The 288,358-nt window shown below is 36.6% G+C and overlaps 2 pseudogenes; both read left to right on the top strand.

Annotated features, from left to right (window-relative positions):
- The first annotated feature begins 269,352 nt into the window (after window positions 1–269,352).
- LOC149150007 (uncharacterized) lies at window positions 269,353–270,305 on the top strand (annotated as a pseudogene).
- Window positions 270,306–283,519: 13,214 nt separating this feature from the next.
- On the top strand, window positions 283,520–284,419 carry LOC149150006 (protein TUNICAMYCIN INDUCED 1 pseudogene; annotated as a pseudogene).
- Window positions 284,420–288,358: the final 3,939 nt, after the last annotated feature.

Raw genomic sequence — 288,358 nt, 5'->3', positions numbered from 1 at the left:
CCTCAACCTAAGACATTGAAGAGCCTGAGAGGATTTTTGGGTCTCATAGGCTATTATCGCAAATTTGTCCACAATTATGGTTGCATTGCTAGGCCCCTTACTCAACTCCTCAAGAAAAATTCATTCCTCTGGAATGATGAAGCACAACAGGCCTTTACAGCTCTCAAACATGCCATGTGTTCCACTCTAGTCTTAGCACTACCTGACTTCACCAAATCTTTTGTGATTGAATGTGATGCTTCGGGTACAGGCATTGGGGTAGTCTTAATGCAGGAAGGTCGACCATTGGCCTTCAAAAGCCAATAACTAAGTGGGAAGAATCTGGGACAATCTACCTATGAGAAGGAGATGATTGCCATCTTACATGCAGTACATACCTGGCGACCATACTTATTGGGGTGATGTTTCCAAATCCGCGCCGACCATCAAAGCCTTAAATATTTTTTGGAGCAATGCCTATCCTCACCACAAGAAAATAAATGGCACGCCAAAATGGTGGCATATGATTATGAGATAATTAACAAGAAAGGGCGCGAAAATATTGTAGCAGATGCGTTGTCCCACCAATTTGAGGAGGAAAGTACCCTGCTCGCAATTTCCCTTCCCATTCTAGAATGGATTGAAGAGGCTTGCCAGGAATGATTTTCACATCCCTGGCTCTCCCAACTCATTAATCAATTGCAGGCGGATCCCAATTCCACAGTGGGATACTCGTGGCAGGATGAGATTCTTCGCTTCAAGGAAAGAGTCGTAATATCACCAACATCCACCCTCAAAAGCTGCATTTTGGCGGAGTTGCACTTATCTCTCACTGTAGGACATTCAGGCTTTCAGAAGACGTATGCTCGCACTCACAGATCTTTTTTTTGGATAGGCATGAAAAAGGACATTCTTACTATTGTAGCTGAATGCGACGTCTGTCAGTGCCACAAAGGAGAAATAGTCAAATCCCCAGGCACATTACAGCCATTACCCATTCCGGCCTCAATCTGGACGGAGATTTCTATGGATTTCATTACGGGTCTTCCAAAGTCAGGAAACAAGTCAGTCATCATGGTGGTCGTGGACAGACTTTCTAGGTATGCTCACTTTTGTGCCCTACCCCACCCTTTTACACCAACTTTGGTCGCTCAATCTTTCATGGATCAGATCTTCAAATTGCATGGCATGTCCATTTCCATTGTGTCTGATCGTGACCTGGTCTTCACCAGTAACTTTTGGCAGGAAATCTTCTGGCCAGAAGGTACCCAAATACAACTCAGTACTTCCTATCATCCACAAACTGATGGTCAAACAGAAGCAGTCAAAAAATGTCTGGAAACATACCTTTAGGTGTTTCACTTCAGAAAAGTAACATCTTTGGGTATAGTGGTTACCTCTACCTGAATGGTGGTATAACACCAACTATCATGCCACTACCAAAATGACTCCATATAAAGCAGTTTATGGTCAACTCCCTCCTTCCCCTACTTCTTATATCAAGGGATGCTTGAAGGTAAAAGCAGTGGATCATTTCCTACAGAACTGCACAACCATGTTGGCTCACCTTAGAGAGAATCTTCATCAAGCTCAAAACCACATGAAGCAACAGGTAGATCAACATCACTCAGAACACCAATTTCAAGAAGGGGATTAGGTATTTTTGAGGCTGCAACCATATAAGCAAACATCAATCAAATACAAGGGTTGTCAGAAACTATCTCCAAAATTCTACGGACCGTATCAAGTACTTTAGCACATTGGAGAAGTTACCTACAAGCTAGCTTTGCCACACACTACAAAAATCCATCCAGTTTTCCATGTCTCATGCCTCAAGAAAGTGATTGGGAACAATTGCATAATTCAAACCAATCTACCTGAATTGGATGAAGAAGGATCAATCTGGCTCCAACCTAAACAGGTTCTTAATACATGAGAAAGGCACCTGCGTGGTCGCATGATCAAGGAAGTCCTCGTCAAGTGGAAAGACACCTCTCTGAACGATGCAACCTGGGAACCAGCCATTATTCTTCAGCAGTTTCCACAGCTTCAGTCTTGAGGACAAGGCTGTTATTATGGGGGAGGGCATGTTAAGGTCCCACCCTAACACCCTTATTTATGTAATAGGATCAAGTCATAGTTATAGTTAAGTAAAGAGTCAATAAAGCCCATATTAATAATTGTAAGTGGTTAACCTGCATTTAATGAAGGGACCATAGTTAGTTGCAAATGGGCCATGGTATTAGATAGATGGTATTAATAAGAACCATGCTATTGCCCCATGGTATTGCATGTATGAATCCTATATAAAGGATAGAGGCTCCCCTCGAGGAGCATCGCGTCTTATTTTTTTATCGAGCTCTGCTCTATTGGAGGTTGCCCCCTCGAATAGGCAAGTGAACATTGCTTTCTGAATAATAAAATAATTGTTGTTATTTCTCACTGTTCTATGTTCTGGGTATATTTCTTCACATATTTGGTATTCTGGTATCGTCTTGCAGGTTAAGAGCATAACAAATTGGTTGTTAGTTAGTTTTTTGATTCGTTATTTATTTCTTGATTCATTCTTTTTCCTGTAGAAAAAGTCGTAATTTTATTCATATGAAAAAATTACATTTTGTAGATGCTTAAAGCATATGCAGATGGTTGTCCCTATAATGGCAGGAGAACAAAAGTTACAAATAAAAGAAAAAATAAATTCCAGCTAGCCTATACTTTTCTACCTTTCTTCTTCTCCACCCTTCGCCAACCTTCGGAGTTTGGAGTGGGTGCAGTTATGGCTAGCTGGTTTTCCATTATGTTCATTGGAAGTTCTTGTCAGATTTTGATCCTTCAAATCCATGAGTTCTTTTGATGCCGCTTACTTCCAGCTGAGGTTCTTGTTGTTGTTGCATATTGTCTGGCCCTAGATGAGTATCTGGGGTATTTTCTTCCTGAGTATATTTCTATCCCATTTGTATGTCAGGTACTGATTGGTTCCCTGTAGGTTCTGTCTACATGTCCTCTTCTTCCAACAGGTCGGTATGCTGCCACCCTTTGGGCTTTTTTTGTTGTTTCTTATTCCCTTTGGGGTCCTTTCTGGCCAATGGGTAGGTGTATTGGAGGTGCCTTGTTTGCATGCAGTTGCAGCATCTGAATGTTGTGTTTTCATAGTCAAGCGGTTGAGTCCTCAGTGTATTGTTGTAGTTCAATGTGATGTGATCAGGTAGCCCCTGACTCAGATCCACTTCTACGCATATTCTGGCAAATGTGAAGATTCTCCTCATAACTCTGTCTTCATCTATTTTTAGGAATTTCCCCAAGGAATTCCCAATGGCTATTAAAACTTTGTGATCCCAGAAGTGTAGAGGGAGGTTATGTAGCCTCACCCAAACAAGCATTGTTGAGACTTTCATAGTATTTGCATCAAAATGGGTGGTGAAGAGGCCAACATTGCCCCAAAACTAAGGCCCCTGATTGATAATACTATCTTGTTCTTGTTTTGTGTTGAATCTAACTATGAGAAAACCTTTTGAGCATAGGTGTATTTCACAGTTAGGTGACCATGTGGAGAAGATCCATTGATGCTGAGCGTTGGATTTTGGCCAAAACCCATTAAATCTACAAATGCCATCATTTTTTGATAGATCAGTGTGTAGATTAGTTACCTCTGATAAAGTTACTTGGAGCATTGGGGATTCCAGTTTTTGTTCCACAATGTAGGGACCTGGTAGCTCTAGTGCTGGTGTTGATTTGTGTTGCATTTTTTCCTTTCCTTTGACTGCGTCACGAAAGGAACCTATATTTTTTGAGCTAGCTCCATTGCATCTTCCATGCAGTCTCAGATTAAGAATGATGGATGAATCATTGATGACACCATATTCTTGTAGTGTATGGAAATCTCGTAGACTGCATCCTGTATATATTAGATTTTGATATTTGGTGGGGGTTCCAAGTTGGATCTGGATTTCCTTCTTTAACTCTTGAATATTCAGCCCCTTTCTGAGCCGCATGCAATGATGTCTTCCCCATATCAATTTTATGAATATTTGTATCATATATTCACCTATGCAGTTCCAAATAACCATTTTGGAGCCACGATCCATTGGATTGGGCATTTTCTCTGTAAACCCCGACGCACCACTCATTTTTGTATTCTGTCCAAGCCATGGTTCCTCCAGATCTGGTTTGTATGGGTCATTTTTTAAGTACCCAGCCACTGTGTCAAGTTTTATTGGGTCCGCTGTAGTCGGCCTCCATACATTTGCATAGGACCTCCCCTGTCCTGTTGAAAACCAGGACGCAGCTGGCCCCTCGGCCCCTATCCACTCTCGCACCATCTTGTGGGTGGCAGATCTGTTGCCAGGGTATATCTCTGGCTGGTCTGGTTGATGCAAGGCATCGGCGGCATTGCATGGCATGCTAGGAACCCTAGCCATCCCCTCGTTTTCCTGTTGCTGCAAGAGGGACCGTGGCTCACACCCGAGAAGGGATGACTGGTGGACATTGCCCTGACCATGTAGTCCTGGAGATTGCAGGTGAAATTGAGACAAGTGAAACCCTTTTTGCGAAAGTAAAAACCGTAAGGAACCCCTTTCCAGACTTGATTCCTTCTCTAGATGAGAGGGGATGCCTGCAAACCTGAGAACGCCTTCAACTGAACTGTTGCGAGCCTGGAAGAAAGTCCTCCCTGCAAGATGATAACGAGGGGTCGCCATTGAAGTTGCAGAGCTCCGTCATATCGTGTCAAGTTTCCTAGGGAATTCTATTTCTCGATTCGTTATTTAGTACAGTTCTTAGTTTATTCATCTATCCATCTTTATTGTTTTTTTATTTTATTTTAACTTAGCTATATTTAAACTAAGCATTAGGTATTAGATATGCATTGGATCAATATAAAAATTGATTTGCTTCTCATTTCATTTAACATAGCAATGATAAAAGTAACTTTACTACTCAACATATTAATCTACCTAGAATAATATATTAAAAAAATTGCTATAAATATAGACAATTTTTTACATGGTAGTAGTATTATTTTTATCCTAGTTACAATAAATTTTGTTATCAATTATTTTTTGCATAAGAAGCACATACTAAGTAGCAACATTGCATATTACACATGTTCTTCATGACAATGGTAATAACAATATTTTTAAAGAAGAAGAAAAAAAGAGATGAAAGATAATGTGATAGAAAAATTGTAAAAACTAAGTAAATGATAAGGGAAAAAAAAAGTAGATATAATAAAATATATTTTCTTTAATATTTTTTTCATTAGAATCTTTCCTTCCCATGGTAATAAAAATGATGTTAAAGGTTAAAAAAAAGAAAAGTTAGACCATGCAACAAAAAAAATAGTAAAAACTTAGTTCAAGAAATTATTGATAAAAATAATAAAAATAAGAATAAATAAAATTGAAAAATAATAATAGATATTTTCCTCCATTTTATTAAACTTTCCTATTAGATGATGGAATGAAATTTGAAAGTAAAGATATTTTAATTGATTTTTATGTTTAATTTCCTGGATGTATGAAATTATTGATGCTTATGTTTTCTTTCCATAGTGCAAAATTATGTAATGATGTTACTTTGTTAATTTTTAGTAAAATATATTAATTTTGATTGACACAATATATAGAGTAAAATAGTAAAGATGGTTTTAATAATATTATGATTAAAAAAATTGAATTAATGAATGTCGAACTAAAACATCCATTTATGAAACATATTAGATAGAAAAGGAATTTAATCCCTTAAAATAAATAGTCTTTCAAAATAATTTTACATGTACTATAGTTAAATTTATGTTTCAAATGAAATTAACATCCAAATTATATTTTTATTGAGATTGTAACCACCCCTCCCTTATTTACCCAATTTCACTTGCCTATCAAGGTAAACATTAGACAAAGAGTTACTATGACATGACCCGACCTCCTAGCTCTAGTTAAGGAAGTGGGGCCTACAACTAACCACCGATTGACAACTCAAAACATTCCACACGGCTACAGGGACACTCGGGACCAAAGAACCACCCCAGGGCACCAAACCCTGAGTTGGGGCTCCTTTTCACACACTTTAACCCCCAACTACATGCATGACAAGGCCTCCATGCAGTTATAGGCCTCCAACCACATGCACAAGCCTGCCTGGGTTCAGTTGTGACCCTAAGTGTCCAATTCAGAGGGTATGGTCCCAAGATATGAGCCTCAATTCTAGGTCAACCTCCAGACGACTACCCATAACTTCTTGAAACATCTCAGAATCATTAATGACATGAAAAGAAGGCTAAACATACAAACTTGAAGGCAGAACTTGACCTAGACTGCTTAGAACACAACAGACATTTCGTCAAACAAATGACAAACATGTAAGCTATAAAAGTCTAAGATTCATTTGAGAATCACTAAGAAGGCCCTATGCCCTCTCCACATCTCTGCAACAACACATTAGTCCATATTTTCATCAATTAATTAATAGCTAAACAATTCATGACAAGATCCATATGAGATACACATCATATGACCAGTGTATAACCAGAAAATAACTAGCATATAAACCATGGAAACTCAGTCATAATATTGCCAACATAATTGCTACATATATACATGATTCACAATAGAAGAATAACTCTTATTAACATATGAAAATACCAACCAAGTCAGGGACTTCCATGTACCATCCCACCATAAATTGGGTTGAATGATATCTCTCTTCCATCCAATCACCCTCGCACCATATTCCAAGCTTGAATGTGGGCACTCGTGGAATAAACCAATACAAACTAAACCAGGGCTTCCAAAGGCCAAACCACCTCAACCCTCAACTAGCGATTCCACCTCAGAGTCGGACATCACTAACACCAACTAGATCAGTCTCTACCTAAGTTGTTTAGGGCTCCAGGAACTAGTAACTCAACCCACAACCTTCCAAGGCTCCATAGCATTTGTCCAACCCAACTCCAGGGACTAGTAACTCAACCCAACAAGGGCTCCAGATCATTTGTCCCAACCTAGGCTCTAGGACTAGTAACTCAAACCAAGTTGTTCCAGGGCTTCTAGAGCGTTTGTTCCAACCCACAACCATAAGGAATTATGAGCACCAATTAGAAAAAAATCAAGTGGAAAAACCCACAACACCATGGTTATCCAAGAAATGGAAAGGTAAGGCTAAAACCATTGTCAATCCAGGTAATCCTCCACGCTAATGACAACACATAACTAGAAAATCACATGCATATACCATGCATTCATAAATCAACAAGGAAATCACACATGTAACATGTTACCTTCAAAGCAATCCAGGTGTAGTTGTTGATCCACCTACTTTCTTGCACTTCTCTGCTTTCCCTTGCCTTCTTCTCCAATCCAAGTAAAAACTAGAGTGCTCCAAGAATGCTCCAAGATTTCTCTAAGTGTGCAAGAGTATGAGAGAATGAGATAATAGAAGAAAGCTCTAAGTTAAAATTGACAAAAGGTTGTGAACTGATCCTTAGAAGCCTTTTTATTATTGAGGCCTCTATTTTCTTCATTTTCCTTCATTTTTCTTTCAATTTTCCTCACATGCAAATATGTGACCTTTCATCTCCCTTTTCTCCTATTTTCCTTTATTTTCATAAATAAAATACCAATTATTGTCACTTTTCCTTTGTCAATGTCTTTGCCAATTTCCATAGCCATTAATTAATCACCAGTGATACCCATCACTATGTTTTTCCCAACATTCAGCTTGGAATATGTGTCCCATGACCTTGGTCTTATTTTTATTTACATACAAAATCAACCAGGGGCTATTACAGAGATCCAAATATATCCATTATCTAACAAATCTAATGAAAAAAAAGTATGGAAATGAAAATTCTTTGCATTTCTCTTATTGCATATAGTTGAAATGTTACTAAAGATATTTTACTGAAGACTAAAAATGATTGATTACAAGCCCAAAAATCTTCCTTTCTCATATTCAAGGGAAACTTTTATCTCTTCCAAAGTAGTGATATTCTCCTTGTTTTGATTTGGGATTGTCACAATAAATATTCCATTTCCTCAAATGGAGTATGGCATGTCGATGTTACCTACAAGGCTTCTACGTTCACATATTTTTCATGATTTTAGTACTTCATGGGTGAGTTCTTTTAGGTTCTCATCTCCCTTTGGTATTTTTACAAATAAAAACCCCATACTTGTAGGTTCACTTTCTAGGACTACTTCTCTTGGTTTTTCTCCTTCAATTCTCTTTTGAAGCTCTTCTTCCTTTTGTTATTTTTCCATTAATGTAGTTTTCAAGGAAACTTTCCTCTCATGATTGGTAGTTTCCTTCTTAACTTTCATCTGGTTAGAGGTCTTAAGATGGATTATTTTGACTATACTTGAGAGACTTTGTTATTATTACAAAATCCAAGTCTTGTGTTGCTTGCAAATAGATGTTAGTTTTGCATTATAATATGGCAATGTCATTACTTCTCTAGCGAAATCTAATATTCTACACTAATTTCTCCTTCTTTCTATAAAGGAATGAAAAAACAAACAACAATAAACTCAAATTTCTAATTTGGTCTCCTTTTATTTTTTAAAATAAAATAAGTAGAAACACTTGTGGAGTTAAAGAAAGAGAAATGGAGATTTTTCTATAGTTCAATGAACAAACAACAAAATAGAAGGATTTTCTTCCTTCAAGGACATTGAAGAAACTGACAATATTTTCTTTAGAGAGACATTTAATAGTAATTCAACAATTAATTCCTTACTAAAAAAGTTATTTCAAACAACACATTGTTTTTTTTTTTTTTGTCATAATTTATAAAATTTCATGCTTAGCACATATTGTCATTAGTAATGTATCAAACAACCTACAAACAACATAGACAACATTGAAAGAGTTGGAAATCTATGTTATTTATCATATTAACTCAAACCACTTAAATGAAAATAACCTCTATTTTCCATCACTAAATAATTTAGTTAAAAGCTCATTCTTCACGATCAATGCAATAGTGTATAGGAAAAAATCTATTAGTTTTTCATGTTTCTCTTTTGATAATCCATAAATTGAATAACGTGTTTTAGTGTAATCTTTCACTCTAGCAAGTCCATAGCATGCTAGATAGTGGATTTAAACTTTCCATACATATTGGATTTACATATAACATTACCAAATGGTGTGATTAGAAACCTCATCACGTCATTTTGCAAAGGAGTCGATAGATGTTCTATAATGAACAAAGTCCAAGAGTTCAATAAAGTGGTGTTTCCCCTAGTTATGCAACATCATTGGCGTAGGCATTGGTTCTTTGGTCTTTTATTTGAAGGTTTTCTATAATAATTATCAAGATTGCATTCATTATAACAATAAATGCATTTTGTAGATCCTAACAAATGATAATGATAATTGAGCTTAGCATTGAAGCCATGTTAATACGACAAGACACGATAGTGAATTGTAAATGCCATCCCTATGAAACCAAGATTATAGCACCCATTGAGAAAACAACTAAACCTTTGTGTGTCATTTAAAAAAGTGTGTGAAGTGAACATCATCAATGTGCAAAATCAATGCTTTCTTATTGTGAAGGCGATAACACTAATTTATTTAACTAAAATCAAATATTAGTATATATCATATTTTACATTGGGATGCCAATGATTAAAGGGGATACAAGTTTATATATATATACTTGTAATACCAATAACAATACAATACTGTTATTCACAATTGTAAATAATTTAGCTAACAAACATAATCATCCTTTATACTGGTTTTGGCATATATATATATATATATATATATATATATATATATATATATATATATATATATATATATATATATATATATATATATATATATATATATATACCAAAGCCAATATAAGGGATGATATGTTTGTTGGATAAATTATTTGCAATTGTGTGGTATTGGTGCATTTATTGGGTCTTAAGTTAAGCTTATAGAGAATATCTAATGAAGCGGCCACATACATTCATGGAATTCATTTGTTCCATTGAAGAAGATGATAGTGGTTTTGTTTGTTATGGTTTACCACCTTTCTTCATTGTTAAGATTGAAAATTGGTCAAAATGTAGTAAAGAATGGTTCTTATTTCTATATATGCAAAGCAAACAAAAAACAAGAACCATGGCTCATCGTGAATTGATTTAATACATATTATTGATGATCTTCTATATTGATTCCTTATTCTTGTAGTTGTTGGTTTCCTTGGCACTCTCCCACTATTGAAAGCCAATGAGATAAAGGTGTTGTGGTGAGAAATTGAGAAGGGAGATGACATGCTTGTTATTATTGTTGTCATAATGCATGGGAATGGCCCCAAACATGGGAAGGAGGGATGCTAAATGTAATTAAATGAAAATGAAAATGAAAATGAGGACGATGATGATAAAAAATATCATTATTGGATTTGGCATTGACCATGGCAAAGTACATGAATGAATATCAATCAAAGCCTAAATATGAATATGATATAATTATTTTGGAAACTAGAATCCCTTTCACTCAATTCTCCCACACTTTAACCCTCTTTAGTCTATTTGATAATGTCTATTCTCTTGTTATTTTTCATATGCAAGTATATCCAAAATAACATGCACATGTGTCCATTGTCATTACCTATATTTTATTCTTGCAACCAATCTAAGACTCGCATTCCATGTTTACTAATCTTGTTTATCATATGTCGTATTCACCATGTTATTCTAAATCATCTTCAACATGTACACTAAAAGTTGCAAGTGCCACGTTTTATACTTTTCATGTTATAAATTAGCATATTTGGAAGTGGAAGAAGATGGAATTATGTGTCATGACATGTAAGTTCCATATAAAAAGTCTATTTTGTGTGCATGTGGAGCTATGATGAGACAAAAATTCCATGGTGGTTTCCTTGCAAACCCTAGGGGATGACCACGTACTTACATGAGGGTGGAGGAATTTCATAATAGTTACAAGAGCTTACATGGTGAAGAGTTTAACAAATCATTGTTGAAGAGGTAACATGTTTTTTATTCTAAAGGTTTAATTCCTTGATTTTTCCTTGTGCATTTGAGCTACAATATTTGATGATTTATTTGTTTTTATAGAAGCTTATTTTAAGTCTTCATTCTCAAGGGCATGGGAAGCCTTTTGAGGTTTTGAATAAATTACAAATAGTAGCTCCATTTTGTTACTATTTTGGATGGATTACTATTATGATTGTGCTATGTTCAATTTGATTTTACTATGCCCCAAAATTTCTCTTAGATGAGCCTGTTGGTATACCTCCCATTATAAATATTTGTGAGAATGGATACCATTCAACGTTTCTTCACCCCTTACCTATCAAAAGTAAATTTTGGAACACCATACATTTGTAAACATCAAAATATGTAGTTTTTGAATGCTCTTGTAGGTTTCTTTGACACCACTTGGAACCTTTAACCTCAACCCCTACCAAAACTAGCTATTGTAGTGGTTTCAATGGTGGTATCACACTTACTTATGGTGGAATCCTTGTCTCTAAGCAATTGCATTATAATTGCACGACTTTGATACTTTAATATTAATGAAGTTATGGCTTCATTATGCTTCTCATATTGCTTCCACTTTCCAAACTCAAAAAGATGCATGAAAGCATTATCATGATTACCTGCCCATGGAATTGCTCATTTGTTGGTAAGTTTCTAGAGAATAACTCATCCATGGATAATCTCTTAAGTGGGTAGAAAAGCAATGTATATAAGGAGATAAATTTATCCATTACCACGATAATAAACAATATGATTAAGGAGACAACCAAAACATTTTGTGAGAGAACAAACCCACTATGTGAGGAAAGAAAGTGATTTGACTTGTGAAATTTTGTTTGAAGTCAATGTATGAAGAAGAAGAAGATAATAGAACAATGTGTATTAGTGGAAGAAAGATCTATAGAACTTGTGGGTCGAAAAAATCCATCGTTATAGAAAAGATTATTTTTTTCCATAAGTCAAGTAGAATTAGCAAGTGAGTGTTGGTGAATGTGGTATTCAGTCACAGGTATTATTTATTATATTCAAACAACAACAATTTCTTTTGTGAGTTGTCAAATTAAGGGTGCTTATCAAGATGTGTTGTCCTAGAGAAAAGATGAGGAAGAAGAGGCACTGACTAAAAGGGAAAAGAGTTAGTGATTCTGCAAATCTAGAGGTGGTGATGGAGCAAACCAAAAGACAAGTGGTAGGGGTTTATGATAACCAACAACAAGAACATGTAGCCTTATCAGCGGATATAGATAGGTGATGGTGACATGGGTTTAGAAAAATTAACTTGGAAAAAAGGTTGTGGCCTTATCATTGGTCAAGGAAGGGTGGTGATATGTGGTGCCTTTCCATAGACCTTGGAAGATGATAAAAATTTGAGCATAGGTGCTCCACTAAAAAAATGAATTTGTAACTTTTCATGGCCCATATTTTTTTCTATATAGGCTTCAAATACAATTTCTTCATTTTTTCCCTTGCAAATAAATCGCAACACGTGAGAAATGAGGATATATGCACAAATATTGTCCTCTTTTATGCCCACTTCCTCTTCTATAGGGATTGCCATATATCTATTGTTTTTTTCCATATATCCAATGTTTTCCAGATTTTGTTATTGGATTGGAATAATTCCATAGTGACCATATATATATATATAATGAATGGAGAAGTCTCAACATTTTATGATTTGAACTTTTTCTACCAACTATCATTAGAATCTAGATATAAAAGAATTGCCGAAATTATAATTTTTAATTACTAAGTTTACATTTTTATTGCAAATTAAATCCAATGCTTCAAAAACCCTTATTACATTTATTACATTTAGATTTAGATTTAGATTGTGCAATTTTAATAATTGATATATAAAATTACAACGATTCTTTTAAATTTTTTAACCAATTTTTAAATAAAATAATTTAAAAAAAAATAATCCCACCAAAATCTAAATCATAATATATTTAAATTATTATTTTCACGTTAACTTATACCATAAAATTCTTCCCCAAAAAATATAAATATAAATTTGTTTCCCATCAATAAAGATGATGAGAATTATTATGGTCGCAAAACAATCTACACAAATGAAGTTAATAATAATTATAATTGTAAAAATAAACATAGGGTGCAGAGGCATGCAAATTTGGAATGGAGAATGAACTACCCAACACCAATTATCACTTCTACGCCCATTGTGAGTGCTTTCATATAATGCATTAGGTTGGCTTCCACTACCAAGCACAAATTTCATACCAATGCCAAAACACATACAATACATTCCATGTTGTTCTTTCATAGCACATGGAATAAAGTGTGTATTTTCCCTTATCAGAAATCAAGGTCAACAAAATACAATTCGCTATTTCTTAGAACTTCTTAAGAGATTATTAGAATTGATGTCACACCACACAAATGTTTGGTGGATTAGGCATACCACATTTTCACGATAAATATTAAGTATTAAATAGACTAGACTAGTGATAAATTGACTTGTTATAAATGTAAGGAGAGTTTTCGTGATTTATAAAGTTATGAAAAACAAAAATATTATATTAAAATTTTATGGTAGGTAATAAATATACTATAAATTTGTAAGTGTCATTGGGTACCATTATATTAAGAAGTTTTAAAAAGTCTTTAAACTTGTATAAATTTGTATTAGTGGTAATAAATATACTATAAATTTGTAAGTGTCATTGGGTACCATTATATTAAGAAGTTTTAAAAAGTCTTTAAACTTGTATAAATTTGTAAGTGTCATTGGGTACCATTATATTAAGAAGTTTTAAAAAGTCCTTAAATTTGTATAGAACTATGATAAGTCTTGAAGGCTCAATTTTGATCTTAAACCTCATCAAAATTTATTTTTGTTGACATGAACCTGCAACATAAGACTTCAGTAAATATGACCAAGCTATAGCATTGATTATAAAAAAAAAATCAAATCGAATCAATTTTCAATGTTTTTATATTAATTTTCCTGTAATGGTATGATACTTACTACAACTTAAAATGTAAATATATTTGTTACACAAATTTTGATTAAGGTTAATGTAACTTTTTTAAGTATATGTTTTTTAATGTATCCATTCATGTTGTTGTTTGTTATTTAGATTTATAAGAATATTATTTAAAAAAAAAATATTTAACTTTTTTTAATTAATTTTAATAATAATATAGGAAAAATAATATTATAAAAGTCCTTATTAATCAAACCTTTATCTAAAATATACATATGGTAATATATTGTTGATATTTTTATTTTTTTGAATTTAATTAGTACAATTATACAAATTAAATGGCTAGAAATATTAATAGATATCAATCTATGATATACATCAAAAAACTTACCTTATAACAATATTTGAAAAAAAAATATATAATTGTATTATCATCATCATTATTATCATCATCATTATTGTTGTTAAAATAAGTATTATATTATTTAAGCATATATACATCAAAAAATTGTGTAACAAAATTCTTAACCATAGAGTGCCCCAACTTTACAATGGAGATTCTTAACCTATAAATAAGTTTCCTTATAATACCATTGGTCAATACCATGGCTTACCAATACTACATGCCCAAAAAAACGTCATATATATATAACTTTTTTTAATTAATTGAAAATGCAAAAGGGCACAAACTACCTTTGAGATAAATCTCAAGCTTCTAACCTGACTACTACTAACAATATTATGTGGATATTGCATATAGATTAAATCCCTACCATTCATCTATTAACTAACACAACCACATTAATAAAGTAGTTGATATATATATCAATAGGTGTCATTCTCCACTTATAACGGTACCACTTGGCATATGAAAGTTGAAAAAATTATGTCGATCAGCGTACACCTTATTAATATAGTTGTGCTAGTTGATGATCGACGTGTGTGGGGTTGACTATGGTTGACTAATGGTTAAAAGTTGTTGATGAGGATTAACCATGGTTGAAAATGGTCCATGGTTACTAACGATTATTGATGGTTGACTATGGTTTAAGAGTGTTGACTAGATTGGCAATAGTTGACTATGGTTGACCTTCATTGACAAGGTTGACCTTGGTTGACCATTAATGTAATAATGTATTTTTGTTACATTAATGTTGAACATTATTACCTTAATGTTTGTCAACCATGGTTAACCATGTGTTGATGCTACATTGGTGCTAATGTTAATGTTACATTAATGTTTATATTAATATTACATTAATGGTTGAAGAGGGTTGACGAGATTCACCATGATTAACCATGTTCAATCATTAATGTAGCAATGCATTAAGTAATCTCCAAACTACCACCGATATTCCATTGGATAGTTCATCACAATAGATTTACTAAAAATATATTTGAAAATATGAAATATACACTATGAGGGTTAATATTTCCTTAGATTTATGGATTCCTTAATCATTGTGTTATGCTTAAGCATGTAATAGATAAAATATGGAAAATAGAGAACAACAAAATAAAGCTCAAAAATCATAATGAACATAAGATATGATCTGAGAAACCTTACTAGAGAAAACCTAGTCGGAAGGTGAGGCTGTGTTGCTCTCGCTTTCTCTGAATGGAAATGGATGAAAGTAGAAAAGAGTGAGACAAGTTCCCCATGGGTTACTATAGTGTACAAAACCTCTCTATTTGCTCTCTCTCTATCCACTCTCAGCGACTCTAATCATCTATAACAAAATGCACTCAAATAGAATGAAACCCCTTTTTCCCCTAGTGGCCTAATTATAAAACAACCCAATAGCCTACTAGTGGCCAAGTTTGACTCCTTCAACTCTTAACTAGAGTTAAACAATGTAATCTTCGAAACGGGAACTGATAATGTTACCCGTTTCGTAGAGATAGAAAAAAAGTGACCTAATTTTGAAAAGGAGTGATGCAGAACACACATGTTTTTTTAGAGCATAGATTTTGGCACTTTAATTTTTTTTATGTACATTATGTTTTAGAATGGTAGCGATTTTCATGATGATTTGAAAAAGTGGGCATTCTGCATCAAACCCTTTTTTAAAAGACCTATTTTTTTGCTTTAAACTTTCTAATGTATAAAATGTAAATAATTATTTTGTAACTTTGATAATTTTTGAAGTGGTCGTTTTCTTCATATTTTCTTGTTTTTTATTTTAATTTTAATTTTTTTTGTAGTGAGGTTTTTATTTTTTTGCGTTTTTAAATTAGAAGGTCGATATGTTGAATTTTCGATATTCTATATATTTATACATCCTTAATTAATTTTTCAATCCACATAAAATAATTGTTTCTAAAAAACAATATTTTTTAACATGGACATAAAAATAACCATTTTTAATATAAATATAACTAAAAAACTCCACGTTTTGATAATTTTTTGCTAGAATTGACATGTCAAAATCACAATTTTTATACGAAAATTTTAACTAAAAATGGTTAAATAATATTTTTTTTTATGAATTTCATGTCAAAAAAATAATAATGATCATTTTTTTTCAAAAAATAATGATTAACTTAAAAATCAATGCGAAAATCACATATTACAAATATTGAATGCATAACAACCTTAATTGACTGTTTATTCTTCTCATAAAATGTCAAAGTCATAACATTGCAAAGCTTGATTTCCAAGCATAACTTAAATTTAATCAACAATGTCAATCCAAACTCTTCGTTCTCTAGAGTTTCATCATTGTCATCTTCCACAATATTTTTTGCTTCCTTTTGCTCATTTTCCTCTCCTAATGGATCTTTGATGTTTGCAAATCTCCCAATGTATGTCTTTCCAAACATTCCATGTAATGGTGGTTGGGGTTCCTTTGCCTTTTTTGCAGCACGTGATTCACTAAAGTCCCCTTTCTTCAACCTAATTCCTTGCATTGCATATAGAATAAATTGAAGAGCATTAATTCTTTGCTAAGTGAAATTGCACTGTACTGGATATTTTTCAATTGCAATGTAATTTCTTCCTTTTTGAAGGCAACATGCTAGTGTTGTACCTAATTATCAAGCACAAAAGAAATAGTGAATTAAATTAGTACAATGACAAATTAATTAAAAAATAGCATATTAAAATTCAATTCCATATAATAAAACTTACCTGCGTCAGAAAATAAATCCAAAACCCAATCTCCTTCGTTTGAACACATGTTTATAAGATAGTTAATCAATAATTGTGGTTTTTGATAAATGTTAACTATCTCTCCTTTTGCTTCTTTGTCTTCATATGTCAGTTTTCTGACAACAACATCATAAGTCAGTATTTGGCTATGACTCTTTCCGTCTACACAATTAAAAATCATAGACATATGGCTATCATCTTTTGCCCAACTATCAATAGGAATGAACTCACAATCATTTACAAATTGTTGATCTTCATTGTTAAGAAGATTTGACTTTTGCCTGTAACATGAAATAGTAAAAGTTCAATTAACTTGTACATAAATGAATTTTTCAACATTAATCAAATACACATTTAAACGTCTTACCATGTAAGTTGCATCCTTGAATTTTTTTTCCCCTTGAAGTTTGATAATATCATTTCCAATTGTGTGTCTGAATGAAATGTCACAAATCTCCATAATGGTGATGACGTGACTTCTACAAATCCCGCAACCACTTTACTAAAAGCTTTATAAGTATAAGGGTCACTATCATAGTCAATGTTTGGAATATTAAAACCATGGGGAATATCTGCAATGACTAGGGCATAATCCCTTTTAGGTATGAGTTTAGCAATGTCTTCATAGTCACCTTGTATTACTTGATATTGAATAGTGTCTAGCCCATTCCAAATGAAATTATTAAGAGTTGGATCAAGTTCAACATTCTTAATATGTTGCTTCCTCAGTCTTTCGATCTTTATTTTTTTAATAAAGGTTTTGAAACTATCTAGCGCTCCATTATCATCCTTCCTCATCTTTTATAAAATAAACAAATATATGTGTAAGTTATAAATTAAAAATAGTACACAGAGGAATAAAAATGAATGGATAAATCAAGATACCTTTTTAAATGCAAGATAAAAAGCTTCTAATGTTGATGTAGAACTTGAATCTGGATAGTTGCGTACAACATCATCCGAACTATCTTCATTCAACAATCTAACCATTTGTTCTTGAATTTTCATGTGAACTTTGTGACTGCATAGATAAAGTAACAAAAAGTTAATATAATGATTTGTATAACAAATACTACCAAGAACAACATGTTTTATTTAAAAGATAAATATAATCTAGAAATAAATAAAAATAATTCAACAAACTTACTTTTGAAATTCTTCAAACATTTCTTCCAATGATAATTCCCCTGACTTCACACGAGATAATATTGTTTTGACAAGTTTTCCATCTTTCACTCCTTGCATCACCCTCCAAGGTGTGATAATCATATCGTCTGGAAGCTGCTTCATTTGAGGAGCTGATTTACTGTTGCTACATATCAATGGCTTAGAATTTTTGACCCTTTGGTTTTTAATGCCAATGTCTTCCCACATGCTAAAAATCTCATCAATCAACTTCCAAACATCTCCAGTTCTAAATGCCAATTTGAAAATGTTATCAACACCTCTAAATAAATCAGTATTTTTGTTTCCTTTTCCACCTTTTGAATTGGTTTTCTCTTCAATTTGATAGCCTATTTCCATACAACATTCCTTTTGGAAATCTGCAGTAACATTTATCCTATCCCCACCACATTTTTCTTGAAATTCACTATGAATAAATCTAACCCTTTGGATGAAAGTCATAGACATCCTATATTCATTATCTGAATTATGATCCCATGCCACTAACTTTGCTTCTGTATCTGATAAACTGGCATAAATGATACATTTCATTGTTTCAAAATGTGGGTTATTAGGATATTCCTCTGTCAATTATCTTTGAGCTTCTACAGAATGGTCCCCCCCAAGCACATAATAATTGTATTCAAAACATTTTGACTTATCAAATGCTTCTTTGTTAGGAACTTGAAGTGGATCAACAAGAAGCACATAACTAACCACATGAGCATATGGATTGTACCTCATCAATGTCTTCAAGTTGTGAACATGCAGATGATGTGGCTTTCTAACTTGATATTAACATTGTCCTTCACTTGCCTTATAGGTTTTTCTGACATTAAGCTGCAATGTATGACCACCATCAATTAAGTTTCTCTTTGTCAAATTCTGTTGAATGGAATTTTGTTTTGTTTTGATAATGCCATCCTCTAAATCAGCTCCTGGTGTAATGATTTCTCTACTTTCTTTTGAAGTTTCACTAGGTTCTTGACTGCTAGTAATGACTACTTCAAAATCTTCAACTTTACTTTTCTTCATCATAATATTCCCAATATATTTATTCTTGGGCATTGTTACTTTTGGTCTTTTACGCCTCTTCTTAGTTCCAATGTCATTTTCAGTAATGGCGACATATGCTTCACTGTCAGTTTCAACTTCATCGTCCTAAAAAGTAACTTGTTTACCCTTGCCAGATTTATCCACTAGAGGCATTTTCTTCTGATTCTTTGGATGTAGTTTTGTAGCATCATCAATTACTACATTTTTTTTGTTTTCCATATCTTCTTCTGACACTCAGTAAAAACTGCTGACAACATTCATGATATCATTATCTATGAAATGAATGCCTCCCAACATAATTAAACAACTTTCAACAAAATTCTGCCAAACAAAATATCATGTGTCAATAAAAACAAAGTTAAAAAAAAATAGCGAGACACTTTCAAGAACGCAAAATACAAATATAAATAACAATACTTACGATGTTTTCTATCATCTCATTTACGATTTGTTTACACAACTTTGTAGATACCTCTCTCGTGTTATATAATGAATATGATAGTCAGTATTTAATCCTTTCATGTGACATGGGAGCTTTTGTAAGTATGTAAACAACTTCAATGTCTGGTACCGAAAACATATCTATGACTCTTCCCATCACCTCAAAAATTCCATTATCATTCGGTACATCAATATATAGATATATATTGATATTTTTTCTTTCTTTTTCTTTCACATACCAGATTCTTGATGGAAATTTCACCTCTTTTGAATTCTTCCAGTCTGAAATCATCTTCTTATCACTTGAGGCACTTGAAAGATTTGTAGCCATGAGCTCAGGTGGAGTTCGTTCACCAATGTTTCTTGAAGATGCACCTTTAAGAGTCTTTGGTCTAGAAATATTCACAGAAATCTTCTTTGATGCCATTTTCCTGAAAAATAGAAGCACATAAATCAGTAAATAACAAAAAAATATTAACTTAAATTAACAACGAAAATATATCATTAACTTTTTATTTATGGGCGGGCGGGTGATAGCGGGCATGGGTGGGCGGGGCGGGCCAGGTGAGTGGGCAAGGGCGGGTGGGTGGGTGGGCCCTCACACCCTACCCCCGCCCCCTTACACGAACCCTCCCCAACTCCCCCCCCTCCCACACCCCCACCCACCCAACCCCCCTCACACCCCCACCCCCTCACACCATACCCCCCGTCCCTAACCCCGACCCCCTCACACGCACCCTCCCCACCCCCTCACACACTCACCCACCGAACCTCCCTCACACCCTACCCCTGCGCCCCCCTACCTCCCCTCCCCAACCGCCACCCCCTACCTACCCCCGCCCCCTCATAGGCACTCTCCCCACCCCCTCACACACTCACCCACCTGCCCACCCCTCACCCACTTCCTACCCCCACCCCCTCACACCGACTCGCCCACCCCCTCACACACTCACCCACTTGCTCACCCCTCACACGCTCTACACCCACCCCTCACACACTCACCCACCCACCCACCCACCCCTCACACACTCAACCCTCGCCCCCTCACATACTCATCCACCCGCCCACCCTCTCACACACTCACCCACCCAACCTCCCTCACACTCCCACCCCCTCACACCCCGCCCACCCTCACGCTACCCCCGCCCACCCTTCCACCCACCCCCTCTGCCCATGGCCTCCCCCTCACTCACCCCTCCCTTGCCCCCTCACTCGCTCCATGCCCATGCCCTCACCCTCCCCCTCATGTCGACGCCCTCCGCCCACCCCCTCAACCGCACGCCTCCCACTCACCCTCCCCCTCCCTCGCCCCCTCACCTGCCCCCTCCCTCACTCGCTCACGTCGTCCATGGCCACACCCTCACCCGCACACCCCACCCGCCCATGGCCTCACCCTCACCTGCCCCCTAACTTGCACTCCCTCCCCCCTGCCCACGGCCTCCCTCGCACCTGCACACCCTCCCACCTACCCACGGCCTCCCCCTCACCCGCCCCCTCCCTCACCCCCTCACCCACCCCACCCACTCCACGCCCTCGCCCTCACCTGCACGCCCTCCCCTACCCCGTCACCACCCTCCCTGCCCATGGCCTCCCCCCTCACCCGCCCCCTCACCTGCACACCCTCCCCCACCCTCTCACCTACCCCGCCCACTCCACACCCATGCCCTCACCTATCCGCTCACCCCGACACCCTCACCCACCCCCTCACCCACCCTTCTCGCCCACGGCCTACCCCTCACTCATCCGCCCTCTCACCCGCCCCACCCCCTCGCCCACGCCCTCACTCGCCCCCTCACCCACCCTCGCCCATGCCCACCCTACCCCCTCACCCATCCCCTCACCCGCCCTCACCCACGCCCAGGCCCGCCCCACCCCCTCACCCACCATCCCCACCCACGCCCACGCCCAGCTGCTCCACCCTGGCGGCTCGTGCGTTCCCTCGGCTAGTGGCAGGGCGATTCCCAAAATCGCCCAGCCACTAGTCGGGCGGGTGAGCAGGCCACCAAGGTGGTGCTAGCCCAGGCTGCGCCACCTCGACTGCCGCCTGCCTGCCCAACTAGTCACTAGGAGATTCCTGGAATCGTCCAACCACCAGCCGGGCGGGCGGGTGGGCTACCAAGGTAGCACCAGCCCAGGCTGCGCCACCCTAGCGACCCGCCCACCCTCCTGGTTGGTGGCTAGACAATTCGTAGTCGTGCCACTCTGGCGGCCCGCCTGCCCACCTGGCAAGTCGACCACCGGCATGGCGCAGCCTAGTTTGGCACCACCTTGGCAGCCCGCTCGTCTGCCCTGCTGGTGGCTGGGTGATTTCGGGAATCGCCCAGCCACCAGCCAAGCGGGTGAGCAGGTTTCCGGGGTGGCGCGGCCTGTGCTGGTGCCACCCTTGTGGCTCGCCGGCCTGCCCGGCTGGTGGCTGGGCAATTCTGGGAATTGCCCAGCCACCAGCCAGGAGGGCAGGCGAGCCGCCTGGGTGGTGCGGCCAGGCGTGGGCATAGGCGGGGAGGGCGGGTGAGGGGGTGGGGCTGGCGTGGGTGTGGGTGAGGGCAGGTGAGGGGGCAAGTGAGGGGGTAGGGCGGGTATTGGCGAGGACGGGTGAGGGGGTGGGGCGGATCAGGGCATGGGTGAGGGGGTGAGGTGGGTGAGAGGACGGGCAGGTGAGTGGGAGGTCGTGGGCGGGGAGGGCGGGTGAGGGGGCAGGGAAGCATGTGCAGGTGAGGGGGTGGGTGAGGGGGAGGCTGTGGGCAGGGAGGGCAATGAGGGGGTGGGAGAGGGCATGCTGGTGAGGGGGTGGGTGAGGGCGAGGGCGTGGAGGGGGTGGGGCGGGTTTGCGGGTGAGGGAGGGGGTGAGGGAGGGGGTGGGTGAGGGGGAGGCCGTGGGCAAGGGGGAGGGCGTGCAGGTGAGGGGGGCAGTGAGGGGGAGGCTATGTGCGGGGAGGGTGGGTGAGGGGAAGGCCGTGGGCAGGGGGGAGGGCGTGCAAGTGAGGGGGTGGGTGAGGGGGAGGCCATGGGCGGGGAGGGCGTGCGTGTGAGGGGGCTGGTGAGGCCGTGGGTGTGGAGCAGGTGAAAGGCTCGATGGAGGAGGTAGATGAGGGAGAGGTCGTGGGCAGAGGGGGCGGGGAGGGAAGTGAGGGGACAGGGGGAGGGTGTGCGGCTAAGGGGGCGGGGGGAGGGCATGGGCGTGAGGGGGCGGGTGAGGGCGTGGGCATGGAGTGGGTGAGTGTGCGAGGGAGGGGGCGGGTGAGGGGGAGGTCATCGGCAGAGGGGGCGGGGAGGGCGATGAGGGGGTGAGGGGAGGGCATGCGGGGGGAGGGCGTGGGCGTGAGGGTGTGGGCGTGGAGCAGGTGAGGGGGCGAGGGAGGGGCCAAGTGAGGGGGAGGCCGTGGGCAGAGGGGGCGGGTGGAAGGGTGGGCGGTGGCAGCGTTAGGGTGGGCGGGGTGTGAGGGGGCAAGGGTAGGGAGGGCGCAGGGGTAGGGTTTGAGGGGGCACGAGTGTGAGGGGGTTTGGGTGGGTGAGTGTGTGACGGGGTGGACGACTGGGTGAGTGTGTGAGGGGGTGGGGAGGGTGCGTGTGAGGGGCCAAGGTAGGGAGTGTGAGGGGGTGGATGGGTGGGTGAGTGTGTGAGGGGGTGGGGAGGGTGCATGTGAGGGGGCGAGGGTAGGGTGTGAGGGATCGAGAGAGTGAGGGGGGTTGGGTGCGTGACTGTATGAGGGGGTGGGCAGGTGTGTGTGGAGGGAAGGGGGGTTGGGGAGGGTGCGTGTGGGGGGAGGGGTTAGGATGTGAGGGGGGTTTGGGGGTTGGTTGGGGAGGGTGCATGTGAGGGGGCAAGGGGGGTTGGGGTGTGGGTTTAGGGGGTGAGGGTGTGGGGGATGGGGCAGTAAGGGGTGTCGTGGGGGTGGGGCTGCGGCGTCCACCCCAGCGGCCTGCCCGCCCACCGCGGGGGTTGGGAGATTCTTAGAATCACCCAACCTCGCAACGGGTGGGTGGGCCGCCGAGGTGGGTGCTACAGGCCCCCACCCCCCCGCACCATCACACCCCGCCCGCCTGCCCGCCCGCCCTCCCTGCCCACCCCGCAACACCATGGTGACTTGCCCACGGTTGTTGGGCAATTGAGTTTGGTCAGGCCCACCATGCTCGCGACGGACTTAATTGCTATTTTGGCTCAAGAAAATTATTAATTTAAAAAAAAAATTAAAATAAAATAAAAATAAAAAAGCTTCTTCATTAAAGTAATTTAATATGACAATTTTCAAGGAAAAAAATCAACTTACCTTTCAATTGCGATAATTCTTCATTGAATATGTTGTTGATAGAAATGTAGCTGCTCCACAAATTCACAAGTCTTGCAACGAACTTCAGAAAACATGGATGTGATGTGAGTAATAGTGATAATGAAATTTAATATATAAGTGAAATTATGGAGATGATTAACTGTACGGTTAATGTGGGATAATTTGTTTTAAAATACTATAAAGCGAATATTGTAGAATTGTTTTACAACGGGTAGTAAATATTATATACTTTAACTATTCAAATAATTAATGTAGAAGTTGTAGTTTAAAATTATAATTTTAATGATTTATTTCATAAAAAAAAGTTTTTCAATAAACTGCAAAATAAAATAATGAAGGTAAATAAGTCTAACAAACTTTTTGGAGGGAAATATTTTCGCGAAACTTTTTGAAGGAAAAATTTCATTCTGTAAGCTATATAATATCCATATGAAACTCTCCATTTGTATCATTCAACATCTTCTATTTGAAAGGGATGGATTGTTCTGATAGTGAAGTTTTGATTTATACACCATCAACATCTTCATCACGTAACAACTCTATTCATATTGATGAATATAGCAGGAATTCTTCCACTATGAATAGAAAGTCAATTCTTCCTCTTAGTCCTGATTCTAAGGACTATGAGAGCAGCACTGATCAAAGAGGGGATGGAGAATTTCAAATAAATAAAGAGTCACAGATTCCACTTAGTCCTAATTCTAAGGACTATGAAAGCAGCAGTGATGATGAGCTTGATGACAAATTTCAAAAGAATGGATTGTCACGGTGTCCACTTAGTCCTAATTCTAAGGACTATGAGAGCAACAGTGATGAAGAGAATGATGGTGAATTTCAAAAGAATGGAGTGTCATGATGTCCACTTAGTCCTAATTCTGAGGACTATGAGAGCAACAATTTTGAAGAGCATTCTGGTGAAGTTTAAAAGAATGGAGTGTCACGGTGTCCACTTAGTATTAATTATGAATACTATGAGAGCAGCAGTTTTGAAGAGCGTGATGGTGAATTTCAAAATAATGGAGTGTCATGGTGTCCACTTAGTCCTAATTCTAAGGAGTATGAGAGCAGTAGCGATGAAGAGCATGATGATGAATTTCAAAACTGTGGAGTGTCACAGTGTCTAGTTAGTCTTAATTCTAAGGACTATGAGAGCAGCAGTGATGAAGAGCGAGATGATGAATTTCAAAATATTGGAGTGTCATGGTGTCCACTTAGTCCTCATTCTAAGGACCATGAGAGCAAAAATTATGAAGAGCATGATGATGAATTTCAAAAGAATGGAGTGTCACAGTGTCCTCTTAGTCCTAATTCTAAGGACTATGAGAGCAGCGGTGATGAAGGACAGGATGATGCACTTAGTCCTAATTCTAATGAGTATAAAGGTAGCAGTGACAAAGGACAGGATGTAGCATCTTCAATAAGTAAATAGTCACATTTTCGACATAGTCCTAATTCTATGGACTATGAGAGTAGCGCTGACAATGCACATGAGGAAGAATATCCATTAAACATCGAGTCAAATTTTCCATTCGATACGAATTCTAAGGACTATGACAGTAGCACTGAAGAAGGGGAAGATGACGAATATCCTCCAAGTCAATATTTGAAAAGTAGAGCTGATCATAGTGTGGATAACATTCCTCTTAATGATGATGAAAATCCTTATACAAATGATGATCCAATGATAGAGATGTTGCCAAGAAATATTGTATCGAGGAGTAGGAACAGACCCTTTTGTATCAATGCAAGTTGTTCTAGTTATACAAGGGGTAGAGCAGAATATTTGATGAGAAGAAGTTCTATTAGCACTCTCATTTCAAGTGAATGTTGCCAAAAATATTGCTTGAAACATATGGATTTCAAATTTGAATTAGGGAGCAGGAAAGAGATATTTGTCGATGAATAAAAGCATGCAAAATTCATATTTAGTTGGGTGCATGCAATATACATTGTCAGGTTATGATTATCATATTAGGACTTTATTTATCTATAGAAAGGCTTTCAAAATGTTTCATTCCATTAGGAATTTTCGTCTCTCAAGAATTCAATAAAATTTGGAAAAGGATCCCACATTTTATTCAAAAGTACATCATAAAAGACAGTTTGGGCCATTATCAAATACTGCAATGTCATGGATGAAGAATTTATTTTCAAAGCATGGAGACTGTATGCCAAATAGAGAGACAATACATATTCCAGATAATTTTTCAAGACGAGAAATCTACAACTTATACAAAGAATATCTAGAAGGTGCTGAGGGACATGGCCAGTTTATTACATATCAATATTTTGTGAAAGTATGGAAGAAAGAATTCAACAATGTCTGTATTCCTAAGAAGACAAGGATGGGGATTTGCAGTACATGTGCTTCTCTTAAATCAAAAAGAGACAAATGTGAAGGGTCAGAAAGAGGTAATCATTCATAACTTTATCTTTTAAAATTCTTTAGTCATCAACTTTGAAAACATATTTCTTAATGAATTTCTTTTATGTTGTGTAGATTTAATTGTCAAAGAACTTCAGGAGCATCGCAAACAACAAACAAATGAAAGGAAGAAGTTGTACAAGCATCGAAAGAAGTGTTATGATAATCCAAATAAATATTTGGGTTTGACAATTGATGGTATGGACCAGAAGAAAACACTTTTACCACATTTTTTGCGCACACCCAAAAATTTACAGGAGGAAAATTTTATTCAATTTCACTTGGTCGGTTGTATGGTCTTCAATGTGAAAATTTTGCCAAGGGTGTACTTCACAGCTCCAAATGTTCATAATGATGCAAATCTGACCATAACCATAATTCATGATGTGATTTCTCATTGGTCTGGTAATCTTCCTGAAGTTTTGTATCTACAATTGGACAACACTTGCCGTGAAAACAAAAATCAGGTTGTTTTTGGATATCTAAACATGCTTTTTGAATTGAGAATTTTTCAAAACGTAAAGGTTGGTTTCCTTCTTGTTGGGCACACTCATGACCATATTGATTAGATGTTCAGTTGTTTTTCAGTCACATTGAGGAGGAAGGAAGTTGGGAGCTTGCCATCACTAATTGAATGTATTAAGAAATCATACATGCTAGAGCCTATTTTTGATGTGTTGGAAGAAATTGTTGACATGTGAAGGTTTATTCTGGGATCATATGGTGAGGGGAAATGCATTGAACAACTTAATGACATTAGCTTCCAACATCAATTTCGTATCAAAAAAATTGATGGGAAAACACTAATATGGGGCAAGAAGTATTCAACTACTGCAAAATGAGCACCATCATCAGGTTTGCAATTTTTGAAGTTCATTCCAGATCATCTAATATTTGCATCAAAAATATTGTTATTACAATCAGTTGGTGAAGTTCAGAATGAACGCAAACAAAATAGAGGTATAAATTATTTTGATTGCCTGGAAGAAATTAAAAAACGTATTAGATATACATACGAGTACTTTAACATTGCTGATTCAATTTGGTGGGGGTCATTCTTCAATAATCAAAGGGATATCATTTCAACAACAACAAATGAAGATATACCTTTGAAAAATCCATTTATTTGGCCACAAAATGTGTTGAATGAACATGAGGAAATAAACATTGTTGAACAACAACAATCTCAAGGTATTATTAATTCTTCACAGGTAGAGGAAAGAGATATGTATATTGGTTCTATAAGATCTCGTGCACAACGTGAAGCCATGGAATACCTTTACAGGGGTTCAGTACAGGATATTAAGGAGGGTTGCATGATTGTAGTGCTAACAGATGAAGATCCCAATGGCTATCCATTCTGGGTTGCTAAAGTTATAAAGGTCTTTACAAAAAATGAGGATGTTACAAGTGTTGAAGTACATTGGTATGCCACAAATACACACCCATTCAATGGTGTGTATAAGTCAGAGATGGTAGTTGACACAAAAAATGGCGGAAAGAGAAAAGGAAAGGGTACAAATATAAATCGCTGCCGCACAGACATATTAAAATTGGAGGATGTTGACATACTTGTTTATGACTTCAATTTAACAAAGAAAGGAACTCTGTGCTTCAAGACGATAGAGATTCTAAAAAGGTTGTTACTAGAAGGAACAGTGTTGAGATGGGAGTTTGCTGAAACCAGTCGTAGATCTAGAAGAATTTTGAAACCTGAAATGTTGGGCATGCAGGTGGACTCAGATGGGGAACTAGTTGATGAAAGAGAAGAATATGGAACATCTTCGTTAGCATCCAGTCACTCATATGAAGATGTGAATTTTGATGGTGTGCAAGAAAATATGAGTGATTTTGAATAATTGTTTAAGACAGTTTATCTAACTGATGTATGCATCGTATCTTGAAATAAAATTTTTGATTTCCATATGGTGTTAAATGAGAAGTTATGAGTCATTTTTATGTTGTTGGATTATATGTCTTCATTATGATAATTTTTATTGTTTAGAATATCTACAATGAAACATTAAATTAGAGATATAATGTATGTTTCATTCAATATACAAATAATGACTTTTGAATTCATTTAGTGATGTAATTCGTTCATAATGTCATGATTTTTTAATTTTCTAGTTGAAAAAATTTCAATTTCTTTTGTATCTAGCATGTTATGGTTGAAAACATGTTGAATTTATACTTAGGAAAGAAAAATGATTTTCTACCAAAAGCATTAATGTGTTTTTTTCCTCATCAACAACTTTGTTTGGCACATAAAAATTTGGTCTGACTAGCATTTTTTAAAAAGTTTGAAAATTGACGCTAAAAAAAAAAAAGAAACCATTGTTCCACTGTCATCACTTTCGTTTTGAAGCTATATTTTGCACGAAAATTTCATAGTAAATTTCATAGTCACTTCCATTTTTAAAAAATTTTCAAAATTAACCCCTAAAAAATAAAATCATCATTCTAGTATACACACTTTTCATTTTTAGCACTGTTTTTGATGTTTTTTCTAGGTTTTTTGGCCAGAGTTCCCGTTTCAAAGTTTACATTGTTGTTACAATATGGAATTTTATAGAGACTTATTCATCATGATCATGCGGCTATCCCCTTTTCCATGAATAATGATGGTTGACGTGGCATCCTCTAGAATTGTGGTGGTCAAAATAGTGGGGTCAACTTTTGGGTGGCATAAATTTTGCATGTGAAATATGATTGAGGTGATTCTTATGTTTTAGGAAAGGTATCTATGTATGGACTAGTGCTATGGGGTATGACACTTAAGTGGAAAAGTTGTATCTCCAAAAATGTCATTTAATGCCTCAAATTGCTTCAAAAAGGTTTCATGCCCCACTTCACCAAATAGGTACCTACTAGTAAAAATGGTTAGGTGACATGATTTCTCCATGTTTCCCACTGTGAAAGCATAAAGATGGATGAAAAATAATATAATGATGAAATCCAAATCATTATGCTACATTAATGTTGAGCATTGTTTCATTAATGTTTGTTAACCATGGTTGATGTTACATTAGTGTTAATGTTAATGTTACATTAATGGTTGAAGAGGTTTGATGAAATTAACCATGATTGTCCATGGTCAACCATTAATGTAACAATGCATTTATGTTACATTGTTGAACAAGATTGACCATGGTTAAGTTTGCTTAACAATGTTTAAACATGGTTGACTATGGTAAAGTTATGGTTGACCATGAACAAGGTAGTCAATGTTGTCCATGGTTTGACCATGTTGACTATGGCTAACCAGATTGTCCGTGGTTGATTATGGTTGAATTTTGATTGGGCATGGATGAACATGGTTGGCCATGGTTTAGCTTGTTTGAACATGATTGAACAAGGTTGACTATGGTCAAACATGGTGACTTGTTTGACCCATTGGGTCTCCACCTAGTCAATCTATGTCATACAACCTCCATTCATGGGATATTAAAGAATACCCTAATCTCACTATATATTGATAAAAACCTCCCATAATTCTTTTGTTTAACCTCGTCCAATATAACTTTCTAATAAAAGTAACCCTTATTTTTAATAGATTTACCCTATTTTTAATGAATACCCCTTTTTATACCACGTAATACTTATAATTTCCCCTACCCCACATCCCCCACCAATACCTACAATATATTGACTCTATTTTTCATAATTAAAAAAAAAAAACCTTTATGAATGAACATGGTAAGATATTATTCGACAAGGTGAATCTGTCATGGTTTGACCATGGTTGAGCTTTCTTAGCAATGTTTGTCCATGGTTGTGTTTATTCAACTATGGTTTACTATGGCTAAACATTGTAGACCAAGGTTGTCAGCATTTACCTATAGATGATTGTGGTTGAGAATGATTGACCATGATCCCCATGTTGACCATGGTTCAAAATCTTGACCATCGTTGACCATGATTAACATTGTTGATAGATAGAGGAAGATCCACAGATTTAAGTATTGTAGTCAACGTTTCAGAACCTCCAGTCGGGTCCATCTTCAAGACTATAGACCCATGACTAACATTGTCAACCATGTTGACCATTGTTGACTATAGTTTGGCTACATTTGACCTTGGTTGAATAGGTTTAGCCATCTTCATCATGTCGGGCATGGTTGACCTTGTTGTCTACATCGGCTATGTTCGACCAAATATGACCATGGTTTATTGTGTTTGACCTTGATCAACCAAGAGAAGATCATTATTGACATAGTTAAACATGATTTACCATGGTTGTCAATCGTTTTGTTTATCACAATACGACATCATTTATTTTATAGTTATAATGGCGTTTGATGTTCATTACATTGTCACGTCATTTGTTGTGTGTCATATTGCAATGACATCACATTGTGAAGTTTATTGTTCATCACATTCTAACGATGTGTATTTCTCATCAAATTATGGCCTCATTTGTTGTTTGGCACATTGCAATGTTATTTGTTATTCATCATATTGCAATTACATTTATTGTTCATCACATTGCAATGGCATTTATTTTTTGTGACATTGCAATGATATTTGTTGTTTGTCACATTATGATGTTTTTTATTATTCATTCTTAACCACATAATGGTTGACTTAGTTAAACATGGTTAACCATGACTCTCAATGGTTTTGTTTGTTGCATTGCAACATCATTGTTTTTTGTCTAATTGTAATGATGTTTGATGTTCATCACATTATGATGTCATTTGTTGTTTGTGACATTTCCATGAAGTTTATTGTTCATCACATTGTGACGTTTATTATTTGTCACATTGAAACGACATTTATTGTTTATGAGAGTAGTATTCAGTGAAAATCACATCATATTTTATTTGTCGACGCATTTCAAACCCACGAGTGTGGTTCATCGTGAGGATGAGTTGAAGAATCAGATCATAGTTGCATGTTAAATAGAGAGAGCAGGACCTCAAACAGTTAATTTGACTGGGAAATGGCTATAATTAACTGGACAACTAGATTGTACTAATGGCTACTACGAAAGGCTAAGTTTGACTGGGCACCAAGACCAAGAAATTGGGAGAGGAAAAATATTAATTATTATTATTTTATTTTTTTTAGAGTATGAAATAATAATCTATTAATATGTCTTTTAATTAAATAGAATAATAGTTAGTAAGTTAATATAAGGGATATTATATAATATTTAATTGAAAATAATAAGAAATATCTTTAATTAGATAACCTATTAATTTTGTTAAATAAAGACCCCAAACTAACTAAATGGAATTTCACTAATTGGTCCATTAATAATTTATAACTACTTAATAATAAATATATTCTATATATATATATATATCTATATATATATATATATATATATATATATATATATATATATATATATATATATATATATATATATATATATATATATATAAGTTAATAAAAATTATTACTTAGTGGGTAGAAAAAATGTTACGTTGGTTTGTTAAAATTGCTATGTTAAGGTAGAGCAACAATCTATTAATAGGCTTTATAGTTAAAACTAGGTATGTAAATAGTTCGTTAATTTATTTTTGTGGGTTAATATGTTATATATATTACAGTAAAAATTTGAGTTTAATTAATAAGAACCAAAATCTTATTACTAAATACTATTCTAGTAATAAATTTTTATGAAATAAAAAATTTTAGATAACCTAAAAAATAGTCAAATAATTACCTCAAAGTAACTATAATTTGTTTTTATCTTGGTAAAATTAATATGTTAATTCAATTAGAAAGAATATATAACTTACCATAGGTTAGTTAATTTATTTATTTTATTTATATCTAAAGGGTTGGAAAGAAAAACCATACTATTGGAATTCTTCCATCCATGAGAAGGAACGGACAATGCAAACCTATATTTTAGTGACCTGGTAAGGTATTGAAGCAAGCATTGTCTGTTCTTTCTCATGGATGGAAGAATTCCAATACTACGGTTTTTCTTTCCAACCCTTTATATATAAATAAAATAAATTAATTAACTAACCTATAGTATGTTATATATTCTTTCTAATTGAATTGATATATTAATTTTTTCGAGATAAAATCAAAATATAGTTAGTTTGAGGTAATTATTTGACTATTTTTTAGGTTATCTAAAAAATTTTATTTCATAAAAATTTATTACTAGAATAGTATTTAGTAATAAGATTTAGGTTCTTATTAATTATACTCAAACTTTTACTCTAATGTATATAACATACTAACCCACATAAATAAATTAACGAACTATTTACATACCTAGTTTTAACGATAAAGCCTATATTAATAGATTGTGGCTCTATCATAACATAGCAATTTTAACAAACCAACCTAACATTTTTCTACCCACTAAGATATATATATATATAATATATATATATATATATATATATATATATATATATATATATATATATATATATATATATTATAGAATATATTTATTATTAACTAGTTATAAATTATTAGTGGACCAATTAGTGGAATTCCATTTAGTTAGTTTGGGGTCTTTATTTAATAAAATTAATAGGTTATCTAATAAAATTTATTTCCTATTATTTTCAATTAAATATTATATAATATCCCTTATATTAACTTACTAACTATTATTCTATTTAATTAAAAGACCTATTAATAGATTATTATTTCATACTCTAAAAATAAAAAATAAAAATAAAAATAATTAATATTTTTCCTCTCCCTATTTCTTGGTCTTGGTGCCCAATCAAACTTAGCCTTTCGTAGTGGCCGTTAGTACAATCTAGTTGTCCAGTCAATTATAGTTGTTTCCTAGTCAAATTTAACCATTTGAGGTCTTGCTCTCTCTATTTAACATGCAACTATGATCTGATTCTTCAACTCGTCCTGACGATGAACCACACTCGTGGGTTCGAAACACGTCGACAAATAAAATATGATGTGATTTTCGCTAAAGACTACTCTCATAAACCTGATATGGATCATAGAAGCCTCAATTCAATGACATTTATTGTGTTGGAAATATTGAGAGGGGGGTGAATCGATATTTCACTTCAATCAATTACTTTTAACTTCACGGGGCATTGATTATCATTAGCATTAGATTAAAAACATAATTTAGCATAACATCACATGAACAAATAACAACACCATTCAACAATGCACAACGTCCAAGACAGTAAACAAGAGATTTTTAGGTGGAAACCTTTTTGGGAGAAAAACTATTGAACACTACTTAATATAGGTCTTCAAAATTTTGCGTCGATTAGGAAGCTCTAACTTCCAATATTTTTAGTGCCAACTGAAGGAGGATCCAACCCCATGGTTTATAGGCTCCAATGGGAAGGATGCTCCAACACCCTGATTTAGCAGCTCTAACTAGAAGGAGGCTCCAACGCCCTGGTTTTATCAGCTTCGGCTGAAAGGATGCTCCAACACCCTACACAGGATCCAACCTGCCCTAGCACCATTATGTCACCCTGAAGTATTCTCAAGCTCCAACCTGAAGGAGACTCCAATCTCTTGCCTACACCACCCTGCTCAGCAAGCTTCCATTTGCCCTGAAGGCTCTAACCATCAATTCATCACAATGGACCATGTTTCACAATTTTCAGATTGGATCCATGATCAACATATATCATTGAATGAGAAATATTATAATTTGTAATCTGTTGCACAAAGGATTACTTTCATTGACATAAGTAGCTCTTCTCAAGATATATATGCCTCTCTGCTTCCAATCCTCTGTTGTTTCAATACACTTAGCAGTACATCAAACCACTAACTATGTTCAAGACAATAACATACTCTGACATCAACAATAATAACTCTGCTCAAAACTATAACCCTATTAAGTCCACTGCATAACATTTATCATCAAGTTACATCAACATGTCAACTCACATTAGCAGCAAGACCTCTGCTCCAATGTATCAAACTTTGACAATACAAAACATGAAACCCTAGCTCATCAATTCAATATCAACATAACGTTTTCATTGGAAGAAAACATGCAATCAATGGCTCTAACCAACAGTATACCAAACAACACTCTCTACTCACCCATGAGATCAAACCCTAGCAACATAGCCATAGCAATGCCCTGACTCAACAAATCATTCTATTCTCACTCATACATCAGCTTCTAACTCAGCAACTTAGCACACTTTCAACATAGACCATGTTCAAGACAATGCAAGGTTCATCAAATAGTTTTTCCCAATACATTAAATCCCTCACACTCTATTCATACAATGACAAAACCCTGATGACAGAACATCAATTCATCAACCTAATAACACCATCAAATACAACAACAGTGTCATGTATGGTAACTGGACATAAGCAACTCTCTATCATCATAGTACCAAAGTAAAATCTACAACAATGGAGGTTGAAACTCTTCCATACAACATTATATAATCTATAAACAACACTCTACTGTAAGAACACTTATCTATCATTTGCAACAACAATGTATCTAGGCTCATCATATCAATGTTATAGCCATGGCATCACACAACAATAAACATAGGTAGTAACATCACCATTGTTGGCATGTAGGCTTAGACAAGGCCTACCACCTATGTCATCAAAGTCACTATTATATCTCAAATTGTGTCATATAAAACAATCTATCATTGACATAGGGAGAGAGAGAGTCTCAGTATAATACCACCAAAGAAGCTTCCCAACCAAATTCCATAGTTTGCTTCAAATTAGGGCTATGATTAAGGACCAAATTATACAAGGTATTTTATTGAAACCACTTCAAAATATGACTTTGGTACTGCTACTATGTGCTTAATTTCCTTTGTGAAATTTCATAAATGTAAACCATAGAGGTCAAATCCTAAAAAGAATTCTACAGATTGTCCATAATATGCCACAAAAGTAACAAATAGAACAATAATTAGGGCTTTAGAGCAAGACCTTGTTCACAGTGTTTGTCTTTACAAAATAGTCCAAAAAGGGATGCAATTCACATGTCAAGGTATGCTTCAGATATTTTCCATACATCCAATCTAATCAAGGTCCAAACCTTACATAGGTAGCCAAGAAAAATGCCACAATATACCACTAATTGTGCCCTAAATTAGAACGTCCACAAGGCTAGATCAAAGCCTGAATTGTACAAATGAATGTGAATATTAACCTCACATGCATGCCTTCAAATGTTACCACACAAATCCAAGAGAAACTCAAGTTTGTCTTGAAAGGTTTATCTCTATTAAGGCTTGATTTCAACTCAGAAAGGTTACAAGCATTAATGAATGTAGATATGCAAAAATCATTGTGCATTTATCCTACAAGTTATAATTGCTGAGGGTTGAAATAGATTCTATGCATGTGCATAATTTAGGACTTGAGTTTAACCATAAGTAATCATAGAATAAGCCATAAGAGAGATTAAATTAGGGCCTCAAAAGGACTGTGGGGCTAAGCTCTTATTTGTGCTTCAAATAAACCTTTGATTTGCCTCAAATCATGCCATGAAATAAATATAGAAGTATCCTACCATGAATTAATCTTGATCTGTTCTCAAACTTATCTCATATTAGGAAGAGCCACATGACCTCAGTCTTAATCTTGTCTCAGAAATATGACGTTGAAACCAAAGTGCCAACAACAATGCCTCAAGCAATTAACCCATCAAATTCCCTCATACTAGATTGTGATGGAGGTTGAATGCCCTCAAAATGAAACCAATAGCCTAATGAATAGCCAGAACCAAAGTGAAAGAAATTAAACCAGAGTGATTTGCCTCAAACCTCCCTCTTCTTCAGATGTAACATTACTCCACAAAGGCCGCATATATGCTCTTCCTTATGCACACTTTTTAATTGATCTTTGGAGTGCTAAAGTGCCCTATTTATACTTAGACAAGGATCCCTTTAGGAGGGAGGCTGACCTAGATTTTGGAGGGAAGATAATTTCAAATTTTCATATTGGAGCCAAAATCCCCAACAATATTAGGGTCGACATATACTTCAATTTGGTGCCCTTTATAAAATTCTCTTTTGCAACAAGATTGGCCTTAAACATATTTGATCAAATTCTTTAATAGAAAATTTTCTTGGCCCCATGAATTGAACAATTATTTTGCCTATTATTGAGTCGTCGCGTCATTTGATTTTGGGGACTTTGACCACAAGATGGGGCTACTAACTTTGAATGAGAAAATATCCTCAAATGTGAGGAGTTATGAGGCATGCCACCTATCATTAGAATCAGCATGACGAGGGCTACACAATGGAGATGGTTACATGAGAAAATTCATTGTTTTTCATCCTAAAATTCTTCAACAAACACAGGGTATCATGACCACACTGCAGGGACTTGGTTTCTTCTGGGGTTGTTTGTCCATTGGAGAATCCAACTAATGTAATCCATGAATGTATATTAAGAGCATTCATAGACCAATGTTGGCATTAATGACAACATCATTCAACATTTGTTCATCACATTGATGTCATTTGTTGTTTGGTACATTGTGATGTCATTTGTTGTTTGTCATATTGTGATTATGTTTATTTTTTGTCACATTGCGACATTTTTCATCACATTGCGATGTTGTTTGTTGTTCCTCACATTGTGATGACATTTATTATTTCTCATGTTGCAACAATGTTTGTTGTTCATCACATTGTCTGACATTGTTTATTGTTTGTCACACTATGATGATGTTTATTGTTCATCACATTGCGACAACTTTGGTTGGTTGTCACATTGCGATGACGTTTATTGTTCATCACATTACGACGACATTTGTTGTCCATCACATTGTGACATCATTTGTTGTTCAACGCATTGTAATAATGTAGACATTGCGAACAATGTTAGTTACTAAAGTTATATTGTGAACAATATAAAATATAATATTAAAGTTATATTACTAAATTATAATACAATTAGAAAAGTTGTATTAAAAAATAAATATTGAAACACTTACAATAACATTAACTTCAAAATTATATTAAGTATTATATGAAGTTATTCAAATTAAAGTTATTAACTTTAATGATTATTATAACGTTTGTTCCTATGTTGATTGTGGCCATGATGCTTATAGCTGACCATGGTTGAACATGATGTCCATGTTGACTATAGTTAACTATGGTGGACTATGTTCTTGCATTTTTGGATTTCTCTCATCGAAGTTTTTGTGGTCTACGTTATGAGCCATCAAGTGTGGCTCACAAAGATATGAAATATGATCAAGTGTTGAAAGATAAATATGTGAGAAATGCGAGGAAAATAGATGTTAGGATAGTTGAACGTTAGGCCAAGACTGATGTTAATCAAGTGAGAAGATGGCTATGGATGCCATCATGCCCCCAAGAATGAGATATTTCCCACCAACATATGATGATGGAAGGGACTTATTAGGTATGCAAAATTGGGAATGATGCCCCTAGCTGGATGAATTTATGGAGCACCATTATGTTCCAAGTGCTCAAATAAGGGATTTGAGCATTCGACCCTATTAGCACAAGAGTCTCTAGAAGATGATGAGTAGTTGTAGGGGCATAGGTTCCCCCATTTATGTATGGATGTAGCATGCTATGAACATACCATACGTATTTAGAGTAGTGGACTCCAAATGCTATATAATGGATAATTGGTACATAATGTGGTTATGCAATATGTGGTGTCATCGCCATTTGTTGTTTATGGTTGTCTTCTTATGGGAAGAATGGATAAAGGATGTAGTGAGGGAAAGAGAACAATGGATTATCAATCTCGTTTGGTACTACATATAGGAGTCAAATGGACTAAATTTATGGGTTCACATACATGGTGTCACCATACCAAAGAGTGGCTTCAGATATAATGAACTGATGCTCACCTAGGCGACACTGGGGTTGTATAATAACAATGTCTAAGGGACTGGGTTGTTGATGTAAGATGGAGGAATGATTAAGTGGATCATTCCAAGGGTGATCTAGAGTAATATGGGACTGTATCATTTCTTCAAGGTGGGGAAGAATAATGACACTAGAGTCAACACTACTATATGTACTAAGAGGGTTTGGGAGAATTGCTTCTCTTGGACTCTCAAAAGTGGATTCCCCCTTACCCAAACATTGTGAGGCAATGTAATGGACACAAGATAGATTTAGTTTGACTTCATGGGTTCGAAGTAAGGGGTGGTGGAACCAATCATCATCATGGGAGACAAGGTTCACATACTCAACGTCTATGGTGGGAGATTGATGACTAATGGATGTGACATCCACCAATGTTGAGACCGAAGTGTCCTTCGAAGAAGGTTCGAAAGAAGAACAATAGGAAAATCCTAAAGAGTCTTAATATATTGATCCCATGGATGATGACAGGTATAGAATAGGGGTAAAACTATCCACCATCTCAACATCAGGAGGAGGAATCACAATGGTGGGTTGAGAAACCTCATGTCCTAGCGATATGTTGGGGCCAATACCCATAGATAGAGGGGGAGTGGAATCACTACGAGCAACATCTAACTTGTGAAGAACTTGAAGTGTATAGAAAAAATCTTTGAGACGGGGAAAATGATGGGAATAATTTCCATACTTATCACACAAAGCACAAGGGTGATTCGTGCGTAAGGTTTTGTTCTTTTTGGCAGACTCAAGTAAGGTAACATGGACCAAATGAATGTTAGGGTAAAAGTATTAGAGACCACATTCTTAATATTAGGGAGTTCATGACAATTATTGGTGGCATGCCCAACAACATCACATAAAGCACATGAAGCGGAAGGATTTGGTGGTTTAGGAGGAGTGGAAGTTGCTTGGGGTGCCTTGTCTTTGTTTCCCTTTTTCTGGGCTTTTCCCCCTCACTAGATGCTTTCACAATAGGAGTGGCTTCCTGTTGAGGTTGTTGTAGAAATGAAACAAAGGAAGGAGAGGGAACAATGGGTTGAATCGAAATCAAAGTTGTATAAGGTTTGAGTTGGTCAGGAGGAGTGTTTGTGGGAGGATAAATGTACCAGAAGAGGATCCCCAAGGTGATGTTAGGAATAATCAACATATCCATTACAAGGGTAGAAAATAGTCCTAGTGGCTGGAATAAGAAGGGTATCTGACCTGAGGGGTAATGACCAGGACGAACTGCTCCTAGAGGAAATACCTGGAGGAACTGTTCCTGGTTGAAAAGGACCGGGAGAGATACTAGCAGGAGGAAACTGGCCTGGAGGAATTATACCTAAAGGACGAGTTGAGTCTTCAGCAAGAGGTTACAAAGGAGCTGGCTATTGAGAGGGTGTACCATATAGCTTGCTTGCAGCCCTTAGCACTTGAAGCATGCAAACATTAGAAGAGCTAGGCTCAGAAGGAGTAAGCGATGGGCCATAGTAAGCCCTGAGCAATGTCAAATATTTATAGACTCCAATGGAAACATAGGTAAAGGGGGAAGTGGTATGATTGCATGTCATTGATGAAATAATGGTCTGAGGAGAGGTTTGAGACTGAGGGTCATAGTAAGTCAATTGATTGATAATGATGATATTTCCATTATGAGGGAAGCACATCTTGCGAAAGGCAAAGGATGTGACAACTGACTTGACATATGTGTAACTTTGACCCAACATGATGTTACAATATAAAGGGGCATCGATGACTTCGATATCAATCAAGACTGTCTTGCCAGCAATAGTGATGGGGCAGTTGCAATATAAACTGAGGGGTTGTAGTGGTGATCATCCCAAGCATGAAGAGTGATAATGGATGGTGATCGGTAAGGGGAACCAAGTTGCTTCCAAACACTAGAGACCATCACACAGGTGGAGGCACATTCATCTATTATACACCGTTGGACAATGAATTTTTTTATGGAGACTAGTATTTGAAAAACAAAAGATAAAGGAAGGGAAAGATGTTCCACTTCATCAACATCAAAGACAATCAAACAATCATCAGAAGGATACACAACACCCAAATAAGATAGTATAGATTTTCATTGGGATGGGCATGTCTAGAGGACTTCTAGTGTTGACATGGCAACAAGAGATTGTGCCAAGTCATTGTGACTGTATTATATGTATGTGCAGCTTTAGAAGAAGCATTATTTTGATGAAACATACCTTTACTGATATTAGGATGAACCTCCACCTTAGGCTGAGGGATATGTAAGGTACCATTTGGTGACGACAAGGGCTCAGTGGAACTTTTGGGTTGGGAGTCAGTCACTACCTTATTATTAGGATTGTCATATTGGCACGACCAAGTCTGGAGGTTGGCGCGATCGAGGGGTTTCAATAATCTATGTGGGTTGGGAAACCACATAGCCCTTATGAGGAAAAGGATTAGTAAGCACTATCATTTGTGATGAAGCAGGAGGCGGAGGAAGTGGAGCAATGCGCTGAGATCCTCTAGAGGCAGCTACTTGAGCTTCCCATACCCGATGCATCTGAGGTAAAAGGGGACATTCATGAGTATAATGGCTAAAAAATCTACAACAGGCACGAGGTTTATTGGTTCTAAGAACATTTTTCTGCTTGGGTTGTCCACCATGTTGTTGGGTTGCAGTATTAGGTTGGTCACCCTTAGGGGTATTAGGTTGTCGACCTTGATTTCCTTGGTTACCTTGAGGTCGCTGATTCAGGTTACCCTTCCCCTTATTCCTTCTCCTAGGGTTAGGGGGATTGGTAGTACTCTGCTGAGCATACACTTGATTTTATGGATATGGTTGTTGTTGTGGCAGAGGAGGTGGAGGTATGGGAGGTTGAGGCGCTGGTATTAGTGGGGTTGTAGCGCTAGGTGGTGCATAAGGATAGTAAGGATTCATGACAACATTTTGATAACCATGTTGTAAAACAACTGGCCCTGACATCAACTTATGAAGATGGGGATATGAATATGACATGCTTATACCTTGGTAAGAGTTGACACGCAAAGGATTGGGAGGGGGATAGGTGTAAGCGAAAGTAGTCCCCCCTTGGGTTTGACCATAACTCATAGGAGTCGGTTGAGGATATGGTGATGGTTGAGGGTGGGAAAGATATCCAACAATACTGTTAGTGGCATGAGATGCCCCCGGTGCATTAGCAGCACTAGGTCGAGGCAGATCGGGGAGGAAAGTATAAACATAATCTAACTGGGTATATATTAGATCATATTTTAAGGTTATATGGAGAGCTTCTTCCTAAGTCTGAGGGAAGTGAGAGGCGACATATTTACCTATGGGGGCCAAAATAGTTCTTAAAAACCAATCCATACAGACGTGGCCTTCAAACTTAGGGGCTCTACACATGCTCCTCCTTTTGCGCCATTCTTGTACATGGTCAGAAAGACAAGTGGAAAAAGTTTGATGAAAAAAGGTTAATATTTCGCTACCTGTATCATATCAGAGAGGTAACTGGAAATATTAAAGAAAATATTTTGCGAGAGTCGCCAAGGTAGAATGAGAGGCATGTGGTTGGTCCACATACCATTTGGCAGTAGCTCCAGTTAGGGTGCATTGGAAGAGACAAAGATGAATGGAGTCTTCGGTAATGAAATTTGATGAACACCACATGTGAAAAGAGCTAACATGACTGGTGGGGTCTTCTCCAAGATTACCTTCAAACATGGGAATGTCAGAAGGAAGCTTGATGGGCATGGGAGGCCAATTCAGGTTATGAAGAAAAGGATTGTTGATAAGATGGCTAAAATCATGGAGGGTCAAACCATCCATATAGGGGATCAAGGGTGGATTAGTGGCCATACCTGAAGAGGTTTCATCGATGGGGTTACATTAGTTAAGACCTTGGTTACCACCTGGGTTTACAACACCCACATTAGTGTCTAACATGGTGGTGGTGCGGGGTTGGGAAGATGAGAAATCAGAGGAATAACTAGAAGAATAAGAAGAACTAGAGTTAGTATGGGGACTCGATGGAGGACTAGGACAATGGGTCTGAACTCAACGAGCAAGAGTAAGATTTCATAAAGGAAACTAGGGGTGAAGGCCATGAAGTCTTCGTGAAAAGCACCTAGGGGTCGCAATGGTGTCAAGAAAAATATGACTCAATAAACTAAAGGGTGATGATAAGAGAAATAGTAACAAACAATAATCAAACACCTAGTACAATGGTGCCAAGTGTAAACTAACTATAATGATATGATACTCTAATTTAGGCAAACACATCATATCAAAGAAAAAACGACCACTAGACTAAAGGTAATCTAAATCCTCATACAAGTATGAATTCTACTATTTCATATGGCCTTCCAAGAGACTTCTTACTTCATGAAATCTGATCCCCGCAAGAAGAGTTGTCTAGAGAAAGGTGTGGTAGAGGACCAACTGCTTTCCCATAACTAGTCATATAGGGTGTTTTCCTAAGATTGTCCACTAAGGTTACCTTCATCCCATAGGGGCAGTTGAGTCTTGAGCTTCTTGGTGATCAACCATGACACACAATTCCCTACCACGAGTTTGGTAGCCTCGAGGAGAATCAATCACACCCTGATCTAGCCCACATCTAGCCTAACCCCCTCTAAATCAGCTTTCTGACGCGCTTCGACTTTGGACCATGGGATGGTGAAGGATTTTAAGCTACCTAATATTTCAACTTTCTATGTCTCAATGTAAGCTATCAGTGGGTGTTAGTGGAATCCTATCCCACTGATCCTGCACCTAACTACAAATATTATTTTGACCCTGATGCCAAAATGGGCTTAATCTATGTGACGTAAGTTATTAAGGTGGATTGTTTCAAGTCTTGTCTTGGCGGTGATAACCAAGCTCATGTTCGCTTAGGGTGTGCATGTGTGACAAATGTGCCAAGTGGATGAATTATTTAAGCATGTTTTGATGATGCCAATGTTGCTAAAAATAAAGTTCATAAACTATAAATAATATTGAAAATGGACAGTAAATAAACAACAAACTCAAGCACACAACCCCCCACCCAAGAAGGCTATCAAGCAGGAAAAAAATATGAAGGAAAACAAGCAACTCAAAGACACACAAAATGGCCAAAAGATCTAATGTCTAAGGGACTAGGATCTAAGGAAAAATTCTGTTGAAAATGGAGTTGAAAACCAACAAAAAACATAGGTAAAAATGTTGGAAAAAGACAGGCAAGAAGCTGCTAAAGCAAGGATACACAAGGGGTCTTGAGGGGGAAATTAAAAACAAGACTCTAAAGGGGATAAATTATTTTAAAAACCTATGTAAACTGAGTGCAAAACAGTGGAAAAAACATTGAAAAACAACGGTTGAAAATGTTGCACACTAGACTCCTCAACTCAATAATTCTCTTCCTAAATGATGGAGGTGTACTCTAAACCCTAGGGGGTTTTTTACTTCCTCAATGAGAAACTACTAAGTGGATATAGGACTAGAGTTGACTCAAGAAATAACAAAAACCCTTCCTGGCACACACACAATAGTCTTGACAAAAACTGGAAAAATCTGAAAATTTTTCTAAAAAATTGCAAAGTGCAAAAATTGACCTGAAAAGTGTGTTGGGCATAGTTTCTGGGATGAAAAGTGCATTAGGCGCAATTAAGGGGCCAAAAAGTGTGCTTTTTACCCGCTTCTCTTGCTCAACAGATCCGACCCAGACTGTGTTGTCTCCTAGTCGGTTGGTACCTGTGACCTGCGAAAAGATGCAAAATCCCAACAAAAATGATTTCTTTTTCCAAAGAATAGAAGAGATCTAAAAATAGAAATTGAGAGGAGTAAAATTTCTAAAGAAACACTGAAAATAGCTGAAAAACAGTAACCAAGGTTCTGAATTACTACACTAGTGGAGTCGCGATTTCTTGACAACGAAGTAGTTAAAGACACAGTGGAGTCACCATTTGTTAGTATGAAAATTCTTAGTATGTGTACCAAAAATGCTTCACTTAAACTGTTGGTGACATATAACCCTAACAACAAAATATGGTTGTCTATGCTTCATATTTTCAATAAAAAATGAAGAAAAACGTTGCAACACAACAAATCTTGCAGACAAAAACATATAACAACAAGAAATTAAAGTGCAATAACCCAATGAAGGACTTAATCAAATGATAATTTTTAATAAAACACCTGGTAAGGAGAAATTACAACATGGGTCTGTAGTTCCCCCTTCGTGGGATGGATCCTTTTCTTGTCCTTGTGCTTTAGTTGCATGCTTCTCTCTCAACTTGCAATGGGCAGAAAACCAAAAAATGGCTTGATCTCAAGTGGGAGATCACATGTAATGAGACGATAGTGGTGACAATGAAAATGGTCATGGTGAAGAATGAATAGAAAACCCTCTATTTATAATAAAGTATTGAGCCAATTAGGAACTAGAAAATAATAAAATACTATTGACTAAATCAAAATCTAGCCATTAAGAATATTTCATTATATTTTTTGAGAGGGAAAAGATATTCAAAATGGTCAAATATCCTTATTTAGAATGTGGTTGAAGTAATTAACAAATAAAAATGATTTATTAATCACTTTGTGAGAATTAAGGAAAATATGAATTTGAAATAATTGTTAAATAATGGTTTAACAATTATCTCAAAAAATAAATATGAAATAAATAAGGAATAATAGATAAACAATGATTTAGTCCGCATGGGGTAGCTCAAGTGGCAATGGCCATGGAAATGAAGTCTCACCGAACCGGAGATCTTGGGTTTGATTCTTGTGCTACCCTCCCTGGAAATGGGGTGAATAACGGACATGTAAAAACTCGAAAATGAGAAGGTCCCACCTAAGCTTACAAAAAATAAATAAATAAACAGTGATTTATTTAATTATTCCAAGGTGATTATGTCAAAAGTGATAAGAAATAATTATCAAATACTTATTTAATAATCGCTTGTAGAGAATATTAAATAAATAATGATTTATTTAATTATTTTCATAGGGTTTTTTGGATTTTAAATGAGAAATAATTTAGGAAAAAAGGTTTACTAAATTATTTCCTATGGTGAAAGTGGGTTTTACTATGGTAAAATTAATCCTACATGGTGTATTTCGATAAACCTAGTAAAAATTGACTAGGTGATAATTTTTTGGATGATAACAACCTTCAAACGATTGTGCGTTGACTCTATGGCCTACGACCTTGGAGCTCCTACGATTGGTCCCTCAAAAACATGAACTCAACCCCTCAAATAAAATCAGATACATTGGGTGTCTTAGTCATTGTTCTGAATGATATTTCACAACCTCTCTGCAGATCGACAACCATGTCTTCAACAATTAAATATGATGCAAAATGGTTTTGATTTTGCTACCCAATCGAATGACCCTTGGTCGTCCTCTTTAGTGTGATCGCTCATAGTCTTGGACTGGAAATTATTGGATCGACCCACTGTTAGGCCCCTATACTACTAGTGTAACCCCTTATTTTTATTAGTACAACCCACTTATTATATTGATGTACCCATGTAGTGCCCATATTGTTACTATTGTGCCACATAGAAGCCCACTATTGTTATTATTGTGCCCTTACATTATTATTGTTATGTCGGCTCTGATTATGTTATGACCCCTTAGACTCCTATATATACAAAGGAGGTCTTTTCATTTGTATCATCCAAGAATTGTTCATTTATGTAATGTGAAAGAGGTTGCCCCCTCGAAGAGGCTGAATTCTAAGGCTTTGATCTATCTTTTCTATCTTTTCTTGAGTTGGTTTCATAACGCCCACAAACTGATGCATGTCACTCCAGCCAACACACTCAATGTGTCTATCTACCTTGTGACCAACCTCCCATGTAAGACCGGTCCCTTAGCAAAGCTAACGACCCCCTCTCCAACGCACTATAGATCAGTTCTTCCTCCAATATGGTGCTCCTCGTAAAGTATGGTGGATAAACTCTTGATCCTAATGCTTAAACCAATCCCCCCACTGGCCATATTGCTCAAACAATATAAATTACTCAGTGTACCTTGCAAAAAATCCACATATTGTTGCTCTTCATCTTTCTCTCGTGGTCACGCTAACCTTCAACTTACTCAAACTTGTAGATCAACATTTTATGAGCGCTTCAATAATTTATGCCATTCTCAGATGCCACCCAACTGCACTTGCACTCTAATCATATCTTACAGGATCAGTGGAACACAATTTAATTGATTAATCACTCATTAATGCCAAACACGTATATAGCTAATCAATCCAAAACAAATTGTAATGCATATAAAATTTTGATCATGCCCAACTTGTTCAATTTTGTGGTCAACTCAACGTTGTTCAAAGGCATGTACACCATAATCCAATGTATACTTAACGGTGGTGATGGATAGATAAATTAAGTTGCATAAGCATCTCAGTGTTATGGTGGCAATTGACCACAATTATCAAAACTCTTCCCAGAAAATGATAGTTTTCAAAATTGGAAATCGATCTCCATGCTAACCTAATTTTGCCTCAAATTTATAGTAGATTCAACCTCCTCTCTAAAAAAAAATAACATTTGGTTCCACAATGATAGTCTCCTTAGCCTATGAAAAGAGGGGGTTTTTACCCCAATAATAACTGCCTTTGATCTACCAAGGAAGTAATCCAACCTTAATACAAGAGAGGAATTTGGATCTCTTAACTTCTAAAGGTTTCAGAAATTAGATCTCTAACAAAGGTTGAATTCAGCTTCACTCTGTAACAAAAAGATGATGCACTCCTCCGCAAGGTTTCACAACCTCTCTGTATGGGTCTCTCATGACCTCTCTGTACGACTCCCTCATACCTATGTGTTAGTGAATTGGTCCAATGTTTGATGGACCATTGCTAGATGTGACCTCATGGCCTAGCAATATAATTAGAAATGGACCTCAGATCTGATAAGGGTTCGATCTCGAGCTTGTAGACATGAATTGACAGATCAGACCTAGATCCAATCTATTAAAAACAAAACCTTTAATAAATAATTTGGAAAAGGTAATGTTTTCCTTTTCTTCTGCAATGAAATAATAACCCTCAAAGCAATGTAGAAAAATTCCTTTTTAATCAATTGAAAAACAAAACTAACTAGGGTGATACAAAATACCACTGAAGATGGAAATGATGACTAGGTGTTGTAGCGGCTACAACCACCCTCCAAAATTTTGTCTTCGCTTCATTTTGGAGCCTCCCTCCTCGAAATAATAGCAATTATCCTGCATTGATCAAGCACTTGTGTTTATTTGATTTTATCTATCACTTAACAGCTTGTGTTCACTCACTTGTTCCGTCGACCAACCACAAGTTGACCCAACACTTGGTTCACATCTAATTAATGGGTTGTCGAGAAAAACTGCACAATCCTCGAGGGAAGTCTGTCTTCCCCTCAGGAATTACGCAGAGAAAACCAACAACTGCCCTGCTCTCAAAATTACGTAGAGCAAGCAAGCTAGCATTTCTCTCCAGAAATGTGCAGCGTAGGCCAGCCGACATTGCTCTCCAAAAATGCGCAGAGCAGGCCAACCGACATTGCTCTCCAGAAATGCACAGAGAAGGCCAGCTAACACTGCTCTCCAAAAATGCGTAGAGCTACCCAGCTAACACTGCTCTCCAGAAATGCGTAGAGGAAGCCAGCAAACACTTCTCTCCAGAAATGCGTAGAGCAAGCCAGCCAACAATGCTCTCCAGAAATGCGTGGAGTAGGCCAGCAACACTGCTCTGGAAAATTGCGCAGAGTTGGCCATCTATCCAAGGCCACTCAGCCCAGAAACAATGCAGAAGTTTTCCCTAAGTGATTGTCAGTTGCATGTGCCGGTAGGTTGCCTGGTTCCCTCCAGAACTACGCAATCCTTCCTTGCATGTCAGGCAAATTTTCCCAAAAAACAAAAAGTGAAAAAACATCACTAGATTTTAGGGATCTATTTTTACCAGCGAGAGTTACATAACAATGTAAACTTTGAAACGGGAACTGATACTGTTACCCGTTTCATTAGAGATAGCAAAAAAGTGACCCAATTTTGAAAAGGGGTGATACAGAACACACATATTTTTTTTAAAGCATAGTTTTTGGAACTTTAATTTTTTTTATGTACATTATATTTTAGAATGTTAGTGATTTGTGTGTTCATTTAAAAAAGTGGTGATTCTGCATGAAACCATTTTTTTAAAAGACCTATTTTTTGACTTTAAATTTTCTAATGTATGAAATGTAAATAATTATTTTCTAAATTTAACAATTTTTGACACTTTAAATTTTTAATGTATTAAGTGTGGATATTGTTTTTAAAAGTTACATTTAAAAAAAATTTGTCAATTTTTTTTTTACATAAATATATGTGTGTGTGTGTGTGTGTGTGAAAGACAAAAAAAAACATAAAAAATGTAAAAAATAATAATAATAATTATTATCTTGTAAACCATAAAAAAAAAAAAAAAAAAAAAAAAAAAAAAAAAAAAAAAAAACTATAAAATTAAGTAACTAAACATAGAAAAAATTTAAAAATCATTAACAAAAAAAAATAAAAATAAAAAAACCAATAAAAAACTAAAAAGATATTAAAATCAAGATTAAAAACATAAAAAAAAAACCTAAAAAACCAAAATATAATAATTAAAAAAAAAAAAAAACAATTAAAATTATATAAATATGATGATGGTGGTGATGATGATGATGATGGTTAACGTCCGCTGAGACCAAACATTGGTTTATCGAACCTAAAGAAACAAATTATTTATTTTGATTTAAGATTTTATTCCTATGCTCAAAAAGCTTGGAGAGAAGCCTCCCGAGCTCACTATAATTTTGACATTTTAAAAGGATAGGAAGGTCAGCATTGTAACAAAGATTCTGAAACCGAGATCTAATGTGGTTGTACGTAGGGCACTCTAAGAGGAAGTGGTTATCATCCTCGATGTTCCTATTCTCACATATATGGCAAATCCTTTCCATCCATGGTGTTTTAGGAACTTCCCAATGACCTGTTTCACTATGGAGCTCATGAGAATTCGTTCTAATCTTTGCTATATTAATTTTCTTCTTTGAGCTAGTTAAAATAGAGAGATACTTTTGATTTCTAGGGTCGGGTTGATGACCTTCTTATAATAACTTAATTTTCTTTTAGCCGCTAAATCTTTCTCACATCACATTTTTTCTTTGAACTTGGAAGTAACTATCTTTAATGTTATTAATATTTTACAATGCATCATTCTTGTTGATCTCCCAATAGTTTAACAAGGCCCTTGTGTCTTTATTCCACCACCGATTGAGCCTTAGGTGGTTTTGGCTGGAATTTAAAGCTAGCTTAGGAAGTCTATGATCGTCTATGTTATTGAGTTTGTGCTTGTACAACAGAAACCTAATCATAGCTAGGCTCTCAATAGGGGAAAGACTTGCTTCTATAAGGAAAATAGGATAGGGTGTATTACTTTTCATTTTCAAGTTATAAGTTATAAAACGCTTCTGGATTTTCTCAATCTTCCTCCATGATTATCTAGAGATGTTGCAACCCCAAACCTCACAACCATATAAGATAACAGGAGTCACTAAAGTTTCAAAGAGGAACTTCTTTTTATCCCACATTACAAGGTTTGTTGTTTTACAATTATTTTCAAGATCAAAATAAGCTTTCCACCCCCCATTAATCCTTTTCTAAATGTTATGGTTCTAGTTGAGCTTATGATGAATATCAATTCCTAGGTACTTGTAAGAATACACTTCCTCCAAGTTATTATTTTCATACATAACATTAGCGTAAGTTTCCTTCTTGGATTTGATAATCATAACTTCTGTTTTGTCAGTGTTAACAGTCATACCCATGGTAGAGCAGAAATCCTTAAGAAGACTGAGTTGCTTATCAAGATCAGATGGGCACCTTGCAAAAAGAAAAATATCATCAACATAGAGAAGAAGGATGACAACTATCCCGGCTAAGATCATGCCATCACATCCTGCTTCCTCTAAACAACCTTCGAGCTTATCGATGTAAATGCCAAATAGGGTAGGGGAGAGGGGGAAACCTTGTTTAACTTTGACGTTACACTTAATATCTTTCGACCACCCCTCATTGCTCTTTAGCTTGGTAATTACATTCTCGTATAACCTTATAGCGGCAGCTCTCAACTCGAGAGGAACCTTTAGCTCTTATAATATATTCCAAAGGTTGTATCTTGGAACTGTATCGAAAGCCTTTCTAAAGTCCACAAAGCAACAAAATAAATTGGATTTATCATTACAAAATTCGTTCGCAATGATCCTAAGAGTAACGAGGTGGTTTGTTGTTGAGTGATGCCTTCTGAAACCTACTTGGCGTTTAGCCCGCTTACCTTCACTTTCAAGCCATATGCTTAAATCCTTTTCCAAAATACTACCATATAACTTGACTAAGAGAGGGCTGATCATAATTGTCCAATAATTAGAGGGGTTATTTATATCCCCACTTTTAAAAATAGGGATAATGAGGCTCTCAGTCTAAGGTTTAGGTAACCCTTGCTTGACTGCTTGATTGAAAAGCTTGTTGATGTGGGGGATGAGGACAAGACCTCCAATTTTTAAGATTTCCGCCTGGTAACCTTCAATGTCCTTAACTTTCGCATTAGCGAGGCGATTAACCCCAAACTTAATGTATTCTAAAGAGAAAACTTCTTTCGTTGTGAGTAGGGTTTCCAAATTATCCAAGATATTTGGAGATTCTTAGAGCTTTTTAAGATAGGAATTCCAATCGTGAGGAGAAATTTTATTATTATCTTTAGTCTTCCTAGTCAGAATCCGCCTCTAAAATTTCTTACGAGCTACCTTAGAGAGGTGTAAGAGATTCTCCTGTCTTTGACAAATGTACTGCCTCTTTTTCCTTTTAGTTAGGGCTTTGTATATTTTTATCTTGTCCATTTTAAGAGATTCATCAAAACTTCCTTAATTTCTCTCCTCGCACTTTTACAATCTTTGTCATACCATGGATTAGTTTTCCTATTTATTTTATTATTTGAAACTTCAATTGAGAACTTGTTAATAAAATATGAGAGGGTTGTAGTAAAATTATGATAGAGATCTTCTATGTTGTCTATACTAGATAAAGGAAGCAAATTAGCTTTTAATTCATTCAGAAAGATATCGTTTTTATTTTTATCAAATATTAAGTTCTTTTGGCTGTAAGTATTATTTTCTGTGGGAACTCTATGCATGACAAAATTGAGAGTTATAAGTAAAGGCCTATGATTAGAGTCAGGTTCGTGGTTGTTTAAGATGTCAAAATTTATTATTTCACTGTAAAATGGGAGATCAGAAATAACGTAGTCTACCACGCTGCCACCAAGTCCATGGATGCATGTCGTCTTGCTAGAATTGGGCCATTTCTTTAGACCATTGCAAATTATGAGATCCTGAGCACTACAGAGCTTGACTAGCTCCGACCCAAACAAATTTTCCCCGAGGTCTTCAGAGCTCCTTTTGTACCTACTAGCCAGAGTAGGGCCTTCATCTAACCAAAGAGGATTAAGGTTGGAATGATTGCTTAGAATAATAGCTTGGTTGTTTGAAGTTCGAGCATTAAAGTCACCTATTAAAAGGATATTAATGTCATTCCTTAGGCTAGAAATATCATTCTCTAAACCATTGTAAGGGTTAGTTTTATCTAGATTCTTCTTCTTATAGAAGTTAGAATTGATGGGGGGAAATAACATATTGCTATGTAGGACTTTTTATTATTAATGTCACTAATCTCTATCCAACTATATTGGTTGTGAGGGTCGTTTTTATAAATCCTAGCATGGGGAGAGATGTTCTTCTTAATGTAACAAGATATTCCCCCAATGCCTCTACAGGAGGATCGCTTGTTCTAGGTAGACCATAGCGTAAAGCCATCTATGTTAGGGACCTTAGATTCTCTGTGCTCCCAAGTTTCAACAAGAAAAATAATATCAACATCATTTGAAATCCAACTTAGCTTGGGGCCTTTGTTCCATGGGAAGCCCCGACAGTTCCAAGAAAGGATCCAGAGAATGTTTAATTGCTATTGATTACTATCTTTTTGGTTTCTATCTCAAATATAGGCTTTTCTATTTCTGATTATTACCCATTTTCCATCCTTACTAGCTTCTTTTACCTTTTGAACCTCCTTTCCTAATTCTACTTGATATTCTGGAATGAGATCTTGATTTATGAATATTCTCGTTCCTTTTAGACTTGAGGTTTTACTAAGTATGTCGTACTTATGATCAGTGGTGCTCACCTTTATGCGGATTATTCTTCCTTTATTCTTGGTTAATTTCCCCAACCTTGTTGCTTCTGTGAGACACATTGTTTCAATTTGTAATCTAATATTTAATTATGTTTGGGCTAAGGCTAAAGTATCCTCATCTACTTCCTCTTTTAAACTAAAGAGTATAAGGTTCAAGGCCCTTTTGTTACGTTCGTGGTCTAATTCTATTAATTTTTTCATTTCATCTTTAATTGGTTTGATATCTAACTTATCTACCACATTATTCAGGGTGACGCGGCCATTAACTTTTTCTTCTAGTTCTTTAATCATGTCTTTCATTTTAAGACTCTCTAAAGTATCAACATCTCCTTGCTGGGATGGTTGGTTAGTATCTTGGTTTTCTTTTTCTATAACCTGCAATCTAGTCTCCATTGCCTCCATTTTATTCTCCAGTAGTTCTATTTTATTTTCTATTTGTTTTTGGATCGTGTCTTCAAGAGATGCAAATTTATTTTCCAGCATGGCTTCTAACTCTTTTTGTAGCTTGGCTTCTCTTTCTTCTCTACATTTCTCTAAAGACTCTATATACTCATAAAGGCCTTGTAGAGTAACTGTGCTAGGTCTGCCCTTGGTAATCTTTGGTAACTATGGTGAAATATTCATACTTGAAATTATATGAGCAAATATGTATTAGAAAAAGAAAAAGATAAGGAATGTGTGCACCTGATATCAGCAAACCTGACTGCAGATCGCTCGTGCCCACCACAGCTCGCAGACCGGAGATGTGGGCCTCAGAATCAGGTTTAAATGCCAAAGAATATATGCGAGCCTTTGTCTTATATGCGAGCCTCTGCCTTGGTCATATAGCGAGCCTCAAAACTAATCACCGAAGATGTGAGCCTTATGGTCTTATATCATAGAGGAAGTGTATATATAAAGTACATGTTTAACTCTTTCACCGAGCCTCAGAACTCTTTCATCGAAGAATATATGCGAAGAATGCGAGAAAGTATATATATAAAGTATGTGTTGAACTCTTTCACCGAGGCTCAGAACTCTTTCACCGAAGAGTATATGTGAAGAATGCGAGGAAGTGTATATATAAAGTATGTTTTTAACTCTTTCACCGAGCCTCAAAACTCTTTCACTAAAAAATATATGCAAAGAATGTGAGGAAGTGTATATATAAAGTACATGTTTAACTCTTTCACCAAGCCTCAGAATTCTTTCAACGAAGAATATATGCAAAGAATGTGAGGACGTGTACACATATACGTGTTTAATTCTTTCACCGAGCCTCAGAACTCTTTCACCGAAGAATATGTGTGAAGAATGTGAGGAGGTATATATATAAAGTACGTGTAACTCTTTCACTGAGCCTCAGAACTCTTTCACCAAAGAATATATGCGAAGAATTCAAGGAAGTGTATATATAAAATACGTGTTTAACTCTTTCACTGAGCCTCAAAACTCTTTCACTGAAGAATATATGCAAAGAATGTGAGGAAGTGTATATATAAAGTACGTGTTTAACTCTTTCACCGAGCCTCAGAACTCTTTCACCAAAGAATATATGCGAATAAGCCTAAAAACGTTTTAAATTTTAAAAAATATATATATTTTGGATTAAAAAAAAAAACCATTTAAAAAAAAAACATATATTTCCAATTTTTAAAAAATAAAAAACATTTAAAACTTTAAAAAACATATATTTACAATTTAAAAAAAAAACATTTAAAAATTTAAAACGTACATTTTTAATAAATAAAAAACATTTAAAAAAAACCATATATCTTTTCATTAAAAATAAATAAATAAATAAATAAAAACTTTTCAAATTAAAATAAACAAAATATAGTTTTGATTAAAGATAAAACATTTCAAATATTTTAAAATCTAAAAAGTAAATAAATAAATAAATATAAATATATAAATATATATATATATATATATATATATATATAAAATTTAAAAAATATATATTTTTTACAAATATATATAAAATAAAATAAAATAAAATAAAAACATTTTAAATTTAAATTAAAAAAATACAATTAACATATTTATCGAAATTTATTTTTTATTTAAAAAAAAAAAGTATCGGCCACCGTCCGTTGGGGCATGGCCTTAGGCAGCGAAGCTGAGTGCAGCTCCGCCGCCAGGGTTGCACCCCCACAGGCATTCGGGCAGTGGCCGATAAATTATTATTTTTTTAATAAAAAATAAATTTCGATAAATATGTTAATTGTATTTTTATTTTCTTAAATAAATTTCATATATATATATATATATATATATATATATATATATATATATATATATATATATATATATATATATATATATATATATATATATATATATATATATTTAAAATTTTAAATGTTATTTCTGTATTCAAGCTTCTGTGATCCATAATGAATTAAACAAGCTCTTTCGGTAGAAATCACATGAGAGAATTTTTTTGGCCAACGCGTTTCGAACCAACAAGTGTGGTTCGTCATCAGGGCCAGATGGAGAGGCAGACCATGGCAAAGGCTTAAATAGACAGCAATGTAGAGACATAGTTTAAAGTAACAACTATATTTGAACAATAATGTTTAAATTATAATATTAATTTATTAATATATTAAAAACAAATATTATGTATGGTATCCATGGTGCATGTATTGAGAAAAGACGTCATTAAAAAAAATCAGTTGAAATATTTTACATATTGAGCCATATGTGATCAATATATAATGGGCATATCATATATGAAGTGCACAACAGAAGTATTTTTTCTATCAGCAGAAGTATTTTTTTAGCAGCAGAATTTTTTTTTTCTCCACACAAGCACATTTTTGCCAGCATAAGTATTTTTACCGCACACAGATTTTACAATGCATTCAATCATATCCATTGTGGGAATAGTTCTCACTGGCAAGGAGAACTATCCTGAGTGGTCCCAGATGATAAAACACACCCTCATTTTCAATGAGTTGTGGAAAGGAGTGTGTATTAGAGATGGAGACAAAGAGCCAGAACAACCTACCTCAGACAAAGAGTTCGCCATTTGGGAAAATAAGAACAGCAAATCCTATGCATTAATTGCAGCATCTGTAAATGAAGACGCGAGTCACCATATTTTGTCAGTTTCAACTGCTTTCAAAGCCTTACAAAAGTTGAAGGAACTCTATGACTCACATTCTGCACTTGAAGTTGTTCAATTTATGATTAAACTCTTCACTCTTGAATTACAAAATAATGATCCTCTTGCTCTTGCATCCGAAGTAAAATTTATAATGCATGATATCAAAGCCACTAAGGTTGAACTGGATATTACTCTTATCGCATTTCTCAGGGCAATTTATCCTACTTACTCCAATTTTCTTGAGTCATTGCAAGTAAATGGAAATCTCAAAGATATTACGTTTGACTCTCTTGTAAAGAAATTTGTTGAAAAAGAGAAAGCTTTTGGAAAGAAGATAGCCCCTGAATCTTCTGAAGAGGCTATGTTGCTTTCTCATAAAGAAAATAATCTTGCTCAAGATTCTTCCAAAGGAAGAGGTGGTCGAAGAGGAACAGGAAGAGGAAGATATTTTAGAGGCAGGGGGGGCAGACACTCTCAAGGAGAAAAGTTAGATTTGCACTGAATACGCTGCAAAAGAAATGGATCATAGGATGCCTCTACATGCAAGTTACCTTGGGACAAAATTGAGCAGCAAAGAAACCAACCCAAAGGTAAAACTAATGACACAGACAAAGGTAAAGCACCTGAATCCGCTCATTATGTTGTGGCACAATGTAATATCGGAGTAAATGAAGACTTATTTAATGCTTCACTTGCTTCTTGGAAAAATGATTGGTTGCTTGATTCAGGAGCAACTTTCCACATGACTCATAGAAAAGATTTTTTTGAAGAATTTACTGACAATGTTGGTGGAGCAGATACTTTGCAGATCAATCAAAAATCAAGCCATTAGGGCTTGGCAAAATCAAGCTTAAATTGCCTTTCCTTCCAGACTTTCTTCTGCATCATGTTATATATCTCCCACAACTGAAGAGAAACTTGTTGTCCTTGGTCCACATCCGCCAGCAAGGTCACTCCATTCATATGTTTGATGGCAAGCTTGAGGTGAGAAAAGCATCTGACCACTCACTTGTCATGAGAGGGATAGAAGAAGAAAGGCTTCTGAAGCTGCAAGGTACCTCTGCTCGTGCACAAAATTTCTCATACAACTCTCATTATGAAGAAGGTACACTTCCATCAAGTTTATTATGGAATGCCAGATTTGGACATTTGAACTATGAAAACCATCACTTATTGAAGAAAAATGGTGTTGTTGATTTGCCTACAATTCCTAGGAAACTTAAGCAATGTGATGCTTATATTCTATGAAAGCATAGCAAACAGTCTTTTCATGATTCACATTCAAGAGCACGTAGAAAACTTGAACTCATTCATTCAGATTTATGTGGTCCAATGCTTGTTCCTTCTGCAAATGGAAATAAATATATGATGACATTTATTGATGACTAAACCAAAATGTGTTGGGTTTATTTATTGAAGAGAAAATATGATGCTTTTCAAACATTCAAGAACTTTCAAACATGGATTGAAAATGATGCACGATCTCATATTGGCTATATTTTCACTGATAATGGAAAAGAATATACTTCAAATGAATTTGAAAACTATCTTCGCCAACATGGGATCAAACATCAAACAACTATACCTTATACTCCCCAATAGAACAGTGTAGTTGAAAGAATGAATAGGACAATCTTAGATAAGGTGCGCTCCATGATTTTTTTCAAAAATGTAAAATTGATATTTTGGATTGATGCAGTTCTATGTGTTGTATATATAAAGAATATATGTCCATCTAATTCTATCAGAAACAAGACTCCCTATGAAATGTGGTATGGCCACGTTCGTTCGGTAAAGCATCTCAGGGTCTTTGCTTCCACCTATTATGCCTTAATACCAAAGGCAGGGAAAATTTTAAGAACCACCCTAAACTTATATGTATAATAAATGGGCTAATCCCCATGATACATAGGAAAAATGGGAGGTGATTTTATCAATAATATAATATGTATATATAATTTTTTTGGCGAATCTCTCAACAGATTATATTATCTTGTACGTGATGGAGAATCTTTCACTGAACTATAAAATCTTGTAAGATCTTGGCAAATCTTTTACTGAATAAGAAAACATTGTGAAGTCTTGGCGAATTTTTTCTTAAAGTATGAAACCATATATGATAATAAGAAAACATATTTATTAAACTCTAATATACTAACATACATGTTTGGAAAAAAGAAACATAATTTTCTCTTCCTACAAACAATGTTCCAAGTTTTAGTGGTCATGTTTTTCAAGGTTCTTACAATACACTCTTTCATATCCTTCTATTAGTTTTGATAATATTCCACAACAAAGTTCTTGTAGGTGTTGATATTGACCAAGAGTTTTGTCAAGGTAGGAGAGATTAATCTTTTCTCTATAACTTTTGTCAAGCTACCACTTTTTTCAAGTTATCAAATTTCTTTCTTATTCCATAGACTCCAACTGTGAGATAAAAAAAACACATCAAGTTTGTTTACCCCAACAAGCCAAGTAGCAAGCCCCAACTATATTATATAAGAAAGTATTAGGTATTCCAAAGGCTTGAAGGGGATATAATTGAAAGAAGTGACCATTGTGAGAAGCCTTCCAATCGATATATGAATATATAAATGTAGATTTATTATTATTTTAATTGGAAATCTTCAATTAAATAATAAAATTTAGTTACGTCTCTCCCAATCTAAATTTCTTATTAGCATAATTCACTACCCTCATACGTCTCGCATTTTTTAACAACATTGTAACATGTAGATTAATTTTCTTTTTAGTACACAATCTGCACCTTTTAGGAAAACATGGTGCAATGGCTCCAATCCCTACAGATCATTAGGACAAGCTAAGAATAACATAGAAGATGAAAGGTTGTACAAATCACCTTATTTTTCAAAAAACTAATCCAACGTCAATACCTAAACTTTTTCATGAAGATATCATATTGAGAATGTTTGAAAAATGGTGAGAAATATTTTGCGAAAAGAGTTCACCTTATTTTTCAAAAAACTAATCCAACGTCAATACCTAAACTTTTTCATGAAGATATCATATTGAGAATGTTTGAAAAATGGTGAGAAATATTTTGCGAAAAGAGTGATAATGTTTCACTATTTTGAATTTTTTTGTTAAATCAGAAAAACCAATATTAATGGAGATATTGGTATTTTTTACTAAATTTTGTGAAGTGACTAAATGTAGCTTTAACCATTCACCTTAAGATGTTTTTACAATATAATTTCCTAAGTCTATTTACTATCTTCATTATCATAAAAACTAACCTATATCCATCTTAACTCCACATCTACTTATCCCTCTGAGACTTGGTAGACCTAAATTAAGATGGATCTAAGATGATAGAATTTCTCTTTTAAATAACCAATACCATGGGTTATCATATACCTGGAGCTTAAAAATTACTAATTTATAAAAATTAATAAAATTAATAATTGATTTTTATTTTATTTTTTTATTTTAACCAAGTTAAAATGTTTAACATACATTAAATTACAACATCCATTTTTACTCTTGATCCACCAAGCCCCGAGAGGGATCAAATATTTTTTCACTCTATGCTAGTTTACATATCACAATATTTGATCCCTCTCGGGGCTTAGTAGATCCAAAGTAAAGATGGATCTATGTTTGTTTAATTCCCCCCTTTAAATAGGCCATATTCCACATTAATACCATGGGTCAATACCATGTGCCATTTTTATCTTTATTAATACTAATATTAGGGTTAATAATGTTTTTTTGCATGGTATTAATAATATTCTAGCCCATGGTATTTGGCCCATAGAATTTTTCCAATAGGTTTCACCTAAATATAACGCATTTTTTGAGTGTTAGTAAATATAAGGTGACTTATGGAGTAAATATAAATAGATGTTTTATTTATTTACCATACCTCTCATTTATTTATATTTTTATTAATATACCATACCTCTTTTACAAATATTGTATTTGGCCCATAGGATTCACTTAAATAAAACCTCTTTTTTGAGCCTTCATAAATAGAAAGAGGGTTATGGACAAAATATAAAAAGAGGTTTTATTTATTTACCATACCTCTAGTTTATTTATATTTTTATTTCTTTACCGTACCTTTTGAGTAAGTATAAAAAAAGGTTTTATTTATTTACCATACCTCCACTTTATTTATATTTTAATTTATATTTTTATTTGTTTACACCCTTGGTAACGTATGGAGTAAATATAAAAAATGTTTTATTTATTTACCATACCTCTCATTTATCTATATTTTTATTAATTTACCATACCTCTTTTATAAATATGGTATTTGGCCCATAGGATTCACTTAAATAAAATCTATTCTTGAAAATCAGGGTGAATGGAAGGTTGTAACTCCTAATTTCAAGGGCTAAATTTACCTTTTTTACGTTCTCCCTTAAAATAAGGTGAGCTAACCTCCATACCTAATTTTTCTATAAAATAAATTTGAGGTGATTTGTAAAAATGTACTATGATACAAAATATTTGCCCACTAAAAATTTAAAACCCCTTAATTTCGCCTAAGGGCGAAAATTCGCCCCTAAAATTTTCCATGACCAAAGGTACATAGAAATAAACTTGGTGCAAGAAGTCATAAGTGTATCTTCCTATGGTATCCAAACACCTCCAGAGCATACTGTCTCTATGATGAAGTCAATAAAAATTTTGTTGTATCTAGAGATGTAATCTTTCTTGAATCATCCAAAACTGACAACGTTGTTGAGTCACAAATGCAAAATCATTTCAAGAATTTGATAATCAGATTCCACATCTTGAAGGGGGTATACCTATACTAGATCAACATGTGGAATCTTCTTCTGAAGTACTCTCTCCCCCGCATGAAACTCCAACAACGGATGATACTTTAAGTGATGTGATTGATAGAATTGGGAGACTCAATCTTGATTCAGTCCTAACTCAATCAACGGAGCAGCCTAGACCATCTGAGAAAGGTCCCCCAAAGTGGATGATAAAAACACTTTAAAATGTTCATCATGATGAGGTTGGAAAGACAGGAACTAGAAATTCAAACTGGAAAAATGGAGGTGATGTAGATGACTCTGATTCACCTGTTGATATGGATGTTTCCTATGATTTTGAATTGAATTTGTCTATAGATTTCGAACCAACTTCCTTCAAAGAATATGCTTCTCATGAGGAATGGAAAGAAGAGATGCAAAAGGAGTATGATGCCCTGATAAAGAATGGCACTTGGAAGCTGGTTGATCCTCCATTAGGAACCAAACCAATTGGTTGCAAGTGGTTCTACAAGAACAAGTATAAAGTAGATGGCTCGCTTAACAAGCACAAAGCCAAGCTTGTGGCAAAAGGTTTTGCACAGAAGGAAGGGGTCAATTATGAGGAGACTTTTGCCCCCACAACAAAATGGGCTACCATCCAGATACTCTTTGCCCTAGCAGCCATGGAAAATTTTAGGGGCTAATGTTCGCCCAGTGGGCTAATTTTCCATGATTTTTCCACAAAAAAGATTCGCCAATTTCCAATTTTATAAAAGACGATTCGCCCAAATTTTAGAATATAAAATTATTTTACCTTAAAAATCGCCAACATTATAGAGAGACTATATATAAAATAATTATAAATTTGATTAATTTTACAAATATATCAATAAACATTTATAATTTGCATATTAGGGATTAGTGAGATTCGCCAATGTTTTAAACTTCAAGAAAATTTTCCATCCTTAAAATTTTCCTTGCTAGCAGCTGAGAACGGCTGGAAAGTCCATCAAATGGATGGTAAAACTGCTTTCTTGAATGGAGATCTAAAAGAGAATGTTTTTATGTCCCAACCTAAAGGATTTTCTGTGAAAGGACATGAACATAAAGTATACAAACTTCTGAAATCCTTGTATGGCCTCAAACAAGCACCGTGAGCCTAGTATGAAAAAATAACTGAGCATCTTCTGAAACTCAATTTCAAACATTATGATCTTAATGATGCAACTTTATTTGTCAAGAAAGTTGAAAAAATAGTTGTATATATTGTGGTATATGTAGATGATCTTTTGATGACAGGGAAGAATGAAAGCTACATTGCATCTATAAAGAAGGAATTTAAGAAATGATTTGAAATGATTGATTTGGGCTATGTTCATTACTATCTTGGTATTGAAGTAACTCAACATCCAAAATCCATATTCCTTTCTCAAAAGAAGTACATTGGAGATCTATTGAATATGTTTGGCGTGACATAATGCAATCCTCTTACTACTCTAATGGAACAAAACTTAAAGCTCACATCCATTGGTGGAAAAGAATTTGAGGATGCAACAAAGCATAGATAGCTTGTAGGAAGTCTCAAATACCTAACTACTACCAAACCAGACATTTTGTTTGTTGTTGGAATCCTCTCCAGATTTATGCAAAAGCCATGTGAGGGACATTGGTCTATTGCAAAATGAGTTCTATGTTACTTGAAGGGAACTCAAGATTTTGGAATCAAGTATACATAGGTGGACAACTTCAGCTTGATTGGATACTCTGATTTACACTTCGATGGAGACAAAGAAAATGGGGTATCTACTTCAGGTTATGCTATGAGTCTTGGATCAAGCATTGTCTCCTGGAGATCACGCAAACAATCAATTCCAGCAGATTCCACAACAGAGATAGAATATGTGGCAGCAGTTGAGGAAACAAAAGAAATTGTGTGGCTCAAGAAAATTCTTGAAGATTTGCAGGTAAAACAAGTACAATCAACTCCACTCATGATTGACAATACCTCAGCAATAAAATTGTCCAAGAACCCAAAGTTCCATGATCGAATGAAGCACATCAATACTAAATATCATTTGATTTGACATCATGTTGAGGCCAAAAAAATCCATCTCCGCTATTGTTCCACTAATGAGAAAATTGTAGACATCTTCACCAAAGTGCTTGGAAGAGAAAAGCTTGAAAGATTTAGAATGATGCTTGGACTTGCCAACATCCCTTCAGATTAGGGGCAGGAATGTTGACACCTAATCATCAGGATTGGGTGAATAACTGAAATTGATGTAAATAAATAATAAAGAATATGAATATTCACTGGGAGATTAAATGAACAGTCTCTACCTCATGTATATAATAAATACCAACCTGAATGAAAATGAATGAATTGTTTTTTAGGGGTTACTACCCGATCTAATAGAAATCCTACGACACCAACATTATATAGCATAAGGTTCCCTTAAAACAAGACCACAAGCCTTTTAAGCAAAAATTAAGGAGAATCAACCCAATGCTTATGCCTCTAATTGAAAAAGAGGTCAAAAGGATGTATGGTTCCAAGATCATAGTGCCATTAAGATATTCTAAATGGGTGTCTAATTTAGTTCCAACTAGGAAAAAGACTAGAGAATTTTGACTTTGTATTGATTTCTGAAATCTTAATAAAGCCTCTTTGAAAGATAATTACCCTTTGCCTAAGATGGATCACATTTTGCAGAAGGTGGTTGGATCTAATAGAATTTCTATTTTAGATGGATTTTTTGGTTACAATCAAGTCCTAGTACATCCCGAAGACCAAGAAAAGACAACATTTACTTCACCTTGGGGCACTTTCATGTATGTGAAGATGCCTTTTGGTCTAATGAATGTTGGTGCCACTTTCCAAAGAGCCATGGACTTTACCTTTGTAGATGAAATGGGTCAATTTATAGTCATATATCTTGATGAAATCACTATTTTTTTTTAAACAGATGAGGAACACTTACTTCACCTAAGGAGAGTCTTTGAAAAATATAGGAGATTTGGTATTTTTCTCAACCCAAAGAAAACATTGTTTGGTTTAAAAGAAGGAAAACTATTGGGACATATCATTTCAAAAGAAGGAATCAAAATACATCCTAGCAGAATTGAAGCTATATTAAAAATAAATCACCCTAGAAATGTAAAGGAAGTTCAATCTTTCATTGGCCGGATCAATTTTATCAGGAGATTCATTCCTAATCTAGCATAGCTTTTAAAGAATATAACAAATATGTTGACAAAAAATACGAAGGTAAAGTGGAACATTAAGGCTAAAAAATCATTTGATAAGGTAAAACAAGCCTTAACCCAAGCTCCTGTGTTGATTAGCCCAAATTTTACAAAATATTTTCTGATTTTTCATTTGCTTTTGAGCATACTATTGCTGCAGTTATCTTACAAAAAAATAATGAAGGACATGAACAGACTATTGCTTTCTTTAGTAAAGCCTTGACAGATGCTGCATTAAAATACGATATCATGGAAAAACAATAAAATAATTTAGAGTTTATATCCTCCATTCACATATAATTGCCTTTGTTCCAAATGTTGTGGTAAAATACATACTAACCCAAAATGATCCTGATGGGAAAAGAGGTAAATGGATTGCCATTATCTTAGAATATGACATAGAAATCAAACCTACCAAACTCATTAAAGGTCATGGGTTAGCTAAATTGATGGATGAATCTAATTTACATGCTTTGGATATAATTTTTCTAGCTATACTCAATGAACTAGAAGAGCTAGCGACTCCACAAGTAGCAGAGGATTTTTCTACCTCTCACTGGTATGCAAACCCTATTTTTGTTCTACATAATTTACAAGCTCCTCCTGGTCTAACTAAAACGAAAGCTAGATTTCTTAAACTCAAAGCTATGAAATTTTGTATTTTAGATAATAATCTGTATTGGAAAGATAATGGTGGAGTTTTACTAAATTTCTTGTTGAAAGATGAAGCAGATAAAGTGATGCAGGAATTTCATGAAGGAGACTGTGGTGGAAACATGTACTAGAAGACTACTTCCAACAAGATCCTAAGAGCAGGTTTTTATTGGCCAACCTTATTTTCTGATCTCCTGAAGAACGTCACCTCATGCCACAAATGCCAGATATTTGAAGGCAAAAGAAAACTACTGCCATTACCCTTAAAGCCCGTATCAGCTGAGACTCGTTTTCAATAATGCGGTATGGATTTTATAGGAGAAATTCACCCTTCTTCTTCTACCCAACATAAGTTGATCCTTACAGTCACTGATTATTTTACCAAATGGATTGAAGCCATACCTACTAGACAAGCCTCTGATGCAGTAATCATTAAATTCCTAAAAAATAATATTCTTTCAAGATTTGGATGCCCTAGGAAAATCATTATAGATAATGCTACAACATTCAGATCAAAGGGGATGGTGGAATTTTGCAACAAATATCAAATAACTTTGGGACATTCTACAACCTATTACCCTCAAGGAAATGGACTGGCAGAATCTTCCAATAAAAGTCTGGTTAATTATTATCAAAAAAAATTTGCAGCATAACAAGAAATCATGGCATAATAAGCTTGAAAATGCATTATGGGCAGATAGAATTACAACTAAGAAGTCAATTGGCATGTCTCCATACCAATTAGTTTATGGGATGGATGTTGTTTTTCCAACTTCATTGGGAATTACTGTTTTGAAAATGCTGCAAGAATTGGAGGTTGAACCAAATGATCTACAAAGAAGAATAAATCAAAAAATTCACCTGCAACAATCAAGAGAGGAAGTTCACAACAAAACTCAGTTGATCCAGGGAAGTATTAAGAAGATATATGACACAAGAACTAAGGCCGTGATTTTCAGATAGGTAACCATGTTTTGAAATCAGATTCCAGAAAAGAATAGAAAGGCAAGCATAGTAAGTTTGATAATTTGTGGATGGGACCTTACATAATCCATGCTTACAATGGAAATAATGCATTTTTTCTAAAGGACAATGATGAAACAGAGCTACCTAGAGGACCTGTCAATGGCAGGATGTTGAAACATTATGTTTCTCAGGAGTAAGTAGTTTTCATCACACTCATTGTAGATACCATTTCCTTTGTACTATTATGATTGGGGTAGCTTATGTCTGAAAGTTGAAGCCCATGGAGAAGGCCCTGAGATTTTAGTCATTTTGCCACCATAAATACAACAACTACAAAAAAATCAGATGCAGTAAAACACTGAAGACAAGGATTCAAGGCTACTAGTCTACTGTTCTTGACACCTCACAAGGATAGTGCCATCCCCAGCTGGAGCCACTGTTAGGGTCCTATGATTCATAGGATCAAATGATGATTGAATGATTCCTTTCATTATTTCTAATTGTAAATAATATTGCATATTGCAAATGATTTCCAAAAATATATATAAATAAAAATAAAAAATGAAAAGAGGGTATATATATAAAAAAATTAGAAAAAGAAATGATAAAAGAACCCCACAGAAAAGAAAAAATGTGAAAGTGATGCCAGTTGAAGTGCCACTGATAGTACAATAATTTTTGAAGAATAAATTCATGAAATTGTGTGTAGCTTGTCCAATATGTCACAATACTTTTTCTTCTTTGAAACATATTGTTTAATCATGTTCAAGCAATTTTCAATTTGTGTCAATTAGATTAGAATGAATAAATTAGCCAAACAGTAGAATCTTGGCTAAGATTAGATTAGGTAGATGAGGAGAATAAATTAATCCAACTGTGTAATCAAGATTAATGTAATTGTTAGATTAGTTTTGAATAGGTGTTTATTCCTTTAAATGGCAAAATAAATGAGGGTTTGCACTCCTAAATGCACCCTAGTTGCTGTTAGTTAGGTTAGCTTAGGGGAAAATTGAATTTATCTTAAAAGAGTGTTATATGTAATATTATATGGCAAAAGTTTGGACCTTATTGTAAAATATATATGCGTGATGGGACATTTTGTCGTTGGCGCTTAAATCATACACTTTTCCTCGCTCCTGATTGCGATCCACTTTCCATCGGATGGCTCCCAGGCCTTTTTGGCCCCCCCTACCATGTTTCCCTTTACCAATTTGGGGGTGGGGGGGCTGGGGTCCAAACAGGTAGTTTCCCTATCGGGCCCCACCGCTATGTGTCCCTCCCTCATCTTTTCGCACCCTCCCCTCACTTACAACAAACCACTCACACCCCCCTCTGAAAAGCACTTAGCTCTCTCTCCTTTTCTGGCCAATGGTCCCGCGCCTCCTTCTGCCTATCACTTGGTGCCACATCAATCCACTGTTACACCTTTCCATTGCCACTTCCTCCCATCGCAATTTCTCATTACTAAGTAAATGCTCCTCCCAAACAATCGTTTAGCCAAACGGTCCTACTCCACTACGAACCTATAAATCTTCACTCTCGCCCTCGATCACACTCTTTCCTCACTCCATACTCTCACAGTGCTATCAATTTGATCCCTATTTTCCCTTGTCACCCATCCATTGCTGACAAAATAAATTATCTGCAAGTTCTTTTTCCTATGAAATCAACACTATCATCCTCTCTGATTCCACCCTGTTATCACGATGGCCCCCAAAACCAAAACCGATGTCACTGTGATAAACATGATGCTTTCTCCCTTTGTGGATTTATACCACATTCCCTTAGCCGATAGAGACTATAAAATCGCCGAAACACAGTGTGAATTCGACCTCTTTGAATTACATTGTTGGTTTCGAGACACCTATCTAGACCAATCAAATGAAATTGGGCTCTCGCAATATACTACCCTTGTTTGTTTTTCCCCAATCCTCTTATTTCCCTGAATTCTTCCTGAAATGCCATGCTTCTTATCTCTCAAGCAAAAGAGCCATCATCTCCCCTAATGGTAAAATCCTTTTCACCATTACCCCTAAGAATATAAACCAGATGTTGCAGATCCCACATAGTGAATCCCTGACTCTCTTTTCAATTTATGCCCTTAAAGAAATTTACCAAAAGCTCACTTTCCCCTAGAGTGTTAAGATTTTTTAAGTCTTCCTACCAGAAGATTCTCAATTTCCTAAGAAAAACCCCCCTTATTCCTCTTCTATTTTCCCCCAAAGAACCAAACAGATCATCTATGTCTTGTCTTGCTTACTTGGGTACTTCTCAGACGAATGGGTAGATGGGCCTATTTTAGGATTTCTGTCCACCCTTTCCACAGAAGAAGGACTGTCATTCATTTTTTACTATGGTCACTTTCTTGCAGATGTAATGCATGAACAATTCCTTCAGTTTCTAACTAAAGGAATGTTCAGATATTCTTCCATTCTTATGCATATGTTTATTTTCTTCCAAACAGACATGTTTCCTTTTGCTGTTTAGAAACTCAATCAGCAAGGAGAACCTCAGTCCATAATCTTTTGGACCTCAATTATCATAAACAATCACAGGAGTACATGTTCACAAATATTATAGATCAATTCATATATCCAACAACTTGTTTGTTGAGTGGCCAACAAATTCCCAGGATCAATGAAGATATTCAAAAGGTGCTACATCTCAGTGAGTAGGTGAAGATAGGAGATTGGTATTTATACCAAAACTATACAGAGATCAGGGTTTATGGCTCTGAGCTGCCACCCTATAAACTGCCCAAATATCTTCCCATGAGGATATTTGCCTTGGAATACATTAGGCAAATAATCCAAGCAGATAACATTCATTTTGTGGTATCTAGAAGAAAAGTGTCAAGTTCTGGACATTGGTGTACAAAGGTTCTTCAACAAGCTAGAAGCCCTCTACAAAAAAGGACTTCCTAGTTTATTAGTGATAAATGACAAGCTCAGTACATGGTCAAATTATAGTAAGAAACTGCTAACCAAGGCTAAAGACGGTTCTAAATTTGTAGGAGTGAGAGTCAGCATGATAGGAAAAGCATTTTTAGAAGCATTGGCATATGATTTGGACATCCAGTATGAAATCAAGCATATCTTTATTTCCAAACCAACTTTTTCCAAATACACTGAAGTGGATGAGGTCTACAGGAAGTTACTCAAGACATCTATCCCCAGTGAACAACATTGGGATCAATTATGTGAGTTACTAGAGTAAGAAGATAACTCAATTATACAACTCAGCATCAACAACACAACAGGATTCGAAGGGCTAGATATTCAGTAGTTCCACAAATCTAGTGCCAGCACTTCAAACAATTTCAATTTTCCTAAATTATTGTAATAGTTAGATAGATTTGGTTTAGGAATTCCTAAAATACATCCTAGTCAGTTTTGATAGGATATTTTGTAAATACTTTATAAATACTTCTCTTTTTGAAGTATCAAGGGTTGATTTTTGCATTCCACAATGCTATTGTACTTTTTCATTTGATGGGTTGATCAGTAATAAAAAGGACATTCTTCATAGGATTCATGTGTTGGACTATTTGGTGAAGTGCTTCTCTCACTGTTTATGTGCTTATTTCTTTGTTTTCGTGCTTATGTTTTCTTCAGTATGAATAATTTTACAGAAAGTTGATGAACATAATTTTTTGAAAAATACACTTTGATTCTAGTTGTGGATAATTTAAATGTTTTCTTCTGATATCACGTTAAAGAAATTTTAACTACTCTTTAACTTCAATTGAACCTATATCTTTTCTTCTATTTCATTTCATTGAAATCTAAAAGATCCAGTTAGTTTAGCTACCTTGCCCTATGAAACTCCTTCAAAATCTGAGACAGATCCCTATTAAGTTGTAGACTCCATAAACCAATGGAAATTTTAGGCACTTAATCAACCAAATCAATTTTAAAATCAAACTCCAAACTCTCATAACTAGCCTAATATCTAAATACAACAAAGTTAAATCTGATAGAGAGATCCCTCTCTGAGTTTAGGAAGGTTAGATCCTAAGCTCCAAAGTGTTTTTGTGGTTACCTCCATGGTTCTCTTTCGCAACCTCGAAAAATTACAAAGTGCTAACACAAGGCAGTTGTCCATCTACATGGACATCAACAATGTTGCGCTGAGATATTGCGAACACTCACAAACATACATGTCAATGTTGATCATGTACAGACATGGACAATGAGATACAAGGGAGCCCCGCTGCACTTGCACAAGATGATGAAGCCGCATGTAGAGTTGGACAAAGCACACATCTGAAGTTTGATTTAGAACTATGAAGAATGTTCGCCACTCATCACCAATGTTGAGGCTTCATACACATGATTGTTCAGGAGTTTGGATGTTGTGGTGAGAAATTATGGCACCCCATCGATTGGTATGCTCACCGAGGCCAAAGAGAAGAACCAAGTCAAACTAGAGCTTGATGCGTACTTTGATCAATTGATGCTTATGGCCACCGGCGCAAACTTGCAAGTCAGTGCAGATAACATGCGGATGTACATTGTCGGTCTGGCCTTGATCAGTACTAATTTGCACATGTTACAGGACAAGTTGGACAAAGGTTCCAAATTGGTGTACCCAGAAGCAATGGAGGCAAGAGTTCATTTCCAGGAAGACATCATCAAAGAGTGTGCGGACACCATTGCACACTATCAAGCACGGCATCAGTTCGTCACCAAGGATCATGGAGAGGATGTTGATGAGTTGGTATTTCTACAACTGTTCGAGTCTTACTGTTGTGTTGTGTTGTCTGACTGACTCAATCCTATTTTTGTCCCACATGGGTATATGTGGAAAATGTATTATTATTGTAAACATGATGTAAAGTGAAATTCCAAGTGTCATTAGTGGAATGCAAACAATCATATGTAATGTAAAAGGTTATGTAATGAAGTTGAAGAGTCATGAGGGTAGTCCAAGAGTCACAAAGGGGAATGTCAAGGGTCACCCCACCCTTTTCTATAAATAGAACCTCATAACTCATAGAACAAGCTTTTGGGAGCCAAGATTTTGCTAGGCATTTCTTAAAGAGGGCTTGGAGAGTATTGTGACGAGTCGTGGCTTCTCCACAGTGCAGAGTGAATACATCTCTTTGGAGGAGTAGGCAGTGTTGACTGTAACGTCCCACTATTGGGGCTAGTGACTATCATGGTTGTATGTATGGATGGAACTTTCACTTTATATAATATAAAAAAGCCAACATGTCTTCATGCATATGTTGTTATTGTAGTTCGATTATTTTGGTTACTTTAGAAATGTATGTTGTTTAACTTATGCATTTGTGTATGAACTATTTCGTATGCGATTGTATGAATCTTGTTAAAGTCGTGTTGTTGGTTTAACCCATCACTTTGGATGGTTGACTATTCTGCTTTCCAGCTTGTGATGCCATTCAACTCGTGTGTTCCTTTCAGGCTGCGTACAGTTACAGGCTTCTAAGGGGCACACTTTATTTTCCCCCTTTGTGTGTCAGAACCTCCCCATGCATCTCTCCTGACTCACTGCAAGGTCACACACTTGCTTCCGACAAAGATATCCTACTTACCTCTACACGCTATGCAGTCAAGGCATTGCATCCAGTGGCTTACCACAGTGAGACACTTTCAGACACAGTCTGAAAGTACCCCACTTATGACAAAGAAATGTATTCCATTGCGTAAGCCTGCCATTAATGAAAGCATTACATTCTGGGGAAGGAAACGGTCATCCACACAGACCACCGATCTCTACAGTTCATATAGACATAAGGGAAGTTGCAGAATGATCGCCATCAGAAATGATCCACCTACCTGCAACAGTTCCATTTGAACATTAAGCATAAGAAGGGCAGCACCAATAATGTCGTTGATTTCCTCAGCCGACCACCGGTCATGGCGTTGATCACTATTCTCAACTCCTATGGGCACGAGACATCGAGGTGGCCACATCTTTACAAGAGCGATCCAGAATTCCACAGCACATACCAGACACTCCTAGAAGGGAAGAAAGTTCCAAATTTTCACCTCCAGGATGCACTTTTATGCCACCTGGGACACATCAATGTTCCTTCAAGTGAGTGTGTCAAGATGATTTGGGAGGCACACTACAGTTAGGTTGCTGGACATTTCAGAGTAGAGAAAACAATGGCATATTGGAGAAGTAATTTTTTGGCTGAAACTTCATCAGGATGTTGGGAAGTACATTAGATCCCACACTGCCTACGCCATTTCCAGACCAACCATCAAGAAGCAAGGCTTGTATACTCCTCTAATTACTCCTAGTCGGCCTTGGGAATCTGTCTCCATGGATTACATGTCGGGCCTTCCTTCTACTAAGCACGACAACGATTGCATTTTCATGGTCGTCGATAGATTCTCTAAGATGGCCATCATGGAAGCTTGCAAGAAGAGTATCACAACATAGGCAATTGCTAAGATCTCCTTTGGGCATGTATGGATACACTTTGGAATCCCACAATCCATTGTCTAAGATTGGGACAACAAATTCCTGAGAGCACTTTGGTCAAGTCTCTGGTCGATTATGGATACAAAACTTATTAAGTCCATGACTTTCCATCCCTAAACTGATGTCCGGATTGAGGTTGTCAACAGGATTATTGTACACATTCTATGCATGTACAACTCGAAGCATCCACGCACATGGGATGAAAGCCTCCCCTATGTCCAGCACAACTACAACAAAGATCTCCACAACTCAACGAGCCACAACCCCTTTTAGGCAGGGCTTGAATTTCAGCCTTTATGTCCCATTGATGTGGCCATACCATTTGCAACTACTCAGGCAGATTCGGCTCATGTCCAGTCCAAAGCTGACAGGGCTAACAACTTCATTGAGCATATTCAATACATCCGCTAGTAGGTCCATGATATATTGGACAGAGCCAATGCTAAGTACAAGCAGCGCCATGATCAGCATTGGGTGCCACATAATTTCCAGGTGGGCAACAAAGTTTGGCTACATGTACAGAAGGAGCACCTTGTTGGACCCCACTGCAAGCTGCACACACTCTGATATGGGTCATACACCATGACCAAAGTTATAGGGGACAATGCATTCGAGCTTAGCATTCCATGGTTCCTTGGTCTGCACCCAATGTACAATGTATACCGCCTTCGGCCATACTTTCCACCATTGCTGGACACATCCGACATTGCAAAACAACTCACACCAACAAAGCTAAATCCAGACTGCATGGAACATGCCACCACCAATCAGATCATGGACACACAAATCAATAACACTTTCCAGCAAAAGATCCAACTATATCGGGTTGGCAAAGCTGGCCAACTCCTTCACCAAGGCAAGTGGCTCATCAAGGACCAAGTTTAGTAGAAGTTTCCCCATCTCATGAAGGCACTCAACGCAATGGGGACCATTGCTTCCTAGGGGGGAGGAATGATCGAGGTGGATATTGGTGGCCACCCACCTATTCCACTTAAACCCCTAACACTGTCTCTTTCAGTTTTTCGGTTTCGTTTATTGTAGCACAATTTACTATTTTTGGTAGTTTTTCGGGTCCTAAACTTCCGGAGCCCTTTTGAGGCCCTAAACGGTGTTTCTACAGAAAACGGGGAGATCGAAACAACCCCAAATTGGCTTGCGAGTTTGTTTTTGACCTTCTCTTTGAGATCTTCAAAACAAGGTATTATGATAGCCAAACGAAGATAGTATTCCAAAGTTATGACCCTGGGAAGTTGATGTATCAATTTACCAAATGGGCCCCACAGTTTTGGCACTTCATCTCCTAGGGTTAGGTTTTTGGATGTTTACGATTTTTCATTGTTTTTCAATAATAAATAAGCCTTTGAGCCTCACTGTAAAATGGTTGAGAGGAATGTATCCGCCACATCTCTTCTCAGAAATAAGCTACCATCGCCCGAGCTATCTTATTTCCATTCTGATTGTAAGCATAGTTTAGTATTTTTCTATTAATGAAATGAAGTGTTTTTCTACTACATCTCTGTATTTATGATTACATGTGTAAGTTGTTGCGTCCTTGTTTAAGTTCAGATCACTCCTACTCCAAACAGTCTGAGGTCTAGTTGGGGCTTCTTACCAGGGAGATCCCCTGACATGTTGGTGGGTCCAACACCATCAACACTAGGGTGAAAATAAATCCCACCGAAGTTTCGTGCATGAAACCCTAAGGCTGGCAGGATGCACAACTCTGATACCATTGTAAGATCCCAATGTCAAAAAATTTAAACAGTTCTAACACACTTTAGTGTTATGATTAAAGTAAACTTTCAACAAGAACAAGAACACACAAGGGATTTGAAAAACGCAGCCACTTTATTTAATTAACAACTACAAATAATACATAGAAATCCTTGCCAATGGCATGCAAGGTTGCTCATCAACTGACTCGACCAACTGTACTCTGAAGCACAATTGTGGACCCTGAATGGATCCACCAAACAAAGGTCTTTGCAACATTTTCATTCTGGGATCAAATTAGAATTGACCTCGCCAAGTTCTCAACAAAGACAAAATAGATAGAGAACTCTAGATGCCCAAATGTCTAGCTCATATTCCCTTTTATAGGCTCGATGGACTCTCTAGAAACCTTTTTTTTGTTGTTATCCCTCAAAAAATGATGGCAAATACCATGGGCGGATTCCATCCATTTTGACCATATCAAGAAAAAAAAATATTACATATAAAGAAACCCTTTTAACCCCACTTGAGTTCAATGTCTCATGTTCACTGGTTGTTTTTTCTAATCCACCCTATGAGTATTCTCTATGAAAGCCAAATACCCACAAATTTGCATATTAACGCATGATATTTAAGTTTTTGTATCTTTTATCCCACTTTGTCTAGAATTATTTCATGCAATGGAGTTTTTTCTATTTGTGGGAGTCATGTGCTTGCATTCCCTAAGTTGCTTGCTTATTGATTTTCCTGCATTGTTTCATTTTTTCCTTCCTCTATTTTTGCTTTGGATGTTGAGTAGGTTGCACGTTATTCCTTCCAAATTTGGGATTGGGTCTTTAAGATGGATTCCTAGTAGCTCGTCCTGCCACTGTATTGCTAAAGGAGGGGAAGGATGTGATGCAAGGTTCGATTTATGGCCATTATTTCCTTTATATTCTAGATATTTATAGAACTTTCTTCCCTTTATTTTATATATATTTTAAATTATATTTATATAATGATAAATTAATTTATATTATTTAAATTCGTTATTTAAATTTGTTACTTTTTATTAAGGTATTGTTAATATTTCTATGTTTTGATTTTTTTTTGGAATTACACTATACAACTTGAGTGATATTGTAATTTTTCATTATTTAAAATGTCTTTTAAATACATAAATGAATTCAATACCCTCAAAAACTCCTAAAATACTTGGATTATACATACTACCTAGTTCAAATTTGTGGTTCTAACAATTCCAAAAAATTTAAAACAAGATTCACCGAAATAATATTCCTGAAAATTAACCAAAAACTAAAACTTTTATTAATATTCATTATTCTTTTAACCATTATATTTTACTTTTAACTTTTATATATATATATATATATATATATATATATATATATATATATATATTAAACTTATGTTCATATTAATATTGTTTTATTATTATTATATTTGAGTTTACATTTTTTTTAGCTTATATTCATATTAATATTTTTTTTCTTATTATTGAGGCGAGAGACTCATTCTACAACGCACTATGAGGGGATGTGTAAGTTTGTCCATCCATCCACCCTTTAAAATAAAAATAAAAATAAAATATTAAGTTATAAATAGAAAAATAATGTCAGCTATAATTTTCAAAATGAATATATTGTAAAGTAATTAAATATTAAAAAATGTGTGAATTAGATGTTTAAATACCATACTTTTAATGCCGATATCAATTTCATATATATAAAAATAATAATTTTTTATGATTAAATTTTTTATTTAATCTTATATATAATCTATTTAGCATTTAAATATATAATTTAGATAATAAAAATAATACATTATATTTTGCAGTCTAAAAAAATTTAGAAATAAAAAAAATTAATCTTTCTCAACTCATATTAAATTTATAAATAAATCTATACCAATTATCTTTAAATTCGCATCATACTCATAGTTTACATGAATTCCAAAAGATCTTTTAAATTAGTCTTGTGGCAATGAACATGCCTTTATAACTTTACGGCCACTAAAACTTGGAGACGAATACATTCTATAAGATCTATGAGAGAGCCACTTACGATTATGCTATACGAATTATTGGTTAATGTTTTTACATTTCATTTTCGGCGGAACCTAAGGACATGAATATTTTGAGCCACTAACGATTTTGTTCTGTAACAAGAATTTTTGGTTTATGTTTTTAAACTTCATTTTCGCCGTACCCTAAAGACATGAATATTATTAGTCTCTGCCTACGGCAGCCCAGGGATTAGAGCGTTCGCTACAGTGTTGACTTGCTATTAATTCTTCAGTTGACGGTAAATTTTCAGTCCTTAAACAAAGTCTATTGTCCGTAATTTGACTGCAAAAAAAAATTCAGCTAAACTTTAGAATTTACCCTCTTATTGCAATCTCTCTTGCCCTGATGTGATTTTAGCAAGAGTAAGTTATTTTATTTTAAGGTTTTCATAACAAAGACTGAGCAAGTGATTTTATCAAGTTATTAGTCCCTGCCTTCAGCGAGAGTAAGTTATTTTATCCTAAGGTTTTCATAACAAAGAAGGAGCAAGTGATTTTATGCATCGGGCAAGTTATTAGTCCCTGCCTTGAGCAGGGCTATAGCTATCGATTGATGGTTGACCCTTCATTAATTCATCTTTTGATCAATTTTTTTCCGCTTATTCACATTTTAACCAAAGTTTAACACTAGCAATGTCATTCACGGAAATTTTAACCAAAATTTTTCTTTCAAAAATATTCTTACTCTTATTACAGACTTCACAGGCCTGATACGGAAATATTCTCACAATTTTTTTATATATAAAGTTTTCCAGTACCCTGCATTTTAATTACAAAATTTGTTTATATCCAAAAAAAAATTATGTTGCACTTCATTTTATATCCAAAGTTTGGGCAGCAGTGATTTTTACATGCACTGCCACTTAGCTGTGTAGCCACGCAGAGATAGAGCTGTCAGGTGTAGCAGGTAGCCTCAACACCTAGCTCCTTGTCTCACCCCACTGCATTGAAGATTTCTTCCTCGCTAGTAATTTTTTTCCTGAATTTCTATTAATCTGTAAGGTGCTTCATGATAATTTGTGTTTGTGCAGGGTCATCTGTAAGGTGCTTCATGATAATTTTTGTTTGTGAGGGAGAGAATAAGTAGAGGAAGGATAAATCAATGGGTGAGAATAAGCGGAAGAAGGATAAATCAATGGGTGGTTTATTTTTTGCTTTTAGGAAAATAACTGGTGCTTGCTGAAAGCAAACCCATGATTCAATTTTGTGACAATAGTCTATCTACAAACATTAAGAAACAGAAGGTATGTTCATGATTTTTGTTTTCCTGGCCTTATCATGGTTTTAATTTTCCTAACTTTAATGGACATAAGTAACTGGAAGCCTATTCTCATGATTTTACTTTTCCTAGCTCGTTTATTTTTCCTAGCTCTTGTTTTTTATCATAGTTATTCTCATGATTTTACTTTTTCTAGCTCTTTATTTTTATCAGAGTTTTAGTTTAGTTTTTCAAGCTTTCTGTTATGTTGGACTCAAATGCCCAAACTACTATGGCCAGACACAAGCTGAGAAAGGAAAAAATGGGTGCAGACATATTAATCAGCTATATTAATCTAGGTGATGTAAAGCTTGGAACATTGTATATAGAAAATTCCTCAACTAAAATGCATAAAATCTTTACCTGCAAGCTTAGGGCACCGGTTCAACTTTCTAGCCCCAGATATGGCCGGTTCAACTCTCTAGCCCCAGATATGGCCGATTTGAAACTAGAACCAACTCTTGCAAGCTTAGGGCACCGGTTCAACTTTCTAGGCCATCCCAGATATGGCCGGTTTAACTTTCTAGCCCCAGATATGGCCGATTTGAAACCAGAACTAAATCTTGATTTTGTCCGGTTTAACTTTCTAGCCCCAGATATGGCCGATTTGAAACCAGAACTAACTCTTGATTTTGTCTCTTGGGTAATGTGGCCGATTTGAAACCAGAACCAATTCTTGATTTGGTTTCTTGGGTAATGCTTCCTTGTCATAGCTGAAACCCAATATTGCTTGGATTTGTGCATCTATAACATATAGAAAATTGTGTGACTTTGGGTATCAAAAAATAATTGAAATTCAGAATTATCCAGATGGAATTTGACCTTGGGTATCAAAAGAATCTAAATTCATAACTATCTGAATGGAATTTGGAAATATAACAATATTTTTATTAAAGTGTAATGCATTTTACCTTCAGCATTGAGTACATAAATCAGTAAATTAGTACAGGAATCAGAGTCACCTTGAACGTCTTGAACTCCTTGAATGCTGGAAGATTATAACAATTGCTCTTATTGGTTGAATCATTACTCTGCAACTTCATGTTGTCTTTGGTTAATCATGTGTTGTCTTTGGTTAATCAAGTTTCAAATTTATCATGTTTGATGCATGAGATAAACTGCTAAATTGAATCAAATTTTTCCAAATCTTGAAAATGCTCAAAAGGGGCATTTAGCCTTCACTGATTTCCACTGCAACAATGGCCTTCATGGACATGGACCATCATGGAAACTTTAGAAAAAGTGCCTTAAGCATCTGTGATAATGTTGGATATCCCCAGGACTCTTACCTCCATGAATTAAGTGCTCTTACCTCCATGAATCTGTTACAGGATGATGATATAGTAAGGTTGTGCAATGGTCATATGCTTTCCTTCAATGTTTTCGACTGCAATGATGACTCAGACCTTCATGGGATTGTCCCTTTCCAGAAGATGGAACCAAATGGCCAGAAACTCTACAACACAAAGATACTGGAATTGTGGATGAAAGCCGAGCAAAGAGAAAGCGAGAACTCCATCGAAATCATGGAAAAGGATCAACATCTTAATACGCTAAGAGATCAGCGTAATTGGGTACAAATCAAGCTAAAATTATAAAAATCCGTAGGGCTTAATTTTGCTCAGAACCATACATAGTCTTACCATAAATACAAGCTCAGTGGTAAAAAAATCCATGAACTTTATGTCAAACAAATCTTCACATGGGGTAAAGTAAGAAAGCACACCGTGGCAAGAGTGGGCATACCCTAGTCATGTACAATATATTCAATCTTTGACAGGAGTCTCTGGTAGCTCACTAAATGGACGCGTGGTTTGTTTTTATATTTTTCACTGAACGCCTGGTTTGTTTTTATATTTTTCACTGAACGCGTGGCTTATATTTTCAAAACAATTTGGACGTGGAAATTTGAATCATAGTTAAACACACTTTGAACGTTTTAAAATGCAGAGCATTCTGTATTAACATGCCCACGTTGATTAGAAACCAGGTATGGATTAACACGCAATCTGTATTCAGTTTGACTGGACTCTAGGGAATTCATTATTATTAGTCTAGGAATCATTAGTTGTATACAAGAAGTAAGGAGTTATCGTTGATTGTTTCTCCTCCCTATAAATTGAGCACATCCTCTACATTGCACTACATACAGAGAAGAATATACATATAATATATTCTCCTATAATCAAATAATATATACATATTCTTGATTTTGTATATTTCATTGAATGATGGAACAAATATATGCTAAGGGTGCTGAGATTGGAGCTTAAATAGCACAGGTTAGTAATGGTACATTTTAAATGATCAGACGGGCATAGATATGCGCTCCCAGTCATGATTGTTGTTCTTATTTGTTGTCTTCTGTGAATCATTGTTGTTGGTACCGTAGCATTTTTTCTTTGTTGCTGGGCATCATGCGTTCGTTAGTTTAACTTTCCTTTACCATTACCTGTTGTTCTTGCTTGTTTTGGTCTCTTATGCAGATTGCAGTGCAGCTTGTGAAAGAAGATGTGCAATTGTGTTCCTCCCTGTACATCTAGAAACGAGGATACATGCCCTTGCTATGCCACCACGACATATTAAAGTGCCCTTGTTAGATGAGAGTTAATAGTGCTATTGAACAATTGTTCACATGCCAAAACAAATCAATATTATCTTAATTGTATATTTATTATATTATTGTCCATTATGTTATTTGCAAATTGTTGTCCATTATGTTACTAACAGAATTGTTATTTGCTTTGTCCATTACTTACATTCAAGTGTGGATTTCTAGTAGAATTCATGATGTTACAGGAAGAATTGTTGTCATCATAACAATATATACTATGGAGTTTCCCACCATTAACACAAAACAATAAAAGAAAAATACTCCATATATACACACAAAACCATATTGGAAGATTATTGTCATCTTAACAATATACTGTGGAGTTTCCCACTATTCACACAGAACAATAAAAGAAAAATACTATATATACACACAAAACCATGTTGTTTCCCATATAAATTCGGCCTGCTCACTTCTTGACTAGTTTAACTTTGCAATTGGAACAAACTACCGGCAGTGACTACCCGCTGCATGCAGCCCATGCATTGCAATCTCTCTTGCCCGGATGTAATTTTAGCGAAAGTAAGTTATTTTACCCCAAGGTTTTCATAACAAAGACGGAGCAAGTGATTTTATGCATGGGGCAAGTTATTTTATGCATTGCAATCTCTCTTGCCCAGATGTGATTTTAGCGAGAGTAAGTTATTTTATCCTAAGGTTTTCATAACAAAGACGGAGCAAGTGATTTTACGCATCGGGCAAGTTATTTTATGTAAAGTTTTTCAAGCGTCTCTTGATTTTAGTGAGCGTAAGTTATTTTATCCAAAGGTTTTCAAAACAAAGGTGGAGCAAATGATTTTATGCATCGGGCAAGTTATTTTATGCAAAGATTTTCAAACTTATCCAACTTACACTTGTCACCGTTGGGTTTACAGTTGTCGCCATCTCTCTTCATTCCAGATCACTCCATTCCACCACCCTCCTTTCATATCACTTCATTCCACCGCCCTCCTGCCCCCTCTTCGCCCTCTTGCCCCTCTCCATTCTCCATTCTCCATTCCATTGGAGACAGATTGTTCATCCACTCTTCATTCCAAAAGAAGCTTGTGGAGACATTTTACTCTTCATTCCAAAATATTAAGGTGTTTCAGGAAGGACCACAGTTATTGCAGAAGCTTGTGGAGAAATTTTTGGGGTTTAAGTGGGGTAGTTCACTTGCAGGATGGAGAAATTATGGGTTCCACTTATGAGATAGCGGTTTTGGCGATTCTGGTGGGTAAAATCGACCATGTTATTGGGTATTGGAGCAACGAAGATTCTGGCGATTCTAGTGGGTAAAAGCTACCATGTTATTGGGTATTGGAGCAACGAAACTCAGCGTTCCGGACAACATCCAAAGATGATTAGAGAATTCCGTTTTGCTATCGATGTCTCTACTAAGGGAAAACTATCTTTGCTGCCACATAAACTTTTCAATTTGCCTTGAACATATTCATATAGTGAAATGCATTTGAGCCAGGTTCCAGAAGCTGTTCTGCTTGTGGCATCTCACAACCATCATCACAGAGGTCAGAAATTGTTCTTGTTCTCTTCAATGTAGTTTTCTGAGCACTGTAATGGCTGGCAATATTTGTAAATCAGCGCGTCTCTAAGATATCCATAAGAATGGGTTCATTTTCAATCGAACAAGTGGTTTTGAGGATTGTCGTTTGGCAATGAGTACCAATTAACATAATTAAATTCAGGAGAAATCCAATAGAAATCCTCCCCAGAAATTTCTCCAGGATTTCAGCCACTTAGCAGATTGTCTATTATTGGAAACTTTGCATGCTACTAATTTATGCCATTAGAGATGGGTAATTTTTTTGTATATGGTACTTAATCCTGTCAGGGTGGTCGATAATTAAATCGTAGATGAAATAACCAAATAACCTATCTAGTGGAGTGGTTGGGCATTTTGCTATACTAGGTGGCAGTAATTTGATATATGGTAATTATAGTTATTTGTTAATAGTACACCGAGTGAACCCCAACCTGGGTAGATCAAACCACATCTTACCTAGACGCATGTCTCCCTGGTTCTTCGTCGCCCTACCGCTTGGTGTACTAAATGAAAAAAAATAGTCAAACTATAGGTCCATGACTGACGTTAGTCGGTCAGGTCCATCAACCAGCTTCGGCGACCCTATGAGGGGAAGGTAAGGGGTAAGAGTTTCCAGTTAACTTTTTTGTTTAATCTGCCGAATAGTTTTCCAAATAGATGGTATTTTAAGTACTTCACTTTCAACCCTTTGTCTTGGAGAACCTTACATTAAGTTCTCAAAATAATTGAATCATAAATTTTTGTGGGCCTAAAAGACGTCAAATTTATCAGTCCTCTCCCTGCATGTGTGGATGAAATTCAATCCTATGGTATGAATTACAGATCTCGAAAGTCCACACAAGTAGAATATAACAGAGGCATTCTGGCATAAACCATAGATTCGCGGCTTCTCCTGAAATAAGAAGATAGAGTCACATATATATAGTTTTACGTTGTTGCACATCGTATGGTATTGGGGGCAACCTGTATTTGACAAAACCAGAAAACTAATCTTTCAAGTATATTCCCAGAGTGAACCCCAAAACTACTGCCACAACAATATGTCTGTTATCATCTCATTATGCAACACAATGACAATTATAGTAATATTAGTAAGAACATGGTCATATCAGAGGATATTACTAGAGGCTACTTTTGCGACTTCATATTTTCACTACTGTTTGTAATTTTTGAACAGGTTTTTCATGACGTCGTTGAGAGCATTGTCATCCAACTGTCATAATGCACAATACCAAAAAATTTGGAGATTCAAGTATCGTATTATGACTTTCATTTACAATGGAAATGTTTTCAATACAATGGCAAACCAAGATTATTTTTGTGGATTATCGTTGACATGTCTGGCCGAGGCTTTATAGATTTGCCTTATATGCACATTGGCAAGCAACAAAATTAAGTGCTCCCTTTGATTGGCCACATTGTCTTTCTGCAAAAGTAAAGTTAAAGTTAAGGCATTACCACCAACTCACTTAGCTCATATTTCACGGTTCCATCCAAGATTCCCATACATCAGTTCTTACTAGATGCAGTTTCCGGACAAACTCATTGGCTCCTCTCTTAGGGACTAATCATGTGGTTTGTAGTTGGCCTAGTCTCTCACATTATTGTCCAAGTGAACAGAAGATGTGAGAATAATGCAGAAATAGAATTAGTTGTGAATTGGTTGAACAGAATTAGTTGTGAGTGGTTAGGAATTGGTTGCCAGAATTAGTTGTGACTTTCCTATATAAGTGTGATGTAATTGAGCAAATTTTTAAAAATGAAGTTGTGTGAGCTTTGTCTCACATTTTGCTGGTGTTTCCTGTGTCTTTTTGTTGTAATTTGTAATTTGGTATCGGAGCATCCTTTTGTCTGCGCCTCTCTCCTCTTCACGGGCAGTGAATGACTCTGCCATTAGAGTGTGCGCAGTGACATTACCTGTATCGCCGAAGCTTGCACGCTGCGTCATCACCTCCTGTGACGTCGGAATCGGCAGAACTACTGTATCGTAAGCCCTGCATACTTTCTTGATCTTTACTTTCTTGATCTTAACAGCAAGAAGATACTTCTTGTTCTTGCTCTCGTATGTCCTCGGCTGAACTGAGTTTTGAAAACAGTTTTTTGTTTAACACGGTGGCAGCAGATTATCAGTTTTTTTAAAACAGTGGCAGCATATTATTCAAGGTGTTTTTGTGGTGCATTTTTAAGATCGTGTGCAGCGTTTTATGTATTAACCAGTTTTCGTGGAGCAAGGTTACAAGTTTTGTTTGAAGTTTTTTTTGAAATAGCGTGTGTAAGAAGCTTGCAATTTTTTGAATTTGGTCATTGGTGGAGAAATGGCTAATCCCCTTGCAGATTCATATTTAAATGAGTCTACAAAACTTGATGGAGAAAATTATGTCAATGGGAAATTTAAGATCATAACAGTACTGGAGGCATACAATGTCTGGCCGATTGTCAAAGGTGACGAGACCAAGCCTCAACCTCCTACTGCCACTCAAGATTGGGGCGTGAAATGAAAGCAAGGGTGCTACTATGCATGTCAGTGAAGGACAATATTATTCCTCACATTCGGGACTGTGAAACTTCAAAGGCGACATGGGACACTCTCAAAGGTTTGTATGAGACTACTAATGCAAACCGTATTTTATTTTTAAAAACAAAGCTGCTATCTATCAAAATGGATGCCAATGAAAGCATCAGTAACTTTCTTTCCCGAATTAAAGATTTCAGTGATAAGCTTGGTGATATTGGTGAAAAGGTTTCTAGTACAGACTTGGTAACTGTTGCTTTAAAGGGGTTAGTCCCAGACTATAAAGTCTTTATTTCAGCTCTCTCAGCTAGACCGACACCTCCTACATTTGAAGAATTGGCTGGAATTCTTCTTCAAGAAGAAGAGCGCATGAAAACTTTTGAACTGGAGTCAAATGGTTCTGATTTGGCTTTGACTGCGAGAGGCAAAAGACCATTCCGAGGGAGACCATGGGACAGGAACAGAGGCCGTTTTCAAGCAAAGCAAAAAGGTATGGCACCTCCTGATTCTTATGTTAAAAGGAACATTGAATGTGAATATTGTGGAAAACCTGGACATCTGGCTAAAGATTGCTATAGGAGAAAGAATAATGAATCAAATCACAGACATAGCAGGCATAATGGAAATTACATAAAAAGAGACACCTCAGTGAATGATGGATTTAAAAATCTTAAGTTATTTCTTTCTGATGCTGCCTTGTCTGCTGAAACTGATGATGAGAATGCTTGGTTTATAGATTCTGGTGCATCAGCACACATGACTTGTAATAAAGAATGGTATGATAAATATTATGAGAAATCTGATGGTACACACATTTACCTAGGAGATGACAGGTCACTTAGAGTTCACGGCTATGGCATAGTAAATGTGTACTTACCTAATGGACAAATGCGACAGATTCATAATGTAATGTATGTACCTGCTCTCAAAAAGATTTTGCTATCTGTTTCCACTATCACTGATAATCATTTAAAAGTAGAATTTGGTAAATTGGGGTGTATAGTGAAAGATGTTCACGACCACTACACGGTTGTTTCTACAGGTACCAGGGTTGGAGGATTATACAGATTGGATGTGACAGTGAAGCGCCATGTTGCATTGACATCCAACGAGACATCGACAGCAGAATTATGTCATCACAGGTATGGGCACTTAAATTACAATGATTTATCGTTGTTACAAAGGAAATCAATGGTTGAAGGTCTTCCTGTTATAACGTGTGAACATTTACCATGTGAAGCTTGTGCACTTGGTAAGCAGCATAGAGAAGAGTTTCCTGTTCATACTGAGAAACGAAAGTATGATATACTTGAATTAATTCACACTGATGTATGTGGCCCCATGCAAACTAGGTCTCTTGGTGGTGCTTCATACTTTGTTATTTTTATTGATGATAGATCTAGGTATACCTGGGTCTATTTCATTAGAAGGAAAAGTGACATATTTGAGTATTTTAAAGAGTTTCGAAATATGGCTGAAAAACAAACAGGAAAGTGCATTAAAATACTCAGATCTGATCAAGGGGGTGAATATAAATCAAAAGCATTTAACACCTATTGTAAATCTAATGGAATTCAACAACAGTTCACAGTGCCACATACCCCTCAGCAAAATGGTGTTGCTGAGCGATGGAATAGAACCTTGGTGGAATCTGCTCGTAGTATGCTGCAAGGTAAGAACGTCTCTAATGGTTTCTGGGCAGAAGCCATTAACACTGTTGTTTATCTGAAGAATCGATGTCCCACTAAGCAATGGTTCTTCATGGTTATAAACCTGATGTGAGTCATTTCAAAGTCTTTGGATGTACTGCTTTTGCTCATATTCCTAAGGCTAATAGAAGAAAACTTGATGCCAAGTCCATCAAGTGTGTTTTCATTGGATATTGTACGGATCAGAAAGCCTATAAATTGTTTGATCCAAGTTCCCATAAACTATTTGCAAGTCGTGATGTATTGTTTCATGAGCAGACTGATAAAAGTAATACAAAGAATGATACATGGCATATATCTAATGATGCACATATCAAGCTTGATACTTTGATTAAGCAGGAACAGGAACCGGTCCAGGTGCAGGTACAGGATCAGGATGATAGCAGCAGTACGAGCACATCTAGCAGCAGTGAGTCATCACAAGGGGGTGATTCACCTCAAAGCCGACGAATCATGGATGGAACACCCACAGGCATTGAAGCACCAAGAAGGTCGTCCCGACAGACTCGGCTTCCTGCAAGGTATAGAGACTATGCCTTAATGTCTAATATAATGAATGTTGAAGAACCAATTGATTATGAGCAAGCTAAACAACATGAACCATGGATTAATGCTATGAATGATGAGTATGCTTCTCTTATGAAAAATCAAACATGGGAATTAGTGGAACTTCCTAAAAATAAGGTTCCAATTGGAAGCAAATGGTTGTACAAATCAAAATTTAACGAGATGGTACCCTTGATAAATTTAAGGCAAGATTAGTAGCAAAAGGATATGCTCAAAAGGAGGGAATTGATTATGAAGACACTTTTGCACCAGTAGCTAAGTTGAATACAATTAGATTACTGATTGCCTTAGCCACAAAACATAATTGGAATATACATCAATTGGATGTCAAATCTGCTTTTCTAAATGGTGATTTAAAGGAAGAAGTTTATTTGGTTCAACCTGAAGGGTTTGTCAAACAGGGACAGGAGCATCTGGTTTGCAGGTTAAGAAAGGCATTGTATGGTTTGAAACAGGCACCAAGATCATGGTATGTAAAGATTGATACCTTCTTTCTTCAGAATGGATTTGTGAAAAGCAAAAATGATCCTAACTTGTATGTTAAGAAAGATGAAAAAGGAAATGTTGCTTTAATATCTTTGTATGTGGATGATCTCATTATAACAGGCAGTGCTCACAAGTTAATTGAAGAAATTAAAGTTCAGTTGTCACAGGAATTTGAAATGAAAGATTTGGGTGAAATGCATTACTGTTTAGGAATTGAGGTATGGAGAGAACCTGGTAAAACTTTGATCACTCAAAGCAAATATACAAAGGAGATTCTTAAAAAGTTCAATATGACAGATTGCAAAGCTATGTCAACTCCCTTAGAACAGAATGCAAAGTTGTACAAAGAAGATGGATCGAAAGAGGCAGATGGAACATTATATCGTCAGTTAGTGGGAAGTTTGAACTATCTCACCACTACCAGACCAGACATTGCATACTCAGTCAGTATCCTTGGTCAATTCATGGCTAAGCCTTCAGGAAATCATTGGAATGCTGCAAAGAAAGTTCTCTGATACTTAAAGGGAACAGTGAATCTTGGTATTATGTATACTGATGAATCTGATGTTGTACTGACAGGTTTTTCTGATTCAGATTGGGCAGGAAATCCAGATGACAGACGATCTACCTCTGGCTATGCATTTCATATTGGATCAGGGGTCATATCTTGGAGTAGTAAGAAACAGCCAACTGTTTCTTTATCATCAACAGAATCAGAGTACAAAGCTTTGACCAATGCCACCTGTGAAGCTATTTGGTTGCGGAGAATTCTTGCAGATCTTGAAGAAGCGCAAAGTGGTGCAACATGTATCAATTGTGATAATCAGAGTGCTATCAAATTAGCACATAATCCAGTTTACCATGCTAGAACAAAACACGTTGAGTTACAGTACCACTTTGTACGTGAGAAAATTGAGTCAAATGAAATTGGATTGATATTTTGTAACACCAAGGATAATGTGGCTGATATATTTACTAAGCCCCTTGGTAAAATCAAATTTGAAGTTTTTAGAAGTCAGTTAGGTATTGTAGAAAATCCATTTCTCCATTAAGGGAGGATGTGAGAATAATGCAGAAATAGAATTAGTTGTGAATTGGTTGAACAGAATTAGTTGTGAGTGGTTAGGAATTGGTTGCCAGAATTAGTTGTGAGTTTCCTATATAAGTGTGATGTAATTGAGCAAATTTTTAAAAATGAAGTTGTGTGAGCTTTGTCTCACATTTAGCTGGTGTTTCTGCCTGTGTCTTTTTGTTGTAATTTGTAATTGAAGAAGCAATTATTGTGGGATAATTTCTCTATGTTGAACAAGTTCCTTGGGTTAATTTCAGTCCATACTTGCAACTTTATCTTGAGGGAATTTTGCGAAAGCATTATTGTTGCATTCCTATTGACCAAAATTTGACTAAATTTCTATTTTGGAGTTGTCACTGGCAGCCTTACATGTTTAAGTATAATTCAACTCATACCAGGTTATTGGTATATCTCATATATTGTTTGTTTCCATTATCTGTATGTTCCATATTCAGTTACACAGGTGCATGGCTTTATAACCTGCATTCATTCCTGTTTTCTAAACTTTAATTTTGCTTCAATGGTTTTATATTTAGTTATTGTGGTTCATGTACTCATAACCTACCTGCAATCATATTTTTCCTGAATTTAATTTTTCCTTAAATTTTATTTCATTGATTTTATTGTGCATCTGTCTTACTGTTTACACATGGCTTGCACAGGTTCAAATATCCTCTTGGATTGTTGTTGAGCATTTGAAGAGTTATTGGGAATTAATTTGCTAATTAGAGTGATTTGGTCTTGTCTCCAGCGTGAACTGCGATGCTTGGGATGAATGGATCAGGGGTTCAGAGAAGCGGGCAGAGCGTATCATATAACGTAGATAAAGAAGGCATGTAGTTTAATTAGCTGAATAGAGAGACTTCGCTGCGAAAGTGAGGATTCTTTTTTATAATTACACCCGGTTCGTGATTGGAATAAAGTGTAAAGATGGGATTTCTTTTGTATGCTTTCTTGCATGTTTTATTTTCATTTCTTTATGTCATTTTTTTTCCCAGAGAAATGAGAAAAAAACAGCTTGAATTTTATTTATTTTTTTAACAAAAGAGGTTACATTTGCAGAAATCTAAAGTCCAAGAAAATCTGAATACTCCAGAGGAAAGATTCCAGACCAAAAAACTCTGAAATCTAAATATGCTAGACAATTGCAGTGCCAATACAGTCCAACAGAAAGCTGATTTACAAACTTCACTGATACGATTCCAGACCAAAATACTCTGAAATCTAAAATATGCTAGACAATTGCAGTGCCAATACAGTCCAACAGAAAGCTGATTTACAAACCTCACTGATACTTCTAAACCTGATGGAACTTTCTTTATGTCCTTTACATTCACTGTGATATCATTTGATATCTTTCCTCTTTTATATCTATTCAATATGCCTCCTATATTTCCATTAATGTTGATGACATTCCAACACCTGTTAGTATTTCATTATCCATCTCTTTTGAAATTTCTGGAAAAAAATATTCAATAAATTTTGAGTCTGGTCATCTCTTATGACATCCATTAGTTGTACAATTATAGCAATAGCAATATAGGCCTTATTATGACATATTTCCATATTAACTGATGCCACCTGAAGCTATAGCAATAGGCCTTTGGTTTATGGGAGAGAAGTAAAATCAGTCTATTGCTCTACCCAGACCCAGTTCAAACCCATTATAAATGGTTCATGCACATTTTTCTCTGTTTCTAGTGGAATGATAAAAACATGGTTCTAGGTCTGAAATAAAGCATTTCTACCCTGACTTGAATGTACTAGCTTGATCCACTATAACATCCTCCTCCATTGTGCTACTAATTTCACGGAATTCAATTCAATCCTCCTTTTGGCAGCTGGTCAGTGGTTCTTTGACTTGCAATAAGGATACAATTTAGATCCACTATAACATCCTCCTTCACTGTGTTACTAATTTCACGGAATTCAATTCAATCCTCCTTTTTGCAGCTAGTCAGTGGTTCTTTGACTTGCAATAAGGATACAATTTAGCTCCAGAAACTGCTAGTCATTTCTATTCACCTTTAAACTTATGAAACATTCCACTATTCGAGTATGCCATAAACAAACGATTGTTTTACATATATCAAAATATCCTAGTAATGACTATTATTCTTGGTTTTTCTTAGCCCCAAAGCCGGTTCTTGGTTTTTCTTAGACTCGGCAGGGACTACTTCTGCTACAGCCCTTGTTTATATTTTTTTTTTGGTTTTTTTGGTATGAAGTTATATTTTATTTCCAACTGCAATTCACTCCGTTCTACCTCGAAACTAATTTCTCTTCCATTTAAAGAAAAAGAAATTGTTTTATCATCCAAAAGATGGCTAGACTCTCTGGTTTCTTTCCAAATAACCTCACTTTTATTTTACTATATTTAGATTCCATATTTAGCAATGTTTGATTCTCTTTCGAATCCCATGCTACAATGGCACAAGAAAGCATTTAACATTGATGCCAACTCCCTAATGCATAGTGGATAATGAGTATCACTGTTGTGATATTAATGATATGATAACGAGGATTGGAGACGGTTGTCCATCACTATCAGTCACAACTAAACAACAAAGTAACGTACAATTAATGATATAGTGACGAGGATTGGAGACAGTTGTTCATCACTATCAGTCATAATCAAACAACAAAGCAACGTTCAATTCAAAGTAAAAAGGAGTTGCTTCCTCCATTAAAAATTATGAACTGGAAATTGGAGTTGGAGTTGACATGATCAAAATTTTACTCTGGTAATATTCTCCTTTAGTTTCTGTTAGGTACTTCTGTTGAAATGTTTTATGATATTAAATTTTTGATTCTCTGAAGTATTTCTGTTGAAATGTTTTATGATATTAATTTTTTAGATAATTATATAAGTCTTAACACATTTTGTGTTTTTCAGAATTTAATTAGGTGGAGTTGGTTTAAAATTCAAATTTAATATATTTTATGTTTTTTTTTTCAGAATTTAATTAGGTGGAGTTGGTTTAAAATTCAAATTTAATATATTTTATGTTTTTCAGAATTCAATTAGGTGGAGTTAGTTTAAAATTAAAATATATGTAACATCTTATTTGTTGTTATAATGCAGAATCTTATTTCTGGATTTAGGGTTCTAAATAGTGTAGCTGTTTGTGGAATTAGGATATCCATGAATTTTATTTCTAAATATATGTGCATTTTAATTTTAGATTCAAGGTCCCTAAATAATTACTTAATTGTTTGTGGAATTCGAAGATTTATTTTAACATGTTTGGATGTTTAAATTTCATGTAGGCATAAATTTCGTTTAAGATGTGATGCTACCACTTATTTGCTATGGCAAGAGGGTACAATACATTTTAGTCTGGTACATCTCTTCAGCCCCCACTGATCATTTATGAAATTTTTAGGATTTATGAAATTTTCAGGATGGTTAATTTTTTTATTTATAGAGTAGTATATCTTAATTTTTATGCTTTCTCAATGTTGATTTATAAGTGAAACTTTGATTTGAATTTTAATTGAAACCTGTAAGGTTTATTATAGATTTAATATTTAAAGAAGTTTAATTTGCTTTTCAACTTTTAAAATAAAATTTAATTTAGTTTTAAATTTTTAAAATATGAAATGTAATTTTTTTTAACTCAATGATTACCAAAGAGATGACATATTTGCAAATTTTTTAAATTATTTTTATCAAAAGAATGTATTGTTTTGGAAGTTCTTAAACTATTGAGATCATTTTATAAAAAATAACCATTTAAGTGTTTAAAAGAATAAATTTATTTACAAATCAAATAAAATTACATACAATTTATTTTTAATTAATTAATTAATTAATTAATTAATTATATATATATATATATATATATATATATATATATATATATATATAAAAGTTAAGTTGAAATTTGATCTCATTATATATATATATATATATATATATATATATATATTTAATGTTTTACCTGATAAGTAGATATAATATTTTGTGTTTCAAAAATAATCATAATTTTGAGATACATTTGAAATATAAAAATGTAAATGCAAATTTATATGTTTTTCTCTTTCTCAATACACTTCATAATTTTTAGTGAAATTGTTAGATTTATAATATTTAAAATAAATATTCTTGAAACACTTAAATTATGTATAATGCATATCTTATAACTTAAATTCGTAATTCTAACAAATCTTGTAAAATTTCAAAGAAATTTAATTTAAAATATATACCAAAAAAATTAAAACATGGAAAAATTAAATTACAATATTTTGAAAATTTTGTTTTATATTTTAAACCTACAAACTTATTAGCTATTCTATTAAGTACTTTACTTAAAAAGGCAACAAAACTTTTAATACAATGCCTAATATATTAAATCATTCTATTAAATATGATGTTCAATATCTTTCATGACAACTAAAAATACTTGATTTGGAATATTCAACTTAAATTATAATATAATCCAATTTCAAATTTAAATAAAATGCATATGCTAATGTAAGTTTGGTCACTTGATTGTATTTCCAAACCAAGAAAATTCTACTAAAATAGCCCACTCCATAATTCTTCAATCTTTTGAATGGTTACTTTAATGTACAATTAAAATAATCTTTTAGAATATTATTTTCATCTCAAATAGTTAATGATAACTTTTAGTTTCAACCTTTTAAAAAGAAGACAAAAATAATATATTAATTTTTTATTGAAGAAATTATTTTTAAAAATAATATTTTTTTAATATTAATAATATATTATAAATATAGTAATAAATAAAAATAAATAAATAAACAATAATTTATAAAATAGTAATAAAAATAATTATTATGATTATCTATTGAATGGTTACTCATTTATACACCCATGCCCTCAGAAATCTCATTTCCTATGTACAACCAACATAGCAACATTTATTTGTCTATTAGAATCATCATTCCCGGGGAAGGAAGTTTGAGTGCCATGTAGAAATTTCACCTATAGATCAACTGATATATGCAATGTACTAAAGCATAAAACTAGATCTACTTCTACTATAAACTTTGTGGAAGCTTAATCACATATGAGCAGTATCAAACAAGATCGCATATACCTGAGAATGAGAAGCAATCACACATAATAGAAATATAATCCAGGGAAAAAAACAGCCTAAAACTCCACTCTTTGTATTATCATACAAGTGGAAATTATCTCCGATTACACAAAGCATCATACAAGTGGAAATTATCTCCGATTACACAAAGCATCATACAAGTGGAAATTATCTCCGATTACACAAAGCCTTAGCTTTGAAAACCAACCAGATCTTAGTACAATCAAAGAATAGAACTCACAGACTGAATAGACAACACATGTGTCCATCCACAGCCCTCCAAGCCTCCTATTTCCTTCCACAATTTTTCTTAGGGACCAATGATGTCACATGTGTGAATTCTTTCTGCATGCAAGAGATATTCACAATAGAATATTCTTGCAACTGATAGTACATTGTCCCTCCATCTGATCTCAACTGGGTCTCTGACAAAACTAACATGCATGAGTTATTTATGAGAGAATATGCAGTTATGAAATGCAGTAGTTACATGCATGCAAGAATTAACTAACTGAACTCATAATCAGTTCATCCAATGGTTGGAACTAATCTAACTAGACCTAACTCAGTTAACTGAGCTAACTAATTACAACTCACTCTTATCTCTTTAACTAATGGATAAATCCCTTAATCAAAGGAATAACTGTTGCATGTCCTCACATAGACTTCATGTTTATTTTTCCTTAACTAATTAACTCAAGATGAATTAATTAATTAATTTACAAACAACTGCTAAGATCAAATTCGAATTTTACTTCACTATTTTAGTTCAAGGACTAACTAAAATAGGAAGGTATCCCGAAATGCTATTTATGGTAGTGCTATTTTTAGCACTTCTATATTTAGCATTTCTTGTTGCTATTTTAAACACTCCCTCTCAACAAGAAAGGGATTATCAGTCACCCCAATCCTGTCTCTGTGGAACTCGAACTTGCATTTTGACAATGCCTTAGTCAAAATATCTGCATCCTGCTCCTCGGTCGAAACATACAGCAACATCATGATCCTCTTCACCACACAGTCTCGAAGATGATGGTAACAGATATCTATGTGCTTGGACCTATCATGAAACACTGGATTCTCAAAGAGTTTTATGCAACTCTAATTATCGCAATATATCACTGTAGTATCCATCATCTAACCAAACAATCCCACTAGAATCTTCCGCATCCAAATGGCCTTGCATGCTGCCTGACTGGCAGCCATGTATTCAGCCTCTGCTGAGATAAATGCAACTGACCTTTGTTTCCTGCTGTACCAAGAAACTGCAGTTGAACCAAGGTTGAAGATTCCTCCATAAGTGCTCTTTCGGTCTGATGGACTCCCTGCCCAATTAGCATCCATGAAGCCTTGAAGCTTCACTCCTCAATTTGTCTGTACCACAATCTATACTGAGATATTCCTCTACGGTATCTCAACACATGCTTCGTTGCCTTCCAAAACAGCTTGGTTTGGTTGAACCATAGCTTGACTTAGTTGGTTCATCGCAAAGCACAAATCTAGTCGTGTGTTCACTAGATATATGAGTGAACCCACAAGCTGTCGATAAACACTAGCAGCTACCACCTCACCTGAAGTAGCATCCTCCTTGCTCCAGTTACTAGCTAGAGGAGTATGCATGGGCTTGCACTTCTCCATGTGGAAGCGCTTGAGTATCTCATTGGCATACTTTCCTTGAGACACAAATACTTCCCCATCCTTCTACCACACTTCCATGCCAAGAAAGTGGTGCATGAGGCCCATGTCCTTCATCTCAAACTCTCTTGCAAGGTCCTCCTTGCAAGACTTGATCAACTAATCATCGCCTGTCAAAATCAGATCATCGACATAAACTACAATAATCAATGGCTTAGCTTCTACCATGATGTGGTAAAGGTTCGCATCTGCTTCACTCTTCGTGAAGCCCAACCCGATGAAATAGCTGTTGATCCTAGTGTACCAAGCACGGGGTGCTTGCTTCAGCCCATACAATGCTCGCTTGAGTCGGCACAAATGCGACTCATGATCAAACTTCTCAAATCCTTCAGGCTGCTCAATGTACACCTCTTCCTCAATCTTCCCGTTAAGGAACACAGTCTTCACATCCATCTTATGGATCTTCCCACCCATCTGAGCAAATAGTGCCAACATCGATTTGATAGATGAGTACCTTGCTACAGGAGCAAAAATCTCATCGTATTCGATCCCCTCGACCTATGAGAAACCACAGGCAACAAACCTTGCCTTATGTTTCTCAACACTACCATCAACTGCGTGCTTTACCTTGTAAAGCCATCAGGAACTCACCACTGACTTGTCTGCTGGTCTTGGGACAACATCCCACACAATGTTCCATATGATAGAGTCATACTCTTCTACCATTACATCAACCTAGACTGGTTGCTACACAGCTTCTTCGAAAGAAGAAGGCTCGGTCGCTACACACTCCCCAACTAGGGCCATGTAACTAGTGTACCGCTTGGGAGATCTCTTTTGTCTGTGACGAGAGGATGGCCGCCCCACATTCTCTCACACATCTAGCATCAACTTGTCAGCTTCCTATGAGCATTTCCGCCCATCCCTGTAAGACTCTGCATGAGTGGATGTCTCCACTCCCAGATCCTCTACATGCGGCTGCTCTACATCATCTTGAGGCTCCTCCTCCTTTGGAACCAAAAGTTCCTCCTCTGCATGTAACTTGAGCTCCCTCTCAAGTGATAATCGCATGGCTTTCTGCTCGTCGAACTTCACATCTCTGCATACCACTATCCTCTGACTAGTAGGCAGGAACACCCAATAATTGTGGGGTGTATCTGTGTACCCCACAAGTATCCCCATCTCAGTTGTAGGATCTAGCTTCTTCTGAGCATCTTTGGTCACATGGCAGTAAACTGGTGATCCAAAGATTCAGAAGTAACTCACATTTGGTCGCTTCCCGGAAAATGCCACCATAGGCGTCTTCATCCCCAATATACGCTGAGGACTTCTATTCTACAAGTATACTACTGTATTGCATGCCTTAGCCCACAGATGAAGTGGTAGGCTTTGGTCATGCAACATCGGTTCTTCCTTTCGGCCACCCCATTCTGCTGTGGGTTATGGGGTGTTGTCAGCTCCCGTTTAATCCCTTTTGTTGCATAGAAGTCTTTAAATTGTTGGGAGACATACTCTCCACCATTGTCGCTATGCAAGGCTCTTATTTTATTTCCAGATTCTTTCTCTGTCGAGACTTTAAACTCACAAAAACTCAAGAAGGTCTAACTCTTCTTTTGCATAAAGTAGATCCAACAATACGAGAAAAATCATCAATAAAAATAACATAGTACCTTTGTTTAGCGGTGGAGGCTGTAGAGAATGGTCCACTTACATCTGAGTGAACTCGCTCCAGGATTTCTCCAGCTCTATTGTCTCAATCCTGAAAGGAAGCTTTCACATACTTACCCAAGGTACATCCTTTGCATGTATCCACTTGATCCAACTTTCCCTTGGGTAGTCCGGTAGAAATTAGTTGCATGATCTTCAAGGCCCCGTGATGCAAGTGGCCCAGTCTTCTATGCCATAGCTCGCCAACATCTTGGCTTTGCACCACCTCTGCTTTGGAACTTGGTGCAGAAAAGTCGTCTACCTCCAGCTTGTAGAGATTCTTTACTCGAATCCCAATTCACTTGGTCTGTCCAGTACCGATATGCCTCAGGAACACCTTTCCTTGACTAAAGACTACATCATAGCCTCTATCTTTTAGCATAGCAATGGACACAAGATTCTTCTTCAGACCTGATACATACTTTACATCAGTGAGGGTGAGAGGAGCTCCATGCTCCCTTTGAAACACAACCGTACCTTCACCTGAAACATGGTACTTTCCATCATCGCCCATCTCGATGCGCATCAGGAGATCCTTCTCCTCTAGGGTACTGAAAAGATTCTTGTCACGTGACATGTGGAATGAAGCTCCACTGTCCAGGTACCAAACACATCCCACCCTGGACGAAACTATGCATGCAATAACAGAGAAATCCAACTCAAACTGTGAAGCGAGTGCCTCACCATCGGATCCCTTCGAGGATCCTTTCTTGGATTTCTTCTGTGGACAATTTGTAACATAATGGCCCACTTCATGACAATGAAGGCATCGCACTTTCGATTTGTCAAACTTCTTCCCACCATGAGAAGATTTGGATTGGGATGCCTTCCCTTTCCCTTTCCTAGTTTTACTCGCTAAAGCTAGATTTTCTTCATCATCTTGTTTTGATGAAGATCCATTCCTAGTGCTTCTTCTTATCTCCTCTTGCATCAAATCCGACCAAAGTTGTTCCCAATCTGGGAGTTTCCCCTTCCATTAACCGAGTCTTGGTAGCTATGTCAGCTCTTAAGAAGATCGAGGAGTGCAAGACTCACCATGTCATCATCAGCAGTCATGATCCCTACACTTCCAAGCTCATCCCTGCAAGTGGTGAGCTTGTTCAGGAAGGTAGAGATCGTGTTGCCCTTTTCACACTTGATTTTCCAAAGCTTGTCCTTCAACGCCAGCTTCCCCTGATCGCTGCTATTCTGATACAGATCTTTCAATGTTTTCCACATTGAAAACAGAGTCTCCTTCTCATGGAGGCTCGAGACAATGTGGTATTCAACTCCCTCCAGGAGGATTCTCCTTGCTATAGCCACACGTTTCTTCCATTTTGCCAATTCTTGGGCACTAGTTGCTGCAGGCTTGGGGACTTCTTGATCAATGAATTCCTTCAGCCCGTTGTCCTCTAATACCGCTTCCATGCAATCCTTCCAGACTATATAATTTGAGCTGCCATCAAGGGCATACTCCAGTCTCAAATCGTTGACTGCCATTGATGAATTCTGAGATGTGATAAGAACTCGATATCTATATTAGGAACACTAAACTTCGTACTTCTCCCTTCTTTGTATACAGTTCTTCGCTTGATTCACCTTTGCTCCAATACCATGTAGAAATTTCAGCTGTAGATCAACAGATATATGTAATGTACTAAAGCATAAAACTAGATCTACTTCTAACATAAACTTTGTGGAAGCTTAATCACATATGAGCAGTATCAAACAAGATCACATATAACTAAGAATGAGAAGCAATCACACATTACACAGAAATATAATCTGGGGAAAACAACAGCCTAAAACCCCACTCTCTGTATTATCATACAAGTGGAAATTATCTCAGATTACACAAAGCCTTAGCTTGAAAACCAACCAGCTCTTAGTACAATCAAAGAATACAGCTCACAGAGTTAACAGACAACACATGTGTCCATCCATAGCCCTCCAAACCTCCTATTTCCTTGCGCAATTTTTCTTGGGGACTAATGATGTCACATGTGTGAATTGGCCTCATCACACTCACTAAACTGGAAGAAGTAACTGTGCAATCTCCAAGGAATAAATTCCTTCTGCATGCAAGAGATATTCACAATAGAATATTCTTGCAACTGATAGTACATTGTCCCTCCATCTGATCTCAACTCGGTCTCTGACAGAACTGACATGCATGAGTTATTTATGAGAAAATATCTAGCTATCTGAAGTGCAGTAGTTACATGCATGCAAGCATTAACTAACTGAACTCACAATCAGTTCGTCCAACTGTTGGAACTAATCTAACTGGACTTAACTCAGTGAACTGAGCTAACTAATTACAACTCACTCTTATTTCTTTAACTAATGGATAAATCCCTTAATCAAAGAAATAACTGTTGCATGTCCTCACATAGATTTCATGTTTATTTTTCTTTAAATAATTAACTCAAGATGAATTAATTAATTAATTTACAAACCGCTGCTAAAATCAAATTCAAGTTTTACTTCACTATTTTAGTTTAGGGACTAACTAAAATAGGAAGGTATCCCGAAATACTATTTATAGCAGTGTTATTTTTATCACTTCTATATTTAGCATTTCTTATTGCTATTTTCAACATGCCATATATTATATTAAACAGATAAATATATATTTTTATTAAAAAAAATAATACTATATACATATAAAGATATTTCAATATTTAAATAAATAATTACTATATAAAAATTAATTGTTTTAATATATATTTGATATATTAATTTATAATAATAAAAATAATTATTATCTATTTAGAATCGCTGAAACAATACTCATTTATACACCCATACCTTAGGAAACCTCATTTTCCATATGTAACCAACATCTATTTGTCTATTAAAATCATCATTCAGGGGCGGGGAAGGACGTTTGAATGGCATATATTATATTAAACTAGCAAATAAATATTTATATTAAAAAATAATATATATTCGATATATTAATTTATATTTAATTTTATAATAAATTTTGTTTTTATGTTATTTTAAATTTTTGTAATAAATTGATTAATTTTTATTATTTTAAATTTGTTAAGACAATTTAAAATCTCTTTTATTGTCGAATTTAAAATCTCTTTATTGTATAATTAATTTAATTTAATTTAATTTATAATATCAATATTAATATATTTGATTGATATTATTAAAAAAAAATAAACAAAAATAACATTCTATATTTTAATAATAATAAATAATTTAATAATAAAGTTTTAAAAATACAATAATATTATATTTAAAAATAAAAATAAATATTATATCTTTTTAAAGGGTAGCTTATTAATGGTTGATGGAAGTGATATGGAATTGTTTAAATTAAGAGATTCAAGGTTCAATCTCTTAAAAGTAATATGGTCTATGAGAGGAGGACAAGAAAGGCATAGTGGTAGGTTTATGAGAGTATTGTGGTAGTGGCGAGAATAGATTGTGTAGAGATTGACCACATAAAACTCTAACAATATAGACTTCCTCTCATAATAACATTTAAATTTAAATGAACTATTATTCAATTTCAATAGCCATATTCAATATTATGTTTAATTATCAAAATTTTCTACATCTGTAAGATGTTTTACCTATTAATTTTTATTTTTATTTTATTTTTAATTATTCTAAATTATATTTTAATAAATTTAATTCAATATTGTTGTGATGTGATATATCTATCTCAATAATGTTTATATCATTCTCTAATTGTTTTTTTCTTAAAAAAAATTGTTTCACACTTTACTTCATATATTTATTTTATTTATTCTAACTTTCTTAAATCTTTAATTACGTCTATTTTTAATATTAAAATAACTTTACTTAAACATTAACTTTATAGATAAAGGTAATTTATGATTTAACCTAGCAAGTTTTATAAACTTAATTACTAAACAACTCCCAATTCCTATAATGTCATTTTAACGGTAAAAATAACTTCGCTGATATAGAAGGGTAAACGAATTTGTTAATTATAAGTATCAGTGTTTCCTATAATGCCATTTTAACAATAAAAATAACTTCGCGGATATAGAAGTGTAAATGCATTTGTTAATTATATGTATGAGTGTGCGGACTTCTGTACAACTGCTACTAATCAAATTGTTACATATAATGAGCCAATTTAATAATAAAAATAACTTCGTAATGAGCCATTTTAATACAGATAGGTTGAGTATTTGCTGTAATAATGCCGAATCCTATTTCCGGATTCAAGGTTCGAAATCGTTAGCTATTTGCGGAATTGAGATATTATTATCCCTGCCAAGGACGGTATTATGCATTCGAAAATGCGTTGAATTTGAAATAATAATTTTCAGTTGAGCAAAAATTAAAAACAAATTTACAATGTGAAATTTATAAAACATTAATTTATTTTTTAGTTATATTAATTTGAATTTTTTTAATTTGTGATTGGTGAAAAAAGTTCGACAGAATCCCTAAAAGTTATTAGCATTTATCTGTCTAGTGATTCTATTTGTGAGAAGTTTAACTAGGCGGAAGAGTTGCCCGGAAAGTTATGGAAATTCTGGTCATATTTAAAAAAAATCTAGCAAAGATTTTTGTAAATACAAGTTATAGTTGTTAAACTTCAAAATTTTAGGTGTCCTAGAAGTTTTTGATGGTGCTTAATCCATTTCCATCATCATAAACACCATTTAAGCACTCTCTCTACAAGATTTTTTCGACCACTTTTAACAGTCCAAGCAATTCCTCGACCTTCAGCCCTTCTTCCAACTTCGACCCTAAAAATTTATACTTCTTCCAACTTCGGCCCTAAAAATGGATTTCATACCGTAAATGATTCAAACGGCACGGAAATTTATACATGTGAATTAAGTGCGTAAATTTCAACTTTACAGGATTGGTCGTAAGAGCGGGCAAAATTGATCGAAAAACGGCTCAAAATGTACATAAAAGAACGCGACTTTTTGAAAGCTTTTTCGGCAGGTTTTTCCGATCGAAATCCGGCAGGAATTTATTGGAATCGCAAGTTTGATAGCTAGTTTCTGCACAATGAAAGCGTCCCAGGGGTTTTCGAGGGTGCTGAATCCAAATATGCAGTTAAAATCATTTTAACTGCAACAAATCAAGATTTAACCTCAATTTCTTCCGCCGGATTCCGTCACCAGAATCTCCAAAAAGTCGCATTATAGACAACTCCTAAAAGAACGGCCGAGCTGATAGTAACAATTGCTCTGCACCAATGCAATTTCCTCACCATTATTTCGCCGCTCTTTGGTGCGCCGAGCTGCTTCTTCCCTCGCAATACCTGAAGCTTTTGTAGAGCTCGCTGGTCTGACATTTCAGACCTCAAATGAAATGAAATGCACGGAAATTCGTCCAATTTCAAAAATAAAAAAAATTATCAATTTTTTTTCCCAATAACTGCAACCCGAATCGGCTGAAAGGAAATTGCTACCAAAGGACTATCGGTCTGGGCAATTCCTATTTCGCACCTTATAGGAATTTTAATGCGGGCTGACATGGGGCAGGTATAAGGCGATACAACACGCCGCTAGGTGATGAGAGAGAAAAAAAAATAACGGCGTGTTGTATCGCCTTATACCTGCCCCATGTCAGGCCGCATTAAAATTCCTATAGGGTGCGAAATAGGAATTGCCATCGGTCTCCATCGAGTTGCGGCGAAATTGAAGTTCATCCAGTCAAGTTTGAACGTGATACCATCGGACCGAGATTTGTCACGAGGTTGAATAGCCTCCGGTTTTTGCCGACAATCTAAAATAGTTTTTAGTCGACCAAAAATCAAAAACAAATTTGTAATGTTAACTTTATAAAACAAATTAATTTATTTTTTTAATTATATTAATTTAATTTTTTCTAATTTGTGATTGATCAAATATTAAAAACAAATTTGTAATGTTAACTTAATAAAACAAATTAATTTATTTTTTAGTTATATTAATTCAATTTTTTTTAATTTGTGATGGGTGAAGAGAGCTTGGATTTTATTGGATAATGATGTTGCTGCAGCGTTTTGCAATACGAGATTCTGGGAGTGAAGTGTGCTTTAAATTAATGACAATAAGCACGACAGAATCTCTAAAAATTATTAGTATTTATTTGTTTTTAATAGATTATTAGTATCTATTTGTCTTCAAGTCTATTAGAGAGTGATAGGATTTGACTTTTTTATAATTAAATAAATCCTTATTCTTTATGAAAATGAATTTCTAGGTGATATCGCATTTTTATTTATGATTGTATGTGAGAAAATAGGCCAGCTCATAGTTTTTCTATTGTCCATGTTTATGAAGTAACCCAAAGCATGAAATTGTTTTTGTAAGAGTGGCCACTCGCCATGGATTTCTGTGTGATTTCACAGTTGTATTTATATTTTTACCATTTGATTTTGGAGAATTAGTCATAAATTTTTGTGTGATTTCATAATTTCATTTATATTTCCAGCAGAATCATTGTTCTACTAGTAATTTAAGGTTGCCCGTCAAACAATAAACTTTTATGCCAGTATACTTGACTTTTATGCTAGTTCACTCATACTAGATAATAAATTCTCGAGATTTTATTATTGAAACGAACTCCAAAATACATTAACATAACAAGAATTTTATTGTTTATTTATTGCAATGAACTCTAAAATATATTAATATAACAACATGGTTAATATTATTTTATTTTTTCTACTTTCTAAATGTTTAATCAAAACTTATTAGCACTAACCAATTTTTTTACCACTATTTATCATCCTTACCTCTGGAGGAGTTTATTGCTAATAATTAAGCCCTATGGAGTCTGGCCCTTATTGCTATGCATGGGACCTATGCACCAAATCCATGTACCAAATCCTTCCTAAAGCGATAATTGTTAATTGATATTGGTTAATCATAAGTTATTTTTTTTAATTTCAAGGGATATTTTTGTTTTTTTTTTCAAATTCATTAAAAATAATTAAAAAATTTGTGAAAGGCTTTGTTAAGATAAAAATCAAGAAGAGTTAAAATCCTTACAATAAAAATCAAGAAGAATTAAAATCCCTTTTGTTTCCTGAGTTTAGCATTAGTTCATAAATTTGATTATTTTAAATTTTAAAGTTTGCTTGATAATATGTTTAATCATTTGAAATTCAAAATATTTAACATTTTATATGTATATAATTTAGAAATATTTATGAATGAATTTTTTTAATTAATTAATTTAATTAACTAATAAATTAAATTAATTTTTGTAATATTTAGATAATAATATTGTATTTAAAAAATATGTATTAAAATTATGAAAATTTAGTTTTTTTTTTCCTTTTTCAAAATAGTATCAATGGAATAAATTAAATTGTATTTATATTTTAAGTGGTTTGTGACTATTCTAAATACGATATCATTCATTTTTATATTTAATTATCACATAGTCTATTTTCATTCACAAAGACGAGGTGTTTGGGTTTTACAAATCTATATTACAAAGTAAAAATTTGAATGTATGCGTATGCCTTTAATTTATGCTTATAAAAAATATGTTTTCATATTTACAAATTTTTATTTTAAGTAGTAATTTAATTAAATTTGTAGACAAAAAAAAATTATGTGTAGTGGATAATAATCATTCATTTTAGCGACACACATAAAAATATAATATTAGTTAATTGAGTTTATCTCCTATGGCTCCAAAGAATGATTGAGAACCCCAATCATTCTACTTGTTATTTGATACATATACCTTAGTGGCCACTCTCTTCTTTACTTGCACAAATTTTATATTTGATTTGAAACATACTTTGATAATAATTATATATGCTTTTAACATTATAAAAAATTTAATATAAATTATTTAATATTTTTTTTTTATTAAAGAGGAATCCGCAACTGGAGCGTCTCGCAACTGGAATAACATGGGGTCAGACATAACATGGGGTAACATGGGGCGACGGCTACCACTATAACCCCTGGGAACTGCGCCCGCCCCTCTCCATAGCTCCGAGCTAGTCTGGGGGATTTGAATTCGTGACCTTCAATACAGAGCCCGCCTTTCTAAGGAACTTCACCACATTGTGATTACCAACTCGCCTACCCCCGTGGGGCTTAAATTATTTAATATTCATCAAAAAGATAAAATAGATATAAAACATTAGGCAAAGTAAAATAAATATTAAATATCATTAGATTCATGTAATTTTAATGAAAAACTCAATTATTTTAATGAACATAACTATCCATCAAATTTAACCTCATTCCTATAAACAATATTTAATAATGAAAAAATTAGAGTTCTAAGCCTATGTTATTGTGTATATCAAATATGTGGAGAACCATTCCTAGTGAGTCAAAGAAAGTGTACAATAAATTATAATCACAAAAACTTAAAGTTTATGAAAAAAACCATCTACAAATATAATTCTTATTATAATGCAACAATGAATTCTCTTTGTTATTTTAGTTGTAATGTTTATTAATATACAGTTGTATTTCATTAATAGTTTTTAACACAATTTAATTATAATTAAACTAAGCCATAGGGAACGCTAGCTATACGGCCTTGTTTTAACATGTTTTGATGTTTGTGTATCAAGAAATAACTACCGTGTAAACATGTGCTGCTATGGATATAAAGAGCATGTAAACATGTGATGCTATGGATATGAAGAGCATGTTGTTGTTGCAGGGGATACATGAACTTTTTAGTCGGGTACATGCCTTCACGCCTCAACTTTCACTGTTATTTGTTTAATTTTTAGGATGGGTAAGTTTTTTAGCCAGTAATACATAACAGTCTTTTTAGCTTCTTTATTGATGATTTATAAGGTCTATATTCTAATATAAACTTATAAGATACACAATAAATTTATTGTTAATTTGCTTTTCATTTTTAAAATATGAAATTGAAAATGTGATAGAATCATCTATTATGAAGAGATGGATTATTTAAGAAATTTCCAAATCAATGATACCATCCCATAAACCAGTTCATTCAAATGGACAATTAGAAGCAGCTATTTTAGAAAATAACTAATAAATTTATTTTTTTAATTAATATGATATATGAATTAGTTATGCTGAAATTTTATATTTTTATTTGAATACATTTCATTAAATTTATGTAAAAAATTAATTAATATAAGTAGGCTAATATATATATATATAATTTTTAAATTAATATTATATATTAGTTAAATTGATATTAGATGGTATTCATATATATATATATATACACACATTTTAGTGTTTTCACATCATGAGTAGATATAATTTTGTAATTAGTACATAATGTAATTAGAAAAATGTACATTGACTTTGTGAGTCTTTCTTTTTCTGTGCACTTTATAATCTTGGGTGAAATTGTAGTTTATTTGTTATTTAAAATGTGTATTTTTGGGTATAGTAGAGAGTTCTGGGGTGATTAAAAATTTCTTGGGCAAAAATCCAGGGATGTTTGTGTGGTGTAGCCCAAGGTGGGTTTTATCCCCAGATGATTTTAAAGGATTAGATGCCCCTGCATCCAAGCTACTCAAGCCACAAGTTAGGTGTGAAAATTGTGCAAATCTTCTTAGGACTCACATTGCATAACAAACAAACAAAAAATGTATCTTTGAAATATATAGATTATGCAGATTTTGATGATTTCAACAAAAATAATATAAAATCTTAGACAAATTTAATTGAAAATATGTCTATGTGGTTTGGCCCAATGCGGGTGTTTAGAGACTTAGATGCCTTTAGGTCCAAGCTACTCAAGCCACAAGTTAAGTGTGGAAATCCTCTCAAGACTCAGATTGTCTAACAAACCAAAAAAAAATACCTTTGAAATATTTAAATTATACAAATTTTAGTGATTTCAACAAAATAAAATAAAACCTTCCCCAAATTTAAATTTAATTAAAAAAAATTGGAAAAATTTCACTCTAATTTTTAGAAATTTTATTTTTTATTTTAAACCTACAAACTTATTAATTATTCCTTTAACTAAAATAAAGAAGACAAGTAGTCTCTAGTATAATGTCGAACATTAAATCAATTCTATTAAATATAATGCCCATTACTTTTCATCAACTACAACCTGAAATACTTGGTATCCAATTGCTATCATAATCTTTAGGGAGTTAAGCCTATCCCTCAACCTTGAGGAAAGAATCCCTCCATCTAGACAGACCAATAAAATTTCATATTAATCCTCGCCTATCCATCAACCTGGAGGAAAAAATCCCTCCTTCTGGACAAACCAATAAAAATTCATATTAAGCCTCTATCCTAACCTTTAGGGAGTAAAGGCTATTAAATCCCTCCATATAGATAGTCTAATAAAAATTCATATTAAGCCTCTATCATAAACTTTAACCTTTAAGGAGTAAAGTCTATCTCTCAACCTTGAGGAAAAAATACTTCCATCTAGACAGACCAATAAAAATTCATATTAAGTCTCTAAGGAGTAAAGCCTATTCCTCAAGGGAAAAAACCCTCTATCTATATAGAACAATACTCTCAGATGGAAAAATACTTTTTTTTTACAATGAAATAAATCGCACTTGAAGCAGCTCTCCACTTTATCCAAATGTATATGTAGATAATCTTGTTTGGGATTGGACTAAAAATCTGTGAAAACCAAATTTCCCCACTTCACCATTACACCACAACCACATAACTTATCCTGTTTGGTTCAACTGTTTCACCCCACGCGGTTTTACCCCTCCTACATATTGGAGAGGGCGATATCTCAATTATGTTTGTTCCAGGCCGATATAATAACCCTAAGCCTTTTTCCTGGTTCTTTTTAGAATGTAGCCCTGGTGGATATTGAGCTTGCCGCTTCGCTTGGTTTCGTAGTAGGAATTGTTTTGCTAGAATCTGGGCAAAAAAAAATTTCTTTGTTATTTAAAATTGGTTGGTGGTCGACCTAGCTTTGACGAGACTATTTGTGAGCAAGGATTCTTATTACAGTGAATACCATTGTGAACGATATTATTTTCTTCTTTCCCAGGACACTATGTACAAGGACATGAGAGAACTATACCCTTTGCCCTATATCCTAAGATAAAGTTAGCATAAACCAACCTCTTACAAATAGACACAACAGCACCCAAGGCCAGCTCAGAGAAATTAGCATCCTACCTCCTCCGAAAATTCAACCACCTAGCAAACCTCCAATTACTAGCAGCAGATACTAGAACAATGGTCAAAACGTGATTCTATGGTTTTCACTAGCTATTAAATAGAACCTAGCATGATGAAAAGAAAGGAGAGTCATTCATTAAACCATCTCAGACATAAGAATAGTTGTGCCAAACAAAGACCTAAGAATAGTCATCGTAGTTAAGCACAAAATCCATAAACCAAGAAGCAATAAATCCCCTTTTATTGGAGAGCTAAGGTATTGATTATGCGAATATATGAATTAGTTGCAGTTAAGATGCAGGTTTGGGATGAGAAGAGGAAAGAAATAATGAGGGGTATTCTCACTTACGCATTGGACCTTCATTCACGAAGCTTTCGAGCAGTATGATGATGGTGTGGAGTAAGTTTAGAGTGGGTCCCACAGCTCTATGTTTTCAGGTGACGGCTAGTGATCCTCATCCTATTACGATTAGTGTGGTTCACTAAGTTGTTATAGCAATTCTTGTCCTGTTATCCACTGCAACAAGCACTAAAAAGCTCCAGTCAACCAGGCAATAACTATTGTCGAAAGGTGCCTATGTTGCTCTTGGAGAATATGGATTGTACAACAAAACAGAACATTAAACCCTGAGAATCTCCACTTCCCTATTATGAGGCATAAAAAATGAAAGCTTATACAAGTAAGTTGATTCAGTTGAGTACGCATATGAGTCATTTGCTTCTATTAACCCATCACTATCTCATCTAGCATATTGATAGCCTGATTCATAATAACCAAACACAAGGTACCAAAAGCCCCATCAAAGCCAATAGTTAAGGTGGTAAAGGTACAGTTAGTTGATCAAGTTAAACCACATAGAAAAGAATCATCATTAGAAGGGAAGGCATCATGAAGAGAGGCCATAGAGGTAGCATTAGTATGAAAATGAGATCAAAAGCTAGTTGCATATCCAAATACAAATATAGATTCAGTAGCAGGTCCCTAATCCTAGATCAAGGTTGAGTCCATGTTTGAGAGCCAATAGGATTAGATTCCATAGTAGTACCCACCAATGAAGTAGCACTACCACTATATAGAATGCACTTGATGAAAATAGATATAACCATATAGAGCCATCATCTTGCCTAGTTCCATTTGATGACCCAGTAGCAGGTCCTCTAGTTTTAGAGCTAGAGCCTTACCCTGGGTCCCTCCTTGTTTTAGAGCCCTAACCCCTTGATAACTGACTGGATCTAGCAGCATCAGTAGCAGAGACATAGGTAGCAAGAGTCGAAGTGTTTGAGTCAGTTTAATAGTTTGTTTTAGCCCTTGTAGCATATTGAGTTTTGGATAGAGAACCATCTCGAGCAGATTAAGTTCTTGTCAGGGATCCATATCCAATTGGAAATTGACTAGTTTTAGTTGAACCACCGCCACCCATACCCATAGCAGCAGAAAACAAGCAACAATAAAGCCAGAAGCAGAGATGGAGGTAGTGGATTCACCTGCAACAAAGCAAGAAGCAACACAGGCAAAGGTTGCAGTCCCACCTGTTGGAGAGTCAGCTTCACCCGAAGAGGCAAGGATGGAGATAAAGGTGGGATCATAAGTGTTATCATAATAAAAAGAGGCTAAGGCATTGGAATAAATGGCAGGAGTTGGAGTTTACCTCACAGAATCATAACTAGTTTCAATTGATCCAGTTCCAATTGATTGAGTCTAAGAATCACCTCATCGTCCTGCGTACTTCCCTGTCCCAGCAGGCTTATTAGTGTAGGCATAAATCACCTGCCATCAAACAATCATTACTATATCCATTCACGAAAATAGGGAAAAAAATAAGTCATATGAACAACTTCTGCAATAAAAACTGATGAAAAAACTTTGAAGTCTAATCTCGGCCAAACCACTCTAATTTTAAGTCTCAAGGCTGCCTCCTTATCAGCCAACAATTTGCTTTTATTTTGCTCCAATTGACTTCTACATTTTGAAATTCTTTATTAAGATAACCAGGCACTTCTGACTTTGTAGAACTTCCGACTGCCCCTCTACCTCCGCCTACTCATCCTTAATTTTCCTATCATGAGACCATTATATTGCTGCCTGCTTAAACTTATTGAGATTGTGAGAAAAATGGATGCAAATTCAAAACTAGATACATCAAAAGGGACCCACTGATAAAAAAAACCAAGAAATCAAAATCCTCCTCCAGCCAAGAGAGTTGAATTTGAAAGGACTTCGAGGTTTCCTCCCAACTTTTACAACTTTAGATAAAAAAAGGAAATGATCAAATTCTCCGTGTAGGAACCCATTGTCTAAATCTGTCATGATTAGAAATCCTCTCTTTCCCCCACGCTGATTCCTTAAGGTAATACTAAGTTTTATAGGTTCAATATCATAAATACCTTTATCCTCTAGCTTCCCCAACAAAAAAATCAGACAAAGAGTTGCACAGTAGGTCCCCAAATAGAAGATAGACCCAAGGAAAATTTCAAGACACCACCAATGAAAATATTCCCTTTACTCAGTAACTCCATTCTTACAAAAAATCTCGTTAAGGAACCCTATCATCATATGGACCATATATGTTTAGGAGAGCCATCTCCTTCCCAAGCTCCTGGGAATACATGACTGTGCTCAAACCTAACTACACAGACGAGCGACAGATCCTGAGAGGAACCATCCCTTTGCACAGACAAAGGAACATTCGTAGGGACACCTATCGTCCATAGCGCATTCAGAAGGAAGCCCATCATATTGATGCTCCCCATAGGTTCTGCCCCTTTCACAGGCTCCTCACCGAATATATTAACAACCCTAGCCTCCAAAGCTGCCACCAGAGAAGAATAATGAGAGGTAGGTTCTTTTAAAGTAGAAACCTTCCCCTTCTCACCCTCTGTTGTAAAGTGAGCAGTCTCTCCTGGATTGGTTATTGAAGTGTCTACTTCCCCTTATCACCAAATACATGGCCACCACCAGGCCGTACCCTGAACTGAAGACGAGGCCATCCACAAAGCGCAACTCTTTGATCTCTACTATACCCAGTCAGGGTAGAGGGGCATGGATTCGAACAAACAAGAATGGAATCCAAAGAAACAGGCTTAGTTGGATAGCCTGGTTCAATCCATGACAGAAAGGAAGCCAATCTAAAACTATTCGAAAGAAAAGCTCCTCTGTTAATTGTTGAAAATGCAACAAGATAATGGAGCTTAGTGAAAAGAAGTCGCCTTCACTAAGTGAGCCCGCAGACTATTTTTGGCACAAAGCCTATTTTTAGACTATGTCTATTTTTAGACATATGGATCATGGTCTATGAGTTGCAGGATGATATTTATGGATTATTGGTCATGTTGGTAAAAATAGATGGACCTCTATTTTTAGACATATGGGCAGAGTCTATTTTTAGACTGCTAGTCAAAAAATAGAACAGTCGAATATTATTAGCTCTTAATAATATTTGGACTATAAACATTATATTATCCTCTTGCAGCACTTCAATTCGAGCTACGGATGTGGCACATGCAACTGCCAGAAGGAAATACCCTTTTCCTATGGGTTAGTTGAGCTATTCCATGATGGACTTCAGTTAGAACTGAAGTGATTGAGTTTGGTGGAGTTGATTGAGGAGTTGATGGAGTTGTGTTCAATTTGACTTAGTTGAACTAGTTGTATTTAGTCTAACTGCCAAATACAGTAGTGATGAGTGATGTGAATTAATTATTAATTAATTCACTAATTATTAACTCATAAATCAACTAAAGGATACATCAGTTAACTCAGTGCATGGAGAGTTCAGTGGAGACAAGTGTTAGAGGTGGGTGAAAGGGTGAGACTACTATCAATTGTGACTATAGTTGTGCATGAGATTTGTACAATCATTGATTAAGATTGCCAATGAGGATTGCGCAGTACAAACCAATGGAATTGGAACTTGGATTTGATCCATTTTCAACTTGGATTGCGCAGTAGAGGCAGGCAAACAGTGGAGGAGATTTGAACCCGTGACTTGTTCAGATCTGAGCTAGGTTTGTGTGTAGCATGTGGAGATAGTACTGAGTACTTGTGAGGAGTATTGTACTATGTATTGTTACATGTTCTCTATCATTATAATATACATATAGTTGGGGGTTTTAGCTGTATGCTTTCCCCATTACATACTGTGTTGATATGCGTGATTGATGTTTCAATGTGCACATGCGATTGTTGTTTTATTCCGCAAATTGATGATCAACGGTAGAGGAGGTTATGTATTATGCATGCATTCCACAAATAGTGTATAATCAGGATAATCTCTGTGAATAAGTGTTATATTATTCAAAATTTCTACATGGTATCAGAGCGAAGTTGATCATCAGATCTATTATTCAGAAAGTGATTACATTTTATTTCTTCAGGCAGAGTCTGTAATCGGGCCAGGTAGCCTCTGGATTCATCCTTATTTTGGAAGGTGAGATATCCGGTAAATGCCCATACAATCAATCTTTGCACGAGAAATACCTTGTTCTCACGAGTTTTAGATCAGAAGCGGTTGAGTTTTGAGATGGTGGAATTCGAATTTGCAGTGGTGTTTTCTTGGTGTCGAAGTTGAAATGTCTTTCAACGGATTGCGATTGGAGTATGCCCTTGAAGGCAGCTCGAATTATATTGCATGGAAAGACAGGATGGAGGCGGTGTTAGATGACAATGGGTTGAAAGAGTTCATAGATGTTGAGGTCCCAAAGCCTATTGATGCTGCTCAAGTTGAGGCTTGGCAAAAGAAGACAACAAAGTGTCGAAGGATTCTGTTGGAGGGCATGAAGTATCACATTGTATCCAGCCGGCATGGAAAGGCTTCTCCATACTTGATGTGGAAAGCGTTGACATATTTATTCCAAAGCAAGAGTGACCAGAGAAAGTTGGCGCTCAAGGATAAACTCAGAAACATTAAGTGTGAGAAAGGAGACAGTATGCCCAAGTATCTCATGAAGTTCACCCAATGCCGGGATGAGCTGGGAAGTGTGGGGGTGACTGTCGATGATGAGGACTTGGTGAGCTTGGCTCTCCTTGGTCTTCTGAAGAGTTGGCATTCCTATCAGGACTCTATCAATGGTCGGGAGAAATTGCCAGGATGGGAGAGACTTTGGTCTGATCTTGTGCAAGAGGAGATCAAGTGGAATACCAGGGACGGATCTTCATCAAAGGCATCTGATGAAGAAAATTGCGCTTTGGCTGCCAAAGAAAAGAAGGGGAAGAACAAGAAAGCTTCTCATTCCGGTGCAAAAGGCAAGAAGCAGGACATGTCCAAGGTGAAGTGCTTTCACTGTCACCAGCAAGGACATTATGCCACAAATTGTCCGCAGAGGAATAAAAATAAGCAAACTATTGGATCTGCAGCGGGAGAGGCCTTAGCCTTGCAGTTTGAGCTGGATTTTTTGCTGATCGCATGCTTGGTATCAAGTGTGATGGGATCGGTATGGTTCTTGGACAGTGGTGCGTCTTTTCACATGACACGAGATAAAGATTTGTTTTTTGATCTGGATGAGAAAGATCTTGGAGTGCACATCGAGATGGGCGATGATGGTAGGTACAGTGCAACTGGTATCGGTACCATTTACTTTGAGAGGGAGTCTGTTAAACCCTTCGTATTGAAGGAAGTGATGCATGTTCCAGTATTGAAGAAGAATCTTATCTCTGTGGCGATGTTAGAAGACAAGGGATATGATGTTGTCTTCAGCGAGGGAAAGGCTTTCCTGCGCAGTAAGACAACTGGGAAACCCGGAAGATAGGGGTTCGAGTCAAGAACCTTTATCAATTGCACGTAGATGGCTGCACAGCAATGGCATGCAAGGTAGAAGGATTGGTGAGCGAGGATGATGGCGAGCTGTGGCACCGGAGATTGGGCCACCTTCACCATGGAGCCTTGAAGATACTGCAACAGATTTCTACTGGGCTTCCTAAGGGACCGTTGCGCAGTCAGATTAGTGCAAGGGTGTACTTTGGGAAAATTTGTGAAAGCCACCTTTCACGAGAAGGATAGTCATGCCACGACGATCCTTGAGAGAATTCACACAGACGTGTGTGGACCTTTCTCAGTAGCTTCGACAGCAAAGCACAAGTACTATGTGATCTTTGTTGATGATTTCTCTTGAAAGTGTTGCATCTTCTTCATGCAGAAGAAGAGCGAGACATACTCAAAGTTCTGTGAGTTCAAAGCACTGGCTGAGAAGGAATCGAGGAAGAAGGTGAAGGCTCTTAGGAGCGACAATGGTGGTGAATTCATCTCTTGCGAGTTCAAGGACTTTTGCAGTGCAGAAGGGATTCGAAGAGAGCTCATAGCTTCCCATAACCCACAACAGAATGGGGTTGCTGAGCAGAAGAATAGAACAATCGTGGGTTCTGCACGGGCGATGTTGCATGATCAGGGCCTACCCCTTCACTTGTGGATGGAGGCATGCAATACTGCAGTATATGTGCATAACTATTGTCCTAACAAGATACTTGGCATGAGTACACCCGAGGAGGCTTATTCTGGTAAGAGGCCTGATATTTCCCATTTGAGGATTTTTGGTTCTCCTGTTTACATGCATGTGATGAAGGATGCCAGGAAGAAGCTGGAGTCAACTGCAGAGGTTGGGATATTTGTGGGGTACACTGATACGTCCCACAACTATCGTGTGTATTTGCCAGACAGTCGCAAGACTGTTGTGCGATGGGATATCAAATTTCAGGAGGAGAAAGCCATGAAGTGTTCACTTGAGAGGGAGCCACACTTGCATGCAGATGAGGAGCTATTAGTTCCTAAGGATGAGCTTCAGGATGTGGATTAGCCACAAGATGAAGTTCAAGGAGTGGAAGAGACCACTCATCCAGTGCCAACCATCAGAGCGCAAAAGCGCACTACAGAAGCTGAGCGACTGGCTCAAGATGCAGAGAAGGTTGTAGGACCACCTACAACACAGCGTAGACAGAGATAGTCACCTGATCGGTACACTGGATACATGGATCTTGTGAGAAAATGTGTCGTGACTGAGCCATCCTCTTTCGAGGAAGCTGTGGAGGATCCCGCATGGGTAGATTCCATGGTGGAAGAGTATGATTCGATTGTCAGAAACAATGCATGGGAGATTGTCCCAAGACCAGAGGGGAAATAAGTGGTGGTTCAAGATGGATCTACAAAGTGAAGCAGACAGCTGACGGGAGTGTGGAGAAGTACAAGGCAAGATTTGTTGCCCGAGGCTTCTCACAGATAAAGGGGATCGATTATGAGGAGACCTTTGCACATGTCACAAGGTATTCTTCCATACGGACGATTCTTGCTCTCTCAGCGTAGTTGGGGTGGCACATCCATCAGATGGATGTGAAGACTGCGTTCCTCAACGGAGTCATTGAGGTTGACATGTACATAGAGTAGCCCGTAGGTTTCGAGATCTTCAGCAGCGAGTCGCATGTATGCAGGCTCAAGAGAGCGTTGTATGGGCTGAAACAAGCACCCCGTGCTTGGTAGACATGGATAGACAGTTATTTCACCGGACTGGATTCTCCAAGAGTGAGGTGGATCCTAACCTATACTAGATTGTGGTGGAGGGTAAGTTGTTGATCATTGTGCTTTACGTAGATGATTTTATTTTGACGGGAGATGAGGTGTTGATACTTTCATGCAAGGAGGATCTTGCTAAAGAGTTTGAGATGAAAGACTTGGGCCTCCTTCATTATTTCCTAGGATTGGAAATTTTGTAGCGCAGTGATGGACAATTTGTTTCTCAGGGTAAGTATGCCCGGGAGATACTGGAGAAGTTCAACATGCATGGCTGCAAGCCTGTTGATATTCCTCTTCCTCGAGGTTGGAGGAAGGAGGATGCTACTTCAGGGGAGGTAGTGGATGCCACTGTTTATCGACAGTTGGTGGGGTCGCTTATGTATCTGGTCAATACACGAATCAATATATGCTATGCTGTTAACCAGCCTTCACAAGTTATGGTTAAGCCAACCAAGCTCTTCTGGAAGGCAGGCAAGCATGTATTGCGTTATCTCAGAGGCACATCAGGATATGGATTGTGGTACAGACAGGACGATGAGGTGAAGCTATGTGGCTTCACAGATGCAGATTGGGCAGGGAGCCCAACGGACAGAAAGAGCACATCTGGAGGGATCTTTAGTATTGGGTCGACAACAGTTTCTTGGTACAGCAGGAAGCAGAGATCCGTGGCACTCACTTCAGCAGAGGCCGAGTATATGGCAGCAAGTTTGGCTGCATGCAAGGCTATATGGATGAGGAAGATCCTGGTCAGGTTGTTTGGGTCACACTTGGAGCCTACTGTGATTTATTGTGATAACCAGCGTTGCATTAAACTCTCGGCTAATCCAGTATTTCATGATAGATCCAAGCACATCGACATCATGGACCATCATATTAGAGATTGTGTGCAGCGGAGAATCATGTTACTTTCATACATTCCCACGGAGGATCAGGATGCTGATATCTTGACGAAGGCGCTCACTAGGAGCAAATTTGAATACCACAGAGGCAGGATAGGGGTTGCAGATAATCCATATCTTGTTGGGAATGAGTGTTGAAAATGCAACAAGACGATGGAGCTTAGTGAAAAGAAGTTGCCTTCACTAAGTGAGTCCACAGGCTATTTTTCGCGCAAAGTCTATTTTTAGACTATGTCTATTTTTAGACATATGGATCATGGTCTATGAGTTGCAGGATGCTATTTATGGATGATTGGTCATGTTGGTAAAAATAGATGGACCTGTATTTTTAGACATATGGGCGGAGTCTATTTTTAGACTGCCAGTCAAAAAATAGAACAGTCGAATATTATTAGCTCTTAATAATATTTGGACTATAAACATTATCTTATCCTCTTGCAGCACTTCAGTTGGAGCTACGGATGTGGCACATGCAACTGCCAGAAGGATATACACTTTTCCTATGGGTTAGTTGAGCTACTACATGATGGAATTCAGTTAGAAATCAAGTGATTGAGTTTGGTGGAGTTGATTGACGAGTTGATGGAGTTGTGTTCAGTTTGACTTAGTTGAACTAGTTGTATTTAGTCTAACTGCCAAATACACTAGTGATGAGTGATGTGAATTAATTATTAATTAATTCACTAATTATTAACTCATAAATCAACTAAAGAATACATCAGTTAATTCAGTGCATGGACAGTTCAGTGGAGACAAGTATTAGAGGTGGGTGAAAGGGTGAGACTACTATCAGTTGTGACTATAGCTGTGCATGACATTTGCACAATCATTGATTGAGATTGCCAATGAGGATTGCACAGTACAAACCAATGGAATTCAAACTTGGATATGATCCATTCTCAACTTGGATTGTAGAGTAGAGGTAGGCAAACAATGGAGGAGATTTGAACCCGTGACTTGTTCAGATCTGAGCTAGTTTTGTGTGTATCATGTGGAGATAGTACTGAGTACTTGTGAGGAGTATTGTACTATGTATTGTTACATGTTCTCTATCATTATAATATACAGATAGTTGGGGGTTTTCAACTGTATGCTTTCCCCATTACATACTGTGTTGATATATGTGATTGATGTTTCAATGTGCGCATGTGATTGTTTTCTTATTCCGCAAATTGATGATCAATGGTAGAGGAGGTTATGTATTATGCATGCATTCCGCAAATAGTGTATAATCAGGATAATCTCTGTGAATAAGTGTTATATTATTCAAAATTTCTACACTAATCGAATCCCTTTAATATACCAAATAGTTTGTTAGTTCCAAATATTTTGTTAGTTCCCAACCATAAAATCTTACAATTTCCTTCCGGCTTGTCTTCTCGATCTCAAAATCACGTTGTCCTGTACGTCTGTAATATGGAATGGGGTACAGCAGGAGGGGAAACCTTACCTTGAATCCAATGCAATTGAAGGTTATCTTCCGGAGGCGTTCATTATACAAGTCGTCTGTGTAGAGGGCTATCCTGAGCCCTGATGATGAATGTGGCTCTCCCTTCTATAACCCCTTTATTAGTTCTTACCATCTCATGTCCGCATTCCTCAGCACTTCATATTGGGAAGTGCCGAAGGGCCCACTGCAGAGTGTTGCAACTTCAATTGCCTTCTCTCCATCACTGAGAAGGCAAATGAATCCACTACAAACTATATATGATTCTTCCACACCTCAGCTGGTTTGGCACCTTCTCCTCTAATTCTCAACTTTGCTCTCATCACCTTAGCCTTATACTGCTCTGCAGTTGTAAAACTACTGGTTTCATACTTCAGCCAGGATATGTATTCCTTGGGCTGCACATCCCCATCGTAGGGGTTTGGTGACCACCTAAGCCTTTTTTGCAGCACATAATCATGTAGGTAGAGTTCACAGGCTAAGTTCCTCCTTTCTTGGCTGAGTGAAAAATATAGCTCATAGAATTTCCAAGGCGTTGTGTCACTGTAACCCTTAAGTGTAGTGTCTACGACATCGCAGAATCGGGCGAGATGGTCAGAAGGTGTGAGCGTCACTGAGAGCAGGGGAAGTACTCATAAGGTGTGAAGGAGAGGGCTGTAGAAAAACCTGTTTCCTACACCATAATGCTCAAGTCCAAGAGGCAATGGCTCCTGATTTTGAGGACATGTGGGAAACCCTAGCTGCTGATATCTCCATGCGTAATGTTGACTATCAGCAGATATCAAAAAAGAGGAATCTAGGCCGCGCTTTGCTGCATTCCATGTTCTGACATGGGAATTAAACATTGTAATGGCACAATCAAGTGTGAAAGAGACATGGAGAGCTTGAGTTCCCTTCAAGCGTTCTAGCTCGATGGTTAAGACTGCGAATACCTTTGCGGGGGCATATGTAGCTGAGATCATGGGAGAATCTGCAAGGCCAAACAAATGGTTTCTGGAGTGCTTGATATCCTGAAATGGAATTGAATTATGACAGAATTCTATGGTGTTTTGCAAGACTAAGATGATGGCACTAGAAGGGTGTCCTAGTTTGTTTTTTCATGAACTACCAGGTGTTTGTAAACTGTGTTTGTCAATCTCCTGTGCTCAGAGTTCCAGAGATGAATGATGATGGTTGTGTCTTCGAGGGGATTAGGTTGTGTCTTCGAGGGGATTAGGTTGTCTCTTAAAGGGTATGCCGCTGCACATATGTCAAGTTGGGAGATGGTGCGAGATAGCCTAGGTAGAAGGAGAAGGAATGGATCCGTAGGGAAAACCAGTTTCCGTAACTTGGCCGAAGATTAAAAGCAGAATAAAGGCAGAAAAATAGGCGGTAATTACGGAGTTTTAGGGTATTCCTAAGGTAATTGGTGCGAGTGGAGAAGCTGCGTTTTTAGCAGGGCGATGAGGGAAAAATCGCTATTGAGATCTGGCTGCTGAACTGTGTTTTGTCGATCATCATAGGGAATGGAATGGAATGAAATGAAATTAAAGTTTAACGTTGAGTGGATTAAATATAGTATATGGATTATTAGCTTGTAATTTTTTTTATTATTTAAATTAATAATGAGTTGATTCAATTTTTTATTAGTTTTTTTATTAAAAAACATAATCTTAAAAATTGATGTTAAAGTACTATTGTAACTCTCTAATGTTTAGGAAAGTATCATATTTCAAAATAAAATATTTTTCTCATTCCACTGTGTCAAAAGTGTAAAATGTACACTCATTCTTATAAAATGATGATAAATTAAAAATAGTATAGATAAGATAAGATAAGATAATTATATTTATGTCCAACTAATGACCACAAAGTAGGTCAAAGGGATTGTTCAGTACAAAGCGGGAGAATCAAACAGTGTCCTATAAAAAAAAAAATGCATGAAGTAACTCAAAGATACAATGCATGAAGTAAATCAACATCTGGCCCTAGCGGAGAAGATCAAGGACCTAATAGGTCTGAGGATCAGACCTATCTCTCCTAACATATGAGGCTGAATGAATAACGTTGAAGAAACTCAACAATTTCTGTTGGCCCGATGAAGAGTCGATGGCAAGTGCAGATTGTCCACTAAAACATGTCCTGGGGGGGTTCACACACCGTTGAATGCTGGTGGAGCTAGTCTATCTCCCAGGAGTGGATCTGAAATAGAACTGCTGCTGAGATCTCCTGTGGCAGGGTGAGGTCCCACAGATCCTCACTAATCTGGAGTCTGGATACGTATTGGTATCAATTGATCTCTTGGTGCCCCTGTCTGAAGGTAGTACCCTGAAAAATGTCGTGATCCTCTATGTGGGGTCTGGTCTGATGGGAGGTTGAAGAATATGCACTCAGAACCTAAGAGCCTCCTACATATATAGGGCCAAACATCTCTAATCGGGGTACCTAAAAAAGTCGGTGAGGGTCCAAGAATCTCTGAACAAGTAATGAAACCTTCCTCTAATCTCATAGTAGATAGGGAATCCAAGGATGAAGTGCACCTCGGTCTCCACTTTCTATAAATGACATACCTGGCAGAGTCTGTCTAGTCTATCCACCTGGTGGTTTGTCTCTACCCGAAGTCTATGAGAACCTACTCAGAACTAGCATAGAGGAATGGGAAGAGCATGTATCCATTGGTGAAACGTATACTTAGGTCGAACAATGAGCCCATCTCTCAACTCCAAGAAGTGATTAGCATATAAGGCCATCTTTGGGCGCAACCCTCCTAGAGGATTTACCCAGGTAACCTGGATGAACTGTGTGTAGATGTCCTCCCTAATGATCTTGTTTAGCATCTAAGGAATATCGGAAAGGATGGGGATGATCCAACTAAATTCCCACTGACTCTAAGAGGTTTGAAACTCCTGTAAACCAACATCTGGCTCGGCCTGAAGGAGTAGAACGAGCAATAGTATCAGAAGAGCAATATGCCAAGTAAGGATAATGGTCCCTACTCTTTATCAAGTTTGCCAAGCCTTGGACATGATGCAAGAATGAAACCAATCTGAAGACCGTCTCAAGCCGAAAGCGTTGAGCTTCAAACTCTGCAAGGATGATGTGTTGCGGCATTGTCAGTTTGCACCTAATGATGCGGCAGAGAAGAAGAATCTGGACTCTCTTAGTTGAAGCCCAGTCTGACTCAAGTAAAGACGGTCCCCAAATATCTAAGCCATATAGAATAGTGGGACGAATCAAGGTGTCCATGAGGCTCATCTTGGATGAGATGTCCTGGAAGTGATGTTGAAAGCATTGTCTCTCGAGAAGGGCTAAGGATCCATATCCTTTGTTGATCCGAGGCTGAAGCGCTGGTCGCAAACTGAAGCGAGGACTTGAAAATTGCACCCCCAAGTAAGTATATGTGCTGGTGATCTCAATGGACTATCATAAGTCAAAATAGTTTCTAGACATTTAAAAATGGACTATATCATAAGTCAAAATATTAATATGATATAATGTATTTACTTTTAATGTAATAGGATAGGTATTGCCAACACTACATTTTTCGGGTTTAGGTATCAAAATTAGTTAAACATGTGAGTGTTTATTTTTTATTTTTATTTTTAATAATTATTACTTTTTAGAATTAATTATTACTCATTGAAAGTTCAGCTATAACTAATTATTACTTTCTCAACTTTTTTTTTAGTTATTTTAACTTGTACTTTAATATTTTAAAGTTAACATTAGTGTGATATGTTTATTTTAATATTGTTTATATTATTCTTTGTTGTTTAATTTATTTTTGTATTAATATTATTCTAATAATATATAAATGTAATATTTCAATCTTTAAAAATTGTAGTAGATTGAACATATTATAGTGTTTTATTTAAGTTTTCAATTAAAACGAGAATATATAAGGATCTGGAACTGCACTTACTTTATTTAATTAATTATTGTAAATAATACATACCAGAATAAATAACATAAGAAACTCTCGCGAATGGCATGCAAGGCTGCTCACCAAATGAGAAATCACAACACTGAAGAACAATCATAGACCTTGGATGGATCTATCAGGCAAATTACTCCCACTGGGTTTTCATCCCTGGGATCAACTAGAACTGGCCTTGTCAAGTTCTCAACAAAGGAAAAATAGATAAATAACTTGGGATGATCACATTGTTAGGATCCTATCACTTTTTATAGGCTTGATGGACTCTCTAGAGACTTTATTTTATTGTTTTCCCTTTAAAAACAAAGGCAAATACAATGGGCCAATGCCATGGGCAAATACACAGAAAATACCATGGGTGGATTCCGTCCACTTTGACCATATCCAAAAAGGGAATATTACAAATCCTCTCACCCAAAGATTGTTTTCCCTCAAGCAATCCACTTCTATCCACAACAGAAACATATGTATATTCATAGCAGGATCCCATACAACCCAGTGTGTTATTCCATGCCTCCATGCTAAATGATCCTAAATGGATCCTTCGATACTTGAATCCCAAACAATCACCCTAGATTCTCCTTTTAAGAATAGAGACACAATCATTTGCACACTTGTTTTGACACAATTTGGATGAGATGATGTAATGTTGGTGTAAAAGCTTTGTAGTAACTAAAAGATTAAGCTGTCACATTTCAAATTCAACATAGAGGTACCAAAGATGAACTCTTCCATGAATTTTAAAATTCTGCACCACTTCTAAAAGGTAGGAAACATGATGTTATTCAATCCCTGAAGGGCTTCTATTGTCAGATGTACTATATCTCTCATGAGATCATTGTTGTAGGAAAATAGTGGAAATCTTAGAGCTATGATCCTGCTAGTACAACAAGCAATTGTGAGCCTAACCTCTTCACAAGGATGTTCCCAAAGTTTGGGTTGTATCAATGCAAGCATGGATGGCTTGAGAGCCCAACTGAGTTTCTTCCATTCTAGCTGCCCCACCTTAGAAAAGCATGTGTATAATTCCTCCAACTTATTAAGGTCTATGTTTGACTTTGCTTTTTTCAATTCACATCCAAGTGTGAAGAGATTAGCCCCTCTTCCCTGTATTTCCTTCACTTCCCATGGGTGCTTCTGCTGCAAAATAATATGGACTATTTTTTAGAATGGTTTGTTGCTTTGACCATTATTTTGGTCTAAGGAAGTTTTTGTGTGTTGGAGACCATATATTCTTACTAGCTCATCGAGACATTTCTGAGTTTTCTCTAGGATCTCTTTAAGACCCACCTTCCCACATATCAATTCTCTTTATCATCCAATCATCATAAATCCCAGAATTAAAGCCCCTTCTTCCTTTCTTCTCCTCTCTCTCTTCTTCTTCTTCTTTATTTATTTATTTTACAAATGTTTAAGCATAAGATGCCTCAACAAATGTTTAAGCATAAGATGCCTAAAAAAAAAATAGCAACTGAATATCCAAAAAAAAAATGATTCCAGGTTGTGAAAATTCGAGAAGCCCTGAATCACCACTACAACAAACTGATATTACTTTTTCTACTTGTTAAGCCATGCAAGTTATTTATTGTGTTCTACAGTAAATATCGAAGTAAATATAATTGTAGCCTTCACAACTTTAAATGATATGTGGAAACAAGGATCTGAGCAGAAAGAAATAACACAGACAAGTGACATTGTTTTTTGGATCAATGTCCTCGGAAAAACCCATTGTGGGAAAACCGATGCAACAACTGAGGGTTTGTATTATTAAGCAATAATTTCTTAATACAATCTTTGGATGCCTTACTAGCTATCCAATACAGAGAATCTGACTGATAGAGAGACGAGTGAGATATACCTCACACTATCACTGGCAATCCAATACTGATCTAGCCACTCAATAGATAGCCCCCTAGATGCCACTGTGCAATCACTGTGTTGCTCTGCATCACAGCTTCTGGGAATTGTGTCACTCCTTCAGGATGATCAATTTGCCTCTATAACTTTGACTGTTTTCCCTTCCAGTCTCACACCCCAGCTACTCAGGCTTTACGCTACCTCAACCTGGCCCTGCTGTGCCTTAGTGTGGCCCTACGCTACCTAGCGTGGCTCTGTGCTACCTCTTCTAGATCTCTCTTTGCCTCCTTTTCAATGTATCCCTAGATCAGGAAAACTTTCCAAACATAAAACTATCTTTACCCCTCACTGCAAGAAATCACCTCGATCACTTCTCCGGCAACTGCTGTGCTTCTCTCTTCAGAAATCGATCTCTTGCTCTCTCACTTAATGTATTTTCTAAATTCCCATCAAGCCTCTTCTTATAAGCCTCTTCTTATTAGATTCTAATCAATGGATCAGATCATTTTGGCTTAATTCTAGTCTTCTTCTAGAAGTTTCACCCCATTTTAATTAATACCCTCTAATTATTTTAATCTCCTAAGTTTAGACTTAGGCTTCCATTAAAAATAATTAATTATTTTAATAAAACTGTCTCCTGATGGAATTTCTGAAAACGATTTTTGGGTATTCTGGAATGCATGTGTCCTAGCCTCCCTACAAATTTGAGGCTTAGAGCACATATGATGCTACCATAAATAAACACTCCCTCTTAGCGAGGAATGTACTCTAGTAATGCAACTTGACGAAGCATTACCGTTCTTTGTAACATGTCACTCTGCGTTGTTGATGTCTGACATCACTGCCCACCAACTACTGCATAAATGTTGCATCCAAGTTGTTGTTGGCCCTGCCACTGCCAACATTGCAACCCTCACAAATGCTACATATGTGTTGTTGTTGGCCCTGCCACTGCCAACACTTCATCTGCACTGCAACCCTCTCCAATTGTTGTTGTTGTTTTGATGGTGTTAGACCCGCCAACATGTCAAGGGATCTCCCCGGTATGAAGTCCCAATTAGACCTCAACATTTTTGGTGTAGGAGTCCCAGCAGTGAGTTGTACAGTATCACCTTGACCGCAGTTGCGCACAGAGGCAAGTAGGATGTCCTTGTTGGTAGCAAGGGTGTGACATGTGCAGCAAGCCAAGGAAGGTGCATGAACAGTTCTAACAAATGAAAGTTGGGTGAGTGCGCCCCTTGGAAACCTATGATAGCACGTGGCTTGGAAGGGAACACTCGAGCGAAGATGCATCACAAATTGGAAAGAAAGTTAGCTAACAATCAAAAGTGATCGTTAAACCAACAACACACCTTAGTAAGATTCATACATACTTATACAGAAAGAGTCCATACATGCATGCCTAAGCAAACAATACATATATCATTAAAGTAACCAAGATAGCTGAGATACAATAACAACATATGCATGAAACGTGTTGGCTCTGTTTAATTAAGAAGTGAAAGTTCCAATCATACCGTACAACCATGACCAACCACTAGTCCCGATAGTGGAATGTTACAGTCACTACCACCTGCTCCTCCAAAGAAATGTATTAGCTCTGCATTATGGAGAAGCTAAGGTTCATTACATTACTCTCCAAGATTTCTCTAAGATACTCCTATCAGAAGCTTGGCTGACCAAAATCCCTTACAATGAGTTATGATGTACTATAAATAGCAAAGGGTCGGGTGACCCTTGACATTCCCCTTTGTGATTTTTCACCTACCCTCATGATTCTTAACCTACTATATGATTGTTACATTGAAATATTGACACTTGAACTTTGAATTTACAAGATGTTACATACAATCTGCACATGTACCCATGTGAGACAAAATAGGCTTGAGCAAGCCATGCTAGACATCACCAAGACTCGAACAGTTGTGGGAAGACCAACTCTTCGACATCTTTGTGATAATCAACTGTGGAAAACTGATGCCAATCTTGGTCGTCTATGATGGTGTCCGTGTGCTCAATGGTGACATTGTGTTTAAATCGAACTCTTGCCTCTGTTGCATCTAGGTCCACCGATATGGCTCCTTTTTCCAACTCATCTGATAACATGCGCATCATCGTCTAGAGTGCAGCTGGACCAACAACATACTGATGCATAGTGTCTGTGCTGATCTCCAAGTGTGTGTTGGTGACCATGTGTATCAACTTGTTGAAATACATGTTTAACTCCAGTCGGACTTTCTTCTTGCCTTCGCTTTGGTGAGTGTGCCAAATGGGTGGGATCGTATGCATGTGCACAATGACATCCATGCTTTTGAATACCCTTGCATGTGATCAACAACATTGCTCACCCTGTTTGCTCCATGCCAGCTGGTGGATGGTTCCATAACCTGTATGGGTGCAATTTCATTAGTTTGTGCATGTTGCGCATCCTACTATGCTTGTTCCCACTGCAAGTCCTTTTGTTATATGTGTAGCTCTTGTTCTTCCTTGAGTTGTTGCTTCAACAGCTGCAACTCCTCTGTTTCTCTCTATGCCTTCGTGCGATCCTCTTGTAACGTCATCGCCTCATAGCCTCAATCTCTAGAGCTGCTTTCATCACAAGTGGATCTTCTTGTGCTTGCAACTTTGTTCTGCCTCTTTGTTGTCAACAACCTTCCTCTTGCATTTGTTGCATGAAAGTGTGCTACCTTCTACTACTGCTGATGGTGTTTCTCGATGTGATGTTGCTACAACTTCATCTTGATATCCTTGTCCTTGAACAACTTGACGTCTTCATATATAGGAAAGTTCAAGGACACTTGATCGATTGCATCCCCAATTGTGCTCTGAACGGTGTTTTCAACACTGCTCTCTTGAAATCCATTGTACCTGTGTTGCTAAGAGGTATATGAACACCTGTGATACCTGGAGACATAGAAACACTCATAAAAAGCAATCTGTTAGTCGAAAACCAAAACAAATTGAAAGACTGACATGCAATATACATGTGTGACTATCTGTAAAGTTTGTGTAATTTTCACCGTGAGGCTGGGAGACTGACTGCCAAAATTGTGCAAGGTACAATTCGGGCTGTAGTGAGGCTGACTCACTACTGGAATTACTCAATTCACAGTCCAACCTGGCCTGCTAAGGACTAAAACTATGCAATGCACAATTTTAGTCAGCAGTGACATGCAAACCAGCAAACTGCATTACACAGTTTTGGGGACCAACAAGGGATTGCCTCCCAGAAATGCGCAATGTTAGCCAGGTAAGGCAAGGTTCGGGCTAAGGTAGCCCAAACTTGCCAACGGGTGACTAAAAACATGAGAATTCTGAATGCATGGTGATTCTGAGTGTAAACAAGAGTGAATGATCATGCATGCAAATAGTAAGTGCAGGATTCAGAAAATGGGAAAGCATGCATATGTGTGAAGCGGGTCGCCGCAATGGCGATCGTCGGTGCAAAAACAGTGTCATGCATGCGACATTAGTGAGATGCAAACAAAAACTGAAATGATGCTTCTACAAGCTAACATACATCAAAATGAGAACAAGCGCTCATTGAAATCAAGCAAACAACAAGTACACAAATCAAACCACAAAAAGCGATCGAAACACAACGCAAGACATGAGAAGCAGACTTACCTTGAAACAATTAAGCTGAAAGTGCCAAAGACTCCTAGATGTGATGCAGGATGTCAGAGCTACAAGATCACTGTGAGGAATGAGCCCTGCAGCGTTCGGTTCATGAGCTCTGATAAGATCAAGGTTATGACACGCATGCCACAAATCTAGGAAAAAGCGACACTTGGCGAGAGTCTTCTAAAATGGGCTTTGCATGTAACCTGCAGCTGCTAAAAATATATCCTTATACCTAGGGATGCCTTTTGCATGCTGCCTTTTTCTATTTTGGGAAGAGTAGCCCATACATGCAAATTAGTTTTGCTCAGTCCGAGAGAGGACCAGTCAACCTGGAGGCACATGCAACAGCCTGCTTCACTGAGAGAGGGATTTGCGTAATTTCTAAGAGGAACTGGGCTGGCTATCCCAGAGTGATTGCATAATCTATGGGAGGAGCAGGTGACTGCTACCAAAAATTGCACAATTTCTAAGCTAAGCTACAGTGCTGGTCCAGATTGCACAATTTTCCCAAGGAAGACTATTTGATTGCATTGCGCAATTTCTAAGCCCAGTAGGCTGGCCAGCATATTTGTGCAATTTTTGGGTTGAGCTACAGTGTTGGGCCAGATTGCGTAGTTTCTCCAAGGAAGCTTGTCTGACTGTTCTATGCAATTTTGGAGCTCAGCAGCCTGTCCAACAAATTTGCACAATTTCTAGGGGGAAGGTTGGTTCCCCTCCAGAATTGCACAATTTATGGGTTGAGTTGTAGTGCTGGGACAGATTGCACAGTTTCTCCAAGGAGGCCTATCTGATTGTTTTGCGCAATTCTGGAGCTCAGCAGTCTGTCTAGCAGATTTGCGCTATTTCTGGGGGGAGGTTGGTTCCCCTCCAGAATTGTGCAATTTTCTAAGGGATCTGCTCAGCCAGCAACTAGCCCACATCCAAAATGGCATCCTATGAGGGGAGTGAAACAAACTAACATGCACAGGTTGATAAGCTGCTGAGAAATCAACAAATCCTATGTACTTGACAGTGCAAGACATGCTGCTAAGGATGGTTGGTAGGGAGGCTCCAAAACGAAGCTAAGGAAAAATTTTGGAGGGTGGTTATAGCCACTACAACACTTCGCGCCACACTGGTATAACTACAGCTCTATGAATGGACCTTGTTCATGAAAAGAAAGTCTAACACCTCCGGAAGTATAGTTCAGTTCTCTGTTTGTCTTGGTTTCCCCATTTGCTTGATTATAAGATTTAGCATCTGCCACGGTCTTGGTCGGTTGACACACATTCCAATCCAAGCCGACACAGTTGTTTCAACTGGGAATGAAGGCTATATTGGTGCACAAGCCATATGATTGTCAGAGTTTTAGTTTCATCTCTGGTGCTGCTCCGTTGCCAGCATGCCAAGAGAGTACCCTAGCGGAGTCACAAAGGAACACAAGCATCATTTCGCTACCAGCGATCCTGGTCAGTACCCCAGCAAAGTTACTTGCATCACTTCTCTGTGCAGGAAGCCGTTATCTTCTTTTGCCTTATTCAGTTTTTGTTTTTTCAAAAAAATTTCACATTTTATTTTTTTTCATTTTCATAATTGTGCATAGCACTTATTCATTTCAGAGGCAGAAGAAGGATCTTGACTTATTGAGAGTAGAAGAGGTTGTTCCTTTAGAGAAGTAGTTTGTATATACCTCTGACATGCTTGTTAAGGTTTCCCTCCTCACTTTACTCTACTTGACTGAGTTGATAAGGATTAACCCAAAAACAATCGACTAGAGTAGGTGACACTAGTTACCGCACAAGCGTTGTGTTTTCACCAAGGTTCACTTCGAACAATACGTATTTTCCATTGATGTATCATAGACTGAAGATAACAAGTTCTTCATACAGAGGCAAGATGACAGATAACCAAGTATTGATAACTACACAAGTCCTCTTGTACTTTGCCCAGCTTGTTCCAAGAGTTGCACATGGTCTCATGAGAAACTAACCTACGGACATAAACAAGCAAACAAACAACAAAAAAAAGAAAAAGCAGAAATAAATGCGAAAGCAAAGCGAGTAAGTGAACACCATGCAAACAAAAAAACATGCAAAGTAAGAAGCAAACATGCATGCAAACAAACAAACAAAATGCAAACACTAATCCTACTCCTAAGATAACGATGCATGGATATGCTTATATAAAGTGATACTTCCAATGCAGCCATAGGCGCATTGGTTGACCCATGTTGGTGAAGGCATGGTTCGCGAACAACACAGCTGTGTGAACCAGCAAACATTAAAGATATAATAGTGAAGCCAAACACACTTCGGGTTTAAATGTGTCCACAGAACATAAGTGAGTGCAAGTACATGACATGAGGTCCATGGACTTATCATGGTGTTGCATGACACTACATGCAGATGTTAAGCATATGCACACTCTTGACTGTTATATGCAAGCAAACATGAGAAAGGTAGACCACTTACGTTGTGCAAGTGTGCCTGCTGTGTAAGATTCCTCCAATGCATGAGCGATGGGATCGTGTAGTTCGAGTGGAGGAAGTGAAATCTGAGTGTTAGATTGATCTTCAATGCATACAGATGAGTTATAAGGAGACTTGGGTGATTGAACAATTTCCTGATCGGAAGTGAAATCAACCTTAGGATAGCAAGGGCCTGACATAACCATCAGCTCGGGCTCAAGTGCCTCGACATTCTGCACGGTTTCGACTTTGTCAATAGATAGATCATCATAGACCAGTTGTAGGTTTTAACCCCATACAGAAATTACCTGCATACAAATTCTAAAACATAGAAAATAAACAATGCGAGAGCATAACGCATAAAACACATATACATAGATATTTTCGCCTGGATCCCAAAACCGGGATTACCAGCTTGATTTTTCATTATGTTCCTTTCAATGTTACAATACATATTTATACATGCCGAAGCATCAAATACCATGGACCGAAAACCATTGCGTCCAAACCCATGTGCGAAAACCATGCACAAAACCATAGGTAGGTCTGCCCAACCTAATATAGGGTCCAAAACCAAATTTTTCCACGGCGCTGGCCCAGACCCCATAGAGGGGGTCTACCTACACCCCTCAGTCCTGCTATGAACCCCCCACTACGTAATCGACGCAACGAAGGGGGTGGAGGGGGGGCTCCCCCCCCCCCCCCCCCGCCCCTTAACCCCCCAGTTAACTATGTGGGCTAGTCGTGGAAAGAATATAACACAACCCAACATTCTCCCACTTCTTGTTTTCTTTCCATACGGGCCACAAGAGATATTAGTCATTTATCCAGCCCTGCAACACCCATTGTTTCTCTACACCAAGAGAACTTCTCAGAGCTCACAGATTTTGTCAATGCATCTGTAGTATTCTACAAAGTGTCTACCTTTACCAGCAACACCTTTTTGTCTTCTATCATATCCCTCACAAAGTGTAACAGTTTATTCTTATAGCTCCCTGTACTAACCCCATACTTCAACACAATCTCTGTAACCAAACTGCTTCGTTGCTTGCATGAGTGGCTACCATGTATTCTACCTCTGTAACTGATAGTGCTACTACTGATTGTTTCTTACTCATCCAACTGACTGCACCTCCAAATAGGTTAAACACATACCCACTTGTAGATCTTATCTGATCCAGATCTCTAGCCGAGTTTGCATCAAAAAATCCACAAATATCCAACACTCTGTCCAATCCTGGTCTTCCTTGGTAGCACAAACCATAATCACTAGTGCCACGCAAATACCTGAAAACCTGCTTCACTGCTGTCCAATGCTCCTTCCATAGTTTTGACATAAACCTGCTCAATACTCCCACTGCATGTGCAATGTCTGGCCTAGTATAGACCATTGCATACATCAGGCTACCGACTGCACTTACATATGGAACATGGGACATGTCCTCTTCCTCTTCTTGTGTCTTGGGACACTGTTCAGTAGATAACCTCACACCTAGAGGAATAGGAACCTTCACCAGTTTACTATCCTGCATATTAAACCTCTGCAGTATTGTCTCAACATACTTTCTCTGGTTTAACCAGAGCTTCCTCTTTGCCTGGTCTCTTTCAATTTCCATGCCCAAAATATAGTTTGTAGCACCAAGATCTTTCATGTCGAATTTCGAGGACAATTGGGTCTTCAAATCCTGGATAATTTCTTTTTCATTTCCAACCAGCAACATATCATCCACATACAAGACCAGATAAATAACACGGTCACCAATTAATTTAAAATACACACAGTGATAGTGCCACTACAGATTGTTTCTTACTCATCCAACTGACTGCATCTCCAAATAGGTTAAACACATACCCACTTGTAGATATTCTCCGATCCAGATCTCCAGCCCAGTCTGCATCAACAGAGCCACGAATATCCAACACTCTGTCCAATCCTGGGCTTCCTTGGTAGCACAACCCATAATCACTAGTGCCACGCAAATACCTGAAAACCCGCTTCACTATTGTCCAGTGCTCCTTCCCCCTGGTTTTGACATAAACCTGCTCAGTACTCCCACTACATGTGCAATGTATCATCTAGTATAGACCATTGCATACATCAGGCTATCGACTGCACTTGCATATGGAACACGGGACATTTCCTCTTCCTCTTCTTGTGTCTTGGGACACTGTTCAGTAGATAACCTCACACGTACAGGAATAGGAACCTTCATCGGTTTACTATCGTACATATTAAACCTCTGCAGTATTGTCTCAACATACTTCCTCTAGTTTAGCCAGAGCTTCCTCTTTGCATGATCTCTTTTAATTTCCATGCCCAAAATATAGTTTTCAGCACCAAGATATTTCATGTCGAATTTGGAGGACAATTGGGTCTTCACATCCTGGATAATTTCTTTGTCATTTCCAAGTTGCAACATAACATCCACATACAAGACTAGATAAATAACACAGTCACCAATTAATTTAAAATACACACAGTGATATGCTTTGCTTCTGGTGAAGCCAAGTCCCCGTATAAATGTATCAAATTTATGATACCACATCCTTAGTGATTGTTTTAACCCATACAGAGACTTCTTTAACTTCATACCAGTTCTTTCTTACCCTTCACGACAAAGCCTTCAGGTTGCTTCATGTAGATCTCATCTTCAATATCCCCGTGAAGAAATGTTGTTTTCACATCCATCTATTCTACCTCAAAATCAAAAGCAACAACAACAGATAAAAGTAGTCTAATAGAAGTTACCTTGGCAACAGGAGAAAATATATCACCAAAATCAATTCCCAACACCTGGGAATAACCTTTTGCTACCAACCGAGCTTTGTATTTCTCCACCTTTCCTTCTGCATTTGCCTTCTTCTTGAACACCCATTTGCTGCCAATGGGTTTCCTTCCATCTGACAACTCCACCAGATCCCAAGCCTCATTTTTGTGCAAAGATTCCATTTCATCAACCATGGCCCCTTTCCAGAGTTTTCCATCCTCTGAATCTACTGCTTCCTTCACAGTTCTGGATCATCATCAGTAACAAACAAAGCAAAATTTGAACAAAAAGCAGATGGACTATGCCTTTCTGGCTGCCTTCTTTCTCGAATTGATCTTCTCACCTGGAGTTTGTGACTCTTCATCTTCTGATTCCTCCTATGTTGTAGAGTCTGATTCTTCCTCCTTAAGCTCAAACTCTATCTTCTCAGGTTCCTTTGGTTGGACTTCATGTTTAATAACATCTTTCACCTCTCTGAACACCACATCTCTGTTGTAAACAACCTTCCTTGTTACTGGGTTCCAAAGCCTATAACCCTTTAAACTATCCTTATACCCAATAAAGATGCACTTTTTAGATTTACTATCCAACTTGGTTCGTTTCTCCTTTGGAACATGTACATATGCATCACATCCAAATACCCTCAGATGTGAAAAAGAGGGTTTCTTACTAGTCCATACCTCTTGTGGAGTCTTATCCTCCAACGCTGATGAAGGTGATCTATTGACCAGGTAACATGTTGTCTCCACTGCCTCTGCCTAGAATTCTTGTCCTAACTCGACACCACTGAGCATGCTACTTTCCCTTTCCACAATGTCTTATTCATTCTTTCTGCAACTCCATTTTGCTGAGGTGTGTATGGAGTAGTCTTCTGCCATGCTATACCACACTTCTTACATAATTCTTCAAATTCCTTACTGCAAAACTCTCCACTGTTATTTTTCCTCAGCACCTTTATCTTCTTCTCTGTCTGGTTTTCCACCAGAGATTTAAATTCTTTAAACCTATCAAAGACTTCAGATTTCTTCTTAAGGAAATATATCCATGTATTCCTTGAGAAGTCATCTATAAATGTTACATAGTACACAAGCTTACCCAGTGATGGAACCTTCATAGGTCCAAACACATCACTGTGCACAAGCTCTAATATTTGTTTCGCTCTCTTACCACCAGAGGGGAAACTCACTTGATTATGCTTCCCATATACACAATTTTCATAGAAATCAAAATCTAGAGAGCTATTACTCATACCTTCTACCATACCTTTACCATGAAGTATTCGAATGCCTTTCTCTCCAATATGTCTAAGCCTTTGATACCACAACATGGTCTTCTCTCCAGAGACCACTAGATTTTCTGCTCCACTTTTAGGAACCATAGAACTATTGCACCCATCAACAACAATGCTACCTTGGAGCTTGTATAGAGTTCCAATCCGAACTCCCCTCATCAATACCAGTGCTCCGCTAACCATCTTGCACATATCCTTCTCGAACACTGTTTTTACACCTGCTTCATCCAGCTTCCTTACCGAAATCAAATTTTTGGCCAATGCAGGAATATGCAGAACAACCGGAACTGTTCTAAACCTTCCACCTTGCAACTTCAACTTTACTTTTCTGTGACCAATGATTCTAGCCTTCCTATCATCCCCTAAGAAGAAATCACCACCATCGTAATTATCATACTCGTAGAACCACTCTCTATGGGGAGTGAAGTGAAAGTATGCACCTGAGTCAATCAATCATGCCTCATGATCTACATGTGTACTTGAAGAAGCCAAGTACACATCCCCAACTTCATCTGAGGTGGTTTTCGCCTTTGTAGAAGGAGCATCATTAGATCCCTTTCCTTTATCAAGAGCTTTAGATTTATAGTCCCTTTTGTAGTGGCCTTCCTTTCCACATTTCCAGCACACCACCTTTACAGATTTTCCTAGAGATTTAGATCTCCCTCTAGATTTATATCTCCCACTCGATAACTTATTTTTGTTTTTGTTCTGGGACTGTCCTCGTATAGACAAGGCATCACCATTCTGGCTCTCCATATTATTCCTTCTCATCTCCTCTATCAGCAAGGATGAGACTATTTCATCAAACTGCAAGGCAGTTGCATTGCTACCTATTGCAATAACTAGACTATCCCACGAATCTGGTAGAGAACACAACAAACTGATGCACTTATCTTCATCTAAAATTTTAATATCGACAGATAATAACTGACTTACCACATTATGAAATGCATTCAGATGCTCTTTCACCGAGTCTCCATCTTTCATCCTCAGGTTATACAACTTTTTCCACAGGAACAGTTTATTCACCAGAGACTTAGATTGGTACAAAGTCCCTAACTTGTCCCACAAAGCCTTTGCCATAGCTTCCACTAATACATTCAGCAATCCTGAATCTGAGACACACAATCATATTGTGCTCTTTTCCTTCTGATCCAACTTCTTCCATTCTTCATCGGACACTCCCGTTGGTTTAGTACCCGGATCTACCACTATCCACTGATCTTTATCCACCGACGAATCCTCCATATTGTGTTTCCACAACTCAAAACTCTAACCATTAAATTTCTCGATCTCTATCTTTCCACTTCTCGCCATCTCCTTTCACGACCAGAATCGATCTCGCAGACCTCCCACTAAACAGGGTTTACCACAGGTCCAAGTGAAACCCCTCAGCAACAAAGGCATCCCCTTGAAGCCAAAACAACTCTAATACCAAATGTAGGTTTTAACTCCATAGAAAAATTACCTGCATACGAATTCTAAAACACAGAAAATAAACAATGCGAGAGCATAACACATAAAGCACATATACACAGAGATTTTCCCCTGGATACTAAAACCGGGACTACCAGCTTGATTTTTCATTATGTTCCTTTCAATGATACAATACATATTTTTACATGCTGAAGCATCCAATACCATGGACCGAAAACCATCGCGTCCAAAACCATGTGCGAAAACCATGCACAAAACCATAGGTAGGTCTGCCCAACCTAATATAGGGTCCAAAAAAAAAAAATTTGGGGCACTGCCCCAGAACCCATAGAGGGGGGCTACCCGCACCCGTCAAACCCCCTATGACCCCCCGGCTACGCAATCAGCGCAACGAAATGGGGGGCTCCACCCCCCCTCTAACTCCCCTCTAACTACGTGGGCTAGTCGTGGAAACAATATAACACAACCCAACACCAGTGTCTTAGACAGATTAACAATGATTGAATCAACATCGTGATCGGATGAAGAAGTAGAGAGATCACTACAACCAAGATCGGAAAATTAAGGATGTTTGTCGGCATCGTCGTGATTTGATGAATCACACAGAGGGGTAGATGAGAAGCAAGAATGTTCACCCTCTGCATTTCCAGAAAAAGAAGATGAAGAATCAAGTGGATTTTTAAGGAATGATTTGTCCTCTCCATTGTCAAATGATGGACTGACATTCATTACATTTCGCGAATGATCAACAATGGGTGCATCCATAGACAGAGATACACATGCGAAATCAGGGATGGAAAAATTACCAAAGGTGTCAGGAAAACATGGAGGAGGCCCGGAAAGAAGGGAGTCATCCTTCGCTGAGGATTGATGCTCAAGCTCCCGGTCACACTCTTCATGAATGACAGCGCAGGTTGGTTGTGCAACACCAACTTCATCAATGGATTGATCCTCATTCACAATAGGTGTAGAGTCTAGAAGGGAAGAACATAAGACAATGCAATCCAATCCGAAGGATCATCAAAATACAAAGATGGAGGTTGAGATATGGAATATATGTGACAACCCATGGTGTTCGCAACCAAGTCTGTGTGAAAATTGGGAGAAGTGATTTTGGGAGGATGTGGTAGTTGAACGGATGTGTGTGCATGCTCCCCCACATCACTTTGTCATGGTGAAGCTGTTTGATGAGAGGACGACGAACAGTCACTTGTGACAATGACCATGTCCATTTGTGATTACGCAACTCCATCACCGAAGTATGCTGAGCGAGGTTTGAGCTTGAACCTCTTCTTGGGATTAACATATTTGATAAGGAAATATTCAAATATGTCCATGAGATCTTGAAATTTCATCTAACTTATCGGAGCTTCAAACATGAATAAATGAAAGTGTTCAGAAAACTCTGTAGGTGATTCGCGCGAGGCCTTCCTTTGTTTTAACTTTTTTTTTATCAAGTACTTCAGGATCAAAATGGTGGAAAACATATTCAATTAGATCGATGAACTACTTGAATGAGTGCATGGAGTTATGAGGTAGTGTGCCACACCATTGCAATGGGTGGTCATGAAGTGTGTGTGCGAGCAGCAAATAGACCTTTGTTTCATTAAAATATTCCATGCCTTCCATGAGCGCATGGAAGTCATCTAAGTTCTTAGGCCAGGCCACTTCACCTTCACCATCATACGTGATTTGTGACAAGTGATCCCAGAACTCCCTCTCGATGTGAAAGATATTTCCATTGGACAAACATTCTGAAGGGCGAACTATAACAAAATCCATGATAGATTTGCGAAGACTCAAAACAAATGATGAGGACTCAAATTGTCATGTGGCCTTCCTTCTAGCACCAGAAATATTGACGATGCTAGACCCACCAACATGTCAGGGGATCTCCTCGGTAAGAAGTCCCAATTAGACCTCAGACTGTTTGTTGTAGGAGTCCCAGCAGTGGGTTGTATAGTATCTCCTTGACCGTAGTTGCGGACATAGGCAAGTAAGATGTCCTTGTTGGTAGCAAGGGTGTGACATGTGCAACAAGCCAAGGAAGGTGCATGAACGGTTCTAACACAAGGAAAGTGGGGTTATTGCGCCCCTTGGGAACCTGTGATAGCACGTGGCTTGGAAGGGAACACGAGCGAAGATGCATTTCAAACTGGAAAGCAAGTTAGCTAACAATCCAAATTGATGGTTAAACCAACAACACATCTCAGTAAGATTCATACATACTTATACAGAAAGATTCCATACATGCATGCATAAGAAAACAATACAAATATCATTAGAGTAACCAAGATAGCTGAGATACAATAACAACATATGCATGAAACGTGTTGGCTCTATTATATTAAGAAGTGAAAATTTCAATCATACATTTCAACCATGACCAACCACTAGTCTAGATAGCGGAACGTTATAGTCACTGGCGCCTGTTGCTCCAAAGAGATGCACTAGCTCTGCACTGTGGAGAAGCTAAGGCTCGTTACAATACTCTCCAAGCTTTCTCTAAGATACTCCTATCGGAAGCTTCGCTGACCAAAAGCCCTTACAATGAGTTATGAGGTACTATAAATAGAAAAGGGTGGGGTGACCCTTGACATTCACCTTTGTGACTGTTCACCTACCCTCATGACTCTTCACCTACTATATGATTGTTACATTCAACTATCGACACTTGGACTTTCACTTTATAAGATGTTACACACAATATGCAGATGTACCCATGTGAGACAAATCAGGGTTGAGCAAGCCATGCAAGACATCACCAAGACTCGGACAGTTGTGGGAATACCAACTCTTCGACATCCTTGCAATGATCAAATATGGCGAACTGATGCCAAGCTTGGTCGTCTATGATGGTGTCTATGCGCTCAATGGTGACATCCTGCTGAAAGCAAACTCTTGCCTCTGTTGCATCCAGGTACAATGATATGGCTCCTATATCCAACTCATATGATAACACGCACATCATTGTCTTGAGTGAAGCTGGACCAACAACATACTGATGCATAGTGTCTGTGCTGATCTCCAAATGTGTGTTGGTGACCATGCGCATCAACTTTTGAAAATACATGTTGAGCTCCAGTTGGACTTGCTTCTTGCCTTAGCTTCGATGAGTGTGCTAAATGGGTGGGATTGCATGCATGCACACAATGACATCCATCCTCCTGAGTACCCTTGCATGCGATCGACAACACTGCTCACCCTGTCTGCTCCATAACAGCTGCTGGACGGGTCCATAACCTGCATGGGCGCGATTTCATTAGTCTGTGCATGTTGTGCTTCCTGTTGTGCCTATTCACGCTTCAACTCCTCCTATTGTCTGTGCAACTCCCGTTCTTCCTTTAGTTCTCGCTTCAACACCTGCAAGTCCTCCTTTGTTTCTTTCTCTGGCTTCGCGCGATGCTCTTGTCGTGTCGTCGCCTCATAGCCTCAATCTTCAAAGCTACTTTCATCACAATTGGATCTGCTTGAGCTTGCAACTTTGTTTCGCATCTGTGCTGTCAACAACCTTCCTCTTGCATTTGTCACATGTAGGTGTGCTACATTATGGTGTTGTTGATGGTGCTGCTCATTATGACGATGTTGCCATTTCATCTTGATATCCTTGTCCATGAACAACTTGATGTCTTCATAAATAGGTAAGTTCAAGGACACTTGATCAACTACATCCCCAGTTGTGCTCTAAATGGTGTCTTCGACTCTGCTCTCCTGAAATACATTGTACTTGTGCTTCTGAGAGGCAGACGAACACCTATGATACCTGGAGACATAACAACACTCATGACAAGCAATCTGTTAGTCGAAAAACAAAGCAAACTGAAAGACTGACATGCAACATACATGTGTGATTGTCTCTGAAGACTACACAATTTTCACCACGAGGCTAGGAGATTAACTGCCAAAACTATGCAAGGCATAGTTCGGGCTGCCAGGAGGTTGATTGACTACTAGAACTGCACAATTCACAGTTCATCCTGGCCTGTTAATGACTGAAACTACGCAATGCGCAATTTCAGTCAGCAGTGACATTCAAACCAGAAAACTGCATTGCGCAGTTTCCGGGGCCAGCAAGGCATTGCCTCCCAGAATTGCACAGTGAAAGCACAAAGGTCAGTGCTGGGCCAGACTTGCGCAATTTCTAGAGGGAAGGTAGAGCCTTCACTTCTAGAAATGAGCAATGCTAGCCGGGCAAGGCAAGGTCTGGGCCAAGGTAGCCTAGACCCACCAACGGGCGATTGAAAACATGAGAAGTATGAATGCATGGTGATTATGAGTGTAAACAAGAGTGAATGATCATGCATGCAAACAGTAAATGCAGGATTCACAAAATAAGAAAGCATGCATGTGTGTGAAGCAGGTCGTCGCAATGACGACTGTTGGTGCAAAAATAGTGTCATGCATGCGACAGTAGTGAGATGCAAACGAAAACTAAAATGATGCTTTTACAAGCTAACATACATCAAAATGACAACAAGTGATCATTGAAATCAAGCAGACAACACTTACACGAAGCGAAACACAAAAAGCGACATAAACGCAGCGGGAGACATGAGAAGCAAACTTACCCTAAAACAACTAATTTGAAAGTGCCGAAGATTCCTGGATGTGATGTGGGATCTCAGAGCTGCAAGATCGATGTGAGGAATGAATCCTACAACGTCTAGATCATGAGTTCTGATAAGATCGAGGTTATGACGCGCATGCCACAAATCTAGGAAAAAGCGACACTTGGCGAGAGGCTTCTAAAATGAGCTTTGCATGTAACCTCTAGTTGCTAAAAATATATCCTAGATCTATGGATGCCTTTTGCATGCCACATTTTGCTATTTCGGGAAGAGCAGCCCATGCATGCAAATCAATTTTTCTCGGTCCGAGAGGGATATGGTCAACCTAAAGGCACATGCAACAACCTTCTTGACTCAGAGAGGGATTTGTGCAATTTATTAGAGGAACTAGGCTAGCTGTCCCAAAGGGATTGAGCAATTTCTAGGAGGAGTAGGTGACTACTGCCCAAAATTGTGCAATTTCAGGGCTGAGTTGCAGTGTTGGGCTAGATTGTGCAATTTTCCCAAGGAAGACTGTCTGATTGCATTGCGCAATTTCTGAGCCCTGCAGGCTACCTAGCAGATTTGCGTAATTTTTGGGCTGAGCTGTAGTGCTGGGCCAGATTGCGCAATTTCTCCAAGGAAGCTTATCTGACTGTTCTATGCAATTTTGGAGCTCAACAGTCTGTCTAGTATATTTGTGCAATTTATGGGGGGAAGGTTGGTTCCCTTCCAGAATTGTGCAATTTTCTGAGGGAGCTGCTCAGCCAACAACTAGTACAAGTTTGGAAAGGCATCCTGTGAGGGGAGTGAAGCAAACTGACATGCACAGGATGGAAAGATGTTGAGAAATCAATGAATCCTATGCACTTGATAGTGCAAGACATGCTGCTAAGGATGGTTGGTAGGGAGGCTCCAAAACGAAGCTAAGGAAAAATTTTGGAGGGTGGTTGTCGCCGCTACAACATGTTGCTACAACAACAACAACAAAAAAGCATCCAAAATACTGAACCAAGGGTGTTCAATGTGATGCATCTATTGTTGGATTTCTGAATGTTACTAGTCTCTATGCTATCATTGAAGCCACTGTGTTGCTGCTGACTCTGCTTTATGCTAACTACACTGCTGCAAACACTAGCTTTGTGCTGCTCAGACTCTAGGGCTCCTAGACACTACAACTGTCACTCTAATACTCCTCTGCACCAACTAACCCAGTCCATCCTGCTACTTCTGATATGGACTCCTGTAGCAAGGTATTTATCCAAGAGGTGGACTCCTCAAGGATCCTACCCATCTGGAGTTCTTTCGAACTACAATGCTAGATCACCCCACCTCTCCACTAGAGATATATAAGCAATCATGGCGAACTCCTCTTCCTCGATCTTTGTTGTAGAACATGCAGATCATTTTTCTTGTCCTTTTCCTTCTTCTTGAGAGGACATTGTGTAGCATAGTGATCAAATTCACCACACCGGAAACATTTTATCTTTGAGACGTCCTTCTCCTGCCTCTGATCCTCCTGCTGCCCCTTTGATACAAGGGATGCATTCTCTTCCTCCTCCTTGGGCTTCATCCCACTGTCACTGCTGCTATCAAGTTTTCACTTTACTAAGTCTCACCTCATATCTTCCTGCTAAAGAGTGACCCACATCCCTTCCTAATCTGACAATATCTCTCTACCCAGGATACTCTGGAAAAACAATTTTCATTCTTCTGAAACTAAATTTAAGGCCAACCTCACAATTTATGTAGGCTGAGGTGTTGATCCTACAACTTCCAACTAATCTCAGACTTCTCGAAGATTTGATAGCAATGGATCAATGTGTTCCCCTTTCTCCATCCTTGATGATCTTAGCTTCTCCTCCAAGTACATCTTCTATTGCTCGGAAGATCCTTGATATAGCATATCCAAGGCATCCCACACCTCTTTGGTCATCCCGTTGTTAGCAATGTGACCCCTCACTCCATCGAGGATCACCTGCTTGGCCTTCGCCATCTCAACCTTGTAATTCTTGAGTAATTCTTGTAATTCTTGGAATTCTTACAAGCTCAAGTACAATCTCCAAAAACTTCTGCAGATTATAAGAAGACTATATTCTCATTTGTTGCAAAGCTAATACATCCCATTGATCAAATGGATATGCATAGACAATATTGAGAAATGATTTTCTCCACCATGACAAATACTACTATAGGACTTTCAAAGTTAAGGACATCTCTCACAAATGTCCAGACAATTAAAATTGGAAAAAATTTCTTCATTAGAAAAGGACACCAAAATCAAAACATTGGAAGATTTGGTGATCAAGCTTGGTTATGATCCCAGTGATGTCAAAGTAGTGGAGGAGATCCTCAAGAAAAAGAATGCAGACATAGCAACACTCAGGAAATAGTTGAAGTTACCTTCTACAAAGGATCCACAAACAAAAGAGATAGAAGAAAGTGAGAATCATAAAGAAGACATAACTATAGTTATAGAGCTAACAACAATTTTGTGTGGACATATAAATACTTCTTGCACGAATAATTCCGAGGACAATGAGCACTTATTTTTACATTGTCATAGATCTGTTAGCATTTGGAAACACTTCACAAACAAGAGGTAGATTCCATTCGCTAAGTTTAATACAATTGAGGAGTGTTTAAAATGGTGGAGCACTCAGAGTGAGAATGCTAGCTTTGGTCATTTTCTGGGAAATCTGGAAAGATTGGAATCATCTGATTTTTGGTCTCAGCAAAAGGGGGGAAAACTTAATCTATGAATCCATAGAACAATGGGTGGTATTAGATTAGAATGAGGACCCTTGGAAAAGTAAAAAGAAGAAGGAAGAGAAGGGGAGAGTTCAGTTCTATGACTATCTGGTGGGGAACAAGTATGAAAGCAGAACTTGTTTCTTTATGGGGATTATTATGGTTTATCAAGTTCTTGGATATCCCTCAAGTACAAATTTTTGGGGACTCTAAATGTATAATAGACCATGTTAACGGGAAGAACAACATTCAGTAAACTTCCCTACAAGGTTGGCTGAGACGTATAAAATGTATATGGAGTTCCTTCCAGAATTCATCCATTGAGCACATCAGCAGGGAACATAACAAATCTGCGGATGAATTATCGAAAAAGGGACTATAGGACATAGAAGAAGGCATGCACATCATGATGAAAATGTGAGCAGAGGAGACATAAGTAGAAAATGTAAAAGTGCCGGGATAGATCATTGAAGAGAGCTTAAAAAGGCAGAACTTCATAGCAGATAAGTCCATATAAAATTCCTGTTTCCTTTTGTTTAAAGTTTTGTATAGATTTTGTATCTGATTTTGTATAGAAATCATATAAGAAAAGAATACATTAAGTCTGCGATCTATAGAAATGTAAATGATCTGAACCACATATTAGACCCTGTGTAAATTGCAAAAATGGCTGAGAGTAAATAGTTTCATTATGTTGTTACTTATAGACAATAGTTCAAATGGATGTAAGTGGAGAAGCTTCCTCCCAATGTAGTCATGTTGTGAATTTCTTAAGGTTTATGAGGACATAATGTCAATCATAAGAATGTACTGTTTTATCCATAATATTAAAACAGACGGTTTTTTTCCTACCAATTTTTTTTTTTCTTGTTCATTGGAAATTGTGATGAAAAGTGTCAATGACATCATCATATTCATTACCACCAACTTAAAAAAAAGCCTAGTTTAATATAAATATCAAGGTTATACTCATTAAGATATGATAACGTTTTAATGTTAAAATACAATTAAAATATGATTATAAGTTTTAAGGATTATAAGTAGATGGTATTATTATTATGTATGTCTTTAATTATAAGCATAAATAATTTGATAATTTATGGAAGTGATTAGATTAGGTATAGAAACTAAGTTTATTTTTATTTTAGAATTTTGCAAGTCAAATATAACAATAACTTCTAATTTACAAATGGCCAATATGTGCTTATCCTTCTACTTTATTACAATAAACTAACATAATTTTTACTTTTTAGCTTTTAATTCTTCATTTTCCTACTTTCCTTACTTAAAACATATATAAAATTACATACATTTTAACCTTATCACATAACCTTTTTTATATATAATCATTATAATTGGATAACTCTATTTTATATTAATTATAGCATTATGTTATAATTATATACTACATTAAACAAAATTATAAAAATTTAAAACTAATAGATTCCTATAATATTTTGCTTAGTTAAAATATGAACTTGGCTAATCCAAACAACTACTAGATAATGGGATATTCACTATGGGATAGTTGCACCTAATGATTAATTTCTCACCTAATGAATGTAGCCATATAAAATAGGTGCTACCTTTAAGAAAACAATTAAGCTTAATAAACTGAGGAATAGCTACATAAAGTTCTCAATAAATAACTTACTCATTCAAAAAATTAATTAGGATCATGATATTGCCAAGATTATTATAATATGATGATGGTTCACTATATGTTTTAATCTATGAATTTATATTACAAGTTGTCCCATGGTTGTCCCCTCACTCTTCGAAACATGTCTATCATATACTAACAAACAATGACATGGGTATCTTCTCCTAATTGCACATATTATTGTATGTTGTTACCAACATAGAGGAATAACATGACATGAAATGTGTAGTGGAGATGCATCCATTATTGGATTGTTTATTTTCACCTAAAAGCATCCATGACCGAGAAGGATCTTAAATGGATACCCAAGCAAACAATTGATGGGTGGTCACCTAAATTGTTTAAATGCTCACATTTATTAGTTTAATTCATTTATCAAATCTAACAAATAGTGGGAGAATGGAGGGTACCTACCAGCTATTTGACAAAAATTGTGAACAAGGTTTGGTGTTGTGAATTTCATTGATTATTGGTTAAGACTGGGTATTATAACAAGGCCTTAGAGCTCATTGTAGCAATAAAGCATTGACTTGAAAGCCATACTTGGCTATGGGAAGTTCCTAATTGGGGTTTCTGCATTAGAACTTAGTACATAACTTTTTTGATGAAAAGCTATAGTGAAATGTGATTTAATCACCAATGGTGATAACATTACGTACTCATACTGCAAGAAAGGCTTAGAAATGTAGCATAGAATGGAGTGTGTATGCATTCATTAGGTCCTGATAATGCGAGGGTGCACCGATCTAGGGAATACGAATCATAGTGATTTACTATTCTATAGCTTTATTTGCAAATCAAAATGGTTTAGTAATGGTTAAGCATACCACTGATTTAGGGAAAAGCCAATTTCAAGAGATGCTTGCAAAATCTAGAGCACAAGCAATAAGGAAACCTTCTAGAAATGACGTCATCTATGATCAATGTAGATTAATATGCAACTCAAAATTGGCTATTGACATATTTTGTTGTTGTTGGTCACCAATAAAACAAATTCTCTTTGGAAGAATATGAAATTTTTTTAGTAAGTTCATCCAACAGTTTTGTTATATTTCCAATTGGAGAAAAGTATGGTAGGGTTTCTATCAGACTAATCAGGAAAGGTAAATTCACAAATCACTATTGTCTCAACGATATGTAAGGAAGACCAATCACATGTTAAAATAATCATCAAATATTACATATGTAAACAAGAATCCTATCTCATTATAATATTGGAATAAGTGACAAAAAAAATATAAATAGAAAGAGAATTTTATAGTTTCCATATTCTAGCTTAATGGTGTTAACATAATGGAATTTAGGTAACACCTTTCAATACCTTCCCAAATTAGGAAAAATATCATCCAAAAATCCCAAGGGTGCCCTTAGCATTGGATAATACTAATACGAGCTAGTGAGAAGATGTGAGCATATTGACCCAAGGATTTGAACTCCAAAGTTTACTTTTGGATGAGAAATCCTATAGGCCCATACTATGCTTGCCCAACATTTGGCACATGGAGACTTTGAATGTCTAGAATAAAATGAAATAATGATAGAGGACTAACCTAAGCTAGAGCATAGGGCAATACATAGTACATTCCTACAACCCTTTCTCTATAGAACACAATTCTCTCTATTGAAACTATAGGTTGCACATTTGAATAATTGTTGACTGCTAAGAATATAATTGCTCCATACAAAGCCCCAATGATGGTAAAGCGATCATTTTTGTTGTCCCTGATATACAATAATCTAGTCGTTAGTTTCTAAGAATATTTTATATCATACAAAATGACATCACACATTTTGCTGATTTTTCTATTCAAACAAAATGTTCTCAGTAATAATATGCCATACAATGTTAAATTTAAGTACATACAACCTTGTGTCAACTTTCCAAAAGATTGTTACAAATAGAAAATCACCTAATAGCATTATAATTGGGACCGTGCTAGTAAGTCCACCATTGCTTCTACACACATGACATGAATTGTCCGAAGAATGATTATGAGTACTCAGTAGTGAAGTATAGCTATTTTTCTCTCAGATATGGAGTGCTGAGCTCTTTAACCAAGGTTCTATTTCACCTTCATGTCCAAGAAAAAGAATGAAATGTTAGAATGTGACTTTGAAGTGGATATATTTTTATCTTGTAGACTTGTTATAATGCTAGCTATTATAAGAAGAAGGATTCTAGTGCCAAAAAATTGGCAAATTTAATGCTTACTTGTGGAGATTTTTTTTTTTTTTTTTTTTTATATGCTCTGCAAAGTCTGTCCCCAAACTATGTTCAAAAGAAATAGAACTAGCTTCCAACATCCATGTAGTTGGGTTGTATTTTCTTTGATCTTTGGTACTCCTGTAATAGCCTGCAATTTACATGGTGAAAGTAAGAAAATTAACTCACATATAGACACTAAGTTGATAGTACTTTGTTCAAAACCATTCCTTTTCTAGCTACAGGACTCTACAAGTAGTTACCTCAAAGTATTCAACAATCTTGTGAGAATTTGACATAGTGGCCCAAAGTAAAGCACTTTCTATCCTATTTTCATCAACAATAATTGAACCCATTATAGTAGGTCAGTAATCACCACTTTGAAATAAACAATATAAGTTATCATATAATCTAGACATTGCTTTATCTCATCAAAAGCTTCAAATATATCAATATTGGGCTTATGAATGGTACATACCATTGTCCTTTCAGTATCTACTATACTACAAACAATCCATATAAAAATTGTAACGACTATAGCATCCAAACCAGAATTGGGCTCATCCATGAAAATTATAGAAGGATTTGCAACAAGGTTAACAACTATTCTTAGCCTTTTTTCTTTTTCCATTGAAAATCTAGTCACACTAGGCACGCTTGCCACTGCATCCCTTAGATGGTCTAATTCCACAAGTTCCATGCCCTCATCCACAAAGGCCTAAAATCACCCAATAATAATAATAATAATAATAATAATAATAATAATGCCTCTCCTTTTATAAATTAATTAGTAAGGATTAAAGATAATATTTATGTAGCTTAAGGATTACCATATTATTTTTTTCCTAATTTAAAGGAATTTTAAAAGGATATTTTGAAATTATATTACGATATAGATAAAGGCTATATATATAAAAATATTATATTATAATTAAAATCAAATATTTATTATATAATTTTAAAAAATTTAATATACAATTTAAATACAAAATCAAATATTTATTATATAATTTTTTTAATTTTAATATACAATTTAAATAGAACTCCTTCACCATTTACTTGTGAAATCTTGATTGTGTAAAAACTAGAAAGTTTAATATTAAAAAGGTTGAATTAGTTATTTAAGATGTTGTTCAGAATTTAATATTTAAAGGGTTATTATAAAAAGAGGTTGGATTTAATGTTGGAAAGTGAGGATTTTTTTAACTATTGTGCAAGGTTTGATTCCCATGAGTACCTAGCTTGAAACCATGGGCCACCATAAAATAGTGGTCAATTATACTAAATGTCCTTGTGACACATGCACACATAAGTGGATCAAAGCTCACCCACATCTCCTTCAATTATGAAAATCCCATAGGGTGTAGATCAGTTGGCAATAGGGTGCACTATTAAGGAACTCCATGTGACATTACTATTTCGGACTCTTCACTAGCCACATGTACCATGTGAGAGGTTATGTGCCTAGAGGTTATAGTGGTAGTAGTTGAATTGACCCCATGTCATACAAGTACAAGCCTACCCTAGTTGTTGACTATGTCAATTCACAAAAGAAAAACATTTAAAGGGTTATTAAAGTTATGGATCAAGTAAATTTTCATGGATTTATTATAAAACTCAGATATAAATGTGAAAGATGTATAAAAATATATAATTTCTCCTCTTGGTTGATGAACATGCGTATTTTTTTTAATATACATGCATGCCTTCATGATCTATATATAGTTGATTGTAAAATATTTGAAAATTGCAATTAGATGCATAGATTGAAATTGAAAGATATTACTTTTTTTTTCTAGCACACTAATTACTTTATTAGAACACAAACACTATTTTCCAATCCAAAAAAATCATTAAATTTTTAATTAAAAACTATATTACAAACCAAGAACTTTACATAATGTCAAACTAACTAATATAATAGCACTCATATAAATTAAATGGTTGGTAAAAGTTGATATAAATCAATCCAAAAGAAACATCAAAACACTTCATGATAAATCATAAAAATAGCTAAATTATAACTTTATTTTAAATTACTATTATTATTAATTACAAAAATAATTAATTTATATATATATATATATATATATATATATATATATAGCAATATAATATGGAGATATATAGATAATATATAAAACATGCAGCAATATTGTTAATCATGGAGATTTACCCCCACTTTATCTTGGAGATTCTTAATATGTCATAGACTTTCTTATATATATATATATATAAACATGGAGCAATATTGTTAATCATGGATATTTACCCCCACTTTATCTTGGATATTCTTAATATGTAATAGATTTTCTTGCCATATCATGGGTCAATGCCATGTCTTATCAATACCTCACGCCCAAAAAAACAATAGATCATTTCATACGACACTTGTTCATATCACATTTTTTTAATTAATTAATTTAATTAAAAGGGTAAAAAGAGCATAACTACTATGGAGATAAGTCTTAATCATTGATTTGTGTATACTACTAAGAATATTCTAGAATATTCCATGGAGGTTAAATTTGATCCATCCACCTAATAATTATTGATAATTAAATTGAAATTTTGGAAAACCTATTCCAAAATCTACCTAATTAGTAAACTTATTAATTTTTTTGTCAATAAAATTTTCCTCATATTATAATCTCATTCACGTATGTTTTTTAACATTATTATATTAATAATTATGTATTTATTTTATTTTATGGATGTATTAACATATATTAAGTTAATATTTCTTCATAAAAAATTTAAAAAATATGGTTCATAGAAACTTACATAAATGATGATTGAGTGTATTGTTAAAAAACTTCATAATGTTAGACTTATTAGTTCAATACCAATTGATTCTAACAAAAAAAAGGAAATTTAAAAAATATAAAAAATATTGTAAATATTATTACATGTATAAATCATATTCAAAAAAATATAATTCTAGATGGACAAAATGAGAAAGAAACTCAACCTACTTAAGCATCCAAGATTTTCATGAATAGCAATGTTTCCTAAAGAAGGGGAATCTCCTTATATTAAGGAATCATTTTAAGATTTAAAGCCATGTACAATCTTGTGATGGGCATATGGAAAGTGGTATTCCAAAATTTATGATTCTTAATGGACCTACACCTTGAGCTAAGATGTCTGTCAGGGGTATTTTCATAGTCAAATTATGAGAACATTGGAAGGAAGTAATCAATCTATTACAATCGAATCTAGATCATCTATATCTTGAAAGATGTTAGTATATCTAAACACTTTATTATAAGAAAATTGCTAAGAACCTATCGTTCTTGTCATCCATGGAAACCTAGAGTGGCTCGTGTCAGTCACTAAAAGGATATTAAATGGCCCGCATCTCATAATAACACCCAAAGTATATGAATAAAAAATGTTTTTAGTTTGGGTCTCTAAACCTTAAATGATCATGATAGGTGTTGTGCTTGCTAGGAATGGTTGTCTATTTCAATGCAAATCTAACAAGAACAAATTGTTAGTTGTGCTACAGAAAATATTTGAATTTGCAAGGAAAATGAAATTTGGTATTCCTGGAGATTCAACCAATCCACCCTTGAAATTAACTTCTATAATTATGTATGGACGGAGCTTCAAGGGGAGTAATTTTCTAAGCTTGTAAATTGACCTAAATGCATTGTTTTCCTATATTGGAAAGCTCTGAAGCATCCTCTGAGATGGTGGATGTAGGTTTCCTATGGATATGAAGACCAAATAGAGAAGTATACAAAAATCAAATATATATAGAAGATGACTTCTATATATGTGCAACTTTTGTATATTTAGATATATATGAAATCGTGCATTTATAGAATATGACCTCCATATATGCACAACTTCTATATATACACAGACATATGGAAGCCATCTTCTGTATATACAAACTTCTAGATCTATGTTATAGAAGATGCACATATACAAAAGTCGTACTAAAGTTGTGCATATATGGAAGCTATGTTCCGTATATGCACACTTTCGTGTGTGTGTGTGTATGTGTGTGTGTGTGTGTGTGGAAGACAGTTTTTGTATATGTGCAAATTTAGTACGACTTTTGTATATGTGCATCTTCTGTAACATAGATTTGGAAGTGTGTATATATGGAAGATAGCATGCACTTTATGATACATATGGAAGTGTGCATATATGAAAGATAGCTTTCGTATATGCACAACTTTAATATGACTTCTATATATGTGTATTTTCTATAACATAGATTTGGAAGTGTGCATATAAAGAAGATGGCTTCCATATCTATGTGTATATATAGAAGTTGTGAATATATGGAGGTCATATTCCATAAATGCATGATTTCATATATATATCTAAATATATAAAAGTTGCACATATATAGAAATCATATTCTATATATATTTGATTTCTGTATATATCGTATATGCAAAAAATGACTTTTCTATATGCACGACTTCTGTATATAGACAAATATATATGGAAACATACATACACGAAAGATGATTTCCATATATTCACAACTTTTGTATATGCACATAGATGTGGAAGCGTGCATATATAAAATATGACTTCCATATATATGTGCATATACAAAGGTTGCACATATATGCAAACCATCTTCCGTGTATGCACTCTTCCACATATATATGTGCATATATAGAATATGCACATATACAGAAGCCATATTTTGTATATGCATACTTCGATATCTATGTGCATTTATAAAGGTTATGCATATATGGAGGTCATCTTCCATATATACACATTTCCATACATATGTACATATACAAAATTCACACATATAAAGAAGCCATTTTATAGACGTGTAAATTTTGTATATGCACACACACACACACACACATATGAAATCATTCATATACGGAAGATAGTCTCCATATATGTGCAAATTCAATATATAACTTATGTATATGCACATCTTCTATAACATAGATATGAAAGTGTGCATATACGAAATTCATATTCTGTATATGCACTCTTCCATATATGTGTGTGTGTGTGCATATACAAAATATGCAAATATATAGAAGTCATATTCTGTATATGCTCAACTTTTATATATGCATATAGATATGGAAGTGTGCATATATGGAAGTCATGTTCTGTATATGCATGCTTCTATATGTATGTGCATATTTAGACGTTGTGCATATATGGAGAGAATTTTTTGTATTTTCACACTTGCATACATATGTGCATATAAAGAAGCCACACATATAAGAAATCCATATTCCATATATGTGCATATTTTGTATATGCACACATATATGGAAGCATGCATATATGAAAGATAACTTTCATATATGCGCAAATTCAGTATATGACTTTTGTATATGTGCATCTTCTATAACATAGATCTATAAGTATGCACATATGGAAGATGATTTCCATATCTATGTGTATATATAGAAGTTATGACTATATGGAGGTCATCTTTTGTAGATGCACATTTTCATATATATGTGAAATTACAAAAGTTTCACAGATACAAAAGTCATATTCTGTTTATATTTGATTTTGGCATATATTGTAGATACAGAAGATAACTTTTTTTATATGTGCATCTTCTGTATATATACACATATATATGGAAGCATGCATATACGGAAGATAGTTTCCGTATATTCATAACTTTTGTATATGCACAAATTATATACATGCACATAGATACAGAAGCATGTATATATAGAAGATAACTTCCATACATATGTGTGTGTGGATATACAAAAACCGTGCGTATATAGAAGCAGTCTTCTATATATGCAAGCTTCCATATATATATATATATATATATATATATATATATATATATATATATATATATATACTGAAGGCATCATCTATATATGCACAACTTCTTTATATGCACATAGATATGGGAACATGCATACAAAAGATGTCTTCCATATCTATGTACATATACATAATCCATATTCTAGATATGCATGTTTTAATCATAAAAAATTCTCCTTGTATATACGAAAATAAGCTCAAACCAAGTGAATAATTGAGAGACATTAGTGTGCTACTCTAATCATATGTATTTCATTGGGATTTTTTATGCAATAGAGAGTTGGTGCATGTATAGAAGTTGTGCATATACAGAAGTTGTGAATATACAGAAACTATCTTCTGTATATGCACTCTTCCATATATATATATATATATATATATATATATATATATATATATATTATATATTTGTATGTGTGTTTGTGTGTGTGTGTGTGTTTGCAGAAGCTGCACGTATAAAAAATTCATCTTTTGTATATACAATATATACAGAAATCAAATACAAACAAAATATGAATTGTGTATCTCTGCAACATATGTATATGCACATATATATATGAAATTGTTCATATATAGAAGATGTATTTCGCTGTATAGGCGATGACCTTGGGACTTATCTTGACTTCGACAGACCATACTTGGAGACGGAGGAAATATCTTATGCCAGGGTCCTTGTCTATCCTGACACCAGGGATGGATTGGTGGAAAATTTGATACTCCACTACCTAGGATATGTGTGTAACCAAATATTGAATTATGAAGGGATATCGTTTAGATGATGACATTGCCACTAGGCCAACTATGTTTACAAAGAATGCCCCTTGTTAGAATATATAATTATTTGATATATAACTAAGTGTTGACGGTGTTGGACCTGCCAACATTAAGGGGATCACCCTGGTATAAAATCCCAATTAGAACTCACATCGTTTGGTGTGGGAGTCCCATCCAGTGTGATGGCTCGGTTGTCGTTATCTTAAATGTTTGCCTTAGATCTTGCTTGTCAGCACATGAGAATGATCTGCTTTGTCTTTGAATAACAAGGTTCGCGTGCCTGGTGAGTGCTAGTGTTACATGTGTCAAGGTTCTTTCACCGCAGAGAGAGAGGATGGGAGTGAGTCTCTAGTCAAAAGGGAGGAAGTCCCAACTCTGTCAGAGACACACAACACAGTATGACATGCACAACTTCCGGAGGAGCAGTCCACAGGGATGCGATAGTCACAACACACAAGGGAAGATAACACATACAACACCCAATGGTACAGTCTGCATGAGTGCGACAATCGTTATAAAAATTTTACATGAAAGGTTCTATCTGATGTCCGAGGAGGTAAGAAACATGGGTAGGAAAATGTTAACAACTTATACAACACATTTTCATAAATATATGTATTAGAGCAACTGAATGAGTTCAATTGTTTAACACAAGTCAAAGCAACATGCATTACAAGTGTTCAAGATTAATCTTACAAACAGTTACAACATATGTGTGAAAATGTGCTAGCCTGTTATCAAGCTTCCGAATTAAGCGAAGGTTCTAAGACACCTCATTACATCGTACATCACTAACCCCGTGGGCAAGGTGTTGGAGCCACTGCTCACTCCTCAAGGAAAAGACTACAGACTCTCAATGCTACATGGGAGGAGCCAAGGTGACAAGTCCATCACATGTACAAATGAGGGGTATTTATAACCAAGGGTAAAACTAGCCCTTGTGACTGTTTGACTTCCTTCATGACTGTTTGACTTTCATGACTTCTCAACTTTACATGATTCTTTAGATTACAAGTGGGTCTCTTGGACTTCCACGTTACATTACATTGATTTACACAGTATGGCCCACAATATTCATGTAGCTGACATGACTCAACACAACAGTGTCAGTATGTCCATGCTAGTGGTGGTTTCCATGTCAAACTACAATGTTGCTGAGTGATGCATGTGCTCTTGGTGTATCACATCTTGACCTCCACATGGCAAGGTGTTCAGGGTATCCGATGGTATTGGTGTTCACTTGATGTTGCATGTGCACATTTCCCCTTTTCTTGTACCCTAACATGCTTGACATGTTCGTCTATTCACGAAAGGTTCTTCTCGCATGCATCATTCATTCATCCATTCATGACCACATCTCCTTGCATGTACTCTCTTTGTTCATCCCATCCATCGTCGCGTCATGTCATATCCATGTACATGTATCTGCAATCACTCATGACGAGATGACATCAAATCCATAAACCTCCTAGACTACCATGATGCATGTTTTTTTTTCGGATGCAGGTGATTGGGAGAGAGGACAAGGCTATGAAACTGTGTAAGGAAAGTTTCAAGCTGGGATGCAAGCTCTGGGCACTGTTGGTGAAAATTTGACAAAAATCACTGGGAGGCTGAGATGGAAAATCCAGATCAGCAGTGACTGTCTGCGGGATATGTCTCAGCTGGAGGACAGATCTGCGCAATTTCTGGAGGGAATCAGTACGGGCTGCAGGGAGGCTTGGAAGCAAAAATTGTGCTGTTCCTGGGGGTAGCTGGCAGCGGGCTGCAGGAAGGCTAGAGACAAAAACTACATAGTTCCTGCAAGGCTGACCTGTTGATCACATCTATGTAGTTTCTGAGCTAAGGAGGTTGTTAGGATGTGAAGGGGCTTGCTCATGAACTCTGCGCAGTTTTCTGGGTGAGCAGTCAGTCAACTAACTAGGTGGTTGGCTGGGAAAGTTGTACAATTTTCTGAGGGAGATAGGGATAGGCACTGGGTGTCTATCTAGCCTATCTACACAGTTTCCTCAGTTAGAGGAGTGGGCAAGGTCTGCAACTTTTGTGCAAGTTTTTAGGGGAGTGAGTCCTAGGGTAACTCTCCCGTTGACCAACTCGAGGCTTGGTTTATGCGCTTGCGGGAAACGCAGATTGAAATGGATTTCTGGGAACTTTTGCGTTGTTTTGGGTGACAGTCAGTTGAGTCAATTCTAGGTTTGTGCAGTGCAGAGTGCCCAGGAGGCATCCTCAAGCTTTGCGCAATTCTACGCAGCAGTACATAATCCCTGAGAGATGAAAGTGTGCAATGCAACTCAGTGGATGTCTGACTATTGGAGGATGGTTTGGTCGACAAAAATTCAACAAATTGACCAATTGTGTGAATGAGTGACTTCGTACATGCATGACCTCACGAACACACATTCAACATGACTTGATGACAAGACATCTCAAACCAACAAGACAACATACACTCAGTGTGACTGACCGACGGTGTGAGCGACAAGCACGAAACTTGGGATAGATCGTTGAATGACCGTAATGACATGTGTGTGATAATTAATGCAACTTCATGTGTGAGTGCAATGAATGTTTACATAGCGGACACAACTTGTACACATGAAGGTGAACCTTATGTATGGATAAAACATGACCTCAAGCATTACATTGAGACCAAGATGCAAAAAGATGTTGTTTGAACGGTCAAGTGAGGAGGGTGCAAAGACTCAACACAAGATCACGGGATGGGCCCAAGTGCTTGCAAACTTCAAGGAATAACCCAAGGAAGGCTTCGAAATTGGATGCAGGCCAAAATTTTGGAGGGTGTTGCAGGCGCTACAACACTAAGGATTAATACAAGACATGACAAAAAGTAACCCTTAAATTTCATGATACAAAGTAACCCTCCTCCATGCATTTTTCCTGCAACATATCACACACAAAAAGAATTGACTGATAAAAAAAATTGCCAAGTCATCTTCTTTAATAAGCCCAATACGCATGTAGTTTTATGCCCGTGACATCGTTGGTGCACTCCAGCATGAAGAAAGACTAAAACCCAATGTCTAGCATGATTGGGTGCTTCATTGCACAAGTCATGACACAATTTTCTTACATGACAAAGGGTAGGGATATAAGTTCTTTTTAGTTAGAGGCAAATATAAACATGTAAACACAATACAAACAAATAAACAAGCTTATGCTTGAATACAAAATTTATATTATGTAATGCCCTCCTCCCACATTTACCCAAGCTAACCATTCCACCAGGATAAATATGTTATGAATAGTCACTATGATATGATTCAACCCCCTAATTGCATTTAAGGAAGTGGAACTGACTAACCAACACTTTACAGGCCTCACTCAGGTGCTACAGGACCCCTAGGAGCTAATCCACCACTCCTGGTGCCTAACCCCTAAGTTAACCTAGCTTTTCAATGAATTAAACTCTCAGTCACTCCCATAACAAGGCATGTATGTGACTAGAACCCTACAGTCACTCCCACAATGCCTACAAGGGGGAGACTACAGTCTTTTTCAGTGAGTTTTGTGCCAGAGACTATGAGATTTAAGCCACTTGTTCAGGGCTCGTCTCCAAACCTCTACCTGGAACTTGATGAGGCATTCTGAGACAATGAATGACCCCAAGACAAAGCCTCTAACACCAAGCCCAACCGTGACAGTCATTTTGTTAAACATGTCACAAATATGCATTCTACAGGTCACAATAACATAATAATAAAATCAAATTGAGAATTTCTTGCTCCATTTTTCAACACTCCCTCTCATCAAGAAAGGGATTACGAGCCACCCTTATCCTGTACATGTGGAACTCGAACTTCCCTCTTGACAAAGATTTTTTCAAAATGTCATCATATTGTTCCTCTGTCAAAATGTAGTGTAGCAACATTATCTGCCTCTGCACATAGTCCAGAGAAAATGGAGGCATATCAAGAGGAATAGATAAAATGGAAAACTCATGGTCAAAGCCTTTTGAGTACAATCGGGATTAGAGAAAAATAGTGAATATATGAAGGTGGTTGAATTGGAGGAATCAAGGCACATAGATATTTATTTGAAATTGTGGGAGGTGAAAGGGTTCATACAAAATAAACAAAACATAACGTTCGACATTGAATAATGGGGAGAATTATTGAAAATTCCAAGGGAGAATTCCTTGTCAGTTTATAGTGATTTGTCATCAGGAGTCAAAGTTCTGAAAGAGGGTGGAAATGTGACTATGGACATATGCGTAGCTTTCGTATATGAACATATATGGAAGTTTCACATATACGGTAAATGCATATAAACATAATTTATGCATATATAGAATATGAAAATATAAATAATTTATGCGCAACTTCAACTACTGTATCTTTGCAGGCTTCGTATATACGAAATTTTTGTATATGCACATATCCGTTTGCACAGATACAAAAACAATGTGAAACCTCTGCAATATGTGTATACAAAAGTTGCACATATATGGAAGTTGTGCATATACACAAACAATGTGAAACCTCTGTAATATGTGTATACAAAAGTCGCACATATACAGAAACAATGTGACACCTCTGTAATATGTGTATGCAAAAGTTGCACATATATGGAATTTGAGCATATGTGGCGGATATGTGCATATACGGAAGTTGTGCATATACATAATTTGTGCATATACGAAAGTCATGCAACTTCTATGTATGCACATTTTTTGTATCGCATATCTTTCATATATGCATAACTTCCAACTATGCACATGTCTTTCATATATGCATAACCTTCGTATATGTGCATACACAAAACATATATAAAAAACATTCATATACGAAAGATATACGCATATACTAAAGTTGTGCATATATGGAGGCTATGTATATACAGAGTCTATGTATATACAGAAGTTGAAGTTGTGCATTCTTCTGTATATGCACATATTTAGAGGCCAAAGTTATGCATAACTTCTGTATATGCACATATCTTTTGTATATGCACAACTTTTGTATATACACATACCTTTCGTATATACGCAACTTCTATATATGCACATATCTTCTGTATATGTGCAACTTTCGTATATGTGCATATCTTACATATATGTACAACTTCTGTATATGCACATATACAGAAGTTGTACATATGCTAAAGTTATGCATATATAGAATTAATGTGCAACTTCTGTAATATGCATATGGCAACCTCCATATATGCACAATTAGACTGATCCGCTAATATTTATTCACCAAAAGTTCTTCCATTTGAGATTCCATAGATTGAAACCTTGTCCATTGAATTTTTTGATCTCTATCTCTTAACGACTCACCATTTATTTTAACCACAAGAATTGATATCATAGATCTCCACCATCAAATTTCATTGTTAATGAATGATCATATATTTCTAAAACTTATTTGTGAAGAAAGATTATTCCATACAAAAATTGAGTATGTTAAATCTTACAATTTTCAAACTAATTTTAAATATATTTTCGAGGATATCAATTAAACCATATTTATATTCTCTAACAAGGTTGGAATATCATCGTCGCAAATTAACTTATCAAGTACAACATTTCTTTTAACGATGTCACATTAACTATCTAATGTAGAACATAATTTTCCCCTTAAACAAAGTATCCTTTGTAGTTACTTTGATGGGGTGTTGATTGATCTCCCCAACTATGCCCCTGAATATAGGAGCTAGGTTTATCTCCTACAAAATAAGCCTGTGGATCATCTCAACTTTCAACAATGTTGTTAGAGCTTTCCAACTCCCACAAAAATGAACTATGCATAATTTCATGCACGACCTCAAATTTATAGCCCCTAAGCTCCAAGTTTTAATTTAAACTCAACTCATACTACAAAGGGCATATCTTTTGTATATGCACAATTTCTGCATATGCCCATATCTTCTGTATATGCGCATATCTTCCGTATATGCACAATTTCTGTATATGCACATATCTTTCGCATATGTGCAACTTCCATATATGTGTCACTTTTTTATATGCACAACTTTCGTATATGCACAAATATTCTATATGCACAACTTTCGTATATGAACATATATTCCATATATGTGCAACTTTCGTATATGTTTGACTTTCGTATATGCACAACTTTTGTATATGCGCAACTTTCATATATGAACATATCTTCCATATATGCACAAATTTTGCATATGCACATATCTTCCATATATGCCCAAATTCCATATATGCCATACCTATGCACAAATTCAACCTTTGTAACACAACTTATGTACATGTGCATATATTTTGTATGTGCACAACTTCTATATATACACATCTATGAAAGTTACACACATATGGAAGATGTCCACATATACGAAAGTTGCATATATATGAAAGATATGTGATACAAAATATGTGAATACATAGAAGCTGTTTGTCTTCCATATATGCACATATTTCATATATGTGCATATATGAAAGTTGTGCATGTAGTAGATGCTCATATATGGAAGATGTGCATATACAAAAAATGTGTGAATATTGGGAAACTAAGCATATATGGAGGTTGCCGCATATGCATATTATGGAAGTTTCACATTACTTATGTATATGTGTAGCTTATGTATATGTACAACTTCCTTATATGTGCATATACAGAAGTGTACATATATGGAAGATACAGTCATATACAAAAGATATGCGCATATATAGAAGTTGCGCATATACAAAAGATATGTGTATATACAAAAGTTGTGCATATACAAAAGATATGTGCATATACAAAAATTATGCATAACTTCATCCTCTAGATATGTGCATATACAGAAGTTATGCACAAATTCAACCTCTGTATATACGTAGCCTTCGTATATATATAGCCTCCTGTTATAACTGTTACAACCACCCTCCAAAATTTTTCCTTAGCTTCGTTTTGGCACCTCCCTTCCAAACTTCACACCAGCATGTCTTGCTTCATCAAGTACACAAGCTTCAATGTTTTTATTGCACAAAGGTAGCCTGTCGATCACAACTCAATGCATTCCCTTTACAGGCTAATCACCCAAACTTGGTCTAGTTGTAGGCTCAGCAGCTCTCCCAAGAAATTGCGCAATTCTGGAGGGCAACCGGCCTTCCCTTCGGAAATTGCGCAATCATGATTGGTAGCCTACTGGGCTCCAGAATTGCACAATTCTGGTAGCCAACACTCATAGTGAAATTTATGCAATTTTCCCCAACAGGGCTGCTCAGCCCAGAATTTGTGCAAATCTGGGCAGCAGCCAGCTGTTCTACCTACAAATTGCATAAATCTCCTAGGAAGCTAGCCCAACTCCAAGACAGAAATGCACATTTTCTCCCAGTAGTCAAGCAGTCTCTTGCATGTGCCGCTGAGTTGACTGTTTCCCTCCGGGACTGAGCAAAACTGACTTGCATGCATGGGCTACTTCTCCTAAGGCAACATTGAAGGCATCCCTTGTTTCAGGGATCTATTTTCGGTAGTTGGAGGTTACATTCAAGGATCATTTTAGAAACCTACCACCAAGTGTCGCTTTCCCTAGATTTGTGGTATGCGTGTCAGAACCTCGATGTTATCAAAAATCATCAATCGAATGTTACAGAGCTCATTCCTCACATCAACCTTGTAGCACTGAAATCCCATATCACATCTAGGAACTGTCGGCACATTCAGCTCAACTATTTTGGGGTAATCCCACTTTCCATGACTTGTGTTTCATTTCTGGTGCTTTTTGTGTTTTGCTTCATATGAACATTGTCTGCTTCGTTTCAGTGAATGCTTGGTGTCGTTTTGATACATACTAGCTTGTACTAGCACCGTTTCAGTTTTCGTTGCTATCTCAGTGTTGTCGCATGCATGAAACTGTTATTCATGAACGGTCACCGATTCGGCGACTCACTTCACCCACATGCATGTTGATCTATTTACTGAATCTTTCATTCAATTTTTACATGCACAATCAATCACTTCTACTTTCACTTAGTGTCACCATGCATTCACTTCCACATTTTGTTTCAGTTTCCCTTCAGCGAGTCAGGGCAACCTTGGCCTAGACTCTGCCTCACCAAGGGCCTCACTAAGACAACATTGTGCAATCCTGAGAGGAAAGGCTCTATCTTCCTCTCAGGAAATGCACATTTCTTCCCAGTGACTATCCTTTAGCACTATTTTGTGCATTTTTTAGCGACAGCAACTGTTGGCCCAGAAAATTGCGCAATGAAATCATTGAGCCTGCAGCCATTGCTAGCTGAGATTATGCATTGCATAATTCTAGCAGTCAACAGCCATACTAGACTGTGCCTTGTGTAGTTCCACCAGTCAATCAATCTCCCAAGAGCCCAAACTGGTCCTTGCGCAGTCTTTGCGGTCATTCTCCTGACCTCCTGGCCGAAATTGTGCAACCTTCATGATTAGTCACACAGGTATGTTGCAAGTCATTTCCCAAGTTCATTTTGTTTTCAACTGACATATTTCTTGCCATGAATGTTTCCATGTATCTAGGTATTGTAGGTGTTCATCTTCCTCTTAGCAGTGTATGTACACTGGTTTCCAAGAGATCAGAGTCAAAGACATCGTTCAAAGAACCCCTGGAGATGCATTCGATCAAATTTCTATGAGCTTGCCTACTCACGAAGATATCAAGTTGTTCGTACATAAGGACATCAAGATATGACAGCAGCAACATCACAATGAGAAGCATCATGAACAAAAGTTGAAGGCAGCATATCAAATGCAATGAATGCAACGAATGCAAGAGGAAGGTTGTTGACAACACAGAGCCGGAACAAAGTTGTAAGCTCAAGCAGATCCACTGATGATGAAAGAAACTTTGGAGGCTCAAGCTATGAGGTGACGGGGCGACATGAAGATCACACAAAGACAGAGAATGGAACAAAAGAGTTTCATGTGCTGAAGTAGCAACCCAAGGAAGAACATGAAGATACACAGACAAAAAAATGATTTGTAGCAGGAACAGGAACAGCAGTGGGCGCAACATGCACTCATGGATGAAACTGCGCCCGTACATGTTAAAGATCCATCCCAGTAGTTGGCATAGAGCAGACATGGTCAGCGTTGTTGTTGGTCGCATGCAAGGGGTTCAGCAGCATGCAGGTCATTATGCACACGCATGTGATCCAAACCATTCAGTGAACTCAGCAAGGCGAAGATAAGAAGAAATTCCAACTGGAGATGAACATGTACCTTGGCAAGTTGATGCACATAACCACCATCACACACTTGAATATCAACATGGACATTATGCATTAGTGTGTTATCGGTTTAGCCATACCCAAGAACACCATGCACATGTTAGCAGATGATTTTGATGAAGGAGCCATACCAATGCACTGGATGCAACAGAGGCAAGAGCTCGCTTCAGCAAGTTGTCACCATGGGGTGCATGCACACTATCACGAATGACCAAGTTTGGCATCATCTCACCAACCTCACTGTCACAAGCATGTCAAAGAGTTGGTCTCACCTCAACGGACTGAGTTTCAATGATGTCTTGCATGGTTTTATCAAGCCATTTTTTCTCACATGAGCACATGTGCATTGTAATGTAACATCATGTCAAGTGGAAGTTAAATAGTCAATAGTTGGATGTAACATTCATAGAGTAGATGAAGGGTCATGAGGCTAGATGAGCTGTCACAAATGGGAATGTCAGGGGTCACCCCACCCTTTGTTATAAATAGAACCTCATAACTCATTGTAAAGGCTTTTGGTCAACCAAGCTTCTGATAAGACTATCTTGGAGACAGCTTGGACAATATTATAATGTACCATGGCTTCTCCACTACAGGGAGCTAGTTCATCTCTTTGGAGGAGCAGGCAGATGTGGTTGTAACATTCCACTATTGGAGCTAGTGGGTGTACATGGATGTATTGTATGACCGGAACTTACACTTCTTTATATAATAAGAGTCAGCACTTTTGATGCATATGTTGTATTGTATTCTAGCTATCTTGTTTACTCTAAATGGCATATGTATTTGCTTTCTTATGCACACATGTACGGACTGTTCTATATGAGCATGTATGAACCTTTATCAAATGTGTTGATTGGTTTAACCATCACTTTGGATTTCCAGCTGACTTGCTTTCTAGCTTGTGATGTATCTTCGCTCGTGTGTTCCCTTCCCATTTGAATACTATTATAGGTTGCCAAGGGGCACACTCATCTTAACCCACATGTGTTAGAACCTCTCATGCACCTTCCTTGACTCACTATAGCTATCACACCCTTGCTACCATCATAGTTATCTTACTTGCCTCTGTGCGAAATTGCAGTCAAGGCATTGCTATACGACCTACTGTTGGGACTCCTACACCAAACAGTCTAATGTTTACTTTGGACTTCTTACCAGGGAGATCCCCTTACATGTTGGCGGGTCCAACACTGTCAACATTTTGGCACTAGAAGGAGGGCTAGATGACAAGAGGAGTCCTCACATCTGTTTTGAATCTCTACACATATATCATGAATAACTATCGAGTTTCTCTTCCGAAATGTATGTCTTATGGAAATGATTTCATCATCTCAGAAAAGCTCTCAGATAACTTGTATCATAAAAGTTTTGATGGTGGAGGCTATGTAGCCTTGGTTAGGCATGCGGTCATTGTTGTAGGCTCATGCTCTAAACATGGATTCTTTGAATATATATGAGTTGTGCATTGTTTGTCTACATGCTTCAAGGGCACCCCATGCAATAGTGTGCCACGCTGCCTGAAAAATCTATTCATTATCTTGCTCATCTGGTCGCAGAGATAGACTGTGCGTTCAATCACTTTAACTATAAAGCACTCAATAGAGAAATTCTAGAATTACGAAAAGCACCTGATGAATCTGTTGAACAGTTTCACACACGCTTTTGTAATCTTGCATACCGATTCCCCGAAGATGAGATTGATTGGAAATTTCTCGATGGGAGATTTGAGTATCTTGTTTACATATCTAAAAATCCGCAATTCTTGAAATCACTTGAAGCCTGCGCATACTCCAGTGATGGAACTACACAATCATGAGAAGGCACAGTGGCTGTGACAAGTGACTATCTGCCTTCACCTCATCAAATAGCTCCACTACCACAGAGTGATGTGGGAGATCATGCACACACCTCTATTGAATTGTCACGTCCTCCCACCCAACCTGCTCTTGAGATTTGTGCAGATTTGTCTTGCAAGCCTGTTGGTTGTCACATGGACTCGTTCCCTTGACCTCTGTGCTCATGTTCTGTTGATCCTCTGGATTGTACTGTCTTGTGTTATCCCATTCAAGACTCCTTACCTGTTGTGAACGAGGATCAAGTTGTCGATGGAGTTGGTGCTATGTAGCCAACTTGCGCCATCATTCATGATGAGTGTATGCAGGAATCTAAATAAGAGCCCATGGTGAAGGATGACTCCCTTCCAGCTGCGCCTCATCCCCTTCATCCTGAAATCCCTTGTGATTCTTCCACTGCTGATTTCCCCTGTGAAAACCCATTTCCAAATGTTTCTACTTCCAATCATTCATAGGACACTTCGAATGTCAGTCTGTCATTACAGTGTGGAGAGGACACATCTTCCTCGGAAAATCCATTCAATTTGTCATTTGTCTTTCTTGAAAACACAAAGGGTGAACATCTTTGCTTCTCATCTACCCCTTTGCCCGATTCATCAAATCATGAAGATGCTGACAAACATCCTGGATTTTCTAATCTTGGCTATTGTGATATATTCACATGCTCATCTGATCACGATGTTGATTCAGTCATTGCTAATCTATCCAAGACACTGATATACGATGATCTATCTGTCAATGAGGCAGAACCCCTAATACTATCAAGGCACTTCAGCCCAAGTTGATGGTTATGTCAGGTCCTCGCTGTCCTGAGGTTGGTTTCACTTCCGGTTAGGAAATTGTTGAAACATTCAAGGCTCCTCATCACTCTTTGCTTTTCAATAAAGATCAACCAAACACCAAGATTTCACTTCCTCAACTCAAACTACATGATCCCATCGCTCATGCATTGGAGGAGTCTTACACAGCAAGCACACATGCTCAACACAAGTGGTCTACCTTTCTCACGTATGCTTGCATGTCATGGTCAAGAGAATGCATACACTCAACATCTGCACGCAGTGTAGCACAACATCATGGTAGCACCAAAGAATGCATTTCATGCACCTTCACTCATCTTTGTTTTGTGGTCACTTGTAAGCTCATAGTGTGTTTGTCTTCATTGTTACATCTTTCTTGTTCGTTGGTTCACACAGCTGTCTTGTTTGCGAACCATGCATTCACCAACATGGGTCAACCAATGTGTCGGTGGCTGCATTGGAAGTATCACTTCACGTGAGATGACCCATGCACTATTATCTTAGGAGTAGGAGTAGTGTTTTCTTTTGAGTTGTTTGCTTGCATGCTTGTTTTCTTACTTGCTTTATTTATTTGTTTGTATGCTTGCTTGATTTCTTACTTTCTTTGCTTTCTCTTTTTCTTCTAATCTTGCTTTGATTTGTTAGTTCACTTTTTTTTTTTGTAGGATAGTTTCACACGAAACCATGTATGACTCTTGAAACAAGCTGGGTAATGTACAAGAGGCCTTGTGCAGCTATCACTACTTGGTTATCTATCATCCTACCTCTGTATGGAGAACTTGTTACTTTCAGTCCATGATACATTGATGGAAAATACGTACTGTTCGAGGTGAACCTTGGTGAAAACACAATTCTTGCGCACTAACTAGTGTCACCTACTCTAGTCGGTTGTTTTTGGGTTAACCCTTGTCAGCTCAGTCAAGTAGAGTAAGCTGAGGGGGAAAACCTTAACAGGCATGTCAGAGGTATAATACACTACCTTTTTACAGGAAAACCTCTTCTGCTTTCTATAAGTCGGGATCCCTCTTCCACCTCTAAAATAAATAAGTGCTATGCACAGTTACGAAGATGAAAAATGCAAAAAATGAAAAGGTGAAAAAAGTTTGAAAAAATGAATAAGGTGAAAGAAGAAAAAGGCTTCTTACGCAGAGAGGTGATGCAAGTAACTCTGCCAGGGTACTGACTAGGCTCGCTGGCAATGGAGCCATGCTTGTGTTTTTATGTGACTCCACTGAGGTGTTGTCGAGGCCTGTTGGAAGCGAGGCAACACCAGAGATGAAACTAAGACTCTGACAACTATACTCCTTGTGCACCAATATACCCCTCAACCCTAATCAAAACAACTATGTTTGCTTGTCTCAGAATGTGTGTCAATCGACCAAGAGCTTGGAAGATGCTACATCCTACAACCAGGATAGTGTTGAAACCAAGAGGAGCTGAGAATTGAACAATACTTCCGGAGGTTTTAGACTTGCTTTTCATGAACAAGGTCCATTCAGAGAGATAGAATTCTAACAGTGTGTGTCCAAGTGTTGTAGCAGCTACAACCATCCTCCAAAAGTTTTACCTAACTTCTTTTTGGAGCCTCCCTTCCAAACTTCACAGCAACATGTCTTGCTTCGTCAAGTACACAAGCTTCAGTGCTTTTCTTGCACAAAGGCAACCTCTCGATCACATCTCAATGCATTCTCTTCATAGGCTGATCACCAGGACTTGGTCCAGCTATAGGCTCAGTAGCTCCGCCAAGAAATTAAACAATTCTGGAGGGCAACCAACCTTCCCTCCAGAAATTGCGCAATCCTAACTGGTAGCCTCCTAGGCTCTAGAATTGTGTAATTCTAGCAGTCGACACTCACAGTGAAAATTGCGCAATTTTCCCTAGCAGGGCTGCTCAGCCTAGACTTTGTGCAAATTTGGGCAGCGGTCAGCTGCTCTACCCAGAAATTGCACAAATCTCTTCGGCAACTAGCCCAGCTACCAGCCAGAAATGTGCATTTTCTCCCAGCAATCGAGTAGTCTCTTGCATGTGCAGCTGAGTTGACCGGTTCCCTTCGAGACCGAGCAAAACTGACTTGCATGCATGGGATGATTCTCCCAAGATAGAATACAAGGCATCCCTTATTTTATGGATCTATTTTTGGTAGTTGGAGGTTACATGAAAGGATCATTTCAGAAGCCTTCCACAAAGTGTCCCTTTCCCTATATTTGTGGCATGCGCATCACAACCTCAATGTTACCAAAACTCATCAACTAGACATTGCAGAGGTCATTCCTCGCATCAACCTTACATCTCTGACATCCCACATCACATCTAGGAGTCGTTGGTACATTCAACTCAACTGTTTTGGGGTAAGCCCGCTTTCCATGACTTGTGTTGCATTTCTGGCGCTTTTTGCATTTCGCTTCGTATGAACACGGTTTTCTTGATTTCAGTGAACACTTGCTATCATTTTGATACATACTAGCTTGTACTAGCTCCGTTTCAATTTTCATTGCTATCTCAGTGTTGTCGCATGCATGAAACTATTTTTCATGAACGGTCGTCAATTCGGTGACTCGCTTCACCCACATGAACGTTGATCTGTTTACTGAATCTTTCATTCAATGTTTACATGCATGATTAATCACTTCTACTTCCACATTTGCTTTCAGTTGCCCATCAGCAAGTCTGGGCAGCCTTGGCCCTGACTCTTCCTCATAAAGACAACATTGTGCAATCCTGAGAGGGAAGGCTCTATCTTCCTCTCAGGAAATGCACATTTTTTCCCATTGACTATCCTCCAGGACTGTTTTGCACATTTCTAGGGACAGTGACTACTGGCCTAAAAAATTGTGCAATGTAGTCATTGAGCCTGCAACCATTGCCACCTGAGATTGAAAATTGCATAATTCCAGTAGTTAGAAGCCAAACTAGACTGTGCATTGCGCAGTTCCAACAGTTAGTCAGTCTCCCAGCATGCCTGTCTATGCCTTACGTAGTCTTGGTAGTCAATCTCCCGACCTCCTGGCCAAAATTGTGAACCTTCATGATCAGTAACACAGGTATGTTGCAAGTGAGTTCTCAAGTTCATTTTGGTTTTTGGCTGACAGATTGCTTGCCATGAGTGTTGCCACATCTCCAGGTATTGCAGGTGTTCATCTACCTCTCAGCAGTGTAGGTACAATGGTTTCCAAGAGAGCAGAGTCAAAGACACCATTCAGAGCACACCTGGAGATGTAGTCGAACTAAATGTCTATGAGCTTGCTCACTCACGAAGATATGAAGTTGTTTGTAGATAAGGACATTAAGATATGACAACAACAACATCATAGCGAGCATCATCATGAACAATAATTGAAGGAAGCATACCAAATAAAATGAATGAAACGAATGCAATGAATGGAATGAATGCAAGAGGAAGTTTGTTGACAACACAGAGGTGGAACAAAGTTGTAAGCTCAAGCAGATCCACTGATGATGAAAGAAACTTAGGAGGCTCAGGCTATGAGGTGATGGCGCAACATGAAGATCGCGCAAAGACAGAGAATAGAAAAAATAAGGAGTTTCATGTGCTGAAGCATCAACTTAAGGAAGAACATGAAGCTGCACAAACAAACGAATGAGTTGCAGTAGGAACAGGAACAATAGTGGGCGCAACATGCATGCATGGATGAAACTGTGCCCATACATTTTAAAGATCCATCCCAGCAGCTGGCACGAAGCATCAACCACCCTCAATTGTTTACATCTATGACATCCCACATCACATCTAGGAGCTGTCGATACATTCAGTTCAACTGTTTTTGGGTAAGCCTGCTTTCCGTGACTTGTGTTGCATTTCTGGTGCTTTTTGCATTTTGCTTTGTATCAACACTATCTACTTGGTTTTAGTGAACACTTTCTGTCATTTTGATACATACTAGCTTGTACTAGCACCATTTCAGGTTTCGTTGCTATCTTAGTGTTGTCGCATGCATGAAACTGTTTTGCATGACTGGTTGTCGATTCGGTGACTCGCTTCAACCACATGCACATTGATCTGTTTACTGAATATTTCATTCAATGTTTACAAGCATGATCAATCACTTCTACTTTCACTTAGTGTCGCCATGCATTCACTTCCACATTTTCTTCCAGTTGCCCGTTGGCGAGTCTTGGGAGCCTTGGCCTGGACTCTTCCTCACCAAGGTAACATTGCACAATCCTGAGAGGGAAGGCTCCATCTTCCTCTTAGGAAATGCACATTTCTACCCAGTGACTATCCTCCAGGATTGTTTTGCACATTTCTGAGGGGTAGTGACTGCTGGCCTAGAAAATTGCGCAATGTAGTCATTGATCCTACAGCCATTGCCAGTTGAGATTGTGAATTGTGCAATTCCAGCAGTCAGAAGCCAAACTGGACTGTGCATTGTGCAGTTCCAGTAGTCAGTCAGTCTCCCAGCAGCCTAGACTATGCCTTGCGTAGTCTTGGCAGTCAGTCTCTCGACCTCACAGCCAAAATTGCCAACCTTCATGATCAATCACACAGGTATGTTGGAAGTGATTTCTCAAGTTCATTTTGGTTTTTGACTGACAGATTGCTTGCCATGAGTGTTACCACATATCCAGGTATTGCAGGTGTTCATCTACCTCTCAGCAGTGCAGGTACAATGGTTTCCAAGAGAGCAGAGTCAAAGACACCATTCAGAGCACACCTGGAGATGTAGTCAATTAAATGTCTATGAGCTTGCCTACTCACGAATATATGAAGTTGTTCATAGATAAGGACATCAAGACATGACAGAAGCAACATCACAATGAGCATCATCATGAACAACAACTAAAGGCAGCATACCAAATGCAACGAATGAAATGAATGCAATGAATGCAACGAATGGAATGAATACAAGAGGAAGGTTGTTGACAACACAGAGGTGGAACAAAGTTGCAAGCTTAAGTAGATCCACTAATGATGAAAGAAACTTAGGAGACTCAGGCTATGAGGTGACAGCGCGACATGAAGATCACGTGAAGACAGAGAATGGAACAAAGAAGGAGTTTCACGTGTTGAAGCAGCAACTCAAGGAATAACATGAAGCTGCACAGACAGACGAATGAGTTGCAACAGGAATAGGAACAACAGTGGGCGCAACATACACTCACGGATGAAACTGCACCCGTACATTTTAATGATCCATCCCAACAACTGGCACGAAGCATCGACAAAGATCCATGCCAGTCTGTCACCAAGTATTGTAGCGGCTACGACCACCCTCCAAAATTTTTCCTTAGCTTCATTTTGGAGCCTCCCTTCCAAACTTCACAGCAGCATGTCTTGCTTCATCAAGTACACAAGCTTCAATGTTTTTCTTGCACAAAGGAAGCCTCTCGATCACATCTCAATGCATTCCTTTCATAGGTTGATCACCTGGACTTGGTCCAGCTATGGGCTGAGTAGCTACCCCAAGAAATTGCGCAATTCTAGAGGGAAACCAACCTTCTCTCCATAAATTGTCCAAGCCCAACTGGTAGCCTGCTAGGCTCTAGAATTGTGCAATTCTGGTAGTCAGCACTCGTAGTGAAAATTGCCCAATTTTCACTAGCAAGGCTGCTCAGCCCAGAATTTGTGCAAATCTACAGAGAAGTCAACTGCTTTGCCCAAAAATTGCACAAATCTCCTCGGTTGCTAGCATAGCTCCCAGCCAGAAATGCGCATTTTCTCCCAGCAGTCGAGCAATCTCTTGCATGTGCAGTTGAGTTGACTAGTTCCCTCCGAGACTGAGCAAAACTGACTTCCATGCATGGGATGCTTCTCCCAAGGTAGAATGCAAGGCATCCCTTATTCCAGGGATCTATTTTTGGTAGTCAGAGGTTACATGAAATGATAATTTCAGAAACCTCCCACAAAGTGTTGCTTTCCCTATATTTGTGGCATGCGCGTCACAACCTCGATGTTATCGAAACACATCAACCAGGCACTGCAGAGCTCATTCCTCACATCAACCTTACATCTCTGACATCCCACATCACATCTAGGAGTTGTCGATACATTCAGCTCAACTGTTTTGGGGTAAGCTCACTTTCCATGACTTGTGTTGCATTTCTAGCGCTTTTTGCATTTCGCTTCATATGAACACTTTCTGCTTGATTTCAGTGAACACTTGCTGTCGTTTTGATACATGCTAGATTGTACTAGCACCATTTCATTTTTCATTGCTATCTCAGTGCTGTCGCATGCATGAAACTATTTTGCATGAATGGTGGTCGATTCGGTGACTTGCTTCACGCACATGCACGTTGAAATGTTTACTGAATCTTTCATTCAATGTTTACATGCATGATCAATCACTTCTACTTTCACCTAGAGTCATCATGCATTCACTTCCACATTTGCTTTCAATTTCCCGTCAGCGCGTCTAGGCAACCTTTGCCCTAACTCTTCCTCACCAAGACAGTGTTGCGCAATCCTAAGAGGAAAGTCTCTGCCTTCCTCTTAGGAAATGTACATTTCTTCCCAGTGACTATCCTCCAGGACTGTTTTGCGCATTTTTGAGGGACAGTGACTACTGGCCTAGAAAATTTTGTAATGTAGTCATTGAGCCTGTAGCCATTGCCAACTTAGATTGCAAATTGCGCAAGTCCAGTAGTCAAAAGCCAAACTGGAATGTGCATTGCGCAGTTCTAATAGTTAGTCAGTCTCCCAACAGCCCAAACTATGCCTTGCATAGTCTTGGTAGTCAGTCTCCCAACCTCCCGACCAAAATTTCCAACTTTCATGATTAGTCACACAGGTATGTTGCAAGTGAGTTCTCAAGTTCATTTTGGTTTTCGACTGACAGATTTCTTGCCATGAGTGTTGCCATGTCTCCAGGTATTGCAAGTGTTCATCTGCCTCTCAATAGTGTAGGTATGATGGTTTCCAAGGGAGGAGAGTCAAAGACACTGTTCAGAGCACACTTGGAGATGTAGTCGATTAAATGTCTATGAGCTTGTTTACTCATACATATATGAAGTTGTTCGTAGATAAGGACATCAAAATATGACAACAATAACATCACAGTGAGCATCATCATGAAAAACAACTAAAGGAAGCATAACAAATGCAATGAATGAAACGAATGCAATGAATGCAACAAATGGAACGAATGCAAGAGGAAGGTTGTTGACAACACAGAGGTGGAACGAAGTTGCAAGCTCAAGCAGGTCCACTGATGATGAAAAAAACTTAGGAGACTCAGGCTATGAGGTGAAGGTGCGACATAAAGATTGAATGAAGACAGAGAATGGAACAAAGAAGGAGTTGCATGTGCTGAAGTAGCAACTCAAGGAAGAACATGAAGCTGCACAGAGAGATGAATGAGTTGCAGCAGGAACAGGAACAACAATGGGCGCAACATGCACTCGCGGATGAAACTGCGCATGTACATTTTAAAGGTCCATCCCAACAACTGGCACAAAGCTTGGTAATTGTCAATGGCTGCAATTATCATTAAGGGGGAGTGTTGGAAATAATAATCCCAACCACTACAATAAGCACCCCGATAGCAGCCATACTTGTCACAAGTATTTTTGTAGGTTGTGTCTTTATTTGAAGATGGAAGGACTGAAGCTAGAAAAGAAGTATCGCGTGAACCATTCTACAACACAACAAAGAATTTAAGGCATTTAATGTATTTTGGTAAATAGATATGGGCAAGCATTCATTCCACGACTTTTTCCCACACTCCACAAACATCAGTGAGATTACTATCCACACTCAACAACAACAACGTATTAATTATTTGCTATGTCATGTATTAATGTAAAATTGTATATTGAGATAAATATGTATGTAAAAGTCATTTTGCAAGTTAGAGAGAAAGAGAGCGAGAGTCTCTGAGGAGAAAATCATGGAGCAAATTTTGTTAGGGGCGTGGAAACAATAGTTACTGTGTTTTACTGTGTTATTCCACGTGAAGTGTAAATCATTGTAAACCTTGTTTTACATGGCGAATGAGGCACTGTCTCATATGAATGTATTTTCATGAATTAGAAATTAATCATAAGTTTTTATTGTTGCTCCAAGCTTAGTTTGTTTTACTCTGAGTTTTTTTGTTTCCGTGAGTGAATACTGTGCTTTTTTAAGACTCTGTATAGCTGCGTGAAAGCTAGCTGCGCGAAATCGAGTTGCGCGGAAAGTCACCACTCTGCCTCTAAACGTAAATTTTTTTCGACATGTTCCACCATCCTGTTTTTAAACTTTCAACCAGTTATTTATAATGCACCCCTGTTTTTGAATGGTATAACTTTCTCTAACATTTCAGACCAAAAGAAGTGTTTTATAAAACGAGTTTTGCAAAAGAAGTGGTTTATCAAATGAGTTTTGCACGTTAAAAAATATCTTTGCGTGCCAATGATTTTAACGTGATTTTATTAGGGTTCCTAAAGCATTTAGAAACATCTTTCAACCATATCCTATTCTCTTGGACAACTTTTCAGCGGCATTCAGCAAAAATGTAAGTATCTACTAATTACTGCCTAGATGTGATCATCCCTTTTTAGGAAAGAATGAAATTATGAATAGATTGTATAGTATTTAGTATCTCCTTATGCGCAAGATGAGATTAAATGTTCAACTTTTCAGCCACATTCAGTAAAAATGTAAGTCTCTACTAATTACCGCCAAGATGTGATCATCCCTTTTTAAGAAAGAATGAAGTTATGAGTAGATTGTATAATATTGAATATCTCCTTATGCACAGATGAGATTAGATGAGATTAAATGCTTGATAGAAATTACGTAGAGCAGTTTACGACAAAATCTATCAATCTCACTAATTTGTGTCATTCTATCTAATGTAAAATAATCTGATTCAGGGGTTGGTCGTCATGCTCTAAAAGGGGAGGATTGGTATATTTGCCGACACATAGTCATTGGAATGTGCTTGGGCGAGATTTGTTGAGTATTAGACATTTGCGACACTCCCTCTGCCAAACACAAACAAGAGATTGGAAACAAAGTAGGCCAAAGAAATGAATCGAAATTGTGAATCAAATCAAAGGCCGACATCAGGAATTACTTCACGACCAACAGAGAAATCAAAGTTGCAGGGCCTGGTCATGTCTGCGGAGCCTGATCATGTCTGAACATCCCACAATTCCTCTGTCCAATATTTTGGTTGTCTTTCAATGTTTGCGTGCCATTGAATACAATGGGCAGGAGTTGTTCATGTATATATATACATATATATGAACAGATAGAAAATCAGGTGCTCAATGTGCTAAACCCAAGATGTGTATATAATCAGGTGCTCAATGTGATGAACCCGAGATATATATATATACACAAACTACTCCTGCGTAGCTCATGCATTCTCAAGAGTTCAACACATTCAACACCTGCCATGGATGCCGATGCCTCCAACTCTTGGCCTTTGATATCGTCGAACCACTGCGGGAACATAGCTGAGAACGAATTAAACAATCGTCAATCGGCACAGCTTCGGTGCCTCCAACTCTCGACCTCTCATATGGTGGAACCAGTACAGGAAGAGGGTTGAAAGACCATGATGCGAGTAGAGACCCCTGTCGATATTCAAAATTTCATTTCTGTCATGGGTTCATTTAAGAAATTTCGTGGGCGCCTCCCACGTAGAGATAACGTTTGAACTTTAAAATTTTCGGCATCGAGTTTGCATTCAATGAGCATGGTGGATTGCCTTATCTACAGTGTGACAGCTTGGAGTGGAGCTTCCAGGAAAGTTGTGGAGCCTAATTTCTGGAAAAATCATGGGAGACCATGTAGCTGTCGCATCGGCATCCCCATACATACATGGTATAAGTATATTAAATACCAAACGCCAGCGGAAAATGCATGGACATGTATAATTATATATTTTATGATATGTCATGGTGCCATACAATAAACCACTTATGATTAGCTTAGTGACTTGTTTTTTGGAATGTGAGGCCTTCAAAGACAATAGAGAAAGTTAGTCAGATATGTTGGCAGTTAACTCTTGGGATAATCTATTTAGTGAGGGGTTTGTCGAGAAGATGAGAGCATTTATTTTGAAGCTTCACAGGAAAAAGGCCGAATACATTAAAAAGATGAAGAAGAAATCTGTCTCATAAGCTATCTTTTGCCTCGTGAACTTTAAAAATAATTTCTTTCTTTCTTTCTATGTATCTATTGATATATTGATATATTAATGTTCTTTAAATACATCTATCCCCATCTATGGTCATCTACCCAACCTCATTCCTAGTTGACATATCCCTATCATAATATGATGATCATACATATCATGGGTTTTACGGCTTTCCCCATTTTTCAGCAGCTCAGCAGCTCTGACTCACGGATGTGAACCCAACTGGTGGACAAGACAGACCCCACTAAACGTATTGACTTTCATATGATTTAAAATTTTATATTGTGCCCAATATTTCAAACTAGAGTTGTGTGCCAAAGGTTTGAAATGAAATATGGTTCCCAAATACGTGTTTATCCCACCTGGTGCACAATCTTTCCGTGGGAAATGCACCGATGGAACGAAGGAAGTCCATGGAACTCGTTCCAGTAACGGCGCTGGGAGTCGGTGCTTCAACAACATTTGCAATGCTAAAGAGAGCGAACATGAGGACCACCGCATATGCAACTACCACTATAAATGTGGATGCTTTTATTTCCACTGTCGTTACAGGTTATGAAACTGGAGAGAATCAATCAAAAGATGAATCATGGTGCAGAAGCATCCAAATCCACGCACTAAACTCCAATAACCTATGGGACACAAATGCCTCAAATGGTAACCTCATGCTCTCTGGCACCGACGTCAGCACCGTCGCCCACTGCAACAACACCCAAGCTTGATAGGAGTTTGCACCTAATATTTCTGTTGGATGGACTGTTTTAATGATTTTGCACTTATTTCAAACTATCTTGGCCTAACCACATCCAAGCAGTGGAAATGCTCTCAGACTCACCGGTTGTTTACCATTTGTTGACGGGGAAAGAGAATCTTAAAATTAGCTTGGCCTTTATAGAATCCAACTTATATTTATATCCAGCCATAGTAAAATGGATGTAGAACGATAAGGATAATTTTCACCGTGGTGGATGGGTCTTGTCCCACTTGAAATTTAAACCACTGTCGAATGGTATGCATGGTCAGTCAAAAGCCAATTAAACATGAATCATTCTCACACCATAGAAGTAGAAAGGAAGGTATATATATGCTTTCATCTACATTCACAGGCTCTGGATCAAGTTGGCTGCCTTCATCTACATTCACAGGCTAAGTACCACCGAGAAGGAACCATACTCTATTGCTAGATTTATTGGTTGAGTTCCTCCGAGAGATCAGGGCAATGGTGGAATTACCATCTATGGGCAGTTTGCATTTGGGATTAGAAGGATTAGAATTATTAACGCTGGAGCTAGGTTGCATGGGCATGTCATACTTCTATTTCCCTCCACCATTATTTCTCTTATCCACCATGGGCAAGAAATGATTTCCCTTATCCACCATGTCGTCGCCAGAGGAGACAACTAGAAATCAACATTTAATACTCAAGATATTTTGAAGTAAAATATTGAATGACTACTAACTAAGCTGAATATGAAAAGGTTAAGGCTTAATGAAATGGTTGCTCCACTCATTGTGTTGGAGTCACTCTCTTTTCATTTTCTTCTTGAATTATTTTTTAAATATTGATCACTAAAAGGTTCCTTAACTGCTATAATTAGTTATTGAGGATCATGATTAGATATTTTTACTATTTAGCATTTTTAACAATGGTTTAGAATACTCTCTCAATGTTGCAACCATTAACTCATGCTCAACTTAGAGATTAAATAGATCTAACTCAAATTTGTTTTAATTGAAAACCTTACTAATGAATAATATTTATCGATCTTCATTTTTCTCAACATAGTGAATTATGGATTTTCCAGTATCTTCTTATGAGACTTAAGCTAAGTTCTTGAATTCATTGGCCAATGAGATCTTAAGCACGTCTAGCTATTCCTATATTCGATCTTTTGTAAGAAATATAGTCACCATTATTAAGTATGCACCCTCCAATTCATTTTTTATATCACCCAACTTCAAAAATAAGTCACTTCTTTTAGTGTTCATAAACATCACATTTATAAATCATTTCTTCAAGACATTTAATTCCCTTTGAAAGGATGCTTCTATTTTTTAATTTGAACCTTTTTGGAAGATTTTACATTTTTCTATCAGTATCATTCATGCTTGAAACTTTGGCTATAAAGGTACTCATGGCCTTCTTATAGAAATAGTCATCATTTTCCAAGACTTTTTGGAAATATTCTTTGAGATTTCAAATCCCTATAAAAGCACTAACTAAGCTAGTGGTTAACTCTCAATATTCATATATTAAAAAAAATATGTTTATTCATGTTGTCTATAACATGTCTTCTTATCATCATGTTGTCATTCATACAACAACCCCCATTTATATATATTGTTTAATAAATAATAGAGTCCTTATTTAATTTTTTATTATATTCTTGGTTAAATGGCTTAGTTCAAGGTTTATTAAGTTGTATTTGATGCCTTATTTTATTATTATTATTTTGATTTTAGCTTGATAATTTCCACAATGAAATAATGTAGCGATGATAAAATTTAAGGTGTATATAACATAAAACAAATATTCTCTTTCATTCAATTTGTTTTTTACTTTTGCATGTTTTGTATGTTGTATCAAGGGTCTGCATAGATTTGTTATTCATAAATCACCTGGTACTCTCCAAGTACCAAAAAATAAATATCCTATAGCATTACAATCTTATGGAATAGGACATAAAAGCTTCCAACATTTAATGCCTTTTTACCTCCCGTTAAGATCAAGTGCATTTTCACCCTCACTAAATAACAAACACTCAATACACCTACTCTTGAAAATAAATAGTTGATACATTGATTGATGGGAGTCTTCTAACAACTCATGGACTTTTAGGATCCACTACTATTGAGCAGAAACACCATAAATAATATTCTATGTCACTCGAACTCCCAAAACCTAAAAGTCAACAAAATTGTTAGTTGATGGATGGGAAAATATATGTTAATTGATTCCTCTTTTAGGTCTATCAAATGGATATGGGTAACTAGGATTCCATGAGCATGGTTGTTAAAACTCAAGAAAACCCTGGGACATATGAACTTGCTAAAGTACAACTAGCTAGGGTTTAATCTGCGCAAAATTCTCGTTGATCCTCTTTGATTCTAAGTCTAATCACTAATAGATGGAATAATTGAAAGGTGGGGAAGATCCCCCTTCCTATCTCAAAGCAGCAACTCACAACAATTTTTTGAATGTGGCCGCAACTATGGATGGAATTTTACTAGAAATTAGGCATCAAATATGCAATTCAAAAATTTCTCCTCATGGTCAAATGCAAATTTACGTAATATCAAGATAGAAAGGCAAAGGTGTATACATGGATGTGTAGAAATTATGGTGTAGATTTGAAATTGCTCATGAAATTTACTAAATCACAACACTCAAACATACTCTATTTCTTTGTGGAATTCAATTCATAATCTAGAACACAAATCCTAAACATGCAATAAGAAATAAAAGGCATACACAAAGATTTATCTAAGGGAAAGCAACTGCTCAAAACCCATCCTATCTTTATTGCATTAATCAAATAATAATGATGTAATACACATGCTTGCTCATGTCTAAGCACAACCTGCAAGTGTATAGTCTATCTCTCTTCCTTCCTGACTGACTTTTCCCAACACTTAGCCAATTTTCAAGCCCTCCAAGCCCCTATCCCCTTGCATGGTTCCATGAGGAATTAGCCCCTATTATTTAGGTATTTTTTCCTCAATTGATTGTGCAACCCATAAGGTTGGATCTCTGATTGCATGCACCACCTGTACACATTGAAATAGTCTAAACCTGATAATACACTACCTTGGAATCTCCATGTCAATTGGCTAACTTGAATTCTCTACATGCATTAGCTAATTTGTGTTAATTTATCAGTTAACTAGATGATCACTGATTTTGGATGAAGTCGCACTACTCAACTAACCTTCCACTAGTTCCTCGAATAGTTAGAATTAGTTTAACTTAACAAAACTTAATATAACTAAATTAGATTGCTACAAATTAGAAATCAATCATGCTAAACTGAACTCAAGCTTCCCCAACTTGAATTAACTGAGTTAATTGAATGACAAGTGTCATGTCACCTCAGTTAACTACCTCCAAGATTTCTGTTGATGTGGAAATTTGAATTTTCTCTAGTTTGACCAAGGCAAAGTCAAAATGAGATTTTCTTGTTGCATTTTCAACACTCCCTCTCAGCATGAAAGGAATTACCAACCACCTCTATCCTGCCCCTCTAGAACTCAAACTTCCCTCTTGACAAGGCCTTTTTCAAAATGTCAGCATCTTATTCCTTTGTCAAAATGTAATCTAGCAACATTATCTACCTCTACACATAGTCCTGTAAATGGTGATAACATATATCTATGTGCTTGGATCAATCATGAAATACATCATTTTCAGAGTGCTTGATACAACTTTGATTATAATAGGATATCATAGTTGAATCCATCATCTAACCAAATAGTCCCATAAGTATCTTTCTCATCCAGATCGCCACACATGCTACTTGACTTGCAGCCATGTATTCTTCTTCTACTAAGTTGAGCGCCACAGATATTTGCTTCTTACTGTAGCAGGAAACAACTATGGCCCCAACACTAAAAATTCCACCTGATGTACTCTTTTAGTCTGATGGAATCCCCACCCAATCTACATATGTGAAGCCATATAACTTCACTCCCTCTATCTATATGTACCATAGTCCAAACTGGGTAGTGCCTCTTAGGTACCGTGAAACATTCTTAGTCACCTTCCAAAATAATTTGGTTGGCCTTTACCATATCTTGACTTAGCTGGTTGAGTGCATAGCACATATCTAGTCATGTGTTCACAAGATACATTAGTGAACCCACAAGTTGTCGATAAATGGTAGCCTCCACTTCCTCACCTGAAGTGGCATCCTCTTTCCTCCAAAAGGTTGCTAGAGGAGTCTCCATGGGTTTGCTACTCTCCATGAGGAACTTCTTTAGTGTCTCATTTGCATACTTTTCGTGAGAGACAAATAGTTACCCATCTCCTTTCCATACTTCCAAAACAAGGAAGTAGTGTGTTGTATATTTTAAGTACATCTTCATCACGAGTGCTTCGGGGGAAATATAAATCTTCCTATAGATAGCCTCTGGGTTGATTGTAGACCAGTGTCTAGGACATCTTAAAGAGAGGAGTGCATGGAAGATTATGAGTGAGGTTTACATTCCACTCCAATTTGTCACATAGTTAAAAATATTATAAAGGGGGCTTGGTTCAATAGTCTTCATGCAGATAAACTTAAGCCCATACATGGATCCAAATGTTCAGGGGATAAATCAGGCCAACCTCAAAGAGAAATGTCAAGTTCTGGTGGTCGACACACAACAACAAGAAGCTTTATATTGAAGTTGTAGTAAAATGAAGGAGGGAATTCAATGCAGAGGGATGTAAACAGGACAGAATCCTAAGCAGTAATGTTCCAACAGAAATATGGAAGAGAGAGAAGGTGGAAAGATATGAAAAATGAAGTGCTCATTTAGGTTTTGTACTAGATATAACATGGCTACCATTAACGCTAAACAACAAAAGTAAATCTGGGCTCACACAGGTACTACAGGTTAATCAAATAACATGAGTAAATATGTCTTGTACACAGGTACTGTAGGTTATAGTTTAAGACAAGTAAATCTGTCTTTAGCACAGGTACTGTTCGTTTATTTAGTAGCATAGATAAATCCATGAATAAGAGGGAAACTGAAAGATTCATCACACTATTTTTAGATAAGGAAAAAATATATGAAATGAGATTACATAAGGGAAAACATATTGTGCATTGATCTGTTTGGAATCACCAAGGAGTTTCATTAATCCAATATGAGCCGAACATATCAGTCCATTTACATTCAACCAAGATATCACTCAAGTCCCTCATGGACAGGCAAGTAGAACCAAAGTGGAATCGCAAAAATCCTGACCCTTAGGTGTAGAATTATGGAACATTTCATAAGTGTTTCTTCCACCTATTTATCAGAAGAGGGGGAGCTTGGATTACAGTTACAAAATATCTTCCCCAGAGTTCCAGCTATCTACTGGACTCACTGTCTTGGCATGTAAGGCTCTGTTGCCCAAAATTATTACAATCGAGATTTGATCCCTTCTTGGAAATTATAAATATAAATTGCAAAATAATGAAAAGAAAGAGGAAAATGTAAAGATACTGGAGGAAGTTTCCACTTTTTTGTTCATATGATTCACCTTTGGTCAAGCCATGTTTCACCTATGATATGATTCTCCTATTGCTCGGTCAGTTCCTATCACTTCCGCCTTAATTGCCTAAATAGCTCATCCTCTGAAGTAAGGAGTGAGTCAACTGTGAATGTATGTCATGGAGTGGAAATGGATCACCTCCCGGAAGTCCTTTGTTGTGTATAGGAGTGGAGCACCATGTCGTGCCATTAAGACTTCCTAATCCTCCTTTACTTGTTTACCACTATGCCATACTTCATTCAACGCTTCAACTTCTGACCCATCCGCCTTCAATGCCCTGTACCATGAGCTTGGGACCTTACGTCGAGACTTTTCCTCTTAAACAATGTTTACATAGTGACACCTTCCGATCCACTTTAGCCCCTTTACTTCAGCCCCTTTTTGTAATTTTCTTCATATGACTGGAGGCTTGAACCAGGTGCTTAGATTGAAGGCACTAGAGACTTTAAAGGCCTGTGCGGGGGTATTTTTCCTTTTATACATGAAATCTCACACTTCGACGATTTCCAATGTTGGCCATTGATATTTCCTCTTGACCCCTGCAATTGTTGATCTGCGGGGCTGGGCCCACCGAAGGCATCGCATATCACAATCAGGAGAGGAAGCCTCTTTACCTTCTTTCATAGCGCTATCTGACTTCTTCGAATGTGAAATCCTTATAATATCACATCCGGGAGGATTCCCCTACATATCGCAATCGCAAGCCTAGAGGGACTACGGTGGAGGAGGGACTTGACTTGTGCAATCATCCATATGCGATTACGATGGCTAACATCATCATTGCCACATGTCACCCTATGAGTGGTGACACGCGTCACCCATAAATGCCCCCTTAAGACCCTGAAAATGTTGATTTTGCATTACACGTGTCCTCTGTACCACCACATCATCTTTGTACTAGCACATCATGATGATGTCAGCTTCCATGTCATTTATAAGGACCAATGGTAGTCCGCCACATGGCCCCCTGGAGGAGAGAGAAAAATCCCCACCCATCCCTCTTTTGCGTCGATTTCCTTTGTTAAATATTTTCTACCTTCCCCAGCGATTTAACAAGATATGCCCAAATTTCGGCGATTCTCGTGATATCGACGTTCGGCGATGATTCTAGCCCTATGCTTGCATGCACCCCTTTGCATCTGTGATTGCCGATTTGAGATATCAGCATTCAGCATCATGAACCATCGATGAACCAAAAGCCTATGCCCAAGACCTTGGTGATAGCTGATTTATTGATATTGCGATATGCGGGACTACAATGATACAGGATGTGGAAACCCAATATGGCTGATATGCAGGATTGCGATATGGCCGATATGTGGGATCGTGATATGGTGAATATACGGGATTGCGATATGGCCGATATGCGAGATTGTGATATGGTCGATATGCAGGATTGTGATATGGCCGATATGAGGGATGCAGGACTATGAGATCTGCCCACAGCCGATATGCGATATCAGTGCTTTGCCTTGGACCCGCCAATATCCGATCAACGATATCGGTGATCAGCTGATCACTGATCTTACTACCCTCCTTTGCTGCTGCTGGAAGCTTCGATTGTGATTTGTGGTGAGCCTTTTCCTTTGTTCTTTTCTCTTTGTTTTCTAGCTTTTCAAAGGGAAGCTTCAATATTCTCTACCTTCTGATCCAGAAGTCCATTCTTGGACTTCGATATACTATTGGAAATCTTATCATGAGCACTATGAAATGGAGAGGGTGTGATTAATCTCTGAGAGCTTCTGTGGCTTGGAAAATGGCTTCAAACTTCATTGTTATTATGCATTCCGGGCAACTGATCACTTATAAAGCAGTGAGTGACAAAATAGTGCATGAGTCCCATGTCCTACATTTCAAATTCTCTTGCAAGTTCTTCCTTGCAAGATCTGATCAACTTCTGATCATGCGCTAAAATCAAATCATCAACATATAAGATAATAATCAACAATTGACCTTCTACCACAATATGATAAAGGTTTTCGTTCGCTTCACTTTTGGTGAAGCCCAACCCAGTGTGATAGTTGTCGATTCTAGTGTACCAAGCACAGGGTGCTTACTTGATACCATACAATTCTTAATTAAGTATGCACACATGCAAATATAGATCAAAGGTCTAAAAACCATCTCGTTTTTCGATGCACACCTCCACCTCAATAACTCCATTGGGGAATGTTGTTTATACATCCATCTGGTGGATCTTCCACCCCATCTGCATAACCACTGCACAAATTGATCTGATGGATGAGTACCTTGCTACTAGAGCAAGGGTCTCCTCATAGTCAATTCCCTAAACTTGAGAGAATACCTTGGCCACATATTTGGCCTTAAAATTCTATATGCTTTTGCCTACATCATGCTTTACCTTGAAGATCCATCTCGAACCCAAAATTGATTTATATGATGGTCCTGGGACCACTTCCAAAACATTTTTCTTTACAATGGACTCGTATTCCTCCACCATTGCATCAATCAATACAATTTTCTCTACTTCTTCCTCAAAAGAGGATGGCTCAATCCCTACAATATCAGTCATTAGAGCCATGTATCCAATGTACCAATCAAATGACCTTCTCTACCTATGCTATGAAGTGAGTGCTCTCACATTCTGTCTAGCATCATGTAATATTCTCTTAGTTTCCCTCGTTCTTTTTCTACCTTTTCTAGATGGTTATGCCTGAGTGGATGTCTCCACTCCTTATTCCTCAATTTGTGGTTGCTCCACAACTTCATGAGGTTCTTCCTTTGGAGCTAAAATCTCCTGCTCTATTTGCAAATGAAGCTCCCTCTCAAGAGAGAATCTAATTGATTTCTCCTCATCAAACTTTACATCCCTTCACACAAATGTCATTTCGAGGGATGGAAAGTACACACGGTAGTTGTGAGGAGTTTCTGTGTAACCCAAAATTACCCCCAACCCCGCTTTCAGCTTAAGCTTCTTCCTTGATTCTTTGGAGACATAGCAGTAAACAGAGGCTCCAAAAATCCTGATGTGTGACACACCTGGCTTCCTCCTCGAGAAATCATCCTCTGGTGTACCCATGCCAAGTATCCGATGAGGACTCTTGTTCTACAAATAGACCAATGTGTTTCGTGATTCAACCCATAAATGTAGAGGTAGGCCTTGGTCATGCAACATATCCATTACTACTCCCACAATGCTACAATTTTTCCTCTCAGCCACCCCATTCTATCATGGGTTGCGGGGTGTTGTCAACTCTTGTCAAATGCCTTGTTTTGCACAGAAATTTTTAAACTCATTCGACACATACTCCCCTCCATTATCACTCCTCAGATCCTTCACCTTCTTGTCGATTTATTTCTCAACCAATGCCTTGATTTCAACGAACTTGGAGAATGTCTCATCTTTCTTCTTCATGAATAAGATTCAATACTTCTATGAGAAATCATCTACAAAGATAACATAATATTTATGTCTAGAAATGGAGGCTATTGAGAAAGGTCCACAAACATCAGAGTGGGTCCTTTCAAGGACTACATATTCTTTGTTGTCCCAATCATGGAATGCGGCTTTTGTGTACTTCCCCAAGGTACACCCTTTGCATGTATCCTACTGCTCAAGTGCCCTTTAGGTAGGCTTGTGGTTATCTACTGCATAATATTCAGGGCGTCATGACGAAAATGAAAAATTCTTCTATGCCAAAGTTCACCGACATCGTGGATCTGCACCTTCTTCATCCTCGTTCTTAATGTAGCACAGTATTCCACATCTATCTTATATAGGTTCTTTACACGAACCTCGATCTACTTCACCTATCCAATGGCTATGTGTCTCAGGAATGCAACAGAGATGAGATTTTTCTTTAGGCCCGAAAAAGACATGACATCCTTGAGTCTAAGTGGGGAACCCAACTCCCTTTGAAAGGTGACTGTACTAATCACGGTCGTGTTGTACCTTCCGTCATCTCCCATCTCAATGTGCATATAGAGATATTTCTCCTCCAGGTCACTAAAAAAATCTCTATTCCCCATCATGTGGAATGAGGCACCACTGTCCAAATACCACACTCTCCCCATCATTGTGCTTACCATGCATGCAATAAGTGTGAATTCAAACTCAAACGGTGAAGCCAAAGGTTCACCTGTCGCTTCTCCTGAGGTCTTATTGCTTTACTTTTTGTGTGGACACTTCATGGCATAGTTCCTGAATTCATGAAAATTGAAGCATTTATATTTTGACAAGTCTTTGTTCTTGCCCCCTTGGCTAGATTCTGGTTTGGATTGATATTTCTTCCCTTTTCCCTTCTTTTCCTTTCCAACCAATGCACAATTTTCTTCATCCTCTCCCTTGGATGAAGTCCTATCTCTGGTATTCCACCTTATTTCCTCTTGTACAAAGTTATACCATAAGCATTCCCAATTTGGTAGTTTCTCCCTCCCATCCACTGAATCTTGGTAGTTATTCTAGCTCTTGGGAAGGCCTAGAAGGGTTATGCTTACCAAATCATCATCTAAGACTGTAACACCAATTCCTACAAGTTCATCACGACATTGTGTGAAACTTTTGAGATACTGTTGAATAATCATTCTTTTGCATCTTAACATTTTGAAGTTTATCCTTGAGTGTCAGTTTCCGATTGTCGCTTCTACTCTAGAATCGATATGTCAGTCCCTACCACATTGCATAAGGAGTCCCTTTTTTGCGGATATTAGAGACAATGTGATCATGTCTACTTGTTCTTACATCTTCTCCCAATACATGTATGTCTGCAAGTTTCCCACTGTCTTCCTTACACCATTGTGCCCTGCAACCTTACAGGCATGAGCCTCCCTAATCAGCTATAATCGCTGAAGTTTAGAAACACACAACTTATCTAGCATGTAAAGTAACTAATCCTATATATGGTAGTCAACTTTACTGTCACTGTCATGCACACAATTTTGGCTCTACAACTATTGGAACATGCATTTGAAGTCCATATATGTGCATCTTTTGTATATATGTGCATATATAGAAGATGGCTTTCGTATATGCACGACACACATATACAGAAGCCATATTTTGTATATATTGACATAAATGTGCAACCTCTTTATAGATGTGCATATACAAAATTCATCTTCCATACATATGTGCATATACAAAATATGACTTTTGTATATATGTGTATATTTAGAAAGTGGATTTCGTATATGCACAAAATTTGTATATATGCACATATATGTGCAAATTCTGTTTATATGTGCATATTTAGAAGATGTCTTCCATAGAAGATATATATATATATAATTCATATTCCATATATGCGCAACCTATGTGTGCAAATATGTGCTTTCATATATGTGCATATATGGAAGATGAGTTTTGTATATGCATAACACACATATACGAAAGTTGAATATATGAAAGATGAATTCCACATACGTGTGACTATGTGTTCCCCTATGATTCCCAAGTGAGTGTGAAGTTTTTAAGTGCGGATACAAATCCAAGTAGAAAAATGAGTTTGCTTTTAATAACATATAAAACAAAGAATAAAAATGGTTAGCTTTAATCCTATGAATTCATTTGTGCATATGTGTGACTTCTATGTAGGCATGCTTCCATATCTGTGTGAAAATATGGAAGATGGCTTCTGTATATGCGAAACTTCCATATGTGTGCAACTTGCATATATGTGCATATATAAATGTATTTTTTATATGTGTAACTTCCATATATATGTGCATATAAGAAAATTGGCTTCTGTATATGCACAACTTCCTTATATATGTGCATATACGGAAGACAGTTTTTGTATATCCGCAACTTCTGTATATGTGTGCATAAACGAAAGATGGATTCCGTATATGTTAAAATTTTATATATGTGTATATATATAGATGATGAATTTTTTATTTGTGCAAGACACATATACATAATCCATATTTTATATATGTTCATATACGAAAGCCATATTTGTAGAAAATCCTATAGGTTCAGAAGCTCATGCAATGTACTAAAGCACAGGAAAAGAATCTACTTCTATTTTCAACGAGCGGAAGCCAATAGATAGATGAAGACAATATAAAAAAGAAGAATATAAATCAGTGGAACATAACACAAGATGTATCAAGGGAAAACCATTGCTCAAATCCTTGTTATTTGTATGGCATATATCAGAAATATGAGTGAAGATACAAAGCTTGTTCTCACTAGAACTATTTCTCACAAGTATGCTAAACTCTCTCAGATCACAAGAAAGCCCTTGGAAAACACTTAGCTAATTATGTTGCCCTCCGAGCCTCTATTTCCTTGCGCAATTACTATGGTTGAATAGCCCATATTAATGGGAATCCAGTGCTTCCAAAACTACACAATCCAATCTAGGTTGACTTCTTTATTGAATGCATGATCTATACAATTAATAGTACAGTGTCCCTGTACTCTAGTCTCAAATGGGTCTTTCTCAGAATTGACATGCATAAATTTCTGATGAGGGAATCTTCAGTTAACTAGAGTGACACTTGTGGATGCACTAGTGCACCAACTGACTGTTAACTCTATATTAGTTCTTCAAATAGTTTGGAACTAATTTAACTGAACGTAACTGAATAAACTAAGCTATCTAATTACAACTCACAATTAAACTCATCCTGGACCCCTAAAACTTAGGGAGAACATATTCAAGACTTCAGAAAATCTCCAACTCGAAATTCCTAAGATAATTAAGTTAATTAAACTTAATTAACTATTTACAAGTTGTTATGATATTAGAATTCGATTTTAATTCATAGTTTAAATTCAAGGACAAATTTAAACTAGAATTTCTTGTTGCCATTTCTCAACACTCACTCTTAATGAGAAATGGATTATCAGCTACCCCGATCCTGTCTCTATGAAACTCAAATTTACATCTTGACAATCCTTTTGTCAAAATATCAGCATCTTGATCCTCCGTGGGAATGTACCATAACAACATAATCCGCCTCAATACACAATATATGAGATGATGATAATGGAAATCAATATGCTTGGATCGATCATGAAAAATTGGATTTTCAGAGAGTTTGATACAACTCTGTTTATCACAGTAAATCATAGTTGGATCCATCTGTTGACCAAACAAACCAACTAGGATCTTCCTCATCCAGATGGCCTCACATGTTGTCTAACTTGCAACCATGTGCCCTGCCTCTGCCGAATCGAGTGCAACCGATCTCTATTTCCTACTCTACCAAGAAACTTCCGCTGACCCAATACTAAAGATCCCTCCTGATGTGCTCTTCTGGTCAGATGGAATCCCTACCCAATTTGCATCAGTGAAGCCTTGAAGCTTCACTCCCTCTATCCATCTATACCATAATCCATACTGAGAATTGCCCCTGAGGTATCTCAACACATGCTTTTCCACCTTCCAATACAGCTTGGTAGGCCTAAGCATCACTTGACTAAGCTTGTTAAATGAATAGAACATATCTAGTCATGTGTTCACCAAGTACATGAGTTAATCCATAAGCTGCCTGTAAACAACGCTCTCTTGAGCCAACACAAATGTGACTCACAGTCGAAGGTCTCAAAACCTTCATGTTTCTCTATGTACACCTCTTCCTTAATCAGGCCATTAAGGAAGGCTATCTTTACATATGTCTGATGTATCTTCCATCCCATCTATTTTGATAGTGCCAATATAGATCTAATTGATGAGTACCTTGCAATAGGAGAAAAGGTCTCATCATAGTCAATCCCCTTTACTTGTGAAAAGCCACGGGCCACAAATCTAGCCTTATGCTTCTCCACACTACCATCTACAGCTTTCTTTTTCCCTTGTAAAGCCAACAAAATCTCACCACTGACTTGTCCTCAGGTCTTGGGATGATATCCCAAACACTATTACAAAATATGGAGTCATACTCATCCAGAATGGCCTCAACCCAAACTGGCTGTTGCATTGCTTCCTTAAAGGAAGATGGCTCTGTCACAACAAATTCACCCATAAGAGCCACATATCCAATGTACCTCTCAGGTGACCTCCTCTACCTATGCTAAGAAGTGGGTGCTCCCACATTCTCCTGTGCATCATCCAACAATCTTTCAATCTCTTTGGTGTGCTTTCTTCCCTCTCTGGAAGAATTTTCTTGAGTGGATGTCTCCACTCTCGGATCCTCTGCATGTGGTTGCTACACATCAATATGAGGCTCCTCAACCTTAGGAGCTAAAACCTTCTCATCCTCATGTAGCTCAAGCTCCCTCTCAAGGGAAACTCGCATGGCCTTCTCCTCATCGAATCTTACATCCCTGCGAACCACTTTAATCCTATTGGTCGGAAAGTACACCTGATCATTGTGAGGTGTATCATTGTACCCCACAAATATCCCCAACTCTGTTGGTTGCTTAAGCTTATTTTGTGCATCTTCAGTCATGTGGAATTATATCAATGACCCATCTCCTATGGTGTCTTCATCTCAAGTATTCGATGTGGGCTATGATTTTGAACGTAAACCATTGTGTTGCATGCCTCATCCCACAAGTGTAGTGGTAGGCCCTGATCATGAAACATCGCCCTTGCTACCCCTGCTATGCTTTTGTTATTTCTCTCGTCCACCCCATTTTGTTGAGGGTTATGGGGTACCGTCAACTCTCGTTTAATCCCTTCCGTTTCACAGAAGTTATAAACTCATTTGAGACATACTCACCACCATTATCACTCGGTAGATATTTAACCTTCTGGCCCAACTCATTCTCCTCCAATTCTTTAAACTAACAAAACTTTTTGAAGGTTTGATCCTTTTTCTGCATGAAAAATATCCAACATTTTCAAGAAAAGTCATCAACAAATATAACATAATAATTGTGTTTGGTTGTGGATGTTGTCAATAATGGTCCACACACATCTGAATGCACTCACTCTACAATAGACTGTACTTGACTATCATTGTCGTGAAAGGAAGGCTTGGTGTATTTTCCCAAATTACACCCCCTGCATGCATCAACTTGCTCAAGTGTACCTTTGGGAAGACTAGTAGAGATCTGCTGCAATATCTTCAAAGCCCCATGATGCAAGTGGCCCAACTACCTATGCACAACTCGACAATGTCTCGGTTCTACACCCTTTCTTCTTTTGTGGTCAAAGCAGCGCACTCCTCTACCTCCAGCTTATAAAGATTCTTAACCTGAATCCCTATCTTCTTTACTTGACCCGTGGCTATGTGTCGAAGGAACATCTTTCCTTTTGAGAAGATCACATCATAGCCTCTATCCTCAAGCATGGAAAAATATACCAAGTTCTTCTTCAACCCAAGCACATAAATAATATTCTTTAAGGTGAGTGGAACCCCATGCTCCCTCTGAAAAGTAATCGTGCCCGATCCAGTAGCGCTACACTTTCTATTGTCACCCATATCGATATGCATCTGGAGATATTTCTCCTCCAAGTCACTGAATAACTCTTTATCGCTATTCATGTGGAATGAAGCTCCACTGTCCAAGTACCATAAAATTCCCATCATTGATGACACCATGCATACAATGATGGAAAAGTCCAATTCTAATTAAGAGGCCAAAGCCTCACCCACTGCTCCTCTTGAAGACTTCTTCTTGGACTTCTTGAGTGGACAATTTGTAGCAAGATGGCCCAGCTCATGAAAATGAAAGCAGTTAAATTTCATCATATCTTTCTTCTTAACTACATGATAAGAATATGGTTTGTAATGGGAAGCTTTCCTTTTCCCCTTCTTTGCTTTAATTTCTAAGGCACAGTTCTCTTCATCATCAGTCTTTGATGAAGAGTCATCCTTCGTGTTCCTCCTGATCTCCTCCTACATCAAATCCAACCACTGTCATTCCCAATTTGGCAACTTATCCTGACCATTGACAAATTCCTGATAACTATGCCAACTCTTTGGGAGTCCTAGAAAAGCAATAGTCACCATATCATCCTCAGCAATTGTGATTCCAACACTTCCAAGTTCATCATGTCACTGAGTGAACTTGGTCAAGTATTTTGGAATCGTCTCACCTTTCTCCATTTTTATTTTTCGAAGTTTATCCTTTATTTCCAATTTCCTTTGGTCACTTTTGTTCTGATACAAGTCTGTCAATGTTTTCCACATAACATATAGAGTTTCCTTGCCATGTAGACTCTAGGCAGTGTGTTCTCGAACTCCCTCAAGGATTATCCACCTCGCCTTCACCACACACTTCTTCCATTCGACCAAATTTTGTGCATATGATGCTTCTGACTTAGGAATTTCTTGATCAATGAAATCCTTCAAGCCATTATCCTCTAGCACAACCTCCATTCTATCCCTCTAGGCTATAAAATTTGAGTTGCCTTCCAAGGCATACTCGAGTCGCAAATCGTAGAACGCCATCTACCGATATTGAAGTATGTATTGCAAATTCAAATTTCACCTATAACCCAAAAATCAAAACTTTGAAATCTCCTCTAGTATATTGTTCTCAGCTCTAATACCATGTAGAAAAGCTTATAGATTCAGAAGCTCATGCAATGTACTAAATCACAGGACAAGAATCTACTTCTACTTTCAACCAATGGAAGCCAATAGATTGATGAAACTAATATTAACAATAAGAAGATAAATCAATGGGACATAATGTAAGATGTATATAGGGAAAGCCACTACTCAAAATCCCGCTATTTGTATTGCATATATCAGAAATATGAGTGAAGATACATAACTTGTTCTCACTAGAAAAATTCTGCACAAGTATGCTCAACTCTCTCAACTCACAAGCAAGCTCTTGGCCAACACTTAGACAATTCTGATACCCTCCAAGCCCCTATTTCGTGGTGCAATTCCTATGGCTAAATATCCCATATTAATGGGAATCCAGTGCTTCCAAAACTACGCAATACAATCTAGGTTGACTTCTTGATTGCATGCATGATCTATACAACTTAGTAAATCATAAAACTGATAGTACATTGTCCTTGCACTCTAGTCTCATCTGGGTCCTTCTCAGAATCAACATGCATGAGTTTCTGATGAGGGGATCTTCAGTTAACTAGATGACACTTGTGGATGCACTAGTGCACCAATTGACCGTTAGCTCTCTATTAGTTCCTCAAATAGTTTGGAACTAATTTAACTGAACATAGCTTAGTAAACTGAGTTATCTAATCACAACTCACAATTAAACTCATCCTGGACCCCTAAAACTTAGGAAGAATATATACATGACTTCAGAAAGACTTCCAACTCGACATTCCTAAGCTAATTAAGTTAATTAGACTTAATTAACTATTTACAAGTTGCTATGAGAATAGATTTTTATTTTAATTCACAGTGCAAGGACAAATTTAAACTGGAATTTCTTGTTGCCATTTCTCAACAATATTCTGTATATATGCACATATATAAGAAATTTCCCTTTATATGTACATATATCGAAGCCATCGTCTATGTGTATAAGAATATATGGAAGATGGCTTTCTTATATATGTACATACACGAAAGATGGATTCCATATATGCACAACTTCTGAATATATGTGCATATGTAAAATATGGCTTTTGTATATGGGAAACATATATAAAAAATACACCTTTTGTATATGTGCATATATGAAATATGGCTTCTATATATGCACAATATATATATATATATATATATATATATATATATATATATATATATATATATATATATATATATATATATATATATGCACACATATGCAAATATATATGTATATGTGAAATTTCTATATATGCACATAGATATGGAAACATCCAGATAGAGAAGTCATACTTATGTGGAAATTCATCACGAGATTAAAATTAATAATTTCTTTTTTTATGTGATTAAAAACAAACTCATTTCTATTCTTGCATTTGCATCAACACTCAAACACCACACACTCATTTGGGCATCATAGGGGAACACGTTGTCACACATATGTGGAAGTCATCTCCCATATATTCACTTGCATTTCCGCATGTGTGGTGTCACATTCTAGGCACATGCGATGAGTTGGTGGGTTGGTTCGACTTAGCAAAGGGAGTCCGCACAAAAGAAGTAAGGTCGACACATGCTTTCCAACGGACAAAGTTTCCACAAGGGGGTATCATAATGATTTTTAGAAAATTGACTAATATAAGGTGTAGGTGTTAAAAGCTCATTTATATTAATTCTAACAGAAGTGAACTTGGTAATTGAAGAAAATATATTTTCATGATCTTCTCACTCTTTTTGGGAGAATATTTTAGTCTCAAATCTTAGTTTGTACTTGTCTACACTACCATATGCTACACGCTACATCTCATAGATCCATTTGGAGGTAGCCACTAAATTCCATTTAAGTCTCGACACAATTTTTATATGCATCTTTCTTCCAAACTTGTTGGCTTGATAGAATCCTCTCTTTAAAGTAGAAGCTCTTCTGGTAATTTGGCATGGTATTATTTCTCCCTCTTGAACACAAATTACTCTTTCTGAGAGAATCCTCTTTCCATAAACATTTCTTTGTTCTTCTTGATGCTTCAACCTAATACTAGAATCTTTACATATTTGACGATGTACCTGCAATCCTCATTAGGAGGCCATGGAAGAACAATTACAACCCAACAAAAGAAACAAAGACAAGAGGCTAACTAATAGTAAAAAAAACAACAACAATAATAATCAAGGAAGAGAGGAATAAGATACTTATCTTTTGAGGATTATAGGGAAATGTCAATTCCCTCTTGATCTTGACCTTCTTGCATCCATCTTGTAAATTTATGCACATATATGCAAGATGTGCTCATATACAGAGATTGTTCATGTATTAAATATGTACATATATGAAAGTCACACAACTTTTATATATGTGCATATTTTCTATCACATATCTTCCACATATGCAAATCTTCTGTATATGTACCTATATGGAAAATATGTGCATGTACGAAATAAACACATATATGGAAGACATGCATATATTATATGGAAACTGTGCATTTATAGAAGACATGCACATATACGAAAGACGCGCATATGCAACTGATATCTTCTATATATGGATATATCTTCCATATATGTGCATATCCTCCATACATGTGCAACTTCTGTATATGTGCATATACAAAAGATAAGAATATATATGGAAGAAACACATATATGGAAGATACGCACATGTATGGAAGTTGTGCATATGCGCATATATCCTGTGCATGTGCAACTTTCGTATGTATGCATACATGCACATATCTTCTGTATATGCGCATATATCCTGTGCATGTGCAACTTTCGTATATATGCATATATTCCATATATGCATACACAAAAACCTCCATATGTGAGTATCTTCAGTTCCTATACTGAAGAAGTGAAAATACGGAAGAAACACGTATATATAAGACATGCGCATATACGAAAGTTGTCCATATATGGAAGACATGCGCATATATGGAAGTTGTAGATATATGGAAGACATGTGCATATACGAACCCTGTGCATATATAGAGGTTTGAGTTCTGCATAGCTTTCTTATATGCGAATATCTTATGTAAATGCGCATATCTTTCATATATGCACAACTTTTGTATATATGCATATCTTTTATATATGGACAACTTTTGTATATATGCATATCTTTTATATATGCACAAATTTTGTGCATGTACGAAAGATGTGCATATACGGAAGTCCCACAACTTTATATATGTGCATATTTTGTATCACATATCTTCCATATATGCACAACCTATGTATATGCACATATATTATGTATAAGCACTTATATGGAAAAAACGTATAGATAGAAGATATGTGCATATACATAAGAAACACATATAAAATACATGTGCATATTATATGGAAATTGTGCATATATAGAAGACTTGCACATATACGAAAGATGTGCATATGCAACTCATATCTTTTGTATGCACATATCTTCCATATATATGCAACTTTCGTATATACACATATACAGAAACTGCACATATATAGTAGTACACAAATTCCATAATATGCATATATGGAAACCTCCATATATGTATATCTTTTGTATATGCGCAACTTATGTATATGTGCATATCTCATGTATATGCACAGCTTCGATATATGCGCAACTTTCGTTTCCTCTTTATATGGCTCCCAATTTCCTCTATCTTGGGCCTATCCAGTCCAAGTTTTGAACTTAGAGGCTTTGATACCACTCTGTAACACTCTCTCCCACTCCCTTGGATAACACAGGTTGAATGGGTGTTACATTTCCCTAACCCAACCTCCATGGTTTCATCATGCATATGGGGTTACACAATTTCTTCTTCTCCCAAGGTTAGAAAAATTAATTTTGGGCTATGCCATCATATTCAGCTTGTTGAGAGTTTTCCAATAATACAAAATTTGTCTAAATCTAATATCTCGATAAAAAATTATGCACACTTAAAGTTTTTCCATTAAACCCTTGCCACACCAGCAAGGAGTTTTCCTATGAAACCCTTGACTAGCCTATGTGCATTGCAACATCACTTGCGACCCCCACCATTACTCTATCCATGTCACCATGACACCATTCCTCCATGTGCCACACTTTTGGCATGTCATGTCACTGTGCCCTCCTCCACCTGAGTGAGAACACAACGATCCATAACACTCCATTCCACCTGTTGTTTCTTCTCTTCCAACCTCTGTTGCACCCTTATTTCCTATATTTCTCCTTCCTGCACCATTCCCTATCTATCTGTATCCCCTATGTTTCCAACACATACTACTTTTCTAGCATGTCGTTATGTGGAATGTTGACCAGAGCCACCTCTCCCTTAATAGTTGTACTTTGAATCCATTTCCACTCTCATTCCAATTATATTTTACAATTCTTATTAATTTACATCAATTTACATGACTATGTACAAAATAATATTTGCGAGAGGGTGAAAAATGGGATGTTACAATGAAACCTTCATGGACTATTATGATTTTATTGTGATTTGAATATTCTTATTAATTTACATCACTTTACATAACTATGTACAAAACAATATTTACAAGAGGGTGAAAAAAGGGATCTTACAGTTAAAGTTTCATGGACTATTCTAATTTTATTGTGATTGGAATTTGAACGTAATAAACAATTTGTATTTCAAAGTAATAAATAATGTTTATAGGAAAGTGAATATTTCAACCACATATTTTTAAGATTAGAAAGTGAATGCGTGTATAAAAGATAACACTTTGTTGACTTTTGATACATTAGAGATTTTGTGATTTTATTGTGATTTGGGTTTACAAGTAATAAAAAAATTAGATTTAAAAGTAATGCAAAATTTCTCTTAAAATTTCATAATTCAAATCTAGATGGAGTACAATATGCAAACCTTTATAAACTATTTTTTTTAATCAAATTGTTATTTAGATAAAATCTCTTACCTCACAAACAACCATAACTTTAAAATTAAATTATTATTTTTATTATTAAAATAATTTTAAATTTAATAAAAAAAAAAATGGTTTCAATTTAAATAGCATTTATAAATTCATGACATGATATACTTTATAATAATATTCCATCTTAATCCTAATAATAAAAAAATCACAATTTAAATTACCATTTTATTTATTACAATAAAATATTCTTTATTAAAAAAAATTAATAATAGATTTAAATTATATCTTATAAAAAATTATGTTATAACTTGATTACTATTATAACTTTATAAAGTGAATTCTCTTGATTTAATTGAATAATATAAAGATGAAGGCTAGTTGACCAAAATGAGTGCTAAAGGCTTTGCGAGAAATCTCATTTTTGAATGATAATGAGGCATATGCATATGTATAAGCTAGAATGACTATATAAATTAAATTGTTAGTAGAAGTTGATAGATATCAAACACTTACCTCAAAATACATTTCACATGCTAAAATTTAAAAGAAAAAACCTAAAAATTAATTTTATTATTAAAAGAATTAATATATGAATTATATATTTAGAAGAACGTGTAACAAGATTATTAACCATGCAGTTCAATGCCACTTTGTGTGGAGATTCAACATCACTTTACTATGGAGAATCTTAATTTATAAATAAATTTTATTACAATATTATCGACCAATATCAGGGTATGACCCTTTTTTTAATTTATTAATTTAATTAAAAGAACAAAAAAAATGCATAACTAATTTGAAGATAAATATCAACTTTTGATTTATGAATATTCTAACATATTTTGTAGAGGTTAAATATTTATCTTCTACTTTATAACTATTGATATTTAAATTAAAATTTTCAAAATTATGTTCCAAAATAAGCATATCCATTAAAATAATAATGTATATCAATTTATTATAATAGACTTAAATAATGTAAGTGACTTAAATTTAAGTAATTATAAATATTTATGAAAAAAAAATATAAATATATCACTTGTTATATTTTTGGATAAGCCCATTTTGATGGATATCTGGGTTTGTAAAACTCATTTGTAAAAGATATTTATGTATCCTTTAACAAAAGAGTGTGTTGAGATTAAAAAAATTTAAAACCTAAAATTGAGTCTCTTTTCTTTAGTTTCTATTTTTGGCCTTTTAGAATATTCTAGGAAGAATTTTGAGAAATGGTTTATATTAGATGAAATAGAATTTAAAATACAAAACTTCTCACTCTCTAAGTGTATCTAAATTTAAGTTTACCTATTGAGGACTTCTTCTCACTAGCTTGTGACAGCACTACATGAAGAACATCATCAAGCTACTAACAAGCATGTAATCAAAGAAAAAACCATGGCCATTTACGTCATTTAGGTATTTTAATCATGATCATTTATGTCATGAACTTAAGGAAAATTCCAAAAAATATATCACAAGTAGAGTTGGTATGCAACTATTTTAAAGTGTATCATTCATATAAGACAAAATGCACATAGAATTTCAAATGTGAAAGACACTTCTCTAATACACCATTCTATATCGAGAGAAAGTTTACTCTATCATTTAAAAATATAATATTAACTACAAAAGGATAAACTTATTTTTATACAAAATACCAATTAAAGCCCTAAATGTGTTCAAGTTACCTAAACATGATGAGTTGTTTTAGTTCTCAAAGTGGTAAACCTAGTGAGTTTAGTAAGCAATATACTAGTTCAACATGTATACTCTACGTATTGTTTTTAGACTTGAACTAACACAATTTCAAGTCTTCTGGTGTAATTTTCATTCTCTTCACCATCCCAAGATAATTTACCCTTTTTTCCTTCTGCAAAAATGAGAACATAATCAATAATATGCATATTAATATCAACATAATAAAAAAATGGGTTAAAAAAATGCAAAATAGTATGGAAATGATGAATAGAAGGGCACCATGCAAAATGGAAGAAGACACAATGCATTGAAAATCAGTGCAACTATAATGTATAATAAATTATATGTCAATGTATTATGAGCTATGATATAGGGTATAAAACTTACCTCTCCTAAATTCCCTTGAAGACTAGGTGAACATCTAATGGTTGTGAACAATGTGGCTTTGGTTGCATCACTTATGTGGATGGATTTGAGGGGTTGAGGAGATGCATATTCTTTATTATAGACACAAGATTGTATATGTGTGTGTGTGTGTGTGTGTGTGTATATATATATATATATATAGATATCATATATATATATATATATATATATATATATATATATATATAGATATATATATATATATATATATATATATGACTCTCAAACAAAATTAAATGTAAAAGCTAATTAGCAATCGTAAAGAATTATTTAAATATATACTTGATCGATCTCACTTATGTTATTTTCAAGACCATGATCATGTTATGGGGTTTCAAATGATTGTAATGGTTCTAAAAAAACACCTGCTCAAAATCTCCTTTTTATCATCTAAGTAAAATATAATAATGATGCAGGAGCATACAACTTAGCAATTTCATTATGTTTTAGTTGACTTAGGGGGTCTTGTGTTTTCAAGGAAGTTGGATTCCTATATATGTAATCATTAATGTTTTGAGTGATTAGAATATGAATTAATTAGATATTGTGAGGATATTTGTAAATTGTCTCGAATGTAGGAGAACATGACTGATTAGTGGGAATTGACAGAGTTGGAAATCAATTGTAACTCTTATTGGTCTCATGATTCGAGGAACTAGAGAGGATTCTCAGGGATTAACTAGAGTTAAAAGTGGACTTAGAGGATATTCAAAATTTCACTCAGCAGATTAAGGATTTGAACCAGAATTAGTTCAACAGAACCTTTTGTATAAATGTAAGCCTAAAAGGCATAGAGAGTCAGTAGTTAGAGAAGTAGTTAGTGAGTCAGGTAGTCAGTCAGTCAGATTGTAAGCCTACGGGTAGGAGAAGAAAGGCCACTAATATAGAAGATCAGGCCGAGAAGGAATTCACTATGTAAATATTTGTTTATTAATACAAACAACTCAATTCTTAGTGTATGTGTGTGTATGGAGTACTTTAGTTATAATCAATGCGTGAACAAGAGTAAGTTCTATGTAACAGAAGTTGATGTGCAGAATCAGAGGCGAAATATAGAGAAGAGTAACAGAGAGGTGTTATGGCTTTGTACACATCGACAATACAGGAGGAAGCCTTTAGTGTTACAGTGAAGGCGGAAGAGCATAAAGGAGTGAGTGGAGTTAAGTTAAGGAGAGAGTTGTGGCAGAACAACGAAGGAACAGAATCTTGAAGGAAGCCAAAACCACAGAAAGATATTGAAGAAATGGCATAAACCCAAAGTAAAGAGCAGCGAGGGTAGGAGAGAACAAATTCCCTTGATCGTGGTTGAAGTCCCGTAGTAAATCCTAACCGTTGATCCCATAGTCAACGCTTACGTCAGAGTAAACTTCGGGGTTAAGTTGGTTAATAACCTATGTGCTAGTTGAAGGGCCGGAGACCGTAGGATTTGATGGCCTTCGTCATCCAACAGATATCGAGCCGTAAAGAGATTGAACTTTAACCTCAAGGGCAGACCCAAACATTTATAGATTAAGGTTGTATAATCCTTATAGGCTCCGTAAAGCAGTTAAACCTCATTTAAGTGGTCTATGCGATATCATTGTGGAACGTCAGATCAAATGGGTTTTGATCTATGGCGCAGGATCACCGAACAAGTCTGTTGATCGGGGGAAGACATCAACCATCGGATTGAAGATAAGATCGATGGTGGAGATTGAGCAATAAGGCTTGGGTAATGAGAACCCGAAAAGGTTATAGGTACGGTTTCATTCTATTTTAAGTCCGGTTGTGTTATCGCATATCACATGCGAGAGGCGATGAAGTCACATGTTGGTGTGATGTGAGATTGTGATAGTCATTGATCTAGTGAACGAAATCAACAGTGAAAAGGGTAATCACATATTGCAATACGAGAGTTCTAAATGCACATTCTATTGAGACCTTTGAACTTCGCGATTGCGATAAAGGACGGGCTGGCATGTAGAGCGGGGCTTAGTTAACATGTGTGGTTATAAAATTAACCAGATTTGTTATGAGCCTGAAGGGTTGAGATATAAGTTTCCACACCAAAGGATTAACTAAGGATCAGAATGGGGTTAGTTGTTGAATTGTTCCACATGAGGTTCAATTAAGGGGCCTTAAACCTTAATTTATGAAGGTTTGACCAGGTAGGTCAATGAAATTCCTGGGATAGAGGAGATTATGCATTTTATATGCATACTGTGGGTATCACAGGTTTTTCTTGCATGAAAGTGGTATCAGCACAGAATTGTGGCTGAAACATTTGATATTAAAACAACACAAAGAAATTCTATGTGAGAAATTCTTAGAAAAGAATTTAGAACAGCGTTATGCTTTGAAGGTGTGTATACAGGAAAATGGTGATAAAAGCAAGCAAGAGGAGATCAGATTCTAATCTAACAAACTGTAAGCACACAGAGATAAAGTATAGCAAAATATTGGGAGAATTGCAGATGCAAGGGAACAGAGGACAATCCATTCAAAGTGCAGGTGAATGGTAGAACAAGATCATGCAGAGGTCTTGAAGGAGAGATGATATGTTTTGTTTTAATTTGATTTGAAGATTGGAGAGTTTGTGGTCTTTATATTGATACAAAGGTGAGAACAAAGGAAAGTGAGAATATTGCAGCAACCTAAAGCAAGGAGTGCTCAATTGGTTCCATAGGAAAGAACTAGAGAAATGCTAAAAGATTGAGCTCAGAGGAGAGAAGCTTAGTGAGGCATATGTAGCAAGAAGAAGACTTGTTACCGTAGAGGTATTGTTGCAGCTCACAAAGCAAATTCCACAAACGATGTGGGTAGAATTGCTAAGGGATGAAAAAAGATGGTAAGAGTTTCTAAGTGTAAGAAGAGGTAGTCAGAACCTAGTATTTCATTTGTGATTGAAGTACAAGAGGACAATTGTGTTCTTAAAAGGTGTAGATGAGTTGAAGCCTAGAAGGAGTAGAGAGAAGTGCACAAAGAGGTTCTAGAGAATAGAGAACCAAGTGCTTGCCAAAAGACCAAGTACAGAGGAAAGCTTGGTGAGGTAAGTGGCAGCAGGGAGGACTTGCTGTTGTAGAGGTTTTAATGCATCTCATAGTAAGTGAGTGAGGAACTCATCAAGATAGAGAAGAAGATGACTACTAATAGTCATAACATATATAACAGAGGTTTTGAGGAAGACCATAGTAGAAGAAAAGTGAAGAAGGAGGATGCCAAGGTAAATGGCAAGAGAATGAGTCACGAGGAATTTGACAAGGAGATTGCAGAGTTAAAAGAACAACTCAAGGTATTAAGGATGATACTGGAGGAAAACCAAAGACAAGGTTGGGTCTTGAGGAAAAAGGCTGTGAAATGGTTTGAGTTATAGAAAAGGCTACAACAGAGGCAAGTGAAGTGGCTGGTGGAAGAAATCAAAGAAGTTGAGTTGAGAATGGAAGTTTCCATTTATGAAACAGAACAGGGTGAAGTTCTGGATGAAGATGAAGACTTGAGATTTGTGGAAGATCTTATGAATCATATGAAGGATTCAAAACAACAAGGAGATATGATGACTAAAGCATCAAGTGAGACCACAAGGTCGTATGTTTTTAAAACTGATATTTTCTGTGTGATTGTAGGCATTTCGGGAGAAAAGCAACCTTTTGAAGATGTCTTCAGAATAGATGAAGATCTAGAAGTAAAAGGTGACAAAGAAAATTTCTCAGAAGAGGAAGAATTTGACTGGATACAGCAGGAAGAGTCTATGGATGAGTTACTCAATGAGAGAAGACAGTCATTTAAAGTTGTCATAGAGATGGAAGATCAAGATCTTATTTTGATGAAGAATGAAGGAATATTGTCTCAGAGAGGTAACCTAATGAATTTGATTAATGCTATTGATGAAGAACAAATGCAGGAGAATATTAATGCATATGATGAGACAATGATAGCTCTAGAAGAATGGTTACATAGGGACAACAAGGCAAAATGTATTGAAGAAGAAGGACATCTACTGAAAGATGTTATGAAAGAAGAAGTCTATGCAAAAGATTTAGCAAAGGGAGAAATGGCATATGATGATTGGTCAATAACAAAGGAAGGTATGGAAAATTGTGTGAAATTTCCAAGTTCTACTCCAATTGAAATTATTGAGTTATATGGAAAATTAGACTTTCAAAGAAGGGAGTTGGAAAAGCAAAGGATATATACTCAGGATAGATTGTTGAAAAAGGAAGACAAAGAAATTGTCATGAATGATAATCACAAGGAAAAGCAGATGGTAATGAAAGTTTAGAAAATTAACATTACAAAAGGAGGAGTTCATTATTGTGAACCAGAGCATAGAGATATCATTGAAACAGATGATATGGAGGAGAGTTTAAATCAACATATTGATGTGTTGACAAAGGAATTGAAGGAAAACTTAGAGCAACATACTGAGATGTTGCCAGAGAAGGAAAAGGTAATGAGGCCTTATATTTTTAATTCTGATAATTGTTTTATGATTACAGGATTTGTTGAAAATGAGACAGACATGTTTCAAATTGAGGAGTCAGTTTTAGAACTGAAGAAGACTGGAAGTTGCCAGGACAGACATGGTGATGAGGAAAAAGAAAAGCATGAAGATACTATGCTTGAAGAAGTTAAATTGATTGTTAGAATCAGTCAAGAAAGTGAAGGACAATTACTGAGGGTTGTCAAGGAAGAAGAAGGAAAATATGTTGGAACTGATGAACAACATAGTGATGTATTTGAGGGGAATCAAGTACAAAGGAAATTGGAGGACAATTTACTTTTTGAAAGTAAATTTACAGATATTGAACAGAGGTTGTTTGGACAACAACAAGAGGGTAAGGATGAAAGGGTGGTAGTAAGGATCCAACAACTTCAAAGAGAAGACAATAAACAACAGTTTGAAGATGAGTGGACAGAGTACAACAACAATTGGCAAAGTAATTATCAGTCAAAGGATAAATTGGACATAGAGATTGAAAGAATAATAAGATTGATGATGAAGGTGCCTCAGAAGAAAACAACAGTAAGAAGACCAAGGAGCAATAGAAAGAGAAAGACAACAACAGACTGTGAAAGCATAGCTAGTGGAGAAAAGCAACATAAAGTGTGGAAACTTGGAGAACAACAACAAACAACATCAACAACCAAAGGCAAATTACATAACAAAGTATGGGATCCAGGGAGACAAATGACAAAAGCACATGATCAGGAGATTATGATTATTTTAACCTTGGGAATCTGATGTAGGAGCATAGAGCTCAGCAATTTCATTATGTTTTAGTTGACTTAGGGGGCCTTGTGTTTTCAAGGAAGTTGGATTCCTATGTATGTAATCATTAACGTTTTGAGTGATTTGAATATGAATTAATTAGATATTGTGAGGATATTTGTAAATACTCTTGAATGTAGGAGAACATGAGTGATTAGTGGGAATTGAGAGAGTTGGAAATCAATTGTAACTCTTATTGGTCTCATGATTCGAGGAACTAGAGAGGATTCTCAGGGATTAACTGGAGTTAAAAGTGGACTTAGAGGATATTCAAGATTTAGTTCAGCATATTAAGGATCTAAACCATAATTAGTTCAACAGAACCTTTTGTATAAATGTAAGCCTAAAAGGCATATAGAGTCAGTAGTTAGAGAATTAGTTAGTAAGTCAGGTAGTCAGTCAGTCAGATTGTAAGCCTACGGGTAGGAGAAGAAAGGCCACTGATATAGAAGATCAGGTCAAGAAGGAATTCACTGTGTAAATATTTTCTTATTAATACAAAAAACTCAATTCTGAGTGTATGTGTGTGTATGGAGTAATTTAGTTATAATCGGTGCGTGAACTAGAATAAGTTCTATGTAACAGAAGTTGCATGTGCAGAATCAGAGGCAGAATATAGAGAAGAGTAACAAAGAGGTGTTATGGCTTTGTATACATTGATAGTATAGGAGGAAGTCTTTAGTGTTACAGTGAAGGTGGAAGAGCATAAAGGCGCAAGTAGAGTTAAGTCAAGGAGAGATTTGTGGCAGAACAACGAAGGATAAGAATCATGAAGGAAGTCGAAACCATAGAAAGACATTGAAGAAACAACATAAACCCAAATTAAAGAGCAGTGGGGGTAGGAGAGAATAAATTCCCTTGATCGTGGTTGAAGTCCTGTAGTAAATCCTAACCATCGATCCCACAGTCAACGCTTACGTCACAGTCAAGTGCAGGGTTAAGTTAGTTGATAACCTGCATGCTAGTTGAAGGGCTATAGACCATAGGATTTGATGGCCTTCGTCATCCAACAGATATCAGGACGTAAAGGATCGAACTTTAACCTCAAGGGCGGACTCGAATATTTATAGATTAAGGTTATATAATCCTTATCGGCTCTGTAAGGTAGTTAAACATCATGCAAGTGGTTTGTGTGATATCATTGTGGACCATCGGATCAAATGGGCTTTGATCTACGACACAAGATCACCGAACAAGTCTGTTGATTGGGGGAAGACATCGACCGTCAGATTGAAGGTAAGATCGATGGTGGAGATTGAGTGATAAGACTTGGGTAAAGCAGACCCAAAAAGGTTATAGGCATGGTTTCATTCTATTTGAAGTCTGGTTGTGTTATCGCATATCGCATGCGAGAGATTATGAAGTCACATGTTGGTGTGATGCGAGATTGTGGCAGCCATTGATCTAGTGGATGAAATCAACGGTGGAAAGGGTAATCGCATATTGCAAGATGGGAGTTCTGAATGCACATTCTATTGAGACCTTTGAACTTCGCGATTGCGATAAAGGATGAGCTGGCATGTAGAGCGGGGCTTAGTTAACATGCGCGGTTATAAAATTAACTAGAGTTGTTATGAGGCTGAAGGGTTGAGATATAAGTTTCTACACCAAAGGATTAACCAAGGATCAAACTGGGGTTAGTTATTGAATCGTTCCACATGAGGTTCATTAAGGGGCCTTAAACCTTAATTTATGAAGGTTTGACCAGGCAAGTCAATGAAATTCCTAGGATAGATGAGATTATGCATTTTATATGCATACTATGGGTATCGCAGGTTTTTCTTGTGTCAAATAATAAATAAGGAAATAAATCTAAAAAATATATATATGTTTTCTCTCTTTTCATCCTAGTAAAATATAGTAATATGTATGCTAATGTTGATGTAAGATAGTTTGTATGGAAATAAAACTTACTTCTTCCAAAACCTATTGAAATCTATGTGAATGTTGCAATGGCCCAAAGCTTGATGTATGTTGCATTTATGAGTTACAGTGAACAAATAATGTGGAAATTTCCCAATGAAATTATGTTCATTAGGCTAAGAATATCAATAAAAATGAGAAATTAGTATACAATTGATAATAAATATAAACATCTTATCTAATGTGAAAATGTCTTAAAATAAATGCAAGTAAAAATTAGACTTATGTGAGTACTCATTGTTAAATCTATTATATCTATAGCTTAAGATATGGTTATACCCATCTACCTCTTCTTCCCCTACATCATTAAAAATTCCTTCTTTCTATTTGTTGCAAAGTGATTTATGTGCTTAGTTGTGTCTATACGTCTATGAGGTATACTTTACTTTGGTCCCAATGATCCATTTTCTCTTTTCTTTTCAATTTTGAGGCATCATCATCATCAAGCTCATCGATCGTAGAAAGAAACTGCATAAAAAAATTCAATGAATTTAACATGTAATCATATATTCATGTTATTATAACAGGACACACATAACCCTGACAATAAATACTTATAGTAAAAATAATTTCTTCATGAACAAATATTTTATATGTTTGTTTGCACGGATGACACAACCTTGCATCTACATCATGTTGGATCTTTTCATTCTGTTTTCTAATCTTTCTTGGCAACTTGACCACATGTCTAACATTCTAGTCTCTTTGTCTCCCTATTGGATGTGGAGGAATAGGAAGGATATTATGTATCATTATCCAACGATGATTAAGACCACTTAATTTTGATCGAGTGAATACACCGACTTAATCACTAATTAAACAAGAAAAAATATTTTGTACCTTTGACAATGACATTCCATTCATGTTTATTTTCCTCCATTTTCTCCATTCCCTATACATACATAATCATTTTTTTAAAACAAAAAATATTAGAAACTTTCTTTAAAAAACCATAAAACACAAGTATATGATAAACAAGACACAATATATCATCTCATGATAAATGCAACTTATTGTATAAATAAAAATAATTTCTTGTACATTGTAAAGAAATCTATACATACATATATCGAAAGATAAATTTTCAATCTAGGATAGTAACCATTAGACTTATGGACATAGTAACCATAGAATGATGGTGCATATATAGATTTATACATACAAACTTCTATAACACATAGTCCATAAGGATATGTCATTTCCATCCAAAATTTTATAATAAAATCACCATAAAATATTATTAAAAATTTAATTATCTATAATTAAGTTTACTTAAAAATAGTAATAATTTAAAGAGTTATAATTCTACATTGATCATAAGAGCTATATAACTTTATTCCAAAAGCATGGTTGTCCAACTATTCTTCCTTATCTAAAATTACAAAATATATTTTTATTCTAATAATATACCACACATGTTTCTAAAAAGCATATTTATTCCTAAAATAACATAAATCAAAATATTTATTTTCACAATAAAATAATATTATTATTCTTTAATGTTTTTTAACTTCTTTTATTTTTTCTATGGCAGAATCAAAACTTTATACATTTTCTATCCTTTTACATATTTATTTTTATTCTTTTGTTGGTTTTTTTAATTTTCTCTTTCACTAACTTTGATTCTTTTCAACTACTCGCCACACACTACAATATTAAGGAAAAAAATGTGATTCCTTTCAACAACCCATAATAGACTATAATTTTTACATATTTAATAATAATAAATATAATATTTTGAAAATCTAAATCAAATTTTTACACTGGTTTTTAAAATTTTATATATTAATATTAGAAAATATATATTAATAATGTTTTTGAAAACTTTTCATTTAATTGGATGTTACAAAAAAATTAATAATAATTAACTTACAATATTACACATTTTGATCATTTGTATGTAATTACTTTCAGGAATTTATGTACAGGCTTTTTTGCAGTTTATATATCTGTTTTGACTCACATGCATATAACTTTCTAATAAATTTAGAAGCATATATTTCAATATTCCTTACACATTCATAGAGTGAAGAAGGTGAGTTGCCAACCAATTCATTACAAATTCATTACAAAAGTTTAACATGTGGTCGACGAGGGAGGAGACGGGGAATGCACGGGCAGAAGAAGGATTTTGTCAGCCAGAGAGGCAGAGGGGGTCCGAGTGGGCGAGGAGGAAGAGGGGGCAGGACTGGAAGAGCTTAGTTTGAGGAAGGGACTGCTAGTGAGGACAGAGGTAGGAAGAGAGGTAAAAGAGATATGAAAAAGAAATTGCAGGAGGCAGAAGAGGCTTATCATCAAAACACCAACCCAAATATTCGAAGGATCATTGACCATCTGGAAGAGGAAGCTATGCAGGAACATTCAGGGTCAGAAATGGAAGATTGGGAGTCGTATTTGCCTGATCCAGGACACACAAGAGGGAGGATGACATTATACAAACAATCTTTGCATGTCTATTGGGGCATGAAAAGATTATTAGCTAAAGCACTCGAACAGGTAGCCATGGAAATGGTAGAATTGGCTCAAGGTATACCTGTCATGAAGAAGGAGCTGAAAAATATTCAAGTTACCTTAATGATGCAAGAGAGGAAGATGGATGAGATCATGAAGTTACTTCAGGCAAATGGTGTGGGTGTCAAGACTGAGAACGAGGCCAATCTGGAGACCAGGACTCAGTAGCAGATGGAGCAGCTAAAAGGAGGTTTTTTGCTTTCAGTTTTGTTTAGATATGCTAGTTATTGATGACTCAAATGACTCTTAGTTTGACTGTAGTACGAATAGATGGATATATAGCATGGGTAGAAAGACTGATGGTATTCTATTTTTGGATGGCTGTTAAAAATTTCAGGTGGTCAAGAAACACGGTTTCCCTTCGAGGCGGGTTGAGACCTGCCCATATGTATCTGCTTTTTATTTTACAATAACAGAAATGAAAAATCTCGCCTTAGCTTACAAAAAAAAAAACATGTGACACACTAAGATGTCAAAGAGTAACATGTGACACACTAAGATGTCAAAGAGTGACTAAAAGTTATGGAATTGAATTACTTTCAATAATTAAACATCCCTTTTAATATCTAAAATGTATTTTTAGTGTGTATTAGGTATGATATGAAGTATAGTTATATCTTTTATTTTCCACGTAACGTTCTACGAGACAATAAAATATGTATTGTTATATTTTAAAATCAATTGTTTATATTTTATTAATTTATTTCCTTTATTTGAAATGTATTTTTCGTGTGTAATATGTATAATATGAAGTAGAGTGACAAGGCAATATTTTTTCACATAATATTTTGCAGAACAATAACATAAATATTGTTATGTTTTAAAAGCATTTTGTTCATATTTTATTTATTTATTTGCTTTTTTGAAATGTAATTTTAAAATGTAGTAAGTATGATATGAAACATAGTGACATGATATCTTTTTTTCCTAAATAACATTTTACAAAATAATAACATAAATGTTATTATTGGTTAAAATCATTTTATTTATATCGTATTTATTTATTTTCTTCCTTAATCAACTAAATAAAATTCAATCTAATTTCTATTGCGTGTTTTATATAAGCCTTATCCAATTTCATTTGAATGAATACATTTTACTTTTAAAATATTATAAACTTTTTATAAATATTTACGTATTATAATATCTTAGAAATAATTTTTGAGCACATCCCTCAATTCATCTTAGATTTGAGTTTTAAGTATGAGATTTCAATGGTGTATTCCTATAAATTCCTTACGAATTCTAACTGTGATATCACGTTAAATTATTTAGCTATATGGTTTTACATTTTCATTTTGCTAAAAAAATATCTCTGGCTATACTTCATACTATATGTTATAAAAAAAAATAATTTTCACTTTTCAATTTCATGTAATAATTATTTCCGTAAATATTTTTCTTAAAAAAACCATGATCATATACAAAATATTTTTTGTATTTATTATATTTTTGTTATATTTTATTGATAAAAAATCCAAAACATTCTTAAAAAATGAAAATAGGAATTTTATTATAGTAATATCTTTCAAATATTTAATAATTTGAAAAATTTACCCATTTTTAAATAATTCAAAATTAAAAATTTTTAAAAAAATTGAGATTCTCATATTACACTTAAGAATTGATATCATATAAAAAAACAAGAATATCCATTAACATAAAAATCGTTTTTAATTTTTTTTTATATATTATATAAAAAAATACCAATGCCAATGAGAAGAATTTTATATGAATTAAACCTATTTACTTAAAACCTTAAAATAGTTTAACATGCTAAGTTGGAGCTCTGATACCAACTGTCACGCCCCTACACTTGCGGTGATCTTCCAACCGCTTGTAGCGAGGTGCGGCACCACCGAGCGATTTCTTTTTAACAATACTAACACCCATGGACTACGCCTACTTCAACATGAACATACTTAGCTTATGCAACTGAATAAAACATTATCCTTTATACTTTAGTGAAGACCATTCTCAATTATTAACCATGTACAATGAACCGAGAACATCAACAATAAGCAAGTACAAAGGGAGGGGCAACTCCCAGAAAGTCTGCCCGACAATTTTATTATATCAAGAATATCAGATTTTACAACAAGTGTGTCTTGGCCGAACCAAGTCTCACACTTAACCAATTTTTACAAAAGACAGGCCACCTGCCTTTTACAACATTTCATGCACCTTTGCATAAGAAGGAGTGCTCACCCGAGCCACTCAACCTCCCTACCAAATCCTGCATAAAACCGCACACAACTTCCACCTTCACACCTCAAACCACAAGATACTTCCACCTCGCACTTAGGCTGGACTACGCATGAGGTATGCGTATCCTCCTCCAAAACTGCACAGGTATTTTACCCCTATGCGTATGAGAGATGAGTGAAGATGTGTTGCTACAAATGAGCTCCAAGTTCACATGTTTATACCCACTCTAACGTAGGTCTACAAGGGGGTGTGCAGCCCCATGGCCGACCCCTTAACTTCATGAACATACGCCCACAACGCTCTTTCACAAGTCGGCTTGTAGGCTGTCCAAGTCGTGGTATAAGTGTGTGTTCCAACACTTAGCCGAATTCCAAGTGTTCGCCTTTTGTCACACTATCGCCGCATTTTTGTCGTAGGTCCATCGCAAGTCGCCTGTTCAGCGCGCCCGTGTGTGTTCACCTGCCCGTCGTGCAGACCCGCCCGCCTGTCGTGAAGACCCGTCCGCCGTGCAGCCTCGCCCGCCCGCCGTGCAGCCTCGCCCGCCTGTCGTGCAGACCCGACCACCAGTCATGCAGCCCGCGCCCGCCCGTGCGTCAGCGCCCGCCCGTGCACGGTGACTTCGCCCGGCGCCCGAACGCGTCCGTAACCAAGGACCTTACATCCTCCTCCACCTGAAATCGTTGTCGTCCTCGACAACATACCATCCCGGTAGCCATCCACCAATATCATCATCATCCACGATGTTGACCTTTCCACACAAGGAAAACATCCTTGCAACATATGTAGAGACTCTTTCTCCACTATGTCTCGGCCTAGTGACCACTGCCACCAAGCTCCCCATACCAAAGTATGTATCTCCATAATCCATGCTCAGGTCCATGGAAACTCCATCCATCTCATCTGCAACATGTTGTCCATATGTGTGTGTCTCCTTCATATGAAAAGATCATCTCATCAGACCGACTCTTGATGTGCCCCATTCAGGTCGATGAAGTCCCCTCCATCATCTGCAATGTGCCATCCTCAAGTCTCCAATCTTATCAACTCTCGATGTGCCCCATTCAGGTCCATGAAGTCCTCTTCATCATCTGCAATGTGCCATCCTCAAGTCTCCAATCTTATCAACTCTTGATGTGCCCCATTCAGGTCCATGAAGTTCTCTTCATCATCTGCAATGTGCCATCCTCAAGTCCCCATGTCACACTAGCAAGTCCTCCTGCATAACATCCCTGCCCTAGCACTCCTCTTTGGATGTCCCCTGGTCCTTGAGTCAAACTAGCCGCTAGACAAGAGAGTTGTTAGAGGCTCCACTCAGTCTATTTAACATGATGAGCTTGATCTGTTTCTTCAACTTGTCCTGACGATGAACCACACTGGTTGGTTCGAAACGCGTCGACAAATGGTATTCCATGTGATTTTCGCCGAAGAATCTTCTCTAACTTGGATCTATTTCTTCAACTTGTCCTGACGATGAATCACACTAGTTGATTCGAAACGCGTCGACAAATGTCTGTCTACATGTGATTTATGCCAAAGTTATTCTTTCAACTATTATGGATCACAGAAGCCTCAATTCAACTAATAGTTTTTGAATTAATTTTTTTTAAGTTTTATAATATTTATTTATTTATTTTTGAAATTAAAAATTGATAAATAGAAAAGTCCCTTTGTATGCGATATGGATTTAATTCTATTTGTTATTCACTCTCATCCCTAAATAATCTTAATATAACAGTTTTTACCAAACAAAATATAATCAATTAAATATATATATAATATTTAAAATTAATTTTATATTATTTTAACCTCTCAGGTTAAACAAACTTTTAACTAAAAGTTTCATAATCTTAATATAACATTCATTACCAAATAAAATACAGTCAATTAAACATATATAATATTTAAAATTATTTTTATATTATTTTATAATCTTTCGTTTCTAAAATATAGATATTATTAAGATTCTATCATTTTGCGGTTCCTATATTCTTCATTGAATTGCACGGCCATTTTGTGGGGATCTTTAAAAATATAACTCCTCTCTCTGGCTGCTTTGATTTTGGTGTGTAGAAAAAACATTAAAATTAAAATTAAAATTGAAATTGAATATATATATATATATATTAATTAGAATTAGAATTAATATATATATATATATATATATATTTATTTTGATGAGAGGCGTGTGTTCACGATATCTGCATAGATTCCAGTTTCAGTACTTTGTTTTGCTTTAAAGATATTTATTTATGAGATCAATACTTCATTACATACTCGCACCATAATATACATAATTCAGCTATGTTTTTGAACGTACCCTTATTCTTATCTAGATTCTCGGCTTAAAACCTTGGAATTGCCTATCCAAAGCATCATTACTTTATAAAGTTATTAAAAAAATTCAAAGAAGCAATAAAATGCATACTATCAATCAATTTTTTTTTATCAATAAAAAAGAGTAAATTTACATTAATCAAATATTTAGCAATATTAACAATAAATAATGATAAATAATTAATCTTGTCGCTAAAATTAATACTATCCTGTAATACAATTTAAATACTGAAGTGCAAATATGGAAATTAAAATATAGGATCAGAAAATACCTTTCTAATATCATCATCTGTTAAATTTTCAACAGACTTTGCTACTGAAGTAAATAAACCCTGCTTTAAGGGGTTCTATGGTGACGATATTCTTGTGCACCTCCGGCGAGGACATGGTGGATAAGGGAAATCATTTCTTTCCCATGGTGGATAAGAGAAATAATGGTGGAGGACAATAGAGGTATGACATGCCCATGCAACCTAACTCCAACGCTGATACTTCTAATCCTTGTGATCCCAAACGAAAACTGTCCACAGATGGTACTTCCACTATTGCTCTGCTCTCTGCAAGGAACTCATCCAATAAATCCAGCAATAATTCCACTATTGCTCTGCTCTCTGCAAGGAACTCATCCAATAAATCCAGCAATAGAGTACGGTTCCTTATCCGTGGTCCTTAACCTGTGAATGTAGATGAAGGCAACCAACTTGATCCACAGCCTGTGAATGTAGATGAAGGCATCCAACTTGATAGTATAGATATATATTCCCTGCTACTTCTATTGCGTGAGAATGATTCTTGTGTAATTGCCTTTTGACTGACCATGCATACCATTTGACAATGGTTTAAATTTTAAATAGGACAAGACCAATCCATCACGGCGAAGATTATCCTTATCGTTCTACATCCATTTTACTATGGCTGGATATAAATATAAGTTGGATTCAGTAAAGGCCAAGCTAGTTGTAGGATGCTCTTCCCCCGTCAGCGAATGGTAAAAAACCGGTGAGTCTAAGATCATTTCCACTGCTCGGATGAGGTTGTGCCAAGAAAGTTTGCTGGAAATATTAGACGCAAACTCCTATCAATCTTGGGTGTTGCTGCAATGGTGGACCGTGCTGACGGTGGTGCGGGAGAGGCTGAGGTTACCATTTGAGGCGTCTGTGTCCCATAGATTATTGGAGTTTAGTGCGTGGATTTGGCTGCTTCGCTCTTTGCGCAGTGATTCATATTTTGATTGATTTTCTCCCGTTGTTAGAAACCGTGATTAATCTTTTGATTGATTCTCTCCAGTTGTTAGAAAAATTTTACAGGGCGGAAGAGAGAAGTATGGATCAGAAATCGGAGGAGCAAGCACATAGCAACTGCAAATAGACTACAAATAGGCTTAATTGAAACAGAAATTAAATTCACAGCAAAACAGAGTGAAAACAAAATGGTTGCGGTAAAGGTAGTGGTGAAGGTTTAAATACATATTGTAACAAAGATTATATTTCTAAACATATGAAAAATACATTCTTATGATAAATTCGAGGTTGTTGCTCAGTAAAACAAAAAAAACAAAAAACTTAGTGCTAAAGAGGTTGTTTTCACGCGCCCACCAATATTTTTTCCACGCTATCTTTGAGACTTACACACTTGACTCCTCTCTACTTGCTCAACTTTGCAAATGATTTTTACATTCATATTTATGCAAACATACAACTTTGACGCATTAATTTATTGCAGAGAAAATATACAAAATGAGGGATTTTCTGAACTTTGAGAGGTTGCACTGCACTAAGGGTTGCACAGTAAATGTTTTCCCGTACATATTTACTAACCCTTCATTAAGTGCTTTAACGATCTAATGTTTTAACTATCTGATGTGTTGTGGAATGGTCAGTAGTGTACTTCAGACTTTAGTCCTTCCGCCTACAAACAAAATCACAGTTGGTGTTTGTCAGTGTGTTTAGGGCGGTGGTTGGGATTAATATTTCCAAAACTCCCCCTTGATCACAACTGGTGGTTGGGATTAATATTTCCAAAACTCCCACTTGATCACAACTGCCGCCATTGACGATTCCCAAACAATATTTGAGATAAACAAAACTTTCATATGCCAATGGCTTTGTGAAAATATCAATAAATTGTTCATGTAACCTGCGATGTTGCAACACAATTTCACCATTGTTAATCAACTCTCTAATAAAATGATATTTAACATCAATGTGCTTGGTCCTCTTGTTGGCATTATGATACAAGTGTTGTCTTTGATGGCAACTCACTCACATGTCAATTCAGTTTTGATGAAAGGCAACCCACAGTGTAACAGGTTAATTCAGATGTAACAGAGCATTGGTACAGAAGAACATGAAGATGGAACTAAAGTCTACTAATCAGAATGAAGAAGTTGAAGGTAAAGGATGGTGAAAAGCAATTTAAGATGTATGCAGATCCACTTAGTCAAAACAACATGTACACTCTCGTTCACAGAACAAAAAGGGCGTATACGTATACATGCACTTTCACAAGAAGAAAATCGTGTATATGTTGGAAAATCAAGGAAACTCAAGAGGAGACAATACCAAGGGTCAATACCATGGTATTAGCCCACAATATTGAGAAGAGTAACGACTATTTGATGCCATCGAAGAATACCAGGAGTCCTAAGTGGTTTTGGTTCGAGATATTGAGAAAGGCCTAAAACTATATAAGGAGGAGAAGATCATAAGGCCAAGGTGTGCATGTGAAACGATTTCTAAGGAATACTTCTATCTAAAGTATATTTTATGTTGCAAGGGCTATATTTGTGATTTGATTTGAAATATTTTGTGCACCTTGAATTCAATGTTGGATCGGGATCATGACGCCTAGAATGACTTATCATTGAATGATCTAATATTAGTTGGTCTAGATCTGATTATGTACACCTCATTTATTCTTTAAATCTCATGATCTGGCTTTCTCTGAAGTCTAGAATTGTAGCAAAGTTGTGAATTAATATTTGCAAAACTATACGTTGGTTCGTCTCAGTAAAATCACGTGTAGACGCAGGTTCTACACTTCCAAGTAGCGTATACAAAAGAAAAGTCATTTTCTTCCGATCTGACTGATCTATATGATCAATTCTATTGTTTTACTGTTGTCTGTAAATGAAGTCTTCTTAGATCTGAATGTAAAACTCAATGCATAAGGAGTTTGGTATCTGATTGATTGACTGTATAAGTGAGAAGGGTGATCTCTACTATTGCCTATGTAAAGCTCTATAAATTGGTAGTAGATGTTCAGTATATTGTTGGTTGGTACAGACTTGAATTAGAAGTTTTATGTTTCAGTAGTTTTGAAGGTATACACAGGTTTAATTAAAGGAAGTAGTGTATACATGCATGTTGGGTTCAGTAAAGTAGCGTATACATTTTGATGCATGATTTTTGAGGTTGTAGCTGGTTCTGAATTATAATGCAGGTTTATGGGGTTCAACACAGTGTTCTGGTGATAGTGATCTGACTATTCAGATTAATTGATTATTTGTTGACGCAGTTTGAAAGCTCTGATGGGTCCAGTATGAAAATTTGATGAAACGAGGCTTTCATGTGTTTTTGTGTACCAGGAAAATCCATTCTAAAAATTTATGAAACGTGGTTCCTGGAGGAAGAGAGAAGGTCGTAACCATCTATAGGCTTGCACCTACGTACTAGTAAACACATTGACTAGTACAAAAGCTAGGGGGTTGTAGCTCCCTTCCAGTAGAAGCTGGAAAATGAGAGAAGGTTGTAGCCTTTTGCAGGTGGGTGCTTATGTACTGGTATGAGTTTGCACTAGTACAAGATTGTAAACATATTTTTTTATTATTAAAAGAAGACAGAGATGACAATAGAAGGTGGTTTTCACCCACATTGGGTTTCCACCTTAAATCTTGGTGTTCATGTACGTTGCTTATGTGTGATGTTTTATTCTTTTTTTACTGCATTATTTAATAAGTTATTGATGCACTGGTTAAAGGTCAATAGATGATAAATTGACTAAAACACAAGTTCTCTAGGTATACGTCGGTTTCTTTAATCACAATAGTGTGTACACACTAGTTCACTTCACAGAAGTAGCGTATATAAATTTGTTTGGAAAATAAAAAATTATTGGTATGATTATACTGATTCACCCCCCCTCTCAGTATGATTTCCAACAATTGGTATCAGAGCAGGTCCTTCAGAAGAAATTGTTAGAGTTCTTATCCAATTAAAGATTGCATGTCTTTTGATTTGATGCATCTATTTGCATTCCTTTGTTAATGGAATGCAAGTTGCAGGATTTTAGCAAGAAGGTGAATGGAAAAGGTTGAGTAGGAGACTCACTTTGTTGTTGCAACATTATGTTCATTTCAGCTTTGAAAGTACAATGTGCTTAAGCGAAACTTTAAGGATGAAATGCATGCATGAGAATGATATGCATGAACATAGGGATGTTGATGTTGTCCTTGTATTTGAACATGTATGTGTAATTAGCTTGAAGGGTTGATTGCTTTGTTGTAAACATGCATGTAATACTGACTTGAGAAAAGTTGATTTGGTCTCCAAGATGGTGGTAATGATGAAGTGTTTCATTTTTTAAAAAGCATGTAGAAAAGATGTAAGGACATGCTTGACTTGAAGGGTCAATTGTTTTAAAGGCATGTTTTGTGGGCTTGTTATCTAGTCCATCATTTTTATGCAGAGGTAAGACATGGAGGTGTTCATAAGATGTAAAAATCTGTTTCTTTTGTCAAAGAAGAAGTTTAGGCCATCCAGTTGTTGTCTTTATTTTTATTTTTGTTAATGGTTGTTGTTGACAACTTGTCAAACATGTAGAAATGAAAATATTGTGAAGCATATGTAACTTCACATTTGTTTGAGCTACCTTGGATCAATGATCAAGGAAGAGAAGTTCAAACTACCTTCTGTGACTGTCTCAACAGGAGTTCTACATGAAGTCAAGGAGGAAAACAACTCTTCCCAGGAGGACCAGCAAATCCGGAAAGGAATGTGGTCAAAGGCTTTGATTCATACGCATTATGCAAGGCAAGTGTATGGAGGCTGAAAGAAGAGGGTGTTGTTACTCCCATTTACTGTTCAGATCAGTATATCAGTATTTTGGAGACCCAAAGTTCTTTTAGTGGGAAGGTGTGATCCAAAATGGATCTTGGATAGACTTCTAACTCTAAAGTGTTCCTCATAGAGGAAAATGGATGTCAAGGGCTGCTCTTGGAAATAGTCTCATTGGATAGATCTTTTCATTCTGAATCTGATGCAATTTGAATGGACTAAAACAGACTTCGAATGATGAAGTTATTGCAAAAGGAAGATTGCTTTTGTCCTTTGAAAAATGAAGCATTTCTTCTAAAAATGGCATAAAAGGCCTTATAAAGGAAAAATCACATCGCAAAAGGTTCAAAGGGTAGACTTAAGGCCAGGGCGGAAGGACCCCCGATCAGCAATCTCTGACTCATCGCATCAAAGTAAGGCATGTATGCGATAGTGAGACCCCAGACTGGGTGATTGCGATAATGTGATTATGTGATTGCGATAGTCGGCGATGAGAGTGATCGGTTGATCGGTGATAGGAGGAGCGGGGATATGGACCCCACCGATGTGATACGCGATGGGCAATATCGACGATCAGTGATCCCTGATACAAAGGGTCGTTGGGCATGCGACTTTCGATAAGCTGATAAGGGCCGGGCTGAATGAGAACTATAAGCCCAATTGCATAAAATTTGAAATATGGGTTTTTTGGGTTTTTTGTTTAACATTAGTGTATTGGGTTTAAAGCCCTACACCATGTGATAGAGATTTGCGATAGAATGGTGGACCCAATGGGTTTATAGGGGTGATTTTGATAGAATTAGAAGTCTGAATTTCATGTTCGATAGTGTATTTCTGATAAAACTCTGTGTATTGGAATTTTGTTCCATTTTCCGGTTTTGCTTGAAGGAAGGCCCCGATTCCTTTGTAAATGCCCCTGATCAATGTGCCACACTGAAAGCGGGTGTTTTATAGACAATGATGCATATGTAACGTAAAGAGAGCTACAGAGACATAAAGCTACAAGGCCAGTTGAAGAGACAAGGAGCAGAAGAAGCCGCAGAGTCGCAGAGGAATGATTACACACAGAGAAACGATTGGCGAAGCCGCAGAGCTGAAAGCATGCCTCAAGAATGCCAGAGAGCTCAATTGACGAGGTAGTGGGAAGCGTAGGTAGCTAAGGGAGTTTTTGGAGTTGCTTGGAGGTCAAGTGAAAAACTAGAGCCAGAGAGCCAGAGCTAGAGCCGAGATCCAAATCCAGAGTCAAAGCTAGAGCCACGAGCCAGAGCCAGAGCTAGAGCCAGAGTCGAGAGCCAGAGCTAGAGCTAGAGCCAGAGAGCTAGAGCCACAACCACAGCCACAGCCAGAGCTAGAGAGCCAGAGACAGAGCCAAGAGCTAGAGTCAGAGCCAGAGCCATAGCCATGAGCTAGAGCCAAGAGCCAGAGCCAGAGCAGAGAGCCAGAGCGAGAGCCAGAGCCAGAAATCCTGAGAGCTTCAGAGCCAAGGATAAGGTGGTGTTTTGAAGCTATTGTGTTTTGTGTAAACCAGTGGAGTTGGGCATGGAGCTTGTAAAAGAACTTATGCTATAATCCCAGAGAGCCTAGTCAAGTTGACTAGAGCTCAAGGAGACGTAGCCCAAGAGTTTTGGGTGAACTCCATATTAATATTGTTGTCTTATGTGTTAGTTATTTGCTGCATTGTTTTACTATTACATGCATTTACATATCAGCATAAGCAACAGAACTCAAAGAACATAAATAGTTAAAACGAACATAAGTATACACCTATTTTCAAGCACTTATTAATTCCGCAATTGGTTAATCATAAGGTCTTGAGAATATTTAAGTTTTGGTAGTGGTAGAGGTTCTTGTAAGCTTGACAAGAAGCCTTTAGTGCCCCATTTTCAGATGAGGTGGCATCAGAGCCTAAGATTGGTTAACCCCACCTTCAAGAAGGTGATATCAAAGATGGTTATACCAGAGCAAGTGGTATCATGAAGCAAAATTCTTGATTGACAGAGCAAAGATTGCTTGTTTGAAAGGTGTTTGGGTAGTCAAGGATTGATTGTTTGATTGATTGTATGCTTGTTGCAGACTGACTATTGTGTGAGTTTGCAGAGGTGAAGGGAAAGCTATTGATAGCTCAGTCCATGAAGGGCAAGAAGGAAGAAGGGCTAAAGGCATTCTTCTTATCCCAAAGGACCTCAAAGAAATCCTTGAAGCACAAGAGGTTTGTTGCAAAAGGTTGCTTGGATAAGCTCTTTGTTAGTTTTGTTTGAAGTTCTTTTGTTCATTTGCATAATGACAACTTCTACAAGTGAGTCCTCAAATTCCTTCTCCATCACAAGATTCTTTGATGGATACATGAAGCAAGACTTGTTCACCATGATGGACAAGATGAGGGAAATGTAGGAGGATGGAAGGAAGAGCAACATACTTAGAGAGCAGTTGAATTCTGTGTAGGAAGAGAAGCAAATGCTTTTTGACAAATTGCAGTAGATGGAGAGGTAACTTCATATCGCAAATATGAACCTGAAAAGGATGCATGAGTTGGAGACATATGCTTTGTTTCCAAAGAAGCCTTAGTCAATTATCAGCTTGAAGAAGAGGTAAACCATTCTAGTTTGTCTTCAAATTCTTCTAAGAATGCTTGTATTGGTTCTTTTGAAAAGCATACCAGAGGCATAGGTTCCAGGCTAATGTCTAAGATGGGCTATGAAGGAAAAGGCTTGGACAAACATGCACAAAGTATTGTTGAGCCAATAATGGTTGAGGAAAGACCTAAGTATTTGGGTCTTGGCTATGGACAGTATTATGGAGAAAGTTCCACCGCTGCCATGAAGGCCATTGAAACAGTTCCAAGAAGGACTTTCATTTCAGGTCTTCTACCTCAAGAGTGTGAAGATTGTATTCGTGGAGAATGCAATAGCTTGAGACATCATTTTCAAGATGCAGGTGTTCATAAGCTTGAACCAGAGAGTTGTGGAAACACTGATAGCCTTGAAGAGGTTGATGGTGTTCCAAAGGGAGTTACTTCTTCATTCAGTTCACCTCCTCATGAAGGCAATAAAGGTGAAAAAGAAAGGTATAAATATGGTTCTAACCATATTCCTTTTGATTATGTTAAGCATGATACATTTTGATATAAGTATGGGAAAAGAATTGCATGTTCCTTTTGTGGTTTGGATAGCCATAATGTTTCTAGATGTTGGAAGAGAATAGCCACATACATGAAACTTTTAAAGGAAAGGAAGCAAGAAGCCAAAGGTCCATTGGACAAGGCAAGTGATGCCGTCAAGAAGATGCACATGTGTTGCACTTACTGCCATAAGCAAGGACATATTGTTGCAAAATGTTGGACTCTAAATCCAACAATGCTTCCACGAAACTTGAAGAAGGTGGAAAGAGGAAATGGTATAAATGGAAAGAAAGATTGCATGATTGATGTATTTCAGGATGATTCACATGTTGATGCTGATGTGCAGACAAAGATAACACCTTTGAAGTGGATTGGTAAGAAATGGTTAGAGTTCTTATCCAATTAAAGTTTTCATGTCTTTTGATTTCATGCATCTATTTGCAATTATTTGTTAATGGAATGCAAGTTGCAGGATTTTACCAAAAAGGTGAATTGAAAAAGTTGAGTAGGAGACTCACTTTGTTGCTGCGACATTATGTTCATTTCAGCTTCGAAAGTACAGTGTGCTTAAGAGAAAGTTGAAGGATGAAATACATGCATGAGTTTGATATCCATGAACACAGGGATGTTGATGTTGTCCTTGTATTTGAACATGTATGTGTAATTAACTTGAAGGGTTGATTGCTTTGTTGTAAACATGCATGTAATATTGACTTGAGAAAAGTTGATTTGGTTTCCAAGATGGAGATAATGATGAAGTGTTTCATCTTTGAAAAAGCATGTAGAAAAGATGTAAAGACATGCTTTACTTGAAGGGTCAATTGTTTTAAAGGAATGTTTTGTGGGATTGTTATCTAGTCCATCATTTCTATGCAGATGTAAGACGTGGAGGTGTTGAAAACATGTGAAAATCTGTTTCTTTTTTTGAAGTAGGAGTTTAGGCCATCCAGTTGTTATTGATAGCTTGTCAAATATGTACAAATGAAAATATTGTGAAGCAGATGTAACTTCACATTTGTTTGAGCCACCTTGGATCAATGATCAAGGAAGAGAATTTCAAACTACCTTCTGTGACCATCTCAGCAGGAGTTCTGAAAGAAGTCAAGGAGGAAAATAGTTCTTCCTAGGAGGACCAGCAAATCGAGGAAGGAAAGTGGTCAAAGGCTTTGGCTCAGAGGCACTATGCAAGGAAAGTGTCTGGAGGCTGAAAGAAGAGGGTGTTGTTACTCTCATTTACTGTTCAGATCTGTATATCAGTCTTTTGGAGACAAAAAGTTCTTTTAGTGGGAAGGAATGATCCAAATTGGATCTTGGATAGACTTCTAAGTCTAAAGTGTTCCTCATAGAGGAAAATGGAAGTCAAGGGCTACTCCTAGAAATAGTCCCATTTCATAGATATTTTCATTCTGAACCTGATGCAATTTGAATGGACTAAAATGGAATTCGGATGATGAAGTTATCACAAAAGTAAGATTGCCTTTGTGCTTTGAAAAAGGAGGCATTTCTTCTAAAACTGGCATAAAAGGCCTTATAAGGGAAAAATCACATCGTAAAATGTTAAAAGGGCAAACTTAAGGCTAGGGTGGAAGGACCCCCGATCAATGATCTCCAACTCATCGCATCGGAGGCAAGCATGTATACGATATCGGGACCCCAGACTTGGCGATTGCGATAATGCGATAATGTGATTGTGATAATCGGTGACCAGAGGAGTAGGGATATGGACCCCAATGATGCGATCCATGATGGGTGATATCGGCGATCAGTGATCAGGTGATTGGTGATCCCCGATACAAAGGGCTGTTGGGCACGCGACTTGCGATAAGCCAATAAGGGCCAGACCCGATGGGAATTATAAGCCCGATTGCATAAAATTTGAAATCTAGGTTTTTCAGATTTTTTGTGTATTATCCTTGTATTGGGTTTTAAGCCCTACACCATGCGATAGTGATTTGCGATAGAATGGTAGACCCAATGGGTTTATAGGGGCAATTTCATAGAATTTGAAGTCTAGATTTCACGCCCGATAGTGTATTTCCAGTAAAACTCTGTGTATTGGAATTTTGTTCTATTTTCAGTTTTTTCCTGAAGGAAGGCCCTTATTCCATTGTAAGTGCCCCTGATCATTGTGCCACATTGTAAGCCAGCATTTTATAGACAATTATGCATTTGTAACATAGAGAGAGCCACAGAGCCAGATGGCCAGTCGAATGGACAAGGAACAGAGGAATCCGCAGAGCCGCAGAGTAATGATTACATGCAGAGAAACAGCTCGGGAAGTAGCAGAGCTAGAAGGATGCCTCAAGAAAGCCAGAGAGCTCAATTGACAAGGCAGCAGGAAGCGCAGGCAACTGAGGGAGTTTTTGGAGTCGCTTGGAGGTCGAGCGAAAAACCAGAGCCAGAGAGACAGAGCTAGAGTTGAGAGCCAGAGCCAGAGCCAGATCTAGAGCGAGAGCCAGAGCCACAAGCCAGAGCTAGAGCCAGAGCTAGTGCGAGAGCCGAGAGCCAGAGCCAGAGCTAGAGAGCCAGAGCTAGACTGAGAGCCAGAACCAGAGCGAGAGCCAAAGCCATGAGCCAAAGCTAAGAGCCAAAGCCAGAGCCAAAGCCGGAGCCAAAGCCAGAGCCAAAGCTAGAGCCAGAGCCAGATCCAGAGAGCTAGAGATAGAGCTGAGAGCTAGAGCCAGAGCTAAAGCTAGATCCAAGAGCCAGAGCCAGAAAGCCTGAGAGCTTCAGAGCGAGGGATAAGATGGTGTTCTAAGCCCATTGTGTCATGTGTAAACCAGTGGAGTTGAGCATGGATCTTGTAAAAGAACTTATGCCATAGTCTTGGTGAGCCTAGTTGAGTTGACTAGAGCTCAAGGAGGCGTAGCCCAAGAATTTCGGGTGAACTCCATATTAACATTGTTGTCTTATGTGTTATTTATTTGCTGCATTATTTTACTGTTACATGAATTTAGATATCAACATAAGCAACAGAACTTAAAGAACATAAGTAGTTAAAACAAACATAAGCATACACCTATTTTCAAGCACTTATTAATTCCACAATTGGTTAATCATAAGGTCTTGGCAATATTTAAGCTTTGGAAGTGGGAGAGGTTCTTGTAAGCTTGACAAGAAGCTTTTAGTGCCCCATTTTCAGATCATTCACCCACATTGGGTTTCCACCTTAAATCTTGGTATTCATGTGTGTTGCTTATGTGTGATGCTTTATTCTATTTTTACTACACTATTTAATAAGTTATTGATGGACTGGTTAAAGATCAATACATTATAAATTGACTAAAACACAAGTTCTCTAGGTATAAGTTGGTTTCTTTAATCATAGTAGCGTGTACACGCTATTTCACTTCACAGAAGTAATGTATATAAATATGTTTGGGAAATGAAAAATTATTGATATGATACTACTGATTCACCCCCCTTCTCAGTATGATTTCCAACAATTGGTATTAGAGCAGGTCCTTCAGAAGAAGCTTGATCACTTGAAGGAAGATATTTCAAGATGAATAATCACGAAGGCATGCGATCCATCAAACCACCAATCTTCAATGGGAGCAACTTAGTATATTGGAAAATAAGAACCAAAGCCTATCTACAATCAGTTGGAGCTGATGTTTGGGAAATTGTGGAAGGAGGATATCAATTTCTAGTAGAAATTCCTACAGACTCTACAGGTAAGAAGTTATATGAAACCAATGGCAAAGCTATCAATACATCATTGGGATGTCTATCAAAATCAGAATTTCTCAAAGTCATGTAGCTCAAGACAACCAAAGAGATATGGGACAAAATCATTTAGAGCTATAAAGGAGACTCTCAGGTAAAACATGCTAAGCTTCAAACTCTTAGAATTCAGTATGAAACTCTTAAGATGCATAGCGATGACAGTGTTGCTAGTTATGTTTTACGTATAGATGAGATTATTAATTGTATGAAGAATCTGGGTGAATAAATAAAGGAAGCTACTTTAGTTGAGAAAATTTTGAGATCTTTGTCTTCTAAATTTGAGTCAAAAGTGTCTGCTATAGAAAAAAAATATTCAAACTATTACTATAACTCAACTCCATGGAATCCTAACTTCCTTTGAAATGAGAAAAGGAGGTCCATCATATATGAGAGAAACCACTTTTAAAGCGTCAGCAAAGGGAAAATAAAAGGAAGAGTACAATGAATCAGAACGCATTTGAGAAGAAGAAGATGAGGTAAATTTTGTCAAGAAGCTTCAACGGGGTTTCAGAAGATTCAGAGGTAAGCTACCTTTAAAATGCTTTTCTTGTGGTAGAGTCGGCCATTATGTTGCCAAATGTCCCCATAAAAATAAATATGAAAAAGGAAAGGAATATGTAAGATGAAATAGAAAGTAGGTTGTGAATAGAAGGAGTTACAATACGCATCAAGATAGTGATGACTTATGCAATAGTGATGAAGATGAAACTAAACAAGATTATAGACTGCTCATGGCTTATGAAAATGATGATTTTTTGGATGCGTTAGAAGAGGAAGACTTTCTTGAACAAATCACTAAACTCAAAATCTATTTAGAGAAAAAGAATATGATCATAAATACGTTGACACACCAACTCACTGAAAGAGAAAAACACAATGAAAATATAGAATGTGAAATTGTGGGTCTAAGAAAAGAACTTGAGAAGACAAAATCTCTTAATCTTAGATTTGATAAAGGATCTGAAACTTTAAATGAAATCATCAAAGTTGAGCATTCTCCTCTGATAAAGACAGGTCTTGGATATACTAAAGAATCATCTCAATCACAAAAGCTATCAGCCTCCACCAAAAGCTATTTTGATGCAGCAAAGACCAGTGAACAGTATGTCAATCATCAACAAAGGCCTAAAATTACTCATCAGGTAAATCATACCCAATTTACTCCAAGGATGAATATCAGTAGAAGCTTCAACCAACATGTAAACAATGCCCAAAGATTATATGATCACAAAAACTTCTTTAATGGGCAATGTTTTTCATGTCATAACTTTGGGCATAAGGCTGCTCAATGTGTTGCTTACAAAACCATCATGACTAGAGAAGCACGAAATCAAAGGAGTATAACAGGAACCAAGAAAAGTTCCTATAATAACTTTTCTCCTCTTGAAAATGAAGAAGAATGTTTGATTTGTAACAACTTTGGTCATGAAGAATCTAAATGTAGGAGAAAATTTCAGCCATCACTTCAAAAGGAGCAAAAATCATTAAATCCCAAGATATGGAGAAAGAAGGAATCTCAAACAGAAAGATGTGGCATAGCTCTATATGCAGAAGGACAAGAAAATCAGTGGTACATCGACAATGGATGCTCCAAACACATGACAGATGATAAATGTTAGGATATTCTGACACATAGGAAATAGTTAAGTATAACTTGGTCTAGTGTAGAGTTAGGTAAAGTGTGTTTCTTTACTATGTACATTTGTAACTTACAATCCGATGGTCACGATATGCTTTAGACATGAAGCGATCTAACGGTTCATTCTCTCCTCAGTATTACTGACACTTGATCCATGGCTTAGCACCCGATTGGTCCATGATCTCTATTTAAAGAGAATGGAGGGTCATTTGTAGGGTGATCATTCATGAGAGAAGCTTATGTAAATTTTCTCTTTTTATTAATAAATTTCCTGAAGTGGCCATGTTGGCTCAGGGCGTGGACTGTTTCCCTCTTTGAGTGTTTTAACCACGTTAAGAATACTGGTGTATTGATTTGTGATCTGTTTGTTAGTGGTGTCCTTTGGTGTTTTATTTTAGGAACTTACCCTGTAAATTTATACATGGTATCAGAGTAGGTTATGTCTTCACTTTTGGTTCTGGACCTATTACATGGGCTTGCAAGAAACAAAGTTCCATTTCTATTTCTTTAGCAGACGTAGAGTATCAGGGCATCATAGAAGCTAGTAAGGAAGCCTTGTGGCTTCGTCATATCCTGTCAATGTTTGGCTTTCAACAACAAAATCTGACTACAATTTGGTGTGATAATCAAAGTGCCATTCAACTATACAAAGATCTAGTCCAACATCAGTGTAACAAACACATTGAACTACACATGCACTTCATCAGAAAGCTCATTAATGACCATGTTCTTGAAATGCAATATTGTTCAACCGATGATCAAGTTACATACATCTTTACAAAGGCTGTCACAGAGGCGAAGTTTACTAAACTTCAATTTATGGTTGGAGTTCAAGAAGTTGTCACTAAGATGGGATAGGCTCTAATGCCTCCTTCCTTCTCCTATTGTGTCATATTTGTACATCCTTCAATCCTATCCGAAGTTGTTCTTAAGGGGGGATGTTAGGATATTCTGACACATTTGAAACAGTTAAGTATAACTTGGTCTAATGTAGAGTTAGGTAAAGTGTGTTTCTTTACTATGTACATTTTTAACTTACAATGCGATGGTCACGATATGTTCTAGACATGAAGTGATCCGACGGTCCATTCTCTCCTCGATATTACCAACACTTGATCTATGGCTTAACACCCGATTGGTCCATGATCTCTATCTAAAGAGCATGGAGGGTCATTTGTAGGGCGACCATTCATGAGAGAAGCTTACGTAAATTTTATTTCTTTTATTAATAAATTGCACAAAGTGGCTGTATTGGCTCAGGCCGTGGACTATTTCCCTCTATGAGGGTTTTAACCACATCAAGAATATTGGTGTATTGATCTATGATCTGTTTGTGAGTGGTGTCCTTTGTTGTTCTATCTAAGGAACTTACCCTATAAATTCCTACAATGAAGAGAAACTTCATTCATATAATGCTTTAGAAAGGAAAATAATGTCTCATTTGGAAATGACACTCTAGCTGTAATTAAAGTTAAAGGTTTTGTCTTCTTGAAAGAAAAGGTTAAAGTTGGAAATGTCATGTATGTAAATGGTTTAAAGCATAACCTGTTGAGTGTCAGTCAAATGTGTGATCAAGGAAATGAAGTTGTGTTTCGATCAAACGAATGTGTGGTTTGTGAGCTTCATATAGGAAATACCGTGATCAAAGGAACAAAAACACCAAACAACTTATACATACTCAAAGGAGGACAAAAACAATGCTATCTAAGAAAAACAGATGAAAACTAGCTATCGCATAGAATATTGGGACATCTAAGCTTTTCTCAAATAAGAAAAGCATGCAGGCTCAAGGTAGTTCTTGATCTTCTAGATATCAACATCCCACAAAATACCATATGAAAACCATGTCAAGTCGGTAGTTAAACCAAAGTTCAGTTCAATGAAAAAGAAGGATTAGTATCTAGGCCTCTTGAACTCATCCATACTGATTTATGTGGACCAACAATGAAAAAGTCACCTTATGGACAAGAATACCTTATTTTATGATCTGATTGTGAGATCTTTGACAATTATTAAGGTATTACAGACTCATGTGCTTGGATATGCCTATGTTACTTTGTGCAATGGATCAATAAGATTACGAAATACATAGACAATGAAGCAGTAAAAGAAACATAATAGACAACACACATAAACACAACAAGTTTAATAAGGAGTTCACCCAACACTCTTGCACTACGTCTCATGGTCCAGCCTTCAATGGCGACCTCTTTATTATGTCTTCAAAACAGAGTTTTACAACAATGAGCTCAAATTGAGCCTCACACAACAGATACAGAACAATAAGGCTTTACTTGGATCCCCCAAATCTCTTCTGAGTACACAGACTGTCCTCACTGACTCTCTGTCTCTATTGCTCTGTCTCAGCACTACTTGCCTATGTTTGTTGTCTATCTGTGGCTTTAAAGCCAATCGGCGTTGTCTGTTCATTTCACCTTCTCGGGCTCTCTGGCTTCCCGACCTCTGTCTGCTCAGATCCCCCTCTCAGCATTAGCAATCATTGCTAAACACTTCCATGGATGGTGGTCACCTGTTCTGTAACGGAATGGGTCATTAGGGCTTTGAACTCCTTCGAAATCATTGTTCTCTATTTACAAAGAGAAATACGTTCAATCACAGGAAAAGTCTAGCAAACACTATTTATCGGACTTCAAATATTATGAATCTGCCTTATAATTTGTATCTGGTCTACCTGTATAATCACATTGCATCTACACCATTGATCTGGGAGATCCCAATCCAACAGCTGTGGTTCATTTTAGGCGATCCTTTTGTACAGGGGTTAACTGCCCGATAAGGGTGGTTTTCTCTCTCCTCAGCCTAGACACATGGTAGCCATTGTATGCGATCGAGCGGAGCCTGAGCCAAACCACTTACCGCCTACGACCTACCCAAAATCCTCTCTGTTTCTTTGTATTAAAAGATACATTAAACACTGAAATCTCGCTCATATCGGATTTGAAATAGTATTCAACAGCATTAATAAACCCTTTCGGGTCTGTAATATTGAATCGATGCTTTATCCCTTGTATTTCATTTGTTTAACGAAAATGTGATTTACACTGAAAAAGCATTGTTTCCATACTTGAAATTTTATCAAATATCATCCATAGCTTTATCGGGTTCGGCTATCACTGTCATCGTTATTATCAGCCCCACTCCATTGAAATGTGTTGACGCAATATTGTGATGCAATTGATCGCAATCGCATATCGCACATACCGTGGGCTGTTGTGAGTGCTCCTTTGCATTTTCCGATAGCGATACTGCAATGCAACTTGGACCGTCGATCTGCGCACTTGATCGATGGTCGTCATTGACCCCACTAAACACTATCGCATATTCCTTGTGGTCTCCACCGATAACCTCCCTTTTCCACCGCCGATTGCGATTCGCTGATCTGATCTGGGCCATTGATTAGCTAGATCCAACGGCTATGATTCAAATTTGCTTTAAACAGCCGATACTCTATTTGTCAATGATTTCTCTATGTTTTTGCCTCCTGATAGTGTTATCCGCCTTCCTTAAAGGTTTTTTCTTAGGCTACAATTTTGAATGTTTAGAAGATTTTGAAGACACAGAGGGTTTTCTAGGATTTGTTTGGATCACGCCTTCCCACTGAAAAGCTTTTCAACCACCAAAAGTTGGTTTTTACGCATCAATCAAGTGAGGATACAACTTCCTCTCTTGTCCAATCTCTATCCATTTTTCACTGCTTGGTTTTGAACCTTTGAGTCTAATTCTGAGGTACTCAACATCCCCTCTGCGCGTAGTCCTCACCTTCCTGTCCAGAACTGTATCTTCCTACAACCCATTGAGATATTCAAGAAACAGATCATCATTAGAAGGCAACTAAATTTGCTCTTCGGGATCTTCAACCAATGGAGGTTCAAATAGTCTCAAGCTCTCTACATTAACTACTAAATATATGTGCATGTAAGCTGGAAAATAAAGGAGAAAAGCGTTCTCACAAATTTTCTCAAGTATCTTGAAAGGCCCATATCTTATTGGCCTCAGCTTCTTACCTTCACCTTTCATTCTGTGTTTGCTAATGTACAGCCAGACTTGATCACCAACTTGGAAGCTATGCTCAATTTAATGCTTATCATGCCTTGCCTTGTACTTGGATTGGCTCTTTTCCAGCTGTTCCTGCACTGCCTGGTGAATTTCTTGGATCTATTTAATGAACTTGGTTATCATTGTGTCCGTCAACTGCTATGTCTTTACTAAAGACAAAATTCAATGGAGACCTTGGTGTAAAACCAAAACAAGTCTCAAAAAGAGATGTTTGTGTAGAAGAATGTTTAACACAGTTGTAAGCATGTTGCGCATAACACAAACGTTCATCCCAAAGCTTGGGATGCTTGCTACAATAGCCCCTACGAAACTAGATCACTATCCTATTGACCACCTCTGTTTGGCCATCTTTTTGTTAATGAAATGTTGTGCTCTTCTTCAATCTGGTGTCCATTAACTCCCATAGACTTGACCAAAACTTCCCAACATATCAGGAATCTCGATCAGAGACAATAGAAGTGGGTAACCCAAAATGAACCCATACATGCTGAAAGAACAACTTTTTTGTTTGTTCAGCTGCAATCTGCTTGTTACAAGGTATCAAAATACACATTTTTCTAAACCTTTCCATAATAACATATAAATAGTCATGAACTTTTCTAGACATTGGCAATCCCACAAAAAATTCCATGGAAACACTTTTCCGAGGATGGATGAGAAGTAACTGGAAGTGGAGTGTACAAGCCTAGTTTTCTATTGTTGGGCTTGCTTTTAGCACACATGGTACACCCTTTAATATATCTAGAAACCATTTCATGCATTCTTGGCCAATAACAGAATCTTTGTAGTTGTGCAACTATTTTACTTACACCAAAATGACCTGATATTAGAGAAGAATGTGCTTCTCGGATTATGTTAACACTTTTAGTTTGAGGAATGGATATCTTTCCCAAATGATACAAGAGTTGGTCCTTAACATGATAATCCAATTCTTCTACTTGTTTTCCATGACTTAAGGTTGCATATACATCTTTAAAATTTACATCTTGAGCATTTTTTTCAATGTAGCTTTCATGCAATATTGAGTTATGCTTAAGTATAATAGATGCATTTATAATTGGTCTAGATAACATATCTGCAACCTTATTGTGTTTTCCTTTCTTATATCTGATGACAAGATGAAACTGTTTTAGAAAACCCATCCACATATTGTGTCTTGATTGCTGCAATTTAGTTTGTGAGTGTAAATATTGAAGTGGTTGATGATCAGTATGTATAACTGTTTCTTTGCCCAATAGGTAATGTTTCCACTTTTTCACACTCTGCACTAATGCATATAATTCTTTATCATATGTGGGATAATTAACTACTGCAAAATTAAATGTCTCTGAATGATAACATATGGGTTTACCATGTTGCATCAACACTGCTCTCATGGTATAGTCACTGGCATCTGTTTCAATCTCAAATGGTCTTTGAAGATCTAGCAATTTTAGTACTGGTGTTGTACTAATATTTTCTTTCAAGGTGTCGAAGGCTTTCTGCTATTTGCCTCCCCACTAAAACACCTTGTTCAATCCTGCTAAGGCATGTAAGGGAGTTGCAATCAAGGAAAAGTTAGCAATAAACATTCTCCAATATTGTGCTGCCCCTAGGAAGCTTCTAACTTATATAGCAGATTTGGGTTTAGGCCAGTTCACAATGAATTCAACCTTAGAGGGATCTATCTTCAATTCACCACCTCCTACAATATGACCCAAATAATTCAAAGATGTTTTGCCAAATTCACATTTTGATAACTTAACATTGAGATTTTCTTTTTTCAAAACATCTAGAGTCTGCTTTACATGCTTCAAATGTTCTTCCCATGTTTTACTAAAAACAAGAATGCCATCTACATATACAATTACAAAATCATCAATAAAAGGTCTGAGTACATCATTCATTACTCTCATGAAAGTGGCAGGAACATTAGTTAAGCCAAAAGGCATAACTAGCCATTCATACAACCCTTTCTTTGTTTTGAAAGCAGTCTTCCATGCATCTTGTTCTGCTACTCTGTCCTGATGATAGCCACTATGCAATTCCAACTTGGAAAAGTAAACATCTTCTTTCAACTGATCTAATAGATCATCTATGCGAGGAAGAGGATAATGATTCTTGATCATTATTTTATTCAGTGCTATGTAATCAATGCACATCCTCCACGAACCATCTTTCTTTCTTAGTAAGACAATTGGAGATCCACATGGTGATGTGCTTGGCCTTATGAACCCTTTGTCGAGCAGCTCCTGTACCTGATTCTTGATCTCTACATTCTCTAAAGTGGATAACCTGTACATTTTGATGTTAGGCAATGGAGCATCTTTCTGCAAATAAATATCATGTACAATTTCCCTTCTGGGTGGCAGACATTTAGGTTCTTGAAATACAATATCATATTCTGAAATAACTTTTTCTAAATCAGCTTTCTGTTTAGCATCACAACCTTCAAATGCATTGGTTTTATCAGGGATCTTTTCCTTTACACCCATTAGTAAAAATTGCTTGCATGAATTTACAATTCTTTTCATCTGCCCCGAGTTAATGAGAGTGTAGTTATTTTTGAGCTAATGAGCTCTTACAATATATTTTATTCCAAGTTTTGTGAGTTGACACTTATTTTCAATTCTATAGAAAATGGTTTTTCTATCATACAAGTAAGTAATTCCTAAAACAATACCACATATATCCAAGGGAACTATATTTAACTCAACCTCATCTACAAAAGTTGACATAAAAGCAAACCTAAATGTACATTGTCTAGTCACTTGTAGCTTTGTTTTATCACATACCCAACCTAATAGATATGGCTTCTTGTGAGGTGTGCTTAGTAGTCCCAAATTCTTTACAATTCCTTCAGAAATCAAGTTTACTTGTGAACCTCTATCAAATAAAATATCAATCTTTTGATGCTTGGAAATAACTCTAATATAAAAAATCTCATGCCTTTTCTTCTCATTTTCTTCATTATCAATAGATTGTGCAGAATTACTAATAGATGTTTTAGAATTTTTACCTTTTATACCTATGGCTATGACTGTTGTTTCATCACTTGAGTCTGACCCCAAATCTTTCTGAATAGTGGCAACAATCTTCTTCTTCTTTCCATCGAACTTCTTGGATTTCAGCTCTGGATGCAAAGGCTAGTAGTGTTCATCATCATGCCTATCCTTCTTGCAATGAGTGCATGAAGGTTTGTCTTTCTGTACAGTGTTTGTCTTACTCTCCTTCCATTTTTGCTTCTTCTTTTCTTTGTTCTTGCTTGCAGTGGGTTTTGATGATCCCCAAATGTCTGGGTTCACATTCTTTCCTCTAGCCTCTAGATGTGTAGCCTGAACAGATACCTCATCTATGCTAGTAGGTTTAAACATGAGAATGGCGTGCCTCAAATAGCTATATAGGCCACCTATATACTTCAACAAGGTTTCAAGTGAGCCTAGAGAAATGCCTAGAATTAAATCTCTTTTTCTAAATTCCTGGGTATAGCTTTGTACACTTTTCCCCTTTAATTAGCAAAGAGTTTGCCAACTCATCATTGCTTGCTGCATATAAGCTAGTGGATAGAATTGTTTTTTAATGGCAGAAACAAATTCACTCTAGGTAGAGAGAATTTTACCATGCTTCTTCAAATCAGTTTGTGTCCTCCCTTCCTACCATTATAAGGCAGTTCTTCCAAGGCAAAGGCTAGCTAGATGAATCTTTCTCCTTTCTGAATTGATGTTCTACACCCTGCAATATACATCAATCTGTCTAATCCATTTATCTAGCTTTTCTACATTTAATTATCCATCATATATTGGCAAATCAAGTTTTACATCTAATTTAATCAAAGGGCTAGAAGGAGGTGTTGATAGAGGAGGCTCTTTCCCTTTCCCTTTGCCTTCTAAATGGCCATCTAGAAGAGGTTCCTTTGTTCCTTTTTCTTGTTTCGAGGTGGTAGTATCTTCACTTCAACCTTTCTTAAATTCTCGATACATCTCTTCTACCATGGATCTCATGGACATGAAACTGTCCATGAACTGAGAAACTGATTCTAAGGGAGTTTCTTCTACCATTTTCCACCTAAGATAGACTCTTCCAATTTTGGGATTAGTCTTAACCAGTTCTCCTTCCTTTAATTTGAGCTTTGACCTAGTTAGCATTCAACAATCCAGTACAAGCTTGTCTAACCTTGGCAAACCTAAAGCTCTAATACTAGTTGATCTGATTTTGAGATCTTTGACAATTATTAAGGTATTACAGACTCATGTGCTTGGATATGCCTATGTTACTTTGTGCAATGGATGGATAATATTGCGTAATACATAGACAATGAAGCAGTAAAAGAAACATAATAGACAACACGCATAAACACAACAAGTTTAATAAGGAGTTCACCCTAAACTCTTAGGCTACGTCTCCTGGTCCACCCTTCAGTGGTGACCTCTCTATTATGTCATCAAAATAGAGTTTTACAACAATGAGCTCAAATTGAGCCTCACACAACAGATACAAAACAATAAGGCTTTACATGGATCCCCCAAGTCTCTTCTGAGTACATAGACTCTCCTCACTGACTCTTTGTCTCTGTTGCTCTGTCTCAACATTGTTTGCCCCTGTTTTCTCTCTGTATGTGGCTTTAAAGCCAATCGGTGTTGTCTATTCATTTCACCTTCTCGGGCTCTCTGGCTCCCTGAACTCTGTTCGCTCAGATCCCCCTCTGAGTGTTAGCAATCATTGCTAAACGCTTCCACGGATGGTGGCCACCTGTTCTGTAACGAAATGGGTGATCGAGCCTTTGAACTCCTTCAAAATTGTCGTTCTCTATTTACACATAGAAATACGTTCAAACATAGGAAAAGTCTGCCAAACACTGTTTATTAGACTTCAAATATTATGAATCTGCCTTATAACTCCTATGGGGTCCACCTGTATAATCGCATCGCATCTCCACCATTGATCTGGGAGATCCTAATCCAATGGCTGTGGTTCATTTCGGGCGGTCCTTTAGTATGAGGGTTAACTGCCTGATAAGGGTGGTTTTCTCTCTCCTCAGCCTGGAGATGTTGCAGCCATTGTATGGGATTAGGCAGAGCTTGGCCAAAACCACTTACCACCCACGGCCTACCCGAAATCCTGCCTGTTTCCTTTGTATTAAAAAAAAACATTAAAAACTGAAATCCCACTCATATCAGATTTGAAATAGTATTCAACAACATTAATAAACCCTTTCGGGTCCATAATATCGCATCAATGCTTTATCCCTTGTATTTCGTTTGTTTAACAAAAATGTGATTTACACTGAAAAAGCGTTGTTTCCAGACTTGAAATATTATGAAATATCGTACATAGTTTTATCAGGTCCAGCTATCGTTGTCATCGTTATTATCAACCCCACTCCATTGAAATGTGTCGATGCGATGTTGTGATGCGATTAATCGCAATCGCATATCACACATACCCTGGGCTGTTGTAAGCGCTCCTTTGCATTTGTCGATAGCGATACTGTGATGCAACTTGGGCCATCGATCTGCGCACTTGATCGACAATCCTTGTTGACCCCGCTGATCGTTGTTGCATATTCCTTGTGGTCTTCGCCGATAGCCTCCCTTTGTCACCACCGATTGCGATTTTTCGATCGGGTTTCGGCCGTTCATCAGCCAAATCCGACAGCTTCGATTCAAAGTTTCTTTAAACCACTGATACTCTATTTTTCAATGATTTCTCTATGTTTTTGCCTCTCGATAGTGTTATCCGCCTTCTTTAAACGCTTTTTCTTAGGCGACAATTTTGAATGTTTAGAAGATTTTGAAGACTTAGATGTTTTCTATGATCCACTTGGATCATTTTATTTATTGATGACATTTCTAGGATGTGTTGGATAGGACTACTAAAGCATAAAGATGAAGCATTTGAAAAATTTTAAGCCTTCAAAGCTTTAGTATAAAATGAATCAGATCAAAAAATCAAATGTCTCAAATCTTATCAAGGTGGAGAATTCATATCAAATGAATTCTTTGACTTTTGTGAACAACATGGAATAAAAAGGAAATTCTCCATCATAAGAACTCCTCAGAAAAATGATATGGTGGAAAGAATGCATAGAACAATTCAACAAATGGATCGAGCGGTGCTTGATAAATCTGGAACTCTTGCAACCTTCTGGGGTGAAGATGCATTTTCTACCATGATCATTCTCAATAAAGGGAATGTTAGGGTAAATAGCAATCAAACTCCATATAAACTTTGGTATGGTAAGCCTCCTACAATAAAAAACTTTAGAGTTTTTGGAACAAAATGTTTCATCAAAAGGACTGATAAAAAACTTGATAAGTTTGAACCCAGAGAAGATGAAGGAATTCTTCTTGGTTATTCATCCAGAAGTAAAGGATACAAATGTTATAACAAAATACTTTGGAAAATTGTTGAAAGCATTGATGTTGTAATTAATGAAGCATGCAGAAATCCAAAACAAATGAAATCAAAAGAGGAATATGACAATGAGGAAGATGGGGAATGCTTTCCCACATTAAATCAAAATGATGTCGAAGAAGAAACCAATGAAGCACCAAAAGAAGATACAACAGACAAACAAAAGACTCTCTCCAAGTATGTTTAGAAGAATCATCCAAAATCTCAAATTCTAGAAGAAAAAGGGTATGGAGTACAGACAAGAAGAACTCTTATAGGGACCTCAAGTTATCTAGCATTACTATCCTCCACAAAACCTTAGAATGTAAATGAATCCTGCAAAAATGAATGTTGGATCAAGGCCATGGATGAAGAAATTGACCAAATTGAAAAGAATGATACTTGGGAATTAGTTCCTAGACCTCATGATAAAAATGTTATAGGAACAAAATGGATATTTGAGAATAAGCTGAATGAAAATGGAGAATTTATTAGAAATAAGGCAAGGCTTTTTTGTAAAGGTTATTCTCTATAAGAAGGTATATATTTTGAAGAAAATTTTGCACCTGTTTCCAGACTTGAAGCCATAAGGATGTTTCTTGCTCTTTCTAGTTTTTGAAAATTCAAAGTATATCAAATGGATATAAAATCAGCTTTTCTTAATGCAGATATAGAAGAAGAAGTTTATATTGAACAACCAGAAGGATTCATTCTTTGAAATGATGAAAAACTCATATGCAAGCTCAAAAAGGCTCTCTATGGTCTGAAACAAGCTCCAAGGTCTGGTATTACTGCCTTGACAAATATCTACAACAACAAGGTTTCACAAAAGGTTTTGCAGATAACATTTTATACACAAAGATTGAAAATGACAAACTGCCAATTATTGTTGTTTATGTTGATGATATCATCTTTGGTAGCAATGAAGAATCCATGAGTCAAAATTTTTCTTAAGTAATGTAACAAAAATTTGAAATGTCCTTACTTGGTGAACTTACCTATTTTCTTGGTCTATAAGTACAACAAACAAAATATGATATTTTCCTTTCAAAAACAAAATATCTCAAGCATATCTTGAAGAAGTATGGAATGGAAGATTCTAAACCAGCATGTACTCCAATGGTAACAGGATGCAATCTCAGTTCTAACGACGAATCACCAGTAGTAAACCAACCAAAATATAGATCTATGATTTGAGGTCTACTCTATCTAACAAGTACAAGACCTAATATCATGCATGCAGTAGGAATTGTTGGAAGGTTCCAAGCAAACCCAAAGGAATCACATCTTTAGGCAGTTAAATGAATTTTCAAATATCTTGAAGGAACTCAGGACTTTGGACTATGGTATGCTAAAGATATAGATCTGACTCTTCATGCATATATAGATGTAGATTTGGCAGGAAATGTCGATGATCGAAAGAGCACTAGTGGAGGTGCATTCTATATGGGTTCACAGCTAATGTCTTGGTTCAGCAAGAAACAAAGTTCGATTGCCTTATCTAATGCTGAAGCAGAATATGTGGTTACTGCATCTTGCTGCACACAACTACTTTGGATGATGCAAACATTTCAAGACATTCAAATCATATGTAATCCACCCATTTCCATTCTATGTGATAATACAAGTGCCATCAGTATTCCGAAAAATCTTGTCATGCACTCCAAGGCCAAGCACATACCCATTAAGTACCATTTTCTACGAGAAAAAGTGCTTGAACAAAAGGTTAAGTTGGAGTATGTTCCCTCTAAAGAACATGTTACTGATATATTCACCAAACCGCTTCCCAAAGAAACTTTTGAATATCTCAGACAAAAGCTGGGAGTAATTGCTGCATCATCCTGCTGTTAAATCCAATTTTCAAAGGAAGGTTATTATACGTAGGTTTCATGAAGTATAATCACGTATACACGTGGGTTTCTATAGTTGAAGGAGCGTATATGTTTTTCTAATAGAAAAATAGTGGCTCAGACTCTCATATGGGTGCTCTATATGATATTGATGATTACAGTCTGACGATATTCTTTGTTCATTGATTTTTATCTGACTAACAAAGATGCCTTGATGAATGACTTGTTGACAATGTATAGGTAGAATAGGTTCAGGGGGAGCATTAGCCTACACACACATTCTGCATTGTTGGCATCATGGTTGATGAGTTCATCTATGGCTTCAGATACTTATATCATTTGTCGCATAAGTCTTGTAAAGATCTAAGGTGTGATATGACTTATTTTGTCATGGTCTATATTTGAATGAGTCTTGTTAGGAATATGATGTAATTTGTAACCCCACTTTGCATGTGATGAATGATGTAATAATTTTTCTATTTCTGTCATGTATAAACAATTGGTATATCCCCAGTTGGTTGGGTCAATGAGTCAAATATGGTGTATCCCCACTTGGTTGGGAAATTGATGTATGTATGAGTCATTAGTCATAGGTAGGTGTTGAAGCCCAAAAAATCGGGTCTACAACAAGGGGGATACCCACCTGGTTCGGACCTTGAAGGTAGCTCCTTTTCCATTTGGGATGGTGCGTCTAACTAGGGATAATGGGACTAGTTTCCCAATTTGTGTGTGTGTGATGAGAATTGATATTTCCTTTCTAATAATTTCTAAGTAAAATGCTTTTAATCTAAGTCTAATTTAATAATATGCAATTGTATTCTAATAAACAAAAATATCTAATTCTAAAACTAACCCAGGATTTAACTTTTCAGTTATGCGATCTAAAATAATTTCTAACAACAATTGGTAATAAAGATCATTCAATTGCTATGGGAAAAAAATTCAATAAAAATGAACCGTTTTGTATAAAAAGTTAGCCAAAACAATTGTGAGAAGCATATCACATAATAAGTCATTTATACATCAAGCATAAATATAATAGTCATTACCGTACAAAACTGCCAAATGATAACTAAAACATTCAAGCATTCATATATAAATGACTGAACATAAATATCACTTTAACACATAAACATAAATCATTAAGAGATAAAAGTACCATTGATAACAAGTTCTACTCATGAGCTTTAGCAATAATGATTTATCTCTTCCTAATTCAACATCTACTAAAAGTACAAAAGTGCATTTCAGTAGCAGATATTAAACATAGATATCAATAAATCTTGTTCCATTCATTCATCAAAACCTCCTCTAAGGGTGGAGAAGTGCATGTTCTGAGGAAACGTTTTTGACAAATTTCAGGACCCTTCTTTCAATGCATGAGAGGGGTTAAAATACTATGAACTAAATCCTAAAAATAGTCTATTACAAAAATATAGGAGGAGGTTTAAATGACCGTCCTCATCTAAGGAAAAAATAAATCAAAACTAAAACTAAAACTGAATTTGGAAATTAACTATCTATGTCTCTGTTCTATGAGGTCACAAGCATTCAACATCGGCTTGATGAGTGTCAGTTGGCTGACCTCCGATTTTAGTTGCCCTGCGAAAACAGAATCAGCAAGTGTTGGTGCTATCTTCTAGACAAAGTTTGTAAAACATTTTAGAGTCATGCATTGACTGTGTGGTTAAACCAAGTACTGCCAGTAAGAATCTCAATGCAACTTGGTTAACTTCTTGATGGACTCTGCTCTTTCTTCAGCCTTTTGTCTCCAGCTTGTCTGCAGATGCTATGCCTTTGGGAGAAATCCCGTTGCAGTCTTTGATATGAGGTTTGCTCTATGCAGGTTTTCATTGACACAGTCAACAACATTGTTTGCCGCTGTGGCTGCTTCTTCTGCCACCCATTTTTCCTTCTTAATCTGTGCATCCCACTTATTAAAGAGCATTTCTTTGTGGGCTTCATTGATTATGAGCGCGCTTGATTTTCTTCCTTCTTCTGATTCCTTCCAAGCCAAATAATTAGAAATTGTTTTATCAATTAAATCATAATTATGTCGCAAATCCACGACTTGACTGGTAATTTTGTCGCTCATCTCACAATAGGGGCTCCATTGCGATATTATTTGGCATAATGTTTCTTGTTGTTGCAAGAGTTGGTCATTTAAGGCAAAGGCTTTTGTGACAAACTCTGTAAGCTTGGGATCATCTCAGTGCATCTCTAGCATAACCTGCAACTGATTTTCTTTTTTAGCAAAATTGTTTTGGTATCCCAGCTGCATCTGTTGAAAATCTTGCTGTAACTTTTCTAACTTTTCTTCTGCTTCGCGATTGGTGCTCACTTGTTGTAGCTATTGCTACAAAACCTGTATTTGTTCCTCTTTATCCTTCAGAAATTGTTGTACCTCAGACGCTTTGTGAATGATAGCAGAAGCATAGGCTCCTGCGATCTGAGATAACTTAGTGAGATTTTGAGTAGGGTCAGTTGTAGGGTCTCACCAAAGGACGTCTAACTACTCCACCTCAGGTGAGATCACGCTATCCAATTTCCTTTTCTTTCTTTGCCTTCTTATCACTGTCTTATGCTATGGACTATAAAATACATCTAGAGGAGGATTCTCCTCTACTTTGAGCATGATTTCAGAATATGGGGTAATGGGAATATGATCCATTTTTGGAGCATTGCTGACTATTCCAGTGACCATATCAGTCAATGTCTGCACTGTATTGTCAGGTGTCTTTGTGTTCTACTCCTCAGTATTAATCAATTCATTGAATGTTTCCCACTCTTTATCGAACTCAGTTCCCACTGACTTTGGTGGCTGGATGATGAGAGGGGGAAGATTTACCCGTGGAGTAGTCAAGACCTGTTGTTGTAGGCGCTCTTTAGCTTTGGTAGTATCTCCTACTAACCCTTCGCTTTTATTATGGTCACTCTTGGACCTTTTAGAGCATTCTAGTGATTCTTCCCCAGACTTAGATCTGGACTTGTCCATGCCTGATCTCCCACTTAAATTGATACTAAGAGTTGGCTCCCTTATTGATCCTAAGTGTAACTTATCCAAGGGGATGTTAGCTAATCTCCTTTCTCTGTACAATTTGAATTCTTGGAATTTTGCTATGGGAAATTGAATTTGGACAGAGTGCAGAACTTCTTTCAGTAAGCTTTTATGTTGAAAGATATCATCAAAAGGATCGTCTTCTTTGGAAAATACTTTTATCTTAACAGTAGTAGGGAAATTATTAATGACATCATGGGGGTCGAATTGTCTTCCTGGAAATTTGAATAGTTGTAGACATAGCATATTGCCTACTTCCTTGAATGCATGACCTAAATCAAATAGTGAAAAGGCCCCACAGGCCACAGGAAATTGTGGCCAAATGGCCTTCTTCTTGTCTTTCAGTTCTTTTCTCATACCTCCCACCCTACAGGTCTAGTAGGCAATCTCTCACACCAATAACTTATCAGAGACATATAAGGGTAGGACATGAGGGGAAGCAATGCTTCCAAATACTCTGACATAGATGAAAAGCTCTTCCCCGAACCTTCTTGCGATAGGGAGAATGTCAACTTTCGCTTCAGGGGAAAATCTTGGAGCATCCCTATTATACAACATTCTATGCAGAGGTAGCATGACTCCATGACAAATTTTGTAAAAATATGGAATAAACTTGGAATCCAATAATTCCTTATGATAAATGTGAATGGGCGGGGGATTCTGAGTAGTCCAATTCCAACCCATTAAAAGAAATTTGGAAACATAACAGATCGCATCCATAACATAAACAACTAAATAGAAAGGAGGATAAATCCTCTCAGTAGTAGTTCTTTTGGACTGGCAATTCCAAATAGATGTATCTAAATTATCAGACAATACCCTAGCCCAATCCATAATCGTGGCATTATTGGCTACATCTAATAGGGGTAGCCACTCAGATGAAAACTTATTGACGTTGGGCCTTCCAAATAGTCTACAGAGCATAGCAGTAGAAAAACAATATGGGGAAGAGAGGGAAGCAGTACTATACATACCGTGTTTATCCTCTTTTAGTGGTTCTTCCCTTACCAACCAGTCCTTGGTGCATTCCACCAAATCTTCGTTTTCTTTAGCGAACTTCTCCATGAACTGTTTATTGTAGGTTGCCTGTGGCTCTGGTAGATGATACATAAGTCTTAAATCTTCTGGAGTGAATGACCCAATGAGTTCTTGGCTGTGAGTCTTAAATTGTCTATCTGTTATATCAGCATTGTCCAGTACCCACTTGACCATGTCTGTGTATGGAATAATCTTGGGTCTTGTCGCTATCCAGTGCAAGAATGAACATGCAAGTTCAGTGATTGACGCCTTAGATGACCCACGTGAGTTTGCTGTTACATTAACCTCCATTACTTTGGGATTTTCTTCTTTGAGCAAACTGTACATGCCTTCCCAAGTAGTTATGGAAGCGCCTCTATTACAGGTGGTGTCTATGTATAAGGGTGTCATTTCTTTGTCCTCAGCAATCGAAGCTTTTCCCTTCTTTCCCATTACACTCTGAACACTGCTCCGTATATTTTTCTACTTTCCGCTCCTACAATTTACAAGTGAGGAAAGAGTAATGATAAGAAATAAGGTGATGGGAAAGCTTTTAATGCTGAAATTATATAAAATATACCACCCTACGTGAAATGACCACTAGATCAGATCTAAACCTTATCTCATTAATGATCATCAACTAACCCATTAAATTAACATTAATGTGCATAACTTGGCATCAGATTACAAATTTTTTTTATTGAACTATGAGCCATGCAGATCTGCGATAAAGCGATTTTGTGATTTGCCTCGCAATATCGCAGATCGCAATATCGCTGATCGTATTATCGATAATTCATTGTGTTAACAATCATCTATCACCACATGTTTCTGCGAGATGCGATTTGCGAGATACCCTATCGCATATCATTGGGTTGAGATATTTTACCTTAAGTGATACTTGAGGCATATTAAAACTATGACGTGCGATGAGCTTCTACAGCATGTGATCTCGCATCGCGATTTCATAATTTCAGTAGTTTGCTTATATGGTGTCGTCCATTACCTTTTGCGATGCGATGCTTTATTATTGAGAGAACGATTTTATTCAAACCTATCATAAAGCTTAAGTCCTTTTGGGTTTTGTGGATGTTTTCCTAAGTTTATGATAGTAAGTTTTATTCAAAGGGGAATATAAGTGCTACTTTTTTATTTTTTAGAAGGGTCCCCATTTATTTAGTATTAGTAATAAAACTAAATAAAAAGGGGGGTTGTTATTGGCCACAATAGTAGGTCATACTCACTTAGTTGAGTTATAGAGTCATGCTATTATTTTGAAGCATATCTCTGTAGACTTGGCATGTACTCAAGGGGAGCACGGACAACATAATGTATATCAAAGGGGGAGAATATCTTGGTCCACCCTTTGCGCTTGATGTCAAAGGAGGAAAGTATTTTGGTGTTGCTTGATATCTCTAACAGTTTCTACAGCTTGCAGTAATCAACACCAACATGGTTGCCATCAAGGCCAAAGGGGGAGATTGTTGGCATTATGATACAAGTGTTGTCCTTGATGGCAAATCACTCATAGGTCAGTTTAGTTTTGATGAAAGGCAACCCACAATGTAACAGGTCCATTTAGATGTAACAGAGCATTGGTACAAAAGAAAAGGAAGATGGAACTAAAGTCTACTAATTAGAATGAAGAAGTTGAAGGTAAACGATGGTGAAAAGCAGTTTAAGGTGTATACGCAGGTCCACTTAGTCAAAATAGTGTACACACGCTGGCTCACAGAACAAAAAGGGCATATATGTATACACGCACTTTCACAAGAAGAAAATCTCGTATGTGTTGAAAAATCAAGGAAACTCAAGAGGAGGAAATACCATGGGTCAATACCATGGTATTAGCCCAAAATATTGAATGGAGTAATGACTATTTGATCCCATCCAAGAATACCACGAGTCCTAAGTGGTTTTGGTCCAAGGTATTGAGAAAGGCCTAAAAATATATAAGGAGGAGAATATCATAAGGCGAGGGTGTGCAAGTGAAATGGTTTCTAAGGAATACTTCTATCAGAAGTATATTTTATGTTGCAAGGGCTATGTTTGTGATTTGATCTAAAATATTTTGTGCACCTTGAATTCAATGTTGGATCAGGATCATGAGACCTAAAATGACTTATCATTGAATGATTTGATATTGGTTGGGCCAAATCTGATTATGTACACCTGTTTTATCCTTCAAATTTGATGATCTGGGTTTGTTTGAAGTCCAGAATTGCAGCAAAGTTATGAGTTAATATTTTGAGATCTATACACTCGTTCGTCTCGGTAAAAGTGCATGTACAAGTAGGTTCTACTCTTCCAAGTAGCGTATACAAAAGAAAAGCCTTTTTCTTTAGATCTGACTGATCTATCTGATCAGTTCTATCGTTTTACTATTGTTTGTGAATGAAGTATTCTTAGATCTGAATGTAAAAATGAATACATAAGGAGTTTGGTATTTGATTGATTGATTGTATAAATGAGAAGGGTGATCTTTGCGACTGCCTATGTAAAGCTTTGTAAATTGATATGTAGATGTTCAATATATTTTTGGTTGGTATAGACTTGAATCAGAAGTTTTATGTTTCAGTAGTTTTGAAGGTATACGCAGGTTTGATTAAAGGAAGTAGTGTATGCACGCAAGTTGGGTTCAGTAAAGTAGCGTATACATTTTGATGCATGATTTTTGAGGTTGTAGCTGGTTCTGAATGATAATGCAGGTTTTTGGGTTCAGCACAATGTTCTCGTGACAGTGATATGACTATTCAAATTAACTGATTATTGGTTGAGGCATTTTGAAAGTTTTGATGAGTCTAGTATGAAAATTTGATAAAATGAGGCCTTCATGTGTATTGTTGTGTAATAGAGCATCCAGTCTGAAAATTTATGAAACGTGATCCCTGGAGGAAGAGAGAAGATCGTAACATTTTGTACGCCGCCACCTATGTACTAGTAAACTCATTGGCCAGTACAAGAGCTAGGGGGGTTGTATCTCCCTTCCTGTAGAAGCTGGAAAGCTAGAGAAGGTTGTAGCATTTTGCAGGTGGGTGCCTGTGTACTCATATGAGTCTGCACCAATACAAGATTGTATTCAAATTTTCTTATTATTGAAAGAAGACAGAGATGAGAGCAGCATGTGGTTTTCACCCACATTGGATTTCCACCTTAAATCTTGGTGTTCATGTGTGTTTCTTATATGTGATGCTTTATTCTATTTTTACTGCATTGTTTAATAAGTTACTGATGCACTGGTTAAAGATCAACACATGATAAATTGACTAAATAACAAGTTCTTTGGGTATATGTTGGTTTCTCTAATCATAATAGCATGTACACACTATTTCACTTCACAGAAGTAGCGTATGTAAATCTGTTTGGGAAATGAAAAATTATTGATCTGATAAAACTTATTCACCCTCCCCTCTCAGTATTATTTCCAACAGTGAAAGATAGAATTATTTGAGAATGCAATTGTGGAAGTGTTGTCACTAAAAATAGTTGTCGTTCCCTCTTGGTCATGGCGAAGATCCCTCAACAACCTTCTCATCCAAATTGCTTGACACGCTATTGTTGTTGCAGTGACATATTCAACTTCTGTTGTTGGCGGTGACACTATTGGTTGCTTCTTGGAGGCCCATGAAATTTCTCTAGAACCCAAATGAAAAACATATCTAGACATGCACTTTCTGTCATCAACACTTCGTTCCCAATCACTGTTAATGTAACCAAGCAGCCTAAAATCACTTATTGCAGTGTAGAAAACATCGTACTATTTTGTCCCATTGATATACTTTAGAATCCTTTTCGCTGGTTGAAAATGTGTTTCCTTGGATTTCTCCATCAACCTCGACACCAAACTCATTGCATACATTATATCTAGCCTAGTGGCAGTTAAATACATCAAGCTGCCTATCATGCTTTTGTACAATGTCAGATTGACATTGCTGCTACAATCTTCTTTTCCCAACTTCAACCACATGACAGTTGAAGTTGGTGTGGGCTTGTTGTTATTCGTTTTAAACCTCTCCAAAATGTTTGCTATATACTTTTCTTAAGAAATAAAAAAGTCATTATCTGTTTGCTTCACTTCTATGCCTAAAAAATATCTTAACAACCCCAAGTCAGTCATTTCAAATTCACTCTTCATGACTTCTTTGAAATTATTGATGAGGAAATCATCACTGCTTGTAAAAATCAAATCATCTACATATAAGACAACAATAAGAATCTTATCATCACTCTCTTTGATGTAGAGAGTTGGCTCATCGTCGCATTTGCTGAAACCATTGTCCAACAAGTAAGCATTTATCCTGCTATACCATGCACGCAGTGCTTGTTTCAGCCCATAAAGATCTTTCCTCAACCTATACACATTGTCTTCTTTGCCTTCTACCTCATAACCAGGTGGTTGTGCAACATACACTTCCTCTTTCAACACTCCATTCAAGAATGCTGATTTTATGTCCATTTGATACACTTTCCATTTATGTTCCATGGCAATCGACACCACTGTATGCATTGTCTCCATCCTTGCAATTGGCGCAAACGTCTCCGCATAACCTCTTCCATGTTGTTGCTTGTATCCTTTGACAACTAGCCTCGCTTTATGCCTTTCAGTATTCTCGTTGACATTGCTCTTGGTCTTATAGACCCACTTCACTCCAATGACTTCTTTTCCTTGCAGAAGGTTCACTAACTCCCATGTGTCATTCTTTCATATTGCTTCTATTTCTTCCTCCATTTCCGCAACCCATTTTTCTTCTTTGACTGCATCCTCAAAATGGATTGGGTCATCTACATGACAAAATAATGCAAATAAGGAATTTAGACCAGCGCTACTATCAACTTCATCTTACTCATAAATTTCATTTAAATTTCTGAATTTTGGTCTTCTTATGCTTGCTGAAGGTGGGCTTGACATGTCACTTTATGTTGTGCTTTGTGACGTGCTTGGAGAATCACTTACTTAACTGCATGACGTTTTTCTGTTATTTGTTGACGGGATTACTTGATACCTACTTTTTTGTGCTTGAATAGGAGTAGAGGGAGTGATTGTTGAGGAATTGCTTGTTGTTGTCAATTCCTCTTTGTCCTCATGTGGTATGCATGCTTTGACATTGATTGTCTTCTCTAAAATTCCATCCCATGCTTCCTCTTCTATGAATTGCACATTTATGTTGATTATGACCTTCTTGGTTGATGGATTGTAGAGCTTGTATTCCTTGGATTCATCACTATATCCAACAAATATACATTTCTCCCCCTTGTTGTCCAACTTCTTCCTCAACTCATTCGGGACATGTGCATATGCCACACATCCAAAGACTCTCATGTGAGTGACACTATGCATTCTTCCACTCCATGCCTCTTCAGGAACCATGATCTGGACTCTTTTGGTTGGACAACTATTCATGATATAGACTGCACAAGCAATAGCTTCAACATAGTAATTGTTTGGAAAATTATTTGCCTTCAACATACTCCTTGTCATTTCCATAATGGTCCTATTCTTCCTTTCCGTGACACCATTTTGCTAAGGTGTATACCTAGTTGTAAATTGCTTGTGAATTCCATGCTCCCTGCAGAATCAAAGGAAGTCATTTGAGATGTATTCACCACCTCTGTCAGTCCCAAGGTCTTTGATGTAGTTTCCACTTTGATTCTCAACAAGAGCTTTGTATTGACGGAAGCACTCGAACAATTCACTTTTCTTTTTTAGGAGATAGACCCATGTCTTCCTTGTGTATTCATCTATGAAGGTCAATAAATAGTGGTTGCCACCAATTGATGGTGTCTACATTGGTCCACATAAATCTTAATGGACAATCTCCAAAGGTGCCTTTTCCCTTACTGACTTTCCTACTGGAAATGTCTCTTTATGTTGCTTGACCAAGATACATGCTTCACATAGGTTGTCCAATTTTTCTGTGAGTAGTAACCCCTTCACTATGCCTTTCCTATGCAACAAATTCAAACCTCCAAAGTTGAGATGACAAAATATCAAATGCCATAAACAATTTTCATCTTTGACCTCTGCTTGAAAGTTTACTTATGTGAAAGTTGCATCTTTTCTTCCATCCTCTTGTGAATTCATTGATAGTTGTGCTTGTGCACCTTCTTCCTTCAAATCTAATCTTATTTTTATGGGAAACATTCTATTGTTTGTCATATGAACCTTTGCAATCAACTATCTTCTTGGAGGCCTATCCAAAATTGTGCACTCATCATTTTTGGAAAAGACATTGTAGCCCTTTTGCATGAGTTGTCCAATGCTCATGAGGTTATGCTTCAGACTTGGGACAAAGTAAACATCTAAGATGTAATTCTTCTCCTCCTTCTTTGTTAGGATATTAACTCTTCCTTTGCCCATGATAGAGACTTTGCTATTAGTCCCTAATGTCACTTCAGATTTCACACTTTCATCTAGATTGGAAAACATTTCTATGTTCCCTGGCACATGGTTGCTACACCCTGAATCTAGATACCATATATCGCTTTGTTTTTCTTGTTCTACATTACAAGCTAAAAACATGCTATCATGGTTCTGATTTTCCTTTGCAAAATTTACACTAGGTTTTTTACTAATGTCATATTGCCTCTTCCTACATTCACTTGCATAATGACCATACTTCTTACAGTAATGACATTGAACTTGAGATTTATCATACCTCTGACCTTGTGCTTGATTTTGGCTTTGGCCTTGACTTGAATTTTGATTGATGCCTCTTCCACTTGAGCTTGAAGGGATGCTTCTTCCACCACTGTGTGGGCTTCTTCCTCTTCCTCTAGCATATGATCTCCCTCTACCTCTACCTTGACCCAATGAAACTTGTGTCTTGAAGGCATGCTCTAATGAGGAGCTTGTTGCTCTGTCTAGTCTATGTTCATGAGAAATTAGCTATGCATGAATCTCATCAACTAATAACCATGAGAGATCCTTTGTCTCTTTATGGCCACAACAATGGCATCAAACCTTGCTGGAAGACTTCTCAAAACTTTCTCAACTATTCTCCTTTCCTCAAGTGTCTCACCATGAGACCTGATTTGAGTAACCAGTCCAATAACATGTGTAAACAATGAGTCTACATTTTAAGACTCTTTCATACAAAGTGTTTCAAAATCTCTCCTTAGCATTTGTAGCTTTGTTTTCTTCACTTTTTCCATGCCTTGGTAAGCTGTCTGGAGGGTGTCCCATGCTTGCTTGGACTTTGTTGCTCCTGCAGTCCTTGGGAAAATACTTTCATGAACTGCTTGAAAAAGGTAGAAAAGGGCTTTTTCATCCTTGTTCCTATTGTCCCTCAACAAATCCCTTTCTTCTTGAGACAATGCATTGTATGTTGCTGCATCTGCTAGTTCTTGAAAACCATTCTCCACCAAATCCCAAATGTCTTGAGAAGAAAAAAGGGCCTTCATTGTAATAGACCAATAATCATAATTTTTCCATTAAAATGAGGTATCAGAGGATTAGTCAATCTTGTTCTTGATGTTGCCATTTCTGAGTGAGAAAAAAAAAAAAAAAAACTTTCTACCTACTGGTAAATATACATTAAAAATATACCCTAAAAACAAATTTTAATTGCTAGTAAAAAAACTTGTTTTTACACTAACAAAGTTTAACCCGCTCTGATAGCATGTTAGGAAAATTTTTAAGGGGCAAAGGAGACGATTCTGGACAAGAAATCAGTTGCAGCAAGCACATCACAACTACACAGAGGCTTAATTGAAACAGAAATTAAATGCACAATAAAACAGAGTGAAAATAAAATGGTTGCGGTAAAGCTAGTGGTGAAGGTTTAAAGGAATATCGCAACAAACCAAAATATGGATTATATTTCTAAACATAAGAAAAATACATTCGTATGATAAGTTGTGTTAGTGTCGGTATCTTCATCCCTTCATCAGTGATCAAATTTGTCTTTTTTTGCATGCATATTAGGTGTCCCATCCGATCAGCTACATTCCATTAGGTCATGGATCAACTGGTGGTAGTGGTTCATTGTCAATTCCTTGATGGCATATACCTGCTAGCCTGTTTTCAGATGTTTAGGTCATTTACTGTCATTTTTGTTTCATTTCATTTACAAAAGTTAGTTTTAGGGTTTTAGTCTCATTAGGTCTAGGGTTTGCCACCATGATCATCCAAAACTCAATAAAAGGTCAGTAGGCACATCAGGAGGTTTTATAAGTTTAGAGAATCATAAATTCACTGATGATATGCTCAATAAATGGTTTTTACCTCAAAACTCTGTTTTGGGGTGAAAAAAGGGTTTTCTATTTTATGTACAAATTTTATGTAATTTAAAGTTTTTTTTATATGTAATAAGTTCCAGCTGTTACCCTTTCTCACCTTTCCAACTCCAGCCACTGCAAACAAAATAAAAAGCATCAATGCATCAGTTCATCAAGTGATCAAGAAAAGTCAATTCAAATGAAAAACATACTTTTAAAGCAAAAGTGACTATGACATTATAAAAGTGGGTTTGAAAGAAGGAAAAATCAAAAGGCATCCATATATAAAGAGAAAGGAGTGCTATTCATCTATTTCATTGTGCAAGATACCCTTGGAGAGCTAAAATCACGATTTGGAGGCAAATTGAACAAAGGAAGTTGAAAACCGTGTTTTCCAAGCAAACCTGCCTTACGCTGCGCATTGGGCCCAGTGCACTGTGCATCAGTCAAAAAGTTGCCAAAACATTCCAAATTACCCAATAACCCTCAAAAGTGATGCATTTCTCTTCTACAAGTAAGTCTTCACTGCATTTGAGCTAAATTTGATCTTTTGCATGTGTTCTTCATGAGTTTTGCATTTTGAAAAGAAAACCCTAGCTTTTCTTCATTTTCCATTTCATTGTACAACTTTCACTCCATAACCAAAACCAACGTCATTTTCCCCTTTTCTATATTACATTGCCCTAAATCAATCCATTAATCCCATTTTCGATATCCCTATAGGAATTTACAGGGTAAGCTCCTCAGACAGAACACCAAAGGACACCGCTCACAACCAGATCGCAGATCAATACACCAGTATTTTTGATGTGGTTAAAACCCTCAAAGAGGGAAATAGTCCACGGCCTAAACCAACGCGGCCACTTCAGGCAATTTATTAATAAAAGAATGAAAATTTACATATGCTTCTCTCATGCACGGATTACCCTACAAATGACCCTCCATGCGCTTTAAATAAAAATCATGGACCAATTGGGTGCTAAGCCACAGATCAAGTGTCGGTAATACCGAGGAGAGAATGAACCGTCAGATCACTACATATCGTGACCGTCAGATTGTAAGTTACAAAATGTACAAGGTAAAGAAACACACTTTACCTAACTCTATACCTAACTCTATACTAGACCAAGTTGTACTTAACTATTTCCTATGTGTCGGAATATCCTAACATCCCCCCTTAAGAACAACTTAGGATAGGATTGAAGGATTTACAAATATGACACATTAGGAGAAGGAAGGAGGCACTAGAGCCTATCCCCCCTTAGTGACAACTTCCTAAACTCCAACCATAAATCGAAGTTTAGTGAACTTCGCCTCTGTGAGAGCCTTTGTGAAGATGTCTGCAACTTGATCATCTGTTGAACAATATTGCACTTCAAGAACATGGTCATGAATGAGCTTTCTGATGAAGAGCATGTGCAGTTCAATGTGTTTGCTGCGCTGATGTTGGACTGGATCTTTGCATAGTTGAATGGCACTTTGATTATCACACCAAAGTGTAGTTGGATGCTGCTGCTGAAAGCCAAACTCTGACAGGATCTGACGAAGCCACAACGCTTCCTTACTAGCTTCTACGGCACCACGATACTCTGCTTCTGCTGATGAAAGAGAAATGGCACCTTGTTTCTTGCAAGCCCATGTAATAGGTCCTGAACCAAGAGTGAACACATAACCGGCAGTAGACTTCCGATCATCAGGGTGACCAGTCCAATCGGAATCAGTGAAACCAACCAATAGAGGAGATGCTTCGGCACTGTAATGAATTCCAAACTGAACTGTACCTCGAACATAACGAAGTATTCTTTTAGCTGCTTTCCAATGACTTTCACGGGAGTTTTGCATGAATCAAGCAACAAGGCCAACAGCAAAGGAAAGGTCAGGACGAGTATGGGTTAGATACAAAATTTTTCCTACAAGTTGACAGTATAAGGTAGCATCAACTTCAGGAGAAGTACAAGTGACTGAAATTTTGACTCCAGACTGAAAGGGAGAAGGGGATAGCTTACAGTCTTCCATGTGAAAGTGGCGTAGAATATCACAGGCATACTTGGATTGAGAAAGGGAAATACCTTCCTTGGATTGCAAGACTTGAAGACCGAGAAAATAATGTAAGTGTCCTAAGTCTGTCATTTCAAACTTCCTTTTAAGGCTAGACTTCACATGGTTGATAAGGTTGGGATCACTACTAGTCAAGATAAGATCATCAACATAAAGAACAAGAATGATAAGAGACTTGCCCACTTTCTTGGTGTAGACAGTATTGTCAGAATGACACCTAGAAAAGGCAGATTCTAAAAGAAAGTTATCCATTTTGGCATACCAAGCTCGAGGAGCTTGTTTGAGACCATAAAGGGATTTCTTAAGCCGACATACAAGGCTAGAGTCTGTTTGTATAATGCCAATAGGTTGTTCCATGTAGATTTCTTCATGCAAGTCCCCATGCAAGAAGGCAGATTGAACATCCATCCGATGGACTTCCCATTTGAACGAGGCAGCAAGGGAAAGAACAAGGTAGATAGAGTTCATTTTGGCAACAGGGGAGAAGGTTTCAGTGTAGTCAATGCCTTCAACCTATGAAAAACCTTTAGCAACAAGGCGAGCTTTATGCTTATCAACTTTCCCATCTGGTCCATACTTGGTTCTGTAAACCCATTTGCATCTAATAAGTTTTCGTCCCTTGGGTAGAGCAACAAGATCCCATGTATCATTTGCCAATAATGAATGATATTCTTCATTCATAGCTGCTTCCCAATCTGGATGGCCTGAAGCTTCTGCAAAGGTGTCAGGATCATAATTTACTGGAGCTTGAGCCAGTAAAGAAGAGGCTCTCTCAAACTGAGAACGTGTACGTCGCTGATCTGTAGGATCACCGGCAAGATCACCTGCTGCATATCAAGTAGCACGAACCCATTTTGGAAGCTGAGGAGCTGAAGGAGGATCCTGAGATGGTGGGGGAGGATTTTCATCCTCACTTTCATCATCTGAAGAAGAAATGTTTTCAAAAGTAGAAGAGATAGGGAAAGGTGGCACATCCGCTAGACTAGGCTCGCAGGCCGATATATTTTCATCAAATTTTACATCTCTTCTAATGATAACATTTTTGGACTTAAATGGAATAAGTCTATAGCCTTTGACATCTTCAGAATATCCAACAAAAGTACATTTTTCATTCTTGGGTTCTAAAGCTTTATGCTTGTCATCTGGAATATGGGCCCACGCTTCACTTCCAAAAACACGAAAGTGACTTACATCTGGTTTGATTGAGCTCCATGCTTCTTCTGGAGTGATATTCTTTAAAGCCTTAGTAGGAGTGTGATTTGTTATGTAATTTGCACAGGTAATTGCTTCTGCCCAAAAACTAAGAGCAAGTCCTTTAGATTGTAGCATACAATTAGCCATTTCCTTTAAGGTGTGATTCTTCCTTTCAGCTACACCATTTTGTTGTGGAGTATATGGAACAGTATGTTGCATTTGAATTCCATTCTCAATGAAAAAATTTATGAATGTGTTTTTAACATATTCTCCGCCATTATCAGATCTTAGCTTAAGAATCTGATGTCCAGATTGTTTTTCAACAAAGGCCTTAAAGGCCAAAAATGTGTTAAATACTTCACTCTTGAGTTTTAAGAAGTATACCCAACTGCGTCTGGAGAAATCATCAATGAAAGTTAAGAAATACTTGCAGCCAGAGAATGACACAACTGGAAGTGGACCACATAAATCAGTATGCACAAGCTGTAAAGGGGCTGACGCATGCCAAGGGGCACGTTTTTCAAAACTGTCCCGATGATGTTTTCTGAGTACACATCCGGAACAAACACCATCTCTGCAAGATACCATAGGAAGACCTGTCACCACATTTTCTTTACATAGATGCTGAAGGGAGCGATAGTTTAAGTGACCAAATCGCTCATGCCAAAGTTTGCTCACTTCATCGTTATGAGCAACAAATACCGAGGGAAGATTTGATGACCCAAAGTTGTGAAACTTATACAACCTTGTAGAATCATCAGCAATGCCAATAGCTAAAATCTTTTTAGGATCTCTTAGGTCCTTGATTACAACATCATGAGGTGAAAATTCAACGATTTTACCTTCACCTGAATGAGTTATCTGATATACAGATAAAAGGTTGCAGGATAAGGTTGGAACACATAATACATCATTAAACTGACCATTGTCTAGATGAACAGTTCCAGTCCCTACAACACTAAGAGATCTATCATCACCAACATATATATTTTTGGTGTTACAATCATTTAAAGAAGAAAACATGGCTTTGTTTTTGGCCATGTGATAAGAAGCTCCAGAATCAATGAGCCACTCATGAGAATGAGAAGAAGAAGATACATTTAGTGCATAGCCATATCGAGATGCTTGACAACCTCATACAGAAAGTTCCATTCCTGAAGATGAAGTTGAAGTTGAAGATTGCTCCAAATGGATGTTATGTTTCTTCATCACTACTTCCAAGGCTTCCATCTTCTTAAAGCATTTGGATTCTAAGTGGCCATCTCGATTACAAAAGTTGCAATGTCTATCAGTCTTCTTCCATTTGTTTTTATTTGTCTTATCATTTTGTTGAAATGATTTTTCATTTTGAGGCTGAGATTGCTTAGGACCCTTGTTTGGTTTAGGACCATTCTTTTTAGGATATGACTTCTTAGGATTCTTTGAATTTGGTTGCTGCTGGGCGGCTAACGCTTTCTTGGAAGAGTTTCCAAGATTAAGAAGACCAAGGTGTAAGAGTTTTTCTTATTCTCTTATTAAAGAATCACAAAAAGAGTCAAAGGAAGGGGACTTGTAGTCTATTCCTTGAGAAATGAGGGCTTCTCTTGTAGAATGGTGTTGAGTCTTGAAAATGTCATTCATTTCCATTACACTTTCACTATTATGTCCATTATATCACCTCCATTTCACTACTATGTCACCACATTCATCCCACTTTCATTATCATTGGGCCACATTTATGTTTTTCCAATCTTTATTATTTCTAAGCCTTTTAAGTGAATTTGTGGTTAAACATTAGAAAATAATGTGCATATGCTTATACCTAACAAATGGGTTGAGATTGTTGACATGTGTAGGTTGAAAGGAGGCTTCTAGAAGACCCTTATGTGGCACTCTAAGGCCAAATTCGAATTTGGTTGGAAAGAATCATGGGATCATGAGGATATGTGTCACATCTCCTAATTGTATTGTAACTCTAAGAAGACATGTGTCTTATCAGTTCCTATTTTGATTAGAACTCTAGAGGTAGAGGGAGAGATTCATGGACTATCATTAATGAGATGGCTCTCATCTTTTTGTATAAATAGGAGATCTCTCTCCTTCATTTGGGAGTCCTTTTTAGTCTTTTAGTTTCTAGTTCTCAAGTTTGTAGTTCTTCCTTGATGGCTTTTGAAAGCTTTTGTACTTTGTACTTTTGAAGAATTTGAATAAAGCTTTGATGTTCTCAACATGGAAGGAGATGTGAAGTAGATGTCATGGAGCATATTAGGATGTAAGGTAGAGTAGATTTCATTTTGTAAATATTGCTTTGTAGAATGTAAGGTAGATTAGATTTTTCATTCATGCAATTTTAATTCATGCAAGTGTGTTTAATTTTGCTTTGATTTCATGACTAGTGGCATGTGTGATCATCTTGTCTATGTTGCTGACCTTTATTTTTCTGTAGTTTGATTTTCATTAGTATCATTTCTTTAACTTGCACTTTACTTTCTGCTCTTAGATATCAAGTTGTTCATCTATTGATGGTTATTTTTCCATAATCAAATAACTTTATTGGAGCCAAAATATCACTTAGTACAACTTGGTTTAGTTTGCTTTAAGACTCACATTGTTGACTTGTTCATAACTGTTCTCACATGATAAATCTAGCTGAAAGGCAAAAAGGTTAAGAAAAGGTTAAAGTAGTGTGATTTGTCTCCTTTATGTAGTGTCACTTAGATTTCACATTTCATTTTCATTTTAAATCAACAGCAGAGATACTGGGCTGATGTCATTAGTCCTTTATTTGATGTCTTTATTTTCCTTTAAGCATTTGATTTCATAGGTGGTAGGGGGCCCCTGCCTTGTATAGTTGTCATTTTGTTTTTGCATTTTATTTCACCATGTATATTAGTTGTACATAAATTGCTTTCAAGTTGATTGTAGATTAGTGATGCACATAGCCTTTTAATGAACTAATGACGTGATAGAATCATCTTGTCCTTTTGCTGAAGCAGCAAGGATACTGGGTCTCATAGTCATTCTCTCATTATTTGATTATTGCATTTTATTTCGAATGAACTAGTTGCATTAAACACTTTAGAAAAGCAACAAGAACAAAACCCCAAAAACAACATAAACTATAAAACAACGAAGTAAGAGAAAGGTTAACTAAGCACATATGGTGCACCACACTTCATCAGTTTACGATACCCGGATTGATAATTTATGTAGAGCAATTTAAGACATTAAACTGACTAGACAAATGGAAGGTGGAAACAAACACAGAGTAGGCTGGTCCCAACTTAGTAAGAATGGAATAGATAAGGTTACTATCTTCTTTCTTAACTTTAACACCTTCCAAGAGATATCTAAGGGTCTTGAACTTGGAAAAGAAATCTTCAATGCAAGAAAAACTATTAGGGTCCAATGTAAGCAACTCATTTTCAAGTTGATGGGCTCTAAGTTCATTTTTAATCCCAAAAACTTTATTGATTTGTTTCATTGCTTCATCAGGAGTATCAAGTTCTGCAATATGGAATCTAAGATCTGGAGAAATAGACATCCATATCAATCCACGTGCTTGATCTTTCCTATTTTCCCATTTAGAAGCCTTATCTTCATCCTTCGGTTTCTTTTCTTGGCCTAAGGCTATTCTGTAGAGACCTTTACTTCTATGTAAATCCTCAATGTAGGAAAACCATTCGAAGTAGTTGGTGCTATCATGGGTAACTTGGTATTGACTTTCCATTTCAATAGAAAATGAAGTTAAATATGCTAAAACTAAGTGTTCTAATGGATAGATCTTGAAAAATTAGGCTGGTTTAAAAAAACGGCTCTGAAAACGGCTTTCGGATGAAGAAGTTATGGCTTTTTGAAAAAAAGTTGATGAAGTTGCTGACGAAGTGCGGGAATGTGTGGAAATGAAAAAGTCCGCCCCCACAAAATGGAGACTTGAGCCCAAGACCTATACTCTCCTAAAATAGCTTTGAACCAATTGAGCTATACAAAAAATTTGAGAGAGAGAGAGGGGGGGGGGGGGGGGGGGGGGGGTTGTTATGGGTTGCGTGCTTGCTTTGAGAAAGCTCTTTTTCCCTACAAAACAAAAAACACAAAACCCAACACGGACATGCAAAGAAAACAAAACTTACGGCTCGAAGTTAGCTTTAGCCAAAAAACTAAATATTTTCAAAAATGAACCTTGCGGCTCAAAGTTAGCTTTAGCCGGAAACTACATATTTTTCTCAATGTTTCTGATTTTCCGAGATCACACTAAGGCGCAGGGAGAATAGTGTACGCATGAGAAAAATCCTTCCTTTCTGTTTCTGATTTGCCCAGATCACACAGAGTCGCAGGGAAAAGAGCATACGCAGAAATGAAAGGTATAGATCCGGTAATAAAAAAGGATAAATAAACCAAAACCAAAATAAACAGAGAGAAAATAACTGTAAACTGCAAATAAACACTGTATACCTCCAGATCTTAAAAATGAGACAGCTAGGGCTAACGGAAACATTTTCGCCTGAAACGAAAGGGGTTCCTCACTGGAATAGATGCTCTCAACACAACAGAGCAGTCCTCTCAGCCCGAAAGCAGTCAGAAACAGTAGATCTAGGAAACGGCAGTCAGATGCAGTTCTACTGGCTTCAGATTTGGATCACCAACGGACGCGGCCCTCAAATAGCTCTGATACCATGTAGGAATTTACAGGGTAAGTTCCTCAGACAGAACACCAAAGGACACAGCTCACAACCATATCGCGGATCAATACACCAGTATTTTTGACGTGGTTAAAGCCCTCAAGGAGGGAAACAGTCCACGGCCTGAGCCAACGCAGCCACTTCAGGCAATTTATTAATAAAAGAATGAAAATTTACATATGCTTCTCTCATGCATGGATTACCCTACAAATGACCCTCCATGTGCTTTAAATAGAAATCATGGACCAATCAGGTGTCAAGCCATGGATCAAGTGTCGGTAATACCGAGGAGAGAATGAACCGTCGGATCACTACATATCGTGACCGTCGGATTGTAAGTTACAAAATGTACAAGGTAAAGAAACACACTTTACCTAACTCTATACCTAACTCTATACTAGACCAAGTTGTACTTAACTATTTCCTATGTGTCGGAATATCCTAACAATCGCACTTCCCTAAGACAACTCATTCCCTTCATCAAACCCTAAATCCCTCACAAAACCCTAGTTTCCTAAAACCTATCCCTTCATTCCCCATATCCATTTCCCATTAGTAAAATCTCTTCATACACATCTCCCTTGTCCTCCCCCATTATAATTTTCCACCATATTATCATCACATCACTTCCCTAAGACAAGCACCAAGCCCCATGACAAGAAATAGTGAGTCAGGCTAGGAAGAAGAAAAACCAAGATGACATCCCTAAAGCAAGAAATTGAGGCTGACCAAGAATCATGGTTGGAAAGAGTGAATATCCACCTTGAGAAGCTTCTTGATAAGGCTAACAAGGAGAAGAAAATGTTGTGCCACATGGCTTATCATTACTTAGCTTCGAATAAAATTTGCAAGACAAGGATAAATGGCCTAAAGGCTAAGCTGAAGAGAGCCTTAAAAGCCAAAAAGGAACAAGAAAACTTAAAATTTTGGCTGAAGCTTCCTTGGCTCAGCAAATCAATTAGTAAGCTATCCTCTTGCCAAATTTGAAGCAATTTTGAGAATATTTTGTCATTTCACAATTTTTAAAATGCAAAACACAAGACTTTTCAGCTGATGCGCAGTGCCAGTGGATTTGGCTAGGAATTTTGCAAAATGGATTTCATTTTTGGATTCCTCATGGAAAAATAATGAAACCAAGAAAATTTCATGAAATTTGGAGGAGATCTGGGTCACGTAAAGGGGAATAAAAACACCTAAAAAATGCCCTCTCTGCCACTTTTTGGACCCACAGGAACTAGTCTTGGAGAAATGATTTTTGAAGGGACAAATGGACTCCAAATCCAAAAATTTCAGTTGTCTTATAAATTATATAGGCATAGCTTTCCAACAAGCTATCATGGGCCTGATTTGGTGAAGTGGAAGGCCTTCAAACTCAGGCTTGAAATGGCACTGCACATTAGGATCAGGGCACTGTGCATCAGGCAAAATTTTGCCAATTTTGCCTAAAAACTCAAAATTCCACCTAGTTTGCTGGAAGTTTGACTTTTTATTCTTTCTTTGGTAAATTGATGATGTAATATGATGTACTATAATGTAAAAATGATGAAAAATGACTTGAGGAGGTAGATACATTAGTTAGAGTTGGTTGGAGGATGAATGAATTAGTTTCCATAGTTTTAGAGGCAAGTTGTTCCACTGCCTATTTTTCAGTTCCTAGTTTAGATCCTGTTGAAACAACTCTGTGACTCATGGATTCGACCCCTGATGGCTTGCATAGGTGGTTTGATTCCTATATCTTGTTCTTCCTTAGTCATTTGTCAAGGTTGGACTCTTGTGGATGCATTAAGCTACTTTGTAAATCACTTCTACAATTTCGCAAGGAAATGAACCAGGGTTTTGCAACATTTTGTGGGATTCTTGTGGCAATGTGAATTAGCATTGTTTTCTCCTCTGTTATATAGTTTTTCTCTTATGTGTATATGTGCCATCATCTATCTTTCTCTACATAACTGAATGAGTCAAGATTAATAGGTGGAATCCATTGATGTTCAGTGCTCTGCCTTGGGGTGTCATTTAGTTTTAAATGTTTTCTGCTATTTGAAGAGGATTCATGAAACTTGCATGCCCTCTCCAACTCCTCACCAGTCTTTAGACTCACCATCACACTCATTTCAAAGTGCTAAAACACTTGCCTACCTCGCCCCATAGAAACCTCTGCAAATCTGAGTTGATTTCCCGGACCCAAAGCTGCCTTCCTCATCTGATCCAGTAACCAACCATTAAAATCAATAAAAATCCTCTGAGCATATACCTAGCCTAAAATTAGAATTCATTTCAGTCATCTCAAGCCTTACTTGCCATATTTTCTTTTAGATTAACAAGGAGAGAACCCTCTCCTTACCTGGTAGGGCTAGCTATCAGGTTAAGCGTGGCTTGATCTTACCCTAGACCTGCCTTTCTTAGCCTGAGGTAGATTTAGGCACTAACAAGTTGGAGGCTACTACTACAAGTAAAAGAAAAAAAATTATTATGATTTATGCCACACAAGGGTTGGAGAGTAACACACACAGTAACTATTGTTTTCATGCGCCCACCAATATTTTCTCCACGATTTTCTCCTCACTACCTCTCAAAATGATACAAAATGAGGGATTTTCTGAACTTGGAGAGGTTCCACAATGCAGTAAAGGTTACAAAGTAAATGCTTTCCCATACATATTTGATAACTTATCATTAAGTGCTTTAACTATCTGATGTGTTATGGAATGGTCAACGATGTACATCTGCTCATACTTTAGTCCTTCTGCCTGCATAAAAAATTGCAACCTTGCAATAGTTGAGTAAGAAATCATGTTGTTTGTCAGTGTGTTTAAGGCAGTGGTTGGGATTAATATTTCCAACACCATCTTCATGACTTGTAACGACAATGGAAATGAAGGCATCCACATTTACATTGGTAATTGCATATGTTGTGGTCTCGATGTTCGATCTCTTTGGCATTGCAAAGGTTGTTGAATCACCGACTCCCAACCCCGTTGCTGGCATGACTTCCATGGACTTCCTTCCTTTCGTCGGTCTATTTCCCATGGAAATATTGTGCACCTGGTGGGATAAAATCGTATTCCAAAACCAGATGTCATTTCAAAAATGTGGTGCACTCCAGTTTGAAATCTTGGGATAGATATAAAATTTGAAATCCTACTACATTCAATATGTATTGTGGGGTATGTGTTGTCCACTTGTTTGGTTCACATCTATGATTCAAAGTTGCAGAACCACTGGAAAATGGGGAAAGTAGGAAAACCCATGATATGTATGACCATAATAATATGATAGGGGCATGCCAACCAGGGGTGGGGATTAGTTGATGCCTGGGTCGATGGCCATAGATGGGGACATATGTACTTAAAGTAGAATTAATATATCAATAACTATATATATATATATATATATATATATATATATATATATATATATATAGATATAGATATAGATATATATATATATATATATCTATATATATATATATATATATTGGTTGCTTGAACTATGACCTCTACAGTCTTGAGGATCATAATTGATGTATATGATAGGTAACTGTCAATAAACTGGTTACGATATGTCCTTTTCCCTGTACACGTAATAGCAACAGGGATTTGAACTATAACCTATAGAGTTTCAACTATTTCACATGTTTTTGATTACCAACTGAGATGCCCTGAATGTTTCTATGGATTGAGCTTATATCAACCACATGGTCATTCTAGTTATTACATTGAAAGGAAATATCACATATGACCGGTGATTAGATCATAAAGTAATAAAAGAAACAAGTTGAAATCCACGGGTGCACCCAAAGGATGTGAACTTTTATCAACGGTGTTAAAAGTCTTTTTAGTGTTTTCTAGTGCATATTGGAATCTTTTTTGGGACCGAAACAATCATCTACAAACCTAAAGTTTGTGAAAATGGAGTTTTTCATAATTCACAAAATGGAGAAGACAGTTAAATACATGTCTAATCTGGCAAAAGAATGAAATCCTCATATAGAACTACAAAATCCACCAAACAATTACAATGCTTTCGCTTCCACTTTCATTTTTATTTTTATAATAGCGTTATTTTCAGTCAATTACAAAGACATGTGCACTAAATGGTATCAATAGCTATTCAGATTTTGCGAAAACATGGCGTGGGCATAGGTTGTAATTAGATAATTATTTAACTGTGATTGATATGATAGCATGGAAGAATGAATGCTTTGTAACCGGTATTTTCCATTATCATTCAATTCAATCTAAGTTCAATCAAGGACGGCAAATTATGATGTAAATATCATATTTTTTATACAACTGAAACACTACAATATAGAGGGGTCTTTTAAGACAATATTTGAGACAATTTTTTGGTATATTGTTTTAACTTGAGACAAAAGTAATTGTGTATTGTCTTAAATATTGTCTTTAAGTGGGTGTCTTAAATTATTGTCTTAAAAAAATGTCTCTATAAAGAAAATATATAACACAAGCATTATTGTCTCTTAAGAGACAACTTCAGTTTTGTGTATTGTCTTAAATATTGTCTTTAAGTGGGTGTCTCAAATTATTGTCTTAAATATTCTCTCTATAAAGACAATATATAACATAAGCATTATTGTCTCTTAAGAGACAACTTCAGTTTTGTCTCTTGAGAGACAATAGTTGAGATTAAAGAAATTGCCTTTATAGAGACAATATGTCTTTAATCCTAGCTATTGTCTCTTCAGAGACAATAAAAAATTATATTTAAAAACAATACAATATCACTTTTGTCTCTTTAGAGACAATATAAATCAATGAATCCAGAAAAATATCTCACTATTGAAAATATTTAATTAAAAATAAACTACAATATCATTGATTAATTCATGTCAGGGCACAATGGAATCGAACCACCAACAGGCAAGTGCTCTTCCATTAATCTAGCACCCTTTAAATAATTAACATGCATTATGGCAATCGTTGAAATTGCATATATAGGCATTGATTTAAAAAAAAAAATGTTTGACACATAATGACATAATATTTGTATTATGTAAAATATATAATCATGCAGCCCCTCTTTTTAACTTAATAAAAAATAGCTCAAGAGAGTTAGCTTAATGTCACACCCTTGTAACGTGAACCACACAACAAGCTAATAATAAAAAATAATTTACAAACAATTTAATATAGTCATACAAAGAAAAGTAACTAGAATTAGCACACACTGTTAATATCTTGTCAGAGCTATTGAATGGTTTATGTTTAGCTCATTTTCACTGGGAATATATTCCAGAAATATGAATTTGTACACAAGTGCAACTCATCTTTGCTATTTGATTAAATATTTCAAATCTTAAGCTACTAGCTTTAGAGTTTATTTTTCTAAATGAAGAATTATATGATTTGAAATTTGACACATTTTTCATTTTATTATTATTATTATTATTATTATTATTATTATTATTATTATTTCACTATCATTGTTGCATTGCTTTTCGTTTCAGTGTATTTTCTTTTTCTCAAATTTTGCCCAACATTTATAAATGGAGGAGGATGAGCTTCCATCTCCAAAAAAATGCACCAAAACTAATTTAGATATAAGTGTGCTATAGTAAGTAGGACAGATCTGATATCCATTCTCTTCTAATTGTTTGCATTGGAAAAACAACAAGATATGCTCAAATTGGCTATGGATAGAAATTCTTGCATCATTTAAAATAGGCATGCTGGTACTAATTGTTCAATGCTCTTATAGCCATAGGTTTTAATTAATGGATTTATATTACAAGTTGTCCCCTCACTCTTCCAAACATGTCTATCATATACTAACAAACAATGCCAAGGGTATTTTCTCCTGATTGTACAAATTATTGTATATGATTTCCAATACATATGAATAGAATGATATTCAAGGAGAGTGGTGGAGATGGATCCACTATTGGATGGTTTATTTTCACCTAATAGCAAATAAATCCAAGGGTGTCTTCTCATGATTATACAAATTATTGTATATTGTTTCCAATACAGATGAATATCATGATATGCAATGAGTGTGGTGGAGATGGATCCACTATTGGATAGTTTATTTTCACCTAAAAGTAGCCATGGTCGAGAAGGATCTTAAATGAACATCCAAGCGAACTATTTATGAGTGGTCACCCAGATTGTTTAAATCCTCACAATGTTTGGTGTAATTTCTTGATCGATTCTTTGACTAATAGTAGGAGAATGGAGGGTGCCTACCAACCATTTGACAAAATTTGTGAATGGGATTTTGGTTTTGTGGATTTCATTTATTATTGGTTATGTGAAGATTGGGCATTATAGCAAGGCCTTGGAGCTCTTTGAAGCAATAAAGAAATGACCTGAAAGCCATACTTGGTTATGGAAAGTTCCTAATAGGGGTTTCTACATTAGCACTTAGCACACAACTTATTTGATGAAAAACTATAGTGAAACGTGGTTTAATGGCCTATGGTGATAGCAATACGTGCTTAGAATGCAATAAAGGATCATGAATGTAGCATAAAATGGTGAGTGTGGATGCATTCATTAGATCTTGATAATGTGAGGGTAGCACTGATATGGAATGGTGAATAGAAATCATGGTTAGTTACTATTCTAGAGCTTTATCTGCAAGTCAAAAGAGTTTCCTAAAATGGTTTGGTAGTGGTTATGGATACCTCCGATCTAGGGAAAAGCCTATGTCAAGAAATTCCTGTAAAATCTAGTGCACAAGCAACAAGGAAACATTCTAGAAATGGTGTGTCATCTATGATCAGTGCAGATCAATATGCAACACATTGTGGGCTATTGGCATATATTCTTGTTGTTGTTCACCAATAAGAAAATCCTCTTTGGAAGAAGATGAAAGTTCTTTGGCAAGTTCATCCAATAGTTTTTCCTATATTGGCTATTAGAGAAAAATATGGTAAAGGTTTTTTATAAAGAGTCCTTGAAGCACATTTGTGCACTATTGAACATAACCTGCAACAACTAGAAGTGAGGCTATTTGGCCTACTTTAGGTTCCTAAATCTTGGGTTATTGTAGTGATTTGTGCCATGTGCACTCTAAATTTTTTTTCAGAAAATGGATGTGGATAGTTCAAGCAACAAAATTATTTTTTTCCACTATAAATTTTGAGAAAAATGCTAAGCTATGGCATGAGTATCCTAGAAGCCTCAATATATGTCTTCTACTACTAAATTTGTGCCATTAGGTCTCTTGAAGGAGGTGGTACCAGCTAATTCAGTACCCATCTTAGAAGTATCCTCGGTCATAACTCCAAAATCCCTAAACAAGGCTCTTATAGTAATTGGAAAAGGTTTTGTCCTTCCATTTTTTTTGATATGTTACACCTCTAGGTGTAAATATCACAAGTCGGGTCAGTAAGAGGCTTATGATCAAGTGGTTACAGATATCACATGGACATTTGAGGAAGATTCCTATACAACTACAGAAATGACAACTCTATCGGTAGTTGGATAAAATATGGGAGTTCTCTTCTTCCAATACCTTTCCCCAGAAAATTTTCCTAACCTTGCTTCAAAACAATAAAATTTGAAAAATTACATGGGCCGTTTATCATATGTATTTGTCAGTTGCTTTGGGTTGGCTATATCACCAGGAAATCTATTTCTTACTGCTATACGAAGCATTGATATTGATTTAGTGGATCCCATGCATCAATTGAGGTCCCAGAAGGAAGCTACACATTTTTTCTAGATAGGTGGTCAACAGTAGAGTTTAGGCTTCTATGATCCATATCAAGTTTACAAAAGATTCTTCGGCGAAGATCACATGAAACATCATTTGTCGACGCGTTTCGAACCAACCAGTGTGGTTCATCATCAGGACAAGTTGAAGAAACAGATCCAGCTTAGCAAGTTAAATAGACAGAGCAGAGCCTCAACCGGCTAAGGAGACCAACAGCTACTTTTGACTAGGTACCTAGGTCAAAACCCTTTTTAATAATTAAAGGGAAAAAAGTACCCTAGGGGAACCAAAAAATAATATTATGATAATAGTTAGTTAAAAATATTAATAAATAATTAAAATATTAAGTAAAAAATTTTTAATTCATGATACTAGTTAGTTAAAATAAATAATTAAAAAATTTTATATTTAAGGAAAAGAAATTTCCTAGGGGGAACAATCCCTTAAACTAAATTAAAAATAATTTAAAGATACTAATTTGTTAAATTATTAATAATCCATGATAAGAGTTAGCTAAAATAAATAGTTAAAAAATTATATTTAAGGAAAATACCCTAGGGGGACCAAAAATAAATTAATAGAAATAATTTAATAATAATAATTAGCTAAAAATATCAATAAATAAAAGAAAAATTAGTAACTAAAATCATTTAATGATAATTAAAATATTAATAAATAATTAAAATATTAAAAAAAAAATAATTCATGATACTAGTTAGTTAAAATAAATAATTAAAAAATTTATATTTAAGGAAAAGAAATTTCCTAGGGGGACCAATCCCATAAACTAAATTAAATAAAATAATTTAAAGATAATAGATTGTTAAAATATTAAAAATAAATAAATAAATAAATAAAATTATATTTACGGAAAATACCCTAGGGGGACCAAAAAATAAATTAATAGAAATAATTTAATAATAATAGTTAGCTAAAAATATTAATAAATAATAGAAAAATTAGTAACTAAAATAATTCATAAAAATCATTTAATGATGATAAAAATATTAATAAATAATTGAAAGGGTAGTTAAAATAATATATAAATAATAAGTTAAAAATAAATTAAAATTTTATAAAATAAATAATTAAAATGGTAATAAAGGTAATATTTTAGTGTTAAGTTAAATTAGAGAAATTAAAATGGTAAGTTAAATTAGAGAAATTAAAAACAGGACTATTCTTATGAGAAAAAAAATATAAAATAAAATAAAATAAAATAAAATAAATAAATAAAAATAAATAAAAGTTAAAAAAAAAAAGGAGGATTAGGTCGAGAGTGCTGGGACCCAACACTGACTGATCTTCCAGCCATCATCTCTATTGAGATTATTCGGCCTCTTTTCAATTTCAAGCGCCTCCCTAAATTTCCGATGATGGAAGTGCGAAACCTTAGCAATAACACTAGCTTCCTCAATACAAACATGATGATTGGTTTTCTCAGCATGCTCAGCTAAAGCGGAAGACTTAGTTCGCCTATGCCAAAGGTCTGCTGCATGCTCACTAATCCTTTGATTAATGGAGCGACCAGTTTCCCCAATGTAGGGGGTCCCATAGGAACAGGGGATCAAGTACACCCCTTTCATATCATTAGGGTCGATAGGATCCTTCGCGGATCGGAGGGACATGCGAATGGTGTTCAGGGGCCTAAAGGTCACAGGGACATTATGCGTCCTGAGAATCCTACCAATCTTATCAGTGGTCCCCTGAACATATGGCAGATCGACACCTGGAACTCGCTCCTTTGGAGCTTGATGGGACAATGAATTCTTGGAAGCTTTAAGGAAAGCCCTCTGACCCATAAATCTACTATAGCCATTCTCAACAAAGACATCAAGGAGATGGGATTTTTCTTTCTCAAAACTCTTCTTATCTGAGATCCTTAGAGCCCGAGTAGCAAGGGTATTGAGAACACCCATCTTTTGAGCTGGGAAATGATGTGAACTGGCATGAAGATACTGTTCAGTATGCGTTTTCTTCTGAAAAACTTGGTGGTTGAGGGAACCATCACTGTTCCTAGAAATAAGAATATCGAGGAATGGAATGCAACCATCGACCTCCTACTCCATAGTGAACTTAATGGCAGAGGATTGATTATTGAGATGATTGAAGAAGAGATCTAATTCTTTCTGGCTGTGAGACCAGATAACATTGGTGTCATCCACATATCTTCTCCAAAGCTTTGGCAAGAGCCGGGAAGAGTTTAGAGACTTGGACTCAAAATCTTCCATGAAAAGAATAGCAACGACAGGGGAAAGGGCTGAGCCCATAGCAACCCCGCAGGTTTGCTCAAAGAACTCTCCCTCAAAACAAAAAAACGTAGAAGTGAGACAGATCTCAACTAACTTAGCAATGTCAGGATCTGTTAGGCGGTTGATTACCTCCGTGGCCTCACTAATAGGGATGCAAGTGAAGAGCGAAACAACATCAAAACTAACAAGAATGTCCCCAGGGTCAAGCTTGATGTCCTTGAGCTCCCTAATGAAGGAAGTAGAGTCTTTTACGAAGGACTCCGTACAACCAACCAAGGGCTTAAGCTTTAATGCCAAGAACTTAGCAAGAAGGTAGGTAGGACCCCCAATGGGGTGTACTTGATCCCCTGTTCCTGTGGGACCCCCTACATTGGGGAAACTTGTCGCTCCATTAATCAAAGGATTAGTGAGCATGCAGCCGACCTTAGGCATAGGCAAACTTTCCGCTTTAGCTGAGCATGCTAAGAAAACAAATCATCATGTTTGTATTGAGGAAGCTAGTGTTATTGCTAAGGTTTCGCACTTCCATCATTGGAAATTTAGGCAGGCGCTTGAAATTGAAAAGATGCTGAATAATCTCAATAGAGATGATGGCTGGAAGATCAGTCGGTGTTGGGTCCCAGCACTCTTGACCTAGTCGTCCTTTTTTTTTTAACTTTTATTTGTTTTATTTATTTATTTATTTATGTTTTATTTTGATTTTGATTTTATTTATTTATTTATTTTATTTTATTTTATTTTATTTTTTTCTCATAAGAATAGTCATGTTTTTAATTTCTCTAATTTAACTTACCATTTTAATTTCTCTAATTTAACTTAACACTAAAATATTACCTTTATTACCATTTTAATTATTTATTTTTATAAAATTTTAATTTATTTTTAACTTATTATTTATATATTATTTTAACTACCCTTTCAATTATTTATTAATATTTTTATCATCATTAAATGATTTTTATGAATTATTTCAGTTACTAATTTTTCTATTATTTATTAATATTTTTAGCTAACTATTATTATTAAATTATTTCTATTAATTTATTTTTTGGTCCCGCTAGGGTATTTTCCGTAAATATAATTTTATTTATTTATTAAATTTTTTTTTTTAATATTTTAACAATCTACTATCTTTAAATTATTTTATTTAATTTAGTTTATGGGATTGGTCCCCCTAGGAAATTTCTTTTCCTTAAATATAAATTTTTTAATTATTTATTTTAACTAACTAGTATCATGAATTAATTTTTTTTAATATTTTAATTATTTATTAATGTTTTTATTATCATTAAATGATTTTTTTTTTGAATTATTTTAGTTACTAATTTTTCTATTATTTATTGATATTTTTAGCTAACTATTATTATTAAATTATTTCTATTAATTTATTTTTGGTCCCCCTAGGGTATTTTCCTTAAATATAATTTTTAAACTATTTATTTTAGCTAACTCTTATCATGGATTATTAATATTTTAACAAACTATTATCTTTAAATTATTTTATTTAATTTAGTTTAAGGGATTGTTCCCCCTAGGAAATTTCTTTTCCTTAAATATAAATTTTTTTAATTATTTATTTTAACTAACTAGTATCATGAATTAATTTTTTTTTACTTAATATTTTAATTATTTATTAATATTTTTAACTAACTATTATCATAATATTATTTTTTGGTTCCCCTAGGGTACTTTTTTCCCTTTAATTATTAAAAAGGGTTTTGACCTAGGTACCTAGTCAAAAGTAGCTGTTGGTCTCCTTAGCCGGTTGAGGCTCTGCTCTGTCTATTTAACTTGCTTAGCTGGATCTTTTTCTTCAACTTGTCCTAACGATGAACCACACTGGTTGGTTCGAAACGCGTTGACAAATGATGTTTCATGTGATCTTCACCGAAGAATCTTTTGTAAAGGTGGTCCACACTTGAAATCATCTATGGGAAAAATTTCAGTGTGTAGGCCTGAAATTTATAGTGGATTTTCATAGAGGGGCATTATTTTTTGTGGGTAAAAGGTGCTATGGTCTCTGAAGCATGTTCCAAGACATTCATTATTTTTTATCAGGCTACAAGCAGAGTTTGAATCATTTTCCACCCTCCCATTGTGCATGAGTTTCCAAACCTGGTACCCAACTCTACAAAAGGCTTCAGGACAAAATCTATGTCTATAATAGAATAAGGCTTGGACAAAATCTATGCCTTTAATAGAATACGTAAGACAAAAATCATTTCGGAATTACCTTCGGTATTTAGTTCAACTATCTAAGATGGGTTTTTGGCATACAAGGAGCATATGACTCCATTCACAAGCATTGCAAGGAATATGAAATAGGACGTGGTTGAGTGTAGAGGCTATTGGTTACAGGTTTGTTGCTTTCTCCACACAAGAAGAAAGTAGAAGCCAAATGAGTTCTAATGGCTCAAGCAAAGGAGGTTATCAAAGTCAATTACAAGAAGATATTAGAGATATTGAACCCCTATTATGCTTTGATGAGGAAGAAGATGATAGCATTGGTCACACTTCAAGTGAAGCCATAAGAAATGACCAGCTAAGCCAGACACAAGATAGTGGACATACTAGCAATGATAATCCAAGTAGGAATAGAAAATATGAATGTATGGAATTCAGAGAAAAGGAGGTTGACTTTATTCTGCTTTCTATCCAACATAAGGTAGTTTTGAATGGGAAAAGTAATTCAGATGGTGTTCTCTTTCCACCCATAACAAGTTAGGAATCAAGAAACATTAGCACAAATAACAATGCCGCTAAAGTGGGGAAACCGATATCATGGAGAAGTCAAGGGAAGAGAAAATGAAAAATGTTATAGATCTATTTAGGAGCTTTTTCCTGAAGGAAATTCCATGGATATTGTACTTGTTCTTGATGTGGCCTCCTAGTACTTGAAATTCCTCCAGATCATAGTTGAAAGGCTAGAGGCCAATCAGAATTATTGAACTTTGTCGAAGCCTTGACATCTGTAATTGATGTGGTAAATAGCATAGCTTCTAATATTTAAGCTATGTTTACATTCTCTGCTGGACACCTAAAACATTTTATTTTCCAGTTTACTCACTATTTTTGCTAAAATAACTAGTGGAATCATGTTGAAATGTGCCAAAACTATGAAGGGTTAAATATTAAAGTATATGTGTGTGTGTGTGCAATGACCTATAGGCAGACATAACATTGAATTTCTCATAATCTAGCATAATAGACAAAGTTTGATATGCTTCATCTGTAGGGAGAATGTATAACAATTCACAATTGTGAAAATCTAGAAAGAAAAAATTATAATGGAAAAAAAAACCTAAGAAACTTCAAGAAGATGAATCAAGTGAAAATTTTGTCGAGGAACAAGTATTCAGAGATCTAAATGATCAAGAAGGATGTAGAAATTTTTATTAGCCACAAAAAGGCAGAGTTGGTAGGGGCTCTGTTAATCCACAAGTAGGCATGCCACTAAATGTTTGCAACATTGAGGAAGTCAGGATTGAAAATTGAGATATATGCTTAATGCCTTGGGGAAATTATTTTGTGCATACAAGTATGTCAACAGAGAGTAAAAGTTAGGGGTATTTTCTACTTATTTAATGAGAAAGTGAAAAGTGCTACAAGTTTAATGAAATAAGGGACAAAGTAAAATATCGCATGCACACCCTATGTTGAATCAAGGTTGTTACGGTGCATTGTAATGCAACATCTTATAATGGACAAAGTCAATACATAGGAAACACATTTGGATCACAAGTATTTGCTTTGAATTCTGGCCCAACCATGGCAATAATGTCTTTCCCAGGTACATCTAGAACTATTACAAGTCCAATGACCAACTTAATTATTACGATAGACTGCTAGTTTGGGGTAGTTGCTACACCTATTTGTAATATGCATGGAAAAATTCTTGTATCATAAAAAATAGTAGAAATAGATCTTTTTGCTCAAAAAATTCCAACTATGAGTATAGAGTTGTGTGTACATGATGAAAAAGAGCTTCGAAGGGAAAGAAGAAAACAATCAAATGGAAAATCTTCATAAAGATCAAGAATGCATAAACAAACCGATAATGAGGAACTAGAATGGTGATTTGAATATTCTCATGCTTATATGATTCTTATTTGAGCATATTGTAAGAAGTCATGAAGTTCATAACCTGTAGATACCACAAGGGGAGAATTTAGACAATAGAGATAATTGCAACCAACGTTGACATTGTTCATAGCATTACAAATTTTGACAATATATGGTTTGAATTTCCCCACCGGATTAAAGGATACAGTTCTAATATTGGAGAAAATTGCAGGAAATGGAAAGATTAAGAAGAATTATAAAGGGTATTTCTACCACAATTATTTCAATATGCCTCACAAGCACATGTAAAATGTTTGATGTTCCCATAATTGTTCAAAATTTGTCAGAGCACTCAAACTGGAAATAGGAAAGTTTTTTTCCAACATCATGAATATTCCAAGGAATGGAGCCTTCCCCCCATAAGTTACTCTTTGAAATATTTGCAATAAGAATAAATAATGAGATCCAATTGATACTAGAGCCCCATTTCTGACAGAAGATTGAGCCTAACACCATGCACATTTAAATTTGATATATGGGGTGGTATAGGGATGGATTAGGAAGAGAACCTGAGAAGCTACATTATTATCCAATTGAGGAAGCCAATTTTGCAAATATTTCTCGAGAAGAAAAGCATGTAATTCTAGTCCTGGTAATTTACAATTTGTGGCAGGAATGGATGTCACTAATGAACTGGACATAGGAGAATAGTATGCTGACAATGAACATGAATTATATGCTATGTCAATATGGGATATCAAATAGTTCAATATATATAGAGAAAAAAGTATCCACAGGTCTAGAAATCAATACATGATGCAGGATGAACATTTGTGGCAACGTTCATGTGTTTCCTATAGTAAGATTCAATGTATTTTGAAGGATTTGAAATCACTCCATATTTGATGTAAAATAGATCCCTTGTACACTAGAAGCATATCCCATGTTATCAAAACTAGACGATGTCAGATTTTCTATGCCATAAAGAGGCATGTTTGTGGACCATTTCTCTTGCAAGATAAAAGAATCAATGACATGGTTCATGTATGAAAAATTTTGTATATATCACTAGTCAAGGATTCTAAATAGCTTCTATAAAGGCTATATCAAGCGGATATATTTTTTGAGTTTTGTAGCTATTGTCGATCTCCATAATTAATGTTTTTATCCCTTGATGAATATGTAATGATAAATATAAGGCATATTTTTCATGTCCTTGTCAAAAGAGAAAATATAAGTCATGTTTTTCATGTCCTCTTTCAAAATAAAAATTTTGAATTTTGATATTGAATTCTTTTCCTCCATATAGGCCCAGTTGTCCCTCCTCCTAGTCAATTTAGCCTCCAAAGAGGCACCCATTCGGCCAAGCAAAAATGTATATATAAGGCACTTGACCTCCTTTCCTTAGCACAATTTGGAGTGCACAAGAAAATATATCTTATGGGCATGAAAAGAAAATAAGTAGGCAAGAAGAATCAAAAAATATGAAGATCTCTCTCTCTTTCTCTCTCTCTCTCTCTCTCTCTCTCACACACACACACACACACACACATCTGACCTCCCACGTGTGGATCTATCTTTCTGTTGTGACCTCACAAATGTGACAGAAGGGTCAAATTTTTTTGAGGTATGCTGGGGTAACATGAATGATATTCCTGGGTGCAGAAGCAGACCAAATTTCTTCCCTTACATACTAGATCAGGCAAAGGTTCTTGGGAAACTGTTTAATTTGACTAGGAGGTAGTTGGACCAGTTTTGACCAAGTCTACTTTGCTGGTTAGTTTGACCTTGTGATTGACTAAAATATCTAGGTGTGTCTCTTGTTGAATTGAGAATTTATCTAATGTTGTTGGGATTTTCCCCCATGTGGGTTTTCCCAACAAGCCCAGTCATCCCTCCTAGTCAAGTCAGCCCCAGTCAAAGAGGCATCCATTCAGCCAGCCAAAAATGTATATATAAGGCACTCGATCTCCTTTCCTTGGCACAATGTGGATTACAAAAGGAAAGATATCTTCTGGGAATCAAAAGAAAAGGACGCAAGAAGGATGAAAAATTATCAAGATCTCTCTCGCTCTCTCTCTCTCTCTCTCTCTCTCTCTCTCTCACACACACACACACACACACACACACACACACACTTATAACCTCGCAGGAATGGATCTATATTTTTGTTGTGACCTCGGACGTGTGACAAAAGGGACTAATTTTTCTAAGGCATACTAGGGCAACATGACCTAGATTCTTAGGTGTAGAAGTGATCCCAATTTCTTCTGTGGAAGACCAAATCAGGTAGAGTTTATTGGGAATTTTTTTAATTTGACTAGGAGGGAATTGGAATAGGTTTGACCAAGTCTACTTCACTGGTTAATTTTACCTTGTGATTCACTAAAATATCTAGATGTGTCTCTTGATTAATCGAATAATTTCTCTAAGGTTGTTGGGTTTTCCCCCATGAGGGTTTTCCCAAGGTAAATGTTTGTGTTCTTGTTTAAGTGTCTCTTTATGATCCTACTAGAATTTACTTTCTATTGTTGAGATCTTCCATGTAATTAGTTTATGATGAATATGAATGCAAGAAAAGAGTAACTAAAGAAATCATAAGAAGTAATTATCAGTTTTAAAAGATCCTATGAAAGGTCAACAATCTATTGGGAAAATGTTTTTACTTTGAGAACCAAGTGAAACCATGAGAATGTCATACAGGGCTAATAATATCTAGTTGTATTTACAAGACAATTTTATACGGACTTATTTTCTGGAAAAATCTTATTTAATGGGATGAGATCTATTTTTAATTTTGTATATGAATTTACTAAAGAAGAGATTATGCAAGAAGTTTGTCTCAACTTTTGAGTGTATTTAGCTCTAGGTTTTTCAACATTGCAAGTATGGTTTAATTCATGGTTCTTTATTTAGTTTATTTGATATTTTTTTGCATTTGTTGAATTATCCACTCAAAATACATATTGAAGTTGTTAAAACATGGATTTCTACTCCCATACAAAGATTACATAAATCAACATTTAAGACTTACCTAGGATGGCCTTGTAGAAATTTATTTTAAGGTCCCATATGTTTGGATAAAAAAGCAACCTCACCTATATATGCAAGAATCAAGTAGGATATACCATACCTATAAAAGATATATGCGGTATTATACTAAAAATTCAATTAATTAGAAGATTAAATGTTGATATATGAAGTTATTGAAATAAGAATATTTACTTACCTTAATTTACAATGGGAGAAATGTCCCAAATCAGAAAACATAGCATGAGAAGTTAGAACCTAGAGAAAACACATTGGAAAACTAATATAAATCAACTAAATTTCAATGCATTTTCATCCCTCTTGACCTCAACATTCGAAATCACGAAAGAGTCAAAAGACAACAAGCACACTTTTAAAGGTCAAGTGAGATATGGGTATGCACCTGTGATGCAGAGGACTATGCCTCCAAGGGACACCCAACCATCTACATCTTGTCTTCTTGAGGAAATTATATAAATAGTAAGAGAAAGTTCTTGGAACACTTTTGGATTCCAATGTATAATATTGTAAATACTAGTGCCACTAATACAGATGAGCCAAGCTATTACAACAAATGAAAACAGAAAAGAATCCTTTTGTGCCATAATGTTGTAGGACAAAAAACCCCACTAAGATGGCACAGGAAATGGCAACATAATCTTATAAAAATAAATAAGTAGAATGTCAAATATGGAAATAAAAATTCACATCTAAAGGGAGGAGTAGAAACTGTTAAAGCATCTTATGGATAGGTTTCTTTAAGCCCAATTTTTAGCATGCATAATTTTCTTCTTTAGGTGCAATATTTGAATAGTGCAAACAACAATGAGTACAAAGCACTTAAAATTCAATAAATAGTAATAAAATGATATCTCTAAGGTTTTGGTAACTAGTCATAAACAATATAGAACAATAAGCAATCACTTGAAAATATAATGGAAATGAAATATTGGGAAAAATGGCAAATCAAGAAATGTAGTGCATACACAAAGTTAATTGCCAATACATAATAGGAAAACTTCTAACGATTCTTGATGTATGATTGGATGAAATAAATGTTATACTTACTCTCATGTAGATTATGAATTTTAACATTAACCCTTGATACCAAAGAAATAATTGCAAAATTCAGAAAACCAATTGCGGAACTGATTAGAAACTATGGTTCCAAGGATGATGTCAAAATTGATACAACTGGTTTTATAGCAATGAAATAGTTATAAGCCAAGATAGCTTCATGAGGAAAAATAATGTAGTTCCACTTTTCAAAAATAAAATATCCTCAAATCATCAAGCCAATTTATAGAGTGTTACCCTATATGCTGAAATTCTATGCAAGCCTATGATGGAGGATGTCCATTTTGATCATCCTTTCAATAGGAACAAAACTCCATTGAGGCATATTGATAGAATTCATGTACAATAGTGGTGTGTAATGTCCCAGGGTAATTTTTCCCTTAGGGTTTTTCCTTTTTCTAGGTTTTTTTCAAACAATCATGAAAAAAAAACCTTTATAACAACAATGCACATTTATACAAAAGTAGGTAATGTATGCATGAGTATAGAAATTCCCACAGAAATATGATTTCAACCAATACACAATATATTAGGGCTCACTTCCCAGAAAATAGTGAATATGTCCAATCAAAAAAATCCAACAATGCATAATTCCTTCAAAATTTGACAATAATTGTAACTATGATATAATATTCAACCCAATTTCTTCTACACTACTTCCCTATATATTGTGTTGATTCTCCTTACTGCATCATGGAGGTCAAGTATCCCTCATGTGGAGAGCTACAGAGAAGGTTCTAATTTGTAATTTCTCGCTAATTCCTGGCTCAAACTTCTTGTCCTGAATAATACCACAATGGTACCATACTTGATCAATCAAGCCTATACAAGTTCCAAAGTTTGCGTGACTATAATTAGGTGTCGTTGCTCTAAGAGACGTTAATAGTCTCAAAATTAAATTGGGATGGATCAATGCCCCAATCACCTTCACAAAGGGGGCCATCCTTTAAAAACTAGGCCTTGAAATTCTTTCACTACCATTGTACAATTGATTATGCTTTTGTTCCTTAACATCCACCTCAGGTAGCCTATAATGGTTTCTTTGGTGAGGATTCATCCCTTAGATATGCCCACCTTATCACAAAGTCTACTTCTTGTGCCTCAAGTGGATTCCTTAGATAGGTTGCAAGCCTAGACTGGCCTCAACTATGTGGAAAAATATTCATTTATTCCTCTTAATGGTTCCATCCTGTGATGACCAACCAAAAATATTAGATCTAGTGTATTTGTTGTACCTCAGGTGGATTCATTAGAGAGGTTGCAAACCTAGACTTGGCCTAGGTTCCTTGGGGTTTATTTTTGCGATGTGATACTTCCTCAGCCAGACTTGGTGACCAAACAAACTCAGAGAATTTGTAAACGAGCCTTCATTGTCTATGTGGAGAGAGGCTTAGTGGTATCCCTTCAAAGTTGGGGATGAACTTCACTATCTTGTAATGGTTCCAATGAATAGCCTTAGATGATGATGATCATTAGGAACCTCCTATGATAATCATTTCATTTTCCACTTCCTTAATTTATATAGTTTTTCATGCATGTTCTCTGATGGGTTCACAACATATGCTACTCGGGGTAGCCCAACTATAGTAAATAATATATTGAATGTAATTTTCCCCTATATTGGAATTTGTCCTCAAATTCTTCATATTGTTGGAAGAAGTATAACGAATGCTATGTTATATTTTCCAAGTTAACAAATGTTGTTGAATATGTGGTTCATAGTATGCTCTGTCATGTTTTTGTACTTTTTGTGGCCACACAAAGACAAGAGCCATAGGTAGTTTTCCTGTGAAATCCACAGGAAACATCACATCATAATTCAACTCAACACTACACTAAATGATGAAGGGGAGAAAAGAACTAGATGCTTAGGCAAACCACTAACATAATAATATAAAGTTCTTTTCTCTAACCAGCTGACTTCTAGAAAATCCAAACCAAGCCAAAAGATAGATATAAAATTTATTAAAAATTAAAGATGCTCTAAGTGCTCATGCCCTTCCTTCCACTCTAAGGAGTTTCACTGTATTGAAAAAGGAGAGTTCCCACCATTACATGACTCATCATTCTAAATCATCAAAATACAGAAATGCTTAGCTGGCTCATCCTTTTATTAGTTTCATCTTTCATTCCAATGAATACGGTTGGCCTCTTATAGTTGAGTGTTATTTTGGGTATCCCTATCCGGTAGGGGGTGTCTTTATTTTGGGTATCCCAAGAATTTTCTCTTGAAGCAAGTTACCAACATGTTCCCTCAAAGAGATAGATAGAAGATAAGGTGTGAAGCCACTTTTCTACATACAAACATCTTTTATAGGGATAGCAAAAAAAAGTCTCAAATAAGGGAAAAAGGAGATTGTGAAAATCGTACCTTTCCCATAGTAATGTTTCTACTAATCAACAAAAAGTGGCCATCGAATGAACCAAGTCATACAACCAAAAAACTATTTTTGCCCTTAACTACATTCCTTGCTTGAAAATAAGAAAACCAAGCACATAATTTTAGATCCAACGACTAATGGCTTTGCATCCCTACAATCTTGTGAATATTGCAGAAATAAATCACTAGGATGTTTAGATTCCCAAAAGCTCAACATTTGCATGAAAGAACCTGTCTGACTCTTCAAGTTTGGTATATCTTTATGCTGATGGTTTGAGGTGTACTGATATAAATTATAAGGAAGGCATTACTAATTGTTTTGATGGGTTTGAACCCCACAACACTCCCTATTCCGAAAGGATGGAATGAGGCGTAGAAACCACTGCCACCCTTCTAAATGAAATTGATAGGAACTTGCTCATATGGAATCAGAACAATTACTCACTCTTTATCTTTCAAGGTAGTCAAGCCCATGCTCTAGTTCATATATATGCGTGCTGGTGCTTTGAATTTTTGTATGCTGTTTAATTTGTTCCACCTTAATACCTCATTGGGTTTTAGAACCAATCGAACTTGTATTGTAGTCTTGAACTCTGAGAGCCAATTGAAATTGTATTTGTAGTCTTGAAACATTGGAGGAAGAGTAGATTTCGAGATACTGAGGTCTCCTCTGCATCATTAAGCCTCTCTCTCCCTCTCTTTATTGATGTCACATAAAGGTGCTGAAAGAAAAAAATCATATACTTCATGGATAGGTATTGGTCATCAAGGTAGAACGTCACTTGTTATCATAGCCTCTACAACGTTTTGTATGAGAACATCATAGTGCACAGGAATGTGAAATTCTTTGGGTCTGCATATGTTTATAGCAGTCGCCTGATATATATAAAGGTTGTTGGGATTTGGGAAACTCCATTGTCCTTCAAAATATTATCACTTTATTGGATAATAGGTTTATCAATTGTTATGTGTATTATGGCACTCTTAAGAAGTTATGGAAGTTAATCTTAGTCCAACCTGCAAATTTCAGGGCAAATCTCCTCTTGGATTTGCAAAGGTTGTTGGGCTTCAAAATTGTCCTTATTTTCACTCCATTATTCACCAATATCTTCACATTTTACCTTCATGTCACCTCCATTCCACCTCCACATCATTACATTTACCTCATTATTGGGTTATAACTATGCTTTTCCAAAGTTTATTAATTCTTAACATTTTAAAGTGGATTTATGGCTAAACTTTAGAAAATAATATGCTTATACTTATACCTAACAATTAGAATGAGTTTGTTGACATGTGTAGGTACAAAGGAAGCTTCCAGGGCATCTTTATGTGGCCTTGAAAGATCAAATTCGAATTTGATAAGATAAGCCTCATGGAAAAGATCATGATCTCATGGAGAAGATCATGGACCTCATGGAGGAGATCATGGGGGATAGGGTTATGTGTCTAGATGGTTGAGAAATGTATGGAACTAAAGAGAGATTAGTGGATCATCATTATGAGTTTTTCATCTTATCCCATTGTATAAATAGGAGTACCTCCTCCATTCCAAAGGGAGGACTCTTGGAGCATGTATCCAACTTATGATGGAATAGAATAAAGCTTCATTTTTCATATATTTCCATTATGTAGTTTTAGATATAAGTTGTCTTAGTGTAGTAAATGGAATAATTTGTCACTTTGTTCTTAAGAGAATTGAGCTCACTCTAAAAGGATCAAAGGAACATTTTATTTCATAATAGATCTTATTTCATTTAATTGCTTAGATGTTTGAGGATTTGTTTGTGATTGATGATTGAGTTTTAAATCTTATTAGCATATGAGGGGATAACCAAGGGTCTAAGTTAGGCTCTCTCTCCATTTGATTTGCATGATAATTGAAATTCATTCTTTTTCTTTTATGTTTCAAGTATCATATGAGGGGATAACCAAGGGTCTAAGTTAGGCTCTCTCTCCATTTCATTTGTATGATAATTGAAATTCATTCTTTTGCTTTTATGTTTCAATTATTTCATTTCTTATGCTTATGAATGAATCTTAGTTTAGTTTGGATTAGTATATGAGGGGACAATCAAGGGACTAAGTTAGTCCTTCTCTATATTTGAATTTGAACAATAATTAAAGTTCATTCCCTTGTCTTTATTTCAAGTTTCTGGTTTTATGTAATCAATGATTTATCTATGATACTATAGGGAAGGACAACCAGGACCTCCTTAATTAGGAGCCCCTTCCCTTGCATATTATATTGCATCGTAAATAATTTAGTCAGACATAGAGTTAGTTGCCTACTCCTGCATATATTTTGCTTGCACCATCACAAGCTTATGAGTTTCCCTGGTTGATAATTTAATGAAAGCAATTTAAGCAAATAAATTGCCCAACATTTTGACGCCGTTGCCGGGGATGGTGCTAATGGATCGGGCATTAGGAATTTAATTCAGTACTAGTATTTTTATTTAGAAAAACTAACTTGTGAGACCTAGTGACAGCAGGATCTTCATAAGGAAGTTCAAGCTTGAGTTTTCTAATGTTTTAGTATTTAGCTAGTTTTAAATTCAATATTTTTAAAAATCCCCCTGCATAAATAAAAACGAATCAAGCGATTAGTATGCTCTCTTCCTGCGCTTCGTGCGATCAAGAAGATCAGAAAATCTATTGATTTTGTTCAAATAAAAATACTCTTGCTAGAGAAGTAATCTACAATATGACAATAAATAATTTTGTGAATGAAAAAAAACATCTTTCAATTTTCAGATGAAATTTAGTTTTTTTTTAATTTTAGATTTAAAAAATAAAAATTTCCACAAAATAATAATAATATATGTATCATATATATACATATTATTATTAAAATAAATAAAAAAACTAACCATTTTTTTTTGTTTTTTAGATATTTAAAAAAATATAACCATTCTTTTTTTGTTTTTTTCGATATTTAAAAAAAATGCAAAACATTAAATAAAAACAACATTAAAAAAAAATAATTAAAAAAAAAAGAGAGCACAATCATTTTTTTTTGGGGAAGACATAAAGTAGGAAGAGATTAATAATTGATGATGAAGGGTAACAAGGTTTATAATGCGATAAGGGCCTCGAGTCGCTTTCATTGATGTCGTTGAGAAACTCAAGGATGGGAAATGTTTCAGTTCCAGATGAGAAATTGACTTCCGAAAAACATGTTGACCATAAGAAAAACAGTGTCGAAGAAAAGAGTTCAAATATTGAAAAAGAGAGCACTAATGTAGAGAAGAATGAAGCTGATAAAGAGGATGGAGCCACCGTAGATTGAACCTTATATGTATGCGATGTTCGAGGAAAAGAAAAAGAAAACAAGCCTGTTTTCTACGGAACTAAAAATGCTAAAGTCGAGATTGGACGGTCTCTAGAATCTAGTTTTGGCGTGAGAGGCACTGCTCGGCCGGAATGAAGAAGAGCTTCAAGACATTATCGAAGCTTACCAGAGAAGCCTGTGAGCCGAAGAAAAACATTAGGGTTTTGTGTTACTTGGCCACCTAATCTATTAATAAAAAAAAAATCAAATGAATGTCGTTGAGCAGTGGAAAAGCTCAGATTTGGGAAAATAATGAATATATTTTTAAATGAATTTGAGTCTCAATGAGTTATCTAAATTGAGATAATTACAAAAGATTATGTTTAGTGGAGCGTCTAGAACATGTATCGATTCCCATAGACAACACTCTGATTTGCAAAACTGCAAGAAATTTTTCCCTGTCAGGAAAAAGCTTTCAGATTCTACCAGCACAAATCTTTCACGGTCGCTTTCGTTTGGGAGTCAGAGATGGTTGAAAATGCAGGATAAAGGCCATCCATGAGCTCGCCATTGCTGAGACTCCGCTCTCCTGCGCCTAGTAAAAAAACTTCATCATTGCCAAACAACTCAGAGTGTTGTGTTGAGAGCTGCATAGTCGCCAGCAAAGAAGAAACTGAAGCCGGTATGTGGAGAAATAAGAAGGTAAAACGTCCGAATGCAATGCAAAGTGATCCTGAAATCACAGGATAGCTCAGGTAATGGCGGGATTTACTTAGCTAGCAAACCATGAGTCGTGTTGAAACATTGCTGACTAACGCACCTGCTCTTGCCACCAGTCAGCCAAATGTAGTCCCAGGGATTTGGAGCGCCATTTAACACTCCTCAGCGCTCGTCAATAGCCAGGTAAAAACACCGAAAAACTCTAGAAGCAATAACTCTAAGGATCAGATGACATGAGTTTAACAAATATGTGGCTTGGCGATAAGATTCATAGGTATAGTTGCATGTATCGTGGCATAACTAGTATGGAAACAACGCAGTAATCTAACCCTATTTTGTTGCATGCATAACACGTTATTAGTATGGGCTCGCATGCATATTTTTGCAAACTTGTTTTTTGATGAAGTCTCTACAGGACAAGGTCATTCGGCTACCAAAATGGGAAGTCCAGAACCTTCACCTTCTTTTGTTAATGACAGACTCGAGTCCAGAGAGCCGGAGATGAAATCATCATCTTCCTTCGTGAGATGTTTGTCAATGAACGCTGAAGGCTCTCAATACCGTGATGCGATTCAACCACACAGAATGAGTTCAGTCAATAGAATCCCACTCAAATTGAGTTCTTTGGACTTCGTCCCACCTAGGATGAGTTCTGTGGATGGCATCCCCACTAGGATGACCTCGGCTAGAGTTGTCCCCCACAGAAATAGTTTCACAACTGAAAACAATCTTTTGGATGGTAGGGTTTCATTCGCTACAGAAATGGAGAGGGGCGAGAACAGTGAATCGCACCCAGTTATTTCATTTAAAATTATGGCGCAAATGTAGAAAAACGGTGGCCATAAATTCTCTCTGGCGTTTTCCGATGGGAATTTATACACAGGCTCCGACAGCAACATTATCAGAGTCTGGCGAAACCAACGCCGTGAATTTGTTGAGTTCGGTCGGCTCGATTCAGGAAGCGGAAATGTTAGGGCGATTGTGCTCACAGACGATAAAGTCTTCAGCGCCCATGCCGACCATAAGATCTGGGTGTGGCGCAGGTCGAGTGCTAGTCCCAGCTTCCACAAGCGACTGGCAACAATCCCGACCCTCATGGACAGTATACATCACTGGATGAAGCCAAAACACGATGTTCTTGGATGCTGACGTACGCGAGAGACTACGCAGACTGCGAAGCACACAGCCGCCATTTCGTCCCTGGCCACCACGACGATTTTCTTTATTCGGGGTCGTGGGACAAGACAGTGAAGGTCTAGAGAATTTCAGATCTGAAGTGCATTGAAACAATCGAAGCCCACGACGATGCGGTCAACGCCGTTGTAGTAGGCCCCGACGGATTGCTCTTCACTGGATCGGATGACTGGAGAAAAAACTTTGGCCGCTCGCCGCACATGCTCCTGACAACACTACACGGTGATACTGGCCTTCGCGGAGAAAACGGGATGGGGTCAATGGATACCAGCTTGCATACCTGCATTTCGACAATGATGAGAGCCCATGCAGGCCTTCTGAAATGAATTTTTTCAACCTTTGATGAAGAAAATGAAGGTACACTTTCCACTGGAGGACTTGATGGAGTAGTCAAGCTGTGGCGCGTTAGTGTAAAGCAGAGGCGAAGGTCTTCTTTGGCATCTATGGCGTCGCCATGCCTCTCGAGGTTCTGGCTATTTCGATTCATGGTGTTTCTTTTCGTGGTTATCGGTGGATTAGGTGCTTCAGCGGAACCGACCACCATCAAAGTTATCTCTGATTTGAAAGACTCCATTGTGCAAAAGATGGGATGGAAACCTGAGGAAGTCAAGATTTCTAATATTAATTCGATTGACCCCATGGTTGGCCACGCGACACTTTACGAATTCGATCTTCAAATTGGTAATGCCATTCTTCCTCTCAGACTCTCTGAGGATGTGGCTTCTTGGCAGTTTATGGAAGATATTTCTGTAAATGAGGATCAACAAGAAACGGAGGGATCTGAGATCACTGTTGCTGAACGTCGTCCGCAAATTACACCAGTTTTAGCTCCCTTTCAGCTGGCAGGCCCTTTAGAGTTGTGGATACAGGATGCAGATCACATGCGCCTTTCTGTGCCGCATGATGTTGAAGCTGGAATATTGAAGAAGGTAATGCTAGCAGATGAAGCCGTTGTGACTGTTAAAGGTGCAAGGGAGCTCCATCTAAGGCAGCCGCTCCAGATACCTCTACCCCTAGGTAGTAGCACAGAGGATAGCAACCTGGCTTCTAGCCTGTTTGCACTGGCTTCCAAGTTGAGGCATGCCTCTGCCAATGATGGAAAACCCTTGTCTCTGAGAATTGTAGGTCCGAGTTCACTTGTTGCTTCATCCATCAGCGAGCCGGATTCAACATCAAACAGGTTGAAAGTGAAGAGGCTATCTCCAGGTTCAGTTGAGTTGATATCTCGCCAACAGCAGGAAACATCCCCTGTGTCATTTGAGTCCTCCATCGATTCACTAGGACCTAATGATCAGTGGATGTGGCCTCTTCCCTCACTGAATAGTTCCCATCCTAAAACATAGTTTATTTTTAGAATTTTTCCTTATTAAGTTTTAATAAAAAAATTTGTTGATTTTCAACTTTAAAAAAATCTCAACTTAAATAACAAATTAAAAAAATTTAAGTTTTTTAATTTGTTGTTTAAAAAAAAAATCTAAATAAATAAAGAAAATCAACATAAAACATAAAAAAATTGTTTTCATTTATTTATTACTTTTGATATATTCTTTTTAACATTTGTTGTTGTTGTTGTTTTTTTTTTTTTTTAAATATAAATAAATAAATGACAAAACAAAATAAATTAATTAATTAATTAATAAAAATATATATATATATATATATATATATATATATATATATAATAAAAATAAAAAAATTCACACAGCTTTGAAAATAAAAAAATGGAATACTTGGAAACAAATTTCAAAAATCGATTTATCAAACATTGGAGGATTCTTGTTTCGATAACTTCAAGTTGGCATTAACTCATCACATCCTTCTGTTAAATGCTTTTACGTGACATACTAATATGCAGAACACAACAGATATTTCTAATGTCAATCTTTTTGCCGAGCACATTTCCTGAGTTATCTGACAGGGAGTATTATTTTACATGGTTATTTTTAAGAATGGATTGAAACTCATACAATGAATTGAGTTACTTTCAACACTTTGATTTTTCTTAAATCTGTTTTATTTGGTATGAAATTTTTGCATAATAATCATGAAGGAAATGCACAATTCTTGTTGAACAAACTTATGTTTTCTTTCTGCCAAGTTTTTTTTACAGGTTACAGGATAACAAAGTGATCATTAAGGAGATTTCATTGTGATGACAATTAGTCTTCCAAAGACTAAATTCATGAAACATTCTGAAGACAAATCCATCTCCACAACCACTACCTTCCACCTCCCTTTCTGAAAAAGATTTTGAATTCTACCACTTGTAAGCATGACATTTCCATATCCATTTTTCACAGCAAGAGTTCTTATTCATACACCATGCATTTCCTTACATCCATTCCTTACAAGCTTATTGCCATTTTCCTTGTCATTACCATTCCCCTTCATTTTCGCCAATAAGACCCTGCTTGAGTCAAAGTCCTAGAGTCTAAGTATCATTGAAAAAACACCTAGAGGCTTGCATGCCTTAATGGAAAGTACTCTTTCCAATGAACAATGGGAGTACATTAATATCCCTTGTTCGTTGGATCTTGTAGGTGACTCGACCATGACAAATTTATTCGTACCTACAAAAATGTGTTAGGCATCCTGACTCCCATTGGAATCAATGGTGGGAGCTCTTGTGTTGGCTAGGGGCATTCCTTAATGGCCACTAAGTCAACAACTTCTTGCTATGTTCGACATCGACACATTTAATCACATAGTAAGATTTGTGCCATCGAGCTTTGAAGACTTGAGGACCCATATTTTGTAGCAGATGAAGCCAATTTTCGTTCATTGCTTTTCAGTTTGTCATCACTTGACGACAAGTCAATAAATAAGGCTGCGGGGAAAATGTAACTTCTATATTTTGTATACCTTCCAAGCCTTATACATTTTCAGCCGCATTTAGCAGCAGATTCCGAACATTCAGTAGAAGATCCAACAACAGATTCAACAGCAGATGCAGCAACAATAAAATATTCACTTTTTCGATTTCATCCACCATTTTCAAAACCAAGTAAAGAAGACTATGAACAACTGTTTTTGCAGCCACACGTACACAACTCTCATCCATTTTTGGAAGGGTAAGTTAAGGTATGATATTTTCTAACTTTTAACCATTAAAACCTTGAAAAGTTAGAATAATAATTTTTGGAAAAACTTCACTTCCTTTCCCCTTCCTTTCCCCTTCCTTTCCCCATTTCACATAACTGCCCAAACCATCCGTTTAAGGGGAAGGATACATTTACATACATACTTTGCCACATTCATATAACATCCACATTCATATATCACATTTTAAAATCCACTTACCTTCAAAATATATTCACTATTACATGAGCATACAAATGGCTTTGACAAAAGTATTTAAAAGTTAATTGGATGCCAACACAATCATGGTTGTTACACAAGAACCAACCATGATGCATTCCAACAAAAATACTCTGCAATAAAAATCACATTATCAATATGCAAAGATCATACATTGAATGCAACAAACAAAATATGGTTGAAACACAAGAACCAACCAAGTTGTAGTTCATCAAAATAACGCTTTGCAAAAGTTATGTAAATGATATCATGCAGCGTTTAAGCCAAAGCTCAAGTACCAAAAAGTAATGTAATAGATTGCATGAGGACATGTAATACCTTCAGTTTGGGGGTATGTTGGGCTTCAAAATTGTCCTTATTTTCACTCCATTATTCACCAATATCTTCACATTTTACCTTCATGTCACCTCCATTCCACCTCCACATCATTACATTTACCTCATTATTGGGTTATAACTATGTTTTTCCAAAGTTTATTAATTCTTAACATTTTAAAGTGGATTTATGGCTAAACTTTAGAAAATAATATGCTTATATTTATACCTAACAATTAGAATGAGTTTGTTGACATGTGTAGGTACAAAGGAAGCTTCCAGGGCATCTTTATGTGGCCTTGAATGATCAAATTCGAATTTGATAAGATAAGCCTAATGGAAAAGATCATGATCTTATGGAGAAGATCATGGACCTCATGGAGGAGATCATGGAGGATAGGGTTATGTGTCTAGATGGTTGAGAAATGTATGGAACTAAAGAGAGATTAGTGGATCATTATGAGTTTGTTATCTCATCCCATTGTATAAATAGGAGTAACTCCTCCATTCCAAAGGGAGGACTCTTGGAGCATGTATCCAACTTATGATGGAATAGAATAAAGCTTCATTTTTCATATATTTCCACTATGTAGTTTTAGATATAAGTTGTCTTAGTGTAGTAAATGGAGTAATTTGTCACTTTGTTCTTAAGAGAATTGAGCTCACCCTAAAAGGATCAAAGGAACATTTTATTTCATAATAGATCTTATTTCATTTAATTGCTTAGATGTTTGAGGATTTGTTTGTGATTGATGAATGAGTTTTAAATCTTATCAGCATATGAGGGGATAACCAAGGGTCTAAGTTAGGCTCTCTCTCCATTTGATTTGCATGATAATTGAAATTCATTCTTTTGCTTTTATGTTTCAAGTATCATATGAGGGGATAACCAAGGGTCTAAGTTAGGCTCTCTCTCCATTTGATTTGTCTGATAATTGAAATTCATTCTTTTGCTTTTATGTTTCAAGTATTTCATTTCTTATGCTTATGAATCAATCTTAGTTTAGTTTGGATTAGTATATGAGGGGACAATCAAGGGACTAAGTTAGTCCTTCTCTCTATTCAAATCTGAACAATAATTAAAGTTCATTCCCTTGTCTTTATTTCAAGTTTCTGGTTTTATGTAATCAATGATTTCTCTGTGATACTATAGGGAACGACAACCAGGACCTCCTTAATTAGGAGCCTCTTCCCTTGCATATTATATTGAATCGTAAATAATTTAGTTAGACATAGTGTTAGTTGCCTACTCCTGCATATATTTTGCTAGCACCATCACAAGCTTACGAGTTTCCCTGGTTGATAATTTAATGAAAGCAATTGAAGCAAATAAATTGCCCAACAAAAGGTACCCTTATAATTTGCGAGGATTAGTCTGGTTGGTCTGTAAGCTTACATAGATTTCCTTCTTAATGAGCTTGAATGTGTCCATTTAGCTTGTCAAAATATGGGCTTTTATAGCTTACCTGATTATTTAAGGTTTATTGTTGCCTAGCTACAACAAAGAACAGTTTGAACAACTCATAGTTACTATCCAACAATCTGTCACTCTACTGGTTTACAAAAACGCTGGAAATGACAAAGTTGAAGGAGTGCAGATCCTTCAGTTTCTTTGTATCCACTCTTGTTATGTTTGACAGAATTAATCTA

Source organism: Pinus tabuliformis, chromosome 9, assembly GCF_031772625.1.
Source record: "Pinus tabuliformis cultivar Carrire ecotype Pingquan chromosome 9, CPIR1, whole genome shotgun sequence".
Classification (NCBI taxonomy): domain Eukaryota; kingdom Viridiplantae; phylum Streptophyta; class Pinopsida; order Pinales; family Pinaceae; genus Pinus; species Pinus tabuliformis.
This window is presented reverse-complemented; position numbering and strand designations above follow the sequence as displayed.